This window comes from Ochotona curzoniae, unplaced genomic scaffold (genome assembly GCF_017591425.1).
Source record: "Ochotona curzoniae isolate NIBS_2020 unplaced genomic scaffold, NIBS_Ocur_1.0 contig_2321, whole genome shotgun sequence".
In the NCBI taxonomy this organism is placed as follows: domain Eukaryota; kingdom Metazoa; phylum Chordata; class Mammalia; order Lagomorpha; family Ochotonidae; genus Ochotona; species Ochotona curzoniae.
In genome coordinates this window covers 5023921-5282832 of record NW_024465421.1, presented here as the reverse complement: position 1 = coordinate 5282832, position 258912 = coordinate 5023921, and the positions used below count along the sequence as shown (strand labels likewise).

The 258912-nt window shown below is 53.8% G+C and overlaps 4 protein-coding genes across 13 annotated transcripts; 3 read left to right on the top strand and 1 right to left on the bottom strand.

Annotated features, from left to right (window-relative positions):
* Positions 1-47871: 47871 nt before the first annotated feature.
* GTF2I (general transcription factor IIi) lies at positions 47872-193085 on the top strand. 8 transcript variants are annotated; one of them, XM_040972787.1, is made up of 47 exons: positions 47872-47994; positions 51101-51242; positions 54466-54621; positions 55932-56115; positions 56557-56894; positions 57572-57661; positions 58797-58880; positions 61669-61852; positions 66174-66199; positions 66764-66872; positions 67336-67373; positions 67747-67827; positions 68226-68318; positions 69944-69991; positions 70502-70567; positions 71051-71234; positions 73191-73240; positions 73460-73516; positions 74605-74688; positions 76611-76794; positions 77108-77136; positions 86220-86297; positions 86409-86601; positions 88189-88221; positions 100724-100743; positions 165106-165171; positions 166787-166970; positions 170552-170610; positions 171262-171333; positions 172640-172823; positions 174298-174356; positions 177330-177401; positions 178000-178183; positions 178622-178680; positions 179629-179703; positions 183077-183178; positions 183616-183681; positions 184291-184474; positions 185592-185650; positions 185977-186057; positions 186498-186581; positions 187263-187446; positions 188696-188724; positions 189893-189934; positions 191407-191448; positions 191695-191768; positions 192241-193085. In XM_040972787.1, exons 1-46 carry the CDS (start codon positions 47872-47874, stop codon positions 191751-191753), a joined length of 4620 nt encoding a protein of 1539 aa, XP_040828721.1. In that variant the 3' UTR covers positions 191754-191768; positions 192241-193085. The 8 variants fall into 8 exon arrangements, with proteins under 8 accessions (XP_040828721.1, XP_040828728.1, XP_040828727.1 ...); XM_040972791.1 differs by lacking the exons at positions 47872-47994; positions 51101-51242; positions 54466-54621; ... (20 more) ...; positions 88189-88221; positions 100724-100743 and adding exons at positions 125397-125734; positions 138145-138248; positions 138711-138849; ... (8 more) ...; positions 158084-158146; positions 164152-164262; XM_040972788.1 differs by lacking the exons at positions 47872-47994; positions 51101-51242; positions 54466-54621; ... (20 more) ...; positions 88189-88221; positions 100724-100743 and adding exons at positions 134353-135078; positions 138145-138248; positions 138711-138849; ... (8 more) ...; positions 158084-158146; positions 164152-164262.
* Positions 193086-198744: 5659 nt separating this feature from the next.
* On the top strand, positions 198745-206079 carry NCF1 (neutrophil cytosolic factor 1). Of its 2 annotated transcripts, none has more exons than XM_040972784.1 (11): positions 198745-198916; positions 199841-199921; positions 200571-200646; positions 200782-200950; positions 201389-201444; positions 201890-202012; positions 202445-202552; positions 203010-203127; positions 204407-204514; positions 204647-204834; positions 205199-206079. In XM_040972784.1, exons 1-11 carry the CDS (start codon positions 198845-198847, stop codon positions 205315-205317), a joined length of 1218 nt encoding a protein of 405 aa, XP_040828718.1. In that variant the 5' UTR covers positions 198745-198844; the 3' UTR covers positions 205318-206079. The 2 variants fall into 2 exon arrangements, with proteins under 2 accessions (XP_040828718.1, XP_040828720.1); XM_040972786.1 differs by having other exon boundaries at positions 198746-198916; positions 204647-204792.
* A 4154-nt stretch (positions 206080-210233) lies between these two features.
* Positions 210234-231502, bottom strand: LOC121151431 (general transcription factor II-I repeat domain-containing protein 2B-like). Of its 2 annotated transcripts, XM_040972782.1 has the most exons (15): positions 231407-231502; positions 228413-228551; positions 226925-227044; positions 225778-225961; positions 225180-225208; positions 223652-223706; positions 223327-223373; positions 220562-220639; positions 218940-218996; positions 218096-218158; positions 216243-216320; positions 215452-215535; positions 214225-214408; positions 214035-214063; positions 210234-212115 (listed from the first exon to the last, which is right to left on the bottom strand). In XM_040972782.1, exons 1-15 carry the CDS (start codon positions 231500-231502, stop codon positions 210485-210487), a joined length of 2874 nt encoding a protein of 957 aa, XP_040828716.1. In that variant the 3' UTR covers positions 210234-210484. The 2 variants fall into 2 exon arrangements, with proteins under 2 accessions (XP_040828716.1, XP_040828717.1); XM_040972783.1 differs by lacking the exon at positions 214035-214063 and having other exon boundaries at positions 211870-212115.
* Positions 231503-240179: 8677 nt separating this feature from the next.
* RCC1L (RCC1 like) lies at positions 240180-257102 on the top strand. The gene is made up of 11 exons (XM_040972781.1): positions 240180-240509; positions 243761-243890; positions 244861-244989; positions 245636-245702; positions 246203-246254; positions 247021-247105; positions 247956-248137; positions 252419-252506; positions 253167-253340; positions 254870-254955; positions 256349-257102. The coding sequence occupies exons 1-11, from the start codon at positions 240180-240182 to the stop codon at positions 256424-256426; spliced, it is 1401 nt and encodes a 466-aa protein (XP_040828715.1). The 3' UTR covers positions 256427-257102.
* Positions 257103-258912: the final 1810 nt, after the last annotated feature.

Below are 258912 nucleotides of genomic sequence, written 5' to 3'. Positions count from 1 at the left end.
TGGATAGGACCCTGTGGGAGCCGCGTCCTGGAGGAGGCGGTGCAGATGGTCCAGGATAAGGAGCTGTTGTTCCTGGAAGCAGAACTGGCAGGTGTGGCCACTCCCGCCTGCCCTCCTCCCTCCCCTAGGTCGGCTGCAGCATCTGCCTTCTCAGTGGATGAGGATCCACATGGTGATGGCGAGGGGCCGTGGGTGCCGGGTTGCAGTCAGGTGAAGGTCACAAGCTGTGATGACCCCAGAGGGAAAGGGGTTGGGAGGAAGAAGCTGATTACCGGGGTTGATGAGCCTGTGATGAGATGTGCAGCTGTTAAAGGGTAAGGCAGAGTTTGCACATTTAAAAAATACAGGAAGCCAAGGCATGGGAGCTATAGGAGGAATTGGAGAGGGGCAGAGAACACAGGTATATAGGGATTCCCCAACTCTGCTCCCCAAGGGGTAGCTCGGTCATGCCCGACCCCCCCCACCCCCCGCATCCCTCTCGCCTTTCCCGGCAGCATCTCCAGCAGAGCCGTGGAGGGTGTGGACAGCACTTCCTCCAGACAGCCTGTTCTAACGGCATCCACACATGGACCCTCTCCGGGTTAACCCAGTCACCTGTACGATGAAGGCCATGGCCAAGGGTGCTGGAGACATGGGAGAGGAGGAGAGCCAGATGCCCGCTCACACGTGCCCACAGGAGGACAGGTGGACAGTGCCTCCCTGGTCACAGTCATTCGTGCAAATATGGCACAGTGTGGACAGCCATGAAGAGGAGGGGGCTGGGGAAGAAGGCCTTGTTGTCACCACCAGCCTGGGGACAGGCTGCAGCACAAGGCCGGCCGACTGTCACCTAAGGACCCTGAGGTTCAAGGTCAGGCCTGCACCCTGAGCCCTCATGTGCTCGAGGTTTGGTGCCCAGGAGGCACAGGGTAGAAGGCGGGACAGAAAGTGGATGTTGGGGGGGTTGCTGACACATAACCCTTGCCTGCAAACCTCTAGGGCAGGAAAACTCTGGGGGGCATTTGGGAGTGGGGGTAGGGAGAGCCGAGTGTCCTATGAACACATTGTGGGTCCATAAGGAGGGACAGATTAAAAAAAAAAAGATTTATTTATTTTTATTGGAAAGGCAGATGTACAGAGGAGGAGAGATAGGAAAAATCTTCCATCCGATGGTTCACTTCCCAAGTGGCTACAAAAACGACTGGACCTGAGCCAAGCCAAAGCCAGGAGCCAGGAGCTTCTTCTGGGTCTCCCACACAGGTGCAGGGGCCCAAAGCTTTGGGCTGTCCTCAACTGCTTTCCCAGGCCACAAGCAGGGAGCTGGATGGGAAGTGGGGGCCACCGGGATTAGAACCGGCACCCGTATGGGATCCCAGGGCGCATTCCAGGTGAGGACTTTAGCCCATGCCGGGCCCCCAGGAGGGACAGATTTTTCATCCACTTGTTCACTCTCCAAATGGGCATAGCAACCAGAGCAGGTTTTGGGGCGACACGTGGCACCCCTCTCCCAGGAGACAAACCCGTCTTGACTGTGATTCTGCTAGGTGACCACCAGGTGGCACGCTGGGCCCTCGCTCTGCTGCTGCTCTGGTCCACCAGCTGGCCCTCCTGCTTATGCCAGGTTCACAGCCCAGAACCCGACCCAGGACCCACGTTACTGGTTCTTGATGCTGAGAGCTACTGAACGTTCCTACCTGTAGGCCAGGACGTGACCCTGCACTCTTCTCTCTCCTCCCGACCCCAGCCTCTCACACACTGCCACAGGGGAGGCTGGCTTCCCTGACCACCTTACCCCCTTTCTCACGTGAACCTCAGGGGGAGACGCGCTCCGTGGTCCCATGCCCCAAGTGACTGGGAAATGGTTTAAGGCTGAAGTCTGAGGTGGACATTGAAGTACAAGTCAATCCTGCACCTTCAGAGTCGGCATCTGATTTGAACACCAGTTCGAGTCCTGGCTGTTCCACTTCCGACCCAGCTCCCTGCTAACGTGTCTGGAAAATCAGTGGAAAATGCCCCCCCCCCCCCAGTGCTTGGGTTCCTGCACCCACACGGGAGACCCAGATACCCTGGTCATTGTGGTCATTTGAGGGAGTGAACCCAGCTGTTGCAAGCGCTCTATGTAACTCGGCATTTCCAAATACGTCAATCTAAAGAAAGGAAGAAAGAAGGAAAGAAAGGAAAGAAATAGCTAAGGTTGGGTCTCATGTGAATATAGGAGGCAACCAGAAGAGTTCTAGAACCTTCCTTGGAAGTTTGGGCAAGGCTGCTGAAGCGAGCAGCTGAGGAAGAGAAGCACCTGCTGGGAGCTCCTGGCCCCCTCCCTCCTCTGCACCCCACAGGTAGGACAACTCTACCTGCTTGCTGGAAGCCCTGGATGTGGACCTACCCGGGAGACCTCACCAGCCTCATTCCAGAGACACACCCCTCAGCTCGCCACTTGCTGTTCTGGATCTGCTTTTTGTAATTTGACAGACAGACCTTCCATTCATTGATTCACCTTGCAAATGGCTGCCACAAACCAGGGCTGTGCCATGCCGAGAGCAGCAGCCGGGAACTCCGGATCGGGGTCTCCCACTTGGGTGCAGGAGCCCCAGCCCTGGGCCAGCGCTGGCTGCCTGTCCAGGTGTGTCAGCAGAGAACTGAGGACTTGGCCTGGCGCTGTGATGTGGGATGGTATGTCCCAGGCAACAGTTTAACCCGCTGTGCCTCATCACTGACCCCTCCACGAGGCTACACACGCACACGTATGTGCACATATGTACACATCACGTATGTACATGTTATGTGTGCAAGCACAACTAAACCTCCCTTGGGCCACACGCTTCCTGGACTCCCACCACTCCCAGGTTCCCGTGTGTTGTAAAATGAAAAAAAGTCTTCCTTCATTCTATTCCCCTGTGTGGGCTGCTCCGAGCTGATTCAGCCACGTTTGTCTGAAATCGTGATGCGGTTGGCATTTGCTCTGTTTCAAACAGGTTCTTTGGGGTGGTCACGCAGCGCAGCAGCAGGGACCCAGCTTGGCATGCCCACGGTGTATACCAGAGTCCCTGGGCGCAGAGTCCAGGCTCTGCTTCCGTCCCAGCTCACACACACCCTGGGAGGCAGCAGGGGAAGGTTCAAGGGCTTGGTGCCTACTAAGCACGTGGGAGACCCGGATGCAGCTCCTGGGTTTTGCCTGAGCTGTGGCAGACATTTGGGGAGTGAGCCATCGGATGGGTGGTCTCTCTCAGATGAAAGCAAATAAATATTTGCAAACATGTTTTGTGAAAGCCAGGGTTTCCTGCAGCCCCCTTTACGGGAGAGGTTTTATTCTTGTTTAGCAAATACATGAGACGCCCACCTTCTTAGCACTGGCTATGGGACCACGCTCTCCTAGCTTCCTCACCCCTTCGTGGGTAGCCATCTGCATCAAACTGGATCCTGGTGTCTTTCATCTTTGCATCGGCACTCCAGGCTTGGATCTTCTGCCTCCTCACATCACATTTCTCCACCATCCTCATCCCTTTTGGCCTCTTAACTTTGATCCCTTAAGTGTCATTTGCGGCCATCCTCCTACGTTTATTTGCCAATTTCCACTTGATGTTATGCTCTCACCCTCTTGCTTATCCTTTGTTCATTTCCTTCCTGCTGGTTTTGACTTTCTTCTTTACTAGTTTTGCTTCTTTGTTTAAACATGTATCTATTTTTAATTGGGCAGGCAGGCTTGTCCTTGAATTACTAACTATGGCTGCCTGGCCTCTTGTGAACCTGCTGCTCTGACACAGCCATGGGAGATGGTGTGGGGAGGGACAAGGGGCTGTTGGGTGAGAGGTCACATAGTGCACCTGGGACAGTCCCAGGCCCACCTGCTGCTAGAGTCCAGATGGCTGCTCTGAGGGAGGCTAGCACGGGCCAGGGGCAGCTCTGGGCCTGGCTGCTGTGATACTCACTTCCCGCGTGGCTCAGCCCGTTATTATTTTATTATTGTTATTTCTAAAAAAAATACTTATTTTTACATGAAGGAAACAATATGGGAATAATAGTCTTACCCACTTTCCTGTAGCCCTTGAAACTTTTTACCCGAATTAACTACGTAAAGATTGTCAAAAATATAATTTAAAAAATGGAAAAAGAAAAAGAAAAAAAGTTACTTTTATTGGAAAGGCAGGTTTAGTGAGAGAAGGAGAGCCAGAAAGAAAGATCTTCCATCTGCTGGTTCACTTCCCAAGTGGCCGCAACAACCAGAGCTGAGGCAATCCAAAGCCAGGAGCCAGGAAGGAGCTTCCTCCCGGTCTCCCATGCGGGTGCAGGGTCCCAAGGCTTGAAGCCACCCTCAACTGCTTTCCCAGCTTACAAGCATACAAGCAGGAAGCTGGATGGGAAGTGGAGCAACTGGGACTCAAACTGGTGCCCACATATGGGATTCTGGGGCATGCAAGGCGAAGATTTCACCACTAGGCTATGGTGCCGGGCCCTCAGCCCTGTTTGTAGCACAGCTATGTGCAGACAGGCATGCCACCATGCACACACCTCCGGGGTGGGGGGGGGCGCCACCTCATGCATACAGATCCCACTGAAGCGAGGACTCTCCTTGTGGGCTGCGGGTCCCACAAGGAGCACCCACCTTAGGGAACCCCTGTGGCTGCTGCACGTGGCGCCAACCCCAGCATGGTCCCCTCCCCCTCGCCCCACTCATCCCAGTCCGTAAAGAACAGAAAAAGTCTGAGTAGCAGGTAAAACCACTGCCTGGGATGCTGGCATCCCATGTGGGCACCAGCTTGTGTTTCAGCTGCTTCATTTCCCATCCCTGCTAAGGCACCTGGGAAAGCAGCAGAGGACAGCGGAAGTGCTGAGTCCCTGCACCCTCGCGGGAGACCCAGGAGAAGTCCGGCTTTCAGATCAGACCAGCTCGGGTTGCTGTAGTTGTTTAGAGAGTAAACCAACTCTCTCTCTGAGTTTCAAAAAATACAAAAAAAAAATTTTTAATAGGGTTGACATGATAACCCACTGGCTAATCCTCCACTTTGCAGTGCTAGCATCCCATAAGGGCGCTGGTTCTAATCCCGCGGCCCTGCTTTCCACCAGCTCCCTGCTTGTGGCCTGGGAAAGCAGTTGAGGACGACCCAAAGCCTTGGGACCCTGCACCTGCATGGGAGACTGAGAAGAAGCTCCTGGCTCCTGGCTTCAGATCGGCTCAGTACTGTCTGCTGTGGTCACTTGGGGAGTGAACCATTGGACAAGAAATCTTTCTCTCTGTCTCTCCTCTCTGTAAATCTGCGTTTCCAATATAAATAAATGAATAAATAAATAAATAAATAAATCCCTAACTTAATGTTACAACGTAATCTATAAAGTTCCTCAGTAGCATTTTTCCAAATTTATTTTTTGTAAATTTATTCCAAAGAACCTAGTGTTTTGTTTGGATGTACTGAAGCACTGGTGCTAGGACAATTAGCTGTCCATATGGAAAAAGAATAAAATTAGATTCTCACCTCCCACATAAGTGATAATCAACTCCAGCTGAATTAAAGAACAAGGTGTGAAAAATAAAGTTGTAAAACTTTTTAAAGAAAATGTAAAATAAGGAAACACATCACATTGAAAAATGGTCATGTTTCAAATAAGGTTTTTTTTTTTTTAATTGCAAAGTCAGATATACTCGAGAAGGAGAAACCAAGAGAAAGATCTTCCATCTGCTGGCTCACTCCCCAAGCAGCCACAGTGGCCCGTGCTGCCCCAATCCGAAGCCAGGAGCCAGGAACCTCCTCCAGGTCCCACACATAGGTATAGGGTCCCAACGCTTTCCCAGGCCACAAGCAGGGAGCTGGATGGGAAGCAGAACTTCTGGGACTAGAACCTGCACCCATATGGGATCCTGGCACATTCAAGGCGAGGACTTTATCCTCTAGGCTACTGCGCTGGGCCTCTAATAAATTCTTTAAAAAAAAAAAACATTTATTAGGCTCTGCATGATGGTTCAAAGCCTATGTCCTCACCTTACATGCACTGTGATCTTATGTGTGGGCGCCAATTCCTGTCTTGGCTGCTCTGTTTCCCATCCAGCTCCTTGCTTGTGGCCCGGGAAAGCAGTCGAGGACGACCCAAAGCCTTGGCATCCTGCACCCACGTGGGAGACCTGGAAGAAGCTCCTGGCTCCTGGCTTTGACTTGACTAAAGCCTGTCATTATAGGCATTTGGGGAGTGAACCAATAGCAGATGCTTCTTACTCTGATTCTCTCCTCTTCTCTCCCCCTTTCAAACATTCCCATGCATTGGAACAGGAGGCACTTGGGGATGCCCAGTGCTGTGCACCTGACTCTCTGCTGAGCCACACACACAGCACCCTGAGGGAAGCATACCACCCTTGAGGGTTCGCACCCAGGTGTGTGTGGAACAGTGCTGCTCAGAGACGCAAGAGATCTATGAGGGCTTCCCGGAGAGGGGCTGAAAGTTGGAAAGCAGAAAAAAGGGGCTCTTCCCTCCCGGGGCATGAGGAGGACCCTGACTTTGGCACCTTGGAAATCTTCCTAGAGGAGAGTGATGCCAAGGAGCTCAGATGTTTATCTGAACCGCCACAAGGTGGCGACCTTAGAAGCAGCAGGAGGACGCCGTCCCTGTGGGGTTGGAACCAGGAGAGCTGAGGGGCTTCTGGAGTGGGGGGCATGGTTTGAGTTGGGCTCCAGCTGTAAAAGCCCGAGACCCCTGCAACCCTGCAGCCTTGTGCCTTTCACACGCTGGACCCTCAAGCCAGAACTCTCAGAGGAGAGCAGCAGGTGCTGGGCTGGCGTCCCATCAGAGCGTCTGTGCCTCCGTCGCTTCTGACTCAGTTCCCCGCTGATGCTCATCCTGGAAGGCAGCAGGTGGGGGCTCAAATCCTTGGGGGGCCCTGCCACCTGCCTAGGAGACCCAGATGGAGTTCCCAGCTGCCAGCTTCAGCCTGGCCCAGCTCTGCCTGCGGTAGACGTTTGGGGAGTAAACCAGCAGATGGAAACTTGCCATCTCTCTCTCTCATCGCCTCAGTTCTCAGCCCCATGTTCCAGCCTGGGGGTGCAGGGAGGACCTCCAATCTGATGAGCACAGCCTCACCCTGCCTCTAAGCCTGCACAGAGGCCACCTGGAACAGCAAGAACGGGCGACAGCGTCTTGCAAACACCTGTACCTCTGTTTCACACTAGTCAGCTCTGGTTTTGCTCTCTCCGCCTCTTCCGCACCTTCCAGAAACTTCTCTAGCACCTGCTCTGGAGACTCAGATGTATGAGCTTGGTGACCCCAAGATATTCGCTGCTGCTGTCCTCCACTCCCCATCCCTGCCGATCCTGACGTCAGGGGTCAGCATGGTCACTGTCATTACCTGGCCTGGCCCTACCCACAGCCAGCTCCTCCAGGCCACACAGGGAAGGTGGAAGGCCACGGGATGGCCTCCCTCTGCCAACCTCCTGTCCACTGTTAGCCCGTCCTCAAGGACAACCGAGGGAGGCTGGTTTTTAATTAAAAAGCAAGTCATGCGCGGGTCCTGCTTCATTCCAATAAAAACCATCAAGGGTATTAATGACCAGATCTGGAGATAGACACGGGCTGGCTGGGGTGACTCAGCCCCGGGAAGGTTCGCTGCAGCTGCAAGAGAAGTGAGCAATGGACTCTGAGGTGGGGGAGGGGAGACTGCGAGAGAGGGCCCTTGGAGATGGAAATAGCATTCACATCCCCAGACACCTCCCGCCCACACCCAGCAGGTGCCTGCCCCCCATGTGGCTCCTCTCAGCCCCACTCTGTAGCTCATGACTTTGGGGAACACAGAGGCATGGCCGCTTGGAGGTGGGTGGGGGTGTCATGCAGCCAGCAGGTGCAGCGCAGGTGCCCCCACCCCCATTTTTAAGATGTATTTATACTTCTGAAAAGCAGTTATAGAGAGAGGGGAAACATAGGTCTTCCATCCACTGGTTCATTCTCTAATTGGCCATGGGGCTGAGCCATTTCGAAACCAGGAGCCAGGAGCTCCGTCCAAGTCTCCCACATGGATGCAAGGTGGGTCATCTTCCACTGCCTTCCTGGGTGCATTAGTGGGGAGCTGGATCAGAAGTGGGGCAGCCAGGACTGCTGTTCATATGGGATGCTGGGGTCGCTTGAGGTTGCTTACCCCACTGCACTACAATGCCCACCGCCCACTCTGTTCTTAACTGCAAAGGACAGACACACAGACAGGGTCCTGGACTGGTGGCCTGACACCCTCAAAGCCACCCCTGGTGGCATGCATGGGGAAGCATGACAGGCAAGGGCTGCAGTCACACTCAGGCTATGGAGATGTGACCTGCACCCCCGAGGTGCTTGCCAGGCATCTGAAATTGCACATCTGTATGTCATGGGGAGGCACCCTGGCAGAAAGGCACGGAGGAGGGATCCCCATGGGACAGGACTTGGGGGGCCAAGGCACCTTCCTTTGTTGCCTTCCTCCACACCCCCCTCCCTCTCCCCTCTGCCCGCCCTACCTCCCCTAAGACCCCTCCCGCCCCCACAGAACCCAGCACAGCTCCGGGTCAGCCCCGGAAGGAGATCTCAGTGCAGCTCTGGTCCCCAGCGGAATTAAAATAGGCCTGACCTAAATCTAACAGAATGCCAGCACGGGCTGCGAGAACAGAGACGCCAGCCAGGGGAGCGGGGAATGGCGTGCTGTGGGACTTACTTCCCCACCCCACCCCGGCCTGAGCAGACCGTGACCCAGAGCTGTGAAGGATGTCACATGTCCAGAGTGTGGCAAAGGAGTGGACAGGAAAGAGGTGGCTCAGAGAGGTGTGGGCCAACAGCACCTCTGTCCCCCACCCACCTCGGGGAAACAGAGTGCCAGGGTGGGGGAGGTGACACCCAAGGTGGTGTCTCTGGTGGGTAGCAGGGGTAGGGTGGGAGGTGGGACTGGGGAAGGAAGAAGAGCTGCAGATCATTGGCAGGTGGGGGCAGGGACCCTGATCTGGAGGTAATGGTTGTGAATAGAGTGAGAGAGAGGGGGGGGAGAGAGAGAGAGATGGCTCTTCCATCTTCAGGTTCACTCCCCAAATGGCCACAACAGCCAAGGCCTGGCCAGGCCAAAACCAGAACCGTGAACTCCACCCGGCTCTCCCATATGGGCTCAGGGTCCCAAGGACTTGGGCCGTCCCTCCATTGTTTTCCCAGGTCACAAGCAGGGAGCTGGATGGGAAGTGGAGCAGCTGGGACATGAATCGGCACCCATATGAGATGCTGTCACCTGTAGGTGGAGGATTGGCCTGTCGAGTCACTGCACTGGTCCAGTTTCCTTTCAAGGAGACTCCATTCTTGGTGAAGGTGAGGGAAATGCCTTAGAATGCTGGAGAAGCCTCTCTGGCTGCCAACGCGAGGAACAGAGGGCTCAGAGAGGGAAAGGGCCTTGCCTGCGGTTGCACAGCAATTCTGGGTCTTCACTGTTATCTGGACCCTCCCTGTCTAAGCTTTCTTTCTGAGGGTCTTCAGCCTTGGAAGACCCCCCAGGAGAGGGGAGAATCTTGGTTCCCTTTGTCTCCGCCCTCTTCCCAGTATCACAGCCCCTAAGGAAGCTAGGGGGATCTGGAGAGAGATTTGACGGACTTCTCACAAGTACAATGACGGACTTCTTTAACCACCCTGCCCCCTCCCAGACCTCCTCCCTGATCTTCTAATGCCAGTTCTCCTTTATTATTACTTTTTAACAAATTAATAGTATGATTAAAGATTTGTTTATTTTTATTGGAAAGGCAGATTTACAGAGAGAAAGAGAGACAGAGACAGCCAAAGCAAACCTGAAGCCAGGAACCAAGAGCTTCTTCCAGGTTTCCAGTGCAGGTGCAAAATCGCAAGGACCTGGGTCAGCCTCCTGTACTTTCCCAGGCCATAAGCAAGGAGCTGAATGGGAAGTGGAGCAGCCAGGACACGAACCGGTGCCCACCTGGGATGCTGGCAGTGCTTACCAGGAGAGGATTAGCCAACTGAGCCATCATGCTGGGACCCATTCAGTTCTCCTTTGCCCTCCTGCTGTTTGCAAGCCACACCCTTGTCCATGACCTTGGTCTGGAGTCCTGGTCTTTGAAACAATAGTTTCAATTTAATTAGCATTTCCCACTTGGACCACTTCTGGGAAGGACCCTGGGATGGGGAAGACGCTTATGTTCCTGTGGCTTTTTCTAACACTCCCACCAAAAAAGCTTTTTCTCCTTTCCATGTTACTGGCTTTTTTTTTTTTTTAAGATTTATTGATGCATTTGAAAGGCAAGAGAGAGAGATTCCATCCACTCATTCACTACTTAAATGGTTACAATAGCTAGAGTGGGGACACACTGAAGCCAGGAGCCCAAGGGTCCAAGCTGGGGGCCATCTTCTCCTGCTTTCTCAAATGCATTAGCAGGAAGCTGGATTGGAAGTGGAGCTGCGGGACTGGAACCAGCACCCATGTGGGATGCAGTGTCACAGGCAGTCACATATTTTCTCCTTTTCATGGAATCCCTGTCCCCTGCAGGGTTCCAGGTCATCTGTCTGCATGAAGGTCTCCTGTGTCACACACACCCCAGCCAAGGGCAGAGCAAGCCGGGGGATCAAGGAGACTATATCAGCTGGGACACTTCTTGGGACTTCAAGAAGGGAGTGCTGTGCCTCCTTTATGATGTAAAAACAAAACAAAACAAAAAAAACCTGCCAGGATGTCCTAGGGGCACTGGATCCTGTCCTGGCTGCTCCATTTCCCATCCAGCTCCCTGCCTGTGGACTGGGAAAGCAGTAGAGGCTGACTCAAGACCTTGGGACCCTGTACCACAAAGTAAACCAGGAATAAGCTCCTGGTTTTAGACAGCTCAGCTCTGGCTATTGAAGTCATCTGGGAAGCAAATCGGTGGATAGAAGATCTTTCTTCTGGTCTCGCCTTCTCTCTGCAGGTCTACCTTTCTAAATTTCTATCTCCTGTTTCACTCCCCCAAATGCCTGCAACAGCCAGGGCTGGGCCAGGCCGAAGTCAGGAGCCAGGAGCTCCATCTGGGTCCCCCATGTGGGTGGCAGCGGCCCAAACATTGAGCCCCCATCTGCCACCTCCCAGGACACACTTGAGCAAGCAGCCGGAAGTGGAAGTGGATCTGAGACTCAAATCTGGACAGTCCAAGAGGAGAAGTACTAAGTGGCACCTTAGGACATGTCGGGCACCTGCCCCCAGGGTCCATTTTCTAGGCTGGCTGTTCCTACCCTGGGCAAGAAGCAGGGGAGACCTCCGCAGGCCTAAAATGGCCCCCGCTCCCAGGAACTGTGCCTGGAGCACCAGTCCTGACCTGCTTTTCAGTCCCCAGGTGCCTCCCAGGCCACAGGCTAGTGCCCTCCTATGCGTGGGTATGTGTGTGTGTGTGTGGGGGGGTGTCAGATGCCCCAGCGCCGCCCCCCCCCACCAGTTCCAGCAGGCTGCTAAATGGCTCCTGCTGTGCCCAAAGCAGGAGCCACTTAGGTTAGTCACAGGGAGGGTGGTGGGGACAGCTAAAGCAAGGCAACGAGGGTCCAGCAGCAACTTCCCTGGGAAATGGCATGGCGTGGGGAAGGGGACGGGAGTTCGGTGTTGGCGTGGGAGGGCTGTGGAACCCCCTCCCTGGGGCAGCCCTCCCATCCCCCACCACGCTCTTCCCAGCTCTGGGAGGCAGTGGCCTCGCGCTTTCCCCTATCATAACATTTACCAACAGAGCTGCAATTGAGCCAGGCAGCTTGGCAATTATAATCATGTTATCATTATTGCTGATAATTCCGATCGCGAGCATAAATTATAAACAGGAGCAGGGCGCCGTGGGGAGGGGCAGGAGGCAGACACACCAGGACGGCGGCGCCGCTGCGGAGGGCTGAGATGGGGCCTCCCTCCCATTCCCCTCCTGGCAGCTGACTCAGGCCGAGCTGCCCCTCCGGAAGCCTGGCCTCGGGGCTCCTGGACGGCTACAGGTGGTGTTTCCCTTCAGCGTCCAGGGGCTGCCCCCCAACCACCACACACAGAGCCCCCCGCCCCGCGTGTGCTTGCCTCGCCACAAACTGTTAAGGTGCAATTATTACGGAGCCGGTAGTTCCAAATTGATCTTTCAGTTACTCCACAGCTGCAACCATGGAGACGGCCCCGGCTCAATTACACGCCTCTCTCTGTTCTTTAAAGATTCCAGCGGAGGAGAGCGGGGAGGAGAGGAGGCAGGGGTGGCGGGCAGGCGATGGGGGAGAGAGAGAGACAACGCTGGAGACAGAGGCTCAGGGTGGAGGGGGAATAACAGGGTGGGAGAGACAGAGGGAGCAGGATTCACCCAGAGGGAGAGAGACCCAGAGAGAGGACAGAGCCCGGAGAGCTGGGAGAGACACGGCTCACAGTGGGAGACACCATGGAGCAGCAAGGGAGAGAGACAGAGAGAATGGGGTGGTGGGCATGGGCCGGGGTAGTGGCTGGACAGAGTAAGTGAAAGGAGAGAAATAGGGGCCAGTGCAGAAACAGGGGCTAGAAGTGCGTGCGCACACGCGTGCACACTCACACACACACACACACACACACACTCACACACACACACACACACACACACACACACACACACACACACACACAGTTACCGGAAAGAGCTACATCAGAAGAAACTGATAGAGAGAAAGGGGGGAAGATGGAGACCCATGTCATTTCCTGATAGCAGAGAGAGGCCCATGTTCTATTCCTTCATTCACAGGTCCATCCTTCTACCCGTGTGTAGTTCACCCATCCATCTATGCAAACATCCATCCATTCACCCACTTGTCCATCTCCCTATTTACCCCTGTGTCTACCTGTCTGTCCATGCTTCCATCCATGTATCATGTATTCATCCGTCCGTCCGTCAGTCACCCTTTGTCTATCCTTCCACTCACTCTTTCATCTGTCCATAGTTCCATCTATTGTATGTCCACCCACCCATCCATCCATCCACTCACCCACCCACCCATCATCCATCCATTCATCCATCCACCCATCATCCACCCACCCACCCATCATCCATTCATCCATCCTTTCACTCACCTTTCATCTATATCTCTCCCTCCATCCACTCATCCATTCGTCCACCAGTCTGTCCACCCACCTGTCTGTGCATCCACCGTCTGCAGTCTCACGGTTGTGTTGAGCTCGGGGCTCACACACCCAGCCTCAGCTCCCAGGGTCTTAGAGCTGAATGAGCTCATTTGTGTTCCCTTGATGAGATTCCCCAGCCTGGGAAACTTTATCAAGGAAAAGAGTTCATGCAGCCAACAGCTCTGGAGATACAAGCGGTGGCACCTGGTGATGGCATCTTTGAGGCTCCACAGGGCATCACATGGCAGGGAGCATGGTGTATGTGTGTGGGGGGGATATGCCTGGGACACCACCCTCATGATCACAGCCCTCACCCCCAAAACACGAGCGGAATGGTGTTTCCATCCTCTTCGTGCAACGAGGGCTGAACGTGAGCAAAACACAGCAGCAGGTGAGTCAGACGGGGACCAGCTACTCATTCAAGCAGTCTCCCCAGGGCCAGGTCCTCCCAGGAGCCAAGAGGCTCTACAAGCCTGGGTCAGCAGACAGCCTGGCCAGGGTGATCAGGAAGGCTGGGCCCTCGAGGAGAGTGGGTGATAGGATTCAGTGTGCAGGGGCCACACCCACTCACCAGTGGAAAACAGACTTGGTTCCAAGCACCAATGGCTGCTCCATTGTCAATCCGGCTCCCTGACAAAGCACCTGGGAAGGCAGCAGAAGATGGTCCAAATGTTTGGACTCCTATACCCACATGTGAGATGGAGAGGTGGAGTGCCAGACTCCTCTTGGGCTTGTTCCAGAGCTGGCTGTTGTAGCCTTTGGCAAAAGTGAACCAGTGAGTGGAAAGGGTCTCTCTTTCTCTCTGTGTGTCTTTTCTTCTCTCTTTAAACTCTGCCTTTCAAATAAATAAATCTTTCAAACTAAAAGCTTCGATTCTGAGGCCTCCTTGGGCAGGGGGGAATAGGAGGTTGGAGGTGGGGAGGAGACTGTGGGGTGTCTTGCTCTGGGGCAGTGGGGGTACAGCAGAGAAACTCTGGGGTTGGAGGTGTGGGGGGAGAGAAAGATGGTGTAACTGCAGGCCATCATGTCTCTGACCTGGTGAGCCACTGGCTCCTCGCAGCCATGGGAATGGCTGTGGTCTAATCACCAATGCCCCAGCCCAGACAATTCCGCAAGAACACAGGCCTGGTCATAACTGAGTTGGCAGTGGTGGTGGGGGTGCCTAGATATGCCAGACCAGAGTGTTGTACCCAGTGTACCCTGGTCCCTGCCTGGCTTAGGCTGGCTGGCAGTCCAGCCCGCCATTGGCCGTGGGGCAGCAGGTTGCTGTTCTGGATGCTGCCTGCAGGGGGCAGTCCTGAACACAGGGTGGAGTTGTACCTTCCCTGCCCCTGGGATTCGGCAGCTTGGGGTTGGGGAAAGCCTGTGGCCCAGCATCCACACACCCCTTTTCGGAACCAACTTCCCCCAGCTGGGCCCGCAGGCCCAGGCCCTATCCTGGCCACCTCTGGAGCTGGAACCATACCGAGGAGCATTGAAGGTCAGTGGGCAGAAGAGGGGCAAGGCAGCTGGTGCCAATACTCTCCCACGCTGAGTGTCTTTTAAGCGGAACCGTTTTTCGCCACATTGTCATACCAGGCTGACAGCACCCACCTGGCAGGTATCACATGAGGCCTATAGGGATCTCAAAGACCACAGGGCCAGCACCAAGCGGGGGAAGTTGACTGACAGGGAAGGGAACTTGTTTATCCAAGGTCAAATGGGTGGCAAGAGGAAGAGCCAGGATTTGAACTCACACAGTGCATGGCTAGGGCAGCTGGGGATGGATAGGAAGAGGACTGGGCCTGGTTTCCAACCTCTGGAGCCATGTAAGCATGCAGGGGGTGGGGAGGGCAGGGAGGCCCTCCTGGTTCCGGCATGGCTGCCTGGGGGTCCAGTCCTCCATCTGATGGGCTTCCTGTGGGTGTGTGTGGGGGGGGCAGGGCTCTGCTCAGCCAAGGTCAGCCTTCCCCAGCTGCCCACTGCTGCCCCAGGAGGTTGAGGGGAGGGTACATGGACCCGCTGGAGTCTCCGTCTGCCCCATAGCAGTTTGCTTATCTAGGCCAGGAACTCCCTGGGGTTGGGGCCTGCCTAGGGTGCATTGCCCGCTGCCGCACTGGCCAGAACACCTGGCACCGGGTTTATGTCACCTATGGGTGTGTATGGGGGGGCAGCTGTGCAGATTTGGGGAGAAAGGAATGGGGGTATGCACCCTGATTCAGCAGGCCCCTGTTGTATGGGTGTGTGTGTGTGAAACACAGGTCAAAACCCGGGGCTAGTGGCCCAGGGGGCCAGGAGGGAGGGCTGGGCACATCGCAGATCAAGCAGACTTGGAGGCCACTGGGACCTGCTGCGACCTTGGACACAACCCTGCCTCTCTCCACATCCCCCAGGAACTGACAAAGAGTGACAGAGACTTGGGCCAAACCTTGGGAATGAAAATCCGGCCAGGAGGGGTGTGTAGGGGGGTGAGGATTGATTGGGGCAGGCTTGGCTTCCCCCTCCCTGCCGCTGGGTGACCTTGACCCTCGGACGGTAGCCCCCAGGGTCTCTCCGGTGGTTTTCTAATCCCGCTGGTAGCAGCGCTGGGGCAAGGCGAGGCAGGGTGGGAATGGGGGTGGGGTGGGGGTGGGGCAGCGGCGCGTTCTCCTGCCGCTCCCCCCACCCCTCCACCATCCTGCACCCCTCCTCGCCATGCCCCAGGCCCGGGGAGCGCGGGGTGCGCGCAAGTTGGGGCGCAGGGGCGCAGGGGCGGGCCGGGCGGGCTAATCCCGTATGTAAATGGCAGCCAATGGAGGGTGGTGTTGCGCGGGGCTGGGATTAGGGCCGGGGCGAATGGCTGGCAATCTTACTGGGATTACAGAACAAAGAGGCTCCTGGCCGCCCGCTCTCGCCTGCGCTCCCCGCGCCGCGCCCCGCCCTCCGCCGCAGCCGCCGGGGTGGGGGCCGCCGCGCGCCGCCCCCCGGCCGGCCGAGCGCCCCCCACGCTCCTCCCCGCCCGCCCGCGCCGCCGCCGCTCGCCTCCCTCGGCCTCGCCTGGCCCATTCTCGCGGATTAATTAAGGAGGAGGCAGCGGCAGGAGGCTGAGTCCTGGCCGCGGGCCGGGGCCGGGGTGCCGCTGGCAAGAGCGCTTGGGGATCCTCCAAGGTAGGAGAAACTTTTGCTGGGGGAGGGGGGTGTTGGGGGGGAGGTGGGCGCCGAGGCCCTTGCTTCTCCCCCTGGGGTCCCCGCCCCTCCCCCTCAAGGTGTTCCACAATCAGAGTCCGGCTCTTTTTTTTGGGGGGGGGGAGTTGCCCATTGGGAGTCGGGGTCGGGGCTTGGCCGCGGTGAGGGGTGGTGGTGATTGGTGTGTGTGTGGGGGTGGTGAGAGGCACGTGACTGGGATTATAATTCGGGCCCTGAGACCGGAGGGACAGCCGCCCCCACCTGCCGGGAGCTGTGGGGTGAGCTCAGAGTGGTCACCCACAACACCCCCCCTACACACACACCCCCGCCCCCAGCACATCCCCGAATCCCCACTGCCCGGCGGCCCTTCCGGAGGTGGGTGGGTGGGTGCTCCGGCCGGCGCCTGCCAGGGGGCCCCTGCAGTTGGCGAATGAGGTCACTCCTGCTGCCCGCCGCGGGCGCCAGTGTGGGAGCAGAGAGAGCCTGGGGAGGCCGCGCCCCCCCACCCCTCTACCCACCCCCCACTCACAGGGAGAGTCCAGCTCATGCAACTGGGACACGATGGTCCCTGTTGGGGGTCCCCTCCCTAGGATGGGGCTGCCCCAGAGTAGTGGTCGCTGGAGAGCAGCAAGTTGGGTGGGAGGTCCTGAGTTGGTGTAGATGGGGAGGAAGGCCGAGGAAGCACCCTCTGCTCTCACTGCCCCCTGGGGGTGATGGTGACCCTCTTCTGGGCGCCCCAGGGACACCGACTAGACCTTGAGTGTGTGTGTGTGTGTGTGTGTGTGTGTGTGGGTGCACCTACAGATGGGAGTTCAGGGCATGGGATGAAGGGAGGCCTGGAACCCTGGCATCTGGCCTAGTGACCTGGCCTCCCTGTTGGCAGAGTCCTGTGTTCTGGTCACAGCAGAAGTGAGGGTGCAAGGCAGTAGAGGGGTGTGTGTGTGTGTGTAGGGGGGCTCCTCTCTGCTCAGGAGCACGTGGGGGACACACTAGCCATGCCCCTGGTGGGTGGGGATAGAGGACCCTTTTCCTCCTCCGTGTGTGTATGTGTGTGACTTTTGCAGGTTTGGGCATTTTTGAGGGGCTTCTCAGAGTAGAGGGGTAGGCTGGCCGGAGCCACCTTGGCCCCCTCCAGTCCTCCGTGCTCCCCTGTGGTAGCTGGGGTGCCCCCCCCTTGCTTGCTCTCTCGCTCCCAGAGCGCTGGCCTGGGGCCTTCGAGATGCCTAAAAGCTGCTCCTTTTTTTTCAGCCGCGTCATTCCCACAGGGAAAGGACACGGGCATCGATTATTTATTCAGAACAGGAGGAAGTAGTGGGTGGCTGATGGCTGGTGGCTGGCAGGGGCTGGGCACGGGGCAGCAAGGATGGGGCCACTGTCAGGGCCAGCCTGTGCAGAGGGTCCAGGGTGAAGCTTGGGGTGGGGGGCGCCCAGGAGGGGGTGACACAGACTGCACCCAAGACAGAGCCTCAGGTGGTAGAATTCCTGAACCCCCAACCTAATTCAGGTCATGGGAGGCTTCAGCCTGGAGCTTGCTCTGAGGGTGACCTAGAAATTGTCTGTGCTAACTCGGAGGGTCCCCCAGGACCCCAAAAGAGGGAGCCAAGAAGGATTGTCATTCAGCTGCTGGGTCCACTTGCCCGCACCTTCGGGATGTGTGAGAAAAAAGGGGGAGGGAGTCTGCAAGCCAACATCCTGGGGTTCCACTTAGTCTGCATAGCAGCGTGCCTGTTCCCCAGCCGGGAAAGGGAGCGCGGATGTGAAATATGCTGGTCGCATAAATAGGTTCTCTCTGTCCACGCCGGCCTGCCAGGAGCCAGGCTCGCCTTCTGACCCAGTGGGCCATGGCGGCCGTCTGCGCTTGACGCCTGGAAATGGTCCGAAGGCAGGTGCAAGCAGCTGGGGCCGCCAAGACAGCTGTCCTCGCAGCCCGCCTGGCTCCTGGGGCCGGAACATCCCCAGTTCATGGGTGGGGACCCTGGTTGGTGTGGTGGCGGGTGAACGTGACTTTGGGGCTTCAGACCACATGCGTGCTGGCTCTCGTCTGGCTGCCCGTGGCCTCCTTGGCCTCCTTGGCCTCCTTGGCCCACAGGGTGGTGGCTAAAGCTTTGTCCTAAACAGCCTTGCTTTGGCTCACCCTTGCGTACACATCTTTGGTCCTTCCTTTCTCGAAGCTTCTTGCCACCCTCTGCCTAGCTTCTCTCCTCTCCTCCTTCCACACTTGATGATGTCTCTCCAGCCCTGGCTGTGCCCCCCACCCCGTGACATGCTGTCCTCTCCCCACGCTGCTGCCACTCCCATGCTCACCTCTTCCCTACTCTAGTTTGCACAGTTGCTTCTCAAACACATGTAGCCCCAGCTGTGTGCTTGAATGAAGTAATGACTGAATGAATTGAAACCTGTGCCTGAATCTAAGTTTCTGGGTTACCCTCCCACCCCAAGACCCCAAACCGAACCCCAGGCTCTTATTTCCAGCATCTCTGTTCCGACTCTCAGAGCCTGAATGGGCATTGCCCCCTTAGATGCTGGGTAGCCAGGGCCATGTCCCTCCTGTGGGAATGGCCAGGTTTGTGGGGCCTGAAGCAGAGGAAGTCACAGCACCAGGCAGGGAACTTGGGACCCACACTGAATGCAGGCCTCAGAGACCCTCAGGGAGCTTGCTGGGGACACCCCTGCCCAGGCCCCGTAGTGCCTGAGAGGCAGGCTTTTTTGCAAGGTCCTAATTAGTTGCAGGTGTAACTAGGCTGTGTGCAATGGAGGGGGGAGGGCGGACTTCTGGCCTCTGAGGTGGGAGTGGGGGTGCAGAGAGCTGTATACCAAGTTCACCCCTCCACCCTGGTGCCACTACTGCCACCTGCTTCTGCCTCCCTCCAGGATACATGTGGCACCTGTGCTGGTCCCCTTCCCTCCCACTGGACCTCACTGGCTCCTGAGGGTGAAAGGGGCATGGCTGGGATTGAGGGGTCCCAGCTCTGCTCTGGTCTTGTCCTCCATGGGCTCCCCCAACCCCGGCCCCTGTTGCTAGGGCGCACCCCGGCTGTTCTCACTTTCAGGGATGTGTGCCATCAGAGTGGATATGCAATCACATCAGACTCCGTGTGAGCAGGTGACGGACGGTGACAGCCCTGGACTGAGCCCCTGTCCAGCCTGATTCCCCATACCCGAGAGGTGTTGGGGTGACCCCTGGGGTGTGTCAGGCACAAACACCCATCTTTTCAATCTTGAACTGGGTCTGGCTGATCCCAGTGGCTATTCGTGTGCCCACCTGTCTCCCTCCTTCAGGGCCACCTGCCTTGGGTATCCAGATTTAGCCGAATAAAAATAAGGATGCTTAGTTAAATTTGGCTTTCAGATCAGCAGTGAGTAATGTAGGATTTGACATGTTCTTATACCAAGGACATACTTGGCCTGTTTGCTTGCTGAATGGGAGACGGGTGGGGTTTTGTGTTTGATCTGGCACCACACCCATCCCATCCACCTGCTGCTCCTGGGGCGGCAGTGAGCCTGAGGAGGGCTGAGAAGGGGCTGGAGGTGGGTGGGGTCAGGACTCGCTAGGACTGAGTTTGGAGCAGGCAGAGCTGACTTCTTATCTGCCTGTGACCCCAGGGAGCATGCTTCCATTAGACCTGGGGGTGTGATTGGGGTGTAGTTGGAGAGATCCCAGGGCTACTCAGGGCTTCTGCAGCTGGTGTTACTGTAATGTAGTCACCGAGGTAAGCTGCCTTATTATGCAGAAAAGTACATTTCCGGCACCGAGTCCCATAGCTATGTGATTCCAAATGGTGTATCCCTCAAGTGGGTCTGTGGTCAGCAGGAGTCTGCTGTGGGGTTTCACGCTCATGACCCCCATCCCCCAGAGACCCTGCCCATAAGCACCTTCGTCATGCTGAGTTGCTGCCCTGTTGGTGCCGAGACCCGATGCATTGAACTGCTGTGTGAGTTCTGGGACTGTGAGCATTGTGATCAAACCGTGGCCCCCAGTGCAGGGAGCCCTGGTTTTCGGGGCGTTAATCTGCCCGGGTGCGCCATATGGTGTGTTAGGAGATGTGTATGGAGGTAGCATTGGAGTTGGAACGTCTCTTGGGATGCCTGCATCTCGTATTGCACTGTTTCTGTCTGGCTTCCCTGCCCGTTTCCAGCTCCTTGCTAATATACACCTTGGGAAGTGGTGGCAGTGATGGCTCAAGGACTTGGGTCCCTGTCACCCATGTGGGAGATCTGGCTGGAGTTTCCAGCTGCTAACTTTGGCATGGCCCAGCTGTGGCTCTTGTGGGCATTTGGGGGAGTCATCAGTGGATGGAAGATCTCTCCTCCTCTGTCTCTCTGCTTTTCAAGTAGATAAAAATAAAACACAAGTCAATAAAAATTAAAAACAAAGAAGCTGTCAGGAAGACAGAGTTTGCTGGAAACACCCCATTAGATTGCAAACTAGGACTTCCCAGGAGAATCTGCAATAGTGGTTCTGAGCCTTGGGGGGCAGTTGCTGTATTTTTTTCTTCCTTCTTTCCTTCCTGCCTTCCCTCTCTCTTTCCTTCCCTCCCTTCCTTCCTTCTTTTTTTTTTTTTTAAGATTTATTTATTTATTTGAAAAGTTACAGACAGAGGGTTAGAGAAATCTTTCATCTATTGTGTCCCTACCCCAATGGCCAGGACCGAGCTGGGCTGATGCCAGGAGCTAGGATCTCCCACATGGGTGTAGAGGCCCATGTGCTTGGGCCATCCTCCCCTGCTTTTCCAGGCACAGTAACAGGTGGCTGGATCAGAAGTAGAGCAGCTTGGACTTGAACTGGCACCCGTATGGGATGCCAGCGCTGCAAGTGGCAGCTTTACTCACTCTGCAAAAGCACCAAGCTCCTGATATCCTCTTTCAGGGCGCTGTAATTTCCTGCCTTTGGGGCATGATGGGCCAGAGGGTCTGCCCCCCGTGGCCTGGGTGCAAGGTAGCTACAAGGTTCTGTGTCTCACCTCTGTTGCTTTGAATGTGATTTATGGAGAATTAAGGTCCCTACAGGTCACAGATCTGAAAGTTCATGGTCAGGGGTAGCATGTGGTGAAAGCCTGGTTACTGAATGGTCCCTGCTGAGTTGGGCAGTGGCAGAGGGCACCACCTGGTGAGTGTGCCAGCTGCAGGCCAGGTGTCTTCTTAGAAAGCTTAAAGGGCTTCACCCTGAGAGATTAAGTTGCAAGCAAGAGGGACATTGCTGGACATTGCTGAAAATTGCCTGCATCCCATCATATAGCTGGGCTGTGGTCCCTGGGGTAGGGGGTGTGGAAGGGGTCCCCTAGGGGACCTCTACCTGGACAGTTTGCTGGACTGGGACATGGAGATGTGGCCCATGCGTCTTGGTGATACAGCTTGGGTGGGTGGGCACCTGCTGGGCAAATGTGGAGTGGAGATGGGGGCTCCAGGTGAGCCTGCCTCTCCTGTGCCTTCTGGGTGGGGTGGGGAGGGAGTCCAAGCAAGACCCGTTTTGCTGGTTGGGGATCATTGAGGAGGGGTTTGCAGGGTGCATCTTCTAGCTACTGCAGGACTACCATAAAGGAGCCCAGCCTTCTAACTATCATTCTACCCATTTCTGAGAAACACAAGGGTGCCGTGTCTGAGAGTCCTGGGTGCCAGGGTCCATCTGGGGTTGGCAAGGCAAGAGGGATCCCTGTTGGAATGGCCGATATGCTGGTCGCTCAGCGTGCATGCTCATGCCATGCAGTGTGGGACATGGGCTTAACTGACAGCTGAGCCACACTGCAAAATAACTGGCCTTGAATTTAGACTCTAGCTTCCTGCCGATGGCGGCCCTGGGAGGTAGTGGAGCTGGCACATTAGGGAGATTCAGACTGCGTTCCCAGCTCCTGGCTGAAGCCCCTTGGCATATTGTGGGCATTTGAGGAAGTGAACTAGGTGGAGAGGAACATTCATTCTTTCTCAAAATAAAAAATAAGGAATGGGCCCGGCGCGGTGGCGCAAGTGGTTAAAGGTCCTCGCCTTGCACGCCCGGGATCCCATATGGGCGCCGGTTCTAATCCCGGCGGCCCCGCTTCCCTTCCAGCTCCCTGCCTGTGGCCTGGGAAAGCAGTCGAGGACAGCCCAAAGCTTTGGGACCCTGCACCTACGTGGGAGACCCGGAAGAGGCTCCTGGCTTCGGACCAGCATAGTACCGGCCCGTTGCGCTCACTTGGGGAGTGAATCATCGGACGGAAGATCTTCCTCTCTGTCTCTCCTCTCTGTATATCCGCCTTTCCAATAAAAAAATAATAAAAATAAATCTTTTAAAAAAAATAAAAAATAAGGAAATAAAATATCAGCATGTGGAAAAAAAAAATTAATTCCTCAATAGGGGAACCCCCATCAGACTTACAGCTGACCTCCCCGAGGAAACTCTACAAGAAATAAAAATATCGGACCCTTTAAAAAGTTAATGGGTTTTGGGGGTGGGTTCAAGCACATAGCATTTACACTACTGGGGACCACCACATGCCATCTCGGGGTGCCTGGTTCAACTCCCAGCTCCACTCCCAGTTCCAGCTCCCTGTTCATGTACACCCTGGGAGGCAGCAGGTGCTGGTCCAGGTGCTTGTATCTCTGCCACTCATGTGGAAGACCTAGATGGCTCCTGGTTTCAGCCTGGCTCAGCTCTGGGTGTTGCAAGGATCTGGGGAAGAAACCATGGGATGGAGCTCTCCCCTGGCCACTCTGCCTTTCACATCAATGACAAATTTAATCAGTTTTTTAAAAGTGAAGAAACGTTGATATCCACACAAGTTTTCTTGTAAAGTTTATCTGGAAACGATTTGAAAAACTCATACAGGACTTCAAACATTTTGTGCCCCGCACCTGGCATAGTGGCTCAGTTCTCCCCTTATCAGTGCTGCCATCCCATATGGGTGCTAGTTTGTGTCCCAGTATCCCCACTTCCCGTCCAACTCCTTGCTTATGGCCTGGGAAACCAGTTAAGGATGGCCCAAGACCTTGGAACCCTGCACTCATCCAGAAGAAACTCCTGGCTCCTGGCTTCTGATTAGGTCAGCTCCAGCCATTGCAGCTGCTTGGGGAGTAAACCAGTGGATGAAGGATCTTTCTGTCTCCTTCTCTCTGTAAGTTTATCTTTCCAACAAAAATAAATTTTTAAAAGATTTTTTTTTATTTTTATTGGAAAGGCAGATATATAGAGAGGAGGAAAGACACAGAGGAATATCTTCCGTTGATTCACTCCCAAGTAGCTGCAACAGCCAGAGCTGCACCGATCTGAAGCCTGGAGCCAGGAGCTTCTTCCAAGTCTCCCACATAGGTGTAGGCTCCCAAAACTTTGGGCCATCCTCGACTGCTTTCCCAGGCCATCATCAGGGAGCTGGATGGGAAGTGGAGCAGCCAGGATCAGAACCAGCACCCTTTACTTTAGCCAGTAGGCTACCATACCAGGCCCCAACAAAAATAAATAAATCTTTAAAGAACTTATTATGTGCATCAACATATGCTTTTTAGGTAAAAAAATTTTTTTTAATTTATTTTTATTTTGAGAGAGCGATTGTTCATCTGCTGGTTTACTCTGCAAATGCTTACACTAGCCAGGTCTCTGCCAGGTTCGAGCTGGGAGCCCAGAACTGCAGCTAGGGACTCCCGCAGGGGTGGTAGGGACCCAAGTCCTTGGGCTATCATCACCTGCTCCCTCCCAGGAAGTGCTGGCAGGGAGCTGGATTGCAAGTGGAGGAGCTGGGACTAGAACCAGGCACTCCCAGTGGGATGCAGCCAATCCCAAACGATGACATCACCACTGCGCCAAACACCTGCTGCCAACATAAATGTCTTTTGATACCATCTTTTCCCATAAAGGTTTTGAAATCTCCTCCTTAGAACTGTCTCATTATCCACTCTCCGGCCCCGCCAAGTTCCCCCACAGTTGTCCCCTGCCCTGGCCTCAACACTGGCGGCTTCTGATCTGTTTTGTGTCTCTGTGGCTTTGCACGCCTGCAGTGTCACGTCAGCGTGGTCACGTGGCAGCCAGCCTCTGTGCTTGCCTTCTCTGCTTCCACATCAAATGCTTCTCTTCAAGGTGGGGGCTGAGCGTCCCAGCTTCTTTTGGTGGAGGGGGGAACTGCTGAGACATCACCCTCTTGCTCATGGCCTCAGTGGATCAGCGTGGGTCATCCAGGATTTTTAAAAAGGGGGTTACTTTGTCATCTGCCCCACCGTCAGAGCAGGTCCTACAGCTTGCACCCACTCCCCGAGAGCTGACCCTGACCCAGGTGAGCTGCAGGCCTCCGTCGCAGGAGCTGGAATTTCATCCAGCGTTTCTGGTGACTCATACCCGGGCCCAAGATGAAATTACACCTGTCGGCTGCCTGCCACCCCGCAGGGCCTCCTGGCCCCTGGGAGCCGCCTCCCGCCCTCCAGGTGGGCTCCAGCACAAAGGATGCTGGGGCCAGGACAGCTCAGGGGTATTGAGAGTGAGGCCATCTCACCTGTTAGGTGCCCGTGCTCCTCATCAGGGTTCGAGTGGTTCCTGGCTCTGTGTCTCTCATCTCCTCCACTCCTTTAGCTGTTACCTTAAGGTTAGGAATTCTGTGTGTCCTAGTACCTGGCCAGGCTTGCTTGGGGACTGGTGTTGTAGACAGGAGCAGGTCATAGGGTCACGCAACAGGGATGTACAGGGACGGGTATGTTTTGGTTGGTTCCTCTTTAAACAGGGTTGGGGAAGGGGCAGTAGATCCAGACCCATGGAGTTGCACCCACTTGAACCTGACTAGGGCCACCTCTTTCTCCTGCTACCCCATTATTCAAAAGACAGAAAGAGAGAGATCTTCCATTCACTGTTGTACTTGCCAAGTGCTTACCGTGGCCAGGCCGGGTCACAGGGCAGAGCCAAGAGCTGGGAGCTCCATCCAGTTCTCTCGTGGGGGTGGGAGGGATTCAACTGCTTGAGCTATCACTGCTGCCCCTCACCACCTCAGGGTCCCCCTTAGTAAGGAACCAAAATCAGGCCATCCCAAGTGACATTCTTACTGCTTACACCAAATACGCACCCCGAGTTGGGGCCGCTTTAAGTGGCCCGTTACCTGTCTGTCTGGGCCTAAAATAAAAATCGTAATTGACCAAGCATGTGTGAGTGAGGGGTGTCCCCTACCGCCCACCATCTGCCCTGGGTGCATCGCGTCACATGGAACGCCTAGTCTGGTTAGTTCCAGTTCACCTCTTGCTGCAGCTATGTGTGACCCGAATGGCCATCTAGCTGGTCTGTGCCTCAGTCTGCCTGTATGGAGATTGGGGGCAGCAAGAAGTCCCTGACAGGGCTGCCAGGTGGACCCCGTGAGTGAATGGAGCTTGGTGGATTCCCAGGGACTGTGGCTTTGTCCTAGGACAGTGGAGATCCCTGGGGGCGTCTTGAGAGGTTGGGGTTAGTGTTTAATGTTGTAGTTTGTGAGGTGGCCTCCTTCCCCTGCTCTATCATCTCCCGAACCCCAGAAGACCTCAAAGGCCCACCCTGGGGAGCAGCACCCAGCTGGGAAGCCTATGGCAGCCCCAGCCTCAGGTACTCCGGGGTGGCTTCAACTTCCACCACCCATGCAGCCACCCACCCGCCCAGCTCCAGGGTGGTCCTGGCAGCTTCAGGGGGTGGGCAGGGGGGGTGTTTCGTGATTGGGCCCTGCTGTTTAGCCAGAAGCTGGTTTTTCAGGTTATGGCAGCTTCTAAGCAGGAGGCCCCGGCTGGGAGTGTGGGCCCTTGGGAGGGCGGTGGGGTGCCCCCTGGCCTCCAGCTGAGGAGGGGAGGCACCAGCTTCGGGGCAGGCGGGCAAACCACATCCTCTGCTTTGATCATCACTCACCTGCCCGGCCTGTGCCCACAGCTCCCTGAAATGCCACTCCCAGCACCTCACCCCACCTCAGGGAGGCTCCCCTGGCTGCCTTGGGGCTTCCCCACTTCAGAGCCAGCAGGTGGGCTGTGGAACCACCAAGGCCTTTGAAGCCAGACAGATGTTAAATTCAAGTCTCAGCTTGAATACTGAGCTGCTGTGTGGCCTCAGGCAAGTGACCGCCCCTCTCTGAGCCTCCCTGAACAAGGATCTTTATTTATTTGGTCCCAGAGCAGGGTTGTTAGGGAATGGGGGAGCGAGGAGACACTGACTGTAATTTCTTAGTCTGTCATGTGGTCACTCTGGTCCTTAGTCCTGCTGTTTACCTGGCACCCCGCCATCCTCTGTGCACACTGAATGCACGTGCCATGCCATGCCCCAGTGCTTGCTGCCACCAGCCCAGAGAACCTGGAGCTGGAGGGTCTCTGGTTTGTCTACCTGCAGCCCCCTGGGGTGCGATAGGCTGTCCCCAAACCTGTTTGGTGTCGGGCATACCACCTGGGAGAGAACATGGCCAGATGTGAGCCAGGGAAATCCGCAGGATGGGTGGACCTGAACACAGGGGTGACCTTCTAAAGGGGCAGTCGTGGGACTCTGGGGGACAGGGAGTGCTAGGGCATGCATGGCCAAGTGGGCATTCCACTTGGGGAAACGGCCAGCTACGCCGCATGCAATGCTGGGCTGCCTCACCCACTGGGTCCCGGCATTGTCTCCTTCCTCTGGCTTCTCACATCTCCCAGGAGAGCTGCAGGCCAGGCCCCGCCAGCCCCGCCTGCTGCTCCTGGCGCCAGCCAGCCGGAGTGAGCTACAGCAATCCATGTTCCGTGTCCCTGCTGCTGGGCAGACCCGCACTCACAGTCTCAGCATGAACTTGGGGGCCCCCCGGGCACTGCTGAATAGTCCCTGGCCTGGGCTGGTGACAGGAAATGCTGCTTTCTGATGCCATCCCGTGCCAGGTCGGTTAGGCGACCCACCATGTCCTGGACTACCCCTGCTGCTGCCTGCATCACAACTCATGCCCTAATTACTCTGGTTCCTGTCAGTCACGTGACAAGTTGTCAGCTTCCAGAGATCAGGGTTATATTTCTTTGTTTAATTTAAAGATCTACTTATTTCGTGTCTAGTGCCATGGCTAAGCTTTTACCTGCAGGACTGGCATTCCATATAGGTGCCAATTCAAGTCCTGGCTGCTCCACTTCTGGTCCAGCTCCCTGTTTGTGGCTTAGGAAAGCAACGGAGGTTGACCCAAGTCTACCGATGTGGGAGACCCTGAGGAAGCTCCTGGCTCTTGGCTTCAGCTTGGCTCAGCTCTAGCTGTTGAAGCTATTGGGGAGTGAAACAGCGGATGGAGGATGTCTCTCCTTACCTCTATAACTCTGCCTTTCAATTAAAAATGAAAATGAATATTTTAAAAAAAAGTTTATTTGAAAGTCAGAATTATAGAGAGAGTTCATCTGTCCCGGCTAAGGATGGGGCTAGGCTGAAACCATGAGCCAGAAGCTTCATCTAGTCTCCCATATGGATAGCAGGGGCCAAAGGACTTGGGTCATCTTTTTTTTTTTTTTAAGAAAAAATTATTTTATTTTATTGGAAAGTCAGACTTGCAGAGAGGAGAAGAGATAGAGAGGAAGATCTACTATCTATTGATTCACTCCCCAGGTGGCCACAACAGCTGGAGCTGAGCCGATCCAAAGCCAGGAGCCCAGAGCCTCTTCTGGGTCTCCTGTTTGGGTACAGGGTCCCAAGGCTTTGGGCTGTCCTAAACTACTTTTCTAGACCACAGGCAGGGAGCTGGATGGGAAGTGGGGCTGCTGGGATTAGAACCTGCACCCATATGGGATCTTGGCATGTGCAAGACCAGGACTTTAGCTGCTAGGTTACTGTGCTGGGCCATTGAGCCATCTTCTGCTGCTTTCCTAGGCCATTAGCAGGGAGCTGGATTAAAAGTGGAGCTTCTGGGACTCGAACTAGCACCCCTGTGGTTTACCAGTGTCACAGGTGGTATCAGCTTTACCCAGATATGCCACAATGTCCAAGACTTACTTCTCAGGACAAGCACGCTGTGGGGAGGGGAGAGTGTGGCAGGGTGGGAGGAGCTGTTTGGGGTGCTCACCTGTGAGTCAGTGGCCTTCTTTCCCCTTCGGTTCTGGCTGCTTTGTCCCATGCCCCTGCCCGGGGATGGTCTCTGGTGGTTCCCGGAACATCCAGAGAGCAGTAGAGGATGGCAGAGCCATCCCTGGCTCCCCAGCCAGGTCCAGTTTAGCATATGGGGGCTGTCCTTCGTGTGCAGAGAGAGGACACGCGTGGCATATCAGAGCTTTGCCTTTAGAGACGCATGGCGGATGTTTGTACATGCACAGGTGTGGGACACTCCAGGTGTGTGGGCTATGTCCAGTGTGGAGCAGGGTCGACCTGTAGCCTGCGTGGAAGGCCCCGTGGCATGCAGCTTGCTCCTCGTGTGGTGCACAGCACATGAGCCTGATTCTCTTTGGCTGCTGATGACAGAAAGCCTGGCTGCGGAGGCCGAGACAAAGGGGCTCGTTGGATCCTGGCTGGGAGGAGCCCGTGGGTGGGCAGCAGGGAGCTGGGAGCCGAGCTCAGTCCGTCGTCAGAGCCTGGGCTTTCCCCCTCCCTCCCGAGTAAGGTGGAGCGTGGTATTCTTTCTCTTTCTCTCTCTCTCTCTCTTTTTTTTTTTTGCAGTTTATTTTTAAATGAGTTCCTTGAAGCATCTGATTCAATGTTTTCTCGTAAACACGCATGATCCCCCACGTACGACAGCACCACCCACGCTCTTGCTTGACTCCAGGAGGGTGCACAGCCGCACGAGAAGACGTCCTGGGGATTCAAACTTGGATCTTTTCCTGGGCTCACAGTGCATGGCAGCCTCTAGGATGCCCACGTCCAATGCAGCATTGGGTCTGTCACATGAAGTTGGTTAGGAGGGGTAGAGGGGGGAGAATGTTTTGCTAAGAGGCTATGCATTAGGTATTTTTTTTTAGAAGATTTATTTATTTTGGGCCTGGCATGGTAACTTAGTGACTAAAGTCCTCACCTTGCACACTCCAGGATCCCGTATGAGCACTGGTTTGTGTCCCAGGGGCCCTGCTTTCCATCCAGCTCCTTGCTTCTGGCTTGGGAAAGCAGTCGAGGACGGCTCGAAACCTGGGGATTCTGCACCCGTGTGGGAGTCCTGGAAGAGGCTCCTGGCTCCTGGCCTCGGATTGGCGCAGCTCTGGCAGCTGTGGTCACTTAGGCAGTGAACCTGTAGACAGAAGATATTCCTCTCTGTCTCTCCTCTTTGTAAATCTGCCTTTCCAATCAAAATATAAATAAATCAGAAGACTTATAAAAATATAAAAAATAAATGAAAAGATTTATTTATATTTTGATTGGGAAGGCAGATTTGCAGAGAGGAGACACAGAACTTGTATCCACTGGTTTATTCCCCAAGTGGCTGCAACAGTCGGAGTTGAGCTGATCTGAAGCCAGGAGTTCCTTCCCGCTGTCTCATGTGGGTGCAGGGTCCCAAAGCTTTGGGTCATCTGCTGCTTTCCCAGGCCACAAGCAGGTGCTGAATGGGAAGTGGAGTAGCCAGGACATGAACCGTCACCCATATAGGATTCCAATGCTTGTGAAGTGAGGATTTAGCCAATTGAACCACTGTGTGGGGCCTATCATGGGCAATTTTGCCCAAATACATTTAAAATGGGCAAGGATCAGTAGGTGACCCACGGTCAGTGTGTGGATTTTTTTTAAAAAAGATTTTATTTATTTTGATTGGAAAGTGAGATATACAGAGAGGAGGAGAGACAGACAGGAAGATCTTCCATCCACTGATTCACTCTTCAAGTGGCTGCAATGCCCGGAGCTGAGCCAATCCGAAGCCAGGAGCTTTTTCTGGGTCTCCGGTGCGAGTGCAGGGTCCCAAGGCTTTGGGCCGTCCTTGACTACTTTCCCGGCCACAAGCAGGGAGCTGGATGGGAAATAAGGCTGTCGGTGTTAGGACTGGTGCCCATATGGGGTGCTGGCACGTGTAAAGGCGAGGACTTTAGTCACTAGGCTCCTGTGCCAGACCCAGTATTAGTGTTTTTTTATGAAGGCAGCAGCTTGCCATTTCAAAATATACTATTCACTTGCAGGATTTTAAAAGAAAACATTGATTGATCAACTGATTGATTAATCGATTTGGCTCACTCCTTAAATGATCTCCACAGCCCAGTCTGAGCTAGACCAGATCAGCCGGGAGTCGGGACCTCTGTCGGGTCTCCCACATGGTCAGAAGGGGTTCAAACACCTGGTCCATCTTCTGCTGCTTTTCCAGGTGCAGTAGCAGGCAGCTGGATTGGAAGCAGAGAGCTGGGACACAGACCAGCACTCCCACATGGAAAGCCACCATAACAGCTGGTGGCTTAACCTGCTATGCAGCGACACTGACCCTACTCGGCGGTTTTTAGTGTCACCCATAAGCTGTGTAATTTCACCATCTGACTCTAGGATGTTTTCTTACTCATTAGGGATTGCTCCACTCCCCGCTCCACCCCGCCCCCCTCGTTCCATGCCTCACCCCTGTCCCTAGCAACTACTGATCGTTATCTCTAGATTTTTTAGCAATTTATACGGTTGCTGTTGGCGTCCTGGTGCCTCAGATTAAGCTGTCACCTGCAGCGCCAACATCCTATGTGGGTGTCCGTTTCAGTCCCAGCTGCAGATGTTCGAAAAACCCAGCGGTTAACATGCCCGTGTCCCACCCTGGAGCGTCTGGGATCAAGCCCTGGCTCTGTTCCTCATCCAGCTTCCTGTTCACGTACACCCTGGGAGGCCGCGGGGGATGGCTGGAATACTTGGGTGCCTGCCACCCACGTGGGAGATCTGATGGAATTATCGCGCCCTGGCTTGCGTGTGGTTCCGCCCTGGTCATCGCAGACATCTGGGAAATGAATCAGTGGCCGCAAGGTCTCTTGTCTTCCTGCCTGTCGACCGCTTTGGATTTCCTCTGTCTCTCATTTGCTCTGGTTGCCCTTGTCGTTGGAGCTCTGGTCCAGCTGTGAGTTTGGCCACGGGTGAGGGTGGCATGGTGATTGGGCGAGCAGATGGCCATGGCAGTAGCTCGGTGTTACCTGTTGGCTGTGAACCAGGGACCTGTGGCTCTTGATGTCCATGGCTCTGTCGGCTGCCATAGTCGAGGGGCCCATGGTCTGGGGTCTCCATAGTTGGCCCTGTTGCATGGATTCTTGGGGTGCTGCCTCTACAGCGCCCCTCCTTCCTGGATCCTCCCTGCAACGATCTGTGACCTTGGCCATTCAGGTCATTCGCCCAGGCCAGCAGCTTTGTCTGTCTTTTGCAGAATGAGATCTCCATGCATCTAGGGTTTCCCTTTGGCATCAGGGCCCATGATGCCTTAGGAAGCCCAGATTTAGGGGAACCCTTGCAGCCCTCACTTGGCATATTGAGCTGCATGAGGTCTGCCCGCCACTCCACACACATTTGTGTGCAAAGCTGCAGCCATTGTGAGCCGTGCCTGGGGTTGCCCTGGAGCCCCAGTGGTCAGCTTCGTGGGTACCTATATGGTCGGGATTTTGGTTCCCTGACTCTTCCTGCTGGGTCGCCTCAGCAGGTCACTCAGCCTTTCTGAGCCTCCACAGTGAAGGTGCCCAGTGCTTCAAGCGAACTCCGGGATGCTGTGACCAGATGCCCATGTCCAACCATGCACCTGCTGGAGATGCTGCTGATGCTGGAATGGCAGCCTCAGAGAGCTGTGGCCCAGCCAGCCCAGATGTGGTGTGGACAGAGGACAGCTGGGCCTTTGCTCAGCCTTTTTTTTAAGATTTATTTATTATTGTGGCCTGGCACGATGGCCCAATTGGCTGATGCTCCCTCTGTAAGCACCAGGATCCCAAGTGGGTACCAGTTCATGTCCCAGCTGCTCTGCTTCCCATCCAGCTCCCTGCTTATGGCATGGGGAAGCAATGGAGGATAGCCCAAAGCCTTGGAACCCTGCACCCATAAGAGAGACCAGGAAGAGGCTTCTGGCTTCAAATTAGCTCAGCCATGATGGCTGTTGCAATCATTTGGGGAATAAACCAGCAAATGAAATTTTTTTCTCTATGTCTCTCCTCTTTCTGTAAATTGCCTTTCAAGTAATAATAATAAATAAATATTTTAAGATATTTGTTTTATTGGAAAGGCAGATTTCCAGAGAGAAGGCGGGGCAGAAAGATCTTCCATCTGTTCTTTTACTCCCAAATTGCTGCAATTACCAGAGCTGAGCTGGTCCAAAGCTAGGACTGGAGCTTCTTCTAGGTTTCCCACATGGGTGCAGGGGTCCAAGGACTTGGACCATCCTCCGTCGCTTTCCTTGTCCGTGAACAGGGTACTAGATTGGAAGTGGAGCAGCCAGGACTTGAACCGGTGCCCATATGGGATGCCGGTGCTACAGGCAGGTGATTAACCTGTTGAGCCACCACGCTCGTCCCTCAGCTGTATCCTTATCAGAGCAGAGAGGGTAAGCAGGTTGCCCAGGGTCACACAGCCCCCGGGGAGGATGCAGCGTGCCGACTGAGGCCAGGTGTCACAGCAGCCGTGGCCCTGTGTCTGCTTCTGGGACTGCAGGCCTTTGGGGCCCAGTGGTTCTCCCTTCCCCATGTGCTGAGCACCCGCTGTGCTAGGGAGCAAGCTGAGTGGAGGAGGAGGATAAGGGGGTGTGCGCGTGTCCAGCCACAAAACCTGCTGTGCCTGCCCTCAGGGCTTGCGGCTGCTGTTGCCACCTGCCGGTGGGGAGGGGCAGATGGGTACTCGATGGGGCTGTGTCACCTGGGCCTTCCCTTCCCGTCTCATTTCTCGCCTGGCCCTCTCCCCTTATCCCCCCCACGGCAGGTCTGTAAGCATCTAAGTCACCCATTACCCCAGTGGTTGTGTTCCTGCCTGCAAAATGGGTGGTCAGTGTCTGTAGTGGAGTGCTCGCGGAAGCCCTCATCCACAGAGGAAGGGACTCACCCCGTGCCCTTGATCTTCTGATGGCCAGATTCCAGCTCCGCCCAGTCTCTGGTCCATGCCCTTTTCTGTTTGGCAACCCCTTTGGGCTGTCCGCCCGACACACCAGTCACCCACTCAGGGCTACTGTAAATGCGTTTGAACTTCTTCCTCTCTGCCCAGGAGCTTGGAGGTTGTAGCGGGGGGTTGCTGTTTCTGAGTTACCCCCAACTCACAGGGCATGGGAGGAACAGCAGGTGTGAGTGAGTACTTGGGGTCCCCAAGGTGGGGAGACAAGAGGAGGGGGGCCGGAGGCATCAGGGGCTGTACATGTTTCCTAAATCAGGAAGGGGGCAGGCTAGGGTAAGCCTGAAGAATGTTCTAGAATGGGTTGGAGCTACCTAGGGCCCACATTCCTGATTGACAGTTGAGGAAGCTATGGGAGGCATCTGGGGGTCAGACATCGGATCTCCTGACCCACAGTTCACCCTGAGACACCTCTGCTCTCGACCCCCTGGGGAATGGGTGCACAGGGACAGTGAGAGCCAGCTCCCTGGAAGGAGGGTCACCCACGCGTCAGGGGGCTGTGTTCTGCCTAGCTGGATCCTGACGTGGGATCTGGGGCTGCTCGCAGCTCTTCTGAGACATCAGTGTATGCCTGGTGAGGTGGCTCTTGGGAGATTCAATCCCTGTGCCTCCAAGCACTGCCACACCCCGGGGCTGGCACTGCCCCAGGGCTGGCACCGCCCCAGAGCTGGCATCTTTATCTCTCCCTCCCTCCCTCTCTTTCCTTCCCTCCCTCTCTCTCCCTCCCTTTCCCGCCACCCAGCTACCAGGCTATGCAGACGCCTGCATAAGCACAAATAAATATTTCTCCCAATAGCAGATGAGCCCAGTCTAGGGAGTGGGAAGGTCCTGGTGCTGGCTGAGTGCCAGGCCTGCATTTCCCACCCAGGGGCCTTCTCTCTGTGGGGTGGGACAGAGCTGTCATGGGAAACCTCACCCGTTCAGCCTTGTTATCAGGGCGATGTCATCATTGCTACCCTTGAGTTAATGAGTGTGTTGGGTCCCCAGGCCCCAGGCAGGCAGTGCACCTATGTTCACGGGGATTAGGGACACTTTTCAAAGCATTTATTGGGGCCGGTATTGTGGTACATTGGGTTAAGCTGCCACCTGCCAAATAATCAACCCATGTGGGGCACCAGTTGGAGTTCTGACTGCTTTGTTTCTGGTCCAGCTCCCCGCTGATGCGCCTGGGAAAGCAGTAGAGGATGGCCCAGGTACTCAGGTCCCTGCCACGCACATGGGAGACCTGGATGTGGCTCCAGGCTCCTGGCTTCAGCCTGGCCCAGCCCCAGTTGTTGTGGCCACCTGGAGGGGGGTGAACTAGTGAATGGAAGATCTTTCTCTTCCTCTCTCTAATTCTTCTTTCAAATAAATAAATGAAATTTTTTTTCTAAAATGTTGGAAAAAATTATTTGAAAGACAGAAAGAGAGAGATCTTCCATACACTGGTTCACTCCCCAGATGCCAGGAACCTGGAACTGTGTGAGTGGCAGAGACCCAAGGCCTGGAGCCATAGCTGTGGCCTCCCAGGGCTTGCATACACGGGGAGCTGGATGGGAAGCCGGACTGGGATTTGATCCAGCTATCTCTGCCTCCGTGTCTGCTTGCTTTCGAACGTCTTCCTTCTGCTGAAGAGAGACAGGCTGGTGCAGAGGGTGGAGAGCCAGGAGATGCTGGGCAGTGGCCAGGCATGGGCGTGGCAGAGTGGCAGGTGCTGGTGGGCGGGTCCAGGGGAGGTGGAGCCTGACTGAGCCCCTCCCACCATCCCTTTTCTACTTGCCCATTCGCCCTACACTGTGCGTTGATGTTTCTGTCTCCGTCCTTCACAGCGACCCTGTGGATCTCACCGCCTCATAGTGTCACAGCCCTGGGTTTGTGTAAGCGCAGTGTGCATGCCTGCAAGAATGGAGCACCTGCTGTATGTGTGGTGCTGTGGAAGGTTTTTGGAGGAATGGAGGCCCCTCGCTCTCTTGCTCTGTGCTTCCAAGCTGGGGGAACCTCTGGCTGCCCGGCCAGGCCTTCTGGCATAGCCTCAGTTTCCTGGCTCACCAGGTGGGAACACAGTAGGCCCCTGCCCGGGGTGGGGAGCCATGAGAGGGGTTCCTCACCATCATCATTTTCCTGGATCGATGCTAGGGCTTATGGTTGCACTTTTGGAGCTAGGGACCAGCATCAGACTTTTGGGGTCCACCTGGGAGGGCCAGGGGAGCCAGGCTGAGCTCTGGGTTTTTGTTCTTTGCCTCTACTCCACAGTCTGCTGCCTCAACACCCCTGCTGCCTCTCCAAGCTCCTGGTTGTGCTTCCTCCCTGACCTCTGACCTCCTGGCCTCACTCATTTCTCTCTTGCATACCTGTTTTCCCCAAAGTCTTTTCCACTGTCACCCCCACACCCCTCATTCCCCAGAGGTGAATGGCTATCGGTGGGGAGAGGCTGTGTCCCCTCCAGGTTCTTCCCCACCATGCACTGGCTCAATGGCCCCGGCCTCTCCCCTCTGGTCTCCTCCTCCTGGGATCCCCTCCCAGTGGGTCACAGAGCACCACCCGGTCCCTGGCCCACTGCCTGCGGCCATGCCCATCTCCTCACCCACCACTTCCTGCCCTGCCTTGGTCACTGCAGCCACGTAGACCTGGAGCGCTTCCCATCCCGCCCACTCCCACAGCCTCCAGCCCCCGAGACTGCTTGCTGCCTTGCTCAGGCCTGGCTGGCGGCCAGGGCTGCCTGGGCAGCTGGCACCCCATCCAGCGTCCATCTCACTCCTGGCTCAGCATTTGCGTCCAGGGGAGGTGGTTTCTGTGAGCCCAATGGGCGGTACATGGGCTTGGGGTCCCTGGGATATTCCACCTAGCTCCGAAGTTACCTCCTCCTGAGAGCCTCAAGGAAAACACATCTGCTTTAGTGTCACATGTTTGCATCCTTGTGGACCACTTGGCTTACGTGCATCTTAATTCGATTTTTTTTTTTGCTATTATTCAGATTTTTTGTTGTTCTGATTGTCCCGTCCCCTGGCAGCCTGGGAGCCAGAGCACAAGTGTGTCTCTGCAGTGGAGTGCAAGATGGAGAGTGACAGTGTTAGCCGCGTCTCCACACGCATGACCATTCCCCCCATGCACGTGTGGCCATGGGAATGCGTGTCTGGGAGAGGGCCAGGTCTCATCCGCCTGGCCAAGCCTCTACCCCACCCCATCCCCGCCACCACAGGGAGCCGTGGCTGCACCCTTGGGGCTCTGGCAGCTCGCAGCTTGGAGATTAATCTCCAAGGCCACTCTGCCAGTTGCCAAAGGCACTCGGGCCTGGCCAGGATTGGGAATTCTCACCCTGGTCACGCAGGCAGCCGCCACTACTGCCGCCCCTGCCTGCCTGGAGTCAGGAGCCAGGCTTTAAATAACAGGGTGGAAATCTGACCCAAGGAGACGTGCGCCCACCAGCCCAGCCTCTCCCATATTGAGTGGTGGGGGTAGAGGCAGGAGGCAGGAGGCAGGAGAGGTGTAACCTGCTAGCCGGCAGGAGCCTGACTTCGAGGAGATATGGCTGATCTGGGTTGTCGGCAAGGGAGCCAATCTCATCCACCGGGAGACAACCACTTTCCGGAACCTTCTTGCACCTATGTCTTCCAGAAGCCTGGAGGGAGGGCAGAGGGCACTTTCCAGGCCTTCTGGAAATAAAGGGGATCCCCTCCCTGCTCATGGCCCAGTCCTGGGGAGCCAGGGAAGCTGCTGAGGAAACTAGTAGGGGTTTTATTGTTGTTCTTGTTTTTTTTTTTTTTAAAGAATGTGGCGTCTGTGAGTCCTTCCGAAGCATGGAAGTGCAACCTCCTGGGATGGCTTATAACTGCTTATGTAAAACATGTTCATATTATCACATGCGTTTCTCATGGTCCATGTGTGGGATTACACATCCCGGGTTGAAAGGTGGGAGCGAGGCCAACTTTCACCCTGTTGAAACATAGTGGGGTGGGGGGGCACTGAGACGACAGTATGGGCCTAAGGTAAGACCCCCTCCCTCCGGCCATGGGCTAGTCGGGTCAGGAGAGGCTGAACCCTGGATGGCAAGGTGGGCTTGGGTGTCTCCAGGTGGGACGGGGTGCTCCTTACTTGTAGTTCAAGAATAGTGGAGGATGCCATGGTCTTGCTGGTTGTGCCCAATACCTGGCAACTTTTGCAGACTTTTGTTTGAGGACAAAAAGGTATTTATTGCAAACAGCTAAATCTGTGCTTGGTTGAAGATTTATTTCTTTGAAGACGCAGTTACAGAAAAGGAGAGAGGGGAGAGAGAGAAAGATCTTCCATCTGTCGCTTTACTTCCCCAAATGACTGCAGTGGTCAAGGCTAGACCAAGTCCTGAAACAGGGGACTTCCTCTGGGTCTGCCATGTGCACAGGGCCCCCAAGGACTTGGGCCATCCTCTGCTGCTTTCCCAGGTACATTAGCAGGGAGCCAGATCGAAGTGGAGCAGCTGGGACTCGAACTGGCGACACTCGTAGGGGTTCATGGCATTGTAGGCGATGGCTTTACCTGCTGAGCACACCTCAGCACCAACCCCTAGGGCTCCATCCCCTGGCCCCATCCCATGATCACCTCTGCCCCCACATGGCTCGCTGTCCTCCTGCCTTCTGGCATCCATCCAGTGGCTTTGACCTGGTATTGGGCTCTGCAAGCATGACCTTCTGGGCCTGGATTCTTTGTATCAGCTTGCATGATTCTACCGCACTGTCGCACTGTCGCATCTTCTGCAATTCCTGCGGGGAGGCCAGGTGCAAAGACAAGGCTCCAGGCTGAGTCACCAGCACTTTGCAAACACACAGGGTATGTGCCAGGGAGACCCTCTCTCCCTGGTATATGAGGAGAAAAGCATATGCTAATGGGGTGGCCTCCAGGTGCTCTCTCCTGGAGGGAGGCGAGGCAGACAGCCGAGATACCAGCGTCACCTCTAGAACTCAGTTTCCCAGCAGGCACTTGGGCACTGGGACCCATAGGGCTCTGAGCACTGACATACTGAGCACACACTTATCTGTGGTGCTTGGCAGTGGAGCTGCTCATGACCTCTGCCCTCTGCCATCTGTCCCTACACCGGGTTCTTCCATGGCAAGATCTTGGCAGGTGGGGCCTGCCCCAAGAGCTGCCTTGACCCTTGCTAAGGGTCCAGCCTCTGCTGGCCAAGCCCCGGGATGGGAAGCCAGGGTGTGTGAGGCAGCTTGTACTTCCAATCTAGGATTGTCCTTCCCATCAGGAAGTGCTGCTTGTGTTGAATCTCAGTTGAAGTCCTGGAAACTTCTCTCAGTGTGATGTGAATGGAATTCAGGGTTGGAATTCTGGAATTAGGGCTTGTGGGGTTGGGTGATAGGGCTACACCTGGCTACCATAGTCCTACTGGCACAGCACCAATAATGGGGGCTGCTTTTTTTTTTTTTCCTAAGATTTATTTATTTTTATTGGAAAGATAGCTTTACAGAGAGACGGAAAGAAAGATCTTCCTCCTGCTGGTTCACTGCCCAAGTGGCTACAACTGCTGGAGCTGAACCAATCCAAAGCCAGGAACTTTTTCTGGGTCTCCCACATGGGTGCAGGGCCCCAAAGCTTTGGGTCATCCTCTACTGTTTTCCCAGGCTACAAGATGGGAGCTGGATGGGAAGTGGAGCAGCCGAGACACAAACTGATGCCCATATGGGATCCTGGTGCTTGCAAGGAGAAGATTAGCCAAATGGGTCATCATGGTAGGCCCGTTGCTGCTATTCTTGTGTTAGTATTGTTACTGTCTTTAAAAGGCAAAGGCAGAGACAGAAACACAGAGAGAATCTTCCCTTCTCTGGGATACAGTAAGAGCTCCCCCAGTCTGAAGTCAGGAGCCTGCAACTCCATCCAGGTCTCCCACAGGGGTGATGGGGGCCCCTGAGGCTGGGTTCTGATTTTATCCTGGCCCAGTCCTGGATGCTAAGGGCATTTGAGGAGTGAACCAGTGAGTAGGAACACTCCATCTTCACTGACTGCCGAACAAATAATAAATGAATAAATTACTTAAATAATTTATTTGTATACGCAGTTTGAAAGCCATACAAATGAGTGATCAAAAAGCTTATGCGAGCCACTGAATACAATGACTCAGTGGCTGAATCCTCACCTTGCAAGCTCCAGGATCCCATATGGACACTGGTTCGTGTCCCAGATGCTCCACTTCCCTTCCAGCTCCCTGCTTGTAGCCTGGGAAAGCAGTAGAAAATAGCCCAAGACCTTGGGACCTGCACCCATGTGGCCAACCCAGAAGAAGCTCCTGGCTTCAGATCGGCTCAGCTCTGGGCCATTGCAGCCACTTGGCCCATTCCACGCTTTGTAGAGATCTCTGGGTATCTATGCATGTAACTGACCTCTTAGATGTAGATTGTAATGCAGGTATCCGGCCCCTGTGAGCGCCTCTGCGGTGTGTCTTGTTTGTATTGTGTGTGTTGTAGACAATGCTCTGTAACTATGTGTGATCGTGACCGCAGAAAAATAAATGTCAAGGGGACTGGCATTGTGCCACACTAGGGTAAGCCACCACCTGCAATGCCAGCATCCCCTGTGAGTCCCAGCCATTCCACTTCCCATCCAGCTCCCTGCTGATGCATCGGAAAAGCAGTGGAGGATGGCCCAAAGCTTTGGGACCCTGCACCCCAGGTGGGAGACCGGGTTGGAGTTCCAGGCTCCCACTTTAGCCTGGCATAGCCTTGGCTGTGGCAGGCATTTGGGGTGTGAATGAATAGCTGGGAGATTTTGCTCTCTCTGTGTTGGTCTGCATGTCACATTGATACATAAGTAGATTTCCAAAACAGAAGCCTTGCTGAAAGGATGACTTATATCCAGCTTTAATAGGTAGTTACTTTATTTAGACAATGTTTCAAGTGAGTAGGTTTTCATTAACTGAAGTGGATCCAGGCACAGCTGAAAGCTGTCAGAAGCCTTAGTAGATTTCCATTTGCTTGAGACTTGCCCTTTAAGCTGGCAGTGCAGTGAGATGGGTACCATTGGCCCATTTTACAGATGGGAGAAAGCGAGGTGGAGGGAAATTCCTTGACTTGCTGATTAAACTCACTCCCTGGAAGGCAGGACTTCTCTCCCTCTATGAAGGGATACCCGTGGCCACAGCTTCTCCATGTCCACTGAAGGGCTTCTGTTGCCTTACGTCCACCTTGCATCAGAACCAAATGAGACGAGGAAAATGGAGTAGGTGAGACAAGAAAAGGACACGAGGGTCATGACCTCCGATGATGTAGCTGATGGGTCCACGGGTAAGGGTGACTTGAATCACCGCTCCCCAGGGAGGCAGCACTCAGCCCTGGGACAGCGGCTCAGAGGCCCTCAGGGAGTACTGGGACCTTCTGTTCTCTGGCTCTTCCCATGGTCATGACTAGGTTGCTTCCAGGGCCGGTAGCATGACTGGTGTCACCCTGCCTCGCTCACATCACGGCAGCCAGGGCTGGGGCCCGTGCTGTTCGAGGGCAGTCCCAGCAAAGGGTACAGTTGGAACCTTCTCTAAACTTCAGAGAGAGCACCAGAATTTGCTCCAAGGCTTGGGAGAGCCGGCTGCCCCTATCCATCTGTCGTCAGGTGCCAGGACACCTGTTGGGAGGACAGCAACAGAGAGGGGAGGGATGGGGAAGGTGCCGTAGCAGACTCTGGGGTGAGAACCACAACTAGGGTTTATTTAGCCTTGGATCAGAATCCCCTCTGACTGCCAGCCAGGAACCCCAGCCTGAGCAGCGCTGAGGGGACAGCTGGGCCCTGGTCAGTCCCACACCCTTCACTGGGGCAGGAGATGGGGGATCCTGCGGGAAGGTGTCCGGGAGGAGAGACAGGCCCCTCCCCAGGAGGGGAGCCGTTCCTTGTTTGAGCTCTCAAGCTGCTTTCTCCAGCAACACAAGCATATGGCTGCGGATGGCGCGGGGGCGTGTTTGGGTGGTGCGTGTGCCTGCCTCTGCCTTTTGGTTGCTCTGTGGAGCTGTGTCTCTGTCGCCTCCAGCTGGTCCACGGGACAGCCAGAGTCACCAGTAGAGGTGATTTCCTTGCACTTGGAAGATTCCAGCTCTTCGAAGGGGCTAATGTTGGGGTTTCCAGTAAGAGTGATTCCAAGAAGAGAACTTTTTACTGTGAACCCCTCACCTGGGTGTTATTCTAAACTGGGCAGGGAGACCAAATTGGGAGGAGGCGTCTATATGCTCAAAATGTTGGCGGGCGGGAGGGGCGGGGGGCGGAGTGCGGACCGGTCCCAAAGGACTTCAGAAAGTTTATAGAAAAATAAAATGAAAAGATTGAGTTTATTGACATGCAGGAATGTTTCAATCCATGTGTAGTTGATTTTTTCCTTTTTTTTTCCTATATAATGCATTTTTGAAAGATTTTGGAAGGCCCTGTCTGGGGCGGATGGCGGGATGGATGTAAGCAGTGAAGGGATCTGTATTTGTTTCCTACAGCAGGTGAGCTGAGGCCACGCAAGTGATGGCTTCAAACAGGAAAAGTGGCAGCTCGTATGGTGGGACAGGTTAGACCACTGCTTGGAACATATCCCATTGTTGGTGTCAGTTTCACAGTCCCGACTACTCTGGTTCCAATCTAGCCCGCTGCTAATGAGCCTGGTAAAGCAGTGGAGGATGGCCCACAAGCTAGGACCCCTGCACCCACGTGGGTTACCTGGAGGAAGTTCCTGGCTCCTGGCTTTGGCCTGGCCCTGCACTCGACTTTTGCAGGCTTTTGGAGAGTGACCCAGTGGATGCAAGATCTCTCTGTCTCTTCTACCATTCAAACAAATAAACATATCTTATACAGTGGGGAGGGGAGAATAGCCAGAACATTCTTCCCTCTCCGTCCCAGAGTCATCACCATGTCACCACATCACCACGGGGCCACGGTGAAAGCGTTAATGGCTCCATTTCCTTGCAGGGCCCTGGGGGAGGCTCTGCTCGCTGTCTCTGCGTGCCTTGGCTGGCAGCCACGTCCCCGCAGCCTCTGAGACCAGCATCTGAGACGGGCGTGGCCAGTCCTCCAACTGTTGGCTCCATCTTCGCTCAGCCGCCTCCCTGCATGTGTCCTCTTGCCAGGAAAGCTGCAACAGACTTTCAGGCGCTAAGGATCACTACCTCCTTCCTCCCCACCGGCTCCCTTCTCCTCCACACACAGCCCCCACGGGCTCACATACAAGTGTCTAACTAACGGTGTCATTCAGACACCAGCCAGTTGAGTCCCAAGGTCAGAGTGAACCAACCCTGCTTGCAGGTGGCATCCTCTGCAATGCACCCAATCCCATGCTGTGAACACACCATGCAGGTTTTGTTGTTGTTTTGTTGTTTTGAAAGGTAGGTTTACAAGAGGAGAGACAGAAAGAGCTTCCATTTGCTAGTTCACTCCCCAAGTGGCCGCAACGGCCAGAGCTGAGCCAATCCAAAGCCAGGAGCTTCTTCCATGTCTCCCATGCAAGTGCAGTGTCCTACGGACTTGTTCCATCCTGCCGTGCTTTCCCAGGCCACAAGCAGGGAACTGGATGGGAAGTGGAACAGCCAGGACATGAACTGGCACCAGTATGAGCTGCTGGCACTCAAGATGGAGTATTAACCCGTTGAGCCATGGCGCTGACCCCATGCAGGCTTTCTTTTATACCCAAAACAACATTTTCTGTGAACTAGTTGGGTTGGAAGCTTCCTATGTATGCCAACCGGAATGCTGGGGACAAAGTGGGGGACCCTAACCAATCCCCCTCTTCTTTCTGCCCACTTGTGTTCCACATAGAGGGGACCCTTGTGCACATGTGTGTGTTCTCCCTACCTCCCTTCACTGTCTAGATCCAAGCTGTGCCCCCTCTCTACCACCTGCCACCCCTGGCATAGCAGCATCTACAGGGCCTGCCCTCTGACACAGGTTCAGCAACTAGGTCAAATGCCACGGTCACTTTTTTTTTAAATAAGATTTATTTATTTTTATTTGAAAATAAAAATGTTCAGATTTTACAGAGAGGGGAGGTAGAGAGATCTTCCATCTGTTGGTTCATTCCCCAAATGACGGCAGCCAGAGTGGAGCTGATCAGGAACTAGGAACTTCTTCCTGGTCTACCATGTGAATGCAGAGTCCCAAGGGTTTGGGTCAGCCTACTCAACTTTCCCAGGCACATCAACAGGGAGTTGGACCCGAAGCAGAGCAGCCAGGACTTGAACTGGTACTGATGTAAGATGACGATGCGGGGGGAGGTATCAAAGCATTGGCATGAAGTTTGAAACCGGTTCTCTAGAAAAGATTAGCCAGAGGAATGCCAGAAATCCAAGTTCCCAGAAAATGGTCCAGGATGTGTGTGATGGGGAGGGGTGGCTCTAGGTACATGGCACTTTGCTGCTGTCTTTATGCCACCCAGGGCCTTGGGCCCAGGGTTCACACTGGCTGATACTGGAATTCAACCTTGTCTGTAACACAGAGCAGCTTCCACCTGCCAGTTCACTCCCTAAATGTTTGTAACGTCCTCGCCGAATCCATCCTGATCACCCGTTGGGGTGGCAAAGGGCCCCAGGTACTTGGGTCAGCACCTGCTGTCTCCCAGGGTGTGGTCATTCACAAGAAGCAGAACTAGAAGCAAAGCAGCCGGGACTCGAACACGGTGCACTCCAGTGTGGGATGTAGATGGTGTCGGAAGCAGCTTAACCCACCGTCCACCGTGCCAGCCACATCGTCGCAATATTGATTTGCAGTTGCAAGTCATGATCAGAACACAGGGAATGAGTGTGGTGCTGGGTTCCCAAGTGTCTGTGAAAGAGTGCATGTTAGCAGGGAGCTGGAGTCTGGCGAGGCAAGGCACAGGGGACACCCTTCCCCTAGCCTGGATGCCCCTGGGCCGGCTGGAGTATATCTGGAGGTGCCTATACTCTGGGTGGACCCGCCTAGATCCAGTGGGGTACAGGCCACTGCTATTCCCACCAGCCCACTTTCCTGCCTAGGCTGGCCAATGGGGATGCTGGGTGACAGGGCAGGTGCTGCAGCTGGGAAAGCCAGCATCTCCCACTCTGCTGCTCCATCTGCCCCAGCTCTGCCTTTCTGGGCTCCTAAGACAGGCCCATGCCTGACCTCAGAGATGTCACTATTGAAGCTTCTTTGCTCCACCTGTGTCCCTCCACCAACAGCCAGCGGACCTTTGTCTTGCTTGTGAACATCTGTGCACCGCTGCGGCTGCTGAGAGAGGTTGTAAACTTGGGTTCACGTTGGTCCCTGCGTCGTGGGGGAACTAACTACTGAAGGCACTTCCTGTGCTGACCCCAGGGAGGTCGGCGCTTAAAGCTCTGCTGGAGACACCTGCATCCCCTCTTGGAGTGCCTGGGTTCGAGTCCTGGCTCCGCTTCCAGTACTAGCTTCCTGCTGGCACACACTCTGGGAATCGGCAGGTGATGGCTCCAGTCCTGGGGCTCCTGTCATCCAGGTGCGACATCTAGATGGAGTTCTTGACTCCTTGGCTTTGGCCCTGGCCCAGCGCTGGCTCTTCCTGTCATTGAGGAATGAACCAGCAGGTAGAGGTGCTTTTCCACCTTATCGATTGGCCTTGCCAACCGAGACAATGAAATAAACAAACGCAGGCAGGTGCCACTGGAGGCCAGCTCTGTGTCTCACCAACCTGCATCTCAGAGTGGAAAGTACAGTCTGCAGCCATTGCATGTCGGCACACGGACCGACCATGTCCCCACTGTATACTGCCTGGGGACCTAGCAGGTCCCCACCTCTGGTCTAAGAGAGTGATACCGTGGCAAGACCAGTAGCTGCTGTACCGGGTGGGGGGGGGGTTGGGGGGGCGCTTACCACACCCACTTGACTGCTGTCCAGCATCCTTGTAGTGCTGATGTTGCAAGTTGGGGGTGTGTCCTGGGCACCTGCCTGGTCCAGCTGTGCAGAGCAGCTAGAAGCTGGCACTTGCTTAAAAAAAAAAATAGATTGATTTGTTTTTGTTGGAAAGATTGACAGAGAGACGGAGAGAAAGATCTTCCATCTGCTGATTCACTCCCCAACGGTCCACAGTGGCCCGGAGCTGAACTGATCCGAAGCCAGGAGCCAGGAGCTTCTTCTGGGTCTCCCACGTGGGTGCAGGGTCCCAAGGCTTTGGGCCATCCTCTACTACTTTCCCAGGCCACAAGCAGGGAGCTAGATGGGAAGTGAAACAACCAGGACTCAAACTGGCACCCATATGGGATCCTGGAGCATGCAAGGTAGAGACTTTAGCTAACGGGCAGCTGCATCTGGCCTGCACCTGCTTCCTTTGTCATCACCTCCAGGCCCCTGGGCCAACCGCCCTGGCTTGCAACCTTCCATGTGTTTTTTTGGTTTTTTTTTTCTCCCAAGCGCCAGGCAGGTAGCTTAGGAATGTCTCAGCACATGCACCCCCAGCTGGCTGACTGAGTCCCTAGAGGAGAGGGAGATGGGCCTCTTGGTGGTCTGTGGGGCTGCCAGGAGGAGACAGTGCCAGGAAGATGCAGGGCAGAGAGCAGAGGATCCATGGGATCCCGCATCAAGGGAGGCCTTTGCTTGGCTGTCTGCGTACCAGCAAGGAGACCACTCATGGTGGGAGTGGGGGCCCCCAAGGTGGCCAGATGTTGGAGGGCTTTGGGTGCCTTTGGAGGCTGACTTGTGCTAGGAAATGAGGGAGAAAGAAGGTCAAGGTTGCCACCTTAGGTCTTAAAGCCATGCCAGGAGCCTGTGGTACGCAACTGTGCTATGCTGGGTGGCCATTGGAGTCCCCTAATATTTGAACACTTCAGGGAGACACAAAGGGAAAGAACTCCTGATCAAGCCCTCCAGGGTCAGAATCAAGCAGAGGGAGACCCTCACCCACAATATAGGGAGGGGAGCATCATGGCCTCCCTGCTGTTGTCACAACCCCCACAGGCCTGTCCACCCAGGAGCCAGGCCGTGGCTGGGTGTCCCTTAGCACCAAGAGTGTCCTGACCTCATATGGCTGTGACTTAAAAGCAGACCACCCCGCACACCTCTCCCCAGGTCGCCTGCAGCGCCCCCTTTGCCCTGGCCTCTCTTCCCTGCTCACCTAGGAGGCCCCCAGCCACCTGCCCTCATGTTCTCTGTCCCACGTTGGTTTTCTGTGTTCCTGGGTCCTGGCTTCTGAAAGTGGAAAACTCAGGGTGGCTAGAGGAGATTTACCTGCTGTGGCAATCACAGACCTCCTGGCCGCCCGCCTGCCCAGTGGAGAGACACTGGCAACAACCAGCAGCCTCCCCACCTTCCCTCTCTCTCCCCTCCTTCTACCCCCCACCATCCCCACCCATTTGCCTCTCCCTCCCCAGGTCCCTGGTTCCTTCCTAAATGGATTAAACTCTTTCCCGGAAGGAGCTGGCTGTGGTGTGAGGGCGGCTGGGAGGCCAGGGCTCGAGCGCCGTCTGCCGCCTCCTGCTTGCTTTTGATTCAATTTGAGCTTCTGTGGCCAGGAGTCTGGTGGTCCCCAGGCCTTTCTGGGAATGGGTGGCCAGTGGTGGGTGGGTGGGTGGGTGGCTAGCTGGCTGGCGTGGAGGGAAAGGGGAGCCGCCCTTAGGGGAACTCCCCAGCAGGCAAATCTCCCAGCGCTTGCCTGGCCCCTGGCTGCCTCTGGATTCACGCATATGCCATCTGTGGCCTCTGTATCGCTTCACATCGTAGATTTTTCAGACTTTGGTCCATCACATGCTGGGCTGATGAATGTTGGGATGCAGACCTTGGCTCCCCGTGGCTGCACCTGTTGCACATCCCCAAGAAGCCTCCTCTGTCTTCGGGCAAGGACTGTGGCCTGTGGGCTGTGAACTGAGGACTTTGGCCTGTGGGCACTGGTGGAGCTGCAGAAGCCAGCTCCCAGGGTCCCTGCTCTGGCAGAACTGAAGTTTCTGGGTCCCCAGGAGCTGCTGCTGGTGTGTCTCAGCCACACCCCATTCTAACCGTGTCCTCAGGCGCAGGCAAAGGGCGGGATCAGCAGGTACCTGCTATCTGCTTCTCCTGTATGCTTCCCAGACAGGCAAACAGAGGGACCCTGCCTCTCCTTCACTCCCAGGAGGGTAGGCGCTGGCACTGGGGTAGCTCAGGGGGTGGCCCCTGGACCTGTAACCTGGCTCAGGAAGGGGTGAAGTAGATGTAGGAGACTTCTAAGAGAGCCAGTCTTTGTATCTGGGGTAGGGGTTTACCCTGGCTGGGCGGTACAGAGGCAGCAGTTGGGGCCTCCCGGCAGTAGGGCAAAGTCCACAGTGGACAGCCAGGAAACAGACAAAAGCTCAGGGGCCCCAGGGTGGTGGCCTGGCTGGTGTAGGGGTGCAGGTGGGGCTTGATACTGAGCTAGTGTGCAATGGGGGAAATCCAGAGGCAGATGGGAGGGAGACCAGCAGGGGCCCCTGACCCAACTGGGCTAGGGTGCACCGGAAGTGGGGCTGAGAGCGGAAGCCGTGAGGACTGTCAGCAGATGATGCCTGCAGAGCTGGGAGGGGCGTTGAGGCAAGGCACTGAGCCTGCAGTGGCTGGGCGGGTGTGAAGGACATTGGCCCGTCCAGGTGGATAGTGAGGCTTCCGGGTCCTGGAGTAGGGAGTGAAAGAGAAGAGGGCAGGCAGCAGGTCACCATGGAAGGTGTCTGGAGAGGGACGGTGGTGATGTGAGCCCCATACAAGGGAAGACTGAGCATGGTACCCCAGTTCCCAGATTTGGGGGTACAGATGTGGATTGGAGGGCGTGCCTTTTGTGTTCGTGTGGTCTCCAGGCCTGGGAAGATCCCACCTGAGCAGAGAAGTGGCCCTGAGGGTTTAGGTGCCCTGTCCTGGACCCTCCTGCCCATCATTACTGCCTGCTCCATCCCTCCAGGTGACCATGGCCTTGCTGGGCAAGCGCTGTGACATCCCCACCAACGGCTGCGGGCCCGACCGCTGGAACGCCGCCTTCGCCCGCAAAGACGAGATCATCACAAGCCTGGTTTCCGCCTTAGACTCCATGGTGAGCCCCCGCACTTACTGAGAGAGGGGAGGGAGGGAGAGGGAGGGCCCCCTGCTGGCCTCCGCCCCTTTCTCTGACCTCAGCCCCACCCCCACCACGCAATGCCTAGGATCACCACCTACCCCTGGCCACCAGCACTCATCCAGTCCCCTCTTTATTTCTTTGCTGCCCCTAGCCTGGGCTGCAGCTTCCCGACCAGCAGGTGACTCAAGGCAGTGATTCTGAACAAGCTTCTATCTCTTGTCACCCCCATCTTGGGGCTAGGGGAGAGAACTGGGCATCCACTGCCCACAGCCCTGTTGCCTACCGTGACATCTGAAGCAGTTTATCCCAAGGGAGGATAATAAGCGCATCTCATTCCTTCCCACCCACTGCCCGCTTCCCAAGGGAGAGTTCTATGATGGGGAGGAGGTGGGCGTGAGAGCATCTACTTGTCACCCCTTAGCTGCACGCTTGCTGGTGAGGGCGGGCACGTGGAAGGTATTACATCGGCCAAAAGTCACACAGCATCAGCCGACGAACTCCCAGCAGTAGCGTCTGTATTTTCCTGAGTGGGGGGCTGGCACCAAAGACCTTCTTCTAAGTTGTTTCTGCTGTGGGCAATGGCCTTGGCACCTGCTGGCTCTGGCCGTGACCCCTCTGTCCCAAGTCCCACAGCCCTGTTGGCTGTTGAAGGTAGAGGTGGACCAATTCGGACCCTGAGAAGGAAAATGGAGGGGCATCAAGTTTGTTCAGTTGCAGGATCCTTGACCCCAGTGCTTGGTGGGCAGAGGCAAGCATGGCCAGTTCCCCTAGAGGGACAGGTGTTGGGCACAGCAGCTAGTACGCTGTCAGGACCCCTGCAGACCGTTTCCAAGGGTTGGGGTTCAAGTTCCTGCGCTGCTGCTGGCTCCAAGGAAGACAGCAGGTTGTACATCAAATGCTTGGATCCCTGCTACTCACATGGGAAACCTGAATGACGTGCTGACCCCTCGGCATTTGGGGGCATGAACTTGCAAATGGGAGCACTCTCTCTCTCTAACTAGCTAATTAACTACAAGAAAAAAATAGTCATAAGTTGTTTTTTAAAAAGATTTATTTATTTGTATCGGGAAAACAGACTTACAAAGAGGAGAGACAAAGATCTTCCATCAGCTAGTTCACTCCGCAAGTGGCCACGAACAGCCCGGAGCCGATCCAAAATCAGAAACTTCTTCCGGGTCTCCCACATGGGTGCAGGGTCCCAAGGCTTTGGACCGTCCTCAAGTGCTTTCCCACAGGCCACAGGCAAGGAGCTGGATGGGCAATAGAACAGCTGGGACATGAACTGGCACCCATGTGGACTCCTGGTGCTTGCCAGGGAGGGGAACAGGTGGGGGAGAATAGCCAATTGAGCCATCACACCAGGCCCTGAGGCCAGGTTTTTTGGGTGGTCTGTGGGGGACGAGGGGACTGCACTGTGATGCATTCATTGTCCCACCTCCATCTCAGGCCGTGTCTCCTGTGTGCCTGTGGGACGTGCCATGGCCTGTGTCTGTGGCAGGGAAGCAGGAGCCCACGCCCACACCAACGCCCGGGCTGCCTCTGCTGCCAAGCAGGGACCCCCGCAGCACATGCTCTGTGTAATTTACTGCCCTTGGAAATGACCTCATCTCGCGTTGCACATTTGATGAATGGTCCCCAGTGTTAGCGCAAGGAAAGAACATAACAGCAGGGGTTTCTGCTTTCCCCTTAGAGAGCAGGGAATGGATGTATAGAAGAACCCTGGAGGGCAGGCCTGCTGCTGGTCCCATGCCCCTCGCCGGAGCCCCTCCTGGAGGGGCTCGAACGAAAGGCAGGACTCTGGTCCAGAGAGGTTGAGGAACCTGTCCTAGGTCACACAGCAGAGAGTACCCCTCAATTGAAAACAAAAAAAAAACAGTGTTGTAGGGGCAACCATCAGGCACAGCAGTTAAATCGCTGAAGCCGAGACTGCTGGCTCGCCTCAGCTCCTTGTCACCAAGCGGGATGTAGCTCTTAGTCTGTATAAACACTTGCCCATTGGATAGTTTAAAGTACTGGATCCTTAGACTAATTGGCCTCCAAGAAATGTTACCAGGTCCATCAGAGAGCACATCAGATGTGGCTAGGTGAAGATTTAGACAGAGATACAGTGACATGGTTATAAATCTTATTGTTTCTCCTAATGGCGCCCTTCCCCTTTATCCTCAGATTAGCACTCTGCTATAAAGTTTCCCTGACAGCCCAGGCCAAAAACATGGGTCTTTTACAACCCCAGGGGGAGAAAGAGTGCTCTGCCTTGAGAAGACAAGAATCCCTGACAATTCCCCCTTGGTCACGTGGCACCTGTGCTCGCTCACTTGATTGGATGGTTTTTCATGCCAGTGTGAGTTTAAAAGCCCCTAACGGCGACCTGTCAGAGCTGCTCCCCTCTTCTTCTTGTGGTGGCACAAGACAGTCCGCCAGCAGGTGAACGAAGATTCCTGAGCTTCTAAGAGTCTGCCTCTGACTCATTTTTGGAATGAAACTGGGCAGCGCGCAGTATACCCTCTGCAGTTCAAATGAAATGAGAAGCAATGAATACAATGCAAATGAAGAATCAGCACAGAGCAGGTGTAAAGTGCATGCCAGGGGTTCCTGATGTGGCAGGTCCTGGCTTGCAGTTTTGGGGACTGAGGTTGCAAGGACCCCTGCTGTGTGGTACAGCTGCTGATCTCATTTTCGGGGGCCAGGAACGTAGCCGGCTTGCTGATCGACCGCATCAGAACCAGCTTGTTGGTTAACCACATTCAGGACCGGCTTATCCATCAACCACATTGGACCCAGCTAACTGGTCAACCACGTCATAACCAGCTTGCTGGCCAGTGTTCTGGACATGACTGGGGCTGGGGCCAGGGCAGGAGGTGTTTGTCCTCCTCCAATACCCTGTGGCCAATCTCTGGGGTGCAGTCATTCATTCATTCCTGCTGCAGGTTCTGAAAGTGAGGGGGTAGGATCCCTGGCAGCCAGGAGCACCTGACTCACCCCCCACACCCCCACCTCCATAGCTGTCTCTGGAGGTGTTGGAGAGCGGGCACCTCCTGCTCGTGCGCCTCCCTGAGCCCTCTCCCCTCCCCGCTCGTCGCAGTGCTCGGCGCTGTCCAAGCTGAACGCGGAGGTGGCGTGCGTGGCTGTGCATGACGAGAGCGCCTTCGTGGTGGGCACCGAGAAGGGCCGGCTGTTCCTCAGTGCGCGGAAGGAGCTGCAGGCCGACTTCCTCAGGTTCTGCCGTGAGTACCCCCGGGGCTCCCCTTGACAGGGGGCTCCCCCAAGCGTGACATCAAAGGGCAGTGGAAGCAGCCACAGCTGGGGATCCAATTCTGCACCAGCTCCCCACTGGCCACCTCCACCCTGGCCAGTATACACACGAGCCGACACCCTCCTCCCCCATCCCACCCCAAGCCTAGGGTAGAGCCAGCTCCTTCTGTGTACCCATTTACAGACAGGTACATTGAGACCTAGGCTTACTGTCTACCTTATCCTGTAGACTGGTGGCAGGTTCTCATAGACTGAGACCAAACACACCAGCCCGTTCAGCTGAGATTCCCTGGGTAGAGTGCCTGCTGCACACAGCACCATTCCAGGGTGAACTTGCTGGTGTCTTGGAGCTGCCCCTCCCAGAGGCTCTGGGAACAGAGTGACAGGCTCACATCCAAAGCCAAGTGCATTCAGGCAGAAGGGGCTAGGTGCTCACACCTGTGCTGGTGCTTGCTCATTTTCCCAGCAGCCTACTGGTTGATGGATAAGAAACTGAGTCCTGCCCCCAAGGCCATAGCCACGCCCACCCCAAGGCCATAGCCATGCCACACCCCACACACATGAGGCAGACGTGCAGGCTCTATGGGTCTCAAACCTGCTCTCTTTCTGCTGCCCCCTTCTTCCAGATCAGGAAGGTATGAGGGAGGCACCCCAGGGCTGGTGGTGGACCAGGGGTGGATCTGCAGCCCCCGGCCCCACCTCCACTATGTTTCCCCTGGCCTGCGTCTGCCCTGCCCACCTTGTCCCAGCTCCTCCTCTGGCAGGCAGGCCAGCCAGGGTTCCACCTGCCCTGTGGTACCCATCACCCATCTCGCCTGCCCTGAGGTTGCATCTCACGTCGTGTACCAGCGCCACCCTGTGGGAGATGAGCGTCACCTACATGTGAAGCTCCTGTGGTCTGGATTCTGGGGATGGGGACAGCAGGAAAGCTCACCCACAGCTTAGGGCTCTAAATCTGTAGGTTCGCCCGAGATCAGGAGAGACAGGGGGCTCTGTACCTGCCAGCGCTGCTGCCTGCCACAGGTGGAGCCACTCCCAGTTGCTCCCAAATCGAAAGCGTCTTGAGTACTGGAAGCATGCCCCAAAGTGGAGAGTTCCACACGTGAAACCTTGTTTGCTTAAAAATCAATGGGGCCAGATCTGGCACAATAGCCTAGTGGCGAAATCCTTGCCTTATGTGCACCCGGATCCCATATGGGGCCAGTTCTAATCCCGGCAGCCCCACTTCCCATCCAGCTCCCTGCTTGTGGCCTGGGAAAGCCGTCGAGGACGGCCCAAAGCCTTGGGACCCTACACTTGCACAGGAGACCCAGAAGAAGCTCCTGGCTCCTGGCTTTGGATCAGCGCACCTCCGGCCATCCGCTTGGGGAGTAAATCAACGGATGGATCTTCCTCTCTCTTTACTCCTCTCTGTACATCCAACTTTCCAATAAAAATAAATAAATCTTTTTTAAAAAATCTGATGATCTGACTTTCAAATTAAAAAAAAAAAAAAATCAGTGGGGCCAGGAGGTTAGCCCAGCGGTTATAACACCTGCATGCGTGGTAGCCTGTGGCTCAGGTAGCTGGGTCCCTGCCACCCACCTGGGAGACCTGGGGTGAGTTCCTGGCTCCTGGTGGCCTCAGTTCCAGTTGGGGCCATCGCTAGCATTTGGTGAATGAATGAGCAGATCGCAGTTCTGTGTGAGTCTGTGTGTGTGTTCTCTGTCTCTCAAATACACGTTTTAAAAGTAGTATATGGACTTATTTTCAGGCAGTGTGCATTCGCTTTTTACAAGATTTTATTTATTTGAAAGGTAATGTTAGAAAGAGAGATCATCCATCCACTGGACCACTCCCCAAATGCCCAGCCTGGGCCCAGCAGAAGCCAAGAGCCAAGAACTCCATCCTGGTCTCCCACATGGATGCAGGGGCCCCAGCGCTTGAACCATTCTCCAGTGTTTTCCCAGACACATTTAGGGGATTCTGGATTGGAATGGAACAGCCAGGAACCAGTGCCAAATATGGGTTGCTGGCATCACAGGCAGAGGCTTAACTTGCTGCCCCACCACACAGGCCACAAAACAAATGAATTTTGTTTTTTTCTGCGGGAGTTCTCATCCTGTATTTGCAAGTATTCTGAAATCTGAAAACTGCAAAATCTGAAAGCACTTATGGTCCCCAGTGTGCCAGGTCCATGTTACTGAGCCTGAACCCGGGAGGCTTGCACCTGCTCGTCTGTTGGAAGGAGAGAGCTGGGTTGTGCTGGAGGAGTAAATCGGCCTTGCATGGCGTGCACTTGGCACAGTGCCTGATGCCCAGTCCCACCCACTGGACACCAGTTGCTGTCACTATTACTAGTAAGAGTAGCTGCATTCCACCCCTGGGTCTGGTCTCAAGGGCCCACGGTTCAGGGCTGGGCATACCCCACACTCCCTGAAACTGGGCGTGCCATCGGTGGAGCACAGCTGTTTCCCCAGCCAGGCCCCATCCGGCTCAGCCTTCTGGAGCCTGAATCCCCTCCAGGGTCAGGGCCGGGGGCTGCATTGAGACAGGCTGAGTGTGGCAGGTTCTGGCTGCCAGTGAGCCAGGCTGTGGCCTGGGGCATGTGCACCTGGCTTTTTAGAGCCATCAAGAGCCGCTATTTATAGGGGCGGGGCTGGGTTATTTCAAGCTCTCCCAATTCTAGAATAAACAGAGTCCCATCCCAGGGTCCCTAGCGTGACCTAACCTGGTATAAGCCTCACTTTAGAGGCCCCGCAGCCACCTGGTTTAGGTCTCCATTATTGCTCCCCTTGGACAGAGCAGACACCTGGGGCCTGGGTGGATTGAGATGGCGAGGGTGAGTGTCAGGGCACAGAAGGAGACGGATGGGACATCTGGCCGCAGTTCTATGCAGGTCCTGCTGGTCTCCTGTGAACACTCCAGACCCGGGACCCAGGCAGTTAGAAAGGGGCTCGCCCAAAGTCACAGGACAAGGCAGAGGTGACCAGGGCGGAGCCCCAGGCCCTGGGTTAGGGCACCAGGACCTCCACAGCGCCAGCCCCAGCCCTCAGAGGGGCATCCAACCTCCTTGATGCTCCAATGTCATTCATTCAGTTCCTTGCCAGCTAAGTTGGCTTCCAGGCCTTGGAGGTGGGGTGGGGGGGGTCCCACACAGCAGTGAGGTGTGAAGCAGGTACTCACGTCCTCCCCTGCCTGCCCTGTTCCCCATAGGAGGACCCCCATGGAAGGATCTGGAGGTGGAGCACCCCAAGAAGGTGCAGCGGGGCGAGGGCGGTGGCCGGAGCATCCCGCGGTCCTCCCTGGAGCACGGCTCGGACGTGTACCTGCTGCGCAAGATGGTAGAGGAAGTCTTTGATGTTCTTTATAGTAAGACCCTTCCTGATTCCATTCGGGGCCCCCGGGGTGGGTGGGAGCCTCAGATCCCGCCTAGTGGAGGTGGCACCCCCCCCCCAACTTACACATGCCTTGGGGGTGCCACCAACCTGCCTGCTCATCCCTGCTGTCCCCTTGCCCTGACTCAGGTCACGGCCACCTCCACCTGAAGAAATGACCCCAAAGCACAAGTGTGACCTGCCATGCCCTACCCCTTCACCCCTGCCATGGGGTCACTACCTGGTCTCCACTGACCCTCATCCTCCTATGACCCGTTTTTGGGGGACTGCCTTTCTCTTCTGGCAGCTGTGCCAAGCTCTGAGATTCAGCTGCAGGAAGCCCCTTGCTCACCCCCACCGCGTTAGGGCCCCCTTGGCTGGCCCAGCCAGTCTGTGGTCCCAGCAGGTGCTCAAACCACTGTTGTTGACAACCCTTGTGGATGGCAGCCCTGGTCTGCCCTGGCAAGCATCAGGTAGTAGATAGTCACAGGCCTCTACCACCCCCAACCCCACGCTGCAGTGGCCTCTGCACTGCCCTGGTAACCTTGGACCAGGTTCCCCAGAGGGCCCCACCTTGTGTGTGTGACCTGCCCTGTGGCTCCTGCAGTGTTAGCCTATCTAGGCAGAAAGGCCCTCAGTATGCATGTCAGATGGAGCAGGTGGAGGAGGAGCAAGGGGCTGGGGATATTCCAGAGGCCCCCACTTGCTTGCCCTGCCCAGTGCTTCTTTGCTGCCTCGTAGGGGTCTGGTCATGACAGGGCCTCTTACTGATTCTTGGTGGGGGCCACAGCCAATGAGCCCCACACCCTCCCTCCACCACCCCTCCATCCTCACCCCCCCCGCCCCTTTTGTTTCTCTCCTCCTCCCTACTCCTGCCCCCCTCCCACCTCAGTCCCTCTTTCTCTCATTCATTTTTCGCTCTTCTGACTTTGACCCTGGCCATGCCCTGTGTCCACCTGCTGACTCATACAAGCCTCTGGCTTGACCTTGCACCCCCTTGTCCTCTTCACCTCCTGCCCCAGCCCGTACCTACCACCAGATGCTCCAGTGCATGGCGGGGAGGGTCCGCTGGGTAGACTAGCTGGGACCCCCACCTTCTCTCCTACCCTACTTCCCCAAATGGGGAAGCCCTAAGTCCTTGGATATAGACCAAGGGCTTCTCAGAAAGACCCTGGAATTGGGGAAAGAAGAGACCCAGCATTCAGGGGAGCCCCATTGTGGTGTGGTATACCTGCCCAGCACCTCCTACCCCCATCACCCCAGGCTGAGCTCTCACACTCAGCCCTCTCCCTTCCTGACCCACAGGTGAGGCCCTGGGCAGGGCCAGCGTGGTGCCGCTGCCCTACGAGAGGCTACTGAGGGAGCCAGGGCTCCTGGCCGTGCAGGGGCTGCCCGAGGGCCTGGCCTTCCGCAGGCCAGCCGAGTACGACCCCAAGGCCCTCATGGCTATCCTGGAACACAGTCACCGCATCCGCTTCAAGCTCAAGAGGTAAGGCCGTGCCAGCCTGCCACAGCACCTGCCGCATGGACCTGGGCTGAGGAGAGATCCCAGTTCGATGGTGGAGGTGCAGCCCCCTCCCCAAGTGGGGGCCTCTGATTGCACAGTGACTGCAAGACGCGTGGCTTAGGATGCACTGGGATCCTGGTGATCAGAGTGCCTGGTGCCACAGCAAGGCACGTGGTACGAGTAAAGAGGGGCTGATGGGAGATGCGGTGGCTGAGGCTGGTCCTGGCAGGTGCCACCGTCTCAGGCCCCTCTCTTCTGCCGAGCTGGTGCACAGGTCAAGGCTGCTTGTCCCGGGGCAGGTCACATTCACCCTTTGGGCCTGTACTCCCTTCTACCCTGCCCTGCCCTGCTCACGAGTCCGGGGATGGTGCAACAGGTGCAGCAGGGGTCCGAAGCTGCCCGTGTCTCCTCTTCCTGACCCAGGACACCAGAAGACGCTGGGCGCGACTCAAAGACACTGGTGGAACTGAATGGCATCTGCTTGCCCTCCAAGGGCTCCCGGGACTGCAGCCTGCATGGTCAGACCCCCAAGGGGACCACGCAGGACCTTACCCCCACCGCCACCACCTCTTCCTCCTCCTCGTCTTCCTCCTCATCCATGGCCGGCTTCCTGTACAGCACAGCGCTCCCCAGCCACACTGTCCGCGAGCTTAAGCAGGAAGCACCCGCCTGCCCGCTTGTCACCAGCGATCTGGGCTTCAGCCGGCCTGGGCCGGCGGAGCTCACGGCCTCCAGCACCCAGGACTTTTCCGATTGCTGTGGTAAGGCTGTTTTGCCAACTGGGCAGGGCAGGGTGGGTGGGTACATGTGGCCCTCGCCAGTCACCGCACAATGTGGCACCAAGCGGGGCCTCTAAATGGGACCCTGAGCATTGAGTAGACACCGACTGTGTATGCGCTGAGCATAAGCGAGAAGATCTGGGGTCTAGTCCTCGCTCCTCTACTTTGCATTGTGGGGCCCACGGCACCCATAAAAACGGGGATGTTGGTAAAAGTCTCCTCTGTCCCCGGGAACTGATGTGGAGTGACAACAAGGCGTGGTACATTTCTCCCTCTCGACCCTGACACAAGGAGGGAAAACAGAAATACTTATCTCCCACCCCACCTTGACCTTGTCCATCCTAATCAGAGGCTCACATGGCTCTGTCACCCCCTCACCTTTATAACACATATTGAAATCAAACTGTGAAAGTTTAGAAAGAGAGACACGCAGGTTTCCAGGTACCTGCAGGCCCATAAGGCAAACTTTGTGGGAAGCTGACAGCCAGGTGAGAGGCATCTGCCAGCTGGCCACACGTACGCAAGTTTAAGAACGACGGAACCCATGAGTCCAGTGCTTGGACCAAGTTCACTGCAAAGTGGAGGATTAGGCATGGGCAGGACCTGGGGACCCCTGGGGGACCCGCCTTGAACCTGTCCCTCTTGTCTCCCTTGTCCAGGACAGAAGCTCCCGGGGCCTGGTGGGCCACTCATCCAGAATGTGCACGCCTCCAAGCGCATCCTCTTCTCCATCGTCCATGACAAGTCGGGTAGGACAGCGCCTGCGGTGGGGAGGCACCCCTGAACCCTGGGGTGGAGAGCGGTACCTGCAGCAAAACGGGAGAGAAAGGAGGGGACCAGTGTGCCGCCCAAGGGGCTTGCTCTGTCATCAGGTGGAGCAGGTGTCTGACTGAGGGACAGAAAGAACTGTGTAGCTGTGGGCAAGAACTTTCCTATGGTCAGGAATTCACGGTGGGGCTGCAGGCTCGGGTCCTGTGTAAGTTGCAGTGGGGTCAGCATATGAGCTCAGGGCCAGGGCTGGCGGCAGGAGACCTGAGCAGCCACCACGTGGCATGTGTGTCCTCCCAGTGTGGTCCCCGGCTTCCTCCCGCTATGTGGCATCCACTCCGTGCAGTAGCAAGCCAGAGGACTCAGTGTCCCCTCCTGGAGGCAGGCTTATCCAACACACATGAGTGGGCTTAATAGGGGCAGCTCAGAACTGGGTCATTTAGACTTTAGGCATCCCTGCAAGAATTCTTTACATATTTGATTTTTAAAAACATTTATTTATTTGAAAGGGATCATGACAGAGAAAAAGATCTTCCATCTGCTGGTTCACTCCCCAAATGGCTACAATAGCCCAAGTGGACCAGACCAAAGCCAGGAGCCCAGAGCTCCATCCGTGTCTCCCATGTGGGTGGCCGGGGCCATCATCCACTGAACTCAAGCCAGCACTCCTGTGGGAAGCAGGTAGCCGCGTGGGCCAGGAGCAGGAGCAGGCTGTTACTGGGTTGTGTCAGGTGAAAGAGCAGTTTCTCTGAGTTGCAGTTATCCTTCTCTGCAAAATGGGGGTGTCCGTGATTCAGTATCACCACAAGGGACTGAAGACATTCCCCTCAGAGCTGCAACCGGGTCGCTCTAGTTAGGGCTGTTCAATCCAGGCAGAGACTTTGGTCAGCCAGGGTGGGGAGGGCAGGTGCTTGGGGGAGAGATGGCAGGTGTGCGAGGTTTTCAAGGTCAGGGGAGGTCAAAGCCTGCCCCTCCCATGTGTCCACTGGTACCTGGACTGAGGTGTCCGGGGGTTGTGACCGAGGTGCCTGGGCTCGGTGGTGGTCGGAGGTAGGATGGATGGTGGGCGCTCAGAGCATCCCGCGGGGCCTCACTGGCGCCCCCTTGCTGTGATAGAGAAGTGGGACGCCTTCATCAAGGAGACAGAAGACATCAACACGCTGCGGGAGTGTGTGCAGATCTTGTTCAACAGCAGATACGGTGAGTGGCGAGCGGGTCTGGCCTCCCCCTCGCATGTGCCTGGTGCCAGACACCCTGATACGGTGTCTGCCCGCTTCCTTGCTGGGTGGGGGGGTGGGGTGTCAATTTCTTCCCTCCAGTTCTTTGCGTGGGGGGGAGGGTAGAGCTAGTTGGACGATGATCCCCCTACCCAGGGACCACCCATGTTGACCTCCTGTGCGGGATCCCACACCACTGCACCCTTCCCTGGCATCTCATCTGCTCGAGTGCCCTCTGTCCAGCTTGTCTGGGGCACCTTGTTTGGATATGTTGTGGAGCAAGCACATTTTTTTAGATGCAGCCTGGCGGCGGCGGGGGGTCTCTTCCTCCAGGAAGCCGTCAAGGTGACCCCTGACCCTGACGCTTCCTTGTCCACCATCTACTGCACACTTGAACCTGACTTGCACAGCCGCCTACCCTGCCCTCCATGTGCACCTCCCTCTGCTCCCTCTCTCATCACCTTGATCTTCCACTTAATCCCACCTTCCTGTGATCTTCTCATAGCTCATTGGCCTAGTCAGCTGTCAGTCATGCATTATGAGCCCCTGCCTTGTGTCCTATAAGAGGGCTGACTGAGGCCAAGGAAGTCTGATCCCAAGGGTCTTCAGTAAGTAGGTGTTGGAAGCTGTGTCTAGGGCAGTATGCAGTGGGCTACACCGTGGACACTTCTCTGCGACAGAGTAACAGTTAGGAGGAAGGACATCTTAGAGGACAAGGAATCAGGGACAGCTTCTTGGAGGAGGCCCCCACTTTGATCTGGCTGCCACTGGGCAGGCTGAGCCTTCCAGGTTAATACAGGCTAGAGCGAGGCTCCCAGGTCTTGGTAAGGTATCTGAGCAACTTGGGAACCTTTGGGGCAACTTTCTGTCCCTGAGTCCATCCGACCTTAGACAGGTGGAATCCTGGTGGGCTGTGGGAAGACAGGAAAAGGGAAGAAGTGGAGGAAGGGGAGGCTGGGAAGCTGGCTCTGTCTGTGAGTGGAGGACTGAGCCCAGCCAGGCAGGTCCGGTGGCAGGGGCGGTCAGGCATGGGCAACTGTGTGCCTGCACGTCTATAGTGGGACCTGCATGTGCCCTGTCTGCACTTGGTGCTTTGGGCCACGGCCGGGGCTGGGCTGGTCTGGGCTGGACATGCCAGAGCCCTGGCCAGGGCCACCTCTGATCAGACTGAACAGAAAGAAACTCCCCGCAGGCAGGGGGATCCTGAAGTGGAGGTGGGAATTGCAGGCCTAGATGGAGCAGCCAACAGTGGACTGGGTGAAGAAGGAGGGAAAAAAAAAAAAAGCAGAAAAAAAAGACAGACAGGGGAGGCCCTAAGGCCATGGTCATCCCAGCTGGTGATTGAGTTCCAGGTCCACCTGCAGACAACTCCCCGCCAATCAGTGAGCAGCAGCTGAAGGCCTAGGCCCCAGTGAATAGAGGACCCACATGGGGAACATGACGTGGCAATGGCATCAACCGTCTAAAGCTGCTGCCGTGGAGGCAAACTTGGGCCACAGCAACAAAAAAACAAATGTCAGTGGCACCCGAGGGAGGCCCAGTGGCTCTGCCCAGCTCCTGGAGGGCCTGGCCGGAAGCAGCTGTCCCTGAATGAGCTCTTGTGGGAACGCGGGGGCAGAGGTGCCGGGATATGGTGGGCCCAAGGAGCGGAGCAGGGAGTGGACAAGGGCCCGTGACGATGCCAGCTCACTCCAAACACAGAGCAGGTGCTTACGGAGTGTTGGGTGAAAGAATACAGGAAGATGTGGCCATTGGGGTGAGAGATGAGCTGGGACAGTGTGAGTCCAGGCCCAGCCTGGGCTGGAAGACCCAGGCAAGGAGCTAGTCCCTGAACTTAGAACCTTCTGTGGCAGAACTGGGGCTCCTGTGTCCCCTGTGTGACCCAAGTCTCCCACCAGGGGCAGCCCCAAGCCTGGAAGCTTCCTACAATCACTCATTCATAATATTTATTTATTATTTATTTAAAAGGCAGGAAGGAAAGAGTCACGCAGACGTCTTTTATCCGCTGGTTCACTCCTCAGATGACCACAATGTGTGGAACTGGGCCGGCAGAAGCCAGGAGCTTCTTCCAGGTCTCCTACGTGGATGCAGGGGCCCAAAGACTTGAGCCATTTCCCAAGGTGCATTAGCAGGGAGCTGGATGGGAAGTAGAGCAACCAGGACTCAAACCGGCACCCATATAGGATGCTGGAGTTGCAGGTGGCGGCTTTGCCGGCTGTGCCACAGCACCAGCCCCACATTCGTTCATTCATTCATGATGAAGCAGGATTCCACAGCCAGAGCAGAGGACACACGCCCCCCGTTCCCCTGTGGAGCTGGTATTCCAGCTGTGGGTAGGCACAGAGCTGGATCTGGACAGCATGTCCCATGGTGATAGACGAGTGACAGATGGGACAGGGAGGCACGTTGGGAGCCGTTTGGGCCTAGTCTTGGAGCACGTGCTTACATTAGGGGGGTGTGCCTCTGTGGGAAGCTGTCGGCACAGAGTTAAGTGCAAGGGGTCTAGGAAGAGGGAAACAGCCAAGGTCAAGGTGGAGTGAGCAAACAGGTGAGCATGCCCAGGTGGGGTCTGAGGTGCTGGGGTCATGTGGCTAGCACTCGGGGCCATCCACAAGAGAGCCGGGAGCCTGTGGTGTCCCAGCGTGGTGAGGGGAGGCAAGGCAGGAGGCGGCCAAGGCCTCGGCCGATGCCCGTGCCCTTTCTCCCCCAACCCCACATCTCAGTACATCCTGCTGCCCGTCTCCTGCTCAGCCTTGCCGTTGCCCTTCCAGCGGAAGCCCTGGGCCTGGACCACATGGTCCCCGTCCCCTACAGGAAGATCGCCTGTGACCCGGAGGCAGTGGAGATTGTGGGCATCCCAGACAAGATCCCCTTCAAGCGCCCCTGCACATACGGGGTCCCCAAGCTCAAGCGGATCCTAGAGGAGCGACACAGCATCCACTTCATCATTAAGAGGTGATGGGGCGCTGGGGCATCTAGGCAAGGCAGGGTCTGGGGGAAGCAGCCGGGGATGGGGCAGAGGTTCTCCAACTTTAAGCAGAGAGTCAGGTACACCTGGGCAGAAAATTCCAGCTCCTTCACTTAGCACCATGGCCACCATCTCTGGGGCCTCCTCCGAGGGTCACATGGAAAACGGGAGGGACAGAGCCTGGCCAGGCCAGCCGTATAAGTGAGTTTACTTTGGGAACACTTCTCATGCCCTGGTCCACTTGTCAAACGCCCACAGTTGTCAGCACAAGATGGCACACCTGGGCTCAGGCCAGGGCGGGACCAGCCTCTGCCTCCTGTACCCTCCCCTTCCCCAGCTGCTGGCTTGCTCTGGGACAGCGGTGGGTGGGTGGAAGAAGATGCAAAACCTCTGGGAGTCCCAGTGCACCTGCTCCTCAGCGCTGCCTTCCAACTCCAGAGGCACAGGCTCCACGCGGTGCCTGAGTTGCCTCCTCAGTGGCCAGAGCTGGAGCCACGTGGTCTGGGCCTCGGTCTCTGGGCCTTGGTACAGGTGGATGCCAGCTGCAAGTTGTCACCCACATCTCTGCTTGCTGGTTTGTCACTGTGGAGCTCTAGGCAGGGATCAAGGACAGGGATTGTCATTTTGTTCACGCCTTGAACATCCCCAGGAGGTGGTCGAAGCTTGTCATATATTCAGGGAATCCATGAGGGAGTGAATGAATGAACAAATGCTTTTCCAGATGTGGACTCATGCTTTTTAAAGAGCTTTTTTCTTTTTTACAATTTTGTATTTGAGAACCTGACGTGACTGACATGATGGCTCAATGGTGAAACTTCCATCTTGCAAGTGCCAGAGTCCTATATAGGCACCAGTTTGTGTCCTGGCTGCTCCATTTCCCATCCAGCTTCCTACTTGTAGCCTGAGAGAACAGCATAGGATGACCCAAGTTGTGAGTCCTGGGGAATAAATTGATCAAAAAGAGATTGGGGGACAGTGCTCTCACGGGCTACTGACAAAAGTTTGTTTCCAGGGTTCCAGTTTATATACATTCAGCAAAGCCAGAAACTCCATCCAGGTCTCCCGTGTGGACGGTTGGGAGCCTGAGCATTTGGGCTGTCACTCGCTGCCTTCCCACGTGCAGCAACACGGAGCTGCGTGGAAAACAGAGCAGCTGGGGCTCGAACATACACTCCCGTGGAGTGCTGGCACCCCTGTGTTCAGTGGTCGTGCCCGACTGCAGGCTGGTGTTCTGGGCACTGAGTCAGCGATGTGGGAAGTGCCTTGGGGTGTGTGGTCTTGTGACAGGTGCAGTGGGGCATCACCCCGCTGTCTCAGCTGAGGCGCGCAGGTGTATTCACTCGGACGAGCTCAGTGGCAGGTGCGCCCCCAAAGGATTCCCAGAGCCAAGGAGAGGCGTGGCTCCAAGATCCAAGCCAGAAAGCCGACCCGGGGAACCTCCCCTCGCCCCGGGAGAGGACAGGTGCTCTGAGAGTTCCTGCTTACCCTGGAGGCCAGAGAGGTCCCGTTAGACTCCGTCTCCAGCTCCACCCCAGAACAGCATGCTCAGTCTCCCCACCCTGGCTGGCACACTGCCCTGAACTTGAGCCATTTCACCTGCCTCCTCACCCACCTCGCCTTTCAAACCCGCTATTCTCATCCAGCAGCGGTTGACTGCTCCCACCCCCATCCCCAAGGACCATCCTGGCTGGCTCTGTCACCGTGGGACCACATCTGGGCCCCAGATTAAGTTTTTTTTTGGGGGGGGTTGTTTGTTTGTTTAAAATTTATTTATTTATTTTGGAAGGGCAGGTTTACAGAGAGAAGGAGAGACAGACAGAAACATCTTCCATCCGCTGATTCACTCCCCTAGTAAATGCAACAGCCAGAACTAAGCCAATCTGAAGCCAAGAGCCTCTTCCAGGTCTCTCACATGGGCACAGGCTCCCAAGGCCTGGGGCCATCCTCTGCTGCTTTCCAAGCCACAAGCAGGGAGCTAGATGGGAAGTGGAGCAGCCAGAACACAAACCAAAGCCCACATGGGATCCTGGATGTACAAGGCAAGGACTTAACCACTTGGTTAAGGCACTGGGCCCACATTTTTGTTTTTTGTTTTAAGAAGACAAAACAATTTTTTATTTATTTGAAAGAGTTACAGAGGGTTCAACACGTAGGCTCAATGGCAAAATTTTACCTTGTAAGTGCTAGGATCCCACAGGGACTCTAGTTCCAGTCCCAGCTGCTCAACTTCCCTTCGAGCTCCATGCTTGTGACCTGGGGGAGCAGTTGAGGATGGCCCAAAGCCTTGGGACCCTGCATCTGCATGGGAGACCAAGAAGCTCCTGGCTCCTGGCTTGGGATCGTCTCAGCCCCTGCAGTTGCAACCACTTGGGGAATGAACCAGCTGATGGAAGATCTTTCTCTCTGTATCTCCTTCTCTGTAAATCTGATCTATCTTTCCAATTTTAAAAAAAAGCAATAAAATCTTTAAAAAAAAGAAAAGAGATGAGGAGAAACAGAAAATCTTCCTTCCACCGGCTCACTCCCCACATGGCCACAATAACCAGGGCCTGAGCCAGGCCGAAGCCAGGAACTTTTTACTGGTCTCCCACGTGGGTGCAGAAATCCAAGATCTTGCTCCATCTTCCACTGCTTTCCCAAGGTGCATTAGCAGGGAGCTGGATGGGAAGTGGAGCAGCCGGGACTCAAACTGGTACCCATGTGGATGCCAGCATTGTAGGCAGGACTTAGCCTACTGTAGCCTGCTGAGTCACTTCTCATACCCTCACAGCAGCCACTCCTGGGCCCTCCTTGTTAAGCACTGCTGGAAGAGAATAGAAATCCATCATGCATCCATCAGATGGTGCTTACTTGTGTCTAGCTTAAGTCTCTCTTGCTGCTGCCTAATCTCTGTTCCCTCCAGTGACTCCTAGTGAAAGGCATATAGCCCGCTGTTTAGGCCCTGAATTGCTGATTGGCCCTCCCCATCCTACTCTGCAACTCACGTCTTTGTCCCCCAGTGTTGGCCAAGCCCCTCTCACAGCTTCTGTCCTTCCCTGGGCTCTGCCAATTGGACACTGTCCACACCTCCCACCTCCAGGTGTCACCACCACCTGTCACATGGGGGCTCCACGGGAGGCACAGAGGACACATCTAAGCACTGCATTCCCCCTGAGTGGCAGGTGCTTGCAGCAAGCCTGTGAGGCCTCCTGGAGGAGGTGGCTTTGGCTTCAGGCAGGCTGGGTCACCTATAGTGTGTATGAAGATGGACCAGCCCCACTGTTCCCAGGAATTTTGGTTTGCAATTGAGAACCAGCCCTCATCACGGTTCTGACAGCAGGGGTAGGGGGACTCCATCCTCCGAGTCCTGCATGCATCAGACACTGGTGTTAGCTGGTCCCCGCTGTGTGGCCTTGGGCTGGTTACCTAACTGCTCTGGGCCACACTGGACCTCATCTCTAAGAGCCTAGGAGTCTGAGTGATCTTATCTGGGCTGGGTCCTGCTCCATGTGTATTTCCCCCATCCTGTCCTGACAGACAAGGATGGCTTCGGGGCAGCCAGGGGGTGGCATCTTAGCATGCTTAGCCAACTCAAAGTCAGGCTCAGCCCTCAGACCCACCTCCTTGCCCAGGCCTTAGCTGGATGCCCAACTGAGGCAGCCAGCTGCTTCTGCAGAGCACAGGGAGCGAGGGAGAAAATTCTAGAACTGGGCAAGTGCTGGCACTCGAGCCACTCGAGCTCAGGAGGGATTCTGAACATATCCCTGTCAATGTTCCCTGCCCATGGGTCTGCTTTGCAAAAAAAAAAAAAAAACCAAAAAGTTTATTTTTATTAAAAGAGCAGACCTGCAGGGCAAAGGAGATACATGGTTCATTTACTCCCCAGATGGCCACAGTAACCAGAGAGAGCTAAGCTATTTAGGCCAGAAACTTCTTCCGGGTCTCCCACAATGGTGCAGACTCCCAAGGCTTTGGGCCGTCCTCTGCTGCTTTCTCAGGCCATAAACATGGAGCTGGATGGAAAGCGGAGCAGCCGGGACTTGAACTGGTACCCATATGGGGTGTCCAGTGCTTGCAAGCTGATGGTTAGCCTGTTGAAGCATTGTGCCAGCCCCACTGGTCTCCTTTGTAAACTTGCACCTGCCATCGAGTAACATGTGCCATGTCGGGGGTGTGAGCCATGTGTGGCTGGGAGCAGCCCCTCCACGGCCATCCAGGGCTTCTGCAGCCACTATGACTATCTCAGAGGTAGACTGGGGGCTCCCCTTCCAAGTTCTGGGCAGTGTTCTTAATGCCTCTCTCTCTCTTCTGCTTTCCCGTAACTCCCAGGATGTTTGATGAGCGAATTTTCACAGGTAAGTAGGGACTGCCTGCCTGCTCTGAAATGGATGACTTTGAGCCCTTGCCCTTGGGGATGGGAGGAGGGAGAGGGATACGATGGCTCCCAGGTGACCCCTCACAGCCTGGGAACAGTGGAGCCATGTCTGCTAGGAGGAGGAAGGGCCTGGTTCTGTCTCCCAACCCCAGTGTCACCCACGAGCTTTACAGCAAAGGCTGGCAGACCTCAGTTTGCACAGCTGCGAAATGGGTGTGAAATGCGTCCTCCTCGGGGCTGCTGGCCTTATGGCAGGAGGCCCAGTCCTGTGCTGCAGCCTGGGCTGGCCCTGGTCCCCCTTCCCTCAGACACATGCTGCTGGGAACCTCCAGCCCTGCCCTGCCCCTCACCCTCCCAAGACCCTCGGCTCCTGCAGCTCCAGGGCTGCTCTTCTGGTTTGTAGGGCAGATCTCTCTCTCTCTCTCTCTCTCTCTCTCTCTCTCTCTCTCACTGTGCCTGCTGAGACACCTGTCCCAAGGAGGACACCGGGCATCCTCCCTCCTGTCTCCCTTCTAACTTCTCCCTGCACCTCCCACCCACCCAGGGAACAAGTTTACCAAAGATGCCACTAAGCTGGAACCAGCCAGCCCACCGGAGGACACCACCCCCGAAGGCTCCCGGACCGCCCTCCTCGACCTAGCTGGCCCTGCTCGGTGAGCCCCCTCTCCTGCTCCCACCCACAGGGAAGACCTGGATGAAGCTCCGGGCTCCGGGCTCTGGGCTCCTGGCTAAGCCCTCTTAGCTGCAGCGCCCTGGGAGAGAGAAAACAGACAAGCAAGGGAATGAACCAAATCCTCCCAGGGACCCTGCCCAGCCCCCTCCCTTCCAGGGCCCGGGATCCCTCTCTCTCCATCCTTGCAGCAGACGCACAGCCCCCACTGTGCTGAGCTGGGGAGCCCCCCACTGGCCAGCCCTGGGCGCTGACCTCAGGAGCCCCCAGTTGGTGGAGAGCTGGAAGGTCCACCCCAGGGTAGCAAGCAGGAGTCCCAGAACACAGGGCGCTGGGGGGTCTCGGTGACCAAGCCTGGAGAGCACCCTGGGGTGGTGTGGTCACTGTGTACAGTAGGGATGGTGACACTGCAGAAGGACCCCTGGTCACTGCCCACTCTTTTGCAGGCCGGACAAGGGCAGCATCTCAGAAGACTGTGGGCCAGGTGAGGTGCTGCAGGGGTGGGCCTGTGTCTCAGGGCGGGCCTGGCATTAGCCTTGTACATGCACACCCTGAGCGGGGAGCAGGGAGGATGACCCTGCCCATCTAGCCCCATCCCCAGAGAGCCAGGGCATGCTGGGCACTCCGTGTCTGGGGGAATGAAGGGCCCTACACACACCCCCAATGATCAGTGACTCCCCCCATTTCTCCTCTGGGGGCCCCAGTCATAAGGTCAGTGAGTTGGAGTCCCCAGGCTTTGGTTTGACCCCTCTCTATGGTCCTGGCAGAAGCCAGGAGGCTCATGAACAAGTCACAGACTCAAGAATATTCTAGAATGACTTACCCTGACCGGGTTCCTCCTTGCTTCCTCTTTTCAGGAACATCCATGGAGGTGGGTGCGCTGAGGCCGATCAAAATTGAGCCGGAAGATCTAGATATTATCCAGGTCACTGTCCCAGGTGAGACGGGGGCCCTCCCTAGAGCAGGATGCCCCCAACCCCGGCCAGCGCACCTGCCCCCCCGCACGCGTGTCCTCAGCACTCATCAGCCCTGTCTCTACCCTGGGATTTTTTTTTTGGAAAAAGGCATGGCAGTAGAAAGACTTGGACCCACCCCTACCCCGTGTCCCCCGAGCTTACCTGCCACAAGGAGGGCATATACTTGACCCCAGAGGCTAGCTTTGGGGTGACCTCTTCTGGCCAGCCCTTGGCACAGCCAGGCACCCCGCCTGCCCCTTCTGAGTCTGTGGGTGTTCAAGAACTTGGGGTGTGTTGGGAGCGGGGAGGGTCCAGCAGGGAAGGTGATTGTGGGACAGGTGGTGGTAGATGGCCCTTGTCATTCGGAGCTCTGTTTCCAGATCCTTCTTCTCCAACCTCAGAGGAAATGGCGGATTCTATGCCTGGACACCTTCCCCCGGAAGATTCTGGTTACGGGGTGGAGATGCTGGCGGGTGAGAAATTGGGATAGGGGAGGGGTGGAGGGAGGGCCGGGTCCCCTGAGGTGCTGCTATCAGAGGAACTGGCTGTTGGGTGGACGGCTAGGGAGTCTGGAGCTGTTCAAGTCCTTTGCAGACTTCCTCAAATCTAAAATTCTGCAGGCAGCTAACGTGCAGCCTTTGGGGCTAGAACCCAAGTTGCGACATTAAAAGCATCTGTTTCATGTGTTCAGTGAGTCTGCGTGAAGCATGGTTTTCCACTTGGGGACGCTGCGTGCAACCTTGGAGCTTCTGAGATGCCTCGCTGGTGGGGGGTGGGGCTGGGGTGAGGAGCAGCTCCCCTTGGGTGACCCCTGGCTGCTGCAGGGGACCCTCAGGGCCAGGCAGGCTCTGACCACAGGCTTTGTTGTACTGCGCACTGGCCAGCCTGGCTTCCTTTCAGGGAGCTTGAAGTGAGCTGGTGTTTCCCAGCAAGTTGCTGAAGAATTGGTTGCTTTAACAGCTGTGTGTCAGGCAAGGTGCAGGAAAATGGGGCATTCCCGAAGGAAGTCCGGGCCAGTGTCAGGAGGGAGCTTAGCGGGGCAGGCACAGGGGGCGGGATCGGGGTCAGTGGGGACAGCAGGGACAGAGGGTCGGAGCTGGCTGAAGAGAGGGAAGAGGTACCCAAAGACCAGGAGGAGCGGGCTCAACTCAGGAGCCAGGGAGCCGCTGGGGCCAGACGCGCTGTCTTCCTTAGGGCATGTGGACAAAGAAGCAACCTCTCTGGGGACTAGCACCACAGCATAGTAAGCTAATCCTCCACCTCGGACACTAGCATCCCCTTCTGGGTGCTGGTTCGAGTCCCAGCGACTGCACTTCCCTTCCAGCTCCCTGCTTGTGGCCCGGAAAAGCAGTAGAGGATGACCCAAAGCTTTGGGATCCTGCGCCCACGTGGGAGACCTGGAAGAAGCTCCTGGCTCTTGGCTTCTAATCACTTCAGCTCTGGCCATTGCAGCCTCTTGGGGAGTGAACCAGTGGATGGAAGATCTTTCTCTCTGTCTCTGCTTCTCTCTGTAAAATCTGCCTTTCCAATAAAAGTAAGATAAATCTTTTTTTTAAAAAAAAAAAAAGGAGCAGACTCCTGGGGCAACCCAGGCAAGAGAAGTGAGTGGTGCAGCGAACTTGCAAAGACTTTATTTGTTTAAAATTTATGTATTTGAAAGGCAGAGTGACAGAAATGCGGAGAGAGAGAGATTTCATCTGCTTGTTCACACTCTACATGGCCAAAGCCGAGAAACCGGGAACTCCATCCGGGTCTCCTGTGTGGGTACAGGGGCCAAGCCCTCGGGCCAACCCCTGCTGCCTTTGCAGAAGCATTAGCAGAGAGCTTTGGACCGGAAGTGGAGCAGCCAGGATCCCAACTGGTGGTTGTTGCTATGGGATTCTGGTGTTGCAGGTGTGGCTTAGTGTGTTGTACCATGATGCCAGCCTCCCTGTGTTTTGGTTTTAGTAAGCTTTAGCATGGATGTGTTCAAATACCTGACCAAGTTTAATGAGCGTCCACCAGCCAGCCCCTCCCTGCTCTAACCTGCTTGACCCTGGCTACCTGGGGAGGTGGGAAGAAGCAGGTGATGACAATGGTCTCCTCCGTCCTCTTGCAGAGAAAGGCCCCAGTGAGGACCCGCGGCCGGAGGAGCGGCCCCTGGAGGGTGAGGATATGCCCATTTCACACCATCCCTTCCCTCCACCCCATCACTCATCTCCTACCCCTCCCTAGCCTTCTCTGTATCTGTCTCTCCCTTGTTTCTTCCCTCCCAGCTTGGAGAAGGGGAACCCCTAGGGACTACAGGAGGTGGGAGTAAAGTTTGCGCACCTGTACCTAATCACAGGTACTGCAGCCCCATGGGCAAGAGAAGGTCACAGGATTTTAATACACATCCTAAAGCCTGCTAATACTTCCACCTGGTGGCAGCCTGCGTGAATTGCAGGCTTAGCAAGCACCTTGCAATTAGCATCCCTCATTGAAAGGCTCATGCTCATTCCCAGACTGCCAGAACCTTCCACTTGGCCATGGTTTCACACGCAGCTGTGTGAGCCCAGAGAACGTGAGCCTGTCTGCAGCAGTCCACCTGCCTCCCAGAGGGGCTGGGAGCAGCAGGAGCAGCTGCCTTCCCTGGGGGGGACGGGGCAGGCCTACCTGATGGCGCTTTACCTTGCAGACAGGCACGGGGACATCATCCGGCCCCTGCGGAAGCAGGTGGAGCTGCTCTTCAACACACGATACGGTGAGCATGTGAACATGGCGCAGACAGACTGGCCGCCTTCTCCCTCCCTCCCTCCGCACCCCGGGGACCAGGAGAGGGTGGGGCCCATGCACCATTAGGAACCCCTAGCCCCAGGAGTCATCTATGGAGATGCAAGCACCACTGCAGGATGCCTGCACACACTGAGATGCTGACTGCTGCCGCTCCTCCCAACTCTCGCATCCCCATTTACCCCACCCAGTGACTTGCTCTCTATCAGGAGTCTTCCAGAAACTTGACACAGGAAATTGCTATCCGTAGGTGGTTTGGGGTTATCTGTAAAGACAAGGGTCAGAGGTCACATCTTGGCAAGCCCTTAAGGGGCTTCTGCACTGGCCATGGGCACAGAGACCTGGTCCCTATATGAGATTGGGGGGTGGGTGTCGCCCCCAGTACAGGTGCCTGCTGGGGGTCCTGTGGTGGGCAGGCAGACCCACAGGCCTACAGTAGCTCTTGTGTCCACAGCCAAGGCCATCGGCACATCGGAGCCCGTGAAGGTGCCCTACTCCAAGTTCCTGATGCACCCCGAGGAGCTGTTCGTCGTGGGGTTGCCCGAGGGCATCTCCCTGCGTAGGCCCAACTGCTTTGGCATCGCCAAGCTCCGCAAGATCCTGGAAGCCAGCAACAGCATCCAGTTTGTCATCAAGAGGTGAGGCCTGCCAGGTGCACGGCGAGCAGAGGGCGGGAACATTGCTGGGCTGCTCCTTTGTCCCTTCGGGCATCTCCCGCTGGACCAGGTGGTGACAGTTACTGAGGATACAGGAAAGGCAGGTGGGCCACGTGACTTCACACCATGTCTGCTGCGGCTTCCTGAGTGTTGCTGGCTCGACCTAGAACTGGAGGCTTGGTTTGCTTGCAAGTGACGAGGAAGCGGGCGCTGGTCACTTGCAAGTGAAATGGGTGGCCACCACCCCTCCACCCAAGCTGGGACCCTCACCTTTCTGGGTATGCCTAGAGCTGCAGGCTGGTACTGAGGCCTGTGGAGGCTGGGAGGCAGTGGCTTAGCACATGTGGTGAGCAGGTGCCAGGTGGGGCTTCGTTTCTGCCGGCCCATCCACTCCATTGTGCCCATCTGCAAAGCAGCGATCAGGTCAGGTTAGGTTGAGATAAAAGAACTGTCCCTCAGGGCAAGGGGGCGGGAAGGGAGGAGCCAGACTCTCCAGGCTCCTCCTACTTTAACCCCATGACCTTGGCAGCAGGTGGCCCTTGTGTTGGAGGGGGATGGCAGTGCCATAAACCCAGTGCTCAGCTTCTGGCTCTCCAAGGTGCTTGGGGAGACGTCACTTCCGTTATGGGGGACTCAGTTTCCCCCTAGCGAGAGGGGAACCAGATGCCAGCCCGGGGGGGGCAGAGCAGTGCTGAGCTGCGTTCTTCCCAACCCTGACTCAGCGTGCCCAGCTCTGTGCCAGGTGCTAGAGCAAAGGCACAGACTGATGCCCGTTGCATGAATGGGCATGCGCCACCACAGGCTCTGGCCTTGGCCTCAACCCCCGAACAGGGTCTCCCCCGTTGGCAAGCTAAGCTGCCACTGGGACCGCCCACTTCACACATTAGAGTGCCAGGTTGAGCCCCCCACTCATCCGCTGCTGATCCAAGCTCCCTGCTCAGGTGACTGGGAGAGTTACTGGGTGATGGCTCCAGCACTGCACGCGGAGACCCTGATGGAGCTCCTGGCCTCCGCTTGGCCCGACTCCAGCTGTCGCTACCATCTAGGGAGTGAACGAGTGGATGGCAGTCTCTCTATGTGCCTTTCTCATAAATAGATAAATCTCTCTCTTATTTAAAGATGTATTTTTTGGGACTGGTATGATGGCTTAAAGGGCTAATCCTCCCCCTTCAAGTGTCGGCATCTCATTTAGGCACTGATTCGCATCCCGGCTGCTCTGCTTCCCATCCAGCTCCCTGCTTGTGGCCTGGAAAAGCAGTCGAAGATGGCCCAAAGCCTTAGGACCCTATACCCGCATGGGAGACTCAGAAGAATCCTGGCTTTAGATTGGTTTAGCTCTGGCCATTGCGACTACGTGGGGAGTGAACCAGTAGATGGAGGATCTTTCTCTCTGTCTCTTCTCCTTTAAATCTGCCTTTACAGTAAAATAAAAAGTTAAAGATTAATTCTATTTTTTATTGGAAAGGCAAATTTGCAGAGAGGAGAGACAGCAGGAAAGATCTTCCATCCACTGGTTTACTCACCAAATGGCCACTGAGCCCATCTGAAGCCAGGAGCTTCTTCCAGGTCTCCCACACGGGTGCAGGTCCCCAGGCTTTGGGCCGTCCTCGACTGCTTTCCCAGGCCACAAGCAGGGAGCTGAATGGGAAGAGAAGTAGCCGGGACTCAAACTGTTACCCATGTGGATTCCTGGCACTGCAGGCATCAGCTTTGCCAGCTTCATCATAACCTGATCCCCATCACACAGGACCTTGGAACAGTGCCCTGGAACTAAGGGCGAGACCATCAGGCAGCCCAGCCCAGGCTGGCTGGCATCGTGCAGCCCGGGCACCCCTACAGTGCACAGCACTGTAGCCTGAGTTTCAGAAGGGTAAATTGGGCAAACTTGGGGGTGCTCCAGGCAACCCTGTTCATGACCCCACTCGTGCTGTTTTCCAGGCCCGAGCTGCTCACGGACGGTGTCAAGGAACACGTTACAGACGCCCAAGGTAGCTGTCACGGGCCGGGCACATGGCGGGTGTGGGAGGGCCCGACCTCCGCCACCTCCTCCTCCCCCTGCCTCCTCTGTCCTGGCCATTGCGACTGTCCTGGTGGCCTGTCGCCTCCCACCACGCACACATTGGCTTGCCCCACCCCTCCGCCCTCCCGATGTCACCTGGGGGTCCCGGGATCACCCCCTCACCCTGGTTTCTCTCCCTCGCCACCAGAGCGCGATGCTGGGGACCCCCTGGTGGATGATAGCCTGAAGAGACAGGGCTTTCAAGGTAAGATAGAAGGTGCCGTTGGCCTTGACCTTGCTTGGGGTGGAGGTGGGCCAGGCCAGGAGTTGAGTTGCCGTGAACAAGTCCGAGGGAAGCTGGACACAAGCCCGGGAGCAGCTGGCTCTGCACTGGGAGTTTACTAAACCCAGGAGGGATTCCTGAAGGAAGAGGCAAAATCAGGGCGAGCCCAGGAGGGTAGAGGCAGGGAAGGAGGAAGAGGTGGGCAAGGACCACAGGAAGGTCCCCAGGCGGAAGAGAGGAGTGGTTAGGAAGGCGCCAGGGTCTTGGGGGACAGGCAATGTCCTAAGCAGGCCACCTCCCACAGGTGATAGGATGCGGATATAAGCGGTGTCCTCCTCCATCCTGGGGTTGGGCAGCCCGTGTGTCCCTAAGGATGGGTGTCTCCAGGCTGGCCCTGCGTGGTCCCAGATGGCACACCAGGTGGCAGGAAGGGCCAGCCTCCCCGGGGAGGGGTGCCGAATCCCAGGAGGTCGTGACCTACTGCCTTCAGTCTCCTTCCAGAAAGTTCTATAATGAGGAGAGCCCTTATGTCTCTCCTCATCCCCCTCCACTGGTTTGCAGGACCCCATGCCCAAGCCCCTCCCTCCATGAGGATCATCTCGCAGAGGGCAGGGGGCCTGGCAGGGAGATGTGTCCGGGGACCCCATGGTGTAAGCCGGGGGATCACAGGGGCCCTTGTAAGCCCCGTGTACTGGAGCCGGTGTCCATTGGGAGCCCACCAGGCAGCATTGCTGTCTGTTGGGGGGACTGCACCTGCCACCCCATCCGGCAGAGCCACCTGGTCCACCAAGTGTGCCCCCTCCCTGCCCCCTGGCTTGCAGACCCTGGGCACGGGGCACCCCTGGGACTCGGATCTTGAATAGGCGGTTTATAAATGTCAACCGCTGGCCAGCAGCTGGGGCAACAGTGCAAGGGTTTCTGGGAGAACATGTGTCCCCGTGCAGGCATCCCTACACGCATGTCCTCGTGCGCACACGCGCAGACACACGAGCTCTAAAACTTTCCTCAAAGTCCTGGGCACGTGCACGTGCGCCCCGGCCCTACAGCCGCGCTTGTTTGTCCCTTGGCAGAGAACTACGACACCCGACTGTCCAGGATAGATATCGCCAACACACTCAGGGAACAAGTACAGGACCTGTTCAACAAGAAATACGGTGAGCCGGGGTCCTGCATGCACCACTAGGGAGGAGTGTACCTCCAGGACTCAGGGGTGGGGTGCAGGTGCTAGATAACAGGGTGAAGGACGGGCAGGGTGGGGAGGCAGGGTAGTCAGGCCCAGGCTGGATGAGTGGCCGTGCCAAGGCCCTGGGGCAGGTCCTGAACGTGGTAGGGGAGGGGCCGCAGGGGGAGCCAGCTGTGTGACTGAAGCAGCCAGGACAGTGGAGGGGAGGGCAGAGGCCAGGGAAGGGGGTGGCTTGGGCAGGGCTGGGCCACCAGTCGGAGGTGAGCCTATGAGGCTGCATGCATCCAGGAGTAGGGGGAGAGGGAACGGCGGGAGGCGGGGGGCGGGGGCACTTTGGGACTTCGAGTGAAGACCCAGTCACTGGGACTGCAGGCCAGGTGGCCAGAGCCGGGTCCTGCTCACTGTCTGGTGAGTTCCAAGTCCACAGCCAAGGCACCTGCCCGCACCGTGGCTGGCCATGGTCTGCCGTCTTCCTTTAACAGCAGCTCAGGGATGCCTTGGGTGTGTGTGTCCCGACAGTGTGGATAGCACCTCAGACTGGCAAAATGGCTGCAGGAGAGCCACCCATGCCATCTGCATCCAGAGGACTGTCTGCCCCTATGATTTCTGTTTTATTTTAGAGAGAGAAAAGGACAGACTCCCATTCTATACTTGGTTCAATCCCCAAATGTGTACCACAGCCCCTAGCTGGAGCCAAAGCCAGGAGATGCTGACACGCTCCACATCTCAACGTGGGCGGCAGAAACCCACGTGCTTGAACCATCACTGCTGCCCCGGAGTCTGTATTAGCAGGAAGCTCATGTCAGAGCCAGGGTCGGGGATTGAACCCAGATACCTCTGACATGCTAGGAGTGTCTTTTCTTATTTCTTTAAGATTTTATTATTTTATTGGAAAGTCAAGTATACAGAGAGGAGGAGAGAGAGAGAGAGGAAGATATTCCATCTGCTGGTTCACTCCCCAAGTGACCACAACGGCCAGAGCTGAGCCAATCCAAAGTCAGGAGCCAGGAGCTTCCTCTAAGTCTCCCACGAGGGTACAGGGTCCCAAGGCTTTGGGCCATCCTCCACTGCTTTCCCAGGCCACAAGCAGGGAGCTGGATGGAAAGTGGAGCAACAGGGACATGAACCCGGTGCCCATATGGGATCCTGATATTTGCAAGGCAAGGATTTAGCCTTTGAGCTGTCGCACCGGGCCCCTGCACAGCTTTTAAAGCAGCCGGATCTGCAGGGGTTAAAATGCCACTTACTGTAACCAGTGCCATGGCACAGCACGTTAAGCTGCCACTTGTAACACCAGCATCCCATGTGGGTACTGGCTTGAATCTCGGCTACTCCACTTCTGATCCAGCTCCCTGCTTGTGGCCTGGGAAAGCAGCTGAGGACGGCCCAAAGCCTTGGGACCCTGAACCCTCGTGGGAGACTTAGAGGAAGCTCCTGGCTTCGGAGCAGCTCAGCTCTGGCCATTGCAACTACGTGGGGAGAGAACCAGCTGATGGAAGTCTGAGAGCCAAAGCTGGGTACAGAAAGGGAACATGAGGTCTGAGTGGCACCCTCGCTGCCTAGCCCAGCCCTGCCTCCTGGCCCACAGGTGCCATCTGCCATCCTGGGTCCGGCTGCTGCTGACCAAGCAGAGCAGTGGTGAAGCAGGCTGAGAAGCAGACAAAACAGAGAAAGACTGGCTGCCGACAGGTGCCATCCTTGGGGTGGCCTCACAGCTGGCAGCGAGGCAGAGACCCATCGCTCCTTGTCCAGCTCGCATCCAACCCCCCTAGCTGCCAGCCCCACCCTCGCAAGCCCTGCCAGCACTCCGCTAGGCCCTCATGCGCCTTGCTTGCACACAGCCTGCCCCCTCCCTCATCCCTGACAGGCAGGACTTCCGCCTCTCGCCCACAGGGGAAGCCTTGGGCATCAAGTACCCGGTGCAGGTCCCCTACAAACGCATCAAGAGCAACCCTGGCTCTGTGATCATCGAGGGACTGCCCCCCGGGATCCCCTTCCGGAAGCCCTGCACCTTCGGCTCTCAGAACCTGGAGCGCATCCTCGCCGTGGCTGACAAGATCAAGTTCACTGTCACCAGGTACTGGGGTGGGGGGGAGGAGCTTGCACCTGCAGGCCCCATCCTGGAGCCTGGGATTTGGGGTGAGGGTGGTTGGAGAGGAGCAGCCGGCCATCTGAAGACATAAGGAACCCCCAAAATGGAGACCAGCACCCCCATCACAGCCCCCACAGCAAGGGCAGCCCCTGAGAGAGCAGTACACCCCAAACGCCCCTACTTGTGCTTGTTGAAGCAACCGTGGGCATGGCAGTAAGTCCTCCCCCCACCCCGGTGGGCTCCAAATTCCACTTCCCAGGCCCTCCCCTGACACCTCACTTCTGTCTCTCTCTTCCAGACCTTTCCAGGGACTCATTCCAAAGCCTGGTAAGAGACATGAGCTCTGGGACAGGGGGCTGCATGGCATGGGGGAGGTTGGGGTGCTGACCGGGGGCCAGAAGCCGCAGCGGAGCACACTGAGGGACACGGGTTCTGCGGGCCAGGGACAAGCACCAGCCCCAGCCTTTGTGTTCTCCTGGCTAGCCCTGAACACCTGCCGCCAGTGGATGGGGGTGGGCCAAGCTGGAGTCTGGCCCGGCTCCCTACGGCAGAGAAAGGGCTGGTGACTTTGGCATCTCAGTCAGGACTGAGGAGGGAGGGGCTGGGCCAGGCTTCCTCCTGATGGCTGACCCAGATGCCCGCCTGAGGCACAGGTAGGTTCCTGCCAGGATGGGAGAGAATTCCGGAGCTCCAGGCTGCGATGTGAGGGCAGCTGCCCAGTCCTGCATGATACAGGTCTCTGTGCACCCCAAAAGTATCCAGACTCCCAACCTCTGCCATGGGCAATCTCCCAACCTCGACCAAGGCTGTCTCCATACTCAAGGCTGCTCTGCTGGCCCCAGGACCTATGCATGGAGAGACGGGAAGCCAGCACCAACCCAGTGGTGCTTCTTGGTTGGGAGTGGAGTTGGGAGGGGCGGGGACTAGGACTAGGAGCAAGGTCCGGGCAGTTCCTGAAATGGCAGCGGGTCCGGGGAGGTACCTCAGCCCTAAGCCATCGCAAGGAGGCTGGACCCCTTTGCTGGACCCCCGCTGCTCGGCTTGGTGGATGTCCTGGAGGTGGCAGACTCCTTACTGAGCCGGTGGACAGCAAGATGTGGGATTTCAAGCGTTCCTGGAGTTGGGGAGGCAGGACTTAGAAAGCCAGACTGGAGGGTTAGGGCTAGGGCGTGGGGGCCGGAGGCTCAACCCACACAGGTACGGGAAAGATCAGGTGGTACCCAAGAGGTGAGCATGGCTAAATGCCTTCCTGCAATGCCTGCATCCCATAGGGGCACCGGTTCGAGTCCCAGCTGCTCCACTTCCCATCCAGCTCCCTGCTCATGTGCCTGGGAAAGCAGCAGAGGATGGACCAGGTGATTGGGTCCTTGCCACCCATGTGAGAGACCAGGCTTCTGGGTGCAGCTGGCCCAGCCCTGGCTGTTTGGAGGCATTTAGGGAGTGACCCAGTGCATGAAACATCTCTGTCTCTTCCCTCTAGTGCTCTGGCTTTCAAATAAATAGATCTTTAAAAAGGGAGGGGGAGCAACTAGTCTTACCAGAGCACGCAGGCTCAGAGAGGTAAGCAGTGTGCTTCAGGGTCACTCAGGGTGTGCATGCGTGTGTGTGTGTGTGTGTGTGAGAGAGAGAGAGAGAGAGAGAGAGATGTTCTTTTGCACCCCAGGCTGGCTCTGCCACCATCCCAGGCCTTCACGCCGGCCCCACCGTGTGGCTCTCTGCTGCCCCCTCCTGGCTGCCATCCGCTCCTACATTTGCTGCTGCGCCTGTCTCTTGTTAAGGTTCATGGCTGAAGGAAGGTCTTAAGTTATTTGGATCGAGGCGAATGGTGGCTTGGAGACTAGTGGGGGAGACAGCTCCATAGACACACAGGGTGTGGGGCCGGGAGACAAGCACAGCAGCTGGGGGGGGTGGGCCTGCAGGTTGATGTGAGATTGCCGCGGCTGAAGGAAGTTAGCACCTGAAATGTGGGAGGCGGGTCATCAGGAGTCGCCCTGTGCAAAGATTCTGGGCCATGAGGAAGTGAGAGAAGGGTGATGTCTGGAGTCAAGGTCTCATCCTGGATGGCCAGGGGGCGGGGCATTTGGCAGGCACAGCAAAGACACGCCGTGGTATCCTGCAGCCTCTTAAGAGTTGGAAAGTGAGGCAGAAAAGCACATGGGAAGTGGTGTTGGGCATGGGCATGCTGTGCTGGGCAGCAGGGACTAGGGCAGCCACAGCTGGTGTTGAGCAGGTTGGCAGACGTTGGCAGGGCACCCAGACCTGCCAAGAACTGGCCACATTTTGCTGGGCAGCAGACATCAGGAAGGGGCTGAGAGGTGGAAGTTAGGAAGGGGAACTGGAACCCTGACAGCAGGTGGCACTGGGGTATCAGGACAGAAAGTTCTGGAACGGTCACACTTGAGCTTGTCCCCAAAGCCAGCCCCACAAGCTCATGAGACACTTTAGGGTCATGTGAGTGGTTGGCAGCAGCCCAAGGGGCCCTCAGGGCTGGGGCCAGCAGACAGTGCCCCGGGCACAGCTGCTCTCCGGGCTACCCCAGGAGGAACTTGGAGGTCAGAGGAACTGACTCTGGCAGGAGCAGTGAGGCAGCCATTTTCATATGCTGGGAGAGGAGGCGATGTCCTTCTGGGCCTCGCTGAAGGGAAGGTAGCAGTGCAGAACATTCCAGAACTGTGGTTTTGAAGAGCCTTGGGAGGGAGGGAACTGCCTGTCCCCACGGTCGCTTAAGCTGAGGTTGAGTAGGATGGTGACCTTTCCTTTCCTCTTCATTCTCCTCCTCTTTGCCCCCCATCACCCCTTCCCAAAAGCAGGGCACCCCTTTCCCCCACCGAACCCAGAGGCAGAGCAGAGCTGCCGACTTCCTGTGCGACTCCAGCAAGTCTGGTTTGCCTGCCTGGGCCTCCATCTCCTTGCATACACCAAGGTCTGGCACCTCGGGATGGGGGTGAGGGGAGTGGGCAAACCAAGCCCAAAGCCAGGAGGAGGGCTGAGCCAGCAGGAGCGCGAGGGAGGCGGCGAGGTGAAGAGGCCGGCCAGGCCGGAGCGCGGAGGGCCTGGAAGGCCTGGCTTTGCAGCGTGGACTGGACCCTGCAGGCCTGGCCTTGGCAAGCTCTCCCGCTGACGCCCCCACGGCCGAGGAGCCTGGAGCACCTGGCAGGCCACACAGTGCCAGTGGGAGGAAGGGGCAGCTTTGTCAAGGAGGTCCCCGCTTAGTCTGCTCTAAGGACTTCTAGCTAACTGTCCCCTCTCAGGAGCCCCCAAGCTGCTTCATTCTGCCCAGTGCCACCTGCGACCCAGTTCAACTGCCAGGTGGAGGGTGGCCATCCCACTGGCAGGAGCTCTCCAAAGGCAGTGGTGCCACCTCCATCCAGACGGAACCACGTTGGGTGGACTTCCTAGGAAAGGGGACATTTCCTGGGCCGTGATGGGGTAGGGGAAGTGGGGTGTTGTGGAAAGGGCTGAGCGGTCGTAAGGGCAAGAACACCGGCTCTATCTGTGATCCTGGATAAATGTAACGTCCTGTGCTCTTGGATGAGTTAACTCACTATCTGTGATCCTGGATAAGTTAACTTCCTGTGAATCTGGATGAGTTGACTTGTCATCTGTGATCCTGGTTGAGTTGACTCGCACTCTCTGGATCTCTGCTTCCATGTGGTCTTGTGGAATGGGGGTGCTCTCTGAAGTGTCCCCTGCTCTCCTCCCTTCTGGGTGCCCTCTGCAGTGCCCCCCTCACCCTCTTCCCTTCTGCTGGTCATTTCTTTCCCCCTAGTCGCACACCCACTGCCTCCTCTGACCCAGCCTTCCCCAGCCCCCGGCTCCCTTCCAATTCCGTCAAGCTCTCAGGAACTCAAAACCATCCTTTCTCAAGGTTCTAAAGATAGCCCCGGCTCCCGCGCCAGCCACATGTTTCTCCACTTAATTATCCTGCTTCGGCTTGTTAATTAGACTCTCCCTCCTGCCTGCCCTGGAAAAGCTGGCGGTTGTAGGGTAGCGTCCAGCTGCCAGCCTCACGTCTGGCCCAGCTCCCCCTGTTTTCTGCAGACGCCGAGTGGGTCCTGGCATTCTGGAATATCAAAATTGTTAGGTTTTTAAATGCACGTAAAGTTCTTAGCTGTTACGCATAGCTAATTCCCACAGCCGAGTCCTTAAACTGAAAACACCAGACAGTGAGATATTAGGAGGTCCTTTTATTCCGACAGGGTAGGAACGGCAGCGGGGGTACAGGAGGAGAAAAGTAGAGGGGACCCTTGGTGGCAGGATGGGGCGCCAGGGCAGGACAAGGGGCAGGATGGAGGACGGGAGAGAGGCTAGAGAAGGGGAGGGGCCAAAGCCCTGGGGTCACCTGCCAGGGTGTTGGGGCACAGATGCCAGAGGCCTTGCCGATGGACCAAGTTGCGTGCACAGTTGCAAGCAGAGGACAGGTAGACCTGGCTCTTCTCAAAATGTGCTTTCCATTGTATTTGAAAGGCAGAGAGAGAGAGAGAGAGCGCGCTTGCAACCACTCTTTCACTTTTCAAATGCCCACAAGCTCCAGGCAGGAGCCTGGAGCCAGAAACTCCACCCGTGTTTCCCATGTGGATGGCTGGGCTCCTCTGAGCAAATGGGCCGTCATCTGCTGCCCATCCCCCACCCCCCGAAGCTGAACCAGCAGCAGAGGAGCCAGGACTACCAAATGGCATCCTGACCTCTGTGTCCAAAACATTCCCCTTCCCTCTCCTCCTGGAAGGCTCGCTGGCCCAGGTGCGAGGCTACAGACAGATGGGGCCAGTCCTGTCTGTGGCCACAGGGCTGTGAGTCACAGAGCGAAGGTGCATTTTATGCTAAAGCAGCAGAATTCAAAGTCTGGGCTGTGGGCTGTGGGAAAAAGGCATTGGGTTGGACCACACTGCGCTTGAGCCAGGACAGGAGGCGGAGACATGGCACTGGGGGAGGGTTCGGCTTGGGGGAGAAGGGAGGAATGGGGGAGGCTGTTATTAACCTGCAGGGGAGCTGTTCAGACTTGAGGTGTCATTTGGGGAAGCAGGAACCTGGAATTGGTATTTGCAAGCCCTGGGACAGGGTGAGGTCATCTAGGTATGAGTTCAAGGGCAGGGATGGCTCCAGGCCAGATGCTGAGATCATCAAGAATGGGGAGAAGAGGAGGAGGGTGTGATCCTGGAGCTCAGGGGCACCCCACTTTTCCCCCCAGGGCTGAGCCCCCCTCCACTTGTTGCCGGAAAGCACCCGGAGCCAGCCAAGAGACTGAGCAAGGAGTTTGGGTTCAAGGTCAGGGTCATAGTGGCTTCTAAGGTCCCGGGGAGGAAGGGGAAGTGGAGCTTCCTAGATGTGCCCCCCCTGTAAGCTCTGGAATCCAAGAACCACCACATTGTGTCACGTGCCACCTCTCACTCAGGCAGCAGCAGGGAGAGTACAGTCCCCAAGACAGTGGCCTGGGATTGGCTTTGTAGATGTCAGGGGACAGACGTGTGTTTTTTTCCTGTTTTATTTGAAAAGCAGAGAGAGCAGTTCTAGCCACTGGTTCACCTCCCAAAGGCCAAAGGCTGGGGATGAGCCAAGCTAAAACCAGGAGCCTGGACCTCCATCCGGGTCACTCATGGGTGACAGGGACCCAAGTACTTGAGCCATCAACTGCTGCCTGCCAGGGTGGGCAAGAGGAGGGAGCTGGACAGGGGCTTGAGGAGGTAAGGGGAAAAGGAGCCAGGACTTGAGTCAGACCCTGTGATGTGCCCTATGCCCGCTCACATGTGGGCATCCTTACTGGTCCCTGTGCAGCCTGAGTAGGGGTCTCTGTCTCTCTTGAGGGTCTGCATGTGGCTGGGGACCCATAAGACAAGGAGGAGGGGGCCCTCATGGTCAGGATCAGAGGCGCCTTGTGTACGCAAGGGGAGAGAGAGTGGGACGAGCTCACCCCGCCAGTGCGTGCAGGTGGAGAGACAGAAATATCTTCCATCCGCTGGGTCACTCCCCAAACGATCACCACTGGCAGAGAGCTGAACAGTCTGAAATCAGGAGCCAGGAGGTTCTTCCAGGCCTGCCATGCGGGTGCCAGGCCCCAAGGACTCGGACCATCCTCTGCTACCCTCCCAGACCATTTAACAGAGAGCTGGATCAGAAGTGGAGCAGCCAGGACTTGAACTGGCGTCCCTATGGGATGTCAGCACCACAAGCAAAGGATTAGTGTGCTACGCCACTTTCCAGCCACCGAATGTTTCCTTCTTCCTCTTGCCTATGTAACCCACTGCCTGCACCTGCTGTCTCCCGCCCAAGAGAGATGCTGAAGCCCTGCCGGGCACACCTGGCCTTGACCAGCCTTGGGGATGGGGCAGGGGGTGGAGGGGAGGGGAGAAAGGGAAGGAGCAGGAGTGAGACTCACGCCCATGCCCCAGCCGGGCGCTTGCTCGAACCCCTGCCCAGGGGTGGGGCTGCCCTCGGATGGGAAGGCGGGAACTTAGTGCAGATCCATGTGGAGGCAGGGCCCCCCCCCCCAGGCTGGTGAGCCATTATCTGCTGCCTCCCAGGGTGCACGCTAACAAGAAGCTGGGCTTGGGAGCAAAGCCAGGACCTGCATCCTGGGCCCTCCCATATAGGATGTGGGAGTCTAGATGGCAGCTTAACTGCGTGTCAAATGCCAACACTTTAGAAAAGCGTTGGCAAAGAGTATTGAAGCTTCCACCTGCTGCTTATCTTCCAGTCACCCGCGGAGAATGCGATGCAGGTCTCCCATGTGAGTGATGGGAACCCAATTACTGAGCCCTCACCCCTGCCTCTCAGGGTCTACATTGGCAGAAAAACCTGGAGCCAGAACCAGGGCTCGAACCCAGGCCCTCTGATGTTCCAAGGGTGTTACTTGAGTGGTTTTGATAGTTCCAAGACATGATTGGTTTTGCTGCTCCAAAGTTGAGAAAGTCCTTTCAGTCCATTGGCTTAGAGTCCACCCCAGTGCATCCACTCACCCAGATGCTTGCTGCCAAAGCTCAGCCAGCAGTGTTATCCAACCTGTTCTGCTCTCCATCTTCTGACATGCCACTCAACGTCCTCTGCAAGCCTAAATGAGCTGGCCGTCTTGTCCTCCAGGTGCACCTGGACATGCCAACACTGCCCAGGCATCAGCAATCGAGGAGGCCCAGTCCCCGACACATGTACTCCAAGGTTGGACCACAAACCCTCTGAGTCCAGAGGCCCAGCTGGGTGGGGAGTCTCCCAAGAAACATCACCTGGGGTGGCCCCAGCGTTCTTGCATGTGCCAGCCAGTACAGAGTCCAGTTCAGTCCATCACCCATCTCAGCCTACATGCACGCTGGTGATTGTAGTTGTCTGGTCAGTTCCTTCTCCAGCCCTGCGGCCCAGCCCAACCCAACCTGCCACAGACCTGGTGGTCACTTTCTACAGATGGAGAGACTGACTCTCTGACAACTCAGGGCTCAGGGTCAAGGGCAAGGTCAGGCCTGGGACAGGTCACTTTTGTGTGGCCTGAGACAAGCAGCTGAGCCTCTCTGAGCCTGTCTGGATTCCAAGGTCAGGGGTGTGGACATTACCAGATAGGGACCTACAGCAGCAGGGTCGGGAGGAGGTATGGGGTGTCCACCCTAAGATTTAGGTCTTCCCCCTCCCCCCGCTACCAGCAGAGTTAAAGGGCAGGCGAGGAGTGCCACCCCGCAACTTCCCACCTACAGAGGTTGAGTCAGAGGACAGAGCTGTTTCCAGGTTGCCTCTGGGCTAGCCAGAAATGAACTCTACCACGTGTTTCCAAGATGAGAACAGGAGCTGTTTTGTTCCAGAGACACCCCCCCCCCCACACACACACACACACACTACTTGCTGGTTGGTCCTGTCCCCAGTGGCCCTGACCCAGCCTATCTCACAGCTCCACCCCACCCCCACCCTATGAAACCGGCTCAGGACTTCCCACTGTACAAGCCATCACTGGGCCAGGTCCCAGCGGTGGGTGGATGTGGGGGAGTTGGGAAGGGCCAAGCTAGGTTCCCTGCAGAGCATGCTGGACACAGCCTCCCCTTGTCCCGCTGCAAGTCAGCCACGCCCAGGCTTTGGGTTCCTCCCCTAGCCTCTGGTGTCCATCACAAACCATCCCCACCCCCACCTTTCCATGGTCTGTTTTGCTTCCTGCTCTCCTGGGAGTGGGGGGTTCCCCAGCCTGACCAAGTATTCTGAGTCTCCTGTCACATCCCAAGTAAGGGGGAGGCACTGCAAGCAGTTAGCAGCCCCCCAACCCCCAGGCCAGACGCTTCCATGGCTGGAAGCCTTGCTGGGGACATTGTGGGAAGGAGAGGTGGGCATTTGACTTCTCATGTAGGAGACTGGGAAGCTCACGTTGGAGTGCCCGGGGTTCGAATTCTGGCTGTGCTTTCTTCCTGACTCCAGTTTCCTGGAAACCACAGGGGATGACTTAAGTACCTGGGTCCCTGCCACGCATGTGGGAGACCTGCACTGGTTGGGAGTGTGAACCAGCAGATGGGAGATCTCTTTTTCTGTAATTCTGCCTTTCCAATACATAACTAAAAATTGGACTTTAAGTGGGGAGAGGCCACAGGCCGGACACAAGGGGATAGCATGCTCATCTGTCTACGGCATTGTCAGCCCATATGGGCACCAGTGTGTGTCTCGGCAGTCCCACTTCCCATCCAGCTTGGGACCTAGGAAAGCAGCAGAGGATGGCCCAAAGCCTTGGGACCCTGCACCCGCGTGGGAGACCCAGAGGATGCTCCTGGCTCCCAGTTTCTGTCTGTGAGCTCAGTTCTAGCTGTTGCAATCATTTGAGAAATTAGCCAAAAGATACAAGATCTGTCTCTTCTCTCTCTCTAGCTCTGGGTCTCTCTATAAGCAAACTGGGTCTCTCTTACAAAAGAAGGAAAAGGGGGTGGGGCATGGTGTCATTAAGTAAACGCTTAGAAAAGACAGGGCCCAGTGCAGTGATTAAAGGGCCTTGCATGCACCAGGATCCCATATGGGAGCTGGTTCATGTCCTGGCTGCTCTATTTCCCACCAAGTTAGCTCCCTGCTTGTAGCCTGTGAAGGCAGTAGGGGATGGTCCAAAACCTTGGGACATGTGCCTGTGTGGGCGACCCAGATGAAACTCCTGGCTTCGGATCCACTCAGTTCTGGCCATTGCAGCCATTTTGGGGGGAATGGACCAGCAGGTGGAAGGTCTTCTCTCTGTCTCTCCTTCTTTCTGTATATCTGCCTTTCCCATCAAAGTAAATAAATCTTTTTTAAAAAAAAATACAATAGGAGAAAGAAGGATGGACAACTGAAACCAGAAACCGCAGAGTGGGCCCGCAGGAGAGCCTGCGCCCCACGCCCACCCCAAGGTCAACAGTGCTGTGTGCTGGGGAGGGCCAGGTCCTGCGGCCGGAGCCCAGGGCCCACTCTCATGCCCCGTCTTGACCTTGTAGATGAAGATGACGCCAACAGACTGGGTGAGAAGGTGATCCTGCGGGAGCAAGTGAAGGAGCTGTTTAATGAGAAATACGGTCAGAGCCGCCCCTGTCCCTCACCCCGCCGGCCAGCCTGCTCCCTGGGCTCCCCCCACAGCCAGCAGGGCCCGGCCTCTGACAGGGGCCTCTTCCGGCTGTGCTCTGCAGGCGAGGCCCTGGGCCTGAACCGGCCTGTCCTGGTCCCTTACAAACTCATCCGAGACAGTCCGGACGCCGTGGAGGTCACGGGCCTGCCCGACGACATCCCCTTCCGGAACCCCAACACCTACGACATCCACCGGCTGGAGAAGATCCTCAAGGCGCGGGAGCATGTCCGCATGGTCATCATCAACCAGCTCCAGTGAGGGCCCGAAGCGGGGTGGGCGGGGCGCAAGGGAGGGTGGGCGGGGACTGCCGAGTGGGTGTGGCACAAGGGTGGAGCGTGTCCAGGTGGGTGGGGCACAGGGGTGGAGCGTACTGGGATGGGCGGAGCATGTCCAGGTGGGTGGGGACTGCCGAGTGGGTGTGGCACAAGGGTGGAGCGTACTGGGATGGGCGGAGCATGTCCAGGTGGGTGGGGACTGCCGAGTGGGTGTGGCACAGGGGTGGAGCGTACTGGGATGGGCGGAGTGTGTCCAGGTGGGTGGGGACTGCCGAGTGGGTGTGGCACAAGGGTGGAGCGTGTCCAAGTGGGTGGGGCACAGGGGGTGAGTGGGGACTGCCGAGTGGGCGTGACACAGGGTGGGGTGGGCGAGGCTTACCAAAGTGAGAGGACTGCACCGAATGGGCGGGACCTGTGAGTGGGGCCGTCCAAAGTGAGCGGGGCATGCTGAGTGGGCGTGGCACAAGTGCTTGGCGTGTCGGATTGGGCCAGCCACGTGGGTGGGCGGGGCTAGGGCTTCCCACCTGCCTGAAACTGATGGCCCAGCAAGGAAGGGAGGGTTGGCTGAGACCAGACCCAGGTGTCCTGACAGCAGCCCTCCAAGGGTTTGCATTAAATTGTGATTTTCCCTGACTGGGCTGTTCAAACACTTTTGGGTCAGTACTCCCTTCGCCAGGAGGAAACAAGTGCCTGTTCTTTATCGTACACCTTTATACTCTTCTTTTTAATACATCAGCATGATTGCTTATTTAAAAGAACTTAGGGAGGCGCTGGTGCCTTGGCTCAAGTGGCTAGTACGCTACCCTCAAGCACTGGGATCCCATATGGGCACCAGTGTGTGTCATGGCTGCTCCACTTTCCATCCAGCTCCCTAGTTGTGACCTAGGAAAGCAGTAGACCATGGCCCGAATCCTCAGAACCCTGTACCCATGTGGGAGACCCAGAGGAGGTTCCCAGCTCCTGGCTTTGGATTGGCTCAGCTCCAGCCATTGCAGCCATAAGGGGAAAGAATCAACGGATGGAAGATCTTTCTCTCCTTCTCTCTGTAAATCTGCCTTTTCAATAAAAATTAGCAAATCTTAAAATATATGTATATGTACAGGCTGAGATGTTCCATCCAGTGATTCTCTCCCCATGTGCCTGCAACAACAAAAGCTGGGGTCAGTTCAAAGCCAGGCGCTCCATCTGGATCTCCGGCACTGACAGGCAGAGGTCTCCATACTCGGGCAGCTTTCTGGGGCGCACTAACAAGCAGGTGGGTGGGAAGCCAAGCCCCTAACACTCAAGCCGCCACTCTGATCTGGGATGTGGGCATCGCAAGAAGCAGCTTGGTCCACTGCACAACAGCCACAGCATTTTAAACACCATACGAGGGAGCCCGCATGACTGCATGGACTGTGTGCATCAGACAACACCCTCACTTGATACTTGATGGATCTGAAATGGGACCTCGTGGGGCCAGGCCTCACCCAGCTGCAGCAGTAACATTTTATCTAAAGGGGCTGCTCCGTGGAGGAGGCAACACCTGCTTTTCTGACGGCTGCCTTGTGTGTCTCTCTCTTTCAGGCCTTTCGCAGAAATCTGCAATGATGCCAAGGTGTCAGGTGAGTCAGAGGCCACCCTTCCACCTCCTAAGGACCAAGGCCTGTGGGCCTCATGAAGACTCACACACACGTGGGCTGGGTGGGCACACCGTGGATGGCCAGCCATGTGTGCAGGAAAGCAGGGCTCCTGTCCTGCCCTGGGAGTGTATGGAAAGCTGCAAGAACAGGCAAGGCACTGTATGGACTGCAGGTACCCTGCCTGCACTGGCACAAAGCGGAGAGTCAGCCTGGTTGGCAAGGAGAAATGACAAGCCAGAAATGGGGGCCTGGTCCTTGAGCAGGATTGCACAGTTACCCTGGGTAGGGGAGTGATGGACATAAGACTCCACGGGGGTCAGGCCGATGGACACTGCCCTAGCCTGGTTCCATTCTGTGCACAGGCACATAGAGCCTCCCCACAGGTACCTGGGGAGCAGGTGCCTGGGGCGAAGGCTGTGACAGAGAATCCACCCCTGGGGATCCTGACCAAGAAATAGATCCCACTGCAGGTGTTTGGCCCAGCAGCCTGTGTGCGGACTCTCTCAGCAGCCTTGCAAGATCTTAAGTTTTATCCCAAAGGAAACAGACCCAGGCTTTAAGCTCCATGGTCGCACTCACAATCATGGTTATGGTCACGCTGTACTCTTCCCAGAATCCTTTGAAGGTGGGGGCTGGTGGGCTGCCAGACCTCCTAGGCAAGAAGCTCGAGGGAGGGGGCTGGGGCAAGGCCAGAACCCCACATTGTCAGTGGGCCAGGGAGATGCCCCTGTTGGGAAAGGGACAAAGTGGGAGCCAGAGGGTGAAGTCAGACCTGGTTATACAGACCCAGGCTGGACAATGACCTTAGTTGGGACTTGGGGGCAATGCCGAGCATGGGGATGGGATACAAGGCCTTTCCCAGGCCCCTGACATCCATCACCGACATCCCTTTCTCCCAGCAGCCAAAGATAGCAGCCTGCCCAAGCGCAAGAGAAAGCGGGTATCGGAGGGCAATTCCGTCTCCTCTTCCTCTTCCTCCTCCTCTTCCTCATCCTCCAACCCAGAGTCCGTGGCATCGGCCAACCAGATATCAGTCGTGGTAAAGTTGCCCGCTTCCAGATTCTATCCCCTCCCTCAGAATGTGGGTTCAGGGTCCCCGGGGGGAGGTGGGACTCTGATGCCCCTGCACCTGCCTAGCCCACCCACCAGGTGGTCTGGCCCATTTATTCAGAAGGGAATGCGGGCAGGAATCCCCATGCCCACTGGACAGATGGGCAAGCTGAAGCCAGGAGCAGGAAGGGACTAGCCATGCCCCTGGGGTGGTGCCTGAGCTGGGCCAGGGCAGGCTCCTGGAGTCCCATAGAGATTGGGTGTCACCATATCTGCATGTGCTTTGCCACAGCCCTGGCCGTGTGCAAAGGTCACCCAGTGTGCCAGTGGGGCAAGTGGGGGTCAGGAGGTGGCACAGCCTGACCTGTCAAGAAGACAGCTTGCCAAGCCCCCTCTGATCTGCACGGAGTCGCAAGGGGGTGAATATTGGGTCGCATTTAAAAGTGGACTTTCTCATCGTTGTGCCGTGTCTCCCTTCCATCCCTCCCTGGAGAACCCCAAAGTCAGGTAGCTCCTCCTCTGATCCCATCCACCCGGGCTCCCCTCTCTCTCCTCCTGCCCACCACCCCAGGCAGGCAGGACAGCCTGGCAATGTAAGCCCCTGGGACTCAGGTTGCGGAGGCAGTGTGCCAGGCAGTGTGGTAGTGGCCTTGGAAGAAGCTGCGGAGCAAGCAGAGCTTGGGGGCTGGGCAGGGGCAGCAGAGGTGGCTTGGCCTGCGTCCTAATCGCCTCATTTGTCCCCTTCCACAGCAGTGGCCGATGTACATGGTGGACTACGCTGGCCTGAACATGCAACTGCCAGGGCCTCTTAACTACTAAGACCTCAGTACCAAGCCACGACCTCACTCAGAAAAGACTAAAGGAAATGTAATTTATGTACAAAATGTATATTCGGATATGTATCGCTGCCTTTTAGTTTTTCCAATGATTTTTACACTATATTCCTGCCACCAAGGCCTTTTTAAATAAGTAAAAAGGGAAAAAAAAAAAAAAAAACAACCACCACAAGTGTTAGCTCTTTGCTTCTCTGCAGTGGGTACCCTGGGTCTCTCTCTGGAAGTTGCAGCCACAGCTGTCATGGGACACTTTGGTTCAGATGGTCTCCTGGGGCTCCACCTTCATGGCCAAACACACCATGTCACTTGTGGCTTTGCTGCCCCCAGGGGCGTGACCTCAGGATGGACAGCCACAGAAGACAGGAGTGGCCTGGACAAGCCTCCCACCGCCCTAACATCACCAGTTCTGCAGCCACGGTTCCGTCCCCTCCCTGTGGCCTGAAAACCAGACCATCAGCGCAGGGACAGGCAGGAAGAGCCTTGGAGAGCACATGGGGTGGGAGGGGACACTGTCAGAACCCCAGGAACTTTGCAGGGCTGGGCAAGGCTGGGGCTGGTTCAAAGGCATCTTGCAAAGGAGGGGATGAAATAGAGTGTGGAACCCAGTCAGAAGAGCCCGACTGCTGTACGAAGCCTGGCCTGTGATGACCGTCTAGTGGACCTAACTTGCCTGCCCTCCTTGGCTTGGAGGGGGAGAGGATTTGGGGACAGCCCCCAAACCAGAATCACTCTCTGCTGGTATCAAAATCAGGACAAGTCCTTGGAGCTGAGACTTGGAGAGACAGCTGGATATTGGCAGGATCCAAGAAGAGAGGGTGGGGAGGGTGTTCTGGGAGGAGGCAGCAGCAGGTGCATCCCTGGGATCGGGCCTGCGCACAGGGGCCACGCTGAGGGAATGACAAGAGGCTCAGGCAACAGGGCTGTGACGGCCAGCAAACAGGTAGGGTCACGGGGCTGCCTGCCATGCGCCCAGCGCAGCCTGCCATGCGCCCAGTACAGCCTGCCATGTGCCCAGTACAGCCTGCCATGCGCCCAGTGCAGCCTGCCATGTGCCCAGTACAGCCTGCCATGCGCCCAGTACAGCCTGCCATGCGCCCAGTGCAGCCTGCCATGCGCCCAGTGCAGCCTGCCATGCGCCCGATGCAGCCTGCCGTGTAGAGGACCAGAAACCTGATTCAGCTATGTGCCATCCACCTGGGAGCTTCTGTCCATCTCCCGGGGGCTGGGAAGAGAAGCCTCAGCCCAGAGGTTCAGATTCTGTTTCGTCCTGGTACACCCTTCCTTGACCGCTGCAGTCAGCTGTCCCCTCCTCCTTCCCACAGTTCCCCAAGACCCAGACCCCTCCATCCTCAGTTCCTGCAATGGACTAGGTCCCCTAAGGGGCCCCATCCCCTCCTCAGAGAAATTGCTACGGAAATCAAGAAGGTGTCCCCTCGCACCTGTCACCTGGCCCTCTAACCTCCTGAGACTCCCACCTGTAGCCCCTTGCTAATCCAAAGGGCATTTTCACGTTGTGATGTTTCAGGCCTCCCCTCCTCACCTAGCCCCCCCATCCCTCAGCTTGTCCTCCCTTCTTTTTCCAAGGCTGGAGCCTGCAACCCAGCCCACCTGGCAGCTACTGGCACCCATCCGTCTCCCACAGCCCACACCGGCCCACTCCCCTCATTCTAGGCAGTCAGGTCTGCAGCCACAGCCAGAAGTTACTTCTGGCTGGCTGGGTCCGCTGTGGGGCAGACAGTGGCCTCGGGCTTGTTGGGATCTGCTGGCAGTCACAGTGCCCTGGGACCGTGCTGGGCCAGCCTCAGAACCAGCTCCATCCATCCTTTGTGCAAATGCATGCAGCAAAGTAGGTCGGCTGCAGCAGCCTCAACCCAGATGAAGCGCGAGGGTGCAGACGACCCCCACCCCAAGGCTTTGGGGAGCCCTGGCTGGTACCCCTGCATTACAACAAGAGGTTCCAGGTCTGGCCCAGGTTTGGCCCCATCAACCCCCCCAGAATCTCCACCACGAACAAAACCTAAGTGCGCAGGCCCCCAGACGCAGTTTATGCAAACACTGCATCCCAACACACTCAGATTTCTAGAGAGATTTTCCATCCGCAGCCCTGGTTCTTTAATTAAACTTCATTTAGTTGCCATCTGTCGCCCAAACGAAATGACTTGGTGTTTTGCAACTCGACACTGAGAATTGTTATTGGGTATGTAAACACATGCCCCACCCCCATCTCCCGGAGGGGGCGGTGAAAAAAAAAATCAGAAAGCAGTTCTGCTTTCAAAAGTGCTAAGTGAGGGATGTGGGGAGGAAGAGCTGGAGCTGCGTGGTAAACACGCTAATTGCAGCGGGAGGGGGGTTGGGTTCCACCCCGCACCCAGCCGTTGGGTACACAGAGCCTTTTGTGTCAGAATCTGCTCCCCAGAGGAGATGGCGATGATAGAAAACGCTGGAATTAGATCCGACTGAAAACAGCAATAAAGCAATAAGCTAAGGGGAAGGCGGGGTGGAGGGCCTGCGGAGGGGAGTGGCAGTCACAGTGTTAGCACATGCCGCCCGTGGGGTGGGGGTTGGGGGACAAGTCCGCCGGTGCCAGGCCTAGGTGGACGACCAAACGCCCTCCTTGGCAGGTATTCCCAACCATCCTGCTGAATCCCCATTTGTGGCCAAAGAGTGGCCCTATTTATTGTTTTTAATTTTTTTTAAAAATGTATTTATTTTTATTGCAAAGGCAGGTGTACGCAGAGAAGGACAAACAGAAAGATCTTCTATCCACTGGCTCACTGCCATGGCCAGAGCTGAGCCGTTCTGAAGCCAGGAGCCAGGAACTAATTCTGGATCTCCCATGTGGGTGCAGGATCCCAAGGCTTTGGGTCGTCCTCGACTGCTTTCCCAGGCCACAAGCAGGGAGCTGGATGGGAAATGGAGCAGCTGGGATATAAACCAGTGCCCATATGGGATCCCAGCAATTGCAAGGCAAGGAATTTACCACTAGGCTATCACACCAGGGCCCCCTGTGTATCTTTTTTTTTTTAATTTATTTATTTATTTGAAAGGACTCCAGAGAGAAGAGAGAAATCTTCTACCCACTAATTCATTCCTTAAATGGCTGTAATGTATGGAGCTGGGCCAGGCTTGAAGCCAAGAGCCTGGAGTTTCTTCCTGGTCTGTCTCTCACATAGTGGCAGGGGCCCACGCGTCTGGGCCATCTTCTGCTGCTTCCCAGCGTGTACACAGGGATTAGGATTGGAGACAGAATAACTGGGACTCCGACGATGCTGGCCAAGCAAGAGGCAGCTTAACCTGCTACACTTCAGCACCGCTCCAAGCCCCGCCCCCTCCTTTGTAAGAAATGCAAGATGTATTAGGGGGAGGGTCTATCTACCCCCAAGACCCAAGGCTCCTGTTTCCCACCCAGCCCAGGCAGAGAGGACAAGAAAGGAAAGTGAGAAAATACACGCTTCGGCCTGGCGGCGTGGCTTAGCAGCTGGAAGTTCTCACCTTAAACATGCCCCCATCCCATATGGGCGCCGGTTCTAATCCCGGCTGCTCCACTTCCCATCCAGCTCCCTGCTTGTGGCCTGGGAAAGCAGTCGAGGACAGCCCAAAGCTTTGGGACCCTGCACCCGTGTGGGAGACCTGGAAGAAGTTCCCGGATCCTGGCTTCGGGTCGGCACAGCATCGGCCGTTGCGCTCACTTGGGGAGTGAATCATCGGATGGAAGATCTTCCTCTCTGTCTCTCCTGTATATCTGACTTTACAATAAATAAATAAATCTTAAAAAAAAGAAAAGAAAATAGAAGCTTCCTTTCTTAAAAGAAATGCTGTATTTTGGGGGCCGGTGCTGTGGCACAGTGGGTTGAACCACCGCCTCTGACACTGGCATCCCAGCTGACCACCGGGTCCCAGCTAATACACTTCTGATCCAGCCCCCTACTAGTGCACCTGGGAAAGCTGGGCGTGGCCTGTCGCTGTCCCGCAGCGATGGACTTGGTGCACGGAACCGACAATGACACGCGTGGACCCTGACTGACGGTCAAAAGTTTATTAGTGGCATCAGACTTTATACACTGAGGGTTATGCGGGTTAAAAGAGGAGATATTGAGCTTAGCAACCAAACCCATCAACTGTTTACTCTTGTTTGGAACTCCTTTTGTTTTGTATATTCTATTAAGTGTTTTCATGCACATGCTGTCCACTCGACTGTTTGTTTGGTTTTTTTTTTTTTTAAGATTTATTTATCTATTGGAAAGTCAGATATACAGAGAGGAGAGACAGAGAGGAAGATCTTCCATCCGATGATTCACTCCCCAAGTGAGCGCAACAGCCAATGCTATGCCGATCCGAAGCCAGGATCCAGAAACTTCTTCCAGGTCTCCCACACGGGTGCAGGGTCCCAAGGCTTTGGGCCGTCCTCGACTGCCTTCCCGGGCCACAAGCAGCGAGCTGGATGGGAAGCGGAGCTGCCGGGCACGCCGCCGGGCCCCACTCAACTGTTCTTGTACAAATGATATCCAATCAGGTATACAAAAGGTAGCCATTCGGTTATTCTCATGCAAATATTATCCAATCAACTGTAATCCTGCGCTCGCTGACCCTCTAGGGTCACAGGTCCTCCTACCGTGGCCCAAGTGCTTGGGTGTCTGCCACACACGTGGGAGACCCAGACTTGAGTTCCGTTGTCCCTGGCAGCTGGAGCACGGCCCAGCCCGGTGGATGGCAGATCTCTCTCTTTGTCTCCCTCCACTTTTCAAATAGCCAACACCAGTGAACCAGCCCCCCACAGCCCTGCATCTCTCCCTGCTCCTACGAGCTACCCCATCTATCTGCCGTCCTCTCACTTCCCCTCTGCCCAAGAGTACCTTTATATTTTCTCTTTCCCCATAGGGCCCCTCTCCCAGGAGCCCTTTGTGCTCACCATCTGTTGTAAGTCACCTCGTCCATGTCCTGAAGATTTCTTAATTGCATGTATGGATTGATTATGTTTGTCGTTTATCTTCCATCTCCCAGAAACTTTTGTTTCCCACATTTTTTTTTAAGATTTTTTTTTTAATTGCAAAGAGACAGACAGAGACAGAAGGAAAGATATTCCGTCCAATGATTCACTCCCCAAGTGACCACAACGGCCAGAGTCGAGCTGATCCAAAGCCCAGAGCCGGGAACTTCCTAGCGGGTCTCCCACGTGTGTGTAGAGTCCCAAGGTTTTGGGCCGTCCTCGACTGCTTTCCCAGGACACAAGCAGGGAGCTGGATGGGAAGTAGGGCCGCTGGGATTAGAACTGGCACTTATATGGGACCCTGGCGTATTCAAGGCTAGGACTTTAGCCGCTAGCTAGACCACTGCGCTGGACCCGCATTTTTAGAAAATGTACAAATATTATGTGTTCATCAAAATGTGTTTTAGAAGCTCTCGGAAGCACTATGCCTTACTCGCACTTTCACAGGTCATTATCCACATAACTACTACCTGCCAACCATCTCCGGTATCCCAGCCATTACGCAAGGATCTTTTGTGTGCACAGCTAATCCCCATGGGATTGCCAAGCAAATATTATTCTTCATCTCACACAGGAAGGGGCTGAGCCTTAGGAGGATCCAGGGCCAAGGGCAGGGTTACACAATCAGGAGAAACGCAGCCCAAGCCAGGACTGGGAGCCCCAGCAAGAGACTGGAAACTTAGGCCAGCAAGCCCGGTGGGGAGAGGCCCTGGGGCTGAGTCTCCGCTCAGCCACCACGAGGAGGGGCAGAAAAGCCACCCTTGGCTGGGGGCAGACTGTCTAGTTTCTTTCTTTCTTTTTTAGATTTATTTATTTTTATTGAAAAAGCAGATATATATAAAAGAGGAGAGACAGAGGGGAAGATCTTCCATCTGATGGTTCACTCCCCAAGCGGCCCCAATGGTTGGAGCTGCGCCAATCTGAAGCCAAGAGCTTCTGGATTTCCCATGCGGGTGCAGGATCCCAAAGCTTTGGGCTGTCCTCTGTTGCGTTCCCAGGCCACAAGCAGGGAGCTGGATGGGAAGTGGAGCCCCCGGGATTAGAACCAGCGCCCATATGGGATCCTGATATGTTCAAGGTGAGGACTTTAACCATTATGCTGTCACGCTGGGCCCCTCTATCTAGTTTCAAACTACATGTTTGAAAGAGAATAAAAGACGTTTTCGTTGTGGTGATGCAGTAGGTAAAGCCAGAGCTTGGAGCATTACCATCTCAACGGGATGCCAGTTCAGCTCTCAGATGCTCCACTCCCCCTTCAGCTTCCTGCTGAGGCACCTGGGAGATCAACAGAGGAATGGCCCAAGTTCTTGGGTGCAGGGGCACACCCACCTGGGAGACCCAGATGGGACTCCTGACTGCTGGCTTCCACCTGGCCCAGTCCTGTTGGCTGTTGGAGCCTTTTACGGAGTGACCCAGCAGAGAACCCCTCTCTCTGGCACTCTGCCTTTCAAGTAAACACCTATTTTTAAAAAGGAAAGAAAGAGAATGATAGAGGTCCCTTTGGAGAGGGGTGAACAAGGCCTAGGCACCTGTTAGCTAAGGTTTGCTCAGGCCAGACCCACCCTGAGTCCACAGATAAAGGAGACTGACAGATGGAAGGACAGGGCAGAAGTACACACACACACACACACACAATCACACACAATCATACATAGAACTACACACACAGACATGCAAATTAGATACACGCTCATACATAACCACAACACACAGTCACATATACAACCATATACATCACATACAACCAAACATATACACACACATGTCTTACATACAAGCACCCACTCATGCACAACCCTATATACATCATACACACATGACCTTACGCACACCTTTTTTTAAGACTCATGACCTTTTTATTTTTTTAAAGATTTATTTACTTTTATTTGAAAGGCAGTGTGACAGAGAGAGAGACAGAAAGATCATCCCTCTGTTGTTGGTCCAATCCCCAAATGGCTGCAATAGCCGGAGCTGAGCCTATCCAAAACCAGGAGCCAAGAGCTTCTTCCAGGTCTCCCACGTGGGTGCAGGGTCCCAAGGCTTTGGGCCGTCCTCTACTGTTTTCCCAGACTGCAAGCAGAGACCTAGATGGGAAATGGAGCAGCCAGAACATGAACCAATGCCCATATGGGATGCTAGTACTTGCAAGCAGAGGATTAGCCAACTGAGCCATCACACCAGCCCCTAGATATGCAGTCTTAACACTCTCCCATACAGCCTCACTCGCAATCATTTACCCACAATCCTGCTTACACCATACAGCGTTTGGCACAGTGCTTTACTCTCAGGTGTTCATAAACTGGCATCTGGGAGAAGTTGTGATGCCACTTGGAATACCCACATCCATGCCTGGATTCAAGTTCCGGTTCTGCTCTCAACTCTAGCTTCCTATCAGTGCCCCCTGTATGCCCGGGAGGCAGCTGGTGGTGGCTCAGGTACTTAAGTCCCTGCTACCCTCATGAGAGACCCAGATGCACAGAGACCCAGACTCCTTGCTGGGGAGCTAAGGGGGTACCCCAGCGAGTTTGGGGTTCCTTGCTGGTGAGAATGAAGAATAGGGATGGCTGTACATGGCTAGAGACTACACCAGCACGGGTGTGCACCGAGACGGTGAAGTAACAGATTAGCTTGACTCCAGCCCCCACCAGTATTCGTGAGAGCAAGTTTTGGTGTGGAACAGGCCAGACTAGGTCTTGACTCCCGCTGAACTATGTGAAAGCTGTGTCTGGGCGCGGACCAGGTCGCACTGGGCTACAACAACCAGCAACAAGAACCAGAATGGGAGTGGCCAGCTGAGCAAGGCCACTGCTCTTGTCAGGACAGGAGGTGGACAAAGTCAACCTGGGTCAAAGACTCACTGGTGTGCAGGAGAACTGCCACTGGGGGCAGACTTGATGGAGGAGTTTATGAAACTCCTTCACTGGGGCACAACACCTGCAGGTGAGCACAAGGAGCAAGGTTAGCAGCAGCCCTACCATGCCAGGCTACATACAGTACCTGCCGGCATACACATGGATCAGGTCTGGGGACAGACCAGTCTGGCCAGCACATTGACACCCACTGGCAGATCTGAGAACCAGGGCAGGGGGCAGGAGGAGCCAGATTGGATTGCAGCACCAGCCAGCTCACATTAGGACCGGGACAGCAATCAGGTTGGACTGGGTAGGTTGCAGCACCCACCAACAGGAGCTGGAACAGGGGCCAGACTAGACCAGTCATGGCTGTGCAGTAAGACTGTGGACACTGAGGTGAGAGTCATGCCAGCCTGGGCTCAGCAGGGGCTGGCTAAGTGAGTTCCAGGGACAGGAATCTGGCAGGACAGGTAACTTGGCTCAGGTCATGGGGACTTAACTGAGTGTTGTGGGATGAGTTCCTGAGCCCTAGGGACAGGAAAACTAGTGGGGGTGTGAGTCACTTGGCCCAGATCCTGGGGCCCGCCTTCTAGAAAGGTGTTGGTTTTGTGACTCCTGGGAGTGGGGGATCTGGCAGGCTTAGGTCTCCTGGTCTGGGGCCCAGGATCCACCTAACTAGGTAGGTGCCGGTTTGTGAGCCCCAAGAGTTGGGGATCTGGCGGGGCTTGGGTAGCATGGCCCAGGTCTCGGGGCCCTCCCACTAGGTGGATGTCAGGTTCAAGGGCCACAGGTGGGGGATCTGGTGATGCTTGGGACACCTGGTCTAGGTATTTGGATTCGCCTGCAAGAACATGCCCTACTTAATGAAAAAGATGGAGCAGTGGGCACAAGCCCTGTTGTAAAAGGAGAATAAGGCAGGACATTTGGTACTGCTATACCAAAAAATAGAACTAACTGGACAACTACCCCAAACAAACAATGACAGCAAAAAAACCTCAGTGAGTAGAGCCAATGGACATTGGGTGGGTGACATCATCCTCGGATTGGTAAGATTGGCAGCATTTCAGAACTATCCAAACCACCTGGACAGAACCCTCGGAATACACGCACACCGAGACCCTGGCTTGGTATGAGGAGGTGGTTCCTCATCCCTGGGAACTGGGACGTGTGGAAAGTCATGCGTGGTTTCCCCCTTTCTGTCTCCTCTCCCCCGAGAAAGAACAGGAAGAAATAGCAAATTTGGAAACAATGAATTCACCCAATTTTTTTCCCAAACCCTGATCTTTCCCACCTTGATCAACCATGTAATCATTGTTATTTTTTTTTTAACTATTTAAAAAGAAGAAGAAGAAGAAAATATGGAGTCTTAGGTCTGGCACAGTAGCCTAGCGGCTAAAGTCCTCACCTTGAACACACACCAGGATCCCATATGGGTGCAGGTTCTAATCCTGCAGGCCCCGCTTCCCATCCAGCTCTCTTCTTGTGCCCTGGAAAAGCAGTTGAGGACGGCCCTCTACTTGCCTCCAGTTAGGTACGGCACGTCCTGCTCCTCAGGTCAACTCCACCAAAGAAACAGAAAGTGGGGGTGTGGCCACGTGGAGGGCTGCTGCTGGGGAGGACGACGGGTGCCACCTGCTGTCTTGGGCAACATGTGGCACAGGGAGGACAACAGGTGCAGGGTGCCCGTCGGGGGCCTGAGGGAGCCTCTGCAGGCGGGAGCTGAAATTCTATCTCTCGGTGGCCTGTGGGATCCAGTTACCGCTCTGGAGGCTCCTCAGGGCCTCAGCCAGGCAGCTGCTGCTAGGGTACCCAGGGAACCTTCCATCTTTTCTTAGGGTCAAGTGCAATCCAGGGACCAGTCCCTGAGACCAGAATCACAGAGGCAGAGAGCTCTTCCGTCCATCACCCTAGCCGGAAGCCTGCAACTCAGTCTGGGTCTCCCACATGAGTGGCAGGGACTCAAGTTCTGGGACTGTAAGAGCTGACACTGTAGCACAGTCAGTTAAGCTGCAGCCTACAGCACCCCACATCAGAGTGTCGGTTCAAGTCCTGGCTGTTCTGCTTTCAATCCAGGTCCCTGCTTCTACGGGTGGGAAAGCAGCAGAAGATGTCCCAAGGGTTTGGGCCCCTGTACTCACAGGGAGACCCAGATACAATTCTGGGCTTCTGGCTTCAGCCTGGATTAGCTCCAACCTGAACCAGCAGGTGGAAACCCTCTCACTCTCTTTCTCTCTCTCTCTCTCTGTCACACTGTTTTTCAAATAAAGAAAATTTCAAAACAAAACAACTTAAGCCATCTTCTGCTCTCACCCAAGATGTATGATAGCAGGAAGCTAGACTCAGAGATGGAGTGGGACTCGAACCCCGGGCACTGCAGTATGGCAGGCGGTAGTACCAAACTCACATGCAGCCGTTTGCATCTCAGAGCGGGCCCAGGGGAGTACAAGGAAGCCCGTCCACCACCCAGAGTGACACACAGGAGGCTGGTGGCCGAGCCACCAAGAGGGAGGGTCCTCTCCCCTGAGGCTTTAGTTTCTGGGCCTGGGGCCCTCCCTGGCATAGTCAGTCACTCTGTGCTATTCTTGGTGTGTGTGTGTGTGTGTGTGTGTGTTCTCTTCATTTCTCCCTTCCCCCTCCCCTTTTCTGGGAGGAAATCTGATTAGGGCTGGGAAAGCTAAGCCACCTTAGGATCGGATGACCAGATTTAGCAAATACAGAGAGGGAAGAGGAGTCCATATGGATTCCAGATCACAGCCCAGATGAGAAAAGGAGCCGTGGTGATGGTGGTGGTGGTGGTGGGGAAGTCTGGAAGGTTCTAGAACATGGCTTCTCCTCTGGGGTGGGGAACTGAGAAGCTAGTCCCTGAGAAGCTAAATCACCCCGTTTGGCCAGTGCCAATCCCCGCTTGAACACCCCTGGCAGCTCACTGCCCAGGGAGTGGGGGGGATGGGTCCAGGCAGCCTGTCTTCCCAAAGCAGAAGCGACCAAGCAACAGAAAACTGTGTGCAGTGGTTAGTAAGGAAGTGGAAACCCAAGCAGCTTGGTGAGACAGGAGATGGAAACAGTGCCCTCACCTCCACCAAGCCTGGGGGCCAGGGGTCCCACTCCTCTCCTCCCTGGGTACGAAGCCCAGAACAGGTGCCTGGCAGCTGCACATACAGTCTACTGCAAGGTTGTATATGTAACCCAGTTCCTGTAAGCCCCCCATGAAGGTCTAGTGGGATCCAGCCGTTAGCTGAGGTCCGCTGCAGGCCAGAGAGGGTGTCTGAGCTGCTGTTGGAACTGACAGCCCCTTGCCAGGGCTGGGAGACATGCCACACCACAGCTGTCCCATCTCTGGCTTCCTTAGCCCAGATTGCATAGGACCAAGCCCCTGCCTGGGATTCTCCTGGCTTGAAAATAGCCCAGGAAAGCCAATGACCTTGGGCTACTTGCCTTCCTGCCAGGCTGAACTTACCCTCTTGAGCCTTGTCTTCTTGTCTGGAGTCTCCCCCGGCCAGGGCTCCCTCAACCTTCAAGCAGGACCCCCAATTCTGCACAGGCTTTCCCAGTCCCTAGGGTACAGCCTGTATTGAGTCCCCACTGACAGAGGGATACCAGATAACCCAAGGACCCTGTTGTCCACCCGCTTGCCTCCTTGCCTCTCCATTTTTTTTAATTTTTTTTTTTTTGCTTCTGAACATGTCTTTTTTTTTTTTAATTTTTTTTTTTTTTTGATACAGTTTAGTTGGTGCTGGGCTCTCCCCCTTCCCCCAAGTTTCTTCCCCTCCCATATATTCTCCCCTGCAGTCTTACAATGGGTAAGATTTGTTTGTTTATATTAGAAAGTCAAATATACAGAGAGGAAGGATAGAGAGGAAGATCTTCCATTCCATGATTCGCTCTCCAAGTGACCACAATGGCCAGAGCTGAGCTGGTCCAAAGCCAGGAGCCAGAAGCCTATTCTGGGTCTCCCATGCAGGTGCAAGGTCCCAAGGCTTTGAGCTGTCCTCAACTGCTTTCCAGGAAGCTGGATGGGAAGTGGGGCCACCAGGATAAGAACCAGCGCCCATATGGGATCCCAGCATGTGTAAGGGGAGGACTTTAGCCACTAGGCTACAGCTAGGCTACCACGCCAGACCCCTTGCCTTGCTATTCTTGTAAAGCTTGGGGATGTGACTGCATTGCATTCCACCAGGAATAAATGTTTGCTGAAGCAGCAGAAACCACAGAGGGCCGCAATGGAGACTTCCTAATTTCTCTTTTCCTGAAATCAGCCTTTGATCTAAGGGATGTGTGGCGAGACACACATCCCTAAATAGCTGTGTGCACCTGACAATGGCCCAAGTCCTTGGGTTCCTGCCACTCTTGTGGGAGACTTGGATGGAGTTGGTGGTTTCTGCAGGTGTCTAGAGCGGACAAAAGATCTTTCTATGTGCCTCTTCCACTCTGTTACTCTGCCTTCCAAACAAACACTTTAAAACAATTTTTTATCTATGTCAACCAATGGACCTTGGATGGATTTCCTCAACCCTGACGCAATGAGACCAACAGTATTTCAAAACTACTGAAACCACTTAAATAGGACCCTCAGAACACAGTTTTTCACCCCTGAGATTCTAGAGTGATATCGAGTGGCCACCACCCATCGCTGAGTGCTGGTGTGGTTTGGCTGCTAAAAGTAAGCCTTTCCCTTCCTTGCCCAACTACAAGAGGAAAAAAAAAAATTCCCCATACCTCAACCCTCCTCAAACTGGTTGTTGGTTCACATGGGCATGCATCATGCATCCTTCTCAACTGTGTCAACAATATCAAAAACAATACAATAATTTTCCAAAGATTTTTAAAATTTATTTTTATTGGAAAGTCAGATTTACAGAGATAAGGAGAGAGATCTTCTATCTGCTGCTTTACTCCCCAAATAGCCGCGATGACCAGAGCTGAGCCAATCCAAAGCCAAGGGCCAGGAGATTCTTCTTCTGGGTTTCCCATGCCAGTGCAGGATCCCAACGCTTTGGGCCATCCTCTGCTGCTTTCCTAGGCCACAGGCAGGGAGCTGTATGGGAAGTGGAGCAGCCAGTACTTGAACCGGTGCCCATATGGGATGCCAACAGTTGCAGGTAGAAGATTAGGCAGTGAGGCCATTGTGTTGGCCCCCAAATAAATTTCCTAAAACAAAAACAGGAGCCAGTATTAGATGGCGCAGGCTGTTCCTGCTGCAAATTTACCTGATCTGTCTCCTTCTGGCCCGTCCCTGGAGTGTAATTTTGCTCCCCATGTTCATGGGTGGCTGCCTGCCCTTTAAGTGTTGAGCCTGTATTCCAAGTAAAAAAAAAAAAAAAAAAGGCACAGATTCGCTGGCTCAGATCCAGCGTGTGATCTCTGCTGCCAAAATGCCAAAAAAGCCATTGTTTTCCCAGAGGCCCTTCCCAGTAGCTTCCCATTTATTTCTCGTTCTGCCAGAAATAGTGCATGGAAAGAATATCATGTGGGCAAGCCTGGAGGCCAAGGGACTTGAAAAACTCACGGCTTATATTTTTAGGAGTCAGTGTGGTCTTCGACAGTGAGTGCAGTGCACACAAGTACTTGAACCATGCACCTGCTGTCTCTCACCCAGGTGGATCCGCGGAGAGCTGAATCCGAAGCAGAGGAGCCAGGACTCGAAAAGGTCACTCTGATGTGAGTGGATGTCCCAAGCTGCAGCCTAACCTGATAAACCGCAACACCTGCCTCCAGTGTCTTCACTGGCCCCTGGAAGTGCTAGTCTAAGCGCCCAGAAGATTACATTTTCAGCTCGTTGTATTTTCTACTCCCCATGTGTTTGCCAGGCTATAACTCCATTAGAAGTCAAGGAGAGGGGTGCCTAGGTAGGTGGCCTTGGGGATCATGGGAACTGTTAGAGGCTGGCAGAGTCAAGAAGGCCTGAGAACTTCCCCAGTTAATGGGTCCCAGGCAGACAGGGTGGGGAGCAGTTCAGACCGCAGGCTGGCATGCTGGCATGGTGTGCCATGTGTAGTCAGAGGCCGAGAGGTTTGGAGGAAGGAAACTAAAGGACCTTTCTGGGTCAGACCAATGCACCTGCCCATGTGAGTGACCGCTCATGGGCCACTTAACATTGACCAACACTGAGCACCAGCTACCGGCGCACACAGAAGTTAGGATTGGGGGCTTACATGGCAGGGATAGATCACAGTACCTACCAGTATCAGGGCAGGGGACGGGTAACATTGGGATGGAACATGACATGGGCCCACCCCTGTGGAATTTCAATATCCACTGTTTTGCTCAAGAGCTGTGGCCTCGGGGGAAGGGGTAGTGGGCTGAGCTAGGCATGACCATGGAATTTCCCAACACTCATTGGTACTGGAGTTGGGAACAGGCCGGGCTGGTGCAGGCTGTAGCACCAGTAGGCGTGCCCAGGAATTAGCGTGTGGGACAGATCTGGCCACAACATCCACCAGCACACACAAATGTCAAGACAGAGGGAGCAGACTTTGTTAGGTAAGGACCTAGAACCACTGACACACATGAGATCTGGGTCTGGGTTGGCTGTAGTTCCTGCTAGTGAGCACATGAGTCAGTGCTGGGTGTGAGTCAAGCCAGGCATGGCTGTTCCACTTGTCAACAAGCTGGCAGACCTGGTCCACCCCCCGCCTTAGCACACTGGGATGTGCAAAAGCCAGGATGGAGTGCAAGCCATGCTGGAGGAGGCTGTCACACCTACCAGTCTGCATGAAAGCTAGGGATGGGGGCAGACTACTCAGGGTTAGGCTGCAGCACCCACCAGCAACAGTTGGAACTGGGGGTGGGCCAAGCCAACCCGGGCTCTAGCATCCAATGACAAAGGCCAAGACAGGGATGGGCTTTTCTGGGCTGGATCAGAGCAACCACCAGCATGTGCAAGATCTGCCATTGGGAGCAAGCCTGGTGAGGGAGCTAAAGGAATGCCCTAGCTAGGCTGTGATTCCTACTAATGAGTACAAGAGCTGGAATGGGGGCAGTAAACTGGCTAGACGTGGCTTGTAGCATCCCTTGGCATGGGTATGGACTTGGTTTGGGATGTGTCATACTGGCTTGGACTTCAGTACCCACTGGTGCTCTCCAGAGCTAGGCTGGGTGTAGGATGGGGTGAACTAGGTCTCAGCATCTGCTGAACCATGCTAGAGCTGGGTCTGGGGGTTGACCAGGCAGGGCTGGGCTGTAGCACCCAACAGTAAGAGCCAGAACAGGCTGGTCGGGCAAAGACCTGCCAGGACAGGACGTGGGCCAAATCAGGCTGGGTCAAGCACCCACCAGTGTATACAAGATCTGCCACTGGAACGAGACTTGATAGAGGAGCTTGGGGAACTCCTTTGTCAGACTGCAGTCCCTGCAGGTGAGCACAAGAACCAAGATTGGAAGCAGCCCAGACCAGGCCGGCTTACAGTCCTAGCCAGTAATATGTGTGGGTCAGGTCTGGGGGCAGATCAAGCTGGGCCAGTGACAGATGTGAAACCAGGGTAGAATGTAGGACAGGCCAGGTCAGATCACAAGACCAGCCAGTTCACATTAGGGCCAGGACTGGGGGCTGGCTGGACTGAGCTGGGCTAAACTGGAACACTCATCAACATGAGCTGAACTGTGGGCAGACTAGGTTGAGCCAGGCTACAGCACCTGCTGGTGAATGCGAAAGTGAATCAAGCCATGCCAGTTTGGGCCATAGCTCCTACCAGCATCCCTGAGACCCGGGATGGGGAAGCAAGTACAGAAGGGAACATGTGAGGGCTCCCCTGCTGGACCAGAGTTCCTGCTGGTAAGTGCAAGAACTGGGATTGGAGACAATCCAGGCCAGGCAGGGCTGCAACACCTGTTGACCTGCATGTGAGCTGGGTTGGGGGAGAGCCAGGCTGGGCTAAGCAACCGTATCCACTGGTGCATACAGGAGCCAGAGTAAGTGCAGGCTGGTTGGGCTTTGCTGAAACATCAGCTGGCAAGTGCTGGGAATGGGAGCGAGTCCTGTCAAGCTAGATCGCAGAACCACCTGGAAAGTATAAGACCTGAGGCTGGGAATGGGCCCAGTAGGGAAACTGTGAGCACCTCTCTGATGGGCTGCAGGAGAACCAGCGCTGGAGGCAGGCCTGGCCAGACAGACAATGGCATCTGGCAGCAGAAGCATGGGCTGGGTGGTGAGATTAGTTGGGCTGAGCTAGGCTTCAGCACCCACTGTTGTGTACAAAAGCCTAGTGGGATGTGTGACAGACCAGACTAGTTTGCTGTATGTTCCATCAGGCACAGGAATCAGGGCTGGGAGGAGGCCTGGTGGTGATTATTGGGGGTCACTCCAAGTGGGCTGTAGTTCCCACTACTGTATATGAGGGCTAAGTGTGCGGTGGGCAGGGTTAGGCTGGGCCTCGGCATCCATTGGTTTGCATCAGAAATGGAGCTGGAAACAGAACTGACCCAGCAATTGCAACACCACTGTGTGAACAGGGTGATATGAGTAATGGACCAAACTGGACCCCCTACTGTCTGGCACACACAGGAGTCAGGTCTGGGGTTGTGTCAAAGAAAGTTTCTTTTTTTCTTTTTTTAGACCAGAGCTGGGCCGACCTGAAGCCAGGAACTTCTTCCAGGTCTCCCACGTGGTTACAGGGTTCCCGTCCTCTATTGTTCTCCCAGGCCACAAGCAGGAAGCTGGATGGGAAGTGGAACTGCCGGGACTAGAACCGGCGCCCATATGGGATCCTGACACATTCAGGGCAAGGACTTTAGCCATTAGGCTACCACACTGGGCCCCAGACAAGGTTTCCTTGGGGACCCCCACAACTGAACTGCTGGACTCAGAACTCTACCCACAGAGGATTTTGCAGGATCAGTGGTCTGACTGTGGAATGCATGTATCAGAACTGGGTCTCCTCAGTTGCTGAAGACAGTGCAGTGGACGGCATGCCCAAATGTACGTGAGAGATATGGCAGGCCCATTCGGGCCTACAGAGGACATTTAGTGTCATGTCAGAGGATGGAGGGCAGAACAAATAGGACAACTCTCCCTGCCAAGCGTTGGCAACAAATATCTGGGTAAATGGAAATTCTAAAGGTGGATTATGTCAGCCAATGGACTTTGAAAGGATTTCATCATCCTTGGACCGGTCAGATCAACAGCATTTCAGAACTATTGAAACCACTTGAGTAGAACCCTTGGAGCATGCTGAACATGAAGGACCCTGGCATGACCCTGGGTGGCCTCCACCATCCCTGGCTACTGCTGCTGTTAGGATGCTAGGTTCAGCTTCTAACCTTTTCTCACCCCTTCCCCCAGATGCAGAAAGAAGAAAAAGAAAACAAGAAACAATGGTCTCATCCACTTTCCCCTGTTCCCCTTCCATGCCCAATCAGTGCTCTACGTGGGCAGGCATCCTTCACAACTATGTAAACATCATCAAAAAAATTAAAAATATTTTAAATGAAAAAAAAAAAAGGAAGAAGTAAAAAGAAAAAAAAAGCAGAAGTTAAGGAGAGCCTGTACAATTGAAATAACAAAGTTGTTTTTATTGGAAAGATAGGCAAATTACATAGAGAAAGAGCAATCATGATTTTCCATTAGTCTCCAAGAGGCTAAAATGGCCAGAGCTAAGCCACTGTAAAGCCAGGAGCCAGGAGCTTATTCCTGTTCTCCTATACAGGGCTCCGAAGCTTTGGGCCATCCTGGACTGCTTTCCCAGGCCACAAGCAGGGAGCTGGATGGGAAACAGGGCTGCCAGGATATGAACCGGCACCCATATGGGATTCTGGCATGTGCAAGATATGGACTTTAGCCACTAAGCTATGGCTCCCAGCCCAAGTGGCTTTATTTTCTAAAACATTTTCTATTTAATGGATTTGAAAAGTACAGAGAGAGTTTCCATTTGCTCAATCGCTCCTCAAATACCCTGGGACAAGCCAAAGTGCCACATTCCCTCCAGGTGTCCCCCCTAGGAGTGGCAAGAACCCAAATAGCTCGAGTTGTTCCCCCCACCACCTAAACACACACGGAGAGTGTTCCCAGGAAGTCGTCTAGTAAGTATAGGCGGGTGGGCCTTGCACCCAGCGCTTCTGAAAAACGCAGGTGTGGGGGTAATGTCTTAGCTGCCATAATGAACGCCTGCCCCTTGAACCATATTTTTTAGGTAATAATGCCATGTGAGATTCTCTTACTTTTCTTTTTTACTTTTTTTTTTTTTTTAATTATTGTATTGGAAAGTCAGATATACAGAGAGCAGAGACAGGGAGAGTCCCAAGGCTTTGGGCCGTCCTCGACTACTTTCCCAGGCCACAAGCAGGGAGCTGGATGGGAAGCGGGGATGCCGGGATTAGAACTGGCACACCCACAGGGGATCCCAGCGAGAGTGCAAGGCGAGGACTTTAGCCACTAGGCTACCGCGCTGTGCCCAGGGTTCTCCTATTTTTCAAGGTCACGGTAGCTCCTGGGAGACGGCCGTCCTCGTTTTAGCCCCGCCAAGCCCAGCGAAGCTCAGGTTCAGTGCTGTTGGCGTCTGAAAGCGTCTCACGCTTTAGGAACCGTCTGAATCCGGCGCTTCTCCTCCTCACCCCCCGCTGGCCAGCCTGCTCAGGTTGGCTGTCCCGGCTAATCCCAGTGTTCTCAGGAGTCGTCCGGATCTCACTTTACACGAACCACAGAGCTCAGAGGGGAAGCAAGCTCAGGGCGCTGCAGCCGGAAACAAAGTGCACCCTGCCCGGGGAGGTGGGGCGGGGGAGGTGGGAGCCTGCAAAGGAGAAAAGCTGGCTGGAGGCCGAGAACAAAGAAAGGGGCTGTGTGGTCTCCACCGGCCCCAGTCCTGGCTCCGCCTCTCTGGAGCTTGGCCCTCACCTGTTCTTAAAACCGCACCTCACCACCTGCTCTCAGGGCAGCCGTGTCGCACCGGGGAAAACAGCTAGGAAAACACTTTGTAAAAAAAAAAAAAAAAAAAAAAATCGCGCCAGCTGCTGCTACATCGAGAACTTCTTAGAGCCCCCAGACTCATAGCGTCCACCAGGTTTTCTGTGCCCTTGGCTCCCCAATACTTGCGAGAAGCAGCGGCTGAGCCCCGGACACCCATCCCACCCCACTCCAGCGCCTCACATCCCCACACCCCGCTGGCAGAGGACTAGACTCCGCAGGGAATGCCGGCCCCACCCCCAAAGCCTGGGCCACGGCTGCCGGGGGTGCGGGGTGGGGCTGCACTGGAAGCTCCACTCTGCAAGCCCTCCGAGTGTCCTTGAAGACACTCGGCAGTCCCGTCCCCCACTCCCTCTCCGCCCCCAGCTCTCACGTGATCGCCTGGCTGAGCCAGAAATCGAAGCTGTGGCTTTCAGTGAAATCTCTGAACCAGCTGCTCCAGGGACCTGCCAGCCGGCCGACCCGCGGGGGAGGGTGGGGGTGTCTCAGGCTGGCAGCGCTTCTCGGAGTTCCTGAAGGCGGCATTTAATCTAGCATCTTTTGCAACAGCATTCAGTGCCGCGGGAGTGGCTCTCTGTGTCATTGCAGAAGTCTTTAGTTGAACTTAATCCTCAGGGCACTCCTGAAATGAATGTCCAAATAACCGCAGACGTTCCGGAAGTGGTCAAGACTGTGATTTGGTCTCTTCTTCTCTTCCTCCTGGTCTTTATAAATCTGCCTTTCTAATAAGAATAAATATAAATTAAAAAAATTTTTTTTTACTTAAATTGGGCCCGGCACCATGACCTAATAGCTAAAGTCCTCGCCTCGAACGCGCCCCGGGATCCCATATGAGCACTGGTTCTAATCCCGGCAGCTCCACTTCCCATCCAGCTCCCTGCTTGTGGCCTGGGATAGCAGTAGAGGACAGGCTTTGGAAGACCCGGAAGAGGTTCCTGGCTCCCAGCTTCGGATCGGCGCAGCACCAGCCGTCGCGGTCACATGGGGAGTGAATCATCGGACGGAAGATCTTCCTCTCTGTCTCTCCTCTTCTCTGTACATCTGACTTTGTAATAAAAACAAATAAATCTTTAAAAATCTTTTTACTTAAATTGCTATTTACTCTATCTTATAGATAGAGAAGTAGAGACAGAACACACAAGAGAGCTCTTCCATCCATTGGTTCACTCCCCACATGGTCACTATGGCCAGAACTCGGCTGATCCAAAGCCAGGAACTTCTGTGTCTCCCACCTGGGTGTAGGGAGACCATGGGTCTTCCTTGCCTGCTTTCCCAGCCGCAAGCCAGGAACGGATCAAAGTGGAGCAGCTGGGCTTTGAACCGGAGCCCGTATGGGACATCAGAACAGCAGGCAGAGGATAAGCTTGAAACCACACTGGCTCTAAAGGCATTCATTCTTTAATAAGAAATCTTCAAATCTGAATATTACAGAACTCTTTCCACACCATCTGATGAAGAAGTCTTAGGGCCCATCATGGTAACCTAGCAGCTGGAGTCCTTGCCTTGTACACGGCTGGGATCCCATATGGGCACCGGTTCTAATCCCGGCTGCTCCACTTCCCATCAGCTCATGACCTGGGAAAACAGCCAAGGATAGACCAAAACCTTGGGATGCTGCACCAGCGAGGGAGACCCAAAAGAACTCCTGGCTTCTGGCTTTGGATCGGCTCAGCTTTGGCTGTGTGGCCACTTGGGGAGTGAATCAGCAGACAGAGCAACTTCCTATCTCTCTTCTTCTCTGTGTATCTGACTTTCCAAATTAAAAAAAAAAAGTTTTCTCTATGGTCCTTTGTGATGGCTTTAATTGGCTAAATGCTCTCGTTGGGAGCGCTGGAATCCCATATTGATGCTGGTTCACGCCTCATGTCCACTTCCCATCCAGCTCCCTGCTTGTGACCTGGGAAAGCAGACTAGGACTGCCCAAAGCCTTGGGACCCTGCACCCGTGTAGGAGACCCAGAAGAAGCTCCTGGCTCCTGGCTTCGGATTGGCTTAGCTCCAGCCATTACAGTCGGACAAAGATCCTCTCTGTCTCTCTTCCTCTCTGTATATCTGACTTTGCAATAAAAATAAATAAATGTTTTTTTAAAAGTTTTTTCTGTAATGCTCCTGTAAGGCACCCCAGATGGGACGATCTTACCGTCTATCCTCGAGAGAGTGAGTCCCCCCATGACCGACGAAGGTGAGATTTGATGCAAAAGCAGGAGGCTTTATTCAATTACCAGCGTGCTGGGGCTGGGGTCAGTTCCTCACACAGGAGGGTAGGCACACCAGCCCCGAGTCCTTATACAGCATTCTTTTTAAAGGCTAAACCCACAGATGGGGAGGGGGCCATGCAATTGGAGACTTTCCACTGCTGCTCTCAATTCCTTATTGTACTTCCTCTTCCGGAAGAGGAAGTCATGAGACCTTTCTAATGACTTAATCCGGATGCAGCTACAGGCGCCCCTTATCTTTCTCTGGTTCCCAGGCTCTATCTAAACTAAATCATGAGATGTTTGTTCGGCTATTCATTGTCCTCTTCAGCAAGCAAAGTACAGAAGGCAAGAGCAAGCAAAGTACAGAAAGCAAAAAAGCAAATTAAATTCCTCTATCCTAAATTTCCCTTTTCACTCCCTTTCCTCTGTACTTGCACACATTTGCCTTTTTCATGGGATTCAGCAGTTAAGCCGCCTATGCCGAGTTTCACACATGCTATCCTTTGAGTCCCAGCTGTTCCACTTCCGGTTCAGCTCCTTGCTAACGTGTCTGAGAAGAGTCAGATGATGGCCCAAGTCCTCAGGCACCTGCCACCCATTGTCGAGACCCAGATGGAGTTCCAGGCTCCTGGCTTTGGCCTGACCCAGTCCCAGCTGTGGTGGGCATTTGGGCAAAGGATGAGCAGAAGGACAATCTCCTTGTCTTTCTCCATAGGCATCACATGCACATTTAAAAGCTGATACAAGCCACAAGTGTGCACACATATGTATGCTTATACACAGACATTTACCTACTGAGCTTAGGACAAAGCTCTGCTGGGTTCCCTCCCTTACCCCCACCACCATCAGTCCTGGTTTGTGCACCTGCTTTTCCTGGTGTTCTTCCGGATGAGACTGGGGTGGGACCTTCAGGGGAGGGACAAAGCCTTTCAGGTGATGCCAGAATGGACCTGAAAGGAGTCCTCAGTATATAGTTTGGGGGTGAGAGACTTTTGAGGGTGGAGGGGCAGGAAGCCAGCTGCAGGAGCCCCCAGCAGTGATGTCCCACAGCAAGCCCAGGGCACAGGTGTGTACACAGCGTTTGCTTGGGGTTTGGCCCCAGCTAGGGAAGTCACAAAGCATCCACCTGGTTCTGCAGGTTTAGATTTGAGGCTCAGTTCCTGTTATCTTCCCCTCCTTCAGCGCCAACTTGGCACAGGATCAAGGGAAGCTGGAAGTGGGCGGAGCCGGCAGGCAGGTGCGGCTGGACTGAGACAGGAAACCAATTAGGAACCACTTCTTTCTGTCTGAGTGACCAGTGTTCTCCAGTTCTGAAAACAGCTCCAGGGCAAAAGGCTCAGCTCAATGTAAGGGAGAACAGGCAGGGGGATAATGGGGAGAGATTGCTAGTGGCTCAGCCAGCACAAGCTAGCAGCAGCAGCCTGCTGGGTGTCCTAGGGCCTTGATGCAGCCACAGTCAAACCTGTGGCTTCTCCCGTAACTGTCCCATCTTCCTCCAACACCTCTACCTTGCAGGCTGTTGTTCCCACGGTGCAACATAAGGAACACTGGGGATATGCCAGGGAGACCCCACAATGAGCTGGCTGCCTATGGGGGACTGTGAGTGGCCTGCTGTGCCCAGGCAGGTGTGACAGTCTTCCCTGAGGGTGTGTGCTCTGGGTGGACCTGAACCACGGCCTGGCCAGCCTGCATGTGCCCCTCAGGTACCCAAGGACTTGTGGCCCCACCTGCCAAGGGTGGTTCATGTGGCCTCTTGGTGTCGCAGGTAATATTTGGTGTGGTCATTGGATGGAAGTCTCTCCTCCTCTTTATATATTTGACTTTGCAATAAAAATAAAGAAATCTTAAGAAAAAAAAATATTTTCTGTCCACTGATTCATTCCCCAAGTGGCTGTAACAGTCAGAGGTGAAGCTAGGAGCCAGGAGCTTCTTCCAAATCTCCCACGTGGGTACATGGTCCCAAAGCTTAGATCTGTTCTCTGCTGCTTCCCCAGGTCACAAGCAGGGAGCTGAATGGAAAGTGAAGCAGATGGGACATAAACCAGAGCCCCTATGGGATCCTGGCATAAGCAAGGTGATGATTTAGCTACTAGGCCGTTGTGCAGGACCCAGATATAAGTCTTAAAGAACCAAGTCGACATTTTCCAGTTAGTAACATATCCCTCAGAATCACACGACACGGAAGGACACAAATGATTCCCCAAAGTGTCAGGCTGAGAGGCAGAAACTGGGCAGAGAATTCTAGAACCTGGAGGGGCCCCTGCACCCTCACTACAGAACGGTGGTGGTAGGGAGCAGATGGGGCCCTGCAGCAGAATGGGGACGGGTGGGCAGCTAGCGTGCAGGGGCACGTTTAAAGCTGAGAAAATGTTCAGCCTGAATGGCACAGGGACTTCTGAGAGAAGGGGCTAGAAGCACACAGGAAGGAATGCAATTGAACCAGGGTCAATAAGAATAAAGTAGATTTAAAAAAAAAAAAATGAGTGCGGCTTGGCTCAGCTTCCCTGAGGAGGTAGGTGGTGGAAGCCCTAACTAGCATGACAGACATCCTCGCAGCAGCACTTAGCACACAAAGCCCCATTGTGATGTGCCCTGACTCCCACGCCATCCAGGCTTTGCAGGCAGATGGGCACCTGGCCCAACCAACCCCAGCCAGCACATGCCCTAGGCCACGCCCCTTGCCACCTGCACCCCTGCCTGGCTGGCTGGCTGGCTTTTCTGTCTAGGCACACATTCCTGTGCTCCTGATGTCTTCCACCCACCTTTCTGGGAGTCAAAGCCAGAGTCCAGGGTCCCTGCCTCTGTGCTCCCACGGCAGGTGCACTTGTCAGACTGTGTCATTGCGTGTTTACCACGCGCGTATCTGCTCATCCCTGGGGGACGAGGATGGCGCCACGAGGACCAGGCACAATCCCAGACACTTGAAACATTCTTGGGATGCCTCTTAAGCATTCACACACGTTTGCCAAACACATTCTCATGGTCTCCCTAAGAAATAGCAGAGTACTTTGGAAAGTTTGTGGACGATGGAATTAACAGATAAGCTTATGGGGGCATAAAATTTTTTTTGAAGTTGATACAGGAAAGGAAGTCTTCAAAAAATGTGTAGATCTGTTTCCCTTCCCAATTGATAAAAATAATGTCCCCTCACTTCCCCCTCCCCCTTTATTTTTTTTTATTTTTTTTTCTTATTAATAAATTTTATTTTGACATTCTTTACATAGTTAATTAGGGTAAGAAGGTTCAAGGGCTACAGGAAAGTGGACAATACTAGTATGTTTTCCATATTGTTAGCTTCATATTCAAAGGGGGGTATTTAAGGGAGAAGCCCACCCAATTTCCCACCCTCCCCAGGTCCCGGATATAGGGCATGCTCTGAGGTTCTTGCTCAAGTGGTCTTGATATTGCAACAGTTATGAATCACTGTCAATCTTGCCACTCCAAGCACTATGAGATTTTTGAAAAATCCACTGATTGACATAGTCCATCATAGCTGAGATGGTTGGTTGACCTGTTCTGTCTTCTCTCTTTTCTTCGTTAGGGTTCTGAGTCCAGCATTTAGATTAGGAAGATCTCCAAAGAAACTTCTTGTATGTGCTAACAAGTACAGGGCCTGGCACCGTCCATCGCTCCAATCAGCTGGTGGTTGCAATTCCTGGGTTGGTTCTGTTTTCACTCCCGACTTCCATTGGAACCAATGGGTGTTGCAGTCCAGCCTGGTTCTGCCCAGCACATACTTGGCCCTCACATAAACCAGCGGGAGCTGTAGCCTAGGTTGGAGCGACCCACAATAACCCCAACCAGGCCCACCCCCTACCCTGGTTTGCCAGTAAGTGTAGCAGTAATCCAGTCTGTCCCACATCCCATTCCACCCCAGCCGCTGTCTTAGTTTTATGTCCTCCTGTGGAAGTGGTAACCCAAGAGGGATGAGCCCACTATTTCCCTCCCAGGCCTCTCCCACTCCCAGATTCCAGTTGATGCTGCCCAAACAAACCTCGCCCACTTTAATTTTGTTTGCACCAGTAGGAATAATCCGCCCAGCCTGGCTTTTCCCTGATCTAGTCCACATGAGGCGCACAGGTGTGGTAGCTCTGCCTAGTCTGGTCTACCCCCATCCCAGCCCATGCTCTCCTGTGGAAGTAGCTGTCCAGCAAAGGAACCCTCCCTTATTCCCCTGCCAGCTCTGCCCACTTCCTTTCTTGTTCTCAGGCTGGCTGGGCGCTGCGGTCCCTTCTGGTACAGGCAACCTCACCTCGGCATTCCATAATGTGCACTAGTCTTTGTTGCGACCGACCCTGGGTCGACCCACACTGGTGCCTGGATTTGCCAGTGGATGATGTGGACAGATTCAGCCTGGTCTTGCCCCCACGTCTGCCAATTGTATGCCAGTGGGTAGTTTTCCATGGCTTTTTCTGGGCTGTTTCCTATCATGTTTCTTGCGTTTACCTGCTGGGTCTGTGTCCTGCCAGAGGAGTTGCCCAGGCTCCTCCATCAGAACCTCTCCCAATGCCAGGTTTCACGCTTACCAGTGGGTCCATGAGCCAACCCTACTCAGTCCACCTCCTGTCATAGCAGGAACTGTGGCTTTTCCTGACTGGCCTTCAACCCAATCTGGTTCTTGCTGTTGGATGTTCCAGCCCAGACATGGTTTGTCCATACCCACGTATGGCTCACACATGGCTCAGTAGGGGTTTGAGACCCTGCCTAGTCCATCCCACATCTGCCCTGGTCCTCCAGAACACCAGGGGGAGTCGGGGTCCGGCCCAGTTCGGTGCATCCAATCCCAGTCCACACTTGTGCCAAGGGAGACTACAACTGTTTCCAGATCAGAACGCAGCCCCCTTCCAGGCCACGCGCCTCTTGGTGGGAACCTCAGCCCAGCTAGGGTTGTCCCCTTTGCTCCCCAACCGGGTCTGTTCCCAGCCATAGATCACATGCCTGCCAATGGATGCTCTGACTCAGCTTGGCACAGCCCCTCCCCTGTCCCGAACTCTGCCTTAGACACTGTGGCTTAGCGTCCCAGGCTCCCACAAACCAGCAGGTACAAGAGCCTAGCTCGGCATGACCTCTGCTCCCTCCTGGTTTCTAGTTTTACTTGTGGGCTAAGGTTTGCTCAGTCGTGCCTAATCTACTCTGTTCCATTACCAGTTGACACATTGGCCAGCTGTTGGAGCTACTTGTGCAGGACAAGCCCCAAGCCATAGCTTCTGCATGACTGGTATTTGGTGCTCAGCATTATTAGTGATTACAAGTTTTGCTAAGGAAGAGTTACTGCCTGTTTCAGGTCCAAGAAGCACAATGGGTTCAACCTGGAGCTAATTAAGCAGCAACTCAAAAAACCAAATCCCCAGAGCTCCCGGGCCGGGCGGCCAGCAGGCATAGCCTGGCACCAATGGCGCACTGGCAGGCCCAGGAACAGCTCACCATGTGCCCATGGCGGCCGTCCGGGATCCAGGCATGAGACGCCCCGTCCTGAGACCCACCAGCAGCCTCCTGGCAGCTGGAGGTTTAAATAACCCAGGCCCAAGGTCGCGCCCCTCCCAAATCCCATTCACCGCCCCATGAAGGCGGCGGGTGGGCCCCGGACCTGCCCAGTCCCGGAGGCCTCCCCCCCTCGGTCTACTCACCCCGAAGGAAGTGGCCCCCAAAACCCAGCAGGCCCGGGGAGGACGGTTCACCATGTGCCCATGGCGGCCGTCCGGGATCCAGGCATGAGACGCCCCGTCCTGAGACCCACCCCCCCTTTATTTTTAATAGAGCATTCACTTGGTACAATGGTCAAGACATTGCTTAGGGGGCCTGGCACAATATCTAGTCTTCCCCTTGTAAGCTCCGGGATCCCATTTGGGCGCTAGTTCGTGTCCCAGTTGCTCCACTTCCCATCCAGCTCCCTGCTTGTGGCCTGGGAAAACAGTCGAGGACAGCCCAAAGCCTTGGGACCCTGCACCCACGTGGGAGACCTGGAGGAGACTCTCTGGCTGCTGTGGCCTCTTGGGGGGTAGACCAGAAGACAGAAGATCTTTGTCTCTTCTTTCTATAGACCTGCTTTTCCAATAAAAATATATAAATGTTAAAAATAAAATAAAATAAGCTGCAGCCTCTTCAGGATGACTCAAATATTACCGTTATATTTTTATTTTATTTTATTTATTTTTATTGGATAAGCAGATATATAGAGAAGAAAGAGAGAGGAAGATCTTCCATCCGATGGTTCACTCCCCAAGTGGCCGCGACAGCCGCAGCTGAGCCAATCTGAAGCCAGGAGCTTCTTCCGAGTCTCCCACACAGATGCGGGGTCCCAAGGCTTTCGTCTGTCCTCAACTGCTTTCCCAGGTCACAAGCAGGGAGCTGGATGGGAAGTGGAGCCGCCGGGATTAGAACCAGCACCCATATGGGATCTTAGCATGTGCACGGGGAGGACTAGGCTACCGCACCAGGCACACTGTTACATTTGTTAAAGGGTTTATTTTATTTATTTGAAAGGAAGAGTAACAAACAGAGGGAGATAGAGATTCAAGGTGAGGACTTTAGCCACTAGGCCACGGTGCTGGGTCCCCCTCTGAACTTTTAAAAAAATATGTTCTTTATTAAACCATAGTCACATCTTCAATGACACATTCTGGTACTCTGGCTTACAAAGCCTGGGATCAAACCAGGGAGGAACCATTCACATCACGCAAGCCCAGAGGCCAGGAGCCCTTTACACTGTCAGAAACACAAGTGTCGGGTGGCCCTTCTTTGGGCTTTTATCCTAAGCCCTGTGTGTGTGGTCTGTAAATGTTCTGGAGTTTTCCTCGAAGGCTGTAGCTAAGGCGGTCTCCCTGGCCCTGTGGGTCCTTCACCTTCCCAGCCAATCAGAAGGGTGGCGGCCTGGGACAGCAATCCTGTTCAGCTCCCTGCCACTGCTAAAGGCCCTCACTCAGGGCTGAGTGGATGCTGGTGGGTTGGAGGCCCACTTGCCTAGAGTCTGAAAAAGGATGGCCTGGGGCACAGGAGGAAGTCAGTTGGTGAAGTCCCTGGAGGCAGAAGGCCCTGCAGGCCCTGGGCCCTCCCTTTGCAGGGCTGCTGGGAAGAGGTGTGGAAAACAGCCTGCGGGGACAATCCTGTAACCTTGTAGCTACTCCCTGGACAGGCCCTGTGAGAACTGGACAGGGAAGCCTTGTGAAGGATATGTGTGTGTGTGTGAGTGTAACTGACTGTTGTCTTCACATTGATTTGTGTTACTTTGAAGCCTTAAACAAACCAATAAAACAAAACAAAAAAATGATTTGGGTTACTCCCTAAATGGCTACAAAGGCCTTAACTGAAGTGATCAGAAGCCAGGAACCAGGAGCCTCTTCTGGTTCTCCCACACAGGTACATGGTTCCAAGGCTTTGGGCCATCCTCTACTGCTTTCCCTAGGCCATAAACAGGGATCTGGATGGGAAGTGGAGCAGCTGAGGCTCGACTTGGCACCCATTTTGGAGCCCAGTGCTTGGGGGGTGGGGCGGGGAGCGTGCAAGATTAACCATTGAGCCATCATACCTGACCCCAAACCAGCTAATAACTAATATGCCTAGGTAAGGCTAAGCAAACACTAGACTTTCCCATTAAATTGGACAATTTCAGCGCTATTAATACGAGATTGAATGGAAAAGCATGTTCATCTAAGTCCAGATAACCCCTCAAACAGAAATCACCTCAGGGCCTGTGCAACGGCTTGATAACTAACTCCTCACCTTGCACACCCAGGGCTCCCAAATGAGCGTTGGTTCCTGTTCCCAGCTGCTCTACTTCCCTTATGTCTCCCTGCTTCTGACCTGGAAAAGCAGTAGAGGTTAACCCAAAGCCTTGGGACCCTGCACCCACATAGGAGACCTGGAAGAAGCTCCTGGCATTAGATCAGTTCAGTTCTGGCCACTGTGGCCACTTGGGGCATCAACCAGTGGACAGGACCCGTCGCAATAGCATAGTGGTTAAAGTTCTTGAACGCGCCAGGATCCCATATGGGCACCAGTTCTAATCCCAACGGCCCCACTTCTCACCCAGCTCACTGCTTGTGGCCTGGGAAAGCAGTCAAGGACGACCCAAAGCCTTGGGACCCTGCACCCGCGTGGAAACCTGAAAGAAGCTCCTGGCTTCAAACCGGCTCAGCTCCACCCATTGCACTCACTTGGGGAGTGAACCACCAGATGGAAGATCTTCCTCTCTCTTCTCTGTATATCTGCCTTTCCAATAAAAATAAATAAATCTTACAGAGGAAAGGAGATCACTTGAGCTGGTGCTGCATGAGTATCCCTTTGACCACCCAGGACGAGGCTGACACAAAGGATACAGCCAAAGCAGGAAGACCTGTTTCAACCATATCTGCATTATTAATTGTTATGAATAAATTACAGCTTGGCTCCAGTTTGTTTTCTACCTTTACAAAAGTTCTGAGGACTCCTTCAAAGATCATTTACACGGGATCCTAAAAGCTCAGATCATCCCAGCAAAGCTGGTATAGTCCCCGTACTGTTTTATCAGCAGCTTCATAAAGTGCCAGAGTGAAGGGACTAGACGCTGGAGCACAGCTCTTTATTTGACAGGTAGAGATGCCACCGTGGTACCGCTTAAGGAACTGACACTGGGCTGTAAGGGGATAGCAGGACCGTATCTGTAACATCAAACTGTTCTATAAAGGAGAGGTATGGGGGAGCATGAGGGCTCCACTGGAAAATCCTTTACCTGCAAGCACTGACATGGCAGATGGCTGCTGCTTTGTATCCCGGCGGCTCCACTTCCCATCTAATTCCCTGCAGTAGAGGGTAACCCAAGCAAGGCCTTGGAGCCCTGCACCCATGTGGGAGACCTAGAAGAGGCTCCTGGCTCCTGGCTTCAGGTTGACTCAGCTCTGGATATTCTGGCCATGTGGGGGAGTTAACCAGTGAATGGAAGATCTTTCTCCATGCCTCTCCTTCTCTCTGTTTTCCAATAACTAATAATTTTTTTTAAAGGAGAGGTATGGTGTCCCATACTCTTGTTTTAGAAAATATGCATTGTACCCTGTATACTTAAGGAACTGCCAAGAAATTGAACCCCAGGATACGGAGCCTGCATCAAGGCAGGTTAAGGGAGAAAGAGAGCGTGTGCATGCAAGTGCTGTGTTACAGTGGCTAAGCTGCCATTCGGGACAGCGCTTTCTCGTGTCCCAGGGTCTGCGCTTGAGTCCCACTTGGCTCCCTGTCCAGCTTCTTCCTAATGCAGATGCATGCTGGGGGGGGGGGGACAGCAGGCTTAGATGCTTCTAATACGTGGCCCTTTCATCCATGTGGGAGACCTGGATGCAGTTGAAGCTCCCAGCTCCAGCTTGACCCAGCCATCAACTGTTGTAGGCATTCAGAGAATGAACCATTTAGTTTGAAGTTCTCTCTCTCTCTCTGCCCCTCTTCCTTTCAAAAGAAAAAGCAGGATTTATTGTAGCAAATAGATGTGCTGAGGGTCTGGCACTATGGCTAAATCCTGAATCTTCCCCTTGCAAGCAATGTGATACAATACGGGCCCCGGCTGCTCCACTTTCCAAGCAGAACCTGCTTGTGGCCTGGGAAAGAAGCAAAAGATGGCCCAAAGCCTTGGGACCCTGCACCCATGTGGGAAGCCCGGGGAAAGCTCCTAGCTCCTGATTGGCTCAGGTCCAGCCATCACGGGCATTTGGGGAGTTAACTGGCAGATGGTGGATCTTTATCTGTCTCTCCTTTTCTTGGTAACTCTTATCTGCCTTTTCAATAAAAATAAATCCTTTTTTTAATAAATAGATGTGCTGAGACTCTTTAGACATTTGTTAGGAGTACGGTTTCTAACAAAAATATACAACAGGGCCACAGGTTGTATTCCTATTCAAAGGATTGCCTCTGACAAGAGCTGTGCATGACCCCAACAGTGGCATGGCTGCCCCCCATGGGTCTCTGCAGTTCCCTGTCAGGTCCCACCACCACATTTCTGTTTCAAAGCCAATGATGGGGTGTTGTGGTGCAGCAAGTTAAGCAGCAGCTTGTGACACTGACATCCATAGCAAAGCAGCTGCTTTGAATCTCAGGGGCTCCATTTCCAATTAGCTCCCAACTGATGCATCTGGGACATCAGCCCCTGACACTCGGATGGAGTTCTAGGCTCCTCGCCTCACTGGGAGCAGTCTTGGCCATTGTGACTGTGTGGGGAGAGAGCTGGCGGGTAGACAATCTCTCTTTTTCAGTCTCTGTCACCTTGTCCTTAAAATCTTTTATTCATTTATTTTTAAGTTTTAAAAAATTTTATATATTTTTATTGGAAAGTCAGATATACAGAGAGGAAGAGACACAGAAAGGAAGATCTTCCATTCAATGATTCACTTCCCAAGTGGCTGCAATGGCCAGAGCTGAGCCAATCCGAAGCCAGGATCCAGAAACTTCTTCCAGGTCTCCCACACGGGTGCAGGGTCCCAAGGATTTGGGCCATCTTCTATTGCTTTCCCAGGCAACAGGTAGGACAGGGAAACGGCCACAGCTAGGACACGAATCAGTATCCATATGAAATCATGGCACTTGCAAGGTGAGTATTTAGCGTTTAAACCATTGATCTGGGCCCAACAATCCTTCTTTTTTTGGAATGGATTCTCTGTGAAGATGCATTCGTCTGGCTACATCTGCTGCTTGGCTCTAGACCACCTGACTTGGTTTGTCTTTCAGTGTGCTGCCTAATGGGTGATGTCCCATCATACAGATCATTCGCTGTGGAAATGACAGATCATTGACATGATGTGGTTGCTCTCCAGCTTCAGCCTCCATGCGTCTGTGTCCAAGCAGCCTGAGCCGAGAGCTGTGAATCTTTGCTCCCTGGAGCCTCAGACAGGGGCATGTCTGCCGGCAAATTGAGTATGATTCTCACATCTAAAGAAAGATTCCACACTGCACCCCCCCCCAAGATTGCAAATTCACTGTTATTTCATTTTGTTGCTGTTGTTGTTACTCAACCCAACAGACAGCTACAAAAAAAAAAATCTCATCTGTGCCAAGAGGTGCTACCCAAGGTGGCTAACACCCATGGCTACAATGAACACGGCATCTGTACATTGCAGGTGAGAGAAAATGGGCAAGGAAGGGCAATGGTACATACTCACTGCCCACGGGGTGAGCCAGGCCTGGGTGGAGACTGAGAAAGTACAGTATGTGTGACTGTAGTATGTGTGACTGTAGGCTGAGGGTTGCCAATGTCAGAGGCACATGCTGTTCGTTGTCCCAGAAGGGAGTTTTCTGCTTTGAGGTGACTCGTGACTGACAAGTGCTCATTGAATGGTTTTGGTAATTGCTTCCATTCTCCCACAGAGTGGCAGAGGAGAGACAGAAAGTTTTCCACTGGTTTAGTCCCTGCATGCCTGCACGTCAGGGCTGGGGCGGTGGGGAACCATGAACCTGAAAATCAATCGGGTATCAGAAGCAGGGAGAGGGGTCTTACACCTTCCTTATAGGAGGTTTGGCACTCCAAAGTTGAATGTAATTTTGGAGCCAAATGCCCACCCCCAAAATTCTGCTTGGAGACTTTGAACGAATTCGTGATCAAGAGGAGTTATCGCCTGAGCAATTTTTAGGAACAGCATCTTCTTGACTAAACTCACTCTTGCCTTACTCACTTCCTCTTTTTTAAAGATGAAATTATTTATTAAAAAAATATATATATATAGAGAGAGATTGAGTTCTTCCATCTGCTAGTTCATTTCCCAAATAACAATAACCACCAGGGTTGGGTCAGGCTGAAGCCAGGAGCTTCATCTAGGTCTCCCCACGTAGATGGCCGGGGTGTAAGTTCTTGGCCCATCTTCTGCTACCTTCCCAGGTGGCTGAATGGGAAGCAGAGTGGATGGGACTTGAACGGGCTCTCTGAGCCAGCAATGTGCACGTGCTAAGTTGCAGCTGATTCAGGCATTGTGCCACAACTCCAGCCTCCAGCTCCCTTTCTAAACTCACTCCATGCTCTGCTGCTGCCCCTTGTCTCATGGATACCCCTAACTTTGTCAATAGAGAAGGAATGTCTTCAGCAGCCCTGTGAGAGCATCCAGTATCCTGGCTGTTCTTCCTGGCTTAGTTATAGGTTTCTCAAGAGTTAGCTGTTCCCTAAATAATGACTGTTGGCTTGCCATGGTGTGGTAGCATACCCCATTACCTGGGGTGCTCTGATGTTTTAAGTGGCATAAGATTTTGAATAGAGTGATGTAATCTCATACCATTTGCTGCCCTCCACTCCCCGGCCCCCCCGAAAATGATTCATGCCTTTGCCCAGCGTATCAATGCTGTTATTTACTACCCAGAAGCTTGTCATCAGTTACGTCATCAGAGTCACTGTCAGGGGAGATTACAGTGCTTGTCTTTAAGTAGCTGACTTAATAATGCCCCCCCCCCCCAATGCAACAGTAGATGCTGGCCATTCACATATGCCAAAGAGAACCAGGAAAGTCATATGCTGAGGCGGTCAAGATCTACAGCAAGAACGAATATCTGTGAAATTGTGAAGAAAGAAAATGAGATTCAGGCCAGCTCTGCCATGGTCCCTTGGCATGCCAAAGTCATAACTGCGGTATGTGACACGTGCCTGGTTAAGGTGGAAAAGGAACTGAGTTTGTGGGTGGAAGACATGAACAGGACACCTCATCATGGAGGGAACCCCAGAAAGCCCTTTGCTCAGGGACTCCTGCTTTGCACTGGAGAACAAGCTAGGATCTGCGGAGAGGCTGCCCCCATGGAGCAGGTTCCTGCAGAGCACAAGAAGTTGCACAAGGAGAAACAAATTATCCGTTGCCCCTGCAAGCTGGCAGTACAGTCCCCAGAGATGTGCTGAGAACCACCTTGCCCACCTGCCTTTGTTTCAGCCTGATAGTTATCCTTTTGCAACCAGTTGCTGTTACTGCTCAGAAACTAAACTGTGTCCTTGGTCTGTGTAGGTTCAGGCAGGTGCCCATGGTCTTGGGTTATTAGCTCCAGTGGGTCAAGGACACAGCTGGATAATTAAATACCCCCCCACCCCCAACGTCCACGAGATGCCAGCGTAAAGAGAAAATAAGCTTCCTTCAGCAGCAGCCAGGACATTCCGACTTGCACTAGCTTGGTGGGTAGGGTGGGGTGGGGGGAACCACGTAACCCTTTTAAACTTTCAGGAACGTGCAAATGTCACAGCAAGCTTTCTGGCTTTCTGGGTGTGGTCTAGGGCCAAGCAAGGAGCTAGAGAGGCGGGGAGCGCCCGTGGATTTGCTGAACCCGAATTCAAAGGACGGCTTTAGGACCCACACCCAAAGTCTGGCCGCTCGGAAACTTTTCCACGGAGCAACAAAGCAGCAGGAACAAGCCTTGAGCCCGCCACCTACCGAGCGAAGGCGGGTGGGGTCAGATGGGGTGGAAAGGCGGTGGGCGAGGTCCGGGTGGGGGATGTCTGGGAATCATCCGAGGGTGTGGCTCGGGTTCGTCTCTCCTAGGGTTTTTAAAACTTTGTTTGAGCTAAGTACTCGCCAAACTTCGCCTTAGGAAAGTTGAGGTTTCAGTGTTGGTGAAGAGGTATTTTTTTTTTTTTTTGCGGGGGGTGGAGGGCGCTGCAAGGCAGATTTCCAGTTCCCACTTGGTTTTTTATGCTTCCAACTTTTCCTTGCAGAAGCTGAGTGGCAAGCAAAAAGGGTGGGCAAAGCCATGAGGAAGAGAAACTAAACACACAACAGCCCCCCCACCCCCCAGCCCGGCCTCGTTCCCCAGCTGGGCAAGTTTTGGGAATTCCTCCTGCCAGCTCCTCTGGGCGTTTGTGTGTGTGTTGGGGGGGTCCCTTTGGAAAAATACCGAAGGCAACAAGGCCAGCCTAGGGCAAAGTCGGGGAAGGGATTCCCAGGCTTGTGCCGCGTCCCGGTCTAGCAAACGTGCAGGGAATTTGGGGTGCAAGAAGTAGTCGGGAGGCTGGGACTGCGGCCGGAGCCTCCCCTGGAGCAGCGCGGCAGGGAGGATGGTTGGAGCCACCACCCGTCTCGATTTCCGTTCCTTCTCCGTCTCCCCCCCGCTCCCCTCCCCCACCCGGCGGCCGCGCAGGCCCCAGGTGCAGCCATGTTCTTGCTCCCACCACCCGCGCCTCCATTGACAGTCCTCGCTGGAGAGAGAGGGCCGGGCGCCTCGCTCGCCTCGTCCTCCAGCTTGGGGCTGCCGGCGCGCGCCGCTTCTTGGGAATTGTAGTCCCGCGCCCCCCGCCGTCGCGTTCCTGGGAGCCAATCAGGAACTACAAGTCCCGCTGGGCGGTGCTGTGGGTGCGCAGGCGCAACGCGCCTTCGAGGAACAAAAAAAAAAAAAAAAAGGAGGAGGAGGAGGGTGAGCGAGAAGCTCGGAGAGCAGAGAAAAAGGGGCCACCGGTCGGCCCCCCCCCGCTTCCCCGCACGCGCTCTCCGGCTACGGCCGCCCGCCTGCCGCGGCTGCCCTGGCCCCATCCCTCTGTGCCCCCCCTTCCCCCGTGAACGGATCAAGGCGCTGAGCGAGGCCCTGCCGGGGCGGCCATGAGGCGGTGACAGGAGCGCGGCCGAGACGCACGGGCCCCCTCGCCCCCTCACCAGTCGCCACAGCCGAGGCCGCTTCCCCAGCGGCCCGTAGCGCGCGCAGCCCACACTCGCTTTCCCTCCGCACTCCCCCGGCCCCGGCGCTGCCTGGAGGCGGCTGCACTCGGGTGAGTCCCTTTTCGCTTCAGCCCCTTCCACCCCCACACCCCCGTCCTCCGCCCCCCGCCTCGGGTGCCACCATGGCGAGCTGGGCCTCGACGCTGTCCCCCTGCGCGCCTGGGAGCGGAGGGAGGACCCTGCATGGGGCAGCAGTCGGGGTGCGGTGTTGGGAGGCGAGGGAGGACTTTGGGGGGGGGGACACCTGGCTCTCCACCTCTGCGCCCACTCTCCGCACCCTACCCGGGTCCCCCGTGCCAGCCTTGGGGAGCCGGACCGAGGTGGTGGTGGGGTGGGGCGGGGGCGGTGGGGGTGATGGGGGGGGGACGGCGGTTACATACACACACACACACACACACACACACGCGCGCGCGCGCTCTGGGGTGCGCATGGGGGAGGGGTGCGCGCCGGCCTGCGTGTGTGTGTGCGTGTGTTTGGGGCGGGGGGTGCTGTGCGCGTGCAGCCCGCGCGCCCGAGCAAGCGAGCCCGCGCGCGCCGTGCACCCCCACGGTCCCCGCCGCCGCGCTGATTGGCCGGCTGCGCGGTGCGGGGGCGCGCGCGCGCGCGCGCCGTGCCAGGGCCCCGAGCCGTGGGGTCCCGCTCGCCTCCGTGTCTCCGGGGGCCCCCGCTGCGCCGGGGGCAGCAGACGCGCGGGATTGGCCAGCGGGTGCGGGGGCGGCGCCGCAGCTGCTTGGTAACTGCGGGAGGCGGGGTGTCAGTGCCGTCCCCCCCACCCCCCTCTTTCCCTGCTTCCTCCACCCCGGCCCGCTCCCAGGTGGAGCCCGCAGTGGGCTTTGTCCTGGCCCCAGCCGGCTGGCGCTCCCTGGCCGGCGGGGGCTCGTGTGCTTTGCCTGGAGGGGGGGTTAAAGGAGGGGCGGGGATCAACACAATGACCGGAAAAGAAACTCTGTAGCCTTGAGGCCATGCAAATCAAAGCGTCTGGGTTCGGCCTGCTGCTATAGGACCTGGCTGGGAGAAGGATGCTGGCGCGCGTGTGCGGGTTGGCGGCGGTGGCGGTGGCGATCGTGATCTTGCCTTTTACTTTACACCCGCACAAGTTGTGCGGGTCTGGCCTTTCCCCCGCGGGTGTGCGGCTGAGCGGGTGCCAAGGTGGATCCCTTTGGAGTCGTGTGCACCAGGCCTCTCCTGGTCCATCCACCGGGGCAGATGTGTCGCTGGTTCCCTACATGACTTTGGGTGCAGACAGTGGCTTTTTCTGAGCCACGTTGCAACCAGGAGCAAAAAAAATAAAGGAGGGGGGAGTAGGAGAAGGCACTTGGTTTGTGCAATTAGAGCGCCCTGTGGAAGGCCCTCCCGAAGTGGGGAAGAGGGACTGGTGTTTGCTCTTGGCCGTGGAGTTTTGGGTCAACGGTCTTGGGCTCTCGGTTCACCTGCTTTGTGGTGGTGGTGGTGGTGGTGGGGGGCATCATGGCTCCAACCCTTCCTCCCCCCGTGGAAATCTAGTCACCCTTGAAGTTGAAGCCATTCCTTTGTATTTTCTGGTTATTAGAGTGCTGTTGGCTGTTGCTCCAGCTTTGGGGTACCAACTGCTTCTTGCCCTCCTCGCAGTGTCTCAGATTCTGCCTGTGTGCACCTGTCTGACCCTCAGGAGGGGCCCTGGTGAAGCCTTCTGCCCTTGCCCCTCTTCTGCTCCCCCGTGCAGCCTCCTGACTTGCTCTGCCACTGCACGGTGCCTCGCCTGCAGCGTAGCAGTGCGGAGCGTGCCTGGTTACGGGGCAGTGCAGGGAGGATGTTTTTATAAATGAGGACGAGGGGGGAGAAGTTAAGCGGTTAACTCCAGGCATGCAGAGCCATGTGTCCATAAAACCCCTAAGCCAGTGGTGCCCAGGTGCCAGAGCCACTGCTGGCTGGACCACACTCTGGAATTCTTAGCCTGGGGGTTCTTGGGGCACAGGCCCAGGCTGTAAGCAGAGAGCTGGACGGGAAGTGGAGCAGGCAGGACAGGAACTGGTGCCCATATTGGATCCCAGTGCTTGCAAAGTGACGGTTTAGCTGCTGAGCCATTGTGCCAGGCCTGCAGCCTGCATCGTTTTTGTTCAGTTGCTCTGTAGGGTTTATTTTCACAGGAGAAATGGGTTTTGGAGGGGAGTCTGCATTTCTAATAGTTCCCAGCTGTGCCCTCGTTTGTGCAGGGGATGGCACATTCCGAGCCACTCACTGGTACAGAGTGGAGGGGCCTCTAGAGGTTGCTCTTTGCTGCTTTGAAATGAGATCTTGAAAGAATAAGGACTACTGTAGTTTCCTTTTTTTTTCTTCCGCCTAGCCATGATATACAAATTAAAAAACTTAATAAGTGGTTTGAAAAAGGATCCTGGGGATCCCTGGCACTGTAGTCTAGAGGCTAAAGTCCTTGCCTTGAACACACCGGGATCCCATATGGGCACTGGTTCTAATCCCAGCAGCTCCACTTCCCATCCAGCTCCCTGCTTGTGGCCTGGGAAAGCAGTCGAGGACGGCCCAGAGCCTTGGGACCCTGCCACCCGCGTGGGAGACCTGGGAGAGGCTCTGGGTTCCAGTCCGCTGGCTTGAATTGGCTCAGGTCCAGCTGTTGCGGCCACTTGGGGAGTGAGCCAGTGAAGGAAGGTGTCTTTCCCTCTCCTTTCTCCGTAACTCTGCCTTTGAAGTAAGTAAAAACAAGTCTTAAAATTTTTTCTGAGGAAGTAGAAATGAGTGGGTAAAAATAGCTAGTCAGACTGACTGTGGTGTTATTCTGCAGTCTGTGGCGAATAACTCTGAGAGGGCAAGGCTGTATCTGTCACAGGATTTTCCTTGGAGTGTGGCAGAGGAAATTACTCTGTAAGGGCTGTCTGTGTGCGATTGTGTAAGAGAGCAGCCGAGGCTCCTGGCTCCAGTCCAGGACAGGAGCCCGAGCGTCGGTGTCTCCCTTGCACAGGGAGTTTAAAACTGAAAAGAACTTTCTGGAACTGTTGCCCAGTATAGGGATACTTTCCCTGGTTCCTAGCTGTACTGCTGTTTCCCTCGGGAGATGTTGCTGGGGGTACAAGGGGACTTTAGAAGGCTCCCGCAGGGGCTGGCATGTGGTGGAGGCGCAGGTTTGGGATGCCCACAGTATGGCACGGGGTTCATGTCCTCATTCCACTTCCTCTCCAGCTTTCTGCTCATGCGCAGCCTGGGAAGGCAGCAGATGCTGTCTCAGTCCTGTGGCGCCCTGCTGCCCCAGGGACTACCTGGTTTCAGACCAGTGCAGCTTTGTACCAGGGTGCCCCCCCCCGCCCCCTTGTTTTTATTTTAAATATTTAGTTTTTTTTTTTTTATTGCAAAGTCAGATATACAGAGAGGAAGATCTTCCGTCTAATGATTCAAACTCCAAGTGACCGCAGTGGCCAGAGCTGCGCCAATCCGAAGCCAGGAGCCAGAAACTTCCTCCAGGTCTCCCACACGGGTGCAAGGTCCCAAGGCTTTGGGCTGTGCTCGACTGCTTTCCCAGGCCACAGGCAGGGAGGTGGATGGGAAGTGGAGTTGCCGGGATTAGAACCGGCACCCAGTGTGTTCAAGGCGAGGACTTTAGCCTCTAGGCTACCGCGCTGAGCTCAGTCTTTGCCTTAATTAATATCTGTCTTTCCTTGGAGATGCAAGAGGTAAAAGCAGCCAGTATCTAGTCTCGTGATGTAGCTGATAGAGACAAATTAGAATCAGTGATTTACTGTGTAAGTTTGCTCTTCCAGTTCTAACATGACACCTGTTTCCACAGGTGCCAAGAAGCAGTAAAAATAGAACGTTTTATTAGCGGAGCTGAAATGGCTGCAAACAGGAAAAACTGTCCCAAGACTAGAGAATCTTAAGAATCCAGGATCCAGATCTAGGGGTTGGTGCTGTGGATGGAAGAGCTCTCTATTCTACTTTGCCTTTCAAACATATAAATACATAAATAAACCTTCTGTTTATGAAGGGTGGTTTTGTAAATTAAATCATGTATGTGCTCATTAGGATACTAAGTTACTATGCAAATAGTGCTAGCAGCACTACAGGCCTGCCGTCCCATACGGGTGTTTAGGTCCTGACTGCTCTAGTTCTAACCCAGCTTCTTGCTAAGAAGGGCCTGGGAAGGCAGCAGAGGAAGGCTCAGAGCCTTGGGCCTCTGCACCCACATGGGAGACCTGGAGGAACCTCGTGGCTTCAGTTCGGTGCAGTTGCGGCCATTGGACCACTGGGGTAGTGAACCAGAAGAGAGAGCTCTTGAGTGTCCTTCTCAGTCTGTAATACTGCCTTTCGAAGAAAAATAATTGCATCTACAAAGAAGACAAATTTTTGAAACGGGTTTATGAAGTACCCCAACACACAAAAATATGAAACATTTTACAGGCATACTTTTTTTTTTTTTAAATTATATTTGAAAGGCAGAGTTATAGAGAGGAGAAGCAGAAAGAACAGATCTTCCATCTGCTGGTTCACTCCCCAAGTGGCTGCAGTGGCCAGAGCTGAGCTGATCTGAAGCCAGGAACTTCTTCCAGATCCCCCACGTGGGTGGAGGGGCCTGAGGCCTTGGCCCTCACTGCTCCTTTCCCAGTTGCATTAGCAGAGAGCTGGATGGGAAATGGAAAAGCTGAGCTAGAACTGTTGCCTATTTAGGGTGCTGGAAGGCGCTGGAAGGTGGAGGATTAGTCTGTTAGTTCCCCGAGCAGCACATTTTCTGTAGCAGTTACTAAGTGGGCATAATCAGAACCAAAGGGTACCATGTTGAAAAATCTAGAGATTAATGAGGCCATAGTGTGAACTGTGTGAAATACGCACTGCCGGACGCTGTAGAAATGTCTTCTGGACAACATAATAGTTGAGCTGGCTTAGCCGAGTTTGAAGATTTTCTTGGTATCTTAGGTCCAGTGATTTTCTGCTGCAAAACAGTGATTTAAGAAAAGGTTTTTGCGATCATCAAAGTGGTGTCACCATCTGTAAGTCATTGCACAGGGTGGACTTGGTCCTGAGTCAGAGCTCGCAGCCTGCAGGGGTTTGGGCAGCAGGAGGCTGACCACGCAGTCTGTGACCAGCCTGGGCTCACCTGCTCCGGGGCGACCGTCCAGTCTGTGTGGCGGGTCCACCATTGTATTAAACCCGGCCCGTTTTGCACTGTTCAAGGGGAGACGTTTGCTTGTCGATGGGCAATCAGCGTTTTGTGTTCCCTGTATCTTCTTTGCTTTATGGCCCAGAAGGATATTCTGCTTGCTTACGACTCGTTGTTTGCAGATGACCTAGTATTGTAGTTGTAGCCATTATGTGATGTTTTTTTGTTGTGTGTTTTTTTAATCTGCTTATCTTTGCGTATTTGTCTGTCTCCTTGCTCTTCTGATCTGATGTACTGTGAAACAAGCCAGTAATTTATTCCATAAAAATGCTTGCTTCATTGTATTTCTGTATATTTGCGTAGTTGAGAAGCATGCATACTCATATAGACCACCGATTGGGGTGGGATGGTTCGAGGAATAGGGGAAAGTGATGAGACCATTGTTTTCAGTTTTCTTTTTCTTCTTCTGTGTGTGGGGAAGTGGGAAGAGAAGGGGAGAAGCCACACCCCGCATCCTAGCCACACATCCGGGGATGGAGACCGCCCCCCTTGTCGCAGGGTCCCTGACTCGAGCGCTCGAGGGTTCAGCCTGATGGCAGTGTGTGTGAATCCTCAGGAGCTGCCTTCCTTTGACTCCTAACGTCCCCTTTTTTCAGTGCTGCTGAGTATTAGCAGCAAGGATCAATGAATTAAAACAGAAACCCAGTGAGGCAGAAACCTTTTCATGGAATGAACCACTGGCTTGTCTGGAGGTATAGCAGATCCAAATGGAGCGGAGACAGGTAAACCTAAGCCCTGAAATGGATCACCCACAAGAAACACAGCAAGATTGCAGAGAGGGCTGGAGTCTATTTCCAGAGATAAAAGGAGGCAGCACATCTGTTTAAAGGATGGCCAACAAGCATAAAAGAGAAAGAAAGAAACAATTTGGCTTTGAAACTCACAGAAAAAAACAGGCAAACAAAAGGTGATGTTAGGGGGGAAAAAAAAAGACATTCAGAAGAAAAAGACCTTGGAAGAACGAAGGAAACCGAGTAAATGGGAAAGCAGATGCAGCCGCCTCAGGAAACCGTTCCAGCGGCTGCTTATCTGTGGTTAGGCTTTCGGTGGTTTCAGTTACCTGCGGTCAGCTGTGGTCCACATGCATTAAATGGAAAATTCCAGATAGGAGCAGTTGGATGTTCGAAGTTGCCTGTGGTTCTGAGCGGTGTGATGAAGCCTGCCTGGGCCCTCCCAGGACCTGAATGAGCCTTTGTCCAGTGTGCTCGCCGGCCGCCTGCCTGGTGGCAGCGCGGTCACCCTCCTGACGGCCAGACCGGCTGCTGGGGACATCACGGCACCGCTTACTTAGTAGAGGGCCCCAGGCACTGGGGCAGCCATGCTGGCCAGAAGGTGCTTGGTTTCAGTGAAAAGGTGAAAGTTCTTGACTTAGGGGCCAAGATCTAGAGATCGTGGTGAGATCATAAAGAAGAAAAGTGAGATCCATGCTAGCTTTGCCGTGGCCCCTCACCGCCAAAGTCATGGCCGTGGTGTGTGATAAGCATCGCCTGGTTAAAGTGGAAAAAGGAGTGGAATTCCTGGGTGGAAAGACATGAAGAGAAAAGGTGCCACCCTGGAGGGACCCTGGTGTGTCAGAAAACCCCGAGCCTGGTGGAGGAGTTCGCCAAGGGCTCCCCTGACAGGAGTTGGCAAGAAAAAGCCGTTCACTGCCAGCAGGGGATGGTTACACTGAGTCAGGAGTCAGTTTGGATTGAGGAAGGCAGGGATTCCTGGGCAGGCTGCCTCTAGCCAGGAGGAGGCTGGTGCCCCGTTTTCTGCCCAGTGGAAGAAGATTCCAAAGGAGAAAGGAAGCTGCCCCATGCCAGCTTCCCGTTGCCAGGATCGTGGGCAGAAGGGTGAGTACAGCGCCCCCAGAGGTTCTCGGAGAGACTGCCTCCGCCTGCCTTCTGTTACAGTCTGACATGTTACCTTACTTCATGACAAGCTGCTGTTACAGTGCTTCCTTTGGAAGTTAAGCTGTCATAGGCTTGTGTGTTTGTGAAAAAGTGAAGCGCATGCAGTTTGGTATTATCTGCAGTTTCAGGCGTTTCCTCAGGAGGGGGTGGTTCTTGAGGTTCTTCCCCAGGAAACGAGCAGACCGCGGTGTGGCTGTCACTAGGGTGAAAACTGTCGGGCGACCGGCCTGCCTTTACTCCACGTGGCTCTGGCGGGGCTCTCCTGGACAGCGCAGCCTGTGTGAGCGCACGCCACTCGCCCCGCCACTGACTTGGGGGAGCTCGTGACATCGACACTCGGATCTGTCGTGCAGAGAGTGCCAGGAAGGCGTGCTCGTGCTTTGCTTTGGGCACCGCGGGACAAGCACCTGACGACGCGGCTGTGTTCCTGCGGAGGAGCGCGATGTGAGGCGGCCTGGGTACCTGTGGAGTCCGTGCAGCCTTGTGGACGGAATTCAATGAAGCTGTGGCAGTTCTGCTTCTTGCCTGGCTAGTCTTAGTTCTGGCTAAGTTAGAAATTAAATAACAATAATAATGTATTTGAAAGGCAGGGTTGACAGGGAGAGGGAGTGAAAGAGAAAAGAGATTTGTATCTGCTGGGTTTGCTTCCCAGATGCCTGCCGCAGCTGGGGCTGGGCCAGGCCAGAGCCAGGGACCTGGAATTTCAGGCTTCCTCCTACTTAGTACAAGATGAGTCAAATGCGCAGAGAGCTGGGTTTACAGCGGAGTCCCCAGGGCCCCTACACCAGCCCTCCACTGGACGCTTAACTGCTGTGCCGCAGCACCGGCGTCTATGCGTTATGTATATACTTATTTACATACATTTAAAAGAGAGACGGGAGACAGACACATTTTGCATCTGCCAGTTTACTAACTAAGTGCCCACAAGAGCCAGGGCTGGGCTTGGCTGAAGCCAGGAGCCCAGAACTCTATCTGGATCTCCCCTGCGAGTGGCAGGGACCCTCCGGATGTGGAATCCGGAGAACCTGGACTTGACCCTGGGCACTGTGTGGGCTCTGAGGGTCCCAAGTAGTATCTTCAATGATTGAGCTGTGTGGCTGCCCCTAAGTTATTCTTGAGAATCAAAAATATGTAAGGCTAGCTCTATGCATTAGAAATAATGTGAGTGTTCTAAAGTTATTTAATGAAGTTTTTGTAAAATTACTAAAAAGCTGACAAGACAGGAATTTTGAAGAACTATGGAAAGGCTAATTTTTGGGCAAGATTTATTTATGTGGAAGGTGGATATCGGAGGGGAAGAGGGAGGGCGAGATTGGGCTTTTTCATCTGCTGGTTCACTCCCCACTTGGCCGGAACAGCCAGGATTGGGCCAGGCTGAAGCCAAGCCACAAGCAAGGAGCTGGATGGGCCAGCCACTGGGCCACCACGCCGGGCCAGAAGAAGGAATTCTTGATGCATAAGCCACGAGGAGCACACTGGGTACAGAGAGAAAGGCAGGAAGAGGATGCAGAAGACGCCTGGCACAGGAGGTAGACAGTGGGGCAACGAGAACTTGGGCAACGCCAGGGTCCCAGTCCAGAGTCCAGCAGCCCTGGGAATAACCAACAAGAAGTAGACACCCAAAAAGAAAAAAAAAAAAAAGCATATACCTAGACTTAAGGGGAAAGCCATGTTTTCAGAAATGAACGCAGACTTTGTCAGCAGAAAGAGACCCCGAAGGATTCACTTCAGGCAGGAGGAAAGTCTGAGACGCAGGACGGAAGGAATGAGGAGTGTGGTCCAACCTCGCTGAAAACTGCATCGGTCAGGTGTAACCGGCGCAGAAGCTGGGTCAGGCAGGAGTGACCTGCGTGCTAACTACCAGAAATAGAGGAAGGACAGGGCTTGACAACACGTGCAGATGAGGTCCTATCGTGGTCAGGCACCGGATCCAGGCGGTGGGTGAGTCGGTCACTCAAGAAACCAAATGCAAATAAAAGACTAAAAGTGAAGAAATGCAACCTTCGGTAGGACTGAGGCTGCTGTGGTGCCTGCGGGCAGAGCCACGAATGTGGTGTGTTCAGACACTTCCGGTAGCAGCGCTGACTTTTAGCGTCCTATGTAGCAGCTGTAATGTGTTTGTGCTGTTCATCTCAGTGTTGAGAATACCGTAATTCAGGAACGCAGAAGTAGACGGTCACTTCCGTGAGACGCTAAGGGAAGTTGTGTGGGGCTGTCGTCTGGCGCAGTGTGCAGCTGTTCAGGGAGTGCTGTTTCTAAGAGTGCGCATCGCGGCAGTAGAGGATGCGTGGGTTCCGTCATCCCAAGGGTCTGTCCTGTTGCGCGGGCCGTGGGCTCCATCTCCCGGAGGAACTTCCAGGTCCAGAGAGTTCTGTTCTGCTTTTCTGCCCATTTCTTTCTTTCTGGGCAAGATCACTGTGAATGTTCTCTAAGTCGAGCAATAAGGTGTGTTAGACGCAATCGGTAAATGTTGGGTTTATTTTATGTGTAGGAAGTTTTACAATGTTTGCAAGGCAGATTGACAGAGCTAGAGAGGCGGCAGGGTTAGAGAGACAGAGCTTTCACCTTCTGGGTCACTTCCCAGACGGCTGCCAAATGGCTAACAGCTGGAGCTGAGCTGATCCAAAGCCAGGAGCCCAGAGCCTCTCCCAGGTCTCCCCATGCGGGTGCAGGGTCCCAAGGCTTTGGGCCATCCTCTACTGCTTTCCCAGGCCACAAACAGGGAGCTGGATGGGAAGTGGAGCAGCTGGGACCCAAACCTGCACCGAATAGGATGCCAGTGCTTGGAGGTGGAGGCTTAGCTTGCTGATCCAACAGGCATGTGTGGGGTGGGGCTGGCTTTATGACCCTAACAAGGTGCAATCTTTGTAAAATGAGAATGTGTTTCCTCTTTGTTTTGCTGAGGCATTAAAGCAGATTATGACGAATGTAATGAGTATATTCTATGTGAATGTTGTGATTATAGGAAAATAATGTGCTTTTGTTGTCCCGCTTAATACACATTTTAATATAAATTTATTTAGACTTAATTTAGTCAGGAGCAAAGAATGGAAGTTGGGCTGCTAAGAAAGACAATTTCTGTTCTCCAACTGTTTGCTCGCTTTATAGTGCAGTCTCTGAATCTTCCCTAGCTAGGATGGGGACATTATTTGGGGAGACAGAATTGTTTATCCTTATTTACAGATTTGGAAATAAGTATCAGGTTTATTTTTCTTTTTATATTGCAATTTTTACTCTCAACATTTTTATTTATTTTCATTTTATTTGAAAGGCAGAGAGACAAGTGCCCACAGCAGCCAGGACTGGGCCAGGCGGAAGCTAGAAGCCCAGAACTCCGGCCAGCCCTCCCACATGGTTTCAGGAACATGGGTGCTTGAACCATCAGCTGCTTTTGCCCAGGTCATATGTGATCAGACAGGCAGTTCTGACAGGCCCCTGTGAGTGTTATGGCACAGGCTGCCATGTCATGTGTAGGCTGCAGCTTCCCCCCACAAGTGGCTGTGTGTGGTGGCGGCTTGGACAGGTGGCAAAGCTGGGCCACAGTCCTCAGCAATGGGGAGACACCCACTGTGGGGATAGGGAATGACAGCTGTCCTGCCGGCGGCTCTGCAGGTGCTTGCCTGTTCTCTAGAACGTGAGGGCTCGAGCTCACAAACATCTAGGTGTCTCAGTAAATTAATTTATATGTGAAGGCTTTTTGTTGTTGCTGTTGTTTAAGACTTGTTTATTTTTATTGCAAAGTCAGATATATGTATGGCTACAACGGCGGAAGCTGCGCCAGTCTGAAGCCAGGAGCCTCTTCCCGGTCTCCCACTTAGGTGCAGGGTCCCAAGGCTTTGGGTTGTCCTTGACTGCTTTCCCATGCCACAAACAGGGAGCTGGATGGGAAGTGGGGATGCTGGGATACGAACTGGTGGCCGTATGGGATCCTGGAGTGTTCAAAGCAAGCACTTTAGCTGCTAGGCCACCGGGCCGGCCCTCATGCTTCCAGTTGGTAATGTTTCAGTTGTCCTTTCCTGCTCATTTTGTTATTTTAATCTCTTGCTAAATCCAAAGGAGTAATTTTAAATAGGTAGCTATTTTGCATGTGATTCACAGAAAATCAAGTTGTTGGAATTTGCTTTAGACTTCACTTTTGTAGAATGTTGTGTGTGCATTTTTTATGTATTTATTTAAAATCAGAGTTAGAGAGAGAAAGTGAAAGAATGTGAGCACTCTTTTCCATCGGCTGATTGACCCTCCAGATGACTGCAGTGGCTGGAGCTGAGCTGAGCTGAGGCCAGGAGCCAGGAGCTTCCTCTCCTGTCCCTCATGCGTGCAGGGGCCCAGCCAGCAGGGAGCAGCCGGGACATGCAGCAGCATCCTTGGAATGCTGGCATTGCAGGTAGCAACTTTACCTGCGACCACGTTGCTGGTCTCCCATTTTGATTTTTTAAACTTTTAAGTTTTGTAAGATATCCGTAACAAAAATCTCAGTGTAGACAGTGTAGAGACCTCAGTCTCACTCTGTGACCTCAGGTCCTGGCGCGCTGTTGTGTAACTGTCCCCAACCCTCCCCACGGTCTGGCCCCAAGCTTGACCTCTGTACCCAGGCAGCTGTAGTCAGCTTTCCATGAATTTGACAACTCTAGTTAGCTTGCTTAAGTGGAGTTGTGCAATGCCGCTCCTTTTGTGTCTGCTTATTTAGCATAATGCTATCGGCCCATCTAGGTTGTTGCCTGTTATCAGTTTCCTTGTCAGGCTGAGTAATACCGGGTGTCTGTTGATAGCAGTTTTTGTTTATCTGTGCACCTTTTGATGGACCTCTGGGTGTTTTCCGGTTTTTGTCCTGAATACTTGACCAAATACCTGTTAGAATGACGCTTGCAGAACCAAAGTGATACTGCTGTATGACAATTCTGCTTAAGAACTGCTCGACTGTTTCTGCCTGATTTTACATTCCCAGAAGCAATGTACAAAAATCCCAGTTCCTCCCCGCCCTTGTGAGGAGTTGATACTTGTATGTTGTGCTTGTATTGTGTTGGAATTGGCTGACAGAGTGTGGGAATGTCCCGCCTCCAGGGAGTTGGTCTGAGGGGCTCGCAGGTGCTCCCTGATGCTCTGCCGCCTTCTTAGTGAGATGGAATTTCTCTGCTCAGCCTACGTCTCCTGTTGACCGACGGCTCCAGGGTGGGCCATGGCGAGAAGGAATGGGGGGCAGTGGGCTGGGCTCGGGCAGGACAAGCTCTTTCATTGCCTCTCTTCACCTGGGAGAAATCCTGACCAGCTCCTGCTGTCATCTGGCTTTGCCTGTGATGTGGCGCTGCCCTTAGGGGTGGCACCCGAGATTTGCACAAACAGTCGGGAAAGTGAGGGCGTCTGTGTCGGCCCCGCGCAGCCCCACACACGCGTCCAGTGCTCACAGTGCTGCTGCTGCCCTCCACAGGGATCATGGCCCAAGTCGCAATGTCGACGCTGCCGGTGGAAGACGAGGAGTCCTCGGAGAGCAGGATGGTGGTGACCTTCCTCATGTCGGCCCTGGAGTCCATGGTGAGCCGCCAGGGCTAGGCTGTTGCACGGCTTGTGGAGTTAGTTAAAAGGACTGATTTGTGTGCTTGAATAATTGTTACAGATTCAAGTTCATAAAATCACATTTTATTGCGAGGTTCTAGATTGTTCTTGACTTACCTAATGTTTCTTTTTTTGTTCTGTCCTCTCCTATTTCTTAGAATGTTACCCTCTCTGTTTCACACCAGTGTTTCTCTGTTTAAACGTTGTCTTTACCCTATTCTGTCATCTTGTTTCTCACCTAATGTTTCTTTAAAAAAAAAAATTGAGGTGTTTTTCTAAGGTAGCTGGTTTTTTAGCAGGTGTTAACTTTAAATTGTTGTAATCTGTGTATGTGATACTTAAAGCCGAAACCTAACCTTCTTCCAAGTTCTGTGTGAAGGCACTTCCAGTGTTGGGTTTTTTACTCACTCAGTGTGATGGTGTCTGCTGTTTGTGTTGTAGTGTAAAGAACTGGCCAAGTCCAAGGCCGAAGTGGCCTGCATCGCCGTGTACGAAACAGATGTGTTTGTCGTGGGAACCGAAAGAGGGCGTGCTTTCGTCAATACCAGAAAGGATTTTCAGAAAGATTTTGTAAAATACTGTAAGTATTGTGTGTGTGTGTGTGTGTGTGTGTGTTTTTAAAATGGTTTTCATTTCATAAGCTTTAACTTAAATGTACAAGATATGTATTGTTTTCTTAAAGATAAATGAGATTGACGCTTGTGAGAAGGGTTCAGAATGGGTCATGCGTTACCACTTAAGAGGAGCGATTTTGCTTGGGTGAACCCAGACGCCCTGGGCTGCCGTGTGCGGGGCTGTCAGCCACGTGGAGTGGGCTGCCGTGTGCGGGGCTGTCAGCCACGTGGAGTGGGCTGCCGTGTGCGGGGCTGTCAGCCACGTGGAGTGGGCTGCCGTGTGCGGGGCTGTCAGCCATGTGGCGCTCAGGACCTGCGAGCCAGCAGTTGGAGCTGGCAGCCAGCTCCCCAGAAGGCTGACTTTGCTCAGTACCAAGAGAAGTTGAAAGCAGTTGAGTTGAGCAGGTCTCCCCAGCTCTCTGGGCCTGTAGGTCTTCAGGGAGGGCTGTCATCCTCCTGGGGGGGGTGGTGTGCTGGTCAGCCTGTTCGGCTCTGGGAGAAACTGGAGGAATTTCCTGCAGGGTGTTAATGCCTGTGATAGCCCTGTTTAATGCTGCCTGTAGATGCTACATTAACTCAGACCGGAAACAGTAACCGGAAAGGTATCGCCCTGACTGATGCCTAGGATCTGTGCTTGAATTTGCAAGAAGTCTTTAGATGTGATTTGTGATCACTCCAACAGATCATGAGTCAAAATAGTTGCGGTCCATTGATTTCCACTTCTGATTGAATTTTTAGTCCTTTTACAACATTTCTCCATTGCATTCCTTTTTAAAGTGGAGTAGCCGGGACACGAACTGGTGCCCATATGGGATCTCACACGCAATGTGAGAATTTAACCATAATTCCAGGCCCTTAGCTTGCGATTCTTTAAACATGCCAGGATACTGAGCTCGCCATTGGAGAAATGATCTGAAACAAAGCTCATAGGTAAAGTGTTGTGGAGATGTACTGCCTTGTGATCTGTGTCGCTGTGGGTAGCAGACAGTGACTGCTTGGAGCCACTGTTTTGGTGGGGGGGGGCGGTCTGTGTGTGTCCTGCAGCCACGTGGCTGTGGCGGTGGGGCTCTTTGGGCATGAGGAGCGGCTCGAGGGGCTGCTCTCGGGGCTTCTCCAGGGAAATATGGAGCCCATGGTGGGGTTTAGGAAAATTTTCTTTTTTCAGAAAGAAATGTCACTGAGTTGGTTACAGTTTCTCAATAGGATGCTAAAGAGAAACAGCATTATTATCTAATCTAGTGAAAGTAATTTTGCATAATCATTTAATACTTCACAAGTTAATGGCTGCTAGCGAGGTGTTTTGGTTGAGGCTGCTCACTTCCGAGTGGGCTGCCGTCCCGCGGTGTGCTCCTTCAGGTGTTAGGAAGCGCTCAGTGTTGGCACACCGAGTCTGCAGGGTGGGGATGCGCGTGCCTGGGCCGCCCCACAGCCCTGTGTGCCGCTCCCTGCTCCGCAGGTGTGGAGGAGGAGGAGAAGGCCGCGGAGCTGCACAAGGTGAAGTCGGCGAGCCAGGGCAGTCGGATGAGCGTGGACGCCGTGGAGATCGAGACCCTCAGGAAAACCGTGGAGGACTACTTCTGCTTTTGCTACGGTAAAACCGGTGCACTTGAACTTTGCAAGAGGCACACTGCACGTTGAATAGATTATATATACATAGTTAATCGTGTAGCACGCACTTGTACAACTGCAGCAGATTCGATTCCCCGGAGGGCAGCTTGTGGTAGGAACAGTTTGGCTTCTCTGTCTCCGTGCTGAAGAAGTTCAGAGCAGTTGTACCCACAGACGGGGCTGGCTCTGTGAAGGAGAGGTTCGAGGGGCGCGGAGGGGCAGGTCAGCGTGGACTGCACCCCAGCCTCTGGTCGCGCGGATGCAGGCGGGGTGTGACCCGAGAGGCCACAGTGGAAGGATCAGGATGGTTCCTAACATTTCGGGGCGCTAGTTGATGCTCTCAGGCGCCTGGATTTTGAGGCTGAGCCATGTATGACCAGGATGCGCTCCCCAGGGAGGCACCAGCCTAAGCAGAGGCCATGCTGCGAGTAAGCCAGCGGGCTCTCGGTGTCGGTTTTGGAGTTAGGTCTTGTGCAATTTTCGTTTTCCCCCTTCGGATCAGTTTCAGTTTTCTGACGTGGGACTTACTGGACCGTGCTGTCTCTCAAAGTAGGTTCTGAAAGCAGAGTGTGGGAGAGCAGGGGTGCCGTGCGTGCGCTGTGCCAGGTTGCAGGCTCACAGCCCGTGCTGCCCGTGCTTCCATGTTAGCTGCTGAGTGACGGCCAGCGTCTGCTCCCTTCCACTCAGGGAAAGCTTTAGGCAAATCCACCGTGGTGCCTGTTCCCTATGAGAAGATGCTGCGAGACCAGTCGGCCGTGGTGGTCCAGGGGCTTCCGGAAGGAGTGGCCTTTAAGCATCCTGAGAATTACGATCTCGCCACCCTGAAGTGGATCTTGGAGAACAAAGCAGGGATTTCGTTTATCATCAAGAGGTGAAGTGCTTTGCTCCCTTCTTGCCTGTGACTGGCGTCCTCCCCTAAGATGCGGTGTGGTGGAGGTTCCCTGGAGGCCAGCCCTGCTCCCCGCTCATTGCGAGTGTTGACAGAAAGTCTTTGTTCTGTTTTGATGCAGGCCTTTCCTGGAGCCCAAGAAGCACCTGGGTAAGTGGCCTTGTGCTCCCACACGAGGGCCGAGCTCTTTCTGCACTCTGCTCTGTGTGTGTGTGTGTGTGTGTGTGTGTGTGTGTGTCTTGTTTATCAGAACTTAATACATCATAATGACTTTTAAAATTTTCTTTGATACACCATGTGTGGCATTTGGGGGGGTTGGATAAATGTTCAGCTGTTGCTAGAACCTGCCAGTAGCGTCAGGAACCTGAACAAGTGGAGATGCGTTTCTTGTTCCCAGCTCAACCTCTGGTTTTGTGCTGGACTCGGGTTTTGTGTTTGCAGTAATCAGATCATGGACGAGTACTGGGTCAGCTCATTGCCAGACGGTGGGCAGGCTTTAGTTTCTGATGGGCAAGGCACTGCTGGGTACGGGGTTGAAGCTTGGGCGTGCTGGTCTGCGGTGGCAGAGAGTGGGGGTGGCAGAACTGCCGGCCATGTCACTGTGGAGATGGCCTGGAAGCAGCGGCACCAGCCTGTGGGAGGGACCACTGCGGAAGCAGGCCTTAAGGTGGGCCCTAGAGAGAGGGCGCGCGCCGTTCCCAGGACTTAGGACTTAGGGTAGGGGTATACATTGCTCCATTTATTCATTTTCTAAAAAGAACTTACTTATTTTTGTTGGGCCCAGCAGAATAACCTAGTGGCTAAAGTCCTTGCTGTGCATTCGCCAGGATCCCATATGGGCATCAGTTCTGGTCCCGGCCACCCTACTTCCCATCCAGCTCCCTGCCTGTGGCCTGGGAAAGCAGTCAAGGACGGCCCAGGGTCTTGAGTTCCTGCACCTGCATGGGGGACCCGGATGAAGCTCCAGGCTGCTGGCTTTGGATTGGCTCAGCTCTGGCCATTGCGGCCACTTGGAGAGTGAATCAACAAACGAAGGATTTTCGTCTCTGGCTGTCCTCCACTTTCACATAAAAATAAAATCTTTATAAAAAAAAAAAAAGGATTCCTCTCTGTATTCCTGACTTTGCAATAAAAAAAATAAATCTTTTAAAATTTTATTTTTATTGAAAGATTTACAAAGAGGAGAGACAAAGAAAGATCTTCTGTCCATTGGTTTACTCCCCAAGTCACCACAGCAGCTGGAGCTGAGCAGATCTAAAGTCAGGAGCCTCTTGTAGGTCTCCTGCAAGGGTGCAGTGTCCCAGGGCTTTTTGCTGTCCTCAACTGCTTTCCAAGGCCACAGACAGGGAGATGGCTTGTTGTAAGTGAAGCAGCCAGAATATGAACTAGTCCCGATATGTGATCCCAGTGCATGCAAGGTAAGGACTTTAGCCACCAGGCGACATAACTGGGCCCAAATGCCCCTCCTAAAGAGGAAAAGCGATGGGGTTGTAAACTTTGGGAACCATGTTCTTTTCAGATTTTTGAAAATAATTAACCAGTATCATTGGAAATGTCTCTGGCATGTAAAGACGAAAACATTGTTTCCTGTTAATCTTTGTTTTCTCATGGTGGAGACAGAGTGAATATTTATCAGTTTTATTGAAGCGTATTTGACACATCATAAAGTCTGTCCAATTTAACTATCTGATACTTATTTTAGTAAATTGCAATCTAATTTTTTTTTTTAAGATTGTTTTTTATTGGAAAGTCAGATATACAGAGAGAAGGAGAGACAGAGAGGAAGATCTTCCATCTGATAGTTCATTCCCTAAGTGGCTGCATTGGCCAGATCTAAGTTGATCCAAAGCTGATCTGAAGCCAGGAGCTTCTCCCGGGTCTCCCATGCAGGAGCAGGGTCCAAGGCTTTGGGGTCATTCTTGACTGCTTTCCCAGGCCACAAGCAGGGAGCTGGATGGGAAGCGGAGCCACCAGGACTAGAACCGGTGGCCTGTATGTGATGCTGGCACATGCATGGCAAGGACTTCAGCCACTATGCTATCGTGCTGGGCCCAAACCTCACATTTTAAAAAATTAATATTTTAATTGTCATAAAAATTACTTTTCTACTTTGTACAACATTTTGATGTATGTATATATTGTCAGTCTCTTAGGCTAATTAATATACAGTTTTTACATAGCTTTGAGTATATGTTTATTTAGGAATCAGTATTTTCTGAAGGTGCTTTTGATAGATCTAGCTTGCTATTTATGTTTATGAAGCCGTTTATTGTAGGAATGTGCTTCTTGGGCCCGGCGGCCTGGTCTAGCGGCTAAAGTTCTTGCCTTGAACACACCGGGATCCCATATGGGCGCCAGTTCTAATCCCAGCAGCTCCACTTCCCATCCAGTTCCCTGCTTGTGGCCTGGGAAAGCAGTGGAGGATGGCCCAAAGCCTGGGGATCCTGCACCCCTGTGGGGGACCTGGAAGAAGCGCCTGGCTTCAGGTCGGCTCAGCTCCGGCTGTTGTGGCTGCTTGGGAAGTGAATCAATGGATGGAGGTTTTTCCTGTCTCTTCCTCTCTGTATATCTGGCTTCCCAACCTAAACAAATAAATCTTTTTAAAAATCTGCTATTTTCTGTCCTTTCTAGTATATCTATAAGCTATGCAATTATCACTTCCTTATAATTGCCGGACATTTCTGTCACTCTGGATAGAAATCCCGTACCTGATACAGCCTCTCCTTCCCAGTTTGTTGCGGCAGATTGTTTATTTCATTAATGTGAAAGGCAGGTGACTTGTCGATCCCTCAGTTCAATCATCAGCGCTGACACCCACCAGTCGCCCACTCAGTCCAGTCACAAAGCCTTTGGCACTGATAGTCGTGTTGGAATTGGCCAGCAGAGCTAACTCTAACTTGTTCCGGTGCACAGGTGGGCGCGTGATGGTGTCGGATGCCGAGCGATCGCTGCTGTCTCCGGGTGGAAGGTAAAGCCCCGCTCTCTTCACTGTGTCCTTGCAGCGTGTCCGTCCTTGGGAGATGGGGCGATGAAGGCCTGAGTGATCCTCTAGATGCTTTGGGCAGTCAGAGCATCCGGGGGGAGCTTGTGAACATAGCGCGTTGTGGCACAGTAGTTCTGTGTCGTCGTACCTGCTAGTGGAGACCAGAACACTGCGAGCTGGGCCGCGTTACAGGAGTGTGGGCTTCAGAGCTCCCCAGCAGCTCTGCGCTGCTCTGTTGTGCTTTTGTCCCCAAAAGGCAGTTTGGAATTCAAGTTCTTAATTCAGGTGGGCCACTCTATGTGAGAAACGAGTGTGTGTCGTGTGCCTGGCATCTGTGTAGGGCTCCCCGGTCAGGTGAGTGTGTTGGCACTTTGAGGCCCCGTGCCTCGGGGTGCTGGGCGAGGGCTCTGGCCGCAGCCCACCTGAGCCGCCTGCCTTCCCTCTCCTGCCTTCCCTCTCCTGCAGCTGTGGCCCCGTCAAGGTGAAGACTGAGCCCGCGGAGGATTCCGGTGAGTACTGCTGCTTCCGAAACGAAACGGGTTTTCCTTGGTTTTCCAAGGTTACATGTGAGACGTTTGCCGAGTTCGCATTTTGAGAAGTTAGCAGTCATTATACATTAGTTGTAATTGTGACATTATCGATGCTCTGCTACTAAAACCCCAGAAGAGGATTTCCTTGGTAAATGGGAGCCAGAAGTTGGTTCTCAGTAAAATTGATCAAGTCCCCATCCATACTTACCCCCCACCAAGGCATACAGGACTTTTCTTTTTTAGGAGTTATTTAAAAGCTCATAAGTTCGAGACTTTGATGAAATTTTTTCCAAATTTTGCTTTATTGGTTACGTTTTTGGTGTTTTACACTTTGGTGCATTCTTGAAGCACTGCTGATCTTCTGTTTTGGTGTGAGATCCATTGTGTGTTAGGCAGTCAGGCTGTGAGTCCGTCTGGCGAGTGGACGCTGCAGCCGCAATCAACTGTGAGCCCTTTTTTCTGCCTTGAGTTGTGGTAGCACCTGTGCCACAGCCAGTTCCCCACTCCACGGCGTCCTTCTTGGCTCTGTGTCCTCACAGTGTACTTCAGGTAGATTTTCTAGCATTTAGTGCTAATTTATTTGAAAGGCAGAGTTAGAGAAAAATGTCTTCTGTCTGCTGGCTCCATCCCCAGATGGCCACAAGTGCTGCAGCTGGGCCAGGCCCAAGCCAGGAGCCTTGGGTCTCCCTTGGGTCTCCCTTGTGGGCCATTTCCGGCTGCTTTCCTAGGGTGGTTAGCAGGCAGCTGGATTGCAAGTGGAACGTATAAGCTGTACTTTGCCCTTAGGCTGTAGGTATTTCGAACTCTGCTTCCAATTTGTACAAGATGGGGAGAGAACGGAGCCTGGGGTCAGTGTACTCGGACGCAGTGTGCAGAGCCTGCCCTCGTTAGACCTTCACGGTGCTTCCAGGTTTAGGATTCGACAGATACACAGGGACTTTTCATTGTCTCCATTCACTGTCCTCTGTTTTTGAGTTAATGAGAATCCTGCATCGTCTAGGCATGTGATGACAGCGCAGCGAGTGCGATGTCAGGTGTCATTTCTAGCTCATCGCTGTATCCTAGCGAACCACAGGAAGCACTCGGAGGACAATGAAGGCCAGCGTCTGTGGTGTGTCCAGCGGGCAGTTAGGTGGAGTCATTCATTAGGAACAGACTGGCGCCGTCTTAGGCGAGTTGTGTGATTGTGTGTCAACACCGAATGGTGGAACTGGTAAAGCCGCTACCTGTGATCCTGGCACCAGTTCAAGTCCGGGCTGCTCCGCTTCTAACCCAGCTTCCGGTGAGAACAGAAGATGGCCCAAGTGTTGGCAGTGGCCACCACGGCCAGCGGGGGTTCCAGATGCCCTCTCTCTCCGACTGCCATCTGCTGCCTCCAAGGTGCGTTATGTGGGCAGCTGGAGGAAGCAGAGCAGCTGAGACTCAAGCACATGTTTCTTAATGTTTTTCCATCTTTGAAGAAATCCTAGTTTTATGTCTGGATTTTAATTAATTGCACTGAAAGTCATCAGTTTGCAAACTGTGTTTCTTATTCATATCTAGCTCCTGAGTATTTTATCTAAAAGTAAGAATGGTGAATTAAGAGAAATCTTACTGAGTTTTTTTACTATATATCTATTTGAAAGGCAGAGGCAAAGATTCATTCCCTGGATGGCTGCAGTAGCCAGGGCTGGATCAGCTCACAGACAGGCCAGGAGCAAGGGGTTCATGCTGGTCTCCTCTGGGGTACAAGGACCTTAGCCCTGAAGTGTCCCCTTGCAGAGCTGCAGCCAGCTGGCGGTCAGACGCTAGGAACCTTTTGTTGCTCCAGCTGCCACACGCAGAAGGCTCTGCTTGCCTGGAGTCGGACAGTCCCTTGTCGCAGGTCAGTGAGGCTGCGATAACCCAGGCTGGTCAGGCTCAGCTCAGATCACTTCCCCTAACGGGCGGGCCTTGCACCCTGGCTCGTGTGTAGATGATTCCTTTTCTCCTCCCTCTGCTGGAAACCTACCGGGAAGATTCCTCTGGTACTTTAAAACGTGACACCCCAGAGTGACACTCCAGATCTGTGCGGTCCCCTATAGCTTCTTTCCTGTGGCGTTAACCCATAGACCTGGTCTCCATACCCAGCCTCCAGCAGCTGCATTTAGATCGCCTGTCACACTTCGCACTCTGCTCCTGGCTGGAGGCTGTGACTCCCCCTGCCTGCCTCTGCAGCCAGTGTGACAGGGCCACGTGAGGCTGAGGCCAGGAGTTGGGAACTCAGAGCGGACAGCCCAAGGGCAGGGCAGGGGCCCATGTGCTTGAACCTGCCACCCAGGAAGGGCATTAGAAGGAAGATGGATGAGACGTAGAGGCAGGACTGAAACCCAGGGCTGGGGTCCACAGGTGGTGTGTTAGTGTGTTGACCCCTGTGCCAACTTCTACCCCTGATCAGTTTTCTTTTTCAAAATAAGGGATATTTCAGGGTTTTTTTTTTTTTTTTTACTTGGAGAGACAGATTTACAGTGAGAAGGACAGACAGAAAGATACTCTGTCCACTGAAGAGAAGTGGCCCCAACAACCAGAGCTGAGCCAATCCGAAGCCAGGAGCCAGAACTTTTTCCAGGTCTCCCACATGGGTGCAGGGTCCCAAGGCTTTGGGCCGTCCTCGACTGCTTTCCCAGGGAAAGTGCAGCAGTTAGGATACAAACCAGTGCCCAGATGGGATCCCGGTGCATTCAAGACGTGGACTTAGCCGCTAGGCTATCTCTCAAGGCTTTGGCGGATTAAATAGGTGATGTTTTGCCATGCAATTACTGGTCACTATTTTGTGCTTTCAAAGTATTCAGAATATCTCGGTACTACTTTGCATTATTTTGGGAGGATGGAAGCCTGTGCGAGACCTGGTCTCACTGAAGCGCCTGCCCTGTAATTCTGTAAGTGCATTTCCTCACACAACAGGCATTTCCCTGGAAATGGCAGCTGTGACGGTGAAGGAGGAATCCGAGGACCCCGACTACTATCAGTATAATGTGCAAGGTAATCCTGGTGCAGTTTCTCGTATCAATTGCTTGAGGCTGAAGTGCTTTTTAAAAATAGTCCTTGATTGGTGCCTGTATTTCCAATTCATCACTGGAATAACACATTCCAAAACTGAGCAGTAAATTAATGTGTGAGGAGAAAGGAAGGTGGCCATTGCTTTTCTGGTTTTTCCATATTGAATTGATACCTCTGTCAGGATGTTCCACATCAAAATAAAACAGAATAAAAGTATCAGCAAACTCTGTGGCACAGCTTACACTTGGCTTTCAGTATTAATTTGCAAAGTGTATGAGGTCCCAGAGCCTGAGCGGACACAGTGGCTCCCTCGGCGTCACCGTTGTCTTCAGAATCTGTTTCTGAATCGTGTGGTTCCATATTCTTTTTGCGTATTCCTGGGAAGATAAAAGCAGTCAGCTTTTGTGCGCTGGTAGGTTGTCGTTTAGAAGAACACTTGCCGTCTTCTGTAGTTGGCTCAGATTGTCTATGAAGACATAATTCCCTGTGGCAAGCAGCGATGTCTGATACGGGCTGGTTTTGAAAGCTGTAAACAAAACAATGAGATGTCCATCCTCCCCGCAAGTTTCCTGTCTTTCACAGTCCATCGCCCTCCCCGCGCTCAGGCTGCCACTGGTCTGTTTTCTGTATTTGTATTTTGGCTTGTTTATTTAGTTTTTCCCAATGTGTGTGAGTGCAGTCATGAAGCGTGGACCGCTTCCTTCATTCCGTGTTGCTGTGTCACCTTCATGTGTCGTTGCGTGTCAGTGGGTGATGCCATCCTGCTGGTGAGCATGGCTCCGTAGCCTGTGCCGTGATCTGATTTTCCCTTCTTGAAAGCCTTCTGGGCTGTTCCCAGTTTGGGACCATGACAAGGAAAGCTAATAACTGATGTGTGGGTAAGGCTCTGTGCAGAAGGATGCATTCATTTCTCCTGAGTAGATCCCTACTAGGGCATAGCTGCAGTGTCTGGTAGGTAGTATTAAACAGGAAGTAATTTAAATAATTTCCAGTTTTTAAAAAAGATTTATTATTATTATTACTATTATTATCATTGGAAAGTCAGATTTACAGAGAGACGGAGAGAAAGACCTTCTATCCGCTGGTTCACTCCCAAAGTGGCCACAGTGGTCGGGAGTGAGCCAATCCGGAGCCAGGAACCTCTTCCTGGTCTCCCGTGCAGGTGCAGGGTCCCAAGGCCTTGGACCATCCTCAACTGCTTTCCCAGGCCACAAGCAGGGAGCTGGGTGGAAAGTGGAGCAGCTGGGACCTGAACTGGCACCTGTATGGGATGCAGGCGCATGCAAGGGAATGCTTAAGCCGCTAGGCTATCCAGGGATTAACTTCTTAAGAGTGCAAAGTGTTCTAGTCAGCCATGTTAAGAATGTTGTGATTGGACCTGGTGCAGTAGCATTGCGGTTAAAGTCCTCACCTTGAACGCACTGGGATCCCATATGGGCGCCGGTTCTAATCCTGGTGGCCCCGCTTCCCATCCATCTCCCTGCCTGTGGCCTGGGAAAGCAGTCAAGGACAGCCCAAAACTTTGGGACTCTGCACCCATGTGGGAGACCCGGAGGAAGCTCCTGGCTTTGGATTGGCTCAGCTCCAGCCATTGCAGTCACTTGGGGAGTGAATCATCAGACGGAAGATCTTCCTTTCTGTTTTTCCTCCTCTCTGTATATCTGACTTTCCAGCAAAAAATAAATTAAAAAAAGAGTTTCTGATTGCTCCATGTCTTTGTCAACACTTAGATGCTGAGGTTTAATCATTGTAGCCATTTGAGTAGGTGTTATAATTCCTTCCTGTGCCTTTAATTCCCATCTGCCTAGTAGTGCCTTGTGAATTGGGCGCCATTTAAAACTGTGAGCCGAGGGAACCTGCCGGGTTTGTAATTATGTGAGTATCTGTGTGCACGTGTTAGATTATGTCATAGTGAATTCTGTGATTCCTGCAATCAGTTGTGAATGCTTTTTGGCCTGTGACATTTAAGAATTACCTGGCAAAAATGTACTTTTGAAATTTTTTTAAGTAAGAATTTAAAACGATTGGGAAATGCTCAGCCTTTATAAAGTGGTGTGTAGCTTCCTAGAACTTTCTTTTAATTTTTTTAAAGATTTATTTTATTTCTATTGGAAAGTCAGATACACAGAGAGGAGGAGGAGAGACAGAGAGGAATAACTTCCATCTGCTAATTCACTTCCCAAGAGGCCACAACGGCCAGAGCTGAGCTGATCCCATCTGAAGCTGTTAACCAGGAGCCTCTTCTGGGTCTCCCACACGGGTGCACGGTCCCAAGGCTTTAGGCTATCCTCTGTTTTCCCAGGCCTCAAGCAGGGAGCTGGATGGGAAGCGGTGCTGCTGGGACACAAACTGGTGCCCGTATGGGATCCCGGCAGGTTCAAGGCGAGGCTACCTTGCCGGGCCCTAATACCAGCATTTCTAGTGCCATGAATTTTCCTCAAAGAGTTGTTTGAGCTGCACATTGCCTACTCAGCTTTGTTTTTGTTTCTATTCAATTCAAATTCAAAAGTTGTTCTAAAGATTTATTTGCGTCACAGATGGATAGAGGGAGAAACAGATGGCACCTGCTGGTCCACTCCCCACACGGCCCCAGCAGCTGGCGCTATGCCAGGCCAAGGCGAAGGGTCTCCCATGTGGGTGACAGGGATCCAAGTACTTGGGCTATCTTCTGGAGCCTTGCCCAGCACAGCAGCTGGAACTCCAGCGCACACAGCTGCCACTCCTGTGGCAAGCTGACGTCACAGGGGCAGCTTAACCCTCTGTGTCACAGTGCTGCCCCCAATTCAGAATATCATCTGGTTTCTCCTGTGATTGACCCTCTTTCCTGTCTCCAGGCAGGATTTTTTAGATTACTTTCTGTAGTGTGGTCAAATTTGTTTGTATTAAGGTTAAAGGAGCTGCTTTGTTTCCAGTGCTTTGCATTTGTTTAAGGTATTTTATGGCCTAGAATGTATTTTGAAGGATCCCCTTGCACATTTTAAAAATGTGCATTCTTCTTGGGGTACCAGGTGTTCGTTCACTGCCCTTGGAGGACAGGTTAGCTGGGCGATTCAGGTGCACCTTGTCATCTCTGCTGTGGGGGCTGGGAAGTGTTGGCATCCCTATGGCTGAAGGCCTGCTGTGCACATGCTGTGCAGCTCTATCCTTGGGTTTCCCTCAGGGCCCATCCTAAGGGGCTCCCCGTCAGGGCCCTCCTGCTGGTAACCAGTGTCCCCATCAGCTTGCCGAGTCCTGTTGCTTAGGTTTTCATGTGTCTTCTTTCTCTTGCAAACTCTGCCTGTGCCTGGGCTGCTGGTGGAACGTTGTTCTGTGTGGGGTCCCTCCAGCTTTCCTGTGGCTCTCTGCGCTGGCTCGGAGAAGTTGGGGGATTGTCCCGGTCATTTGTGCTGCTCAGGTGTCTGCAATTTAGAGTCTGCGCACACACATGTGGCCCCCAGGTACCCTCTTAGCTGGCTTCATAAGGTTATGCAGATGGTGCAATGTATATCTGTTTGGTAGTCTGTCATTTAATGTGGAACCTAAAGATTTCTGTTTTGTCACGGGTAGATTTGCTCATATCGTCGATGTGGTTAATTTATTGATTCTTCTTAGTAGGAAAGTTTGTTTTCGTCACAAATGTTCAGTGTTGCAGAATAAGCTTGGCTGCATCTCCCTCCGCGTGTGCAGTGTTCCGTGCAGCTCGCGGCGGTGCACCGGCGTGTTGGAGAGGTTTGGTTTTTGTAACCGTTTGCACTACCGCCAGCATTCTGAGGGCAAGGGTAAGGTTTACTGCTTATCTCAGAGTGAATAAAGTCCAAATATGTGCTTTTAAGCAACACAGAAAGTTGAAGGTATTATACAGATTTTTATGAAGGTGTGCTGGGAGATAACAACAGAAAAATACTCAGGTATTGATGTTAACTGAAGGCCCCCTCGTTCATCTTCAGGGATGAAGAGGAAGACTGTGTACCATAAAACCCACAAAATTGATACTGTGCCTGGTAATTTGTGTGCATCCAACAATGTAATCGGAAAATAAATTTAATAGTAAAACTTAGGGTAAATGGAGACAAACATTTAGTCTAACAATGAAGTCCGCTCAGTTCCTGGCTGTTGCTCCTTATGTGTGTGGAAGCCCTGAACCGACGTATAAATAAGCCTTGTAAATTTATTCATGGACTGTGTTTGTTGTCAGGAGCCGTGTACTGAAGCCCCACTGAAGCCATGTCAGGAGCCGTGAACTGAAGCCATTTTGAATATAGTGCTATGGGACAGTGGAAAACCCCCAGCTGGCTAGATGCTTGGGAAAGAAGTTATGAGACTAATCACACACTTAGCTCAATTGTTTCTAGCAACTGTTTCAGAATGTGATTTATGCTGTACCTGCCGACATCCTGTTACTGGTTACCTACACTATTGTTGGTATGTTGGTTACTATTGTTGATATGGTGGCTGCTCAAGAACAATCAGTCTGGAGACCATGGCTTGCGTCCCAGGTTCTCCTTTCCTCCCTGAGCCTTAGTTACTGAAGAACATAAAAGCCCTCAATTAAAATCAATAAACCGACAGCTTGATCAGACATCCTGTCTTGCTGTCCACTCTTCGTGTCTCTTGTCCCTTCGTTCTCCCCTAGGTTGGTTGCGACCCCCATTGACTGTCCTGCTGGATGGGACAGTTTGTAAGCCCTGGATAGAATTAATTAAGGCAGAAATCACTAGTACTAATGTTATTTGAAGTAGACAATACATAGGATGGGAATCCTACGAAATACACTTATAACTGACTGAACTAACACTTCATTAAGAATATATAGACTAGGATGAGGAGGGTGTTTGGTCCACGTTGGCTGCTGCTTGAGAAGCCCACATCGTGTCTTTGAGGGTCTGGGTTCAAGCCCCGGCCCTGCTACCAATCCCAGCCCCCTGCTCCTGTGTGCCCTGGGAGGCAGCAGGTGAGAGGCCAGGCAGGGGGTCGTGCCACCCACGGGAGACTCACCCTGGCTCTAGCCTGGACTGCCCTAGCTAGCTGTTGGATTCACTTGAGGGGTTAAGCAGCAGATGGAGGCCATCTCTGCCTTTGACAAAAATAAAATTGAAAGATGCATTTGTGGAATTGAATACCGAGGACGCCAGAAGGCTGAACTGGTGAAAAGCAGCTGAGACGGTACGGTGATGTCAGTGCCTCAGTGAGTGTTGAATTGTTCAGGCCTGTTAAAGGGGCCTGCCTGCCTGGACTTGCAGGTGTTAGGGCACAGCTCCTGATGCTGTTACCTGTGACCCGACCACTTTGCCCGCCTGTGTGCTCGGGAAGGTATGAGGAGATGGCCCGAGTGTGGGAGATGAGGATGCAGTTCCTGGCTCCTGACTTCAGCTGCCCTAGCGCTGTCGCAGGCGTTGGGAGTTGGACCAATGCATGGAAGTCTGTCCTTCTCCTTCCCTTCTTCTCCCCCTGCCTTTCTATCCCTCCCTCCCTTGCTCACTCTGCTTTTGAAATACGTCTTGTGCAGCACCGGTCCCTGACTAGCCCCGGGTCACTAGTGTGTGGGTGGATCTGGCTCCTGACTCCAGGCCTCTGCGTTCAGAGATGTGTTGAAATTCCAAATACAAGGATGTTGACGTTTCTTGAGCAGTTTTAAATGTGTCTTTTGCTGGTCATGTGTAGTAAGGTATAGGTGTGTCTTTGTGAATTTCTGTCTCTTGAGTGTCCTAGGATGTTTTCAGAATAACGAGAGTGGACTGGTTAGTGCTGGCGCTGAGGCAGGAGCTTGTTCTGTAGTGTGAAGTAGCCATTGAAAACACAGTTTACTGTTACTGTTAATGTTACTGTAATCATGACAAACCTGATGGTGCTCGCCGATGAGTTTTCAGAATTCTTAGAATTTCAGTGATTTTTTTGTGGAGGTTTAATTGACCCAAAGTACTTTCTTTGTTAACTTGAATCTTGGGGCCTTATTGAAAAGTACCAAGTGGTTTTGTGAGAAAGGAGGAATCCGAAGTGATACTTTTTCGTTTAAGTTGACTTAAGAGTTTATATCATTTCTGAGATTCCAAGGAAGGTATCAAAATCTGGCCCTGCCTTTTTCTCTAGTGTGACAGAAGAATACACAGATCTTTGTTAAGAAAGCAACAAATTGCTGTGAGATAAACATGCAGTTTAATCTGTAAGAGGTTGAAGTTACAGTGTTACTGCTGTGAACATTTCCCTGTTTGAAAAAAATCCATCATCTGTCTTTCCATCCCTGTGTAACCCCGGTGTTGGTCATTTTCCCTGGTCTCCATTCCCTGGGACCATCCGTTCACACCACTCATTCGTTTTGTTTTTCCTTTATTATTTAAACAGGCTTTATCCTCCATCTGTCTCACCCAGTTCATTTACTAAAGTGACCCACAGTGTTTTGGGGGCGAGTCTGTTTGAATTCCTATCTTTGTATTCCAAAGCAGGCCCTTCTGAAACTGATGATGTTGATGAGAAACTTCCCCTTTCGAAGCCTTTGCAAGGTATAACCTTTTCACTTCCGTTCTCCCGCATTCCTGCTCGTACCTAATGTTTGCCCCGACTGTGTTTTAGTATTTATATGATTACTTTTCCCAAATGGAAAAGGAAAAAGAAATGTATTGGCCTTTTTTTTAAACGTAGAAATGAACTTCACAAGCAACAAGTTTTCAAAACCAATTTTCCCTTTTGTGAATCTAGTAATGAATCTCGAAATGGGTACATGACACACTTTCATATTTAAGGTAAAGTACACATTTATACCTTATATCAGAATAGTCAGAAAGTAAGGCTATTGTTGTTGTGTAGTTGGTGATGTAAATATTGATAAGGTCATGTCGATGCTTAGTTTCCAGAAAGATTTGAGAAATGTCACTTGTAAATTCCGAAGTTGATGGGTTGACTCTTTTTTATTTGCTGTTTTTGTTTAGTGCTTGCAAGTTACTGGTCACAGGCAGTTAGAGTGGTTTTGCTTGTACCTGGCTTAGTTTTGAGTGCATTTAGATTTCTCTTCGGGCTTACTTGGTAATAGATGTTCGTCTGTGTATTGCAGATTTTAAAGCAAAGAAAGGACCCATTGGTTTTTCTGGCCTCTCTTGCCAGCGACCTTTGCTGCTCCATTTCTTCCTCACCTTTCCTTTTAGCGGCTAGCCTCCCCGTAACTGTTTCTCTTTGACCTCGTGTCTATTTTCTTTACTGCCCTGTCAGAGTACGTACTGTTCCCCGAATTCAGATGTTAAGGTAACAAGCAAAAGGGGAGGAGTGTGGATAGAGGAAGGCAAATCTCAGATGTTAGTTGAACATTGATGGGTATAGATTGACCTGGAGCTTTGAGCTCAGGACGATTTTCACAGTGCAAGCTAAGGACAAAACGATGAGATAATTTATGGCACAAGAGCTGGATCCGTGGCACCTTGATGTGGCAGGCACTTTGAATTGAAGGATGATGCGTGCTGTAGTGACCATTGCTGAGATTGTAATCAGTGCCGTTTAAAGAGCAGAATAAACTAATTTATGCTTCTCTTTAGGAAGCCCCAGACTTTAATTAATAAACAGAATAGGTCGGAGTTGGCTTCCCTTCCCTGAGTTTTCCCTGACAGGCAGTGCATTTGCAGTTGCACTGGAAGGCAGCATTTCCCCGCCCTCTGCAGGGGCTCGGGCCGCAGGCACAGGTGCGTGCTGGGCAGCGTGGTCACTTAGTCTCAGTGACTATGACATCTTGGGTTCTTTCTCTCCTGTTTGTGAATAAGACTTGTGCTCTGCTAGGATGAGCCTGTTTACCTTGTGACTGCCTAACCTGATACGCTGCTTTATGTTCCAGTTTTTAGAAGCAGGCAGATTATATTACCTGAATTAAAATGCTTTTGAGACCAAAGGTAGTATCTTAACTTTTAACTTACGAGTTTCCTTTAAGTGCAACTTTGGTTAAATTAATGGGGATTGAGTTTCCATAGCTTCCACCATAGTGCAGACGGAAATCAGGCAACAGGACACAGCCAGCCCTGACCCTGTGCCTTGGCCTTGGTTAAGGCTGTGAGCAAAGCTGGAATCTAGCTTTGTGTGTGTGAGTCGTTGACAGCTGAGCATGGTTCTTGAAGCAAAATTGTGTTTTCTCAGATTGCTACATCCTCATTCAGTCATGTAGTTGTAGTAACTAATATTAAATCCCTGAGTCTTTTTTAGGTTTATTCTGTATATTTGCATTTTAAATAAGGTTTTTGTTGTTGTTTGCTTTGGTTTCCAAATAGAAGTGTCACCTATTCTTCTGAGTTAGAAAGCATTGTGCAACGACTGGCGAGTGTTACAAATCGTTTTCTGTGTGTTGTGGAGTCTGAGTTGTGTGCATTGTGACCTAGTCTGGCTCTCTCTGCGTCCAGGCCCCGCTGTGACTGCTTGATTCAGTGCTGTGTGTTTTCCTTCTAGGAAGCCATCACTCCTCCGAGAGCAACGAAGGAACCGAAGTGGAAGTGCCAGCAGAAGGTTAGGAAGAGGGGGAGGTTTGCTTGAACCCGATTTAGTCCACGTTCCAGTTTGTGAAACGGAGATTACAGTTTTGGGAAATGGAGAGTTGGTGGTTTTTGTACGTCACCCTTCCAGTGGGCGGGATTTTGTTTTTCAAACCCTTGGCTGTCGCCTCTGACTGTGCCCACGGAGCAGAGCTGGCAGGCTGAGAAGTCACTGGAAGTCAAGTTCTCCATGGCACTGAGTGAGCTGTTTTTCAACCTTTTCTGGTTTTTAAGCCATATTTGAAAAAACCTTCCAAGGAAGAACAGCCATAGGATTTTAGAATTGAAATGATCACTGGTTCCGCCCCGTTTCTTTTTAAAGTGTAGTATTAATTGGTCCCAGTTTTTCAGTAGGGCAATTCAGTTGAGATCAAGCTGATGAAGACAAGTTTTCTCTGCTGTTGCACCCACACCTCCTCTTGAACTGCTGCAGCAGTGTGAGGCAATACAGAGAGAAGACTGGATGTTAGGGGTGGACGTTCAACCACAGCTCGGCCTCCTTAGTCCAAATGGAGCAGGGCAGCCTGGCCGCCTACTGCTGAGGCGTTTAAATAGTTCTCAAGGACTTTGGGTGGATTTCTCTCAAGGATGATGGCTGGTAAGATACCCGAGTCTTGTTGCAGAATCACTCCTTCTTGGTGGCTTGGTCCTGGTGTGTCCTGTTTTCCTATCACAGAGGTGTACTAAGTGCCAGTACTTACGTCTTAGTCAGTGGATCTGAACCCCCAGGATGCCGGCTCCCTTATTATGCATACATTTACATACATGGGGCCTTTCACTGGGACAAACTCTCCTTGGATGCTCCAATGCTCACTTGACACTCTCCAGGCCATTTCCTGTGTCACATCTTCTCAGGACAGCTTGGGTGGGTAAACTTGGCAGGTTCTGTTATCAAGGTCATTGGCTCTTTGCTCCAGTGTGGGTGATTGGGTGGCAGCGCAGGTGACCACTGAAGGACCCACGGACAGGAGCAGCGGCTGGGGCTCCTCAGGGCAGCCCAGACGGGCTCGGATCACCAGCCTCCTGTCCAGCCCGCTCCCTCGCAGCGCTCGGGCCCGCAGGATACCACAGTGTGAACAGCTGAACTGAACCTGGCTTCCCGTCTTCATTCCTTTCCCGACAAATCGGCGCAGTCCTCTGCGAGTGATTTAATCACTCGGCCTGTTTGAAATGCAAGAGAACTAATGAAAACACTAGCTGAGCCTCTAGCACTAACATCCCAGTGTACATTTGTGAAGGAACAACATTAATATCTGATTTTTAAAAAGTATGTTGCATACAGAGTTAGCGGGTGCTACTGCCTATGTATTCTCGGGCTGTGTTGGTCTCTGCAGAAACCCGAGTGTGGTTTCCCTTCACGGTGTTAACGCCCTCGGAGGAGTGTGCACAGTAGCCAGCATTGCTTTTGTCCTAACAATGCCTAGGTAGCATAAGCAAAGGACTGTGGATCCATTTATCATCTCATTGCTCTGGGAATACACAGGTAACTTGTTTGCTATCCAGTAGTTTTTCTAGTTTTTTTTTTTTGCTCCCAGATATAATTAAAAGGGTCAAATATTTTTATTTGAAATGAAATTAAAATGCCGCTTACATTTTATAGCAGGCTGCTTTTGGAGTTCACATCAGTAAAATGTTGGAACATAACGGGAAAATGCTTTATAATGAATGTCATTTTAGAATTTTATTTTTTTCAAGATTCTACTCAACATGTCCCTTCAGAAACAAGTGAGGACCCTGAAGTTGAGGTGACTATTGAAGGTTAGTTCCCTACAAGCCTTGATTCCAAAAGTTTCCTTCTGGTCATAAAAGCATTCGTCACATTCACATTGCCACACAGTGTGCATTCCATCCGTTCCTGGAGGGGACTCGGGAGGAGAACTGGAAGATGTAGATGTGTGAATGGCCCAAGCGCCCCCCCATCCCAGCAGGGCCCCCAGCGGCCAGCGCTGGGAGATAGCGGAATTAGGCTGTGAAGAGGCGTGCCGGCCTGCAGGTGGCCCAGGCTGCACCTTGTGAAAAAAAGGTGTTGCCCCAGGAACCACACACAGAAACAGATTTCATAATCGGGGTTGTGAGGGAAGAGGGAACATGGAGAAGTAGTATTGGTAGTTCTGTTGATAATCATGTGATCCCAGAGCACTCATTGCGCCCTCTCCTTTAAAAGATATTTATGTTGGCCCTGGAGTTGTAGTCCAGCGGCTGAACTACTCACATTGCACGGGCCCCGATGTAATCCCGGAGGCACCACTTCCCATCCAGCTCCCTGCTTGTGGCCTGGGAAAGCGGTTGACGACAGCCCTAATCCTTGGGACCCTGCACACATGTGGGAGACCTGGAAGAGGCTCTGGGCTCCTGTCTTGGGATTGGCTTGGCTCTGGCCTTTGCGCCTGCTTGGAGACGAATCAGCAGATGGATGATCTTCCTCTCTGTATATCTGACTCCAACAAAAAATAAAAGAAATCTTAAAAACAAACTTTGTGAATTTTTAATTCGAAAGGCAGATTTTACAGAGAGGACAGAGGCCTTCCCTCTCTGCTGGCCCAACTCCCTGCCTAGTGCCAGTGAGCAGAGCTGAGCCGATCTGAAGTCAGGAGTCCAAGGTCTGGTCCATCCTTCAAGGCATTCACAGTCCATAAGCTGGGAATGGGATTTGCCAATGCTGATGTATGGGATGCTGGGGCTGCAGGTGCAGGATTAGCCTGCTAACAACCATCCCAGCCCAGTAGTGTTTTTTTTTGTTTGTTTGTTTTGTTTTTTAAAGATTTGTTCATTGAGAAAGTTAGAGAGGGGAGAGACAGAGATTTTTCCATCCATCTGCTGGTTCATTCCCCAATTAACCACAGCAGCCAGGGCTGACCCCACTTGGGCTATCCTCTGCTGCTTTCCCAGGCCATAAACAGGGAGCTGGATCGCGTGTGGAGCACCGGGGAGTAGAACTCACACGCGTATGGCATGCCGGCATTTCATGCAGGGGATTAGTGTATTAGCCTTTTTGGTCACCCCAATAATTTCTGAAGCACGTTTACATGTATGTCATGCTTAGAAGATAACTTGAAATGTGTCTTTCACAATGATTTTGAAGAGATAGCTATAGAATCTCTGCGAAATCATCGCTACAGCCAACGTTGCTTCAAACCTGATGTTTTCCTGAAAGACGAGCATGAATGTGTATGAACCAGTCTCCATATATTTCATAATTATAGATGTGTATCGGGTTTTTTGTGTTGTTTTGTGTTGTGTCCCTCTCCTGGTACTCCTGTGTTGTGTTTCCTCTCAGGGTGCTAGCTTCTGTCCTGTGGTAGGTACACTGTGGAGGAGGTGCACTAAACTGTAGCCCCACGGGGTCAGGGATGACGGGTCGTGTCAGAGTAGGTGCACACACTCTCAATCATGCTTACCTTTCTTGAATTATTATTTGGAAAGCGGGGTTATTGCAGTAGAAGAGGAGACAGAGACCTCCCATCTGCTGGACCCAGCTTCTGAGACCCAGCCAGACTAGAGCCAGGAGCTCCAGGTGTCCTGGATATACAGAGTCGTAAGCACTTGAGCCCAGGCGCATTTCTGGGGAAGTAGGTTGGAAATGGTATGGGCTGGACTTGAACCAGCGCCTATAGAGGCAGCAGCTTAATGTGCTTAGCCACAGCGTTGGCCTCATATCTGCAAATTTGGCAGAACACACCAATGCTTCTTCAAAAAAATTTCACATCCCATAGATGCCTCCCCCACCCGCCTCCTAGGCAGACATCTTGGTACTTACTTAACTTTTTTGTCCTAACTGATGCATATTGGAGTTCCCCTCTGGTACCCTGCAGGTGTCATTTCCTTGTTTATGATGTTTAACTACTTCTCAAACTCATTGCTTCTAAAATATAAGTTGAATGGTAGCTTTTGCCTAATGTAGGACATGTTCATGCTTTGTGTATTAATCTCAGTTATATATAGATCTTTCTCATTAACATAAATTTACTAACCTAAAAGCTGTTAATTGCTTATTGTCTGACATTAAATGATTGATATTCAGTTGCTTCTTAGTTTGAGACTCCTTTTCCGTCACAGGAGAGAATTTTAGAAACATTTGAATGTTCCAGTGTCCCAATCTCTGTTCTTTCTATAGAAACAAGAAAAATACTGGAATCACAAGCCTGGCACTTTTAGATAGAATCAATAGCCAACTTGATTTATCTCAAAACCAATATTAAAGTTACGTTACGATTCTGTGGGGAGTGAATACTTGACTTTTGTGTTGTGTGTGATGGAAAGCAGGAGACGAGAGGCTTGTCACTGAGAAGGCAGCTCTCTCCTTCTGGGAGAGAGTGATGAATCCCACGCCCCCAGATTGGGTGCCATGACCCCTCCCCGAGTGTCCGTGCTTGTGATCAGCAGTGGACCTGGGCTGCAGGGGCTGCACTGGGTGTGAGCCAGTGAGCGTCCAGGGCCAGTTCGTGAGGTCACAACCTTTCAGTAGATGTGGCCCTACCCTGGGCTGACTGGACCCAGACTGTGGCCATTCCATTGTGCCAGGGGGAGGCAGATGGCATGGGAACTTGCTTACTCATCTGACTGCCAATGATGTAGGTTTGTTCGTCCTGGAAAGCTCACTATAAAACAGTAGGAGCCCTTTAAGTATCCACAGTTACAAACTTAAAATTTTTTTATGCTCTTGATAGAAAATACACAGAAATTGAGATGCTGATACTGTTTTATCAAAATAATGAAAAAAAAAAAAGATGCCTTGTACGATGTGTTTAGTTAAACAATTCTCCATGGCACGTTGCCATGTACAAGAACATCCAGAGGGAACAATCTTGGTTTTGTGTAGGAAAGTACCAGGTCTTGCAGGAATGATGGACAGATGAAGGTAGCCTGCTTCCCTGGGGATGCCCTTAATTTTTCCTATTAATTCTTTTTACATTTCCCAAGTAATTTGTAGAAAAAAGATAAAAAGACGCCATGTAATCCAGTTTTGGGGAGAGTTAGTGTCGGCCTCTGTGCATTTGTGCGGACAGGGTAATGGGATCCCATGTTCTTGCTTGCTGCTTGAAGGCACGCTGCACAGTTTACACACAGGTGCCTTAGGGTTGCAAGATAGGCCTTAGAACAGCATGGCTGCAGGCCTCAGGTTCGTAGCTGTCACAGCTGCCCTTGTAAGTCCAGTGGCGCTGTGCTCAGACAATCCTGTCTCGGCCGTCCCGGCTTGGCTGACCCTGGCCAGCCACCTCGGGCTATCCTGCTTCCATCACTTCTCCCTGCACCTGAGCCGTTCCCTGTACCCGGTTGGCAGGACACTACCCCCTGTCCGTTCCCATTCTGTCCAGAATCACTTTGAAGTGAATTCACGTACTAAGTGTTCTGAAAGGCGTCTGTGTTGAAAAGTCATTTCAAAGTGTTGAAAGTAGTCTTTGAATTCAGTTTTTCATGTTACTTCTCAAACTTTGTGACAGACATATTTCCGCACATGCACACTACGCACATACACAGCGTGTGTAGTGTCCTGCGTTACTGTTGGGTCTATGGAATCTACGTACTTGAGCAGGTCAGCACTTGGCCCGGGGGTTTTCACAGCAGCAGGCCAAATACAGTTGTCCGTGTTAAATGGCGAATTCTGAGTTAGCTGGATCCGTAGAGGAGAGGCCGCGGCCCTCGGCTTGGCACCACGCATCCCTGGAGGAACCATTTACAGCTCAGCTCACACAGCCCGGTTTTGGAAGGGTGACAAGTTGTCTGATAACATTAGCAGTTTGTATTTAAAATTATTAGACATACAACTTATTTTCAGATGCAATAGGAGCCAAGCCTACTTTGAACCGCCCGTTGAAGCAGGCCGTGGCCAGCCCTTGCGCTATGGCAGGCTGTGCTGCAGCTAAGCGGGTCTCTGTGCTGCTGGCAGGACAGCAGCTTGTGGGGCGCCCCGGGTTGGGGTGCGGGCGCTGTTGGTCGTGCCAATTGCATGGCGGCTATGTGTTCCTTAAGAGCAGTAATTGCCTATGAAAGTATTTTGAAATTTACTTTAAAAGCTTTTTGCTTTGTTTCTGTAAATATTTTGAGTTTGAATTATGTGGAAATGTATGTATTTCTCGCTTTTTTTCTTTTTTTAAAGATTTATTTAGTCTTTATTTGAAGGCCCAGAACCAGTGCACATATGGGATCCTTGTGCTTGCAGGGGACAAGGCTAACAGATTGAGTCATTGCTCCAGGCCTGTGCCTTTTCCAAAGCAGAGTGAAACTTGCACTTTTTGATCATTTGTTTGTTTATTTTTACTTGTTGAATGGAGAGATAGAGACAGACAGGGACAGGCAGAGAGTACGGCCTGAAATGGCAACCAGTGCTTGAGGGTGGAGCCAGTTGAGCCAACACACCAGTCCCAAGAGTACCTAAAATCCATTTGGATGTTTGGACGTGTGGTTTTCATTTTGTTAAATAAAGATTTATTTACTTAACAGGCAGAGTTGCACTGAGCGGGGGAGCGAGGGAGAGGAACTTGATCGCTGGTCAGCTGCCCAGATGGGCGCGGCAGCAGGGAGTGTGCTAGGCTGCAGCCAGGAGCTCAGGGCTTGTTCCCGTCCCAAGTTGGTGCCAAGGCCCAGCAACCAATCATAAGTGAACGCACCAGGATGCAAACAGAGATGCCAGCGCTGCAGGCCGTGGCTGAACCCATTGTGTCACGTTGCCAGCCCTGGAAACTGGGAGCTTTCAAAGGATATTTTTAGAATTGAAGACTAAACCTAGGGGTGATACCCAGTGTTTTCCCGAACAACACTACTTACGTTGCAACCTCGGTCTCCCTAACAGCGTGTCCATTTTTAGGCCTTCAGGTCCTGGTCTGGTCTCATCCACTGCATGACATCTGTGGAAACTGTTCAGCTGGAATGTGATATTCATACTTCTGTCCACCCAAAACCACGTCTTCCTGTCATTGGTGGTCTTTCGTCACTGCTGTTATCCTTAACCCGGTTAATTGTTTTCTCCTTCATACCATATTTGTTTAGTAAAGATTTATGTGTTTGAAAGGTAGAATTAGAGTAAGATAAGAAAGGAGAGATCTTTCATCTGCTGGTCCATTGCTCAGATGCTTGCAGTGGCCGAGGCCGGGCCGTGTTGACGCCTGGAGCTTCTTCTCGGTCTCACGTGTAGGTGCAGTAGCCTAAACACTCGGGACATCCTCAGCTGCTTGGCTCGGGAGCTGGATTGGTAGTGGAGCAGCAGGGACTCCACCTGGGAGCCACACGGTCTAACCTCTATGTCACCTTGCCAGCCATGCTTTCCTTAGTTGACCTGCGTATCTGTAACTTCAGAGCTGGCAGTGTTTCTGACACAGGCCCGGAGCCTGGCCTGGCACAGGCGTGCAGTGTGACACACTCTGATCCTGTGGTGCTTGATCTGGTCTGTATAGCAGATCTCCACTGGCAGTTCACAATTGTGTTATGAGTTGTTAATCCTATAAGCTGTGTGTGTCCTTAAAATATTGAACATACGGTTCCCAGCATCCTTTATGTGCTGAAAGTTTGCGTAAGCTTAAATATTTATCCAGGTTTTTATTTTATCTTCTTTTTCTTACATGTTTCTCTGATCCCACGTGATGGTGTCCATAAAGCTTGTTTCAGGGAAATTGAAGGCAGTTATTTGAACGCGCTCTGAGAGCGAGCAGTGTCCTAGTCGGTTCCTGTGGGACACGTGCGCCTGGCGTGGGGGTTGGGAGTTGAGCAGGCTGTGGCTGTTGCTCCTTCGGGCTGTGCCTCCAGTAATGGCAACTTTCCTTTTCAAGATGATGATTACTCTCCGCCCGCCAAGAGACCAAAGAGCAGCGAGCCGCCGCAGCCCCCGGCCGTGGAGCCCGCCAACGCCGGCAAGCGGAAAGTGCGGGAGTTCAACTTTGGTACGTTTCTGCTCGGGCGTCTGGCACCTGGCTCCCTGTTTTCTCAGCCCTTTCTGTTCCTAATGAAAGCTCAGGGAGGAATTGCAGGGGAATTGTTCTTGGAAAGCGAGAGGCACTTGGCAGTGACTTAAAGACATGGCCGGGACCTAGTTTGGTTTTTGCCGAAGCAATGGGACATTGACTGTCCTGGTGTTTGTTACAGGTAGCGGAATCTCAGCCAAAGCTAATGAAGAAGTAATGCCATTATTTCTCTGAACACGAACTGTTTAAGGTGCCCCACCATGATTTTCTTCTTGATTTTGTGACTTTCATTGATCCTCTCCCAGTTGATTGTGGGTCCCTTGGAAGACACCGAATACAATAGGATGAATAGGGCATTGAACTTGTAGAAAAACAGCGTCTTATTGTTCCCCCATTTCTGTCCCAGTTAGTAGGTGTAAGGTGCCAGGTGTGAGGAATGTTGCTTGCTGTAGGGTCTCACTTGCACGCAGCCAGGATGGCTTGGTGCCCCTGGAGCCCCTTGCAGACCCCGCTCTTCTGCGTAGAGTGTGTGTGCTTGACTTCATCTTCCTGCACCCCTGCTTTTCAGAGATTGGGGGACTGCAAAGAGGGGTCCGTGTGACATTGAGTGTCAGTGAAGACACTCCGTATCCTTCCCTCTGGGGTAATGCTTAGAACCACAGTGAAAGCTCTGAGGAAAACAGTGAAATTCTGTAGATAAAAGTGGATTGGGTCTAGAGTATTGAGTAATTAATTCCTTAGCTATCAGGGTCATCTAAAGAATGTTCTAGTATCCCCAAATCGGTATCAATTAGTGAGAAATGACTTTGCTTTCATTTTCAGAGAAATGGAATGCTCGCATTACTGATCTACGCAAACAAGTCGAAGAGTTGTTTGAAAGAAAATATGGTATGTCTAAGCTGAGAGGTTCTTTGACTGCTGTGATGTTGCGTGTATGAGGAGTGATAGCCAGTGTTGGCTTTGGCGTGGGCCGGGCAAGCCCCCTGCTGCCGTGCACCCCTGTCCCGCCCCGTTCTGGTGTCTGAAACCATCTCTAACTTAGTGCGAAGCCCAGGGAACATGGCATGCTCTCAGTCCTCACCCACCCTTTCTCCTAAACCCTGAGCGTACCTACTGGAGGACAAATTTCCATGCTTATCACTGGATCCTGGAGATTTAATTAAAGATTATTTTCTGAGATAATTGTCTTTACTTGCTGTGTTAAATCCAGCATTTTTCTTTGCCCTTTTATCTTTCTGTTCTCTTACACAACAGAAACAACATAAGCAGTTTGTTATTTCTGATGGGCACCTAAAAATAACAGCAATCATGGAAAACATCTTGTTATCTTGTTTTTTTATTTGAATGACTGTTGTTTGCATTAGCTGTGACATGGCGTGTTCCACAGAATTTTAACTTGAAGGTTGTTACTTTTCTTTCCCTATATTACTAAGTGTTGTTATACATCCTGTTATCTATTTGGATGGTGGGAAAGCAGATCTGGCCTTCATTCACTCTTGATAATAATGTGGAGCAGGCTCAGTCCAGGACACAGCAACTCGGTGTGAGCCTCCCTCCCACAGAGCTGTCGGGGGTCCCGAGGCCTTGGAGCCGTCGTCGGCTGCCACGCCGGGGTGCCTTCCGCAGCCAGCCCGCAGCAACGCTGGCGCTCGGGGATGCTGGCTGCCTCATTGCTGCTCCATAGCCCACATCTAGATTTCTTTCAGCTCGAGTTCTAAGCATGTGTTAAGCTTCCTTTTTATTATGTATATTGATGAATTGTTTCTAGTTTTCCTCCATAAATGACAGCATAGATTTCAGTGAAAATCTAGACTAAAATAAATAACTGCTGAATTCAGCTCCTTCTTCCTTAATATTTTCAGTTATTTCCTAAATGTCCTGGTAGAAAGCTCATAGTTTTCACTAGTTTGTCCTCCTATGGGAGCGCCGTGACAGACAGCAGGTCGCAGGCTTGGCGGGGGGCAGAACACCTGGGCCGTGGCTCTGTCCCTCCCTGAGCTGTCTTGGCTGGAATGGGCACGTGGCCCAAAAGGTGCCTGGGAGAGCTGATGAGACAGTGACGGGCCTGCAGAAGTGGAGGTGTTCTGCCGGGAGACAACTCGCAGTGTTTGATCTTTATTACTCTGCACATCTTGGGCTTTGTGTGGCTGTGGTGTCAGCTTGCCCTTGGAAAAGAGTTTCAGTGCAAAATGTTTGAGCTGAGGACAACCCACCCAGTAACTATTGCACTCACGTTTCTGCCTTTTAAGATGCCATATGTCTTTTGTTGTGCCCACATACGTATTTCCTGCCATCAACTGGCAGGTGTTTCTGACATCATCATGTCGTGAAGGTTTCAGAAGCATGTGTGGTGTCTGTCTACGTCTCCCGGGGTTTCTGCATAATTCCGTTGTTCCATGTGCCTTTAAGTAGTGGCCCTAAAGGTGGGGTTAGGGAATGATGAGTGATATTTTACGCTGTCATTCCGTCTTAACCATGACCCCTTTCTCTTCTGTCCTTCAAGCTCAAGCTATAAAAGCCAAAGGCCCGGTGACGATCCCATACCCTCTTTTCCAGTCTCATGTTGAAGACCTTTATGTAGAGGGGCTTCCCGAGGGGATTCCCTTCCGAAGACCTTCTACATACGGCATCCCTCGCCTCGAGAGGATCCTGCTTGCCAAGGAGAGGATTCGCTTTGTGATTAAGAAGTAAGACTTGTGGACTCCTTCCTTCCTTCCTCTCCTGCCATTTGCTGCTGACTGCTCTTAGCTACCAGGGCTGTAATTAAATTAAGTGTGAGGTTTATATGTGTCTTCTGCTTTGTAACTTACCTGTGCTCAAGATTCGGACATGAATACCTGCCCATATAACCGTCATTTTCTTCCACGGTTTTCCACTAAGTATCCTAAAAAGGATGTATATTCATGTTTGAAATTTATTGTATTTAAACAAACTAACTTGAGAAGTCAACCTCCCATTTATCAGTTTCCTCCTCCAAATGCCTGCCCCAGCTAGGTTTGGGCGGAGCAAAGCGGGCGACCCCAGTTACTCTCTGCTGCCCAGCCCGGTCCCCATCAGCAGGAGGCTCACTGGAGGCCACACCAGTCCCCAGTGCAGGCGTCGTGGCTGCCAGGCTCCTGCCTACCTGGTCTTGTGGAAGAAAGGAAGTTCTTCCTTCTGCTAGTTCATTACCTGGTGATCGAACTACTGGGCCAGGCGGAAGCTGGAAGCTTTTTTTTTGGGGGGGGGGGTCTCCCATGTGGATTGCAGGGGCCCAGACACTTGGGCCATCTGCTGCTGCTTTTGCCAGGTGTGTAGCAAGGAGCTGGTTGAGAAAGAAGCTGGGGCACAAGCTGGCACCCTCAGGGTGCTGCTGGCATTGCAGGCTGCAATTTTAGCAGTTTTACCTGTTACTCCGTAATCCCGGAGCCTTGGCACTGGCTTCATTATTTTATTTATCTATCTATCTATTTATTTATTTATTTTTATTACAAAGTCAGATATACAGAGAGGAAGATCTTCCGTCCAATGATTCACTCCCCAAGTGAGCTCAATGGCCGGTGCTGTGCCGACCCGGAGCCTGGAACCAGGAACCTCCTCCAGGTCTCCCACACGGATGCAGGATCCCAAAGCATTGGGCCATCCTCGACTGCTTTCCCAGACCACCGGCAGGGAGCTGAGTAGGAAGTGGAGCTGCCGGGACTAGAACCAGCACCCATATGGGATCCTGGCATGTTCAAGGCGAGGACTTTAGCCGCTAGGCCGTGCCGCTGGGCGCTGGCACCTACTTCTAAAGATGAACAGGCAGGGCTCGTTCCTTTCCTGCCATTCCTTCCTTGTGCGAGTTGGAATGGTGGCTCAGCACACACTCCCTTATATTCCCTGAGATATTCTGAAGGTGTGTTAGACTCAGACTTTGTTTTGCCTAAAAACAGAAACAGTCTCAGGATGTGTAGCTTGGGATTGTGTGCAGGAATGCTTAAAAGGTCTAGAAGTAGGAGAGCGTTCAGCTGCTTTCCGGAAATGTGGGTTGACAGGGAGCTGTGAAGCAGGAGCTTTCCCCCGGGCTCCTAAGAGGGAGCAGTTGGCAGCAGGCAGTGTAAATTCCAGGTAAAGGAGCCGGGAGGTTGTCATCTGCTAGGTTACAGAGAGAGTGGGGTGCAGGACCAGCGAAAGAGCGTCAAGTCTTCACTGTGAGAGTCCCCTGGCCAGCCTGAGAAATGGTGCAGGTCTCCCTTGAAGGTGTTGAACAACAGTGAACCACCTGGAGGCAGAGAGGCACGTCACACACTTCATGATATGAGCAATGACTAGGTGCCAGCCACTCCTTCCTAAAGAATAAAAATGGCACCATTTTTGCGATGCTTTATTTAATTGTTTGAAAGGCCGTGTGAGGAGGGAGAGACAAAGTTCTTCCATCTGCTGGTTTACTTTCCATGTGGTTGCAACAGCCAAAGTTGGGCTGATGTGTGGGCAGGAGCGTCTCCTGATACCATTGCCCATGGGTGCAGGCTCCAGGCACTTGGGCCCTCTCCTTGCTTTCCCATGAGCAGGCAGCTGGATCAGAAGTGGATCAGCCAGGACTCAGATTGGTGCCTGGAGCAGAAGCCAGCAGTGTAAGCAGTGACTTTACCCACCGTGTCACAGTACCTACCCCTAGTTAAGTTTAAGATGATACCAATTTCAATCCCAAATTCTTGTTGCCAGCCAGTGTTGATAGTCATAGGCTAAAGCCGACATACCGTATCTGCCGCAGGAAGCGGTCGATGGCATGGGGCCTGTCAGGCGGTGAGTAGCAAGAACTCTTGTTCTGATTGGCCCCGTCCAGTGAGGCACTTAGCTCCTCTCTGAGGAGTTCACCATAGGAGTGACAGGAAGTACCGCTTGGGCCAGCTTTTCTGCTTGAGGTCCATGTGGCAGGCAGTGTGCTTAGCTCTGCCCCTTAAGCCAGGCACATACAGGGAGTAGGGATAATAGCTTCCTGTGTGTGTCTCAGAATAAGGAAGTCTGCAGTTACAGCAGGTGCGCATTCTTGACCAAGCGTGGGTTTAGGAAAGGTGAAGGGCGATTCACCTCGATCGCTGGCTTTATTTTCAAGTCCTGCTGCGTGTGGTAAGCGTCTTTGGAGAATGATGTAAATAACTTGGAGGCTCCTGCCATGATGTCCTTGAGGTGTGCACTGAGCTGAAAAGCAGTTTTAGAACAACAATCATTTCATTTCCGGTGATGTTCTAATACTATGGAGAAAGCAGGGAGGTTCCCGGCTGCCCTGATGGACGCGCTGCACAGACTGGCCTCTGTGTTGGTCGGCAGTAAGAGGACTTGGAGAATTTAACTAAAGGTGAAAGCATCCCACTGGGTACCTCGAGGTCAGCTGCCTCTCGGGCTGTGGCCAGCAGGTGCTTTTCTTTGAGATGCATTGTGTTTTGTAAGATCTAATGCGCTCTCAGGAAACTGGGTAACACATAGTGTGGGCTGCTCCCAAAAGCTTGGCACTACCCAGGAGCTGCTGGCACCCCTCTGCCGCATCCCACCCACACGGCTCCGTACTGTCCCACGTTAGTAAGTTACGCTGCTCAGAGAAGTGGTTTTTCTGTTTGTTTTTTTAAGATTTATTTATTTTTATTGTAAAGTCAGGTATACAGAGGAGGAGAGACAGGAAGATATTCTGTCCACTGATTTACTCCCCAGGTGGACACAACAGCCAGGGCTGAGCTGATCTGAAGCCAGGAGCTTCTTCTGGGTCTCCCACGCAGGTGCACGGCACCAAGGCTTCGTGCCATCCTCAACTACTCTCCCAGGCCTCAAGCAGAGAGCTGGATGGGAAGTGGAGCAGCTGGGACAAGAACCGGCGCCCATATGAGATCCTGGTGCAAGGCAAAGACTTTAGCCACTAGACTGCAATGCCAGACACAGAGAACTCTTTTTTTTAACAGCATTTTATTAAATTGCTTATTTTCTAGCTTTCAGGAGACTTGTTTTTACTGAAAGGCAAAGTGATAGAAAGCAAGTAGAGATCTGGAGCAGGACAAAGCCAGAGGCCAGCACTCCCTGCTGGAATCCCAGGCGACCTTCACCTGCCACCCCCCCAGGATGCATCAGCAAGCGGCGGGTTAACCTGTGCCTCAATTCCCGCAGTGTGGCCTCCCATACTGTGAGGACACGCCTCGTGCTACAGTTTGTGGTTAACGTTATACTTCACAGTTATGCCTGCAGTGCTTTTTCTTTACCACTAGACTTGGGGCTAACCATTGTCTGTGAGTAAGTAATACTATTTCTCCTGTTTCAGACATGAACTTCTGAATTCAACACGTGAAGATTTACAGCTTGACAAGCCAGCTTCAGGAGGTAGGACGCCAGTCTTGGGTCACATGAGAACGTTGTGTGGAGTCACCCTTGGCCACTTGGAGGACTGGATTCTTTGTGTCATCTTTCATGTGCAGTAATGTCTTTCACTCGGATGCCGTGTCAGGAAGGTCCCCATTGGCAGACTCTGATACTCACTACAGACGTCAGTTCCCATTATCAACAAGTATAAATTATGCATTTCTGGATAGAAGAAGCAATATGACTGCTTCTGCTGCTGTTAAGATATAAAATGTGATGTCTGGTATAATGCCTTAGGCACTTTGATTCTGCATTCATTTGTTTGAATAATCATTGATTCATCATACAGCAGGTAGCCACGAGCATGGTCACTTGGCTTAGTACGTGTGCTCTGATGGAAACACGGTGTGATCCATGGTGCCTTTGGCCCTGGTGTGTAATTGGCCGGTGACAGATTTGGCGTGGTGGAAAGATTCCCAGCTCGGTCGCTTTCTTCAGTGTTTCAGGACAAACATCATGGTCTAGCAGTTGTGGGGTTGCCTGGCGTCTGCTGTGTGCTAGCTTTAACTGTGCAGAGGAAGGGGAAATGCCACTGTTGCTCTGTCCCCGTGTGGTTTGCGGGCCTGGGCTCGTGCGGACGCCCGCTGAGAGTCTGTGTGCTCGTTCTTGCAGTGAAGGAGGAGTGGTATGCCAGGATCACCAAGCTCAGAAAGATGGTGGATCAGCTTTTCTGCAAAAAATTTGGTGAGTCTCATTTGTGCCTGTGGCTCGTGTGTGTCACAAAGAGATGCTTTGCCTTCATTCTGAGTTCTGCTTTCAGAAAATAATTACGAGAGGTGTGGCTTACTTCCAGTTTTCCCTTTATTTATTTGTTTATTTATTTTTTAAATTTATTTCTTTAGTATGTAATTGTGTATCTCAAATGTTTTAATCGGCACAGAAGGGGCCAGTGTTAAGTAAGAGATACCATTGCCCTCTTAGCAGAACGTTTTCATGCTGGGAGGTCTCGTTGAGCTTGTGATGGACAGGAAATGCAGTTGGGGTCCACGCCAGGGCAGAGTGGTTGCAATGCCCACCTCCAGTACCAGCATCCCGTGTGGGCACTGGCTCAGGTCCTAGAAGTGTCAACTCTGTTCCAGCTCCCTGCTAACGTTCCTGGGAAAGCAGCAGAGAATGACCCAAGTCCTTGGGCCCTTCCACTCATGTAGGAAACCCCAAGGAAGCGCCAGGCTCCTGGGTTGGGACCAATGCAATGAGAGGAATTGTGCCCATTTACAGAGTGCACCAGCGGATAGAAGATCTGTTTTTCCATGCCACTATAAATCTGCCTTTCAAATAAAAATAAATAAATAAAGAAGAAAAACATGCAGGTGGCCTTCATCTTTTTCCCGATGCTTAGGTCATTTTTTTCTCAACTCTTTTTATACATAGAATTAGGTTGGTATTTTATTTACTTATTTGAGAGGCAGAGTAACAAAGAGAAAGAGCAGAAGGGATAGATACCTGTCTTTCATCTACTGATTCTTTCCCTAAATGGCCTCATTGGCTGGACTTGGTCCAATCGGGAACCAGGAGCTTCGCTCAGATCTCCCACAGGCCCAGCTTTACTCCGCCACAGTGCAAGCACAAAGATTTTATTGTTTTTAGTAACATGTATGTTCACTTTCAAGTTGCTTGCATTGCCCAGCGTTGGGCAAGACCTAAGCCAGCAGCCAAAATGCAATGGTGTGGGCCCAAGTCCTTGGGGCCATTGTTTGCCGTCTCGTAGGGCACACGTAGACAGTAAGCTGGAGTCGAAACAGAGCCCAGGACTCTCCTGCTCGGCTGTGGGGTGCAGGAGGCCCTGTGCATCGCAGCCTATAGGCCTGGTGCCTGTCCTGAACCCTCTTCGTGAACCGCCAGTTCACATGGGGAGGGTAGTTGTGTGAGGCATTTGTGGGGTGTCTCAGCTTGTTTCAGATTTACTTATTTGCTGCTTGCTTTGGATTGTGGGCCAGTGGTTTCAGCTCAAATCTGGCCTACCTAGTCAACTTCTTTGGTTTCTGTCCAGCCGAGGCCTTGGGCAGCACGGAAGCCAAGGCTGTTCCGTACCAGAAATTTGAGGCACACCCCAATGACCTATATGTGGAAGGACTGCCTGAAAACATTCCCTTCCGAAGCCCCTCATGGTACGGGATCCCGCGGCTAGAAAAAATCATTCAAGTGGGCAATCGAATCAAGTTTGTGATCAAAAGGTAAGGAACCGACCTTCAAGCACCAAGTTGTTATGTTCCTTCGAAATGCTTGGTCGTAGAAAGGGTGCCTTTTCCCCCTCCAACAGCGTGGACTGTCACGTTTAAAATTAAATTGCTTATTTTCAAAATTTTCTTATGATGTTGGTCTTAATAAGAACCTATCTTTGGGAGCTTCCTGAGGAGTTGAATTCGATGAAGTGTTAGCAGCATTGTTGGGGGGAGGCAGTGAGTGTGTGGCCTGGGTGGTCTGTGTGGTCTGGGTGGTCAGTGGTGCCTGCACGGTGGAGAGGGGAAGGCATGGCTCCTGTAAGGGAAATGTGTAAGTACTTGGATATTTGGGTAGCAAGAAGTTTTGGAACATGCTTCCCTTTTAACGGGGTTTGCCTTATGAAGGTTATTCTGACTCAGTGTTAGAAGGTAGGCAGTAGAGGAAGTGATTTGAATGCAGGGGAAGAGACCAGGGTCAGAACACTTCCTTGGCTTTTTCACAGCGGTGTTGCTGCCAGAACCCGGGTATCATAAAAACCTTGGTTCCTCCCCATGGAAATCTGAGGCCGTCACATTACCGACGTGACTCCAGGCCTGTGCATCCCCGACGTTGCTGCTGTATCTCCCAGAGGTCCACAGCAGCAGTGAGACCACTCGCTGCTGGTGTTGGACAGTGGGTTCACCTGAAACACCACCTTAAGCCAGATGAGGTAGAGGCAGTCATTCTGGAAATCGGCCCCAGCCTTGACACAGTAGTGTTTGTGCCCATTTCTGGATGGAGTGGCGACCGTACGCTGGAGCCAGGTGCTCATGTGCCGGCACTGCTGGGAGCCCCGGACTGCATGCTACCGCCAGCAGGCCAGCAGACCCAAGGGAAGCCTCTGCGGGATGACTGTAGGACTGCGTGTGCTGCTGCTGTCCCTGTGGGCCGGCGGCAGACCTGCATTCTCTTCATTGGCACGGCAGTATCCTGGGGACAGCATGGGCTTCAGTGTCAAGGACATGTCAGTCAGAGATGTTCATTATGGCAATGAACCACACCAGTGGACAGGTTGCTCGGGTGATGATCCTGAACCGTCCGGGCCATACCAGTGCTGGTTAAGCCCCGTGCTGGACTGGCACATAACTCCCATTGCTTGCAGGTTTGCTGAGCTGGAAGGTGGCCCTAAATTCCTGAAACACGGTGTTGCTGCCATCGTTGCTCAGGGTTCTGGCAAGCCCGTGTGTGTTGAGGACTTCTCTGACCGTCCTGCTCTGGGTGGACAGTCTGGAGAGAGAGAGACAGTTAACTGTTTGATCAACAGACAGCCAGGCCGGCATGTGTGCCCAGAGACTCCTGCCACTTGTCCCCTGTTGTTAAGCATTGGTGAAAGAACAGTCTCAGAAGTGTTTGCCTCCATTGCACATTTTGCTATAATAGTAGCAGCTGAATGGGAAGTACTTGGTGGTGCATGTTACCTCACCCGTGGTCTCCATTCTTCTCCAGGCCAGAACTCCTGACTCACACTACCACCGAGGTGACGCAGCCAAGAACGAACACTCCAGGTAAGGCAGTTGCGGATCAGGCATTGGTGGCTTTTCAGTACGATCCTTTCAAGTCCCAAAGTCGCAGAAGCACCCCACTCCTCCAGCCCCATCGGTTGCAGCAGCCGGACGCAGGCATTTCTCCATACAAGGACATGCGATCCAGGGGCAGCTCGAGTCTTTAAGCTTTCTCAGTAGGAACGCATGGCTCGCCCATATCATTTTCTGTTTTCTGGTAATGAGATTTCCATTCCGTTCTGTATAGCGGACAAAAAGTATACAGCGAGTTATTTTCTGTATTTCATTTATTTATTTTACACGTAACAGCACATCCTGACTCCACCTGTTTGCCTGCCACATACAGCCAGCAGCTGCCACCTCGGGCCACACACAGGCAGCTGTCAGCTTGTCGTTTTTCCTCCTGCTAGGACACAGCCTCAGTTGGGTGAATCTTCTCACTCCCATTGTTTGAGTTTTGTTGAGATTTTATTTCTTTTTTTTTTTCCACATAATATTCAGAGACCTATCACCTTCTGGTTCACTGCCTTGATGTCCTCATAGCCAGGGCTGGGCACGGCGAAGCTGACAACCAGAAACTCAATACAGGTCTCCCTGCTGCTTGCAGGGACCCCAACATTTGAGGCATTTCTTGTGGCCTCTCTTGCTTGCTAAACTTCCTTGCTAAACTGGGATTGAGAGCAGAGCTGGGGCTTGACCCAGCAACTCCGTTACAGCCACTAGGGCAGCTGTCCACCCTTCCTTACTGACTTCGCATAATGGAAAAAATGAGCATTGTTTTCTTCCACCAGTTTATGAACTACTTTTTTTCTTTTTGTAAACATTTGTTTAGTTTATTGAAAAGTCAGATACTTAGGAGAGACAAAGAGAAAGATCATCCATCTTCTGGTTCACTCCCCAGCTGCTTATCCAGATCCAGGAGCCAGAAGCCTCCTCCGGGTCTTCCACATGGGTGCAGGTTCCCAAGGCTTTGGGCCGTATTGAGTTTCTGTGGCTTTTCCCAGGCCAAAGTCGGGGAGCTGGATGGGAAGCGAGGCTGTGGGGACACAGAGCGGCAACCATTTGGGATTTGACATGTGTTGTAAGGCGAGAATTTTAGCCAGTAGACTACCTTGCCAGGTTCACTTTAGGAACTTTTGTTGCTAAGAACTCAGTAGTCTGAGTGACAAGGAGGACGGGGGAGGGAGAGAAGGAGAGGGACCAGTGGATTCATCATCTGTTGGGTCACTCCACAAATGAGTACTGCCTCCAGGCCTGCGGCAGGAGTGAGGGAACCCGTCCTGGGCTCCTACCTTGGCATGATTTTCCACCACCTTCATGAGCACATGAAGGCAGATGGACTGAAGTGTTCCAATATGGGATTCAGAAGTTGACATTGCAATTTAACCCACTGCTCCAATAGTGAGCCCGGGTAGTGGAAAGATCAATGTTGGGCTGGCATGGTACCCTAGTGACTGAAGTCTTCGCCTTCCATGCACCAGGATCACGATCCCATGTACATGCTGGTTCTAGTCCCAGCAGTCAAGGACGACCCAAAGCCTTGGGACTCTGCGCCCACGTGGGAGACCCAGAAGCAGCTCCTGGCTCCTGGGTTTGGATTGACTCTACTCTGGCCATTGCAGCCACTTGGGAAGTGAACCAATGGATGGAAGATCGTTCTCTCTGTGTCTTCTCTCTGTGAATCTGACATTCAATAAAAATGAATAAATCTTTTTTAATAAGTGGGATGTCATTCTATGTATTAAACAAGTAAGTTTGATGATTTCAGAGAACGAGAGGAAGTGAGTCATCCTTCAGATCTTGTTCATAGCAGTGAGTATGGCTCGTCTGCTTGGAAGTTGGCGTGGCTGAAGCTGCGGCACAGTGTATTAAGCTGCAGCTTTGGACACTGGGGAATCAGCTGGAGCGCCTTTCAATTTCTGGCTGCTCTGCCTTCCATCCAGCCCCCTGCTATTGCTCCTGAGGGCAACAGAGGATGGCTTGGGCACCTCTGCCCCCGCCAGGCACGGGAGAGAGGGTGGAGTTCCCTAGTTGTTGGGCCATTTGGGAAGTAAAACAGCTGATAGCAGACCTCTTTGTCTCCATCTCTGCCACTCTGTCTTTGAAGTAAGTAATTTTTTCTTTTAATCGAAACAGAAGAGATCCAGTAAGAATTGGCAGCTCATAGCAAGCTACAGAAGTGCCAACTTTTCCTGTAATGCATAAATTGTCTGGAGCTCCCCCCTTTAGCAGGGTATCCAGATGCCCCGACAGCGGGTGCTGGGTGGTTTTGCCGCACGTCGCCTTGCCATGAAACACCCTGTCTGCCTGGGCAGACGGCAGAGCAGCGTGCACCTGCTGCGGCCTGGGGGGCGGCTGTCCCACCCCCTCCAGCTTCCCTGGCCTCAGCGTGCAGACTGACGGGAGCAAGCCACTGCTTTCTTTTTCTTTAAAGATTAATTTATTTTTATTACAAAGTCAGATATACAGAGAGGAGGAGAGACAGAAAGGAATATCTTCCGTCCGATGATTTACTGAGCACAACAGCCAATGCTGTGCCGATCCGAAGCCGGGAACCAGGAGCCTCTTCCAGGTCTCCCACGTGGGTGCAGGGTCCTAAGGCCTTGGGCCATCCTCCACTGCCTTCCCAGACCACCAGCAGGGAGCTGGATGGGAAGTGGAGCAGCGGGATTAGAAGTGGTGCCCATATGGGATCCCGGTGCGCTCAAGGCAAGGACTTTAGCCGCTAGGCCGCACCGCTGGACCCCCCCCAAGCCACTGCTTTCTTCATGATGTCGATGGACATGTGGATTTTCTCTATGTGCATGTCCTCTCATACTTGAAAAATGTAAAAAATAATTTTCCACTAAAGCCTCAGGTGTTTTTTTTGTGTGTTTTTTGAAACAAAATTAGCAGATTTCAGTGGAAAGATGGGTGTCTATCATGATCTGAGTACAAGTCGGCCTTGTTCATTACGTTGGTTTTTTTTCCTTCCAGTCAAAGAAGATTGGAATGTCAGGATCACCAAGCTGCGGAAGCAAGTGGAGGAGATTTTCAACTTAAAATTTGGTATGTAAGCTCTAGTGCTTTTAACTCACATTCATGAATTATATCGATATAGGTCCAAAGTTAGGATGGTGCTTCATTTCTCTTGGAGTGTGTGCCCAGAGAAGCAAGGAGGGGGATAACTCCCCATTCCATGGTCTGTCATCCCACCTAACAATGGGGCTGCAAGAGTTTGATGGGCTGTGTCCAAGAAGAATGGGAAAGTGAGGCATGGCTAATGATGGCCGTGTTCTGGCACATTCGCACCTATTACGCCATGCCTGGAGTTGAGCTGCTGTGTCCTACATCAGGATCTGAGATCTCCGCCCCTGTTCACTGTAGTGTCCCTGCATCTTACACGTGTCCTGTCCTTACACGGCCTGTGTGGGCGATAGCACAGGTGGGTGGGTGCCGTTACCGTGCGAAGTGGCTCCCGGTCATTTCTGCTCGGAGAGATGGCTTTGACCAGTAGTGTAACGGTCACGGTGTGCACACACACTGTGCTAAGTGGAAATGCCTTCAGTGTTCAGTGGATGCTATCGGATTGTAGGAGTGTATACACAGATAACAGAATGTGGGCAAACTTGGGTCTTGCATAAATGATGTCCGCTTCCACTTTCAGCTCAAGCTCTCGGGCTCACCGAGGCGGTGAAAGTCCCATACCCTGTGTTTGAGTCCAACCCTGAGTTCCTGTACGTGGAAGGTCTGCCAGAAGGAATTCCCTTCCGCAGCCCTACCTGGTTTGGAATTCCACGCCTGGAAAGGATTGTCCGTGGCAGCAATAAAATCAAGTTCGTTGTTAAAAAGTAAGTCATACTTGCCACCGTGGTCATTTCTGGAATTGAACTGTGTGCCTGGCTGGAAGTGACAGATGTGGCTTTCATGTTGCTGGTGGCAAAGTCGGGCTGGAGCAGTAGTGCTGGCATTGCCCTTGGCACTGGGATTCCTTCGTCCTGGTCTTGGCTTTGACCGCCGTCCGAGAGCTGTGCCGGCGGCTCCGTGGCAGCGCTGATCTGAGGACACTTACAGGGTCCTTGACATGCAGGCGTCTGTCAGCCCCGTCAGCCCTGCTCCCTCCTCCACCGGTGCTGCGGAATCTTTAGTCGCATTTCCACTTGTGCCCTGGGTGATAGTTAAGGGCAGGAAGATGGGGTGCAGGAGGCGGCCCCGAGCCCCTCCGTGGGGAGCCCTGGGTGTGCCTGTGGTTGTGAGAAGCCCCACTGCTTTTCTGGCTTTCTCTGCAGGCCTGAGCTCGTCGTTTCCTACCTGCCTCCTGGGATGGCGAGCAAGATCAACACTAAAGGTAAGAGCGGCTGCTGTCTGCTTTTCCCTCTCCTTTTTCCTGCCTTCTTGGACCCAAGCACACAGCTGACCAACATCTGTGGCTGCTGTGGCCTCGCTACTGCACCTGCTGTGTTTGATGCTTTTTGGGGGAGCTTGTTAGATTGATTTGTAAGAGACATCTTCCTTCTTCCAGTTCACCCACTAAGTGGCTACAAGGGCCAAGGCTGGGCCAGGTTGAAGTCAGGAACCTCGAACTCCACCTAGGTCTCCCACATAGGTGACAGACAAGCACCCGGACATTCTTCCTGTGCCTTGCCAGCGGCATAAGCCAGGAGCTACGTTGGAATTGGAGTGATAGGGACCCAGACCCACACTCCGGTATGGAATGTGGTGTTACAAGTAGCTTCTGGAGCCCACATGGTAGCATAGTGGCTGAAGTCCTCGCTTTTCACATGCTGGGATCTCAGAGGGGTGCTGTTTCGTGCCCTGGCACCCCCAGCTCCCTACTTATGGCCTGGGAAAGCAGTGGAGGACAACCCAAAGCCTTTGGGAACCCTACACCCGCTTGAGAGACCAGGAAGAGGCTTCTGGCTTCTGGCTATGGATCAGCACAGTTCTATCTGTTGCAGCCACTTGGGGAGTGAGCCAGTGTAAGGAAGATCTTCCTCTCTGTCTCTGATCCTCTCTGAATATCTGACCCCACTGCGTCACGTGCAGCTCTTTAAGGCCTTGCAGTTGGAGTGCTGCTCTCGCTCTGTTACGCCATCTGCTGTCGGCAGCCGTGTGTCTGCAGCCTTGCTGTGCCTCGCGTGGCCGGTTACCTCGGTGGTCTCCTTGTGGAGCTTGCCTTGCAGGGGGAGCCCAGCTGTGTGCGTGTTAATAAGTCATCACGCCACTGCAGGCTCAGCCCTGGCTCTGTCCCTTCTGTCCAGCAGCCTGTGCGGCTAATGGTATTCTTGCCTTACAGCACTGCAGTCTCCCAAAAGACCGCGGAGCCCCGGCAGCAATTCAAAGGTCCCCGAGATTGAGGTCACCGTGGAAGGTAAGCTCCGTCCCCCACCCCATCTTTCTGATGATGATTCTTGGCACTTGCAGCTATTGACCATGTATGTGTAGGTGCTGACGTAGCTTTCCACAACTGGCCTGTGTGTGAAGGCTTGTGAAAAGGGCCACAGGTTCGCAGAGCTCCTAAAGGACATTGTGAGAACACTCGGCCGTGAGATCCATAGACCATATTGTCTAAGGCTTGGAAGATCCCTAAGTGGTTATCTCCTTCCTACCTTTTACTTTTCTTGTGCTCTTTTTCAGGAAAGAAATAGGTGATTTAGCTGGTGGCTGCTTAGAGGAGGTTTAGCTGGCAGCGGTTAGAGGTAGCCTGGGGGCTGGCTGGCATCTGGCAGCACTGAGTTAAGCTGCCCCGGGGTGAATCCCGGCTCCTCTGCCTCTGATGCAGCTTCCTGCTGATGCTCCTGCCGCTGCAGCCGGTGGCTCTAGTGCTGGGCTCCCCGCCGCCAGGTGGGAATCCTGGATGCGGTTCTTGGCTCCTGGCGATGGCCTAATTCAGTCCCAGCTATTTCTGGCCACTTTTCTGCTTCTAAAATAAGATAAATAACTTGAAATAACTAGCAGCGCCTTAGGTTAGTGTAGTTCCTGGCTCATCCTGAATTTCTGTCTTTGTCCTAACTCCCACTGCATCTGCAGGTTTTTCCCAGGCCTATTGGAGCAGCTGGGACACAAACTGGCACCCGTATACATAGCATGCTGTTACTGTTGGAGTATTAGCCAGCTGAGCCATCACACCAGCCCCAGCAGTGCTGATCCTAGGTGGACCAAAGTCTCATGCTGTTTCTCTGTTTTCTCAGAGAAAGGCAAGGAGTGTATGTGAATGGTTTCCAGGACGTTTCTGCTCAGAAGTGGCAGCGTTCGAAGTACACACATTCCCAGTCCTTCATCGCTTTCTTTGAACCAGGAAGGTCTGAGAGTGTGGGGTACCCTTTCCATAAACAGCGTCCTTGGAGCCAGCTGACCTTCCCTGGGCCCCATGAAGGTTTGAGTGCTGTGTGCGGAAGCGAGGTTTAAAGGGAGGCAGTAGCGTGTCACCTTACAGCGTGGCTGTGCTGGGACAGAGTGCCAGGATGGCGGTGAGTGGTAATGCATTGTCAGCCCCCCGCTGGGGAAGGCAGGCCACATCCTGCAGCAGCCCGGGCTCCGCGAGTTTCCAGGGCCGGGGGGGACTGTATCATAAAATGATTACATGGGTATTTTAAGGCATATTAAATTGCCAAGAGCTGCATTCAAGTTCGGGTCTTGCCAGTCTGGAGTTCACTAACAGTAGAGATGTACCTGTTTACACTTCAGTAATATTCAGTTCCAAATTGTATACCATGTTTATAAATGGCATTTTTTTCTTCTTCTTCTTCTTTTTTTTTTTTTTTTTTTTTAGAATTTGGTAGGCAATGTTTTTTATGCACTAGGGTGTACCCAGTGTAACTACAAATATGAATTTTTTGAGTTTTTAGGTTTCTTCTTTTTTTCAAGATTTATTTTTGTTCGGAAAAGCAGATTTACAAAGAAAAGGAGAAACAGGAAAATCTTCCATCTGCTGGTTCACTTTCCAAGTGGCCGCAACAGATGAACCCGAGCTGATCCGAAGCCAGGAGCTTCATCTGGGTCTCCCACGCGGGTGCAGGGTCCCAAGACTTTGGGCCGTCCTCGACTGCTTTCCCAAGCCACGCGCAGGGAGCTGGATGGGAAGTGGAGCAGCTGGGATGTGAGCCGGGCCCCAAGTATGAAGTTCTGAAGAACATCTTTTCCCTTCTCTTTCTGCCTGGCTTTGCTCAGCCCGGGAACGCACGGTGTGCCTCTCCTGCCTGTGTCACGGTGCCCTGGTCCCGAGGCTGCCTGTGTCACTGTGCCCTGGTCCCGAGGCTGCCTGTGTCACTGTGCCCTGGTCCCTAGGCTGCCGGAGCCTTTGCACAAAGGGCAGCGTTTGCTTCCCTTCTGTTAGGTGGGGAATTGCTGGGCTTTGTGCTTCGTTAAGAAATCACTCAGCATTTGTGACTACTTGGACCCTTTCCCACGGGAGTGTGGCGGTTGTTGTTGCAGGACTTCACAGTCCTCTTTGTTGGAGTGAGTGGTTTGTGTGTTTAAACTTACTCTTTTTTTTTTTTTTTTTTTAAAGTAATTAAAAGCCAGGCCTGGGCCAGCGAGGCCTGGAGACGGGACCTCCCTCCACGTGTCTCAAGAGTGTCATGGGCCCGATGAGCAGAGCGAATACCTGCTGCCTCTCAGGCTGCACACTAGCAGAAAGCTTCAGCTGTGGACTAGTGGAGGCTTGTGCCAGGGACTCTGATACCGGAGATGGGCTTCCCAAGGGCAGAGTAACCCGCTTTGGCCCGAGGCCTGTCCTGGTGCTCCTCACCATGGCACTCTCCTACTGTGTGCCCCCTCACCAGTCCCTGGCCAGCAAAGTACCCATTGAGTAAATCAGTCTAGAACTGATTCGCAGCTCTGGTGTGCCACCTGGTGGCCACTTTATTATGTCTGTCCCACTTCATGTATGAAAGGCACTTTATGTTCTTGGAGAAGATGGGGTGTTCGTTGGTTTACCTTAGAGGCCTGTTGACAGAACCCTGGGTATGAACTGTCCTGATTTCTTGGGGTACATGTTCCTTTCAGGGGCAGCAGGCTGCCGGAGCCAGCTGGTCCAGACACACTTCTGTTCATCATTAACCATCTGAGGAAGCTGCAGTTCTTATTGAGGAGTTTTGGCATCCTTAAAGACTAGGACGTCATGTTACAGGGAGTGACCTGCTGTGTGTTTGCCATCCCTTTCTCAGTGTGAAATGGTTGCATGGAAGTCTTGTCTACCGACACGTCCAGGACTGAGTAGCTAGCCACCGCGGAGCAGGGGCGTGCTGCTCACTCCTAGTGCAGGTGGCGCCAATGCTACAGACCTGAGTTCCAGCAAATGGCGGCTGGAGCCAATGGGCAGCGTGCACACACTGTCAGCTGCTGAGTTGTTTGCTGCCTGGCCTCCTTGAGCAGGGGAAGCCCAGGTCCTGTCTAAGACTTTCTGCAGACTAGACAGTTGGAAATAGTTGCGTCCACAGAATGTTGGTTATCCTCGAAGGAATTGGTTGAAAGCACCTAGTAGAGTGTGCCATTGGCGAGAATACGTGAAGGTGCGCTGGTGTTCACGAAGGAGTGTGGGCGCCAGCCCGGGGAGCTGGAGCAGAGCAGCATGCTGCCAGGGAGCAGGAGTAGCCGTTGCAGTGCACGGAGGAGGTCTGTGCTGCCGGCGGGCGTCCGTCTCCACGGCTGTTCCATCGGTCTGGCGGCCCGGGCTGAAATCTGCGGGTCCTGGAGCGTGATCAGAGACACGTTGCTCTTGAGTATTTCTTGTTCTTCCTTAGGCCCCAACAACAGCAGTCCTCAGACCTCAGCTGTCCGGACTCCTACCCAGACCAACGGTTCTACTGTCCCTTTCAAGCCTCGAGGGAGAGAGTTTTCCTTCGGTAAATAGGCGTTTTGTTTTCCTTGCTTTCACATTAAGAAGATAATGATGTTTTTCTCATTTTGTTTGGCACATGAGCATGGCTCAGAGCACAGGCTGCCCAAGTCCCAGCCTGAAGCTCCTACACGCAGCTTTGCCCTTGCCCTTGCATGTGAACAGCAGACCCCCATGCTCCTGTGTCAGGGCCGTTAGGAAGAGGTGTGGCCTCCGAGGGGGTTGCTCTTGGCCCCCGTGAGACCTGGATTTGGGGGGCGCGGTGGGCGTTCCCTTTGAGGCAGCACCCAGTGGGAAAGCAGTGTGCCAGTGTGTTAGGGTCAGAGTAGTTGCCACCACAGCAGAGAAACGCAGCTGAAGCGCTTCTCTCTCGTGCTGCTCAGAGATGCTGGGCCTGCATCCCGACAGGTGTCACAGTGTCGTGACCTTGTGTTTTATATGCAGAGGCCTGGAATGCCAAAATCACGGACCTGAAGCAGAAAGTTGAGAATCTGTTCAATGAAAAATGTGGTAAGTTGACAGTAGGAGAGTATTTGTTATCTATCTAAATGTGTATTTAAGGTTTACTTATTCTTCTAGTAAGAGTAAGGCAGATTTACACTAAGATCTTTTGTCCACTGTTGCACACTACCCAGCTGGCCACCGTGGCTGGTGCTGAACCGATCTGAAGCCTAGGGGCCAGGCGCCGTCCTCCATTGCTTTTCCAGACCATAAACAGGAAGCTGGATGGCAAGTGGAGCAGCTGGAATGTTTACCTGTGCCTGTGTGGAGTCCGGTGCTTGAAGCGGGGGGTTTACTCTGTTGAACCATGGTTCTGGCCCTGGAATGTTCCTGGAATTGGAATGTGAAGTTGTGTTTTGTAAATAGGAAGCAAGCCTGAGTGAACCATTTCACAGCCCCCGACTTAACTGTCCCTGGGAGCACTTGTGTCTCCTCGGTTGGAGGGCCATGGATTTCTCTGTGGTTTCCCAAGCATTTTTGGAACTGAGGGAACTTTCCAAAACTAAGATGAAAAAAAGAAAGGGGAAAAAAATTAAGATGAATTTGCTTTTATCAATGTGCATGGTTATCAGTTCTAAATGTGGAGGGTGACAGATGCACTTTGCGCGTGTGTTCCAGGGGAGGCACTGGGCCTGAAGCAGGCGGTGAAGGTGCCCTTTGCATTGTTCGAGTCCTTCCCGGAAGACTTCTATGTGGAGGGGTTGCCCGAGGGCGTGCCCTTCCGAAGGCCGTCAACCTTTGGCATCCCGAGGCTGGAGAAGATCCTAAGAAACAAAGCCAAGATTAAGTTCATCATTAAGAAGTAAGGCCATGATACGAGACAGGGTCGCTCACAACCTGGGCCTGTGGGACGTTAGTGGGGGGAGCTATGTGCTTGTTGTGGAGTCTGGAAGACAGCCTAGTCCGTCGAAGGGGACGGAGGACAGGGGCTGTTGCAGGTGGGTGATGGCTGCGGTGGGAAAGTCTCCCCACAATTTGGTATTGCTGGTAGTTGGTGCTGGGATGGATCTGGGCAGTGGTTCTGCCCACGTCACTGCCTCTCCTTTTCTGATAATTTGAGAGAGGTCGTCCATGCACTAATTCACTCCTCAAATGCCTGAGGTGGCTGGTGCCAAGCTGAGCTAAGGCCAGTAATTCGGAATGCTGTCCAGGTCTGCTGGACATGAAGCACAGGTAGCAGGGAATCCAGTCCCAGGAGCCATCATTTGCTGCCTTCCCGGGTCCGCATGGGTGGAAGCCAGAGCCGGGATCTAAACAAAACAAAGATGAATTTGTTTGAAAGGAAGATGTTACATAGGTGCACCCTCTGGATCATTCGCCACATGGCTGCTTGAAGCCAGGAGCTCCGTCCAGGCCTCCCTTGTGCATGGCAGAGACCCAAGTCCTGGAGCCTTCCTTCACCTGCTGCTCCCAGGCGTATCAGCAGGCAGGTGGATGAGAAGCAGAAGAGTCCAGAGACCCCAACGTGCCAAAGTCCCCTGCCCCGCAGCTTGGCCCAGCCAGTGTTCTGTCTGTGGTGGAGGCAGCAGAGGCAGGGATCACCTGCTTAGCCATCATGGTGACATCACTCCCAGCTCTCAGTTGCTCAGTGCCCAGGGGTACTGTCACTGCCTTTTGCCCCGAGGCCATTTCTAAAGAGGTTGGCCTGTAAGGCCTCAGCTTCTGCCTGCTGCAAGAGACCCTGGTGCTCAAGCCTGTGCTGTGCTGCCTGTCTATGCTCAGGCTGCGAGCTGGGCACTTCCTGTTTCCCTTCTGGCCTGGGGTCTTCCCATGGTCTGGTCAGGGGGGAGGGTCTGAAGAGAGTTCGCAGCTCTGTGTCAGGTCGTGAGCCATGTCACTACCTGTCGCTCAGAGAGCAGTAGCAGCGCTGGGGGTGTCTGCTGTGGGACTGGAATGCGAGCCTTGTCTCCTGTCTGCAGGCCTGAGATGTTTGAGACGGCCATCAAGGAAAGCACTTCCTCCTCCAAGAGCCCTCCACGTGAGTGCCCCTGCCCCCCGCGGTGACAGGGCATACCCGGCAGCCAGGATGAGCTGGGCAAGCTGTCCAGCTGTAGCTGGTAGCGCTTGTTCTGAAAGCGTTTGCACTGCATGTTTTAGTTCTTCCAATAAGTGTGTGTGTCTCTCACTCGCTCACTTGCTTGATCTGCTAAGCTCCGCCACTCAGGGAAAACAGTCTGAAATGGAGGAATGGGGGAGTGCCCTGCCAAGAGGTGGTGCTGGCCTGACGCGGTCCCGGCCGCGGCATCCTGGGAGGACATGCTGAGCAGCTTGCCAGGGCCTCTCACGTTGGGCTTCTGGTTTCAGGAAAAATAAATTCATCGCCCAGCGTGAATACTACTGCCTCGGGCGTTGAAGATTTGAACATTATCCAGGTGACAATTCCAGGTAGGATTCCCCCCACCACCTGTGGTGTCACGTCAGCTTCCCCAAAAGTTGCCCGTGTGGATGACAGGGGCCATCTCTGGTGCCATGTGGACATGGGACATGCATCCTCCCCTGGGTCCTGTGGATGGGCCAGCCGGAGGGCAGCGCTTCCCCGTTTCCGCTCTGTGGGGCTCTCGGCGGGGGAAGCGTGGGGCGCGGCGCACCCAGCACGCTGCCAGGTACTGAGAGTCCTTTAGAAGCCCTGTGTGAAACAGCAGGTAACACGAGGCCGACTGTGCTCTCAGGTTTCTGGTTGTTGTGTCATTAGGCCGTTTAAAGCTTGATGATTTCACAATGCCAGACTAGTCGAGTGAGCGAGCGGCGGGCAGAGCTCCGGACCTACACCGGAGCTGTGCTCACGCTGCACTGTTAAGGTCTGGGTTTCGTCTGCACTGTTTCAGATGATGATAACGAGAGACTGTCCAAAGTTGAGAAGGCTAGACAGCTAAGAGAGCAGGTGAACGACCTCTTCAGTCGGAAGTTTGGTAAGTTTTGCATTTGCAAAGTTTACAGTTGCAGGTTTTTTTTTTTTTTTTTTCTGAAGACTTACTTATTTTGAAATATTCATTTCTGTATCTATTTGCAAGAGTTCCAGAGAGATCTTCCGCCATCGATTCACTCCCTAGATGGCCGCAGCAGCTCGGAGCTGTGCCAGGCCGGAGCCAGGAGCTCGTTCCAGGTCTCCCACATGGATATACAGGGGCTCACATTTGTGACTGTCCATATTTACCAACCTAATGTGATGGCTCAGTGGCTAAATCCTCACCTTGCAAGTACTAGGATCCCATATGGTGCCAGCTCCTATCCCGGCTGCTCCACTTCCCATCCAGCTCCCTGCGTATGGCCTGGGAAGGCAGTAGGGGGTGGACTAAAGCCTTGGGGTCCTGCACCCGTGTGGGAGACCTGGAAAAATCTCCTGGCTCCTGGCTTCATATAGGCTCAGGTCTAGCCATTGAGGCCATTTGGGGAGTGAACCAGAAGAAGGAAGGTCTTTCTGTCTGCCTCTCCTTTCCGGACATCTGATCTGACTTTTGAATCAAAGTAAATGAATTTTTAAAAATCTTTATGCTTGATATGCAGAGGAAGTGTTTGACTCCATCCTGGTTCTGTGCTCCCTAGGTGCTTGTCAGGGCGGCCAGGGCTCACCTGTGTCTGTCTCCCTGCAGGTGAGGCCATCGGCATGGGCTTCCCCGTGAAAGTGCCCTACCGGAAAATCACCATCAACCCTGGCTGCGTGGTGGTGGACGGCATGCCCCCGGGGGTGTCGTTCAAGGCCCCCAGTTACCTGGAGATCAGCTCCATGAGAAGAATCTTAGATTCCGCTGAGTTCATCAAATTCACAGTCATTAGGTGAGCACTCCCTTGCTGGTCAGCCAGATGTCCCAGAGGGCTGGGCCTGCTGGCTTCCGCCATGGAATTAGTGGACACATAGGGGTTACTTCTTTTTCTTCGTCATCGTCTTGGTTTTTTGTTTTGTTTAATGTATAAAGTTTTATTGTTATTTAAAAGAGGAAGAGAGCGAGATTTTGCTTCTACTGGTTCACTCCGCATTTGGCCACAATAGCCAGAACCAAGCCAACCTGAAGCCAAGGTCATTGGGAGGGAGCTGGATGGGAAGTGGGGGACTTGCCCCAAAGATTACAAGGGATGCTGGGGCCAGAGGTGGCAACTGTATCCACCCGCCACCAAGCTGGCCCCTTGTTAACTCTTTGGATGCTTCGAGACTCCCTCCCCCAGAACAGACTTGTTGAGTATGGGAGGCCAGGGCGTGGCGGCTCCTGGCCTCGGGACCCTTTACAACCTGCTGTGCCTTTGCTCTGTCGTGTGGCAGTGGTCAGAGACAGAAATGCAGCAGAGTTGTGTCAGTAAAGCAGGAGAATCTTGGAAGCCCCTTAATCAGTAGTTTTTAAATTACAATACCAGATTTGCAGAGAGACACAGAAAGATTCCCCATCCGCTATTTCACTCCCCAAATGGCCACCACAATGGTTGGAACTTATCTGATCTGAAACCAGTAACCCCTTCTAGGTTTCCCAGGTCTGGGCAGGGTCCCAAGGCCTTGAGCCATCCTCCTTTGCTTTCCCAGGCCACAAGCAGGGAGCTGGTTAAGAAATTGAGTGGCATGGTCAGGAATTTGAGTCCCTGTGGGATGTCAGTGCTTGCAGGCAGACGCTTAGCCAATTGAGACATTGCCCTGGCCCGCCCCCTAAGGCCAGCACCTCGCCGCCTCATTGCCCTGCAGCCACCTGGCCTCTAGTAGAACTATGAGCATGTCGCTGTGAGAGGCATCCACCCACAGGAATGCCTCAATCCTGAGTTCTGGTCCCGAGTCCCCACCCCCACCTCACGGCATCACCAGCACAAGGCCCCATAACGCTTGGACCCAGGAATCAGCAGCACCTCCCCCTTCTGAGGTTTGCATAATTCATGTTCATGTTTCCCCAGGGCCACTGTTGTCTGGTGGGCTCCCCGTTAGCCCCCCACCCAGAGCACCTCGGGGAGCTGTGGTAACTGTGATGAGTGCGCGGATACGCTCAGACCTTCCTTGTTGCAGAGTAGCCATAAACTGTCACCTTACACAATCCGTTTCTCTTTTTAGACCTTTCCCGGGACTCGTGATTAATAACCGTGAGTATCTCTCCACGTCGCGCATGTGCCGTTTGCCCGGCAGCCTGTGAGGGAGGTGTTTCCACAAGTGTGGGTCAGGAACCTGTCACTGCTTTTTCCTTTCTGCTTTGAACTTCTACGTTACTATTTTTTTCTTTAAAAATATATAATGTTTTTTATTTGAAAGGCAGACTTCAGAGAGGGAAGGTCTTCCATCTGCTGGTTCACTGCCCAGATGGCCGCGATGGTCAGAACTGAGCTGATCTGAAGCCAAAAGCCTCTTCTGGGTCTCCGTGGGGGTGCAGAATCCCAAGGTTTTGGGCCATCTTCATCTGCTTTCCCAGGCCACAAGCAGGGAGCTAGGTCGGAAGTAGAGCAGCTGGGACACTACATAAACATATTTTTAACATACAATATAGTTGAAGGCTTGGCGCTCCACCAAAGAAAGAGTTGAACAAATAGAAGGTGACTGGGCTGTGCTCAGCAAGAATAGGCAAGGACATTATCAGTAGTCAAACAAAAAGACATTGAGCTTCATTTGTATACAGTAAACTGTTCAACGTGTAATTTTTAATAATTTCGTTGACAAAGCTGACAAAACACTGTATGCAACAAACTGCTGTAAGCATTTCCTCCTTTGGGGATTGGTTCTGCTTTGAGTCTGGGGGAACATCACAGAGCTTGTTTCTCTGTGTCTGGCAAGTTCCCCACCCCGTGGTGCTCACTGGACCTCTTCCCTGGGCAGCGCTTGGGCAAGCCTGTGATGCTTTGCATCCAGACACGTCCTCGGTGTGATGTCTGACCGTCACTTGGCCTTGGCTTGTTTCTGAAGCAGAGAGCGAAAGAGAAAGCGCATGTGCAAACCCACCTCCCACCCATTAGCTCACTGACCTCAAACTCCCAAACCTGAAACTCTTTCTGGGTCACCCCTGTGGTAGCAAGAACCAAATTCTTAAATTCCTGCAGCTTGCCTCCCCAGGTCTGTGTGAGCAGGGAGCAGCCTGGGCAGTCGGCAGGAAGTCTTGTGATTCGCCCACAGCTCTCGGTCTCTGCTCTCCCCTCATGCCTTGGGGTAGTGCTTGTCACGGCAGGCCCGGAGTGTCAGAGTAGCACACGTGTGTACAAATGTCTCTCGGATGTCACAGCTCGTGGAGGGGATGGTCATGCGGCTCGTGTGCTTTGTTTTCAGAGCTGGTTGATCAGAATGAGGCAGAAGGCCCCGTGCTGCAAGGTGAGTGAGAGGCACCTGCCGTGCACACACGTACTATCTGCTATGCACGCTGCGTCACACGTGGTGCTTTGGTTCAAAGGCAGGGGCAGACTGCATGTGCTGTTGGCACCTCAAATGCCCGTGACAGCCAGGCCAAAGCCAGGTGCCAGGCACCGGGCTTCAGGAACTCCATCAGGCCCTTGGGCCGGCCTCTCTGCCTCCCGGCTCCATGAGCAAGGAGCTGAGTCAGAAGTGGAGCAGCTGGCGCCTCACACCAGGCTCCCCGACAGGCAGTACCTGAAGGTGCTCACCCCCAGAGGTCAATTTTTTCATTTCCTTTTAAAATTTACTTATTGAGCCCAGCTCCATGGTTCAATTGACTCATCCTCCCCTTGCTGCAACTGCCAGGATCCCGTATAGGCACTGGTTCATGTCCCAGCTGCTCCACTTCCCATCCAGCTCCCTGCTTGTGGCCTAGGAAAGCAGTCGAGGATGGCCCAAGGCCCTGGGACCCTGCACCCGTGTGGGAGACCTGGGAGAGATTCCTGGCTTAGGACTGGCCCAGCTCTGGCTGCTGCCACCATTTCAGGAGTGAACCAGTGGCTAGAAGATCTGTCTTTTTGTCCTTACTTCTCTCTATAAATCTGCCTTTCCAGTAAATGTAAGTAAATCTTTTAAAATACATACATTAATTTAAAAGTCAGAGTTAGATCTTCCATTCACTGATTGGCTTCCCAGATGGCCACAATTTGACCTGTTTTTTGGTGTTGATAACTTTTCTTCCCACAAGCTTCGGGGGAAGCATTTTTAATACTGAGTTTTAAAACTTTGATTTCAGTGAGTACAGTGGGCTGCTCTTCTGAGAGGACTGGTGATGGAGGACTTCTATTAAAAGAAGCCCGTGGGGCTGGTGCTTTAGGCTAATCCTCTGCTTGTGAGGCCAGCATCCCAAATGGGTGCTGGTTCAAATCCCAGCTGCTCCACTTTCCAACCCAGCTCCCTGCTTATGGACTGGGAAAGCAGCAAAGGATGGTCTGAATGCTTAAGCCACATGGGAGCCCTAGGAGAAGCTCCTGGCTCTTGGCTTCAGGTTGGCTTAGCTCCAGCTGTTATGGCCATTTTGGGAATGAACCAGCAAGTATGGATGATATCTGTCTGTCTCTCTCTCAACTCCAGCTTTTTGAAGTTTAGATGACTCTTAAAAGGGGCACAGAAGGAAGTGCCGGCCTCTGCAGCGGAGCTCTGGCTTATTATCAGTGCCTTCAGTTGTATTTGCTCACTGGCGAGCATTGCTCCGGAAAGTCTGACTTTGACAGCACAGTTGAGTAACTGTTTAGTCTCAAGGTCATTGCTTCACCTTGGACTTGGGCTGTGTGCACAAAACCCTGGGGGAACTGTTTCTGCATTGCTCCCTCCCCCTAGGCTCTGGCAATAGTTGAAGCCCTTGTACCCCTCCCCAGCCCTCTTAACCTGGACCTCTTGTTTGTCTTCAGAGTCCACTGAGCCCAGCCAGTTGGAGGCGCCAGCCTCAGAAGGTAATGGGCAGCCCTGAGGGGGACAGTGGGGTTGCTTAGGGCCCCCTTGGGGCGGAGCCCTGTGTGCCAGGCGCTGCATGTTCTGGGGTTGAGGGGGGCGCTGTGTGTTCCTGGGATTGGGGGCAGTGCTGCGCTGAGGTCCCAGCTCACTCAGTCCTAGCTAAAGGACACCACCTAAGTGCATGTCCAAAGGAACAGGTTTGCATTATTGGTGCAATTAACTGGGACCCTTTGTTGTTCTTCTAGAAGTAAAAGAGACGGATGGAAGCTCTCAGATCAAGCAGGAACCAGACCCTACGTGGTAGAGCTCCTACTATAGGGTAAATGCACCCTTGTGGAGATCCCGTGTCGCATGTGCGAGGGTCCCTGCGTGGGCGGTCAGATGGCCGTGCCTGCCTGCAGGTGCAGGCCTGGCGTCAGAAGGGCTCCTGAGCCCAGGTCATCACTGCTGATCTGCCTGATTGAGGCTGCCAAGTGCAGTCGACCACAAGCCCATTGTTTCCCACGCGTGACTGAGTGCATAACTGGGGCTGTCACCCTCAGGGGAGTGCTGGACCAAGTACCCCTCAAGACAATTGGCTGCAGCCCGAGGATGTGGCTCTACTGTGTTGCTGGATGGGGTCCTGGTTTGTCCTGGCGCCTGCCTTATCCGGGGCTGCCTGCAGCTCTCCCTGCATGGGGCGTGTTTGATCCTGGTGCTCGTGGTCAGAGGGCGGGCGGTGGCAGTGCGTGCAGTGCGGTCCCGTGCAGTCCAGTTGACCACCTAGGGCCGTGTGCTCTCTCCTGCTGCAGGAACGGTGGCGGGGTTCGAGAGAGGAGCTTCTGGACCGGAGCCTGCCACGCCGTGTAATATACTTGTATAACAGAAATACCTTCTATACAAGCCTTTTTTTCTACTTTTAGATAGAAATGTCTACTTTTTCAGCAGTTCTGTGAATTGAATTAAAGAGCAGAGTGACTGTAGGTTGGAATGGCTGGCTGACTGGGGGATGCGGGGCCAGCCGCTCCGGCCACAGGAAGCCGCCCGCTGCAGGCGCGTGTCTGCTTCCGAGGTAGTTCACTTCTGGCGTTGTTTAGGGAATCATTTAACCAACCCCTCGGTTGCGGTTGCCCCTGGCTTCCATGGATGGCTGGGAAACAAGAGTCTGTATATTTGACCAGGCCTTTCCCGTGCTGGCCATCACGATTCTTCCGTATGTGTCACCATTCAGAGGTAGGGGAGCAAGCAGGTGGCAGGCGAACTGACTATGGCAGCCAGAGCCTCCCGCTCAGGGCCCTGCTGTCAGGAGGGATTCTGTGGGTCCCCCTCTCCTTCCCCCACTCTGCTTGTGGTATTGAGGGCTTGGTGGGTGGCAGCTGTCTCCCATCGGGGCTGGGGCTCCCACCAGGGTGGGAGCCGGGGGCACTGTTGGAGAGTGCCGGCTCTGAGGGTTCCAGGCCGGTGCAGTGTGTCCCAGCTCTGTGAAAGCTAGAGTATGTCATGGCCTAGAGTTCCCAGTAGCTTTATCACAATATTCACAATGGAGAATTCTATTACATGGTAGCAGAAATAGGCATTTTTATGTGTTGCTTATATTTTACCTCAAATTAAAATTGTAGATATAGGGTAATAAATAAAACTCCATCCATGCCTTTCACACACGGACGCTTTTCTTTCTGGGGTGTCGTGCTTGCCTCGGGGGGCCACAGGCAGGCAGGGTGAAGGGAGCCAGGCAAACCACACGTGTGCAGTCACAGACCATGTTGTGCGTCAGCACCCATGCTACATGTTTGATTCCCCCTCAACCCCTGCCACCGTCTCCGGAACACACCCCCGATCCCCTCTGCCGTGTGCCTGGTGGGTTACGGCATTCCCCTTGCAGTAATGGGGAAACCAAGCAGGCCTGGGCAAGGGAGAGCGGGGTGCAGGGTTTTACCCTTGAAATGGCTTCTCAGGTAAGTCTGGTGGCCAGTTAATGAGGTCATCAGAAACTAGTCGGGAAACAGTGGGGCCGGGGTGGCGTCCCCAGGCCTCCGTGCCTGGACTTGAGCTCTTCCTGCAGCCCATGCTCAGGGTGGGGCGGGATGCCGACGCGCCAGCCTTCTCCTCAGAACACACCCATGCCAGGAACCGTCCCTGGTAGTGTGGGGAGATGTGGGAAGTGACTGGGCACTTTGCAAAGAGGTGGAAGTCGTTGCCTGGTACTGCTCCAGACCTACACACAGCCCCAAAATGGAATGGACCTGGGTTGCTGGGTGCGAACCCTACCCCTCCCAGTGAGAGCAGGTCCTTGTGGAGGGAGACGGGGGACAGGCCGTCTTGCTTTCCACGGTGTGCCCCAGGTAACCCTCAGGGCTACAGTGACCAGGAGGTGTCGAGTGGGCATCCACCCGCCTGCACCAGCCTCCTGAGTGGATGCCATGGCACGGAGGGTTGCCCCACCACCACCACCAAGCCTCCCCACTTGCCAGTGTGACCTCTGCAGGCTGCTGCAGGCTTTGAGGGCTTTGTGGGTGGCACCTGTCTCCCCCTGAGGCTGGGGTTCACAGCAAAGCCTGGTGGCCGTGGGCTTCCCCAGCTGACCGGCACTGCCACCTCCCTTCCCCATGCACCACACATGAGTGCACACACGCACCTGGGAGCCCTTTTGAAGGAAGTGTCGGGAAGCTGCCTGAGAACCAGGCAGCTGTGATACAACACCTGTGGGCCAAGACCCTTCCGGCCTGGACTTCCTCCTGGGGGAGGGGGTGGGGAGTGGCCAAGGCCTAAGCGAGCAGCCATCCCTCTCCCCACTGCTGGTGACCTCCATTTAGGAGGGACACCTGCGCATGGAGCCTGAGCACCCCCCAACAATAGGGACCGAGTACTCCAAGGCCCCACCCCTGCCAGAGCTGTTGCTGGCACCCCACCCACCCCCTTTCTAACTTTGACCAGGGTGGTGAGCTTGAAATCCCTGCCCGGAGTTAAGGCTTTCCAGGCCTGCAGAGCCGGAAAAGGCCGGAAGCCCTTGCGAGCCTGGAGACATCCCATCCTCCCAGCTGCGGGGCAGGCCCAGGCCTGGCAGTCCCACCAACCTTGCTCAGCCTAGGAGGGACTGCAGCCCCTGACCTAGCTGCTGTCCTAGCCTGAGCAGGTAGCCCCTGAGCCTGCAGTGCCTACCCCTGCTCACAGGACACCTTTCCCAGTCAGAGCAGGGACAGCTAGCTGCTCCCGGCGAGGCGGGGGGACTCCTCGGCCCTCTGTCCCCGTGCCGAGGATGTGTCCACTCTTAGCTGACAACTAACGGGCCCATCCATGCTGCTTCACAAGACTCAGGAAGCAGGTCTGTGAACCAGGGGATCGGGAGAGGCCAGGCCCTGGCCAGCACGTGTCTGGATTCCCCCTGCTGGACCTGGATTTCTCTCTAGCTGTGCTGAAGCCTGAAACTAGGTCATGGGCTGCAGACCTGAGGAGGCAGGCGGCAAGCTCCAGCCTCCACACATCCAGGAAGCAGTCACAGTTTGGGAAGGGCCCCTGCTGAACGTGAGAGCTGGCCCGTTCCAGTGCTGCCAGCTGGGCCCAACCCGCAGCCCTCGGGCCTCCTGATTGGACAGCAGTTCCCTGTCAACACCCCGGGGATTTCCAGGCCAGCCCATCTGGGAAAGGCGAGTGGCCTGTGGGCAGAGGAGGTGCTGTCTGCGGAGAAGCCAAGCTTCTGGGGGCCACCCTGGGAAGCCCCTGCTCCCCCCAGTCAGCCCCAGCACACGAGGGGTCCTCAGGAAGGTGTTGAAGGGCAGGCGACCTGTGCAGTGGCACTCAACATCCCAGCCCAAGGGCCTGGGGTCGCCTTCTGACTTCACCCTGACTTGCTGCCAGTGCACACCCCTGGACATGGTGGGGGCCGGCAGGGGAAATGGACGGCTCTAAAGCTTGGGACCCTGTCACCCACGTACGGTGGAGTTCAGGCCCCTCTGGCCCAGCACAGACTATGATAGACGTTTGAGATGTCAAATAAACGTACATGGAGAATGGGATTGAGATATGGTAAAGGTCTGGGTGCAGAAGTTGTGGGAAATGCACGCAGCGCTCTCAGAATGCACTCATGCCTGGTGAAGACCCCTCATGCAGTTCAGGTTCAAGGCCAAGAGTGTTGACCTGCCTGGGTTCCAGCACTGGCAGCCTCAGTTTCCCCACTTGTGAGGTGGGCAGAATCAGGACCCAGCATTAGATCACTTCGCTGAGATGTCCAGACACGGTCAGGTAGGGAAATCTCTGCCTATTGGCCCCTTGGGGTGGGGCAGGCATTGAGTGACCAGTCCAGGCAATGGTGCCCCAGCTGTCCACTTGGCCAGGTATTGTAGCTACTTAAGATCCACAGCTTCACATGTCAGAACTTAAACTTTGAACCAGTCCTATCTCTTCCCCTTAAAAAAAAAATGAATCGTCTCCCTCAGGTAATTCAGCCAGGAGCTTCATCAGGGTCTCCCACACGGGTGGAGTCTCAAGAATTTGGACCATCCTCTGCTGCTTTTCCAGACCGTAAGCTGGGAGCTGGATGGGAAGTGGAGTGACTGGGACACGAACCGGCACCCATAAGGGATGCTGGTGCTTGCAGGTGGAAGATTAGCTAGTTGAGCCATCGTACCAGACCCCCCCCCCAAAGTTTAGTGTGCTTCATTCAAGAGGCAGATCTCCTATCCTCACTGTTCACACTCCATAAGCCAGACTGGAGCCTGGAGCCTGAACCTGCGGCCCTGAGCTCCCAGGGTGCCAAGAGCGAGGCCAGAGCTGGCACTGGAGCCCAGGTGCCATGATAACGACTGTGGGCATCTTACCCCTGGGTCACATGGTGGTCCCTTGCATTTTGAAGTCATTTGATCCCACACGTTCATGAAAGCCAGCTGCTCCTCCCAAGAGGCTGTGCTGCTGCGTACGGAGGTCATGAGGAAATCACACGAGCTCTCGGCACTTCTTGCCTCTCCCACCCAGTCTGCAGAGGTCACAGTGGGGGGCAGTGCAGAGGGGACTGTCCCCTCTCCTCCCCACCACCCTTGGCCAGCTGGCGTGTGAGGGCAGGCAGAGCCGCCTGGCCGGGCATTGCGCAAGAACAAAAAGGCCGCGAAGGAAGGGAAGTCCGCCAAGGTCAGATCTGCTGGATCCTTCCTCGGTCCCCTCCCTCAGCTGGCACAGGTGCACTGCCGGCAGTGACTGTAGTCGCATGCTCTCCACTTTTTTTTTTTTCTTAAGATTTTAAATTTCTTTTTACTGGAAGTCAGATATACAGAGAGGAGGAGAGACAAAGAGAAAGATCTTCCACCTGTTGATTCATTCCCCAAATGGCCAAAATGACTAGAGGTGCGCCAATCCAAAGCCGGGAGTCAGGAGCCCGGAGCCTCTCCTGGGTGTCCCATGAGGGGACAGGGTCCCAAGGCTTTGGGCCATCCTGGACTGCTTTTCCCAGGCCGCAAGCAAGGAGCTGGATGGGAAGCAGAGCTGCCTGGATTACAACCAGCGCCCAATGGGATTCTGGCGTGTGCAAGGTAGGGACTTTAGCTGCTAGGCTACTGTGCCAGGCCCCTGTCTTCCACTTTAGATATTTGGAAGGGAGGGTCTCTCACACACACACAGTTCTGCCCTGGAAAGGTTCATTTCCCAGAGCCCCACAGACAGCCAGGGCCGGGCCAGACTGAAACCAAGAGGAGCTGAACTCCATCCGGGTCTCCCACGTGGCATGCCCTGCTGCCTCCCCATGTGTGCAGAGCTGGAATGGGCAGCAGCGCCAGCCCTTAGCCTAGGTGCTGAGAGGGACGGTATGTGTTACATGTGGTATCATCCCTAGTTTTTTGCAGGCAAGATGGGGCCACCCAGGGGCCTGAGATCAACTTGGAGGAAGGACATGCGCTTATGGAACTGTGCCCCTGCTCAAGAAAGCACCTGCTCCCTCCCCCACCTAGCCTCAGGCTCCCCCTGGCTGCCTGTGTCCATGTCAGCAGTCAGAACTGCATCTTGCACCTGTGCCTACACCCTCACCCCTGTATCTAGAAGGTTCTGCCATCAGGGCACTGGGTGGGGCAGTTCCTTACTGTCACTGAGCCATGTACTATTCATCTGCCTGTCCGACGTGGAAAGATCCTAGATGCATGAATGGAAATGACCAGAGGTTGCCCTTAGTGGGCCAGACATCCCCAGGGCTGGCAGAGGTCACCGGAGGCAGCAAGGGTCATGTCCTCAGTGGCCAGGAAGCGACACAATAGCCAGAGGCAGGGGGCATGGCCTTCATGCTTCCTAGTCAAAAGTAGAAATTGGGCCCGGCACAGTAGCCTAGTGGCTAAAGTCCCTGCCTTGCACATGCTGGGATCCCATGTGGATGCAAGCTTATGTCGCAGCAGCCCTGCGTCCCATCCAGCTCCCTGCTTGTGGCCTGGGGAAGCAGTCGAGGCCTTGAGACCCTGCACCCATATGGGCGACCCAAAAGAGGTTCCTGGCACAGCACGTTAAACATCTATCTGGAATGCCAGCATCCCATAAGAGTGCTGATTTGAGTCCTGGCTGTTCCACTTCTGATCTAGCTCCTTCCTCACGAAAAGCAGCGGAGGATGGTTGAGTTCCAGAGGGGGCAAAGAGGAAGCACCCCGGGTGGGAGGCTGTGCAAGTGAGGCCACCCACCTGCGACCTGGGAGCTGTGACCTCTGACCCACCAGGCAGGCAGAGGGGTGAGTCCCCATGCTCTCCCCTCGCCTGCAGTTCTTTCTCCTCTTCCTCCCAGATACCCTTTCTTGCAGAAGTAAGGGGTCTCCGTTCACTTGGGCGGTAGGGGGGGAGCTATAAGGAATGGTCCCCAGGGGAGGATTTGAACTTGGGTCTGTGCGAATGCCATGTCTGGAGGCATCCACCCATCCACCAAGCTGATGACCAAGTCATAGGAAGGACCCAATGGGGGCGCCGCAGGCTAGGTCCTTGCCATCAGATGGCTCAGCAGTCCCTGGCTGCCCTGGAGAGAGCCAGGGTGCCGGGTCTGGGGAGTGTGAAGTAGGCAAAGAGTGTTTCTCAGAAGAGGTGGCACATGAACAGAGAAAGGAGGGAAGAGGGCACAGCATGTGCAAAAGCCCTGGGGCGGGATCTGCCCGTGTGTTCCAGGAACAGTGGACGCAGGGTGGCTGGAGGAAGGCAGCCAGCGGCAGGGGGAGGGCGGGAGATGGCTATTGCCTCTCCCCCCACCCCCCACCCCCCTACCAAGCACACAAAACAAACCAAGCTGCGCCTGCGCCACCTGTGTGTGTGTGCTCACGCCCGCGGAACCTGCAGAAACTGAAAGGAGAAAAAAAGAAGAACCTTCCCCACCAAGACCGGGTCGGAGGCGACTTCCTCTTTGCAGCTTACTTAAGGCTTCTACAGGGCGCGGCGCACCCCGGAGACAGAGCTGCGCGGCTGACAGCCATGGGGGACATCTTCATCCGCCACATAGCCCTACTGGGCTTCGAGAAGCGCTTTGTGCCCAGCCAGCACTACGTGAGTAGTTCGAGGGGCGGGATTGGGGCTTGGGACATCTCCCCCCATCTTGGCAACACAGGCTCCCCAGCCCAGCCCAGCCCAGCCCAGTCCCTCCTCCTGGGCCCCTCTCTATAGCCCAGGGCTGAGATGGGGGGAAAGGCGTCGTCAACTCCCAGACCTGCCCTGCCCTCCCAATACAGGTGCATGTCCCCCAGACCCCTATGCTGGCTGACTTGTCCACCTGCCCAGAGAGCCACACACGAATCCCCCTATCCACTCTGGAGGATCTTTCTCTCTGTCTCTCCTTTCTGTATCTGCCTTTCCAATGAAAAAATAAACAAAAAATAAACAAACCCAGAATGGTGCCTGGGGGGTGGGTGGATGTCTTTCCTCTACTGGTTCACTCTCCAGATAAACGCACTGGGCGCAGCCAGGGCTGGGCTGCTGCCAAGCCAGGAGCCGCCTCTGGGGTGTCCCAGGTGGGTGCAGGATCCAAAGGCTTTCGCCCGTCTTCCGCTGCTTTCCTAGGCCACAAGCAGGGAGCTGGATGAAAGTGGAGCAGCCACAACTTGAATCAGTACCTCCTGGGGCAGCTTAACACCCTGTGCCGCAGCACCAGCCCCTGTAGATGTTCTGTTTCTTTTATTCAAAGATTCATTTGTTTGAAAGGCAAAAATGACAGAGACAGGAGAGAGAGCTTCTAGCAGCTAGCTCACTCCCCAAATGTCAGAGCTGCTGGCATGCAACCCGTGTGACTCTCAGGCCCGCCCTAGGGACCAAGCCTGCCTTTTAGCTCGCATTCTCAGAGACAGGCTCACGGGCTTCAGTCCCCAAGGCCTCTCCTTCCTGGGCTCCCCAAGTTTACGCCCCAGCCGCCTCCTGCCCCCCATCTCCACCCCCCGGACAAGCTGAATGACAGCGCCTGCCCGGGCCTCTCCCCAGGTGTACATGTTCCTGGTCAAGTGGCAGGACCTCTCGGAGAAGGTCGTTTACCGGCGATTCACGGAGATCTACGAGTTCCACGTGAGTTCTAGAAGGAACGGTGGAGGGGCGGAGCCGCCCTGGGTCAGCCCCACCCTAGGGGCGGAGCCCGGTCTGGGTGGGCGTGGCTAAGCATATGGTCCAGACGCCTCCCAGCCCGCAGCTAAGGAGGCTGTGGCAAAACATCTTGTTACAATTTTTATTGTTATTAGTTATTTAAAAGACACAGTGACACAGAGGAGATCTTCCAGCCGCTGGCTCTCTCCTCAGATGGCCCCAAGAGCCAAGGCTAGGCCAGGTGAAAGCAGGAGCCAGAACTCCATCTGGGACCCCAAGTGGGTGGCAAGTACCCAAACACCTGGGCCGTCCTCCGCTGCTTTTCTGGGCCACAAGCAGGGATGATGGATGGGAACCGGTGTCCCTCTGGGATGCCGGCGCTGGCAGACAAAGGATTAGCCTGTTGAGCCATGGTGGCAGCGCCCCAACACAGAATTAAGAAGATGCTGCCTGCAGTCAGAATGAAAACAGACAGGAGTGGAAGCCGGGAGAGGGGTGAGGGGAGCTGCAGTACTGACCGCGGCCTGGTGGTGTCCCTGGTCAGACCTGGACGCGGGTGGGCAGTACAAGGGGGGGGACCAAGGATGGGGATGAAGCACCCCCTCCCCTTCACGGCCTTCTTTCTTTTGTTTAGAAGACGTTAAAAGAAATGTTCCCCATTGAGGCAGGAGAGATTAACTCAGGTGACAGGATTATCCCACACCTCCCAGGTGAGTTACGTGGTGGGGGCATGTCACCTGCCCCAGGTTCCCCTGCACCTGTTCACCCAGCAGCCTCTCTGCCCAGCCCTACTCTTGACCTTGACCTTGCCAGCATGCTCACCGTTCGTTGCCTTGTGTGGCCAGCTCCCAGGTGGTTTGATGGGCGGCAGCGAGTAGCCGAGAGCCGCCAGGGCACGCTCACCGAGTACTGCAGCGCACTCATGGGGCTGCCCACCAAGATCTCGCGCTGTCCCCACCTGCTGGACTTCTTCAAGGTGCGCCCGGAAGACCTGCAGCTCCCTACTGACAGTCAGTGAGTGCACACCGGGCTTGAGAGGGACTCGGGGGGGCTCCCCCTTCTGCAGACTGGGAGCTCAGAGAGGGGAAGCCACAGGTTCGGTCACACAGCCTGAAGGAGAGATGGCAAGCAGCACTGGGCAGCTCCGAAGATGCCAGCAGCCCGGTCGTGTCCTCATGGGGCCACGTGGTCTCTTCCAGGCCAAGCGGGTGCCCCCTGCCCTGGCATTCCAGCCTACACTGATTGTGGTGCTGAGGCTAGGTGTTCCAGCTGTCTTCCCTCGGGCTCCCCAGGCCTCCCCCTTGCTGGTCCACATTCCCTGCCGTTGCTTCTGTGGCCACCCTGGGTCCCTTTGCTGTTCTTTTCCTTGTGGGAAGTCCTTCTGTAGATCTACCCAGTGGGAGTGGGAGGTCCAGCCCAGCAGCTAACACGGACTGCTTGCTCTGTCGTCAGGGCAAAGAAGCCGGAGACATACTTGATGCCCAAAGATGGCAAGAGCCACATGGCAGGTGAGAGAGAGCGTGCCAGGTGGGGCGGGGCTAGGAGGCAGTGGGCGTGGCTAAGACCAAGGGCAGAAGGAAAGGTGTAGGGAGCAGGGAGGCTGTGGGGTTGAGAACTGGGTCTTGGGGGAGAGGGCAGGCTTCCACTGGTGACCTGGAGCCAGGAGCCTGGAGCCCTTCCGGGTCTTCCACGCGGGTATAGGATCCCAAGGCTTTGGGCCATCCTAGACTGCTTTCCCGGCTTTCCCAGGTTGTAAGTAGGGAGCCAGACAGGCCGGGGACAGGAATTGGGAGGGCACGGCTGACCCTGAGGCTGTGCTTACCAGGAGCTCTGCACAGTGTATGTCCCTCCCTGTCCCCAGCCTGGAGCTAGGTGCTGGTGGTGGCAGTTCCTGGGGCCCGCCCCTTCCCTCTCCTTCCTGTGCTGGCTCACCGTATCTTCCCTCTGCCACAGACATCACGGGCCCCATCATCCTGCAGACCTACCGCGCCATCGCCAACTATGAGAAGAGATCGGCCTCGGAGATGGCGCTGGCCACGGGCGACGTGGTGGACATCGTGGAGAAGAACGAAAGTGGTCAGTGTGTCCCCCCACCAATGCCCTGCTGCCCTACTTCCCACCCTTGCTGGGTTGCGGTTGTGGGGGAGCCCCTACCTAGGCTGTGGCACCCACTGGCTTCCTTCCAGCCTGGTCCACACAGTGGGTATGGGAAAACGGGGATGGGGAGCTGGTGCCAGACTTGCCGCCCTTCTGAGGGAGCACTCAAGGCTGCTCCATCAAGGGGTGCAAAAGCTCACTTGTGAGGCAGAGAGCTCACGGGCTGGGAGGCGTGAGCGCCTGGGTGCTGGGGGAGGGGTGAGCTCGGTGTCCAGCCTGGTGGAGATGCCACTGCTGAAGCTGAGTGTGTGTCGTGTCACCCAGTGTCTCCATCCCCCCCATCCCAAGGGCTGGGGGTGAGGAGGCTGCCAAGCCCTGCCCCTAATGATCTTCCTGCACCCCTGGGCACAGGCTGGTGGTTCTGCCAAATGAAGACCAAGCGTGGCTGGGTCCCCGCATCCTTCTTGGAGCCCCTGGACAGCCCTGATGAGGCAGAGGACCCCGAGCCCAACTATGCAGGTGCCCTTCTGATCTGCAGGGTCATGGCGGGAGGGGGACAGGGGTGAGGCTACAGAAAGAGGGCTGCCTGGAGGAGGCGGGGTCAGCCCTGACCAAAAGGGGAAAGCTGGCAGCCCATGGTGTGGGAGGGAGGAGGGTAACTCAAAACCACTCCGACTGGCTCTGCAGAGAATTCAGCATTTGGGGGGACGGGGGTCCCCAGTGTCACGTGGACAGGTGCCCCTGCCCTTCCCTCACTTCTGAGGGCTCAGCTCCGCCTCTGGAGGGAGTGCCTGCTTGCAGGTGGGGATGGGTGAGCCAACCTGGCATGGGGAAGGCAGAGAGGTCCACGGGGCACACTTGGTGTGGTGGCAGCGGGTGACTGCAGAAGAAGTCACAGACGAGGCGGGGCGTGGCGACTCTGAGGGCAAGGGCAGACCCTCGCACACCCTCGACATGCCCGCCTGTTGTGGACCAGGTGAACCCTACGTCACTATCAAAGCCTACACTGCTGCTGAGGAGGACGAGATGACCCTGGCCCAGGGTGAAACCATTGAGGTCATTCATAAGCTCCTGGACGGCTGGTGGGTGGTCAGGTAGGAGAGCCCCTGCCCTGCTTGTCCGGCAGCCGCTGGGTTCCTTCCTCCCCTGCCCCCAGGAGGCTGAGTGCTTCTGAGTGTCCTCCCCCTCCCCCTGGGCTCTGTTTCCATTTTTGGAACTGCTGAGTGGCCAGCCCAGCCTGCCCATGGGTAAGGCATTATGCCCCTTCCTAGCTGACCCACTGACCAGGGCCTCCTGCCAATGCAGCCTGGGGAGATGGCGGGATGTATCAGGTATCAGAGTGGCAGGCTCCTGGTTACTACCCAGGTCTAGCCCATTGCAGGCATCTGGGAGGCTAGCCTCAGGGCTGCTTGGCGCTCTCTCTCTCTGCTACTCAAATTAAGATTTAAAAAAAAATCTATTTATTCAGGCCTGATGTGATAGGCTAGTGCCTGAACGTCCTTGCCCTGCACGTGCCGGGATCCCATAGGGGCGCTGCTTTGTATCCTGGTGGTCCCACTTCCCATCCAGCTCTCTGCTTGTGGCCTGAGAAAGCAGTTGAGGGCAGCCCAAAGCCTTGGGACCCTGATCCCATGTGGGAGTCTGGGATGAAGCTCCGGGCTCCTGGGCTTCGGATTGGCTGAGCTCTGGCCGTTGCATCTGCTTGGGAAGTGAATTATCGGATGAAAGATCTTCCTCTCTGTCTCTGCTCCTCTGTGTATACCTGACTTTGCAATAAAAGTAAATCTTCAAAAAACGATTCTTATTGAGAAGTCAGATTTACAGAGAAGGGAGACAGAAAGATCTGGCCCATTCTTCAAACAGTTCCAGCAGTTAAGCTAAGCCAATCCAATGTCAGAACCCAGCTTCTTCTGAGTCACCCACACGGGTGCACGGTCCCAAGGCTTTGGGCCCTCTTCCACTGCTTTCCCAGGCCACAAGCAGGCAGCTGGACTAGGAAGTGAAGCAGCTGCGACATGAGCCAGGGCCTGTATGATCCTGGTACTTGGAGGTAGAGCATTTAGCCAGTTGAACCATCATGCCAGCCTCCAAGATTTTTTAAACACTATGTTGGCTCAGAAAGTTTTGAAATCATACGTACTAAAAGTTTTCAGCAAGTTAGTGAGAAAGTAAAAAAAAAAAAAAAAACAACTGCATGAGTGTCAACATTTTGGCACCAACATTAACATCCTTCAGTGATGTTTTTCCACAAATTGTGGAGCCCCACAGTCTCAGAGAGGGGCAGTCTACAGGGTCCCCCACTTTTGAGCAACTTCTCCCACCAGCCCCCACCCCCTGGGCTACTGCCCGGGCCTCACGAGCCGCCTCTTTCAGGAAAGATGACACCACCGGCTACTTTCCGTCCATGTTCCTGCAGAAGACGGGGCAGGAGCTGACCCAGGCCCAGCGCCACATCAAAGGCCGAGGGGCGCCACCCCGCAGGTGAGAGGGGGCTCACGGGCTGCCAGCGTGCGTGGGGTAGGCGGGCACCGCAGGCACCCAGCCCTGGGATCCCTCCACCCGAAGGCGGGTAGGCACAGGCTCTGAGGGCACTTCACATCCAACCCCGGCCAGGTCGTCCATCCGCAACGCGCACAGCATCCACCAACGCTCTCGGAATCGCCTCAGCCAGGACACCTACCGCCGCAACAGCGTGCGCTTCCTGCAGCAGCGCCGCCGTCCCCTGCGGCCGGGCCAGCCCGGCGCCAGCAGCCAGCAGCGTGAGCCTCGGCGGGGCGGGGCCGGAGTGGACATGGGGCGGGGCCTGGGAGGCGGGGCTAGGAGGGAGGCGGAGCGACCGGAGCTGGCAGGAGCGACCGGAGCTGGATGGGGCGGGGCCGGAGTGGACATGGGGCGGGGCCTGGGAGGCGGGGCTAGGAGGGAGGCGGAGCGACCTGAGCTGGATGGGGCGGGGCCGTGGAGAGGCGGGACTAGGAGGGAGGCGGGGCTTGGGTCCGCAGTAGTGTTAGGGAGCTGAGTAGGGCGGGGCGGGTGGGACCGTGGTGGGCGGGGCCAGAGAGAAGCCGAGCCTGGATCGGCAGCATCTGGGTGGGGTAGAGGGCGGGGTCATGCAGTGGGGCGGAGTCGGGGGCGGGGCCTCTGACCCCGCGCGTCTTCTCCTGGCAGAGGCGCCCCAGCCGCAGGGTGCGAAGCCGCAGCCCGCGGTGCCCCCGCGCCCCAGCGCCGACCTCATCCTGCACCGCTGCAGCGAGAGCACCAAGCGCAAGCTGGCGTCGACCGTGTGAGGCCGAGTGGCGCCGTTCCTGTGTATAGTGTACATAGCCTGAGGTCCGGATGCCACGGGGAGAGCTCCCCACCGCCGCCCACTCGACAGGGCCACCTCCTCCAGGAAGCTGGCTGGAATGGGACAGGGTCTCCGGGGAGACGGAGGTGGGCTGGGCTCTGCCCGCGGGGTATTTCTAGAATGAGGACAGAGGTCTGTGGACTTGCCTGGAAGGAAGTTGCAAATTCTTTGAGGCGCCTGCTGCCCAGCCAGTCTTGATCAACAGCAAGTTTTGCAAGGGCAGGAGGAACTATAGTTCCTCTCCTCCCCACACCCCATCACCCTGACTGCTTATCTCGACGGAGGCCACTGCACAAACTCTGGTCCTGAAGCTGGGTGCAGGAGGAGGACTCGTGACAGATGGGCCTCGGGGGCAGGGTGGGGCATGCACACCCATCTTTGTATAAGAAGGGTCGTGGTGCGGTCCTGTGATGACTCCCAGAGGCGCCCCCACTCCAGGCGAGAGGCTGTGGCTCAAAGCCCACATCCTTTACAGCTTTTCCCTATTCTGCTGCTAGCCCCAGGAGGAGCCTGTCTGTAAACACAGGAGTTCCCCGGGTGCAAAGAGGGGCTGAGCGTCTTGTTTCGAGTGACTGCTCAGGAAGACGGTAGCCAGGGGCTGTGTGAGGATGGACAAGGCTGGTTTTCCAATGGCCAGCGAACAAACAGGTGCTTCTCAAGAAAAGAGTCCGGCCCCAGAAGAATTGAGTGAGATTGGGGTTGACAAGGCTTATAGTAAGCTAAGCCTTTGTCTGTGGTACTGGTATTCCATTTGGGCACTGGTTCGAGTCCCAGCTGCTCCACTTCCTATCCAGCTTGCTGCTGATGGTCTGGGAAAGCAGCGGAGGATGGCTCAAATCCTTGCAACCCTCCAGTCATGTGGGAGACCTGGAAAAGAGGCCAGCTCCAGCCACTGTGACCAGTTGGGGAGTGAACCAGTGGATGGGAGCTCTCTCTTTGCCTTTTCAATATGTAAATACATCTTTAGAAAAGAAAAAAAAATTGGATGGGACTTTGAGAAAAATCCCTGGAGACCTCCCCTGGCTCCTGTGTTTGCTGGAAAAATTCATGGCCAGGGTGCTGGGTTAATGACCCAACGTGGCCCTCTCCATATCTTTCCCATGTTCCTGGCCCTCTTGGAGTAGCCTGTGTCTTGGGCGTATGGTCACAAGGATGGCCCCTGCAGAGGGTGGATGCACATGGGCATCAGAGCAGGTGCCTGCTGTGGGTACTCGCTGCAGCATCTGTTGGGCAGATGACTCACTGTTCCAAAGATGCAAGTGCAGGGATCTGAGCCTTGGAGGAGAATACAGCAACCCTGAGGCTCGGCCAGGACCCTTGCTGGATCCTGACCTCCCAGAGCCACGGTCTGTGGCCAAGGGGACACTGCACACACAGGTACACCCAACCTGGGGGCCCCGAACCTGGCTTCCAGCGCCCTCAGAGTCCCCCTGGTCTCCAGTGCCTGTGGCAGAGGAATGAACACCACAGATGAGAGGATAAGTGGCCTGGAGACAGACACAGTGCCACCAGATCCCCTGAAGGGGCAGAGATGCTCCAAGTCCAGCTCCTGGCCTGGGCAGGATCTCTCCTCATATCCCTCGGGTAAGTGTTCCCATCTGCAGACACCCAGATGTTGCCGCTACAGGAACCCATCTTCGTCTCTCATTTTCCATGGTGTTGGCTCAGTCACGTACATGAGCCACCATGTGGGGGACCTATGGAGTGGATGCAAAGCAGAATAGCCCAGTCACCAGGAGACAGCCTTGGCTGAGCCCTGCCGTCCGGACGGACAATCTCCAAGGGGTTCATGTTTGACAGAGTGGGCTCAGAGGCTGGGTGACAGGTAGCTGCCAGTCTCCACGTCGGGCCCTGTGTCTCCTTAGAAACGACCAACAGAAGGGCTAGTCATATGAAGCATGTTAAGCTGCTGCATCCCATGATCAGAGCCCCTGCTGCTCCACTTTGGTTCCAGCTCCCTGCTAACACACCTGAAAAAGCAGCAGACGGCGGCCCCAGTGCCTGGGCCCCTGCCACCCAAGTGGGAGACCCGGAAGAAGCTTCCGGCTTTATCCTTGGCCCACCCTTGGCCATTGCAATCATTTGGGTGGAGAATCAGTGGATGGAATATCTCTCTCTCGCTCTCCTCCTGTAACCCTGTAACTCTCTAATTCTGCCTTTTAGGTAAATAAAATAAATCTTAAAATACCCAAGGCCAGTGCCGTGGTTCAACTGGCTAATTTTCTGCCGGTAAACACCAGCATCCCATATGGGTGCCAGTTGGTGTCCCAGCTGCTCCACTTCCCATCCAACTCCCTGCTAGTGGCCTGGCAAAGCAGTGGAGGGTGCCCAAGGCCTTGGGACCCTGCACCCATGTGGAAGACCCATCCTGGTTTTGGATCAGGTCAACTCCGGCTGTTGCTGCCATCTGGGGAGTGAACCAGGGGATGGAAGATCTCTCTCACTTTTTTTCTCTCTTTTTCTCTCTGTGTGACTTTACCTTTCAAATAAAAAAATATATATATTCAGAAAACAGAGATACACAAGCACCACAGATACACACAAATAATGCCATCGATGAGGTCTTCAAGTAGTCCGTGGAAAAATGTATAGTATAAAAAAGCATCAATTTCAAGTTTTGTTTTTTACACCAAAATAAACATTTTGAAACTTTTTTTGGAAGCGCAAAGACAGACATGGATCTCTGTTCATGGGCAGAGTCAGGTCCAAGCCAAGCTCCTGAACTGCATCTAGGTCTCCCACGTACGTGGCAAAGACCCCAGTATTTGGGCCATCACCTGCTGCCTCCTGGGGTGTGCATTAGCAGGGAGCTTGGATCAGTAGCAGAGCTGAGACCCATACTGAACTCTGTTTTAGGATGCGGGCATCCCAAACAGTCTTAACTGCTGTGCCAAGGGCATCCCTCACCTTTAATTCCACCCTCCATGAACTCTGCTGAAGTACCTCCTTGTGTGTGTGATTATATTCACGACATCAAAGACCACCCCTCAGGGGACGTACGCTGTAACGTAAGGAGGTAATTGCACCAAAATTGCAGCAGGAATGGTCAATGGTTTGATTTGCCCGGAGCTGCTGATTGGATTGTGGCTTTCCAAGTGAGTACTCCTGTTCTTCCAAGATTTTCCCTGAAGATAGATAGGAAATCATGGATGTCACTTTTTTTCCCCAAATGGGTCAGAAAACAAACAAAAAAAAGCATATCCATTTACACACGCATGACACTCACTAGGAGCACTTCTTACTAAGAGCAGACACTCACAGGAAAGAGAAGGTGGGAGAGAAAGCTGATGAACAAATGAACGATAAAACAGGGGCTTGAGGGCCGGCGTTGTGGCCTAGCGGCGTTGAGCTGCTGCTCGAGACACCAACAGCCTGAATCAGAATGCCTGGTTCAAGTGCTGGCAGCTGGAGTTCTGGCACCTCTGCTTCTGATCCTGTTTCCTGCTAATGCGTCTCAGGAGGCAGATGAAGGGTGCCTGACACCCCTGCGGGACACCCACTAGGAGATCCTCAGCTCCTGACTCTGCTCTGATTCAGTCCTGGCTGCTGTGGAGAGTGAACCAGCAGATGGAAGCTCTTTCTCTTCCTTCTTCTCTTAACTCAGATTTTTCAAATAAATAAAGTAATTTTCTATCTGCTGGTTCACCCACTGCCCCCAATGGCTGCAAAGGCCAGGCTAGGCCAGGTCAAAGCCAGCTCCCAGACTTCATCTAGGTCTCCCATGTGGGTTGCACAGGTCCAAAGACACTTGGGCCATCTTCCGCTGCTCTCCCAGGCACATCAACAGGGAGCTGGATCAGAAGGGGAGCAGCTGGGACTTGAATCAATGCCTAAAAGCGACGCAGACATTAGAGGCAGTGGCTGTAAGTTTCCACAAACATGAAATGATTCAACAAGTTGGGGAGCAGGCGTTCACCCTAACGGCTAAGATACCCGTGCTCCACATGGAAGTTTCTAGGTTCCATTCCTGGCGGTGGCCCGCGACTCCAGCTTCCTGCCCATGCAGACCCATGGAGGCCATGATCTTGGTTGGCATGGGATTGGGTCTCTGTCATCTACGTGGGAGACCTGAACTGCATTTCTGGGTAATGGCATCACCCTGGCCAGTCATGGCATCTGGGCAGCAAACGAGTGGATAAAGATTTCTCTGGACCTCATTGCCTTGCCAAAAAAAAAAAAAAAAAATTGTTGTTATGGAGAACCTTTAAGCCTCAACTCCCCTTTGTGTGTGGTACCCTGTGTTATTTGTTTTGGGGAGCAGCCTGGGATTCCATATGAGCACCGGTTCTAATCCAGACGGCCCCGCTTCCCATCCAGCTCCCTGCTTGTGGCCTGGGAAAGCAGTCGAGGATGGTCCAAAGCTTTGGGATCTTGCACCTGCATGGGAGACCCGGAAGAAGCTCCTGGCTCCTGGTTTCACTTGGGAAGTGAATCAGTGGGTGCAAGATCTTCCCATCTGCCTCTCCTCCTCTCTGTATATGTGACTTTGCAATAAAGATAAATACATCTTAAAAAAAAATATTTGCTTTGGGGTATTCCACTTTAAGCCCAACTTTTGGTAGTTTCGTGTGAAGGTGGATGGAGGCAGGCAAAACGGGAACAGCACGCATGAGACTCCATTCCCAGCAGGGGTGTTCAAACACACGATGCTGTGAGAACAGAGGGCGGGGACACGCGTGTGCCCCCAGAGCCCTGCACCACTACTCACGTGCATCGTGCCTCTCTCTGTGTTTCTCTGTCAACTGAAGCTGGCAGATGCCAACCCCAAAGCTCCCAGTGGCGGGGAGGGTGTGGTCTGGCCGGTGACATGAAAGAATGTCATGGCGGTAGGGCACGAGGCACGTGGACTTACAGAAATCCAACAGAATCCTCCAGCTTCTACTGAACTCCGGCGAGAGGCATCATACGCCTTACAAATGATAACAAGGAAATGAAATTTTCAAAAGTAAAAATAAATGAGAACGAAGCTGCCAATAAGTGTGTTTTCCATTCCAAGTAGGAGAGTAAAAAAAAAAAAAAAGACAATATGGGAAAATTGTGTCATGAATGTTCTCGCTTGGCCATGGCGAGGATGGGTGGGGCCTGGCCAGAGGGTTTGCGTCCCTTGCTCATGAGGAGGCCACGGGGAGCACTGAGTCCCACGGGGCCCCTGGGAATGGGGAGCAGTATTTGGTCTTGCTGAGTTTCATGATGCAGAAGAGCTGCTCGCAGATGTAGGTGCTGCCGAACATGGACAGGATCCTGGCGCTGTGGCTCCGCAGCTTGGGGTAGCTGCTCCACAGGTACTTATAGAACTCCGGCACGCCCACCTTGTCGTACTTGGCCTTGAGGCAGGTGTTGCACTGCAAGTCGATCACCTCCATCTGCAGTTCTTCCCGCACGCAGTCCACCTTGACGGAGAAGGGCGAGCTGAACAGGGCCAGCTCCCCCTCGTGGAGTTTGAAATCGGCCAGGCGGTTCTGGAACTCGACCTTGAGCTCTACCACCTTGGGGATGTAGTGCAAGCCGTCGCTGTTGCTCCTGGACACGGCTTTCAGCGTGGGGAAGTGGGCCAGGTTGTTCTTGGTCAGGTGTGTCTCCCACAGGCACAGCTTAGCCACGAAAGCCCGGAGCAGGTCGTACATCTGCGTGACCACCTGCGAGTGGCCCTGGAGGGCCACGTTCAGCGTGTTGAGGTGTGTGGTCATGTCCACCAGGAAGGCCAGGTCTCGGATCCAGTCCCCGGAGCTCAGCTGGGGCAGTGGCTTGCCCCGGGATGACATGAAGCAATCGATGTCCTCGAGGGACTCGAAGAACCTCTTGAGCACCAGCCCGCGGCTCAGCCACTTGATGCCCGTGTGGTAGAGGAAGCTGCCGTACTGGCTGTCCAGTTCGTAGAGCAGCGTGCTGAACTCGCTGCGGTTCAGGCCTCTGGAGCAGATCCAGTTGATCGACTTCACCACGACGTCCATGACGTGGTCCATCTTCAGCTTCTGGGCGCACAGCGACTCCGGATGCAGGATGCAACACACCGACTTGAGCTCCGAGCCCCGGCAGCATGCCGCCACCTTGGACTTGAGCTTGGTCACCAGCCCGTTGGTGGCGTCCACCATGGCTGGCGTGCCTGTAGAGGCCACGCTCACCAGCTTGGCCCAGTCCACGTTAAACTTCCTCAGGCTCTTCTCCACACGCAGGAAGATCTCGTGTGCGGACTTGGTGCCCGTCATGGGCACCGTGTCCAGCAGCTCCTCGGATGTATCTAAGTTCTCGTCCACACCACGGATGAAGATGGCCACCTGCGGGGTGTTATTGATGTCCGTGATCTCATCCAGGGCGAGGGAGTAGGCCACGAAGGCCCTGATCTTCTCCCGGAGCTTGTCCCACAAGCTGCCGGCCACATCCTCCACTGGTTGTGTGGTAGTCACAGCAGTAGCTGTACTGGTGCTGGCTGGTGCTGGCCTGGGCGCTGGGGGTCCCACAGCTGTGGCTGCTGCGGCAGCCTCGGGCGACCCCAGCAGGTACCTGCGCAGCCCCCTCTTGAGCTCCTGCAGCTTGGCATCGCGCACCTGCTCTGTGTACTGGTCGTAGTGCTCACTGTGGTTGGTCTGGTAGTGGCGCCGCAGGTTGTACTCCTTGGACACCGACATGCTCTGTTTGCATATGAGACACGTGGGGACGTTCTGTACCTCCACGAAGAAGTAGGCCCTCTCCCACTTCTCCTGGAACACGCGGCCCTCCTGGTCGATTTTGCGTTTCCCCACTTTGGAGAGAGAAGGGGAGGTAAGAGACTGGGTCCCTCCCTCCCTTTCCTCCCAGCCAACAGAATTAACCAGCCTGAAGGCACCTGCAAGGGGCGTGGCTACATAGCAGAGGGGGCGTGGTTGGGAAGGGGTATGGCTAGGTCAGGTGGAAGGGTATGGCTAAGTAGGAGAGGGTGCGGTTAGGCAGGGCAGGGGTAGGCTGGGAAGGGCAAGGGCTTGGCCAGGAAGGAGTAGGCTGGACACAAGGGGTGGGGCTAGGTGAGGAGACAGGTGTGGTTAAGTGCGGGCAGAGTGGGGGTAGTTACAGAGGCGTGGGTGTGGTTTAGGTTGCAGGGGAAGTGGCGAAGTGGGAGATGAGCATGGTTAGGCATGGGTTGGGGTGCCGGGGTGGGACAGAGTGGGGTGTGGTTAAGCAGAGGAGGGCAAGCAGTGAGGGAAGGACAGGTGCGTGTTGAAGCAAGATCACCCATCGCTGCAGAAGTGGACAGTGACACGCTGGGAAATGCTGGTCGTGAGCGAGCATGGGCTGGGGCTTCAGGCTTCTCTGCTGAAAACCTAGAGATCCAGTGCCATTTCGCTTTTGCTTCTGAAAAACCATGCCTAGCTTTTCAGCGTGGGTCCCTAACTCCAGTGTTTTCAAGGGACAGCAGCCCACAGAAAGGCTTTTGGTTCAATGTGTCGCACGCTGCAGGAGCCTCCTGCCAGTGTGCCTGCACGTTCAGCCTCCTCGTTCTCCTATGGTGCCCAATAGAACTGGGCAACCATGGAGGTGGATGGGTATGAGTGACGCAGGCACAAGACTCACCAGCTTGAGCGTCAGGAGTCGCTGGTGCTGGTGGCCATGGAATCCCACAGAACTCACACAGCTGGTGTCTGAGGGCAAGGGTGCATGGGTGATCTAAACAGGCCCGCAGGTGGGCCAGGTTCTTCGGGCAAGCACAGACACAGAAGGAGGTCAGACCACAGAGCCAGAGAGTCCAGCAGTCGTTGTCTGGCGACAGGTGTGGGCCCTGGAAGTGACTGCGCGTGGGTGGGAGGAGCCTTTTGGGGTACGGATGGAAAATATTCTACTAGACTGGGGGTGGAGGAGTCATTGTGCGCAAAGCTGAAAATGTACTAAAAATAGTGAGCTGTCCACATCACGCAAGCTGGGGGTGGTTTCCGATATGGAAACCATCCCTCCATAAAAAAACCCTCAATTAGAAACACAGCATCATGATGACATGGGGATAATGACTGTGCATGGTCTGGGTGCCTCCCTAGGGACTTGAATGCTTGTTAGTACAACCAAAGGGCCGTGTGAAACCCCTGTAGATGGTTTCAGCACCCGTGTGAGGACTGTGTGGGGGTGGGGGTGCCAGGCTTTGGCTGAGTCCAGCTTCCTGCCAATGTATACCATGGGAGGGGGGCAGGTGATGGATGGCTCAAGATCCCTGTTCCCAGCTGGGTCTCTGGCCCAGTCCTGGCTTTCGCACGCATTTGGCAGTGGACAGATGCAACGGCTGCTTTCTCTGTCACTTTACCTCTCTGAGAAAATAACAGAACAAATCTGGGGCAGAATGAGTTGGAGCTGAGGATGCTGGGTGTGATGGGTGGCCAGGCACCATTGACTCGACTGTTAGAGACAAGCTCAACACCGGGGCCGTGCCTGTGGCCATGCAGTAGCCACGGGCAAGCCCTCACCATCCAGGATGTTGGGGCAGGTGGGGGTGATGTCACATGTCACAAGTAGTCTGATGCCATCAACTATTGTACAAGCCTTCTTAGTGAAAGTCGGGCAATAGGATGACACAGCTTCCTAACACGTAGGGGAAGGCCAGTTCAGACGTGCTTAGAGCTCTAGAAGCGACACTTGCCCTTCCCAGCCAGGGCGGCATGCCTGACGCCTGGAGGGTCTCTGCGTACGTGTGACACTCACCGTTACTCAGCTCCAGTCCTGGCAGTGGTCTGCAGAGAAAGAGACAGCGCTGAGTGAAACCCGGCTCATCTCCCTCCTCCCGCCCACCTGCTTCTAGCTGCTGAGTAGTGGATGTGGCGGAGGGGGAGGTAAGTGTGACCACTCAAAGGCAACTTGACAAGTTCCCATCATCATGAGCTAGTTGTCCTACCTGATGACCGTGAACTTGATAAATTTGGCAGCGTCTAGGATCCTCCGCATGGAGCTGATCTCCAGGTAGCCGGGGGCCTTGAACGACACCCCCGGGGGCATGCCGTCCACCACCACACAGCCAGGGTTGAAGGTGATCTTCCTGTAGGGGACTTTCACGGGGAAGTCCACGCCAATCGCTTCGCCTGTGGTGGTACACACCGTGTCAAGCCGGTGGGGTCGGTCACTTCCCATGCCTTTTGTCTAGGTCAAGTTGTTTGAGAGCAGAGATACACATGGACAGAGCCATCTGCAGGTTCACCCCTACAACAACCAGGACTAAGCTAGGCCAACGTCAGGAGCCTGGTACTCTCCATCCGGGTCTCCCACGTGTGTGGTAGGGGTTCAGGCCCCTGGGCCATCAGCAGCTGCCTGGCAGGAAGCTGGAATCAGAAGCGGAGCCAGAACTTGAACCCACACGCTCAGATATGGGCTGTGGGCTTCTGAACCAGCATGTTAGTGGCTGCCCCAAACACCCGCCCCACTCCTCCCGTGATCTCTGATGTCAAGATTTTAACATCGTTCTCGAGCAGTGACAACACCGGGGACCACCCATGTTTACTGCATTCCCCAGCAGTAACATGCTGCGTGAATATAAACTTATGGGCTTACACAGGGGTGCTGGAGTTAAGTGGGCACAGGGTATCCATTCACCAGTACCAGAGTGCTCCAAAGACTTCACAGAAAATGAAATTTAAAGGTAAATCTATTTTGCTCTAACATAATTTTTTCAGTCTCATGATGGGCAAAAATAAAATATCTAATAAAGAAAGTCAATTGATGACAAAATTAATCATCATTTTGAAATTTGGGGCTGGTGCTGTGGCACAGGGCGTAAAGCCCCTGCCGGCAGCGCCAGCATCCCACACAGACCCTGCTTTTGAGTCTTGGCTGCTTCACTTCCAATCCAGCTCACTGCCTGTGGCCTGGGAAAACAGCAGATGACAGCCTAAGTGTTTGGGCTCCTTTATAACGTGGGAGACCTGGTCGAAGTTCCTGGTGCCTGGCTTAGGATCAGCCCAGCCCCAGCCATCACAACCTTTTGGGTAGTGAACCATTGGATGGAAGATCTCTCTATCAGTCCTTCTTTCTCTGTAAAACCTGCCTTTCAAATAAACTAACTAAATCTTATCATATAGGTGTTTGAGGTATGAATAAATTCGGAATAAGTAAGGCTATCAGAACTTACCAAATTTTCGGCTGAAGAGGTCATTGACTTGTTCTCTTAGCTGTTTAATCTTTTCAATGCTTGATAATCTTTGCTTCTCATTATCTAAAATTATAAAACAAATAAATCAGGATTATGAATGTCTTTACCCTTCTTCCCCAACCTCCTAGGAAACAGGCTGTTGGTGCCCGGGAATGCATGGGAACTGGCTTATGGTTCAGTTGACTTCAAGCATTTGGGAATCTGTAAGTGGGAGCGACTGTAGCTGTCCCCCGTTAGGGGAACCACCTTAGGGAACATGGTTGAGATCTTGCAAGACAACGACACCCATTTTCACTACTGTCGGTCAAGATTACAAAAGAAATCACGGCCCATGCAATATGACAAGGGAATGAGTTACTAGGGTGAGACGGGAATATATTTCAGTACTTTACAAAAATAGATTCTATTTGATTTTGAATAACTACAGCAGTCACAGGATCTGAAATCTCAGAGGCATAAAACAATGTACAGGGTTGTCATTCCTGGGGCTGAGGTTGTGGCAGATCAGGCTAAGCTGCTGCCTGATGCTGGCATGCTATACAGCCGTGGGTTTGAGCCTTTGTGCCTCACTTTTAACCCAGCTCCCTGCTTACAGCCTGGGAAAGCAGTGGAGGATGGCCCAAGTGTGCCACCCACATGGAAGAAACGAAGAAGAAGTTCCTGGCTCCTGGTTTGGGCAGGGGCCAGCCCTGGCCATTGTGGCCATTTTGTCGGGAAGTGAATTGGTGGATGGACATCTGGTTCCTGTGAGCCAGCTCAGTGTGTCCTACCTGGGACAGTCACTTCAACGATGTTCAGGTCTTCCACACCTGCTGAGGAATGGGTAACACCCGATGGATGTGTGTTTCCTTAAGACAGAAAATCGAGGGTTAGAAGGTAGAGGAACACTTCTCCAGACAGATCTGCTGTCGCTTTGATTAGAAGCCAAAGTCAGGACTTTTTTTTAGTTTTTAAAAAAATTGTACATACAAGCCAGGAGAGAGAAAGGTAGACATTTTGCTAAGTTACATCCTTTATTCATGATCTTGCTTTCTTCTGTTTCAGTTACTTAGGGTCTAAAAATGCTGGATGGAAAGTTCCAGCAACAAACAATACCACTGGATTGGTGCTATGGTAATAGTAGGCTAAGCCTCAGCTTGCAGCACTGGCATCCCATATGGGCACCGGTTTGTGTCCTGGTTGGTCCACTTCCCATCCAGCTCCCTGCTTATGGCCTGGGAAAGCAGCAGAGGATGGCTCAAGTGTTCGGGCACCTGCACCCACATGGGAGACACAAAAGAGGCTCCTGGCTTTGGACTGGCATAGCTTTAGCTGCTGCAGTCATTTGGGGGAGTAAATCAGCAGGTGGAAGATTCTCTCTTGATCTCTACTTCTCCGTGTACATCTGCCTTAGTTTAAAAAAAAAAAAAAGACACCATTCCTAAGTGTCCGACTGGGTGCAGTTCCGAGACGCTGAGACCTCCAGCGTCCTGGACGTGCACCGCTCCTGTCCAGAAGCTGCACGCTCAGTGACACCTGACCGTTAGGTGGCGCCACTGTACTTACAGGCGTGGCTTCAGGGAAGCATCCCTTAAGAAGGAGCAGGTACCATACCAGGACACCTGCCTCGCAGCCTCCCCTCCTCTCTCTCTCCTGGGCAGCTGGACCTTCCGCCTCATCACAGGAGGTGGAGGATGAGCAAGAGACCACAGGAATGTCCCTTCCAAAGCTTTTTTTAAATTTATGGACCCCGGTTCTATTCCTGGCTGCCCCACTTCCCATCCAGCTCCTTGCTTGCAGCCTGGGAAAGCAGTCTAGGATGGCCCAAAGCCTGGGGACCCTGCACCCATGTGGGAGACGTGGAAGAGGCTCTGGGCTCCTGGCTTCAGATTGGCACAGCTTGGGCCATTATAACCTCTCGGGGAATCAATCAATGGACGGAGGATCTTCCTCTCTGTACCTCCTCCTCTTTATATATCTGATTTTCCAACAAAAATAAATACATCTTTTTAAAAAGTTGTTTTTATTTATTTATTTAATCGAAAAGGCAATTATACATAGAGAAGGAGATACAGAGAGAAAGATCTTCCGTTTGCTGGTTCACTCCCCAAGTGGCCACAGCAGCCAGAGTTCAGCTGATCTGAAGCCAGGAGCCTGGATCCTCTTCTGGGTCTCCCAAGTTCGTGCAGGATCCCAAGACTTTGGGCTATCCTCGACTGCTTTCCCAGGCCACAGATGGGGAGCTAGATGGGAAGTGGAGCTGCTGGGATTAGAATCGGCGCCCATAAGGGATCCTGGAACATGCAAGGTGAGGACTTTAGCTGCTAGGTCACTGCGCCGGGCCCAAACAACATTCTTTTTTAAAAAAAAAAAAACAATAAACCTACGGGGCCCGGCATACTGGTCAGGGCTCAGGGCATGGTCTGTGCGTGCTGCCTGCTAGGCCCCCAAGCATCTGGTCCAGGCTCAAGGCTGAAGTCAGGCTGAAGTCAGTCACACACACACACACACACACACACACACACACACACACACACACGTGCACGTGTGTTCAGCCCTCCATCAATTCGGCCCTATCGCAACGCTCTGAGAAAAAAAGCAAGTCATGCTTGATGCCATGACTGACAGTGCCTCGGCTACTCACCCTCCATTTTCACATCCACTTCAGGGTCCGGCTTTCTTTCTGCACAGTCTGGCTGGGTACAATCTTGAAAAAAGAAAAAGGCTAAAATGGTATTCATTCTTAAGTGTTCTCTTCATATACCTACAACTTGCTGCCTTCCCCACCCCCAAAATAACATACCCTGCACTTTACTGAGTGTTTGAGGATTTATTTCTTTGTATTAGAAAGATGGAGTTCCAGAGAGAGGGGAGACAGAAAGATCTTCCATCTACTGGTTCACTCCCTAGATAGCCGCAATGGCCAGAGCTGAGTTGATCTGAAGCCAGGAGCCAGGGACCTCTTCTAGGTCTCCCAGGCAGGTGCAGGGTCCCAAGGCTTTGGGTCATCCTCAACTGCTTTCCCAGGCCACAAGCAGGGAGCTGGATGGGAAGCAGGGCCACCGGGACATGAACCGGCACTGATATGGGATCCTGGCGTGCTCAAGGCGAGGACTTTAGCCACTAGGCTATCGTGCCAGGCCCCCCGTTCTAGTTCTGGCTGTTCCATTCCCATCCAGCTCCCTGCTTGTGGCCTGGGAAAGCAGTGGAGAATGGGTCACGTCCTTGGGCCCCTGCGCCCACTGTGCGATATCTGGAGGAAGCTCCTGGCTTCTGACCAGCTCTGTCTTTTGCAGCATCTGCTGGTCACTACAGATAAAGGAGCATGGAGCCCATACTACTGAGTGTGAGGACGGTACTCAACCAGCACCGAAGCCTTGTTCTTCATGTTCAAACATGAGTGTGGGAGAAGATGCGTTCACCACCACAGATCCTATAGAATTCAAAAAGGGGAGAGAGCGAGAGAGGAAAGGCTTGGTTTTTCTAACCTTCCATGGGGAATTCCATGGCAGTGGCTTCATTGCCCGAAGCAGTACAGCAGCTCCCTGGAGAGAACAAAAACAGCGAGGCACAGAGAGAGAGAGAGAGCAAAAAGGACATCAAAAAGAAGCCGGTGCCCCCACCCACATGGCTCCAGACCTCGTGGGAATGAACACGAGAGATGGCACTCGTGGGTGGAAAATGCAAGTCACGCATTCGGTGTTGTTGTTGTTATTGTTATTATTATTTATTGTTATTGTTGTTGTTGTTATTATTTTGGAATGGTAGATATACATAGAGGAGGAGAAACAGAGAGGAAGATCTTCTGTCTGTTGATTCACTCCCCAAATGGGGCGGCAATGGCTGGAGCCAAGTCGATTCGAAGCCAAGAGCCTGGAGCCTCTTCTGGGTCTCCCACACAGGTACAGGGTCTCAAGGCTTTGGGCTGTTCTTGACTGCTTTCCCAGGCCACAAGCTGGGCACTGGATGGGAAATGGAGGGGGCACTGGAATATAAACTGGTGCCCTATGGGATCCTGGTGCATGCAAGGCGAGGACTTTAGCTGCTAGGCTACTGTGCTGAATCCTATTAGTATTTTAAAAGATTCATTTATTTTTATTGGAAAGGCAGATTTACGAAGAGAAGGAAGGACTCAGAGATCTTCCACCTGCTGGTTTACTCCCCAAATGATCACCCTGGGCAGAGCTGAACCAATCCAAAGTCCAGGAGCCAGGAGCTTCTTCCTGGTCTGCCACCCGGATGCAGGGTCCCAAAGCTTTGGGCCATCCTCTGCTACCGTCCAAGGCCATGAGCAGGGAGCTGGATGGGAAGTGGAGCAGCTGGGACATGAACTGGTGCCCATATGGGATCCTAGTACTTGCAGGTAGAGAATGAACCCATCAGGCCACAGCACCAGCCTCAGTAGTTTGTTTTTTAAGTTCAGAAGTTTCCAAGTATGCAAAAGTAGAGTGCAGGTGCAGTGAGGTGTACACGCCCCCCTACCCAGGCAACCTTGCTTCACCCACACCCACTGGGAGCTGTGTCAGTCCCAGACGTGGTGGGATTCCTTGTGTGGGCACTGCCATGTGAGCAAGTGGTACGTGCAGATGTACCTCCTGTCACATCCCACCACACACCTGTGCCCTGTCTGACTTCTGCGTGGCTTTGCTGCCACCTGCTCCCCTGCACACTGATGGAGACTGACGTCAGTGAAGACCTGCCATGCTCCTGGGATGAAGGCACCGGTGATGCCCACCCAGAGGCCAGGGCTTCAGGGGGAAGGTGTGACAGGCTGGACTGGTGGGGGGCGAGAGGGCAGGCCCACAGAATACACCCAGTGAGGACAGCTAAGACCCCGACGCCCGTGGGATGACACAGAGCCGCCTCACGTTCACGTTCCCACGCGCCTATGCGTGTGTGGCCCGAGGCCAGGCAGGACTTCATGAGCGGAAGGGCATTTCCCTTATGTGGCGGTGTGCTAGTGCCTGAGCGCACACACACACACACACACACACACACACACACACACACACACACACACGGGGCCCGTGGCCTTCCGGCTGGCTGGATGGCAACAGGCAGTTTGCCATGCTGAATGCCTGGTACGACAGTAACAATCAGACGCTGTTACCTTGTGTGTGGCATTGATGGTAGCTGGGGTCATCCGACTCCTTCTTGACGGACACATCTGCTGCTGGCAGGGCGACGCCTTTGAAGGCAACGGAAACGACAACAACCACGGGTTACGTCAAATCCGCCAACCGACAGATCGCATGGGTGCATCTACTATCCATGCGTTGCTGCGAGGACAACAGCAAGCACCGGTCAACCCCGGCTGCGGGCAAATGTGGCTATTGATTCAATCGTAAACCACACAGGGGCCAGCCCTGTGGGGCAGCGGGTTAAGCCACCACCTGCGGGGCTGGCATTCCATATGAGTATCAATTCCTGTTCTGGCTGCTCTGCTTTCCATCCAGCTTCCTGCTGTTGCTCCTGGGAAAGCAGTGGAGGACAGCCCAAGTGCTTAGGCCCCTGCCACCCACAGGGAAGCCCTCATGGCGTGCCTGCCTTCAGCCTGGTCCAACCCTGCTTGCTGGGGAGCGTGTAGTGTGAACCAGCAGATGGAAGATCTGTGTGTGTATTATCTGTCATTCTACATTTCCAAGAAATAATAAATAGATATGTTAAAAAAAATCATAAGAGGCACTGGGACACCTTGGAAACAGCAGAAGCACGGAGGATTTCTCCCGCCTCGGCCCAGCCCCTACCCCTCCAGCACAGGCTCTGAACCCCAAGGGCCTGTCCCGAAGCTCAGCCAGCAGCCCTGACATGAGCGGACCCCTCCAGCACCTGGGAGAAATGTCTCTTCAGCTGTGCAGTGGAGGCACGTGAGAAAAGGGCCTGAACACACAGGGAGTCCCAAGTTCATTACCATCAGATCAGACCCCATTGTTGGGGTCAGATTTCCCATGATCCTCCACCTCCTAATCAGATCTAAGCATGGGACACAAGGTCTTTTTTTTGTTTTTATATTGGAAAGGCAGATATACAGAGAGGAGGAAAGACAGAGGAAGATCTTCTGTCTGTTGGTTCACTCCCCAAGTGACCACAATGGTCAGAGCTGAGCCGATCCAAATCCGGGAACCAGGAGCCGCTTCTGCGTCTCCCATATGGGTGCAGGGTCCCAAGGCCTTGGGCCGTCCTTGACTGCTTTCCCAGGCCACAAGCAAGGAGCTGAAAAGGAAGTGGGGCTGCTGGGATTAGAACCTGCAACCACATGGGATCCTGGCATGTGCAAGGCAATGACTTAAGTTGCTAGGTCACCACGCCGGGCCCAAGATTTATTTCTTTCATTGTAAAATGAAAGTTATAGAGAGGAGATTTGCAGCCACTGATTCTAATCCCAGTGGCCCTGCTTCTTATCCAGCTCCCTGCTTGTGGCCTGGGAGAAGATTCATTTGTTTATTTATTTGAAAGTGGGACGGAGAGAGCGCCGGAGACAGGGAAAGATCTTCCATCCTCTGGTCCACTTCTGAGATGGCTACGGTGGCCTATTAGGAGGGTTGGATCGGAAGTGGAGCAGCCAGGATTCGAACCAGCGTCCCTTGTTACAATTGCTAACCTTTTTATGTTTAATGATTTCAGTCTTTTCCTACCATCTGTTGAAACATTTGAGCTTAGAACAAAAAATTTATTCTAAACCTTTTAACACTTTTTTTTTTGCTTCTAATTAATGTTGGTTTTTTTCTTCCTGTCTTTCTCTAAATATTTATTTATTTGACAGGCAGGGTGAGAGAGAGAGAGATTTTTTTTTATCTGTTGGTTTATTCCCCAAATGCTTCTAACAGCTATGAATGACCCAAGCCATTCCCAGGAACTTGGAGGGTCACCAGTGTCCCCTACATGGATGGCAGAGGCTCAACTATTTGGTCTGTCACCCACTGCCTCCCAGGGATCCATCAGCAGGAAGCTGTTCCATAAGCAGTGGAGTGGGACCCGGGACTTCACTACGGTATTCGAGTGTCCCCAGGGGTGACTTACCCTGCTATGCCACAAAGCCTGCCTGTAGGATTTCTTATTTTGAGAAGTAGGGAGAGGCAGGGGAGGGGTACTTGTCCCAGTATCTTTTGTTCATTTTACTTTTAGGTTTCAATTTCGGCATAACTAAAATAACGTTTTCTATGGCCGGTGTGGTAGTATAGCAGGTTAATCTTCTACGCACAGCAACACACAATGACGATATCTCACATGGACTGGCTCATGTCCTGGCTGCTCTACTTCTGATCCAGCACCCAGCCAACTGCCCTGGGAAAACAGTGAAGGATGGTACAAGGCTTTGGGACTCTGTGCTCACATGGTAGACCTGGAAGAAGCTTCTACCTCCTAGCTTTGGACCAAGCAAGCTCCAGCCATTGTGGCCATTTGGGGAGTGAGCCCGTGAATGAAATATCTCTCTTTCTATAACTGTGACTTTCAAGTTAAAAAAAATAATAATAAAAGATTTACTTATAGGAAGGCTGGCACGATGGCTTGGCAGGCTAATCCTTTACTTATAAGAGCTGGCATCCCCTATGGGTGCTGGTTCGTGTCCTGGCTGCTCCACTTCCCAACCAGTTCCCTGCCTATGGGCTGTGAAAGCAGTGGAGGACAGCCCAAAGGCTTGGGACCCTGCACCCGCATGGGAGACCTGGCAGAAGCTTCTGGCTCCTGGCTTCAGATCAGCTCAGCTCTGGCTTTTGTGCTCATCTTGCGAGGGCGGGGGAACCAAAACCCCTTCTCTCCCTATTTCTTCTCTCTGTAAATTTGCCTTTCCAATAAAAGTAAATAAATCTTTTTAAAGGAGTTTTCTAACAACCTACTAAGCATTTCACTCTAGAAGCACTGGATGGTACCTACCAGACTCTTCCATGGGTTCGGTTTTCACACGGATGGGGTCACTACAGCTGCAAGGAGAATGGGATGCCAGTCAGGACAGGCCACCTGGACATGGGCAACTCAAGTGCACTGGGCATCTGCCCGTGTCCCCGGATGCCACCCTCCTGCAACCACCCCATCAAACCACCTCAACCAACATTCTTAATCATGTATGATAAACGGAATGGTGTTACCCGAACACAGCCCTGGAATTGCAAATCTGCTACTGCATGAAAAATACCCAAAACAAGGGAGCCTGGCTTGAGAACCCTCACCCCACTGCTACTATTCTTCATTCCATCTTTACCTGCTCTTGGATGCCATGGCAGATCCCTCAGCATCTGTTACAGAGCCGTAAGCACCTGGGTAGGAACAGAGAAGCCACGCACTAGCCCTAAGGAGCTCCCTCAAGGGTGACTGACATTCAAAGAGACAGAACACAGAAAGCCCTGGCAGACAGAGAGGACACAGCCCCTGGCTCCTGGCGGTCATGGACTAGCAGCAGGGGTACTAGTTCCCTCTCCTCTGGGCTCTGGGGCACCTGGCAGGGCGTGGGGACAGAACCAGGGGACCACACCCACATACAAAAAAAATCACTTGTGTCTGTGCTGAACACGTACAAGAGGACAATGGATGACACAGCGCTGAGGTCGCGTCGGGCCTCCCAGGTCACCTGGAGATGGCTCCGGGGCTACAGGAAGGCATGCGTCGGGGGTTCTAGGCCAACCCAGCACCATTTTGCGGAAGACATTTTGGTGACCACATAGGGACCCGGGCTCAGTTCCCTGAGTGGGAGTAGAGTGGTAAACGTGATATCTGAACATGCAAAGCACAGGAACAGTGCTGGGGCCCTGTAAGCACTGTCATGTCACCTGCCAGTCCTACTGCCATTTTGCAAAGATGACAGAAGGCCAAGGAGTTTGTGGTCACCTGACACCCTTGCCTCCGGCCCCTCCCCTCCACTGAGCTAAGGGAGTCCAGGACCCACACCTGCTCCCAACACACACTTGGTTCTGTGTTCAGTCTGTACCTATGTGTGCTGTGCCACTCTCCATGCCCAGCGCCCTGAGACCCTGGCCCTCTATTTACGCCCTCTCAACAGCACATCCTCTTTCAACCTTGACTTTGATGGCCAGCTCTGAGCCAAGCTCTCCAGCACTTTCCAAACTAATGGACAGGCTGGGGAAGGGGGACGCAGCAGGGGTAGTGGGGGAGGTGGATCTTTAGGTGTTTCTGGACAAGCCACTTTTGGGGTGAGGTCTCCACATCATCCTAGGTCAGGCTGACTGCTCTGGGCATGCAGTGTGGCCCTCAGAGCTCATCATACCATCTGTCCCTGTGGACTTGAACTTTTCAGGAGGAGCTGCCTGCTGAGACCCTGCTTATCCTAAAGTCCTTCCTTCCTATTCTGCTTTGCAAGCTCTTCCTCAAGGCTCCCGGTGATACCTCAGTCACCCTGGGGACATCAGGGACTCCCAAGAGCTCAGGGAGCTGGAGTTTAGAGGCAGATGGCAACAACACCATCCCAGGTCCCTTCCTGAATCCAGCAATGCCTTGCATGTAATCGGTGGCCCAAAGCTACATGGTCACTCAAGGCCTTTAGTGGATGACAATGACCAAACCTGCTGGCAGTCGGGGGAGCTTCTCCCAGTGCCCTGGGTCCTGCCCTGAGCTGTGGATCCGCCTATGCACTGACCCCCTCCGGGGATACCCACGACTCCCCTCTATTGTACGGATACTGCAGAGAATGTGTTGGGCTAGCTGCTCAGCTAAGGAGAAGCAGCCACAGTTTAGTTCCTCGGGGCAGCCACGGAGGATGCGACATTGCCACTTACCTGGCTGGCTCTCAGGACCCAGGAAAGGTCTGTAAGAAAGCCAACAGCATCAACCAACCAGAACACACAGGAAATCAACTCTTACATCTAACAGGACATAATCAAGAAAGGAAGTCAAATTAGCCTCTGGGTCTTTTCCTTGAATCAATTCATTAATTTGAAATACAAGTTATACAGAGGTAGAGGAAGATACAGAGAGAATCGTCTATCTCTTGGTTCACTCCCACATGGCCCTAACCTTTGGGGCTGGGCCAGGCCTAGGAGTCAGAAGCTCCATCTGGGTCCCCCACAAGGGTGGGAGGGGCCCAAGCCCTCGGGCCATCTTCTGGTATCTCAGCACCTTAGCAGGGAGTGGGATGGAAAATGAAGCAGCCGGGATCACGAACCAGTGTCCCTACAGGATGTCAGTGCTGCAAGCAATGGCTTAACCCACCATGCCACAATGTTGGCCCCAAGCACTTGAGCCATCACGGCTGCCTCCCTGGATCTGCCCTAGCAGGAGGCTGGAGTCGGCCAGCAGCGGCTGCGGCCAAACATCCAACCCAGGCACTCCCAAGTCACAGTGAACTGGCCGCCAGGAGGGTGTGGGGAGTGGTACCTGTGGATGATGAAGGAAATCCCTGCTTTGTTCTCCAAAATCCACTTCAGGGTGGCGAGCTCGTAGCTCCGGGGGTGTTGAAAGGCGATGCCCGGCGGGAGCCCCTGCACCTGCACAGCCACGGGGTCACGGAGCATTTCCTCGTAGGGCACGGGCACCATGGCTGCTGTCCCCAGGGCCTGACCTGGAGGAAGAAGAGACAACGTCTGAAACTCTAGTCGTCCATGGGATTAAATGTCACAGACTAGATGCATCAAAGCCCTAAGGTGCCTTCTTGTAGTTCCAACAGGCCAAAATCAAGAAAGGCTGCTACAACTGCCAACCAAGGAGCCCACATGAACACAGCTACACTGCCTTCCCCGTCAACTTTCTTAGCGTAAGGAGAAAAATCAGCAGGGCTCTTTCTGCATTCTCTTAGTGCGGTGCACCGCTTGGCGTGCTGGCCTACTCAAGGTTGCAGCTACTGGTTAGCTGCGCTGTGTGCAAAGTGGATGAGACTCCCACTGCCCTAAGCTTAACTGTCACAATGTGACACGGCTCAGTCAGGCTAAGTGACCTGTGACGGTGTCCATGACAGACCTCCATCAGTATCGGGGCACCTGCACCAGCCAGGGAGCCTCCAAAGAGGCTGCTGTCCTGCTGCCCATGGCGTGGCGGAGTCCAAGACGCCCTGAGTTGGGGGTCTCCAGATCAACCGCTCTGGGCACCTGCAGGTACCTGGGAATGAGAACCCACCCGTCAGATGCCAAGTCCTTGTATTACAACCCGCAGAGTCAGTTATCCAGCTTTGGAAATAAGCTTATTATTTATATAGAATACACGAAAAAGGAAGAGACAAAGAGAGATCTCCCATCTACTGCTTTGCTCTCCAAATGTCCTTGACCATGAGGGTCGAGCCAGGCTGAAGGCAGGAGCCCAGAATGCCATCTCTGTCAAGATTCCATCTCTAGCCAAGATCTCCTTGAAGGAACCCCACTAACACGGGACAAACCAAAGAGTTGGGGAGCGGTCTGCCTGCAGTCAAGGGAGTGTGGGGCTCACGGGGCAGGAAGAGTGGGACTTCCCTGGCCTCTCCTACCGCACCTGAACTTGACTGTCACAGAGGCAGATCTGGGAGCAGCCAAGTCCTGCTGCACTTGAACGTTACCGTAGCAGAGGCAGAAGTAGTCCTCCACCGCTTTCCTGAGGATTTCGGCTTCCCCTGAGGGGACCTGCGCCCCATTCACCGGGCACGGGGGCTTCCGGTCGCTCAGCCCTTCGGCAGCACCTGCAAACCCACAAGGGCAGGCCGGGGTCAGCATCCATGGACGCATGCGCTGCATGCTCCCCAGGGTGGGCACCCAGGGCATGGAAGAGAAGAAAGATGGCAGCATAAAACAAGGGCTTTCATAGATAAGAAATCTTATTTGCCAGGGTCAGTGTGGTGGCTCAACAGGCTGATCCTCTACCTTGCATCCCATGTGGGCACTGGTTCATGTCCCAGCTGCTCTACTTCCTATCTAACTCCCTGCTTGTCGCCTGGCAATGCAGCAGAGGGTGGCCTAAGTCCTCGGGATCCTGCACCCGCATGAGAGACCAGGAGAGTCTCCTGGTTCCTGACTTCAGATTGGCTCAGCCCTGGCCATTGCCACCACGGCAAGTGTACCAGAGGATGGAAGATTCTCTCAATCTGCCTTTCAAATGAAAAAATAAATCATTAAAAAAATTTACATGTGACTCAGTTAAAAAGGGACAATAATCGTGTAGGAAAACCACTCCACTCAACATTTTTGTTGTTGTTAAGATGTCTTTGTTTGGGCCCAGCATGGTTGCCTAGTGGCTAAAGTCCTCACCTTACATGTGTTATGATCACATATGGGCGCCGGTTCTAGTCCTAGCTGCTTCACTTCCCTTCCAGCTCCCTGCTTGTGGTCTAGGAAAGCAGTTGAGGACGGCCCAAAACCTTGGGATCCTGCACTTGCGTGGAAGACTTGGAAGAAGCTCTTGGCTTCTGGCTTCAGGTCGGCTCTGCTCCAGCCGTTGCAGCCACTTGCGGAGTGAACCAGCAGAAGGAAGATTTTTCTCTCTGTATCTCCTTCTATCTGTATATCTGACTTCTCAATTAAAAAATAAGTGTTCATTCATTTCAAAGAAGCAGGGATTAGAGACACAGACAGCACCCACTGCTTCCCTCCCCACATGGCTGTTGCAGCCAGGACTGGGCCCAGGCTAAAGCCAGGAGCCTGGGATTTCATCCGGGTCTCCCAGGAGCCAGTTACTTGGGCTGTCTTTCATTGCCTTCCTGGGTGAGAAGCAGAAGGCCGAATCAGAAGTGGAGTAGCCAGGAACAGGACCAATTATTACGATGTGGGAGGCTAGCACCCTAAGTTGGCAGCTTAACATGCTGCACCACAGCGCATGCCCCGTGGTTTTCATGTGGATTCTACAAAGCCAGAGCAGTGCTGACCACATTGTCCACCACGCAGCAGCTGCTTCGTGGAGACCCTCTGGTGTACAGAACTCTCATGCAGTGGGTGGGCTGGGTCAAGGGCATGCGATACAAAGGTTTTGCTGGCAGGGGGTGGTATGTCTAGCGGGCAGCGACCCCAACATCGGAATTCTCAGGAACAATCAAAGGAGAGGGCATGGCACCTACAGTATTGTGCAAAATCTTCCTGCAGGTCCTTTCGTGCGTTGGCAAAAGCGCATCCCCTCTCGGTTCCCACGACAAACACGTTGGTCTCATACATGGCGATGCAGGCCACCTCAGCCTTGGACTTGGCCAGCTCTTTGCACTGAAATGAAAACAAGAAAACCACTGTCCTTTTCTTTTTCTTTTTAAAGATTTATTTATTTTTATCACAAAGTCAGATACACAGAAAGGAGGAGAGACAGAAAAAAACATCTTCTGTCCCTTGTTTAACTCCCCAAGCGGCCACAATGGCTGGAGCTGAGCTGATCCGAAGCCAGGAGCCCAGAGCCTCTTTCGCATCTCCCCAAAACATGGGTATAGGGTCCTAAGGCTTTGGGTCGTCCTCAACTGCTTTCCCAGGCCACAAGCAGGAAGCCGGGCAGGAAGTGGAGCTGCTGAGACTAGAGCCAGCGCCCATATGGGATCATGGCGCATGCAAGGAAAGAACTTTAACTGCTAAGCTACCATGCTAGGCCCACCACCGTCCTTTTGAGGAAAGGATAAGTCTGGACTTCATGTGGCCTGAGAATGCTGTTTAAGGACAAGGATCCAAAGCGAGACACAGACAAGGAATATGCATTTGCACTGAAGAAAACTGCCAATAAAAAAAATTTTTTTTAAAGTTACCACCAAATATCAGAAGCATAATTAAACTCAGAGAAATTGGGCCCAATATGGTAGCCTAGTGACTAGAGTCCTCACCATGCACCAGGATCCCATATAGGCACTGGTTCACGTCCCAGTGCCCTTACTTCCCATCCAGCTCCCTGCCTGTGGCCTGGGAAAGCAGTTGAGGACAGTCCAAATCCTTGGGACCCTGCACCTTGTGTGGGAGACCTGGAGGATGCTCTGGGCTCCTGGCTTCAGGTCGATGCAGCTCTGCCCACTGTGGCTGCTTGAGGAGTGAATCAATGGATGGAAGATCTTCCTCTCTCTCTCTCCTCCTCTTTGTATATCTACCTTTCTGATAAAAAAAAAAAAAAACCCTCAGAGAAAGTCAGATTTTTATTTACTGCCTGATATAACTCTTCAACATATTCTTTTCTCTACAATTTCTGTTAAATAATAATTTGTTTTAATTCTTTGAAAGGCATGACTAACGGAGAGATAGGGGTGGATAGAGAGGGGCGAAGGGAAAGAGAGAGAAAGAGGCCTTCCACCTAGTGGTTCACTCCCCAAATGGCCACAGTGGCCAGGGCTGGGCCAGGCTAAGCCAGGAGCGTGGAACTCCATCCGGGTCTCCCATGAGGGTGCAGGGCCTGAGCCCCTGGACCAGCCTCCAATGCTTTCCTCAGAGCACTAGCAGGAAGTAAGATCAGAATTGCAGCATCTAGGACTCGAACCAGCACCCAAATACAGGATGCTAACATCACAGGCTTAAACCGCTGTGCTACAAGTCCTCATTTCTTATAATTTTTTGGATTTTCACACTGATGTAGCTTCTCACGGAACAACAGTTTCAAGCACTTATAGCATCCCTTACTTCTTTCTTTAAAGATTTATTTCTTTTTGTTATTGGGAAGTCCAATTTACATAGAGGAGGAGAGACAGAGAGAAAGATTTCTGTCTGCTGGTTCACGCCCTAAGTGGCTACAATGGCCGGAGCTCAGCCTGTCTAATCTGAAGCCAGGAGCCAGGAGCTTCTTCTGAATCTCCCACACGGGTACAGGGTCCCAAGGCTTTGAGCCATCCTCAACTGCCTTCCCAGGCCACAAGTAGGAAGCTGGGCGGGAAGTGGAGCAGCTGGACCATGAACCAGTGCCCATATAGAATCCCAGCACATGCAAGGCAAGCATCGTAGTCACTAGGCTACAGCACCAGGCTTTCTATTTAATTATTTAAAAAACATAAATGCAGCAGTTATAGAAAAATACTGAGAAAAAAAGGCAATCACCTGTAATCCCATGACTCAGGAGATCCACTGTACACACAGCTATACAAACACACAGCTATACCAACAAGCGACAGGTGTAGTGGCACCATAAGCTAATGGCTTGTCTGCAACGGCAGCATTCCTTACAGATGCCAGTTCGGGTCCCAGCTGCTCCGCTTCCCATCCAGCTCCCTGCACCTGGGGAAACGATGGAGGGTGGCCCAAGGGCCTGGGCCCATGCACCCCTGTGAAGACCTGGAAGAAGACTGTGGCTCCTGGCTTAAGATGAGCCAAGTTTTGGTTACTGTGGCCATCTGGGAAGACAGAAACCTCTTTCTCTCTCTCTCTCAATAACTCTACCTTTTGAATACAATAAATAAGTCTTCAGAAAAAAAAATAATCACCATACGATCAGATGTTTTGAGATTATATAAATCTCACAACCCATGTTTACCCACCAGGTAAATTTACCTTTCAAATGAAAACAGGTACACATAAATGAACACACGTACCTCTGAGTTTAGACAGAAAACCTTCTCAATCAAGGGGACAAAAAGGCTGCTTTGTGGGACCAGGGTGGTGGAATAGTAGGCTAATCCTCTGCCTGCACAACCAGAATTCCATGCAGATGCTAATTCATGTCCTGGCTGTTCTACTTCTGATCCAGCTCTCTGCTTATGACCTAGGAAAGCAGTGGAGGATGGCCCAAAGCCTTGGGACCCTGTACCCATGTGCAGAAGAAGCTCCTGACTTTGGATAGGCTTAGCTCCAGCCGTTACGGTCATTTAGTCAGTGAACCAGAAGATAGAATATTCTTTCTCTTTGCCTCTCCACTCTCTGTTATTTATTTCCAAATAAAAAAATAAATATTTAAAAAGAAAGAAAAGGTGGCTGTGTGGAATTGCTGGTCTGGAGAGCTGAGATTCTTGTCATGGCATCCGTGCCATCACAGGGAGGTGAGTCTGACACGGACAGACGGCAGGCTGACAGGCAACGCCGGGAGGGACCCAGGCGTATCTTACGGTCGAGTCCTCAAGGACCAATGCAACTGTGGATGCTTCTAGAATCCCCCCAGGTGGGCTCACCATGGACTCGAGGGCCGACATGAGGAAGGTCACCACCATCCTGCTCTCCGAGGACTTGTGTTCCACGGGCAGCGTGGACATCGCCACCTGGGCCATGATCCCTGTGCGAGAGAAGAGCAAGGCAGTGAGCGCTGGACACCCGGCAGCTTTCCATCATGCTTTTTGTGGAGCTGGAGAAACTAATGAGTGAATGATGCTGGGGTGTGGTAGACCAGTAGCACTATGGCTCAGCGGGCTAATCATCCGCCTGCAAGCTCCAGCATCTGATGTGGACATGAGTTCTAGTCCCAGCTGTTCCACTTCCCTCTTAGCTCTCCACTAATGAGCCTGGGAAAGCAGCAGAGGATGGCCCACATCCTTGGGACTCTACTGGGAGACTCAGAGGTAGCTCCTGGCTTCAGACTCGCTCGGCTCAGCTCAGCACCAGCCATTGTGGCCATGTGGGAGTGAACCCAGGAACGGAAGGTCTTTGTCTCTCCTTTTCTCTGTAAATCTGCCTTTCAAATAAAAATAATTTTTTTTCTCATTGGAAAGAGAGATCATATTTACAGAGGAAGAGAAACAGAAAGATCTTCCATCTGGTGCCTCATTCCACAAATGGCAGCACATTCCACAATGCCAGGAGCCAGGGACCAGGAGGTTTTTCTGGGACTCCTACGTGAGTGCAGGGTCCCAAGGCTTTGGGCTATCCTCTGCTGCTTTCTCAGGCCACAAACTGGAGGGTGGATGGAAAGTAGAGCAGCTGAATCCTGAACTGGCACCCATAAGGAATGCCGGCACTTGCAAGGCAAGGATCCAACCACTGAGCCATTGCTCACAACCCAAATCTAAATAAATCTTAAACAAAAACAGCTTTAAAAAGAACAACAATAAACAACAACAAAAAACAGAAAAAAAGCAACCTGCAGAGATCTAAGTCTTTTCTATAGCATTGCATACGCCATGGTTACTGGACAGGAAATGACTATCTAAGCAAGCACTGCCCTAGTAATGGAGATGCCTGTATCCCACACTGGGTGTGACCTGGGTTCGATTCCCAGCTACGGCTCCTGACTCCATATTTCTGCTTAAGCAAGACCCCAGCAGACAACAGTTTTCCTTCCGGTAGTGGGTTCTCAGCAGATGGAAGATTCCCTGTAATTCTCTGACCTTCAAATAAATAAATACATCTTAAAAAGAAAACAGAAAGCGAGGCGGGGGAGCTGAGTTCCTGCCATGCACACGAGACACCAAGCTTGTCTGTCTTGGTTTTCTGACGTCTCAGGCTCCGGGGCTCAGCCTGGCCCCGCCCTGGCTAAGCAGGCATCCAGGGCGTGAACCAAGGCGTGGGACAGCAGCTGCCTCCCTTCTCTCTGTCCCTCTGGGAGATAAGAGCAAATAATATTCTTTTAATTTTTAAAATTTTTTTTAGATTTATTTTTATTATTTTTTTTTATTGGAAAGGCGGATATATAGAGAGGAGAGACAGAGAGGAAGATCTTCCGTCCGATGATTCACTCCCCAAGTGAGCGCAACGGGCCGATACCATGCCGATCCGAAGCCAGGAGCCTCTTCCGGGTCTCCCACGCGGGTGCAGGGTCCCAAAGCTTTGGGCCGTCCTCGACTGCTTTCCCGGACCACAGGCAGGGAGCTGGAAGGGAAGCGGGGCTGCTGGGATAGAACCGGCGCCCATATGGGATCCTGGGCATGCAAGGTGAGGACCTTAACCACTTGTGCCACCGCGCCGGGCCCATTATTTTTTTTTAAACTAAGGAAAAAAGGAGGAACCAAATCTGATGACTCTATGCACACTCCACGCCCGGAACTGGGAAACTGAAAGAGTGCATCAGTGGTACCAGCAGGGATGTGTCTTTCTGAAAAAAAATCACCAGGGACTGATGCATTGGCACAGCAAGCTATTCCTCCATCTGCAGTGCCAGCATCTCATGTGGGCACTGGTTTAAGTGGGCACTGGTTCAAGTCCCGGGTGCTGCATTTCCCATCTAGCTCCCTGCTTGTGGCCTGGGAGAGTAGTTGAGGACGGCCCAAAGCCTTGGGACCCTGCACCCACGTGGGAGACCTGGAAGAAGCTCCTGACTCCTGGCTTCGGATCGGCAGTCACTTGGGGAATGAACCATCGGACAGAAGATCTTCCTCTGTCTTTCCTTGTCTTTGACTTTCCAATAATAATATATATATATAAAAAAGATACAGACCCCTGGGGAGATGGCTCAGGTTCATTTCTCTCCCTGTGAGCTAATAACACGATGTTGCAATGATGGGTACCCACTAGCGGGCAGCCCAGCCTGAGGTTGGCTACCTTCTGCTGTAGGGACACCCGACTTGGCAGGTGTAGCAACATCTCCTGGGCCCCAGCATCTAATATTGCCTGTGTCTTTCAGCTCCTTGAAAGGCAGATTGCCAAAGACAGAAAGTCACACACACACACACACACACACACACACACACACACACACACACACTTTCCCTCTGTTGCTTCATTCCCCCACCATAATTCTTTCCACAGGAAGGTTTCAATAAAGTCTTCCTTGGAAATAAGTCTTGACTGACAAGGCCCAACACCAGGGGCAAGCACCACACTTTTCATATAGTACACTACAGTCATCTCTAAGTTGACCGGAATGTCAAAAGTGTTTTCAAAATGAGCAGTGGCTCAACAGGCTAGCCCTCTACCTACAAGCGCCAACATCCCCTATGGACACTGGTTCGAGTCCTGGCTCCTTCATTTGTGATCCAGCTCCCACTAATGAACCTAGGAAAGTAGCAGAAGACGGCCCAAGTGCTTGGACCCTTGCACCCAGGTGGGAGACCCAGAGGAGGCTCCTGGCTTTAGATCAGCCCTGTTCCAGTCCTTGCAGCCATTTGGGAAATGAGTCGGTAGATCAAACATGGGCATCCATTGTGCAAGGGCTACAGCCTGAACATCAGGGGCAGGGGCTGCCCAGGACCAAGGCTGTGAGCCAAGACCCCAGGGCTAAGCAGGGTCCAGACAGGAGTGGCCAAGACCTACTGCAAGCTGCTACGGTCCATGGCCACCAGCTGGCCACCAGCAACCATCCCCACGCCCAGCCCTGCCTCTACTTGTCACGGTGGGCTTCTCTGAATGACCTTCGAGCCGGCCATCGGTATGGCTCCAACTATCAGTACCAAATTAAAACATGGAGCTCGTTTTTTTTTTTTCTCTTGAAAATATCATGCTTGGGGTGAGGTGAGTACAAACGACGCTGTGGCATAGCTCATGAAGCTGCGGCCTGCAATGCCAGCTTCCTCTATGGGCAATGGTTTGAGTCCCGGCTGCTCTACTTCCTATCGAGTTCTCTGCTTCCGGCCTGGGAAAGCAGCAGAGGATGGCCCAAGTGCTTGGGCTCCTGCTCCTGTGTGGGACATCCAGAAGAAGCGCCTGGCTCCTGGCTGGCCTTGTCATTGGGGCCATTCGGCCGTGCACTGGGGGATGGGAAAACCCCAGGTCCTTTTGTAAAGTGAAGACCCATGGCTGAATATTTCGGAATGCACCAATCTATGATAATCCAAAAATAAAAAAAAGACACCCTGGCACGGCCTATCTCAATAAAACTATTCATTTGAGGGGCGGAGGACACAGCCCTGCCAGCCCACCCCATGTAGATTTCATCTGTACACCAGACCATCCCTTCGCAGGCCTTGGAGCTTTCTTTTTCCTCCCTTCCTGGACAGTGGATTTCTTTTCCACCCACAAACACGTCCAGGCCCTCTACCTAGCACAGTGCCAGAACCCGCGTCCACCCCAAAGCGCCGGCGCCCCAGTGCCCTCAAGGGCGGAGTCGGGACGCAGTTACCAGGCAACAGGGAGGAAGTCCCGCCCTCCCAGTTCCCTTAGCATCCCACCACACGTCCGCATCCAACCAATCAGAAAGGAGAACTGTGCACGCCATGCGTCCGGCCGCCGTCTCCCTCCCCCGCCGCCCGCCCCACCCCCACCCCACCACTCAGGGGGAACCGGGGTTCGAGAACAGCCTGACGCCGCCGGGGCCGCCGCGAGTCGCCGCCCTCAAACCTCGCGCCCGGTCCCCCGCCAGCGGCTTCCCGTCCCCGGGTTCCCCCGAAGGGACACGCTTCCCCTACTCAGGCAGCCAGCCAGCCGCTCCTCATGGCGGCCGGGCGCGGGGTACGCACCTGAGGACGCGGGGCCGCGGGGTCGGAGGCCTGGGCCGCCGGGGAGGGCCGAGGGCGGCGCCCCGGGCGAGTGTGGCTGAGTGGGCGGCCGCCGAGGCCCTGGTCTCCACGCGAGCCCTTCTGTTCTTGCTTTCCCTCCTTTTTTTTTTTTTTTTTTTGTTTCCTTTAACATTTATTTATTTATTTTTGAATTTTTTTGTTTGCTTCCTGGAAGGCAGCCTGGACCCGGGTGTCCGCAGCAGCGCCCCAAGTGGGAGTTTGCTGTTTCCGGTGCTTTGAGAAGCCAATGGGGGCTGCGCGCCGCAGTCCACCCTGGGGCCAGCTGGGCCTGGCCCCGGTCAATTTCTTCTTTTTTTTTTTTTTTAATTTTTATTTTTGCAGGATTACAATGGGAATGACCAGTGCAACGGCCTGACCGCTTGCACGGTTTGGGTTTTTTTTTTTTTTTTTTCCATCCAGAAACTCCAGCAACCTGTCCTGACCCACGCATGGACTCAGTGGCTTCCCATGTAGTCCTGAGCTGCCCATTCAAACCATTACAGCCTGACTTTACTGAGTGCTTTTCAGTGACGTCTTTTGAAATTGTCAAAAAAAAAAAAAAAAAAAGAAAAGAAAAGAAAATAGAAGGGTGCCACCGACCTCCCGCCCGCTGGTGGAATAATATCGGCAAGTTGTTCAGAGTTGAGATGGAAGCTTTATTGGAAAATCCGCTCCTGGGCCCTCTTCGTGCAGAGGGGAAGGAAGAGGGAAGTGAAAAGGGCTCCTGAGCTAAGTGTGGAGGAGTTTTATAACCCCCTAGACACATTGGCAGGCACAGGGGCTGTCTGTGTCCCGACTATGTAAGGCATATCCATTCAGGGGTGCCATTGGTCAATTGGAATCCCGACAGGTCGGGGCCATAACTGGCTCCTGTGGTTTTTTTTTCTCCAGGCTGAAGCCTGGGAGATACGCTGGGCGGAGCAGACCAGCCCCCTTGTCTCTAGTGCCCTGGGCAGCCATCAATGGCAAAATGGCTAAATTGTCACCTTGCAAGCACCAGTTCGGGTCCCAGCTGTTCTTCTTCCCTTCCAGCTCCGTGCATGTGGCCTGGAAAAGCATTCGAGGACAGCCCAAAGCTTTGGGACCCTGACCCGCTTGGGAGACCCAGTTGAAGCTCCTGGCTTCAGATTAGCTTAGCCCTGTCCGTCTGGCCATTTAGGGAATCAACCAGTGGGTGGAAGGTCTTTTTAATTTCTCTTGTCTGAATCTGACCTGCGTTTTTGATAAAAATAAATATAAAATCTTTTTTAAAAATTCCATTAGACATTCGCATTGCTCAAGGGTCGGTGTTTCTTTCTTTCTTTTTGTTAATGGATTATCTCTTTTTTATTGGAAAGGCAAATGCACAGAGAGGAGGAGAGACAGAGAGGAAGATCTTCTGACTGGTGATTTCTCTCCCCAAGTGGCTGCAATGGCTGGAGCTGAGCTAATCCGAAGCCAAGAACCAGGAGCTTCCTCTGGGTCTCCAGCGTGGGTACAAGGTCCCAAGACATTGGGCCTTCCTCGACTGCTTTCCCAGGCCACAAACGGAGCTGGATGCCCTTCCGATAAAAAGAAAAAAAATGAAGAACTGAGGTTCTGATTTGGAATGGAAAAGCAAGCTCCTCCGTGGAAGCAAGGTGAGATGTAGTCTTCCTCCAGATCCCAGGTGTTTGGTATCATGTTAGCACCCGTGGGATGCCCGAGTCTCATCCTGAGGAGCTGGAGTCCCGGCTCTGATTCTGCCTCCTGCTGCTGGTCACTGCGAGCTCTGTGGAGGGCAGTGGTGATGGCTCCCTAGAGCCCCACTGCACCCCTGTGGCAAGCCCAGCTGGGGCTCCCAGCTGTTGCACGCATCTGGGGAGGGAAACTTTTAAAATTTGTTTCTTAATAAGAATGAAAGTGTTTTTGAACACTCACACACATTGCTTGGGGAAAAAAGAAATACAAACTAAAGTAACGATGAAATATGTTTTCGGTATCAAGTTGATATGTATTTAAAAATTGGTTACTAGAGGGCACTGCTTGGCATGCTTGCATTCCATGTGACAGTGGGAATTTTGTGGGAAAGCAGCGCCCCCTGCCGGCCAGTGGGTACACTGCAGCTTCTGTCCTGAAACTGTAACCATGACTTCTGCTAAACCTCAAATGCAGAAATTTACGAGGCCCATCCAGAATTGCTGGTCTTCCAATTTTGAAAACTGAGAACAGCGTGATAGCTCTGCTGTGTAATCCTACGGCTCCAGCCACCTGCATCCCAATATGGGTATTGGTTCACATCCAGGCTACTCCGCTCAGCATCCCAATCCCTGCTTGTGTCCTGCAAACACAGTAGCAGATGGCCCAAAGCCTTGGGACTCTGCATTTGCGTGGTGACGTGGAAGACGCTCCTGGTTCCTGGCTTTAACATGGCCCAGCCCGGGTCATCCACCGGGGATAATGTGGATGGAAGATTCTCTGTCTGTCTCTCACTTGCTCTGTAATTCTGACTTATTTTCTTTCTTTCTTAAAGATTTATTGGGCCTGGCGGCGTGGCCTAGCGGCTAAAGTCCTCGCCTTGAATGCTCTGGGATCCCATATGGGCGCCAGTTCTAATCCCAACAGCGCCACTTCCCATCCAGCTCCCTGCTGGTGGCCTGGGAAAGCAGTTGAGGACGGCCCAATGCTTTGGGATCCTGCACCCACGTGGGAGACCTAGAGAAAGTTCCTGGATCCTGGTTCCGGATCGGCATAGCACCAGCCGTTGCGCTCACTTGGGGAGTGAATCATCGGACGGAAGATCTTTCTATCTCTCTATCTCTCCTCCTCTCTGTATATCTGAGTTTGTAATAATAAATAGATCTTTAAAAAAAGGATTTGAGAGATGAGAGACAGAGAGGAAGATCTTCCATCTGATGGTTCACTCCCCAAGCTGCCGCAATGGCTAGAGCTGAGCCAATGTGAAGTCTGGAGCCAGGAATCCCCAAGCAGGTGCAGGGTCCCAAGGCTTATGGGCTGTCCTCGACTGCTTTCCCAGGCCACAAGCAGAGAGCTGGATGGGAAGCGGGGCTGCTGAGATTAGAACCAGTGCCCATATGGGATCCTGGTGAGGTCAAGGCGAGGACTTTAACCACACTATCATGCCAGGCCCTCTTTTTTTTTTTTTTTGTAATTGTGATTTTCAAATAAGTAAATCTTAAAAAGACAATAGCTTGTGCACAGGCGGACTCGAGTGTCCAATGATTCACAAGTGACCGCAATGGCGAATGCTGCATCAGTCTGAAGCCAGGAGTCAGGAACTTCTTCCAGGTCTCCCATGTGGGTGCAGGGTCCCAAGGCTTTGGGCCGTCCTCGACTGCTTTCCCAGGCCATAAGCAGGGAGCTGGATGGGAAGTAGAGCTGCCAGGATTAGAACCATATTGGACCCTGGCACATTCAAGGTGAGGACTTTAGCCACTAGGTCACAGTGCCAGGCCCCTGTTTCTCTCTCTCTCTTTTAAAATACTTTATTTTATTGGAATGACAGATTTACAGAAGGAAGAGACAGAAGGACCTTCCATCTGCTGGTTCACTCCCCAAGTGGCCACAATGGCCAGAGCTGAGCTGCTCTGAAACCAGGAGCCAGGAACTTTCTCTGGTTCTCCCATGTAGGTGCAGAGTCCCAAGCATTTGGGCCATCCTCCACAGCTTTCCCAGGCCACAAACAGGGAACTGGATGGGAAATGGATCAGTCGGGACATGAACTGATGCCCACATGGGATGCCGGTGCTTGCAGGTGGAGAATTAGCCAGTTGAGCCATCATGTCAGCTCCTTGTGAATGGTTTTATCCATGGTTTAGGATAATGGTGAATCATTCTGTAGCTAGCAGCATCCACTAGAAGGCACCCAAGGGCTGTGCCAAGCTGTTTCTTAGGTTGGTTAGGTCACTTTCCAACACACACACCGTCTCTCACCCCTGGGCTGTACTCCAGTGTTTCTCTGCAGGTTTACATATTTGAGTCAGTGTGAGACAGAAGGAAAGTAAGACACAGAAACACAGAGAGATCTTGCCCCTGTTGACTCTTCCCCCGAAGTGCCTGCTTGGGATCCGGCCGAAGCCAGGAGCCTGGACCTCCAGCACGTCTCCTCCTTGGTGGCCCTGGGTGCACTTAGCAGGAAGTCAGCCAGGACAGAAACCTGCAGCAAATACAGGATGTTGGCATCCCACGTGGTCCCTAAGTCTGCTGCACCCCAGTGCCTGCCTAGCAGTACGTATTTTGACTAGAAGAGATGATTTTATAAGGGGACATGGACATGGAGCCTGAGTAGAGCCGGAAGGGCCCCCCCCCCAGACCTTGGAGCAAGCTTGGCTGTTAAGTGACGATGATAAACTACGTGGCCCAGGCAGCACACAATCCAGGACAAGAAAAGAATCTGAACGAATGTGGGGGCCGGGGCGTCCCTAGCTGCAGATCAACCCCAGCACGGGACTGGTGAGCACCCACACCAGCCGGCTCTGGGCTGCCCTTAGTGCCTCTGCCTTCAGCCAGGACTAATCATGGCGGCGCCACTTCCGCCGGCGCGTCGGGTGAAAGGTTGCGGACGATGGCGGCGCCCAGCAGCGGGTGAGGCGTGCAGGGCAGGATGGCGCTGGCGGCGGCGGCGGTGGCGGCCGGGGCTCGGCTGGGCCGGCGGCTGGGCGGCCCCGGGTGCTGGCGCGGGCACTGGACGGCGGCCGGGCGCTCGCGGAGCCGGCGCGAGGCGGCCGAGGCCGAGGCGGACGCGCCGGTGGCGCAGTACGTGGGCGAGCGGGCGGCGCGCGGCCATCGCGTCTTCGTGTGGGGCTTCAGCTTCTCGGGGGCGCTGGGCGTGCCCGGCTTCGTGGTGCCCAGCTCCTCGCCCCGGCCCCGCGCCGGCTCCCGGCCGCGCCGCCGCATCCAGAACGTGCCCTACCGCCTGGAGCTGGACCAGAAGGTGGGCGCCGCGGCCTGCTGCTCTTCATCGGCGCCCTCCTCCTCCTCCTCATCTCCCTCCTCCTCTTCATCTTCCTCCTCTTCATCATCTTCCTCCTCCTCGCCTGCCTGCCTGCCGCCCTCGGCCCCGTGGAGGGAAGCTGGCCGCCAGGCTTCGGGGAAGGGCGCTGTTCTAGCCACCCTAGGGGGCTGGTTGCTGAGCTTTCTAAAGGGGGTGACCGGCTGTGTTTGTGTGGGGCTCCTGTCATGGCTCAGCCAGCCCTGTGAGTGAGTGAGTTCCACGGGAGGAAAGGGGTCCCACAGGTGATGGGGGGACCCTGGCATGGGATCGCCCGCGGGGCTAGCCTGGGCAGGAGAACCCAGAAGGGCGGTTGAGGTGGTGAACGTGCCCCGGGGGAGGGAATGCCATTGAATGCCTTTTATCACTTTGATATCTAATGCTGTGAATTGTGTATTTGGTAGTCTAGCTCTGCTTTTATTTGAAAAGACTTATCTACTTTTATTGGAAAGGCAGATTTTCAGAGAGGAGAACCAAAAATGAATAGTCTGTTGGATCCACTGGCTCACTCCCCAAATGACTGCAATGAGTGGAGCTGAGCTGATCCGAAGCCAGGAGCCAGAAGCTTCTTCTTGGTTTCCCACGTGGGTGCAGGGTCCCAAGGCTCTGGGCCGTCCTTGACTGCTTTCCTAGACTACAAGCAGGGACTACAAGCAGGGAGCTGGATGAAAGTGGAGCAGCTGCGACCCCAACCAGTGTCCCTATGAGATGCTGGTGCTTGAAGGCGGAAGATTAGCCAATTGAGCAATCATACCAGGCCCTGACCCTCCCCCTGCCCATAATCTCTTAACAATTCTTTGCCTGATTCAAGATCACAAAGGTTGTTTTCTTCTAGAACCTTCATAGCGTTAGTTCTTACTTATGTCCATGAACCACTTTGAGTTGCGAACCCTCCGTGGGTGGCTCGTTTCTCAGCCCCTCCTGTGCGGACTGTGGCCATCTCCGCCCTTGCCCTCCTCAGGCTGCTTTGTTCATGTTTTGTTTCCTATTTAGTTGGCTGTTGGACTTGAGGCTCTTGCCGTCCGTGCTTAGGCAGGCGTTGCGCGCAATGGCTGAGGTGCTGTTCGTGCGGTCTGCTTCCCGTGGTGGCACCTGGGTTTGCATCCTGACCCCTCTCACCCCGGGAGGATGCCGGTGTCGTCTTTTACCCCCCACGTGGGGGAGATGTAATCCAGTTTTGTGCTCACAGCTTCGGCCTGGCCCAGCCAGAGATGAATGTAAGGATATTCATTCATCTATTTAATTTTTTTTTAAAGATTTATTGATTTCATCGGAAAGGTAGATTTATTAAGAGAAAGAAAGAGAAAGATCTTCTACCTTCTGGTTCACTCCTCAAATGATTTCAACAGCCCAAGCCGAGCCAATTTTCTTCTAGATCTTCTATGATTATATGGGGTCCCAAGGCTTTGGGTCCGTCCTCTGCTGCTTTCCCAGGCCACAGGCAGGGAGCTGGATGGGAAGTGGAGCAGCTGGGACACGAACTGGTGCTCGTATAAGTTGCTGGGGCCCCAGGCAGAGGCTTTAGGCTCCAAGAACAGGGCGCCAGCCCCCTCTGCCTTCCTAAACAACTTAGTAAACGTGTCGGGAGAGGGCATGGCTGTGCTGACTGCTCGGGGCACCGGAGCAACCAAAGGCGAGAAGCCCCGACGGTTTCTCATGAATAAATAGTACTCAGTGTATTTGCCACTGGTCAGCGCCCCAAAGGTGGTAGTTTTGATTTTTACCAATTATTTTTGGTCCAGTGCTCTTGCTTCTCGTAGAGTGATGGGCTGACCTGGTCACAGTGCCCGAGCTAGGAGAGCTCCTGGCACCTAATCCATCCCCAGCACTTAAGGCTGATGTGGGGCAGGTGCCCCTCAAACGCTGTCACACGGATGAACGGGCCTTGCGGTAAAATGTGTGCTCACCAAATATTTGTCGGATGTTAAACAAACCTGCGTCGCCAAGCAATGAGAGTGAGCATGGGGTACTGGGTGTCGTTTTCAGAGTCAGCGGCTTCTCGGTGTGGCCGGGGCCACCTTCTGCCCCCCATCCTGTTCACTCCCTCCTGCTGAGAGCGTGACAGGTGTGGGCCCTCCAGAGGCCAGACAACTCTAGTTTTCTTTCTTTTGTTTTTAAGATTTATTTATTTTTGTTGCAAAGTCAGATATACAAAAAGGAGGAGAGACAGAGAGGAAGATCTTCTGTTCCATGATTCACTCCCCAAGTGACCACAGTAGCCAGTGCTGCGCCAATCCGAAGCTGGGAGCCAGGAACTTCCTCTAGGTCTCCCATGCGGGTGCGGGGTCCCAAGGCCTTGGGCCGTCCTCGACTGCTTTCCCAGGCCACAGGCAGGGAGCTGGATGGGAAGTGGAGCAACCTAGCACAATGGGTTAAGCTGCTGTTTGCGTCACTGGCATCCTGTATCAAGTGTTGACCAAGGCTGTACTGCTCTGCCTCCATCCTGCTCCTTGCTAATGCACCTGGGAAGGCAGTGGGAAATGAAACAAGTGTTGGATCCCTGCTAGCTGTATGGGGGACCAGGGTGGCATTCTGGTCCTGGCTTTGACCTGGGTCAGTCTTGGTTACCGTGGAAAAATCTCTGTTCTTCTCTCCCTGTCTCATTTGCTCTGCGTTCCAGATAATGCCTACGTAAATAAATACCTCTTATAAAAAAGGTGAGATGGTGGGGCCAGTGCGGTGGCTGAGCACACTAATCTTCCACCTGCAAGCACCGGCATCCCATATGAGCACTGGTTTGTTCCGGCTGCTTCATTTCCCCATCTAGCTCCCTGCTTACAGCCTGAAAAAGCTGCGGAAGGTGGCCCCGGTGATGGGATACCCAGAGGAAGTTCCTGGTTTTTGGCTTCAGGTCACCTCAGCCTGGCTCTGCCCATTGTGGCTATTTGAGGAGTGAATCAGCAGATGCAAGATCTTTCTGTGTCTCTCTTCTCTGTAAATCTCCCTTCCTAATAAAAATAAGTTAATCATCGGGGGCGGAGGGGGGGCCAAGATGAGATGAGATGAGCTAACTCGTGGCTGTCATGTTGTAAGCGCTCAGCCCCCCGTTAGTGGCCGAGTCTGTCACACCTGTTGTCGGCATGTGATCATAGCCTGTCGCTGGTTGCTGAAGAAACCTGCATGTCCCAGGCTCCTTCATGCTCTGTGGGAACTCATTTTTTTAAATTTTTGTTTGTTTTGTTTTGTTTTTCCAGATCTCGTCTGCTGCTTGCGGCTATGGCTTCACCTTACTGTCCTCCAGAACCAAGGATGTCACCAAAGTCTGGGGAATGGGGCTCAACAAGGACTCGCAGCTGGGCTTCCACAGGAGCCGCAAAGATAAGAGTGAGTGAGCCGCCCAGCCCTGGCCGCGCGGTCGCCATTGCACCCACGCCTGCCCAGGGCATCCCCTGTGGGTGTCAATCCTTCAGGCACAAGGGCAGCCACCTGCCCCTGGCAGACAAGAGAAGGCTTTTTCTTTTATTTGAAAGGCAGGGTGACCGGAAGCACTGCAGAAAGAGATCGTCTGTTTGCTGGTTCATTCACAGGTTGTGGTAGTCAGGGCTAGGCCAGGCCGAAATCAGGAGCCCAGCCACTCCAGCCGGGCGTCCCATGTGGGTGTCAGGGGCCCAAGACCCTGGATCATCCTCTGCTGCTCTCCTGAGGCGTATTAGCAAGGAGCTAGACTGGAAGCTGGGCCTCTGCATTGAGTGTCCATATGGGACGCTGGCATTGCAGCTTAACTCGCTATGTTGACCCCTCTTCAGTATTTTGGGGGACAGTCATAGGGACCAGTGCTGTGGCACAGCATGTGAAGCCCCTGCTTGTGACACTGGCTTTCTGTGTCAGAGTGCCAGTTGAGGTGCCATCGCAGCTATTCTACTTCCCTTTGGTCTTCTTGTGAATGCAGTGTGTGTGAGACAGGGCTGACGGCTCACCTGCGAGGGCCTCCTGTACCCGCATGGACACCTGGCCTGAGCCCTGGGCTCCTGCCGTTGGCCTGGCCCAGCCCTGGAGAGTGAACCCTTGGATGGAAGTTCTCCCTTTTGCCCTTCTGCCTTTCAAATAAAATACAAACCAATAACAGTTTGAAAAGCATAAATGATATTAACTGATATGTAAAGAGATTTCTTTGAGAAGACCAAGTGTGCCATCTGTGAGCTGGCTTTGTGGGGCTGGGGTTGGGCATCGGTCTGGCTTTGGGGCTTTGAGTGAGTCATTCCTCCTTGACTCTTTTGTCGGCCCTGGGTGGCGTGGGCGTTAGGCATGCTGGGTGGCTCTCAGTCTGGGTGTTAGTATCATGGTGGTTGTTCAGACAGGGGCTACGAATATGTGTTGGAACCCTCACCCGTCCCGCTGCCTCTGGACAGACCTCAGGAGACCCGGGTGCTGCAGGTGGCCTGTGGCAGGGCGCACTCCCTGGTGCTGACGGACAGCGAAGGAGGTGGGTGACCCAATGGGAGCCTGGTGCTGGGAGAGGCCATGTTACCCCAGGTGGATAAGCACCCTCTGTGGCTGGCTTCCGCAGGGCCGGATTGGGCAGAGCTGGCCAATTTGAGTGACAGTGCCCGGCATGCCCCCCCGCCCCCCGGGCCTCTGCTCCCACTCCCTTGTCCTGTGTCACCACAGCAGGCCATGTGTCCGCTTGGACCAGGTGACACCTGCTGGTCCTGTCTTCTTCCTGTGGTGGGGGGTCTGTCAGAGCCCTGGTCCCCCTCCAGAAGAGTACGCATTTGCAGGGAAGGCCCAAAGCACCTGCCTTGCCTCATCGTGTGAGTGTGTGCAGAAGTGCGCGTGATGGGAAAAGATGTCAGGCCTAAGAGCTTTTCCAAGAGGGGATTTGATGTCAGGGGCAACCTAGTAGCAGGTGTCAGGAATGGAAGGATGGAGCCGGGCCCTGGAAGGTGTGGGCCTAACATCCCCATGGGTCAGCCTGAAGATGCCGGGTGTGTTGCCGAAAGGAAGTCTGGGTGAACGGATGGTCGGGGCCGCTTGGAGTCCCTTCTCCCTTCCTCCCTGCCCGCCATTGACCTGACGTCCTTAGACCCGGGAGCCCACAGTCTGAACTGCTGATGGTGTGTGTTCTCTAGTCTTCAGCATGGGGAACAATTCCTACGGGCAGTGCGGAAGGAAGGTGGTGGAAGGTGAAGTTTACAGGTGAGATTCTGGAAACAAAGCCCTCCCGGGAATGCTGCTGCGTTAGCCACTCCTCTGCTTCCTGCCACGAGTGGAGCCGCTCAGAGTTCCTGAGCTGCGGGGACGGAGAGCGTGGGAACACGCGGGGGTGTGCTGGGAGCAGCACAGCTTAAGCTGCCACCTGGAGTGGCGGTTCAAGTCTCGGTTGCTCTGCTTCCAGTTCAGCTCCCTATCACTTTAATCTTTGCTCTGTAGTTCCTTGTATTGCCCTGCCAGGCCCCGGTCTTACTCTCAGCCCTGACTACCTGTGGCAAGTCACCTGGGGTTTGGCTTTGTTTTCATGTCGCAGCCTATCCCTGCCTTGTCTGCGACCCTGAGGCTTGCTCTAGCGTTGACTGGGTGTGGAGGCGTGGAAGTGTTGGGAGGGTTGTCGGTCTCCCGCTAGCAGACCCTGACTGTGCACATGGAGCTCACCATGACCATTTTTTCTTTCCTTTCCCCAACTTGGCTTCCAATGGCAGTGAAAGTCACAAAGTCCACAGGCTGCAGGACTTCGATGGACAGGTGGTCCAGGTGAGAGCCGGGGTCTAAGAGCCACTCAGCCTGCCCTTGGGGGCTTTCTGCAAGGTTACACGTTGGCATGGGATGGTGGCATGGTCATCAGGGAGACTGTGTGGATGGATGGATGGATGGATATTACCTGGGAGTCGGACAGCCAGGGCACCATGGAAGGGCATGCGGGTATCACAGGTCACAGTTGAACCAGGCGTGTCACGACCCTGGCCCTGCGTGTAGTGTTTCTCAAGCAGGCTTCTGGGTCATGCAGCTTTGAGTTCAACTCCCTGCCTGAGTGTTAACTGAGCTTCTTGAGGTGCCCCTCCTGCCCGGGTGGCCATGGGCACCGCCTTAACAAGGTGCCTGGCATAGCAGGTGCTCAATGAGCAATGTTTCTCCTCAGAAGGCTAGCGCTCCTTAGAGTGACTGAGCCTGGAATGTAAGGTGACAGGTGCACCTCGGGGGTAGGAGCAGGGTCCCAGGGCAGTGTGAGGGGTGAGGAGGGCAGAAGACAGATGTTGGAGAAGATCATGATTGTTGCAGGCACCGAGAGGGGACTGTGTGGTGATGAGATGCAGAGCGTGAGCAAGGCAGAGATGCCCCAGGGCTCACGTAGGCTGGTGAAAGAACCTGGGCCCTTGACTCTGGCGAGTGCAGTGTCAGTGGAGTATGAGGTGGAAGCTAGACTGGCAGATCCGGGGAGAGTGAGGCGTGGAGGGGGAGTGGGATAGGAGCTGCGGGGAGGGCGCTGGGCTCCCAGCAGCCTCTTGTGTCCACCTGCCAGGTCGCCTGTGGTCAGGATCACAGTCTCTTTGTCACGGATCGAGGAGAAGTCTATTCGTGCGGATGGGGCGCTGACGGGCAAACAGGTACTGTCCCTGGCTCCCGACGGGTGGCGTGGGGCCCCAGCCCAGGTCATAAAGAAGTGACCTAGAAGGCCCTTCCGGGCCACGACGCACCTTCCTGCTATGGCTCCTCACTTCCCTGGGGGCCCCACTGTTCCGTTCACCACGCCCACGGCTCCCACTGAAATGACTCAGCAAGCACCGTGGGCGAGTTGCTGGCTCTTGGTTGTTTTGCTGACTGTCCTCCCTGGTGGCTCTTTCCCACCTGAGCTGAGCCATGTTGGATCGTGATCTGATCTGTCCTTGTATTACATTTCTGGAAGCCCTGAGGACTTGAGGTGGCCATCTTTTCCTCTAGAGACCATTGTGCCTGTTGCCTGGGGATACTGCCAGTAAGATACTGTCCTGGTCCCCTTGGGTTGGGGGGGGCCCTGGCCCGTGTCGCTGCCTTGGTGGCTGCCTGAGGAACCCTGCCTGGGGCTGTGCAGGCGTTAGCAGGTGTTCTCATTACAGGTGCTGTCTAGCCATCCTCTGCTGGCTGTTCACCATGCCAGCTTCACTTAGCCTTGATGGGAGGGTGTGAGGGGCTCTTGGTGAGCCTCCTGTTTTGTAGTGAGTGCAGCAGTGCCCGGGGAATGGCAAAGTCTGATGGGGTCGCACAGTATTGGTATTCCACCTTGGCCAAGTTTCTTACTGAACTTAGACCTAGAAAATTCCAGGGGTTGAGAAGAGGCAACAAATTACAATCCAAGAGGACACGGAGAAGGGCGTCCGTCACGTGAGCAGCTGTAGGAACAGACTGGGCCTGATCACCCAGGAAGTCTTTGCCAAGTGCTACTAGAAAGGGTGAGAAAGTCCTCTGCCCTTTTGTTAGGTCTGGGCCACTACAACATCACCAGCTCCCCCACCAGGCTGGGAGGAGACCTCGCTGGCGTGCGCGTCATCCAGGTGGCCACCTACGGCGACTGCTGCCTGGCTGTGTCTGCCGACGGGGGTCTCTTCGGTTGGGGCAACTCTGAGTACCGGCAGCTGGCATCCGTCACTGACTCCACACAGGTAAGGAGCTCACCGCCAGCACGCGGCGAGAAACTTGAACACCCAGAGCAGGAGGCATGGTCAAAGGGGCACCCCGCCATGTCATGATGTAAGGTGCTGGTTAGGGCCTCATTATTGGCACATAGAGGAGACGGCCCAGGTGGCGTTGTGTGTGGTTGTGCCCACTGGCCTATATGTAGGGCTGTGGGACTTTCTGGAGTCCCCGGGGTGCCACCGTATACTTTAGGGCACAGTATAATACACCTGCAGGTAAGTGCCCGATTGGCAGTCTGCTGCTTCCTGGAGACCTCATCCCAGTCTCAGCCATGGGGGGACCCTGCCTGTGGCCCCACCCCTGAGTCTGCCCCCTTTCTCATGGAGGCGAGCTGCTAGCAAGACAGGGTTTTTAACATTTTATTAAGGAGGTGGCAAACCTAAGCAAAATGGAGATTGTTACAGAGGCGTTTCTTTCTACTCATCGTCCTCACTCAGCAATTCTCAAACCAAGGGCTTCTTTTTGAAAAACTAGAGCTACAGGGACCGGCGCTTGGTGCAGTGCCAAAGTCACTGCTTGGGATGTGTGCTGTGTCGGAGTGCCTGGTGTCGCAGATCACGGCTCAAGGCTGGGGACCCCGCCCCCGGCCCAGGGGGTGAGATCCAGGTTGTCTGACTTTGGCCTAGCCCAATGCTGGCCATTCTGGGCACCTGGGGAGTGAATCAGTAGGTCAAATAAAATGGAAATAAAGTTTTTAAATATAAATTTTAAAAATTATGTATTTATTTGAGTGAGATAGGGAGGGGAAGGACGGAGATCTTCCGTCTGCTGGTTTACTCCCCACGTGGCCACAATGGCTGGGGTTAAACAAGCCAAAGACAGGAGCCAGGAGCTGCTTCTGGGTCTCCCCTGTGGGTGCAGGGGCCCAGGCACTTGCGCCATCTTCTGCTGCCCTTCCAGACAAGGGTAAACCAAAGATCAGCCACAAAGATGAAAAACAAAACCAGTTTCCTTGTGGTCTGGCACACTGGCCAGTAGCAGTGGCAGGTTTAGTTCTGAGTGCTCTCTAGTCACCAGGGCAAAGAAAGCGTGGTTATTTATTTACTTGAAACTTGTTTTTCAGTGTAACAGCTTTGATACATGTTTATTTAGAGAGGCAGAGAGAGAGACAGACAGATGGAGATTTCCCATCCTCTGGTTCACTCTCCCAGTGCCTGCAGTGGCTGGGACTGGGAACTCAGTCCAGGTCTCCTGCGGGGGTGCCAGGGACCCAGACCCTCAAGCCATCACCTGCTGCCTCCTGGTGTGGGCGTTAACAGGAAGCGGAAATGCGGAGCAAAACCAGGACTTGAACCCTGGGCGCTTTCCGATGAGAGATGCAGATGTCTTAACCTCTGGGCCAGATCCGTCCCTCCCCCAGGCCCAGCGAGTGCATTGTTTCTAAGATCAGCAGAGAGAAGGGGCAGAGGAGGAGGCCCGCTCGTCCTGCTGCCCGGGGCCCCAGCAGCAGGGCCTTTCCAGGCCCACTCTGTGGTGTTGGTCAGGACGTAGGACCGTTGAGCCTCGGACCCCCCGCCCGCTCTCGCTGGCAACTAGCCAGCCGGTACCCACAGCCAGGCCTTCCCTGCTTCCTTGCCACGTGGCCTTCTCTGTGGGCCAGCTCATGGCATTGCAGTGGGTCTGAGCAAGCCAGTGGGAAGGCAGGGAAATGCCAGCGAGACAGCTGCCTGTGGCTCGTCATTGGATCTTGGAAGCGACACCCCTTCCTGGTGGTGCTTTGGTTAGGAGCCAGCCACTGGCCACGGGGGTCAGGCAGGGATATGAGAGGAAGGGACTGGGGTCCTTGGGAAGTGGCCTACAACAATTATGTACAATTATGTTTTTTTTTTTTTTCCTTTTTCTCTCTATATTTTAATAATAAATTCATTTTATTTTTGGTGATGTTTACATAGCTGAGAAGGATGCCTGCCCATGTGGACCACTGATTAGGGTGAGAAAGTTTGAGGAATGGGGCAAAGTGGACGAGACAGCTGCCTCCAGTCTGTTTCTTCTGGCATCTGGGGAATGTGGACAGAGAAGGGGAGAGGGCTGCTCCCAGCAGCCCAACCGCATCAGTCCCCAGGAATAGGGGAAGACCAACTGATGTCATCCCAGGGTCCCTGGTGTGGAGCATGCTCCGAGCGTCCTGCCTAAGTGGTTTTGATAGTTCTGAGGTGCTGTTGATTTCATTGCTCTAAGGCTGGGGAAATCCTTCTCAGGTCCATTGGCTGACAAAGTCCACCTTAGAGTCTCAGAGTCTCAGTTCGTTCAGATGCTTGTCTGGGGAGCTGTCTAATTTGTTCTGCCCTCTGTGGTACTGGGCACCCTCTGCAGTGAACTGGTTGTCATGTCCCCCATGTGCATCTGGACGTGCTGTCCACGGCGGCATTTCAGCAACCAGGGAGGCCCATTATGACACCTGTACTCCACGGTCAGACCACAGATACTGGGGTTGCTCCCCATGGTTGGAATTCTGAGTTCAGTGGTTCAGTTAGTAGGGGTCTATAAAGAAACCTCATCTGAGGTGACCCCCAAGTCCTGACTCCTGTGAGTCAGAACTGTGGTATGGGATCCGGCTCAGTCTGTCACCCACATCAGCCCACACACACTCTGGTGGTTGCAGTTGCTGGATCAGTTCTGTCTCCAGCCCCATCTCATACACAAGCCGGTGGGTGCTGGAGCCCAGCCTGACCTTGTCCACCATACACTTGGCCCTCAGGCACAGCAGCAGAGACTGCATTCCAGTCAGAACGATTTCCAGTAACCCCCACCAGGACACCCTCCCGCCCTAGTTCCCGCATATGCTGGTATGTGCAACAGACTGGTTTGTCTACATCCCATTCAGCTTTTGTACACACCCATGGGTGCTGCAGCCTAGCTCAGCCCGACTGACCCCACTATCCAGCCCTCACTTATGCTGGTGGGTGCTACCGCCTGTCCAGCCAGGGCCACCTCCAGCCCTGGTTCTCATGCTCACCAGTGGGAGCTGCAGCCCATCCGAGAGGTACCCACAGTTTCCTCTCTAGACCCTCTCCCATCCTTGGGTCTTGCAAACCAGGTGGTTCTGCAGTCTAGCTGGACAGGGCTTGCCCCCATTTCCAGCACCTGCCGGCTGATGCTGCGGCAAAGCCTGACCAGCCTGCACTTACTCTGGCTCCTGCATGCTCACCAGTGGATGTAGTTGTTTAGCTTAGCCTGGCTCTCCTGCTAACCCAGCTCACATGCAGGCCAGTGGGTGTTGTAACCCTGCCCAGCCTGCTCTGTGCTCAGTCTCAGCTCTCATGCTCACCAGCAGGAGCAGTGGCCCAGCAGGGAAGCCTCTGCAGCTACCCCCTTGGGGTCGCCCCCATTCCAGCTCTTACAATTGCTGGTGGGAGTTGCGATTGTTCACGTTTGCCGTGTGTCTGACGCTGACCGTGACCTGCCACGCAGCTGCTGACCCCTGCACCTGCCCTCGTGCTCTCCTCTCTGTGGGTGCTAGCCTGGGTCTCCTTCCTCCGCTGCCTTCTTTCGCCAGCCCCTCCTTTTTTTTTTTTTTTTTTAATATCACAAGGTTTTTTTTGTTTAAGGTATAATTATTTTTGTTTGAAAAAGTTGTATAGAGAAGGAAGAAGAGAGAAATGGGGAGATCTTTCATCTGTTGGTTCATGCCCCAAATAGCCAAAACCGAGCTGATCTGAAGCCAGGAGCTTCTTCCAGATCTCCCCAGGATCCAGAAGACTTGAACCTCCTCTGCTTTTTCCAGGCCATTCGCAGGGAGCTGGATGGGAAGTGGAGCAGCCAGGCCTTGAGCTGGCACCCATATGGGATGCCAGCATCCCACAGGCAGCTGTAATATGCTATGCCAGAGCCCTGGCACCATGCCTTCATGCTCACCTTTTTTAGAGAAAGGCTTATTTATCTTTTTCTATTTGTAAGGCAGATTTACAGAGAGAGAAAAAGAGGCAGAGAGGAAAGCTCTTTTACCTGCTGGTTCACTCCCCACATGGCCAAAACAGCCAGAACTAAGCCGATCCAAAGCCAGGAGCCAGGAGCCTGGAGTGTCTTCTAGCTCTCCCATGTAGGTGCAGGGTCCTAAGGCTTTGAGCTGTCCTCTGCTGTTTTCCCAGGCCATAAGCAGATTCCTGGATGGGAAGTATAGCAGCTGGGACTCGAACACACACTCACATGGCATGCCGGCACTTGCAGGCAGAAGATGAGCCAGTTGAGCTGTCATACTGGCCCCGCAGGTTTGTTTTCTAACAGTGTGCACCCTTCCTTTGGTTTAGGTCAACGTGCCCCGGTGCCTGCCCTTCGCAGGGGTGGGGACAGTGAAGCAGGCTGCCTGTGGCGGCACAGGCTGTGCCGTGGTGAACGGTGAGCCCCTTATCCCAGCAGCTCAGGGGGCACGGGGATTGGGGGCTGGATTGCCGAGGGCAGGATTGGGGTCCGCTAGACTCGCACGCCTGGCTGTGGGGAGAGCTCGTTGGACAGGGTGAGAGCCCTGGCGAAGTAGGATTTCCAGGCGGATGGCCGCCGGGGTCTCCAGGCAGGAAGTAATAGGTAGATATGGGGGGGGGAGAGGTTCGAGCTCAGAGCCTGGGCCCCTGCTCCTGGCGTTAAGCAGCCGACAACACTGAGAAGCATTCAACTTTCCTAACCATGCGTTCTGTTGCCCAGTGCCCAGAGCTTCTTGGCAGAAGCATTTGCCAATTTGGCTTATTCTGATCAGTGTGACTTGCAGAGCTGTCAGCAGGGGGCGCTGTGTTCAAGTCCTCTGTTTGGGGCACCTTTGTGGACCATGCCGCCCACTCCTGGGTCACCTTCAAGACATAGGAGGTTTGTGGGAGGCTGGCTAGACAGACTCCACAGGTGAGGTTATTTGAAATTTCGGGCTGGTCAGGAGACCAGGAGAGAAGGGGCAGGTCACATGGCTGGAAGCAACACCATTGTGAGGAGGGGGACACATCCTGGATTTGGGGGAGCAGGCCCCATGCAGTGTGACTCTCTGACTGTTGGCTTGTTCTGTGTGTGCAGGAGAAGGCCATGTGTTTGTCTGGGGCTATGGAATTCTTGGGAAAGGCCCAAACCTGCTGGAAACGGCGCTTCCAGAAATGATTCCCCCGACCCTCTTTGGCCTGACGGAGTTCAGCCCCGATGTCCGTGTTTCCCACATCCGCTGTGGCCTCAGCCACTTTGCTGCCCTCACCAGTAAGTGACCCCCCGCCGTGGGCTGCTCTCTGCCTTGGCCACTGCCCGGCGGCATGGCGTGGCGTGGCGTGGCATGGCGTGGTGTGGCTCAGCCACCGTGTGGATCCTCCAGGAGGGAGGCCAGTGCTGGGGCCCACCTGGCTGGAGGCTGTACAGTGTGTGTGTGTGTGTCTTTTTTTTTTTCCCCCCCCCTTCTCATCCTAGAATTTTGTCTCTGCCTCATCGGCTTTGTGGTTGAGCTCATATGAAAGTGGGTTTTCTTGAGAGGTCGGTGGGAGGGAAGGGGACCAGCAGGAAAGTGGAGGACACCAGAGGGGTTGTGGGTGATGAGGAAGTGGGGTCTCCTCCCTGGCCAAACCAGAGTCCTGCTCTGAGGCAGGCATGCGGACTGGGCACGGCAGGTGTATCAGCCCATCCTGTGGGTGGGGCAGAGCCGCCATCCCTCCCGACTGCCGGGAGAAGGGTCGGTCAGAGGGGGGCCAACACGGAGGCTGCTTCCAGGGTTTGCCTGATACCAAAGCCTGCAAATTCCCTGAGCGGGCGCTTTTCCAAGTTACCCGCCCGGCTCTGTCAGCTCTGTTTGCTGCTCCACGCTTGATCAGGCTGCCATGACAGAACCGTCCCTCATTAGCCTCTCTTTGTCGTCCTGAAGTAAATGAGAGACTTTTCCTCTCTCTTTTCTTTAAGGTTTATTTATTTTTATTGGAAAGACAGACTTATAAAGAGGAAAGACAGAAAGATTTTCCATTAACTGGTTCACTCCCCAAATGGCCATAATAGCCAATGGTCTGATCCAAGGCCAGGAGCTTCTTCTGGATCTCCCAAGCAGGTGCAGGGGCCCAAAGCCTTAGACCAACCTCTGTTGCTTTCCCAGGTCCCAAACAGGGAGCTGGATGGGAAGTGGAGCAGCTGGGACATGAACCAGTGTCCATCTAGGATGCTGCACTTGGAAGTGGAGGATTAACCACTTGAGCCATTGCACTGGGCCCAAGAAACACTTTGTTGTTAAACCTCTGGGCCACCGTTGGCCATGAAACTGGGGTCACGTTGACCTGGAGACTGCTGGATAGCGGCTGTTGTTCTAGGGTCCTGACCAGCTCTTGTCCGGAGTTTTGGCTGTGGCAGGGGACCCCAATCACACGTGCTGGCTGCAGCATGGGCTAGGAGGGTGACACTGCGAGGTTTTTTTTTTTTTCTGACTCCATGCAGAAAAGCCCTGGGGGCCGCTGCCTTGCCACTGTGACATGACATGAGACCCTCGCAGGCAGCAGTGTCACTGCTGAGCCAGGTATCTGCCCCGTTGGGGACTGTGAGTGGAAAGTCACGGGGACTGATACCGAGCACAGCGCTATGTGCGCTGTTGTTCTAGAGTGTTCTAAGGCTCAGCCCTATGCACTGAACATTTGGAAACGCATGCGAAGCGTTTGGTTTGAGTGGTCTTCCCTGTGGGCCGTGACCTCCCAGCTGTCAGAGGCTGCCCCTCCTGGAGAGCCTGCCCCGACCCAGCCTCCGTTTGCCTCCCTTTGCAGACCGCGGAGAGCTGTTCGTGTGGGGCAAGAACGTGCGAGGGTGCCTGGGGATTGGCCGCCTGGAGGACCAGTATTTCCCATGGAGGGTAAGGCTGGGCCCGGTGGGCTGCTGGATGACCCCTGAGTGTGCTGGGAAGGGTGTCCCCTCAAAAGCTCCTGACCCTTAGCAGACAGAGCAGAGGTTTTACGAGGAGGGCAGAGTAGGATGTGTGAGTGGGGGGTGTCTCACACCTGCCCTTGGCCTCAGATCCTCCCGTGGCATGGAAGAGAAGCACCCTGTGTGTGTAGGGGTGGGTACCCTGTGGAGCAGGGTTTCTGCCAGGAGGTGCATGTCCTGGCCAGGGAACCCCGGGGCTGTGTGGGTTACTTTGCTTGGGCATGGGGGGCGGGGGACACAGGTTAGTGAAGCGAAGGGCACCTGTGTGGGCAAGGCAAATACCCACTGCTAATGGCCTGCGCGGGTTGCTAGGAGCCCATCTGGGCCCTGTCACCGTGGAGGCGGCACGTTTTGCTCGGTGCCCCCCACCAACCTGGGGCGCCCGTGTGATGGCCAGGGGCTCAGGGCCTGTTTGCAGAGTGGCTGCTGGGACAGGCTCTGCTGCGGCTGACTGCTCTGGGAGCACGGGAGGACGGTGGGACTTGTTTACCAGCATCTGTTTGCCTTGTACGCTGAGTCCCTAATGGACTGTGTCCCCGGCCGTGGCCATGGCTCGGCACCTGTTACCTGTACTTTCCGCCTGGGGCCATCTGGCTCAGGCATGCCCCCCCCCCCCAAGCTGAGCAAGCACCCCAGGCTGTAGAGCTCCTGGCTGCTGTCACCCAGCCCAGGGGTGAATTCACACCTGCGCACCCCAGCCAGGGCTGTGGACCAGCCAGGGCTTCCTCAGGGATCTCCCCAGATTTGCACCTGCTTCTCTTTGCCTGTGGATGCTCTCCCAGGGCCAGGAGACACTGATTAGAAAGTGATGCTCTTGTTGAGAGAATGTTTGGGGCACTGCTTTCCCAGGCGTCCCTGTAGGATGCCTGTGTCCCAGGCAGTGGCTTAAGCCCTTGTGCCCCCATGCCATGAAGCCACCCAGCAGGTTGGGTCTCCCTCTGGGAAGTGGGCTGTGTGTTTGGGACCACGGCCGGGCCCCAGTGCTCCTCAGAGACACAGTAGGCGCTCCTCCCCGAGGCTGGTGGCGACCTGGGACACAGTGATGGAAGCCACTGGGCCAGAAGGACCTGGTTCCTAAACCAGGCCCGGGGCTGGGAGCAGGAAGGATCCATGGAGCCATGGTGGTCACCCCCGGGCAAGGCTGGGCCACCGCTTGGGGCCATGTGCCTGGGCCGGGGCCAGGGATGCCCAGTGCGCTGAGCATCAGCCTGCTGCGTGCATGGGCGGCCTGCTGGCCTGAGCGTGCCTGGCTGACATGACCTAGGGTTGCCTGTGTCCCCGCCATGTCCGCTCACGTGCGCCGGGCCTTGTGTTTGTTTCAGGTGACGATGCCCGGGCAGCCCGTGGACGTGGCCTGTGGAGTGGATCACACAGTGACCCTGGCCAAGTCATTCATCTGAGTCTCCCCCCGCTGGCGGCTCTGCAGAGGCAGGGGCCAGGCTAGCTGCCAAGGGGGCAGGCCCGCTGGTGTAGACGCCCGGTACTGGCTGGCTCCCAAGCCCTCAGTGGGTCCCTGTGGGGGTCCTGGAGTGAGTGTAACCTCCAACGGGCAGGCCTCCAAGGGGACAGGGACCGGGAGGCGATTCCACACTTCATGGCTGTTTGTGGGTAAGCCATGCTGGCCTCTGGCGTCACATGCTGCCGGAGACCCTGGGTTTGGGAAGGATGTAGTCTCCTGGGTCACTGTGTCCGACTGTAAGGCGTGGGCCGACTCAGGCTCTGGCTCCTTGCAGCGCATCCCGCGCCCTGGGCCAGCTGTGCCGTGTGTCTGGGACAGGCAGGTTGCAGTTTAGTGGTGGCAGCCAGGCTGGCCACAGCCTGGGGCTGTCCCTCACCAGTCACCACAGGCTGGCTGCTGGGACTCGCACCCGGCTGGGGATCCTGCCCACGGCTGCCCCGGTAGGCTTGACCTGGGGCCAGATTTTGGCCCAGGAGGGGGAAGGATCCAGAAATCACACACACGTACACATAAAAACCCCAAAACCCAAAAAGCCCAACCATCTGATTTAGGACCCCAGCTTGTCTTTGTCTTTGAAAATAACTTATAAAAAAATGTCTTTTGGAATAAAAATCTATTTTCTGCCTTTTGTGTTTGTAAGGGCTTAAAGAGGTCTTTTTTTTTTTTTCTTCCTTGATCATTTAGAGATTAACCTAAAAAAAAGCTAGGCTTTGGATTAAGATGCAAAGCAATGAAGAACGTTCTAGAAGACCCCTGTGTTCCTGAGCCGATGATCCCGCTCCGCTGAGGGTGGTGGGAGAAGACAACAGCAGGCACGCTGCAGCCTGCCCACCCCGTACCTTCTGTTCATCCACTCTGCAAGCACCGTGGGCCGCCCAGGGTACAGGGCCCGCCTGCCACGCTGGGTCATGCAGCTGGCACTTCAGGGGAGGAGGAACCACAGTGAACATGTTGGGGGGACCAGGTGGACTGTGGGAAAGCCAGAATTGGGGGGCCGGGAGTGGGAAGGCTGCACTTGAAGAACCATCTTGTGTTGCCTGTACCCTGCAGGAGCATAACGATTGCCCTCCCTGTCTTCATTTTTATTTGAAAGGCAGAAAGAGCTTCCACCTGCTGGTTCATGCCCCAAATGCCAAGGCACATGACAGCCAAAGGCAGGGCAGGCTGAAGCCTGGTGGCCAGAACTCCATCCAGGCTTCCTCTGGTGGGTGGCACGCACGGCCCCCGGTACTGGAGCCTCCGAGGGTGTGCGCTGGCCGGGAGATGGAACTGCAAGCCGAGTTGAGCCCAGGACTCCAGTGCAGGAAGCTGGGCTTCCAAGCCGCTGTGTCATGACTGTGCCGAGTTCCCATGCCCTGTTTCACTCTGTGTTAAGCTCCACTGGAAAAGCTAGAGAAGGGGCTAGACACACGTGAGGTCCGTAAGGGTGTCAGCGTGACACGTTGCAGTGTGCTCGGCTCCTGATTTGGGGAGTGAATCATCGGATGGAAGATCTTCCTCTCCGTCTCTCCTTCTCTCTGTATATCTATCCAATAAAAAAGCTTAAAAAAAATGGGTAAACAGGAAAAAAAAAAAGGATTGGAGCTGGGCCCTAGGGAGCAATTTTTTAAGTGCTTATTTTCACGTATTTGAAAGGCAGAGCAACAACAACAAATTTGTTTTCCATCCGTTGGTTCACTCCCCAAATGCCTACAACAGCCAGCACTGTGCCAAGCTGAGGCTGGGAGCCTGGAACTCCATCCAGGTCTCCCATGCCACTAGCAGGGCCAAGCACTTGGGCCAAGCATCACTGGTTGCCTTCCAGGTCGGACGAGCAGGGAGCAAAAGCAAAGCAGAAGCAAAGCAGCCAGGACTCCAACCAACACTCCTGCATGGGTTACAGGTGTGCCAAGCAGCAGCTTAACCCTCTAAATTCTACCACCCACCCCTGGGAACAAGGCCTGCTTCAGGCCCAGCGCGATAGCATAGCGGCTCAACTCCTCACCTTGCACGTGTCAGGATCCCTTATGGGCACCAGTTCTAATCCTGGCAGCCCTGCTTCCCATCCAGCTCCCTGCTTGTGGCCTGGGAAAGCAGCTGAGGACGGCCCAAAGCCTTGGGACCCTGCACCTGTGTGGGAGACCTGGAGGAAGCTCTTGACTTCGGATCGGCTCAGCTCCAGCAGTTGTGGTCACCTTGGGAGTGCACCAGCAGATGGAAGATGTTTCTTTTGCTCTGTAAATTTGACTTTCCAATTAAAAAAAAAGCTAAAAAAACAATATTTTCAGGAGACTCTGACCTAAACCATGATGCCAACTTTGTATGTACCGAAGTTTTCCTATAAGACAGAAATCCAGATGCGGCTCCGGTAATTTGACCTTTGACACAGCAGGCAGTGTACAGCAGGAGACATCCTGGAGGTTGTGCCAGGGTCCCCGGGCTGCCCCT

Excerpts from the sequence above, each read along its gene's own strand:
- RCC1L (XM_040972781.1), top strand. The coding sequence starts at position 240,180 with ATGGCGCTGGCGGCGGCGGCGGTGGCGGCCGGGGCTCGGCTGGGCCGG. Across the intron at positions 245,703-246,202 it reads GTGGAAGGTGAAGTTTACAG|TGAAAGTCACAAAGTCCACA; the intron begins GTGAGATTCTGG and ends TTCCAATGGCAG. Across the intron at positions 254,956-256,348 it reads ACCAGTATTTCCCATGGAGG|GTGACGATGCCCGGGCAGCC; the intron begins GTAAGGCTGGGC and ends TGTTTGTTTCAG.
- GTF2I (XM_040972787.1), top strand. The coding sequence starts at position 47,872 with ATGGCCTTGCTGGGCAAGCGCTGTGACATCCCCACCAACGGCTGCGGG. Across the intron at positions 177,402-177,999 it reads GATTTTCAACTTAAAATTTG|CTCAAGCTCTCGGGCTCACC; the intron begins GTATGTAAGCTC and ends TTCCACTTTCAG. Across the intron at positions 178,681-179,628 it reads GAGCAAGATCAACACTAAAG|CACTGCAGTCTCCCAAAAGA; the intron begins GTAAGAGCGGCT and ends CTTGCCTTACAG.
- NCF1 (XM_040972784.1), top strand. The coding sequence starts at position 198,845 with ATGGGGGACATCTTCATCCGCCACATAGCCCTACTGGGCTTCGAGAAG. Across the intron at positions 201,445-201,889 it reads TGGCAAGAGCCACATGGCAG|ACATCACGGGCCCCATCATC; the intron begins GTGAGAGAGAGC and ends CCTCTGCCACAG. Across the intron at positions 203,128-204,406 it reads GACGGCTGGTGGGTGGTCAG|GAAAGATGACACCACCGGCT; the intron begins GTAGGAGAGCCC and ends CGCCTCTTTCAG.
- LOC121151431 (XM_040972782.1), bottom strand. The coding sequence starts at position 231,502 with ATGGCCCAGGTGGCGATGTCCACGCTGCCCGTGGAACACAAGTCCTCG. Across the intron at positions 223,374-223,651 it reads GCCATGGCATCCAAGAGCAG|CTGTAGTGACCCCATCCGTG; the intron begins GTAAAGATGGAA and ends TTCTCCTTGCAG. Across the intron at positions 216,321-218,095 it reads AGTGGATGTGAAAATGGAGG|GAAACACACATCCATCGGGT; the intron begins GTGAGTAGCCGA and ends TTCTGTCTTAAG.